This window comes from Rhinoderma darwinii, unplaced genomic scaffold (genome assembly GCF_050947455.1).
Source record: "Rhinoderma darwinii isolate aRhiDar2 unplaced genomic scaffold, aRhiDar2.hap1 Scaffold_523, whole genome shotgun sequence".
NCBI lineage: Eukaryota > Metazoa > Chordata > Amphibia > Anura > Rhinodermatidae > Rhinoderma > Rhinoderma darwinii.
The window spans coordinates 28,088-294,384 of NW_027464072.1; the positions used below are offsets into that span (position 1 = coordinate 28,088).

The 266,297-nt window shown below is 46.0% G+C and overlaps 37 non-coding genes and 33 pseudogenes across 37 annotated transcripts; all 70 read right to left on the reverse strand.

Moving 5' to 3' along the window:
* Nucleotides 1–5,052: 5,052 nt before the first annotated feature.
* LOC142721902 (U2 spliceosomal RNA) lies at nt 5,053–5,238 on the reverse strand. The gene has a single exon (XR_012874248.1). It is a non-coding gene; the product is annotated as a U2 spliceosomal RNA (small nuclear RNA).
* A 788-nt stretch (nt 5,239–6,026) lies between these two features.
* On the reverse strand, nt 6,027–6,096 carry LOC142721844 (U2 spliceosomal RNA; annotated as a pseudogene).
* Nucleotides 6,097–7,372: 1,276 nt separating this feature from the next.
* LOC142721893 (U2 spliceosomal RNA) lies at nt 7,373–7,541 on the reverse strand (annotated as a pseudogene).
* Nucleotides 7,542–14,170: 6,629 nt separating this feature from the next.
* LOC142721862 (U2 spliceosomal RNA) lies at nt 14,171–14,345 on the reverse strand (annotated as a pseudogene).
* Nucleotides 14,346–20,791: 6,446 nt separating this feature from the next.
* LOC142721843 (U2 spliceosomal RNA) lies at nt 20,792–20,861 on the reverse strand (annotated as a pseudogene).
* Nucleotides 20,862–26,657: 5,796 nt separating this feature from the next.
* Nucleotides 26,658–26,760, reverse strand: LOC142721835 (U2 spliceosomal RNA; annotated as a pseudogene).
* A 1,276-nt stretch (nt 26,761–28,036) lies between these two features.
* Nucleotides 28,037–28,223, reverse strand: LOC142721870 (U2 spliceosomal RNA). The gene has a single exon (XR_012874227.1). It is a non-coding gene; the product is annotated as a U2 spliceosomal RNA (small nuclear RNA).
* A 6,588-nt stretch (nt 28,224–34,811) lies between these two features.
* On the reverse strand, nt 34,812–35,009 carry LOC142721824 (U2 spliceosomal RNA). Its single transcript, XR_012874204.1, has one exon. It is a non-coding gene; the product is annotated as a U2 spliceosomal RNA (small nuclear RNA).
* A 6,611-nt stretch (nt 35,010–41,620) lies between these two features.
* On the reverse strand, nt 41,621–41,795 carry LOC142721864 (U2 spliceosomal RNA; annotated as a pseudogene).
* A 6,427-nt stretch (nt 41,796–48,222) lies between these two features.
* LOC142721845 (U2 spliceosomal RNA) lies at nt 48,223–48,292 on the reverse strand (annotated as a pseudogene).
* A 1,276-nt stretch (nt 48,293–49,568) lies between these two features.
* On the reverse strand, nt 49,569–49,755 carry LOC142721868 (U2 spliceosomal RNA). The gene has a single exon (XR_012874225.1). It is a non-coding gene; the product is annotated as a U2 spliceosomal RNA (small nuclear RNA).
* A 6,426-nt stretch (nt 49,756–56,181) lies between these two features.
* Nucleotides 56,182–56,251, reverse strand: LOC142721846 (U2 spliceosomal RNA; annotated as a pseudogene).
* Nucleotides 56,252–57,527: 1,276 nt separating this feature from the next.
* Nucleotides 57,528–57,747, reverse strand: LOC142721898 (U2 spliceosomal RNA; annotated as a pseudogene).
* Nucleotides 57,748–64,045: 6,298 nt separating this feature from the next.
* LOC142721879 (U2 spliceosomal RNA) lies at nt 64,046–64,238 on the reverse strand. Its single transcript, XR_012874236.1, has one exon. It is a non-coding gene; the product is annotated as a U2 spliceosomal RNA (small nuclear RNA).
* A 5,543-nt stretch (nt 64,239–69,781) lies between these two features.
* LOC142721834 (U2 spliceosomal RNA) lies at nt 69,782–69,883 on the reverse strand (annotated as a pseudogene).
* A 1,272-nt stretch (nt 69,884–71,155) lies between these two features.
* On the reverse strand, nt 71,156–71,326 carry LOC142721828 (U2 spliceosomal RNA; annotated as a pseudogene).
* Nucleotides 71,327–77,664: 6,338 nt separating this feature from the next.
* LOC142721886 (U2 spliceosomal RNA) lies at nt 77,665–77,889 on the reverse strand (annotated as a pseudogene).
* Nucleotides 77,890–84,297: 6,408 nt separating this feature from the next.
* LOC142721838 (U2 spliceosomal RNA) lies at nt 84,298–84,439 on the reverse strand (annotated as a pseudogene).
* Nucleotides 84,440–85,715: 1,276 nt separating this feature from the next.
* Nucleotides 85,716–85,905, reverse strand: LOC142721869 (U2 spliceosomal RNA). Its single transcript, XR_012874226.1, has one exon. It is a non-coding gene; the product is annotated as a U2 spliceosomal RNA (small nuclear RNA).
* Nucleotides 85,906–92,315: 6,410 nt separating this feature from the next.
* LOC142721847 (U2 spliceosomal RNA) lies at nt 92,316–92,385 on the reverse strand (annotated as a pseudogene).
* Nucleotides 92,386–93,661: 1,276 nt separating this feature from the next.
* Nucleotides 93,662–93,865, reverse strand: LOC142721888 (U2 spliceosomal RNA; annotated as a pseudogene).
* Nucleotides 93,866–100,150: 6,285 nt separating this feature from the next.
* On the reverse strand, nt 100,151–100,329 carry LOC142721883 (U2 spliceosomal RNA; annotated as a pseudogene).
* A 6,225-nt stretch (nt 100,330–106,554) lies between these two features.
* Nucleotides 106,555–106,736, reverse strand: LOC142721867 (U2 spliceosomal RNA). Its single transcript, XR_012874223.1, has one exon. It is a non-coding gene; the product is annotated as a U2 spliceosomal RNA (small nuclear RNA).
* A 6,475-nt stretch (nt 106,737–113,211) lies between these two features.
* Nucleotides 113,212–113,388, reverse strand: LOC142721865 (U2 spliceosomal RNA; annotated as a pseudogene).
* A 5,554-nt stretch (nt 113,389–118,942) lies between these two features.
* LOC142721833 (U2 spliceosomal RNA) lies at nt 118,943–119,044 on the reverse strand (annotated as a pseudogene).
* Nucleotides 119,045–120,300: 1,256 nt separating this feature from the next.
* LOC142721832 (U2 spliceosomal RNA) lies at nt 120,301–120,492 on the reverse strand. The gene has a single exon (XR_012874207.1). It is a non-coding gene; the product is annotated as a U2 spliceosomal RNA (small nuclear RNA).
* Nucleotides 120,493–132,347: 11,855 nt separating this feature from the next.
* LOC142721825 (U2 spliceosomal RNA) lies at nt 132,348–132,545 on the reverse strand. Its single transcript, XR_012874205.1, has one exon. It is a non-coding gene; the product is annotated as a U2 spliceosomal RNA (small nuclear RNA).
* A 6,595-nt stretch (nt 132,546–139,140) lies between these two features.
* On the reverse strand, nt 139,141–139,325 carry LOC142721900 (U2 spliceosomal RNA). Its single transcript, XR_012874245.1, has one exon. It is a non-coding gene; the product is annotated as a U2 spliceosomal RNA (small nuclear RNA).
* Nucleotides 139,326–142,090: 2,765 nt separating this feature from the next.
* LOC142721880 (U2 spliceosomal RNA) lies at nt 142,091–142,264 on the reverse strand (annotated as a pseudogene).
* Nucleotides 142,265–143,055: 791 nt separating this feature from the next.
* On the reverse strand, nt 143,056–143,125 carry LOC142721848 (U2 spliceosomal RNA; annotated as a pseudogene).
* A 1,276-nt stretch (nt 143,126–144,401) lies between these two features.
* Nucleotides 144,402–144,616, reverse strand: LOC142721891 (U2 spliceosomal RNA; annotated as a pseudogene).
* Nucleotides 144,617–145,966: 1,350 nt separating this feature from the next.
* Nucleotides 145,967–146,077, reverse strand: LOC142721839 (U2 spliceosomal RNA; annotated as a pseudogene).
* A 1,276-nt stretch (nt 146,078–147,353) lies between these two features.
* Nucleotides 147,354–147,545, reverse strand: LOC142721890 (U2 spliceosomal RNA). Its single transcript, XR_012874240.1, has one exon. It is a non-coding gene; the product is annotated as a U2 spliceosomal RNA (small nuclear RNA).
* Nucleotides 147,546–154,374: 6,829 nt separating this feature from the next.
* LOC142721899 (U2 spliceosomal RNA) lies at nt 154,375–154,570 on the reverse strand. The gene has a single exon (XR_012874244.1). It is a non-coding gene; the product is annotated as a U2 spliceosomal RNA (small nuclear RNA).
* Nucleotides 154,571–160,828: 6,258 nt separating this feature from the next.
* On the reverse strand, nt 160,829–160,999 carry LOC142721881 (U2 spliceosomal RNA; annotated as a pseudogene).
* Nucleotides 161,000–167,473: 6,474 nt separating this feature from the next.
* Nucleotides 167,474–167,655, reverse strand: LOC142721892 (U2 spliceosomal RNA). The gene has a single exon (XR_012874241.1). It is a non-coding gene; the product is annotated as a U2 spliceosomal RNA (small nuclear RNA).
* Nucleotides 167,656–168,443: 788 nt separating this feature from the next.
* Nucleotides 168,444–168,513, reverse strand: LOC142721849 (U2 spliceosomal RNA; annotated as a pseudogene).
* Nucleotides 168,514–169,789: 1,276 nt separating this feature from the next.
* On the reverse strand, nt 169,790–169,980 carry LOC142721823 (U2 spliceosomal RNA). The gene has a single exon (XR_012874202.1). It is a non-coding gene; the product is annotated as a U2 spliceosomal RNA (small nuclear RNA).
* A 1,276-nt stretch (nt 169,981–171,256) lies between these two features.
* On the reverse strand, nt 171,257–171,477 carry LOC142721827 (U2 spliceosomal RNA; annotated as a pseudogene).
* A 1,312-nt stretch (nt 171,478–172,789) lies between these two features.
* On the reverse strand, nt 172,790–172,931 carry LOC142721837 (U2 spliceosomal RNA; annotated as a pseudogene).
* A 1,276-nt stretch (nt 172,932–174,207) lies between these two features.
* LOC142721860 (U2 spliceosomal RNA) lies at nt 174,208–174,398 on the reverse strand. The gene has a single exon (XR_012874220.1). It is a non-coding gene; the product is annotated as a U2 spliceosomal RNA (small nuclear RNA).
* Nucleotides 174,399–175,674: 1,276 nt separating this feature from the next.
* On the reverse strand, nt 175,675–175,842 carry LOC142721831 (U2 spliceosomal RNA; annotated as a pseudogene).
* Nucleotides 175,843–182,317: 6,475 nt separating this feature from the next.
* LOC142721826 (U2 spliceosomal RNA) lies at nt 182,318–182,539 on the reverse strand (annotated as a pseudogene).
* Nucleotides 182,540–183,294: 755 nt separating this feature from the next.
* Nucleotides 183,295–183,364, reverse strand: LOC142721850 (U2 spliceosomal RNA; annotated as a pseudogene).
* Nucleotides 183,365–184,646: 1,282 nt separating this feature from the next.
* Nucleotides 184,647–184,838, reverse strand: LOC142721871 (U2 spliceosomal RNA). The gene has a single exon (XR_012874228.1). It is a non-coding gene; the product is annotated as a U2 spliceosomal RNA (small nuclear RNA).
* A 6,822-nt stretch (nt 184,839–191,660) lies between these two features.
* Nucleotides 191,661–191,851, reverse strand: LOC142721872 (U2 spliceosomal RNA). The gene has a single exon (XR_012874229.1). It is a non-coding gene; the product is annotated as a U2 spliceosomal RNA (small nuclear RNA).
* A 1,282-nt stretch (nt 191,852–193,133) lies between these two features.
* On the reverse strand, nt 193,134–193,350 carry LOC142721895 (U2 spliceosomal RNA; annotated as a pseudogene).
* A 6,279-nt stretch (nt 193,351–199,629) lies between these two features.
* LOC142721889 (U2 spliceosomal RNA) lies at nt 199,630–199,823 on the reverse strand. Its single transcript, XR_012874239.1, has one exon. It is a non-coding gene; the product is annotated as a U2 spliceosomal RNA (small nuclear RNA).
* A 1,264-nt stretch (nt 199,824–201,087) lies between these two features.
* Nucleotides 201,088–201,227, reverse strand: LOC142721836 (U2 spliceosomal RNA; annotated as a pseudogene).
* Nucleotides 201,228–202,509: 1,282 nt separating this feature from the next.
* On the reverse strand, nt 202,510–202,700 carry LOC142721884 (U2 spliceosomal RNA). The gene has a single exon (XR_012874238.1). It is a non-coding gene; the product is annotated as a U2 spliceosomal RNA (small nuclear RNA).
* Nucleotides 202,701–203,969: 1,269 nt separating this feature from the next.
* Nucleotides 203,970–204,178, reverse strand: LOC142721887 (U2 spliceosomal RNA; annotated as a pseudogene).
* A 1,351-nt stretch (nt 204,179–205,529) lies between these two features.
* LOC142721840 (U2 spliceosomal RNA) lies at nt 205,530–205,640 on the reverse strand (annotated as a pseudogene).
* Nucleotides 205,641–206,922: 1,282 nt separating this feature from the next.
* Nucleotides 206,923–207,114, reverse strand: LOC142721873 (U2 spliceosomal RNA). The gene has a single exon (XR_012874230.1). It is a non-coding gene; the product is annotated as a U2 spliceosomal RNA (small nuclear RNA).
* Nucleotides 207,115–213,936: 6,822 nt separating this feature from the next.
* Nucleotides 213,937–214,127, reverse strand: LOC142721897 (U2 spliceosomal RNA). The gene has a single exon (XR_012874243.1). It is a non-coding gene; the product is annotated as a U2 spliceosomal RNA (small nuclear RNA).
* Nucleotides 214,128–215,409: 1,282 nt separating this feature from the next.
* Nucleotides 215,410–215,600, reverse strand: LOC142721829 (U2 spliceosomal RNA). Its single transcript, XR_012874206.1, has one exon. It is a non-coding gene; the product is annotated as a U2 spliceosomal RNA (small nuclear RNA).
* Nucleotides 215,601–216,869: 1,269 nt separating this feature from the next.
* On the reverse strand, nt 216,870–217,061 carry LOC142721875 (U2 spliceosomal RNA). The gene has a single exon (XR_012874231.1). It is a non-coding gene; the product is annotated as a U2 spliceosomal RNA (small nuclear RNA).
* Nucleotides 217,062–223,896: 6,835 nt separating this feature from the next.
* LOC142721842 (U2 spliceosomal RNA) lies at nt 223,897–224,087 on the reverse strand. Its single transcript, XR_012874209.1, has one exon. It is a non-coding gene; the product is annotated as a U2 spliceosomal RNA (small nuclear RNA).
* A 1,269-nt stretch (nt 224,088–225,356) lies between these two features.
* Nucleotides 225,357–225,547, reverse strand: LOC142721851 (U2 spliceosomal RNA). The gene has a single exon (XR_012874211.1). It is a non-coding gene; the product is annotated as a U2 spliceosomal RNA (small nuclear RNA).
* Nucleotides 225,548–226,829: 1,282 nt separating this feature from the next.
* LOC142721853 (U2 spliceosomal RNA) lies at nt 226,830–227,020 on the reverse strand. Its single transcript, XR_012874212.1, has one exon. It is a non-coding gene; the product is annotated as a U2 spliceosomal RNA (small nuclear RNA).
* Nucleotides 227,021–228,289: 1,269 nt separating this feature from the next.
* LOC142721876 (U2 spliceosomal RNA) lies at nt 228,290–228,481 on the reverse strand. Its single transcript, XR_012874232.1, has one exon. It is a non-coding gene; the product is annotated as a U2 spliceosomal RNA (small nuclear RNA).
* Nucleotides 228,482–235,316: 6,835 nt separating this feature from the next.
* Nucleotides 235,317–235,507, reverse strand: LOC142721854 (U2 spliceosomal RNA). The gene has a single exon (XR_012874213.1). It is a non-coding gene; the product is annotated as a U2 spliceosomal RNA (small nuclear RNA).
* A 1,269-nt stretch (nt 235,508–236,776) lies between these two features.
* LOC142721877 (U2 spliceosomal RNA) lies at nt 236,777–236,968 on the reverse strand. Its single transcript, XR_012874233.1, has one exon. It is a non-coding gene; the product is annotated as a U2 spliceosomal RNA (small nuclear RNA).
* A 6,898-nt stretch (nt 236,969–243,866) lies between these two features.
* Nucleotides 243,867–244,058, reverse strand: LOC142721878 (U2 spliceosomal RNA). Its single transcript, XR_012874234.1, has one exon. It is a non-coding gene; the product is annotated as a U2 spliceosomal RNA (small nuclear RNA).
* Nucleotides 244,059–250,901: 6,843 nt separating this feature from the next.
* LOC142721882 (U2 spliceosomal RNA) lies at nt 250,902–251,090 on the reverse strand. Its single transcript, XR_012874237.1, has one exon. It is a non-coding gene; the product is annotated as a U2 spliceosomal RNA (small nuclear RNA).
* A 6,846-nt stretch (nt 251,091–257,936) lies between these two features.
* LOC142721855 (U2 spliceosomal RNA) lies at nt 257,937–258,127 on the reverse strand. The gene has a single exon (XR_012874214.1). It is a non-coding gene; the product is annotated as a U2 spliceosomal RNA (small nuclear RNA).
* A 1,290-nt stretch (nt 258,128–259,417) lies between these two features.
* On the reverse strand, nt 259,418–259,608 carry LOC142721856 (U2 spliceosomal RNA). The gene has a single exon (XR_012874215.1). It is a non-coding gene; the product is annotated as a U2 spliceosomal RNA (small nuclear RNA).
* Nucleotides 259,609–260,898: 1,290 nt separating this feature from the next.
* Nucleotides 260,899–261,089, reverse strand: LOC142721857 (U2 spliceosomal RNA). The gene has a single exon (XR_012874217.1). It is a non-coding gene; the product is annotated as a U2 spliceosomal RNA (small nuclear RNA).
* Nucleotides 261,090–262,379: 1,290 nt separating this feature from the next.
* LOC142721858 (U2 spliceosomal RNA) lies at nt 262,380–262,570 on the reverse strand. The gene has a single exon (XR_012874218.1). It is a non-coding gene; the product is annotated as a U2 spliceosomal RNA (small nuclear RNA).
* A 1,290-nt stretch (nt 262,571–263,860) lies between these two features.
* Nucleotides 263,861–264,051, reverse strand: LOC142721859 (U2 spliceosomal RNA). The gene has a single exon (XR_012874219.1). It is a non-coding gene; the product is annotated as a U2 spliceosomal RNA (small nuclear RNA).
* Nucleotides 264,052–265,341: 1,290 nt separating this feature from the next.
* On the reverse strand, nt 265,342–265,532 carry LOC142721861 (U2 spliceosomal RNA). Its single transcript, XR_012874221.1, has one exon. It is a non-coding gene; the product is annotated as a U2 spliceosomal RNA (small nuclear RNA).
* Nucleotides 265,533–266,297: the final 765 nt, after the last annotated feature.

Consider the following 266,297-nt stretch of genomic DNA (forward strand, 5'->3'; position numbering starts at 1 on the left):
CAAGGGACACCCCTGCTTCACCCCAGAGTTTAAAAGAACGTCCTGTGTCTTAAAACCATTTACTAAAATTTTGCTTGTGCAATCTTTATAAAAGGCTTTAATAGATAATAAAAAACCTTCAGGTATACCCATCCGCTCTAAAACCTTAAAAAGATAAAAGTGCGATACTCGGTCGAAAGCTTTTTGAAAATCTATGGATAAAATGGCTAATTTTCCGTTTCTAGATTTTGTGTCTTCAATCGCATCTTTTATTAAATTAATATTATCCCAGATGCTGCGGCCTGGCACCCCACACACCTGGTTAGAGTGTATGATGTGGGGTACTATGGCTTTTAAACGGTTTGCGCATAGTTTTGCCATTATTTTGTAGTCACTATTCAGAAGGGTTATTGGTCTCCAATTCTCTAAAACTGCGATGTCACCTTTCTTGTATAGCAAGGAGACCTCACCCTTCCGCCAGGACTTAGGCAGCATCTTGGAATGAAAGACTTCGGTAAAAAGGTTTAAGAGATCATCTTTTAAAATATCATAAAATTTGACATAAAACTCGCTGGGTATACCGTCCGGGCCAGGAACTTTACCTGCTTTAAAACTCTTCACTGTCTCTAAAATCTCCTGCTCCGACAGTTCCTGCAATAAAAAATTCTGGGAGACAGGGTCTAAAACAGTGGTAATCTCCTTCAGCGAGTCACGCATAAAATCACGATCCACAGTTTTCACATTAAAAAGGTCAGTATAAAACTCATGAACTTTACTTAAAAGACCCTGTACATCCGACACCCCATCAATATTTTTAAGAATAGCTTTTTTATTGTTCATTTTCTTAAAAAAGTACCTGGAGCAGGTCTCGTTCTCTTCCACGTGCTGTACTTTAGAACGAAATATAATTTCTTTACCTTTCTGCTCCAGGCACTGAGCTATCTCTTTTTTTAAGTTGGTGATGTCGTCTTGTACCTCTATCTCATGCTCTCTCATCTTGTACAGGGTCTGTAGGCGGGTGTTGAGAATTTTAAAAAAAGCTTGCTTCTCTCTAGCTTTCGCCACGCTTTTTTTAATAAAAAATTCTTTTATTTTCCTTTTCATTTTCTCCCACCATGCGGTGATGGGAGCCCGTGTGTCTCTCACCCGCCTACTCTCTTTGTAAAATTCAATAAAATCTGTAAAAACCTGTGGATCATCTAAAAGGGAAACATTTAACTTCCAGGACTTTTTACTAATAATGTTATTAAAATCACGCTTTACATAAAATGATAAAAGCTTGTGATCAGAAAAAACATTGGTTAAAACTTCACATTTAAAAGGCAGTAGATTCTCATTACAAAATATAAAATCTATCCTGGAGCTACAGGTGGCGTTGCTCCAGGTAACGCCGGCTTCCTCTGGACTGCTCCTGTTACACTCTTTATAAACGTCTTTTAATTTAAAATCACCCACCATATCTTTGAGCAGTCCAGAGGTCTTGTCATAGTTTCTGCTTGTAGCGCTGGTAAGCCGGCGTTCCCCCCTCAGGATACAATTAAAATCACCTGCGAGGATAAAAGGCTCAGTCGTGTTAATAAAAAGAGGTAAAATCGCTAACATTTCTGCTCTTTCATTTTTATCTGGTGAGCCGTAAAAATTTAAAAACTGCCATTTCACACCGTCAATAAAAGCCTTAACCAATAAAATACGTCCTGGAAGAATCTCTTGGATAAAATCGATTAAAACGTTTCCCTTAAAAAGAATGGCGACCCCTGCTGATCTGGACTCGTTAGATCCAGACCAGACTGATGGACCATACTTCCAATCCTCTTGGTATTTATGGTACTTCATCATATGGGGAATGCCGCACTCCTGCAGGAAAAAAACAGAGGCTGCCAGGCCAGCTAAAAAGCTGAAGAGAGCAACCCTTCTAACTTTGGACTTGGCGCCCCTCACGTTGAGGGAGATTCCCTTTACTTCTGACATTGTGGAGATTAAAATAGCGTCTTGATTTTAAAATAATAAATATTCGTGGAACTTAAAATCAGACATTTCCTCCACCAGCATTACCAGAACTCTCGTTTGCGCTCATATCCCCACCCTCGTCCGAATCGCCTGCAAAGAGGGACGAAAAGGGAGAGGAACTACCTTCACTGAGGGCCGTGCCAGCAACTCTTATCTCATACAAGGGGAGCCCAATCTCGCCTAGCGTCACCTGGGTCTCAACTGGGTGACCACGTAGGTCCATTTCGGGTGGGTCCCCCAAGGGCCCCGCCTCTCCCCCCAGGCTCTGATGACGCCGTCTTAGAGGGGGAGGTTGCGCACATGGCGGGGTGTCCGGTATCTGGGAGGGAACAGTGCCCACCCTCCTCACCAGGTCAGGCGAGGAGGTGGTCCTAGGAGGAGCCTCACTTTTTTTCACGGTTGTGTCCATCTGCTCCTCCCCTGATTCCCTCCTACCAGCACGCTCCTGTTTTCCCTTTTTTCGGGGACCCACCGCTACCCAGTTCTCCTGCTCGGAGTCAGACTCCTGAGACCCAGGTACAGGAGCAGGCCCGGCACCCACTGGACAACCAGCCCTCTGGGATGCCCCAGTATCATCGGTGGCCTGCTCCTTTTCCGCCTTCCTCTTAGATTGCCTTTTTTCTTTGGCATTGGGCTCCATCCTTTCCTCAGAGGTTGCTGGCCGCGAGGCACCCGCTTTGGCTCCATTACTTCGCACCACTGAAGCCCAGGTGCCTCGCTGCTCCTTCGCTGCCCCGGCATGCTCCTCTCCCAGGGGGTGGGACTGGTCTGCTGGTGGAGCACGTGGGGGCGCCTCGGGTTGCTCATTTTCTTCGCCTCGGTACCTATGGGGACAAGAATAGTACAGATGACCAGTTTTTTGGCAAAAATTACATTTTTTCTCTTGTGTGCACTCTCTCATATTGTGCTCTTTGCTTCCACAGTTTCTACAGGTGACATCGCAGTTAAAACTGGTATGTCCATAGGTACCGCAGGCCCTGCAGAAGTTTGGCATCCCTGAAAAATAGAGGTCGCCATTCACATTTCCAATTTTAAAACGAGCCGGTGGTAATCTCGTTTCTTGGGTGGAGGGGTCCTTTATCAATGTTACTAAGAACTTCCACTTGACGGTCCACACTCCACACTCGTTCATAACTCTCCCCAACAGTTTGACATTCTTGAAGTAGGCAGCTAAGAATGCTGCCACTTCCATATCCTTCACATATGGGGAGTACATTTTAATCACCACGAGTTTCGTAATTTCGAAGGCATGTTCTACTACCTGGACTCCCGCTACCACGAGTTCACCTTTTCTCCTCTCAGCTCGGTCCATGGCATCACGGAGGATTCCTTCTCCCATAAAGGTGACATCGAAAATTCCTCGTTTCGGGTAGTCCTGGATAGCCAGAATCTCATTCTTGTGGACCGCCAGTAGTTCTTCCAAGATCTTGTGGACCAAGAACTTTACGCCACGTGGACCGCCTCCACCCTCTGCCACGATAAATCGGGCAGAGTTCCTTAGCCGGGCATACACCGGCACCGCATCAGGCTCGCCTGCCATTTCCGTGGCCAGGCCGAACCGCACAGCAATTGCTGCGCCCTATGGGGTCCTGAGACTTACCAAAGGGCTGGGGGGGGATCGCAACTCGTTGCTCAGGACTAAGCCTCTCTCCCAAATAGCAGCACGGGGGTGAAGTCCAGGCGAACCTGGACGATCCCCCGAGGCCGAGAGAGAGGGTACCTGAGCACCTTCTGACTAAAAACCTCCTGTATAAATACACTTGGTCTTAGCCAAAAGGCCGAGAAGCGATAACCCGAGCGGCCCTTGCCTTGCCCGAGCCTGTCCCATACTGCTGTTCACCCCTTGCAGCGATTGATTCAGCCTACTCCTAGGCAATTCCATGGGGCCCTGCAGGCTCACACACATTTACAGCTACTAAGCGGGAGGGAGGTGAATAAAGGCCGGAGAGGAAGCCAGACAGGATTTGCTTCTTTTGCTTGCACCACAATGCAGTGCTGAAAGAGGAGGAATCTACATAAAAACGCCTTCCTGGCAACGCCCAAATGCCCTCCTGCCATGCAGATAAACACTGGCAGCGGCAGCAAGTGCATGCCCACAGCCACCCCTTGTTCCTTCACACCTTGTATCAGCTTTAATCCAGTCCTGTGCTGCCTGCTGAGCAGCACTGAACAACACTGCCTGGGCCCAGGCTTTTATCTCTGAGGCAGGCCCCATTATGATGTCAGAAAGCTGGCTCTGGAATCCTGAGGGCTCCACTATGACACGTGCAAAGTTCCGTCTGAACTTTATATAAGACGGTGAGGCTCAGTCAGTCACTCAGTGTTGCCTGAGAGGGCAACACTGCAACAGCCGGCCGCCAGGCTGTCTTTTTTTTGCACATTTATTTGCCTCCAGGAGGCCACAAGAGGGAGACAAGGGACTGCAAAATGGAAAATAGGCATCCACCAACTTTACAGACAACTTCTCTTTGCTCCTACAACCTCCATCCTTGCACAGTTTGTTATTCTTCCAGGTAACATAGTAACAAATCCAAATTGCTGCTCTCTTTGTAGGCAAGCAAGGGTTTGTTGCAACTGCAATTCTTACTTCTTCTTGAAATGTAGGGACGACAGTACATTCCATCACATCCATCTAGTGTACACAGGTAGGTCCATTGTGGCGGGTAGGCGGCTGGCTGCTTTAATGGCTGTTTGCTGTTCCCCTACTCCACTCCACTCCACTATTTGACTGTGGTGCTGCATCAATCAGTGGCTGGCTCAGGTGCAGCTCTTTAACTTACCTAGGAGGGAGGGCGGAGAGAAGACAAGGAAGGTGAATGAGCTGTTCCAATGTGAAATGCCGGAAACACAGAAACACAGAAGACACACACACACACAACAAGAGGTGGCAATGTATTCATTAATTGCATTTAATAAATGAGCTCATTATCACACATGACTGTACAAATGCATTGTCCAACAGGTGTTGAAATAATGGGATTAAAAGGGGAGATCCCATCAGAAAGACAAAAACAATAGCAAACACAAATAGCACTTTTGGAATCTGATTTTAGTCAACACATAAGGGAAGGGTGCACCGGTCCTGGAAATACTGCAATACCAGGTCAATGCGTGGAGTGGACAGAGCAAGCTCTATTTCCATCTCCCTGTTCTAAAAATCCATTTAATATATGGTCCCCAGATAGGGGACGTATCAGATATTAAACTGATAAGAACAGATTTTTTTTTTTTTTTTTTTATTGAAAGCCCGAGCCGTGCTTTCTATCACCCAAGTGCATAAAAAGTGCAGAGGTGCCACACAAAAAGTGCACAAGGATGCGGTCTATCGCAGCCCTTCTCTTAAAAGAGAGAGGCCCCGCATAACCATTCCCTGACCCTCCAAACCATAGGCCTAGAGGATCAAGGATCGATGGTCCCCCCTCGCCGAAGCTTAGGGAGACCCAAACACACTCCTAGGCTTCTACCTGGGCTGCCACCCCAGTGTCCACCTAGGAGCCTGCATCCTAGTTGCACCTCCCCTCCGAAGAAGGGAGGCCGGGTTGCAGGGGAAAAAGGAACCAGAAGGCCACACATTTTCCCCCTAGACCTCAGGAGGGTCCCAAAAGGGCACCGCATCCCAAAATCCTTGTGACAAACGTGACAAACACACAGTGAAAAACAAAATTAAATAAGTGGATGTGCGCTGTGATACAGCCTGGACATCCGCCAGGTATATAAAAATTCCTCATCTCCCAGCCAGAAGGCCGGGAGAATAAAGGTGTGTGCTTAAAAGTGTGAAAGAAGAGTGCGTGCAAGTGTGCCTTCACTCAGTGGGATCCCACCCCCAGTGAGTTAGGGCACCCCAGGGTCACCAGCCCTGGGGCACATAGCAACTCGGGCTTTCAAACTACCCGACCTCCTGACCTCGATCCGGCGGTCGCCTGGTCACCTACAAATGGTACCTTTAAACCAAATGCGTACACCAGAGCGATGACCGTTGTGGTTCCCTGCCCTCACCTCGGCGTTCTGTCATCCCCCTACGATGGCCCACGTACCACCGGCAGGGATGATTACTAACCTCAGCTTGAGCAGGTACTACACTTGATCTTAGCCAAAAGGCCGAGAAGCGATAACCCGAGCGGCCCTTGCCTTGCCCGAGCCTGTCCCATACTGCTGTTCACCCCTTGCAGCGATTGATTCAGCCTACTCCTAGGCAATTCCATGGGGCCCTGCAGGCTCACACACATTTACAGCTACTAAGCGGGAGGGAGGTGAATAAAGGCCGGAGAGGAAGCCAGACAGGATTTGCTTCTTTTGCTTGCACCACAATGCAGTGCTGAAAGAGGAGGAATCTACATAAAAACGCCTTCCTGGCAACGCCCAAATGCCCTCCTGCCATGCAGATAAACACTGGCAGCGGCAGCAAGTGCATGCCCACAGCCACCCCTTGTTCCTTCACACCTTGTATCAGCTTTAATCCAGTCCTGTGCTGCCTGCTGAGCAGCACTGAACAACACTGCCTGGGCCCAGGCTTTTATCTCTGAGGCAGGCCCCATTATGATGTCAGAAAGCTGGCTCTGGAATCCTGAGGGCTCCACTATGACACGTGCAAAGTTCCGTCTGAACTTTATATAAGACGGTGAGGCTCAGTCAGTCACTCAGTGTTGCCTGAGAGGGCAACACTGCAACAGCCGGCCGCCAGGCTGTCTTTTTTTTGCACATTTATTTGCCTCCAGGAGGCCACAAGAGGGAGACAAGGGACTGCAAAATGGAAAATAGGCATCCACCAACTTTACAGACAACTTCTCTTTGCTCCTACAACCTCCATCCTTGCACAGTTTGTTATTCTTCCAGGTAACATAGTAACAAATCCAAATTGCTGCTCTCTTTGTAGGCAAGCAAGGGTTTGTTGCAACTGCAATTCTTACTTCTTCTTGAAATGTAGGGACGACAGTACATTCCATCACATCCATCTAGTGTACACAGGTAGGTCCATTGTGGCGGGTAGGCGGCTGGCTGCTTTAATGGCTGTTTGCTGTTCCCCTACTCCACTCCACTCCACTATTTGACTGTGGTGCTGCATCAATCAGTGGCTGGCTCAGGTGCAGCTCTTTAACTTACCTAGGAGGGAGGGCGGAGAGAAGACAAGGAAGGTGAATGAGCTGTTCCAATGTGAAATGCCGGAAACACAGAAACACAGAAGACACACACACACACAACAAGAGGTGGCAATGTATTCATTAATTGCATTTAATAAATGAGCTCATTATCACACATGACTGTACAAATGCATTGTCCAACAGGTGTTGAAATAATGGGATTAAAAGGGGAGATCCCATCAGAAAGACAAAAACAATAGCAAACACAAATAGCACTTTTGGAATCTGATTTTAGTCAACACATAAGGGAAGGGTGCACCGGTCCTGGAAATACTGCAATACCAGGTCAATGCGTGGAGTGGACAGAGCAAGCTCTATTTCCATCTCCCTGTTCTAAAAATCCATTTAATATATGGTCCCCAGATAGGGGACGTATCAGATATTAAACTGATAAGAACAGATTTTTTTTTAAGTTGGCTACCCCTTTTCAGGGGTGTCAATGATTTATTTCATGATAAAAAATACAGTTTACAATAAAACCAACTTTTGTACAAATGAATAACAATAAAATCAATATTTCATTGCATTACATTACATAAAAGGGACATGGTGGCAAATCTTTATATGTTGGAGTTCCATTCTTTCACAAACCATTTATTAAGAAGGGTGGCATTTCTTTTTTTGTCTAATAAATAATAAATGTACATTTCGCTAAAACAAAGACCTAAAACATCATCAGTAGATAAAACATCGTGCTTAAAAATCAGGATGTTCCTGGCCTTCCATAGAGCTTCTTTGGCGCAATTCATCGTCTTCCACGCTATTATCTTTTGGCTCGCGGTTGGGCATCCAAATAGTCCATATAAAATATCTTCATAATTCAAGTCTTTCAGGTCTGCCATCTTTACCAAAAGAGGGAATATTTTTTTCCAAAATTCCTTCGCAAAATCACACGTCCAAAAAATGTGTCGAATCGTTTCCTCGGCCTGGCAGCCTTCCCTCGGGCAGACGGCAGACCTCGCGAGCCTCCTTCTGTATTGGAATGCCCGGCATGGAAGACATTGATGAATGCAGCTCCAGGCCAGGTCCATCTGTGTATTAAAAAGATAAAACACATTAATAATTTTGAAGATAAAAGCACTTCGTTCCTCATTAAAATTCTCAATCCTGCTGACCGTCTCACTTTCTCTTAGGTCTTTAATTAATTTTTTACTATTTTTCAGCTCATTTACATTTTTTCCCTTCAGGTTGAATAAGGTCACTATCTTTTCTAAAATCACATAGTTTATTGAGAGTTTAAAAGCGTAAGGTGAGGATAAAACAGTGTTGAACCACCCAAACCTTCGCATTAAAAACCCTGTATTAAAACGTAAAAAATAGGACCAATAATGTTCTTTAAAAAGGGAATTAAAACAGAAACTGAAGAACTTGATTAAAAGAAACCTGTTAAAATTCGGAAAATCTTTGCCACCCTTCGGTTTGGATTTCATCACAATCTCTCTTTTAAGTTTCTCCATTCTGGAACTCCAAAAGAAGGTAAAACATGCTTTAGTAATTTTTTGCAATAAAACCGTGGGGGGAGGGAAAACCATACTGAGATATAAAAGCAGGGGTAAAATGACCATTTTAATAATTAAAACTTTTCCCTCCATGGTAAGTTTTCTCATGTTCCACATACATATTTTTTGATTTACCTTCTGCGCCACCATGTCCCAACTGATAAAACCATTATCGCACTCACTGAAGGAGACACCTAAAATCGTAATATTATCTGACACAGGGACGGGTATGTCTCTAAAAGCCATGCTTCCTATATTTAAAATATTACTTTTGTCGAAGTTCACCTTAAAACCGGAAGCACAGCAATAAAACTCAATTTGTCTGAGGGTTCTCTGAAGCGACAGGGTGTCCCTGCAAAAAACCGCTACATCGTCCATGTACCCCACTGCTTTAGCCTCTACGCCGCCACCCCCGGGCAGGGGGACTCCACGTATTAACTTATCGCGGCGAATTGTACACAGTAGAGGCTCTAATGCGCAAATAAAAAGCAGTGGGGACAAGGGACACCCCTGCTTCACCCCTGAGTCTAAAATCACGTCCTGTGTCTTAAAACCATTCACTAAAATTTTGCTTGTGCAATCTTTATAAAAGGCTTTAAGTGATAATAAAAATCCTTCAGGTATACCCATACGCTCTAAAACCTTAAAAAGATAAAAATGAGAGACACGGTCGAACGCCTTCTCGAAGTCTATAGATAAAATGGCTAATTTACCTCTTCTAGACCTCGTGTCCTCAATCACATCTTTTACCAGGTTAAGATTATCCCAGATGCTGCGGCCTGGCACCCCACACACCTGGTTAGAGTGTACAATGTGGGGTATTATGGCTTTTAATCTATTTGCGCACACTTTTGCCATTATTTTATAGTCGCTATTCAGAAGGGTTATTGGTCTCCAGTTCTTCAAAACTGCGATGTCACCTTTCTTATGTAGCAGGGAGACCTCACCCTTCCGCCAGGACTTAGGCAGCATCTTGGAATTAAAAACTTCATAAAAAAGGCTAAAAAGATCCTCTTTTAAAATGTCATAAAATTTGACATAAAACTCACTGGGTATACCGTCCGGTCCGGGAACTTTTCCGGCTTTAAAACTCTTTACCGTTTCTAAAACCTCCTGCTCCTGTAATAAAAAATTCTGGGAGACAGGGTCTAAAACAGTAGTAATCTCCTTCAGTGAGTCACGCATAAAATTATGATCCACAGTTTTAACACTAAAAAGGTCAGCATAAAACTCATGAACTTTACTTAAAATACCCTGTACATCTGACACACCTTCAATATTTTTAATAATAGCCTTTTTATTGTTAATTTTTTTAAAAAAGTACCTGGAGCAGGTCTCATTCTCCTCCACATGCTGAATTTTGGAACGAAAAATGATTTCTTTGCCTTTCTGCTCCAGGCACTGAGCTATTTCTTTTTTTAAATTAGTGATGTCAGTTTTAACGTCAATTTCATTATCTCTCATCTTGTACAGGGTCTGCAGACGGGTGCTGAGAATTTTAAAAAAAACATGTTTTTCTCTGGCTTTCGCCACGCTCTTTTTAATAAAAAATTCCTTTATTCTTTTTTTCATTTTCTCCCACCATGCACTGATGGGAGTACGCATGTCTCTCCCCCGCCTGCATTTTTGGTAAAATTCAATAAAATCAGTAAAAACCTGTGGATCATCTAAAAGGGAAACATTTAACTTCCAGGACTTCTTACACACCGGTTTATTAAAATCACGCTTTACATAAAATGATAAAAGCTTGTGATCTGAGAAAACATTAGTTAAAACTTCACAATTAAAAGGCAGTACATTCTCATTACAAAAAATAAAATCTATCCTGGAGCTACAGGTGGCGTTGCTCCAGGTAACGCCGGCTTCCTCTGGGCTGCTCCTATTACATTCTTTGTACAAATCTGTTAATTTAAAATCATTTACAATATCTTTGAGCAGTCCAGAGGTCTTATCGTAATTCCTACTTGTAGTACTGGTAAGCCGGCGTTCCCCCCTCAGGATACAGTTAAAATCACCTGCGAGGATAAAAGGCTCAGTTGTATTAATAAAAAGAGGTAACATTTCTAGCATCTCTGCTCTCTCCTTTTTGTCAGGTGAGCCGTAAAAATTTAAAAACTGCCATTTTACGCCGTCAATAAAAGCTTTAACCAATAAAATACGTCCTGGAAGAATCTCTTGAATAAAATCAATAAAAACGTTTCCCTTAAAAAGAATGGCGACCCCTGCTGATCTGGACTCGTTAGATCCAGACCAGACTGATGGACCATACTTCCAATCCTCTTTGTATTTATGGTACTTCATTGCATGGGGAATGCCGCACTCCTGCAGGAAAAAAACAGAGGCTGCCAGGCCAGATAAAAAACTGAAGAGAGCAACCCTTCTGACTTTGGACTTGGCGCCCCTCACGTTGAGGGAGATCCCCTTTATTTCAGACATCGTGGAGTTTTAATTGTGTTAGTCTTGATTTTAAAAAATAAATAATCGTGTTACTTAAAATCAGACTTGGCCTCCACCAGCAATACCAGAAATCTCGCTTGAACTCATCTCCCCGCCCTCGTCTGACTCTAGCGAGAAAGGGGATGATTCAGGAGAGGAACTACCTTCCGTGAGCGTCGAGCCAACAGCCCTCATCTCGTATACAGGGAGTCCAGATTCACACAGCCTTACCTGGGTCTCTAACGGCTGACCATATAGGTCTGTATCGGGTGGGTCCCCCAAGGGCCCCGCCGCTCCCCCCTGAGGCCGTGCAGGCCGTGCAGGCCGTTCTAGAGGGGGAGGTTGCGCACATGGCGGGGTGTCGGTTGGCTCGGGGGGAACAGTGCCCACCCTCCTCACCAGTAACGACGAGGGGGCGGTCCTAGGAGGAGCCTCACTTTGCTTTACGGACGTATCCATTTGCTCCTCCCCTGTCACCCCCCTACCGGCACGCTCCTGTTTACCCTTTTTACGGGGACCCACTTTCAGCCAACCTTCCTCTTCAGACTCCGTATCTAGAGACCCAGGATTGGGAGCAGGCCCGGCATCCACTGAGCAACCAGCACTCTGGGATGCCTCAGTTATCTCACTGGCCTGCCCCTTCTCAGCCTTACGTTTGGCTTGGCGTTTTTCCTTCGCACTGGACTCCCTTCTCTCCTCTGAGGCTGTTGGCTGTGAGGTACCTGCTTTGGCTCCAACAGACCGTACCCTTGAAGCCCAGGTACCCCGCTGCTCCTTTGCAGCACTGGCTTGTTCCTCTCCCTGAGGGCGGGGCTGGTCCGCTGGTGGAGCACGTGGGGGCGCCCCGGGTTGCTCTTCTTCTCCGCTTCGGTACCTATGAGGACAAGAAAAATACAAGTGACCAGTTTTTTGACAAAAGTTGCATTTTTTTTCTTCTGTGCACTCCCTTATATTGTGCTCTTTGCTTCCACAGTTTCTGCAGGTGACATCGCAGTTAAAACTGGTATGTCCATAGGTACCACAAGCCCTGCAGAAGTTTGGCATCCCTGAGAAGTAGAGGTCGCCATTCACATTTCCAATTTTAAAACGAGCCGGTGGTAATCTCGTTTCTTGGGTGGAGGGGTCCTTAATCAGCGTAACTAAAAACTTCCATTTGGCGGTCCACACTCCACACTCGTTCATCACTTTCCCCAGGAGTTTGACATTTTTGAAGTAGGCAGCTAGAAATGCTGCCACTTCCATATCTCTCACATATGGGGAATACATTTTAATCACCACGAGTTTGGTTATTTCAAATTCATGCTCTACTACCTTGACTCCCGCTGCTACGAGTTCACCTTGTTTCCTCTCAGCTCGGTCCATAGCATCACGGAGTATTCCTTCTCCCATGAAGGTGACATCGTAGATTCCTCGCTTCGGGTAGTCCTGGATAGCCAAGAGCTCGTTCTTGTGGACCGCCAGCAGATCTTCCAAAATGGCGTGGACTAAAAATTTAATACCACGGGGACCGCCTCCACCCTCTGCCACGATAAATCGTGCAGAATTCTTAAGCCGGGCGTACACCGGCACCGCATCGGGTTCGCCTGCCATTAGCGTGGCCAGGTCGAACCGCACAGCTTTCGCTGCGCCCCTTGTCTTACGGAGACCAAGGGGCTGGGGGGGATCGCAACTCGTTGCTCAGGACTAAGCCTCTCTCCCAAATAGCAGCACGGGGGTGAAGTCCAGGCGAACCTGGACGATCCCCCGAGGCCGAGAGAGAGGGTACCTGAGCACCTTCTGACCAAAAACCTCCTGTATAAATACACTTGGTCTTAGCCAAAAGGCCGAGAAGCGATAACCCGAGCGGCCCTTGCCTTGCCCGAGCCTGTCCCATACTGCTGTTCACCCCTTGCAGCGATTGATTCAGCCTACTCCTAGGCAATTCCATGGGGCCCTGCAGGCTCACACACATTTACAGCTACTAAGCGGGAGGGAGGTGAATAAAGGCCGGAGAGGAAGCCAGACAGGATTTGCTTCTTTTGCTTGCACCACAATGCAGTGCTGAAAGAGGAGGAATCTACATAAAAACGCCTTCCTGGCAACGCCCAAATGCCCTCCTGCCATGCAGATAAACACTGGCAGCGGCAGCAAGTGCATGCCCACAGCCACCCCTTGTTCCTTCACACCTTGTATCAGCTTTAATCCAGTCCTGTGCTGCCTGCTGAGCAGCACTGAACAACACTGCCTGGGCCCAGGCTTTTATCTCTGAGGCAGGCCCCATTATGATGTCAGAAAGCTGGCTCTGGAATCCTGAGGGCTCCACTATGACACGTGCAAAGTTCCGTCTGAACTTTATATAAGACGGTGAGGCTCAGTCAGTCACTCAGTGTTGCCTGAGAGGGCAACACTGCAACAGCCGGCCGCCAGGCTGTCTTTTTTTTGCACATTTATTTGCCTCCAGGAGGCCACAAGAGGGAGACAAGGGACTGCAAAATGGAAAATAGGCATCCACCAACTTTACAGACAACTTCTCTTTGCTCCTACAACCTCCATCCTTGCACAGTTTGTTATTCTTCCAGGTAACATAGTAACAAATCCAAATTGCTGCTCTCTTTGTAGGCAAGCAAGGGTTTGTTGCAACTGCAATTCTTACTTCTTCTTGAAATGTAGGGACGACAGTACATTCCATCACATCCATCTAGTGTACACAGGTAGGTCCATTGTGGCGGGTAGGCGGCTGGCTGCTTTAATGGCTGTTTGCTGTTCCCCTACTCCACTCCACTCCACTATTTGACTGTGGTGCTGCATCAATCAGTGGCTGGCTCAGGTGCAGCTCTTTAACTTACCTAGGAGGGAGGGCGGAGAGAAGACAAGGAAGGTGAATGAGCTGTTCCAATGTGAAATGCCGGAAACACAGAAACACAGAAGACACACACACACACAACAAGAGGTGGCAATGTATTCATTAATTGCATTTAATAAATGAGCTCATTATCACACATGACTGTACAAATGCATTGTCCAACAGGTGTTGAAATAATGGGATTAAAAGGGGAGATCCCATCAGAAAGACAAAAACAATAGCAAACACAAATAGCACTTTTGGAATCTGATTTTAGTCAACACATAAGGGAAGGGTGCACCGGTCCTGGAAATACTGCAATACCAGGTCAATGCGTGGAGTGGACAGAGCAAGCTCTATTTCCATCTCCCTGTTCTAAAAATCCATTTAATATATGGTCCCCAGATAGGGGACGTATCAGATATTAAACTGATAAGAACAGATTTTTTGATTGAAAAATGCTTTATTGACAATCAATCGTCATCATACAAACATTACTGCGACGCAGCGCAAGCCATGAAGCAGCAAATAATAAATAATAACAGTCGTCAAACATAACATGACAGTATAATACACAGTACAGGCTAGCCTATGCTATACATTACACCACATGCTACACTAACATTCTTGCATTCACTAAAGCCAAACAACAAAGCATTACAGACAAGTGATGGGATAGGGGAGTGGGTAGGAGGGGATAGGGAAGGGGGAAATCACAGGCCCGAAGCTTTATTGAAAGACAACACACAAGAAGGGAGAGTGGGGGGAAGGGGAGTATCAGTCCTCTTCCTCATCGACGTCCGGGCTGTCCCAGGTGGAATAGTCTCTGAGCAGGCTGTGGATCAGCCTGCGGCAGTCCTGGACGGACACACTCTCTCTCCGCAAAATCAGACGGTTCCTGGCAAACCATATAGCGTCCTTAAAGCAGTTCATAAGGCGCCAGGCTTCCTGGATTGCTCCATCCGTGGTATTCCCAGGAAATAGTCCATAAAGTACCGAGCGGTACGACAGTCTGTTCCTGGGTACTGAGTCCTTGAGTTCATGTTCCAAGGCTTTCAACAGACCCTGTGCAAAGGGGCACTGCCAGAAAATGTGCAAAGATGTTTCCTCCGTGAAGGGGCACCTGGGGCAGTACCGGGTCTTGCACAGGTTGCGGGCATGCATGAATGACCTAAGAGGCAGTCCTCCCTGGATGGCCATCCATGAAATGTCCTTGTGCCCGTTGGTCAACCTGCCAGATGACACGTTAGTCCAAACAGTCTCCAACGTGTCGGCATGAAGCCCTGGAACAGACTCCAGTGAGTCCTTTGCTCTGATGTGCTTGTGGATCGTCTTAGGTTTCCACAAGTCGGGCTTAAGACCCTCCAGTTGATGCTCCCTCACGAACCGGACGACATCTCCGTAGAACCAGGGAGCGTGCCAGTTGTAAGGGAAGGAGCTGTCCCACTTGTCCCAGCCAAAACCTCGCCAGAGGGGAAGGAGGAAGTAGCGGGACATGGCCTTGCCCGCAGAGCCGTTTGCTGTCCTCAGAGTCCTACGAACACAGTCACATACAAAAGCGATCCGCAGCAGAGTGGGAATGTCGGGTATACCCTTCCCACCTTTGCGGGGCTCCTTGTACATAACAGTCCGCTTTACTCTGTCCATTTTCGAGCCCCAGATGAAGCGAAACACAGTCCTGGTAATGGCCCTCGAGACGGTGGCAAGAGGGGGCCATGCCTGTGCAGTGTATTGTAGCACAGGCAAGACTTCGTTACGCAGGACCATTGCTTTGCCCTCAATAGTGAGTTGTCTGAGGCTCCACAGTCCGATCCTTTGGTTGACTTTGGCCAAGCGTTCTTCCCACGACTTTAGGGCTGCACCTTCCTTACCGAACCAGACTCCCAGAATTTTGATGAAGTCCGGCTTGATAGTAAACGGGAAGGAGGCAGGAGAAGGCAGGTACCACTTTCCGAAGAGCATGGCTTCCGACTTCCCGCAGTTGACTTTTGCCCCTGAAGCGCGTCCGAACTCCTCACAGGTCTGGACGAGTGCAGTCACCGAACTCTGGTCAGCGCAGAAGACGGTCACGTCGTCCATGTACAGCGAGCATTTGACCTCGAAGTGTCCTGGACCTGGTGCGGTGATCCCTCTGATCTCTCCATTCTGCCGGATAGCCTCTGCGAAGAGCTCTATAACACAAACAAAAAGGAGAGGTGAAAGAGGACAGCCTTGTCTAACCCCCGACGATACAGGAAAGGGGTCAGTCTTCCAGCCGTTCACCAGCACCGAGCTGTAAATGTCGCAATACATCAGGTTAACATACAAACAGAACAACCTGCCAAGCCGCAGCCTACGCAGAGCCTTACCCATGAATTCGTGAGAGACCCGGTCAAAAGCCTTCTCCTGATCCAGACTGACCAGGGCCGCGTGTGTACGGCGGCTTTGCATGTAATGCACCGTGTCCCTCACCAGGGCAAGACTGTCGGCCACCCTACGGCCAGGAATGCCGCAGGTTTGGTCCGATCCGATGATCTGTCCGATGACAACCTTCAGTCTGTTGGCCAATACTTTGGCGAGGATCTTGTAGTCCACGTTCAGGAGAGAGATGGGACGCCAGTTTTTCAGGTCACATCTCTCCCCTTTCCGCTTATACAAGATCGTGATCATGCCTTCTCTCAAGGACGGTGGCATTCTACCCTCCACCACCATCTCCTCATAGAGCTCCAGCAGGTCCGGACTGATCAAGTCCCCCAGCGCTACATAGAGCTCTGCTGGGAGACCATCACTGCCCGGGGTCCTGCCGGGTCTGAAGGATTTAGCGGCAGAGAGCAGTTCCTCCACCGTCAGGGGTACATCCATAGCCTCCGTACCTGCAGGATCAAGATGATTAGTGATACCTGACAGGAATTTATCGGCGGCTTCGGGGTCAGTGGTTTTCCGGGAGTAGAGGCTTCGGTAGTAGTCTGTGACGACTCCCATCACCTCCTTCTTCCCAGAATGCATGTTTCCGGTCTCATCTCGAAGTTCCTTCAGGGGCGTGTGGCCGGCATGGAGTTTCCTGAAAAAGAACGAGTTACATTTCTCACCCTTCTCCAGGTTCTCCACCTTGGAACGAAAGACAATTCGCTTGGATTCCTCCTCAAAGTGCCTTTTCAGGCCCTTTTTGGCTTCCTCCAGCTCCTTCCTGACGTCCCAGCCGCATTGAAGGAGGTCTTGCAGGGATCGCAGCTGACGCTGCATCTCTCTGAAGTCTCTCTTCCTCTCACACGCCTGTTGACGACTTTTTGCCTGAAAGAAACAACGAAATTCAACTTTAACATATTCCCACCAGTCACAGGTTTTGTCAAAGAAAACTTTATCATTCCTCCAAACAATATAGGCGTCTCTAAGTTCCGCCAGTACCTCCTCTCTTTCCAGCAGGGCACAATTCAGCTTCCAGGAGCCAGGGCCGGGAGGAAAACCGTGGCCGATGGCACCCTGGAAGAGAATGGCCCTGTGGTCAGAGAAGAAGCAGGGGACCATGGAGTGCCCATGCTGCTTGACTGCCCGGGAGGTGAACACAAAGTCAATCCGAGAACGAAGTGAGCCATCGGGTCGGCTCCATGAATAGTTCACAGAGCCAATCCCCATGGAGCCCACAACGTCCTGCAAGGATGCTTCGGTTACCATCTCGATAAGCAGTTTGGAACTGACATCCAGTTTGATTGAAGTGCCGGAACTTCGTCCATCCTCTTCGATGGGGCAGTTGAAGTCCCCGGCCATCACCACTGCCCTAGTGGTGGCGAGCTGGGTCCGCAGGGTCTGGAATAGTTCCAGGCGCTCAGCCTTCATAGGGGGAGCGTACACGTTGATGAGCCTAATCGGCTCTCCTGCCCAGGAACCGTCTACGACCAACAAGCGGCCGCAGGCGAGCTCCTGGACAGAGTCAACAGTAAATACGCTTCCCCTAATCAGGATGGCAACCCCTGCAGACTTACAGTCGCCCCCACCAGACCAGTAGGACGGGCCATGGGTCCACTGCCTGGCCAGATGATGGTATGACCTGGAAGAGGGGAGAGTACATTCCTGCAGCATAAATACATCACTCGACTGCTTGGAAAGAAAAGTTAGCACCATCTGACATCTAGTCCTATCTCTAACACTCCTCACATTGAGGCTAAAGATGTTAAGTTTAGCAGCCATGGGGGAGAATAAAGAAGGTTAGTGCAAACGATACACCTTAGTTACCAGTCCGGTCGGGCGGATCCTCCTCTCCTGGCGGGTCCGAAAGATCCAGCAGGCCCTCTGACAAAAATTGTTCCAGGATTGTAGCCACCTGGATGTCTGTTGTGAAGTCGATGACCTCAGGTTCAGACACGAGTTCCTCCACCATCTGCTCCATTTCCTCCTGCTGCGCAAGGGAATCTTCGCAGATTTCCACGACTTGTCGCTTTGAGGACTCAGCAGCTGGGCTGTCCCTCACCTTTCTCTTCCTCTGGATGGCACCTGAGGAGACAAGAGGGGGAAAATCCTCCAGGGAGAGGACTCCAGCAGCTGGAGGGGAAGATGTTAGTGCTGCTGGAGCTGGGGAGAAGGGAGGCTGGGTTGGGAGAGGTGCAGGTGACAGGACCACTGAGATGGGTGGGTAGGAGAAGGTGAGAGCCTCAGTGGGGGTGACAGGGGTTGGGGACGGGGGGGTGGGGAGGGCCGGGCGAGGGAGGGTGGGAAGGGTAGGGCGAGGGAGGGCCGGGAGACGGGGGGGAGGGACTGTCGTCTTCTTACCATCCTTCTTATTCCCGGTCTTCTGCGCCGCTGGAGCTCTGGCTGGGGCGGGGTTCCCTCTGGCCGGAGCTTTCGCCGCTACAGTTGCCCAGGATCGATCCCTCTTCGGGCAGTCCTTGTAGGAGTGGGCTGCTTGTCCGCAGAGGTTGCACATTGTCCGTTTCGGGCAGTCTTTGGTCTCGTGTCCTGTTACCCGGCAGTTCTTGCAGGCGTCCTCCTTGCAGTCCTTCACCGAATGACCCTTCTTGCTGCATCTCCTGCAGATCTGCGGCATGTCCGGGTAGTAGATGAGGCCGTAGGAGTTGCCCAGCGAGAATGACTGGGGCAGGTGTTGGAGGCCGTCTTCCGCGCTGGAATCCTTGTTCAGTCGGACGATTACCGACCACTTGCCAGTCCAGAAGCCGAGTCCGTTCAGGATGTGGGTGGGTTCCCTCACCACTGTGCAGAACCGCTTCAGGAGCGTGGTGATGTCTTTGCCGGGGGTGTGTGGGTTCCGCATTGAGACCGTCACCCGCCTTTCCTCTCTTTGGACAGGGCAGTTGCCCACAAAGCGAGAGAAAGGGGATTCAGGCCTCGCCGCTTTCACCATCTCCCAGTACCTTCTGCAGATGTTGATCGAAGCGAAGGTCACGAAGAACATCCCGGTCATGAAGGCCTGGATGCTGATGGTCTCCGGCTTAGCGAAGCCCTGGTCCAGGAGCATCTTCTGGCAGAACACTTCTTCCGTCATGTCCGGCACTCTCCCGTCCACCTCCTTCAGCTTCAGGGCCACCGTCTGCTTCATCCAGGGCTCCAGGGTTGGAGCAGCCTGGTTCGGCTTCCTGGTGGCCTGTTGGCTTGAGGAGGCTTCAGGAGGAGATGTCCTGGCCTGGGCCGGCTCACCTGGTCCATCAGCCTTCTTCTTCTGGGTGGCAGGGTTGCTGGTTGAGGCCATGGCTTCTTCCAGCTGTTCCTGTCGCTTGGGGAGGATCTTCGATAGCTCTTTCCCGAAGGGGGCGGAGCTATGCAAATCTTCTCCTTGCTGGCCGAGGTTCTTCCACGAAATTTCTTCCGCAGCGGTTCCTCGTCGAGCTTCTTCTGCGGCCGAGCTTCTTCAAAGATCCCCTTCAGCAGCGGCTCTTCTCCGAAGGTCTCTGTCGCAGTTCTCCTTCTTCTTCCCGGCAGCGATCTCCCGGAGCTTCTTCCTCGATGGCGGCTTCTCCCTTCTGGATCGTCGTCTTCGCTGGTTCTTCTCCGCAGTTCGTCGCCGGCTTCGTCTGGAACGCTCTTGGATCGCTAAGCTAGTGTTTATAGCCCCCAGTGGTTCTCCGAGCTATCTATCCTTACAAGGACTGATAAGAACAGATTTTTTTTTTTTTTTTTTTTTTTATTGAAAGCCCGAATCGTGCTTTCTATCACCCAAGTGCATAAAAAGTGCAGAGGTGCCACACAAAAAGTGCACAAGGATGCGGTCTATCGCAGCCCTTCTCTTAAAAGAGAGAGGCCCCGCATAACCATTCCCTGACCCTCCAAACCATAGGCCTAGAGGATCAAGGATCGATGGTCCCCCCTCGCTGAAGCTTAGGGAGACCCAAACACACTCCTAGGCTTCTACCTGGGCTGCCACCCCAGTGTCCACCTAGGAGCCTGCATCCTAGTTGCACCTCCCCTCCGAAGAAGGGAGGCCGGGTTGCAGGGGAAAAAGGAACCAGAAGGCCACACATTTTCCCCCTAGACCTCAGGAGGGTCCCAAAAGGGCACCGCATCCCAAAATCCTTGTGACAAACGTGACAAACACACAGTGAAAAACAAAATTAAATAAGTGGATGTGCGCTGTGATACAGCCTGGACATCCGCCAGGTATAAAAATTCCTCATCTCCCAGCCAGAAGGCCGGGAGAAAAAAGGTGTGTGCTTAGAAGTGTGAAAGAAGAGTGCGTGCAAGTGTGCCTTCACTCAGTGGGATCCCACCCCCAGTGAGTTAGGGCACCCCAGGGTCACCAGCCCTGGGGCACATAGCAACTCGGGCTTTCATACTACCCGACCTCCTGACCTCGATCCGGCGGTCGCCTGGTCACCTACAAATGGTACCTTTAAACCAAATGCGTACACCAGAGCGATGACCGTTGTGGTTCCCTGCCCTCACCTCGGCGTTCTGTCATCCCCCTACGATGGCCCATCAACCACCGGCAGGGATGATTACTAACCTCAGCTTGAGCAGGTACTACACTTGATCTTAGCCAAAAGGCCGAGAAGCGATAACCCGAGCGGCCCTTGCCTTGCCCGAGCCTGTCCCATACTGCTGTTCACCCCTTGCAGCGATTGATTCAGCCTACTCCTAGGCAATTCCATGGGGCCCTGCAGGCTCACACACATTTACAGCTACTAAGCGGGAGGGAGGTGAATAAAGGCCGGAGAGGAAGCTACACAGGATTTGCTTCTTTTGCTTGCACCACAATGCAGTGCTGAAAGAGGAGGAATCTACATAAAAACAGATCTTTATTGACAATCAATCGTCATCATACAAACATTACTGCGACGCAGCGCAAGCCATGAAGCAGTAAATAATAAATAATAACAGTCGTCAAACATAACATGACAGTATAATACACAGTACAGGCTAGCCTATGCTATACATTACACCACATGCTACACTAACATTCTTGCATTCACTAACGCCAAACAACAAAGCATTACAGACAAGTGATGGGATAGGGGAGTGGGTAGGAGGGGATAGGGAAGGGGGAAATCACAGGCCCGAAGCTTTATTGAAAGACAACACACAAGAAGGGAGAGTGGGGGGAAGGGGAGTATCAGTCCTCTTCCTCATCGACGTCCGGGCTGTCCCAGGTGGAATAGTCTCTGAGCAGGCTGTGGATCAGCCTGCGGCAGTCCTGGACGGACACACTCTCTCTCCGCAAAATCAGACGGTTCCTGGCAAACCATATAGCGTCCTTAAAGCAGTTCATAAGGCGCCAGGCTTCCTGGATTGCTCCATCCGTGGTATTCCCAGGAAATAGTCCATAAAGTACCGAGCGGTACGACAGTCTGTTCCTGGGTACTGAGTCCTTGAGTTCATGTTCCAAGGCTTTCAACAGACCCTGTGCAAAGGGGCACTGCCAGAAAATGTGCAAAGATGTTTCCTCCGTGAAGGGGCACCTGGGGCAGTACCGGGTCTTGCACAGGTTGCGGGCATGCATGAATGACCTAAGAGGCAGTCCTCCCTGGATGGCCATCCATGAAATGTCCTTGTGCCCGTTGGTCAACCTGCCAGATGACACGTTAGTCCAAACAGTCTCCAACGTGTCGGCATGAAGCCCTGGAACAGACTCCAGTGGGTCCTTTGCTCTGATGTGCTTGTGGATCGTCTTAGGTTTCCACAAGTCGGGCTTAAGACCCTCCAGTTGATGCTCCCTCACAAACCGGACGACATCTCCGTAGAACCAGGGAGCGTGCCAGTTGTAAGGGAAGGAGCTGTCCCACTTGTCCCAGCCAAAACCTCGCCAGAGGGGAAGGAGGAAGTAGCGGGACATGGCCTTGCCCGCAGAGCCGTTTGCTGTCCTCAGAGTCCTACGAACACAGTCACATACAAAAGCGATCCGCAGCAGAGTGGGAATGTCGGGTATACCCTTCCCACCTTTGCGGGGCTCCTTGTACATAACAGTCCGCTTTACTCTGTCCATTTTCGAGCCCCAGATGAAGCGAAACACAGTCCTGGTAATGGCCCTCGAGACGGTGGCAAGAGGGGGCCATGCCTGTGCAGTGTATTGTAGCACAGGCAAGACTTCGTTACGCAGGACCATTGCTTTGCCCTCAATAGTGAGTTGTCTGAGGCTCCACAGTCCGATCCTTTGGTTGACTTTGGCCAAGCGTTCTTCCCACGACTTTAGGGCTGCACCTTCCTTACCGAACCAGACTCCCAGAATTTTGATGAAGTCCGGCTTGATAGTAAACGGGAAGGAGGCAGGAGAAGGCAGGTACCACTTTCCGAAGAGCATGGCTTCCGACTTCCCGCAGTTGACTTTTGCCCCTGAAGCGCGTCCGAACTCCTCGCAGGTCTGGACGAGTGCAGTCACCGAACTCTGGTCAGCGCAGAAGACGGTCACGTCGTCCATGTACAGCGAGCATTTGACCTCGAAGTGTCCTGGACCTGGTGCGGTGATCCCTCTGATCTCTCCATTCTGCCGGATAGCCTCTGCGAAGAGCTCTATAACACAAACAAAAAGGAGAGGTGAAAGAGGACAGCCTTGTCTAACCCCCGACGATACAGGAAAGGGGTCAGTCTTCCAGCCGTTCACCAGCACCGAGCTGTAAATGTCGCAATACATCAGGTTAACATACAAACAGAACAACCTGCCAAGCCGCAGCCTACGCAGAGCCTTACCCATGAATTCGTGAGAGACCCGGTCAAAAGCCTTCTCCTGATCCAGACTGACCAGGGCCGCGTGTGTACGGCGGCTTTGCATGTAATGCACCGTGTCCCTCACCAGGGCAAGACTGTCGGCCACCCTACGGCCAGGAATGCCGCAGGTTTGGTCCGATCCGATGATCTGTCCGATGACAACCTTCAGTCTGTTGGCCAATACTTTGGCGAGGATCTTGTAGTCCACGTTCAGGAGAGAGATGGGACGCCAGTTTTTCAGGTCACATCTCTCCCCCTTCCGCTTATACAAGATCGTGATCATGCCTTCTCTCAAGGACGGTGGCATTCTACCCTCCACCACCATCTCCTCATAGAGCTCCAGCAGGTCCGGACAGATCAAGTCCCCCAGCGCTACATAGAGCTCTGCTGGGAGACCATCACTGCCCGGGGTCCTGCCGGGTCTGAAGGATTTAGCGGCAGAGAGCAGTTCCTCCACCGTCAGGGGTACATCCATAGCCTCCGTACCTGCAGGATCAAGATGATTAGTGATACCTGACAGGAATTTATCGGCGGCTTCGGGGTCAGTGGTTTTCCGGGAGTAGAGGCTTCGGTAGTAGTCTGTGACGACTCCCATCACCTCCTTCTTCCCAGAATGCATGTTTCCGGTCTCATCTCGAAGTTCCTTCAGGGGCGTGTGGCCGGCATGGAGTTTCCTGAAAAAGAACGAGTTACATTTCTCACCCTTCTCCAGGTTCTCCACCTTGGAACGAAAGACAATTCGCTTGGATTCCTCCTCAAAGTGCCTTTTCAGGCCCTTTTTGGCTTCCTCCAGCTCCTTCCTGACGTCCCAGCCGCATTGAAGGAGGTCTTGCAGGGATCGCAGCTGACGCTGCATCTCTCTGAAGTCTCTCTTCCTCTCACACGCCTGTTGACGACTTTTTGCCTGAAAGAAACAACGAAATTCAACTTTAACATATTCCCACCAGTCACAGGTTTTGTCAAAGAAAACTTTATCATTCCTCCAAACAATATAGGCGTCTCTAAGTTCCGCCAGTACCTCTTCTCTTTCCAGCAGGGCACAATTCAGCTTCCAGGAGCCAGGGCCGGGAGGAAAACCGTGGCCGATGGCACCCTGGAAGAGAATGGCCCTGTGGTCAGAGAAGAAGCAGGGGACCATGGAGTGCCCATGCTGCTTGACTGCCCGGGAGGTGAACACAAAGTCAATCCGAGAACGAAGTGAGCCATCGGGTCGGCTCCATGAATAGTTCACAGAGCCGATCCCCATGGAGCCCACAACGTCCTGCAAGGATGCTTCGGTTACCATCTCGATAAGCAGTTTGGAACTGACATCCAGCTTGATTGAAGTGCCGGAACTTCGTCCATCCTCTTCGATGGGGCAGTTGAAGTCCCCGGCCATCACCACTGCCCTAGTGGTGGCGAGCTGGGTCCGCAGGGTCTGGAATAGTTCCAGGCGCTCAGCCTTCATAGGGGGAGCGTACACGTTGATGAGCCTAATCGGCTCTCCCGCCCAGGAACCGTCTACGACCAACAAGCGGCCGCAGACGAGCTCCTGGACAGAGTCAACAGTAAATACGCTTCCCCTAATCAGGATGGCAACCCCTGCAGACTTACAGTCGCCCCCACCAGACCAGTAGGACGGGCCATGGGTCCACTGCCTGGCCAGATGATGGTATGACCTGGAAGAGGGGAGAGTACATTCCTGCAGCATAAATACATCACTCGACTGCTTGGAAAGAAAAGTTAGCACCATCTGACATCTAGTCCTATCTCTAACACTCCTCACATTGAGGCTAAAGATGTTAAGTCCAGCAGCCATGGGGGAGAATAAAGAAGGTTAGTGCAAACGATACACCTTAGTTACCAGTCCGGTCGGGCGGATCCTCCTCTCTGGAGCCTGGCGGGTCCGGAAGATCCAGCAGGCCCTCTGACAAAAATTGTTCCAGGATTGTAGCCACCTGGATGTCTGTTGTGAAGTCGATGACCTCAGGTTCAGACACGAGTTCCTCCACCATCTGCTCCATTTCCTCCTGCTGCGCAAGGGAATCTTCGCAGATTTCCACGACTTGTCTCTTTGAGGACTCAGCAGCTGGGCTGTCCCTCACCTTTCTCTTCCTCTGGATGGCACCTGAGGAGACAAGAGGGGGAAAATCCTCCAGGGAGAGGACTCCAGCAGCTGGAGGGGAAGATGTTAGTGCTGCTGGAGCTGGGGAGAAGGGAGGCTGGGTTGGGAGAGGTGCAGGTGACAGGACCACTGAGATGGGTGGGTAGGAGAAGGTGAGAGCCTCAGTGGGGGTGACAGGGGTTGGGGACGGGGGGGTGGGGAGGGCCGGGCGAGGGAGGGTGGGAAGGGTAGGGCGAGGGAGGGCCGGGAGAGGGGGGGGAGGGACTGTCGTCTTCTTACCATCCTTCTTTTTCCCGGTCTTCTGTGCCGCTGGAGCTCTGGCTGGGGCGGGGTTCCCTCTGGCTGGAGCTTTCGCTGCTACAGTTGCCCAGGATCGATCCCTCTTCGGGCAGTCCTTGTAAGAGTGGGCTGCTTGTCCGCAGAGGTTGCACATTGTCCGTTTCGGGCAGTCTTTGGTCTCGTGTCCTGTTACCCGGCAGTTCTTGCAGGCGTCCTCCTTGCAGTCCTTCACCGAATGACCCTTCTTGCTGCATCTCCTGCAGATCTGCGGCATGTCCGGGTAGTAGATGAGGCCGTAGGAGTTGCCCAGCGAGAATGACTGGGGCAGGTGCTGGAGGCCGTCTTCCGCGCTCGAATCCTTGTTCAGTCGGACGATTACCGACCACTTGCCAGTCCAGAAGCCGAGTCCGTTCAGGATGTGGGTGGGTTCCCTCACCACTGTGCAGAACCGCTTCAGGAGCGTGGTGATGTCTTTGCCGGGGGTGTGTGGGTTCCGCATTGAGACCGTCACCCGCCTTTCCTCTCTTTGGACAGGGCAGTTGCCCACAAAGCGAGAGAAAGGGGATTCAGGCCTCGCCGCTTTCACCATCTCCCAGTACCTTCTGCAGATGTTGATCGAAGCGAAGGTCACGAAGAACATCCCGGTCATGAAGGCCTGGATACTGATGGTCTCCGGCTTAGCGAAGCCCTGATCCAGGAGCATCTTCTGGCAGAACACTTCTTCCGTCATGTCCGGCACTCTCCCGTCCACCTCCTTGAGCTTCAGGGCCACCGTCTGCTTCATCCAGGGCTCCAGGGTTGGAGCAGCCTGGTTCGGCTTCCTGGTGGCCTGTTGGCTTGAGGAGGCTTCAGGAGGAGATGTCCTGGCCTGGGCCGGCTCACCTGGTCCATCTGCCTTCTCCTTCTGGGTGGCAGGGTTGCTGGTTGAGGCCATGGCTTCTTCCAGCTGTTCCTGTCGCTTGGGGAGGATCTTCGATAGCTCTTTCCCGAAGGGGGCGGAGCTATGCAAATCTTCTCCTTGCTGGCCGAGGTTCTTCCACGAAATTTCTTCCGCAGCGGTTCCTCGTCGAGCTTCTTCTTCTGCGGCCGAGCTTCTTCGAAGATCCCCTTCAGCAGCGGCTCTTCTCCGAAGTTCTCCTTCTTCTTCCCGGCAGCGATCTCCCGGAGCTTCTTCCTCGATGGCGGCTTCTCCCTTCTGGATCGTCGTCTTCGCTGGTTCTTCTCCGCAGTTCGTCGCCGGCTTCGTCTGGAACGCTCTTGGATCGCTAAGCTAGTGTTTATAGCCCCCAGTGGTTCTCCGAGCTATCTATCCTTACAAGGACTGATAAGAACCAGATACTACACTTGATCTTAGCCAAAAGGCCGAGAAGCGATAACCCGAGCGGCCCTTGCCTTGCCCGAGCCTGTCCCATACTGCTGTTCACCCCTTGCAGCGATTGATTCAGCCTACTCCTAGGCAATTCCATGGGGCCCTGCAGGCTCACACACATTTACAGCTACTAAGCGGGAGGGAGGTGAATAAAGGCCGGAGAGGAAGCCAGACAGGATTTGCTTCTTTTGCTTGCACCACAATGCAGTGCTGAAAGAGGAGGAATCTACATAAAAACGCCTTCCTGGCAACGCCCAAATGCCCTCCTGCCATGCAGATAAACACTGGCAGCGGCAGCAAGTGCATGCCCACAGCCACCCCTTGTTCCTTCACACCTTGTATCAGCTTTAATCCAGTCCTGTGCTGCCTGCTGAGCAGCACTGAACAACACTGCCTGGGCCCAGGCTTTTATCTCTGAGGCAGGCCCCATTATGATGTCAGAAAGCTGGCTCTGGAATCCTGAGGGCTCCACTATGACACGTGCAAAGTTCCGTCTGAACTTTATATAAGACGGTGAGGCTCAGTCAGTCACTCAGTGTTGCCTGAGAGGGCAACACTGCAACAGCCGGCCGCCAGGCTGTCTTTTTTTTGCACATTTATTTGCCTCCAGGAGGCCACAAGAGGGAGACAAGGGACTGCAAAATGGAAAATAGGCATCCACCAACTTTACAGACAACTTCTCTTTGCTCCTACAACCTCCATCCTTGCACAGTTTGTTATTCTTCCAGGTAACATAGTAACAAATCCAAATTGCTGCTCTCTTTGTAGGCAAGCAAGGGTTTGTTGCAACTGCAATTCTTACTTCTTCTTGAAATGTAGGGACGACAGTACATTCCATCACATCCATCTAGTGTACACAGGTAGGTCCATTGTGGCGGGTAGGCGGCTGGCTGCTTTAATGGCTGTTTGCTGTTCCCCTACTCCACTCCACTCCACTATTTGACTGTGGTGCTGCATCAATCAGTGGCTGGCTCAGGTGCAGCTCTTTAACTTACCTAGGAGGGAGGGCGGAGAGAAGACAAGGAAGGTGAATGAGCTGTTCCAATGTGAAATGCCGGAAACACAGAAACACAGAAGACACACACACACACAACAAGAGGTGGCAATGTATTCATTAATTGCATTTAATAAATGAGCTCATTATCACACATGACTGTACAAATGCATTGTCCAACAGGTGTTGAAATAATGGGATTAAAAGGGGAGATCCCATCAGAAAGACAAAAACAATAGCAAACACAAATAGCACTTTTGGAATCTGATTTTAGTCAACACATAAGGGAAGGGTGCACCGGTCCTGGAAATACTGCAATACCAGGTCAATGCGTGGAGTGGACAGAGCAAGCTCTATTTCCATCTCCCTGTTCTAAAAATCCATTTAATATATGGTCCCCAGATAGGGGACGTATCAGATATTAAACTGATAAGAACAGATTTTTTAAGTTGACTACCCCAACTTTGGGGGTAACCGTTTATTTAAAATTTTTCAGGTTTTACAATAAATTAACATTTTTCAACATTTTTACAGGGATTCAAATTTTACAACAATGGTTAAAAAATAAATACAAATTGTCAGATTAAAATCATACAATTTATAAAAGGGCACTTGGTGGCATCATATTATAGAATTCCATTCGCTAAAAAACCATTTTCTACTTAAAACAGGAGAGAATTTTTTGTCTAAAAGATAATACTTGTGCATTTCATAAAAACAAATTCCTAAAATATCATTCACAGATAAAATTTCATGTTTGAATAAAAGAATATTCCTGGCCGCCCACAGAGCTGCTTTAACGCAGTTAGTAATCTTCCATGCCATAATTTTCTGAGTCCTTGTTGGGCACTCCAGACATCCGTAAAAAACGCCTTCACTTGTAATTCTCTTTATTCCGGTTATCTTCTTCATCAAGGGGAGGATTTTTGTCCATATAAGTTGTGAAAAATAACATTGCCAAAAGAGATGTAAGACTGTCTCGTCATCGCGGCATCCTCCCCTTGGACACGCAGCCGAGTTGGTCAGTCCCCTTCGATGCTGGAATGCCCGGCATGGAAGACACTCGTGGGCGCAGCTCCAGGCCAGATCCTTCTGTGAATTAAAAATGAATTTAGCATTAACCATGCTCCAGATAATTTTGCATTTGTTTTCATTAAAATTGCTAATGGGGGCTATTAAAACATTTTCTTTTATTTCCTTTAAAACATATTTACTATTTTTTACATCTTCTATTCTTTTGTCTTTTAGGTTAAAAAGGTTCACTATTTTTTCTAAAATCTTATACTGGTCTGGCAGGTTAAAAGCATATGGCGAGCTTAAAACCGTAGAGAACCATCCGTACCTCCTCATAAAATAGCCAGTGTTAAAACGGATAAAATAAGACCAGTAGTGTTCCTTAAAAACAGTATTAAGACACAGTGTAAAAAAATGGATTAAAAGAAATGCTTTTATATTTGGAAAATCTTTACCACCCATTAGCTTTGGTAACATCACTTTTTCTCTCCTGAGCTTCTCCATCCTAGAATTCCATAAAAATGTAAAACATGCCTTGGTAATCTTTTTTAATAAAATATCAGGGGGAGGGAAAACCATACTTAGATATAATAAAATTGGTAAAATCACCATTTTTGTGATTAAAATTTTTCCCTCCATTGTCAGTTTTCTAAGATTCCATAAACAAATTTTCTTATTAACTTTTTGTGCCACCAAGTCCCAACTGATAAAACCATTGTTTGACTCATTGAAGGAGACCCCTAAAATCTGTACAGACTCCGACACAGGGACTGGAATGTCCTGTAAAATCATATTGCCAATATTTAAAATATTACTTTTATTAAAATTGACTTTAAAACCGGAGGAGCAGCAAAATTGGTATATCTGTTGTAATGCTTTTTGCAGTGACGGGGCGTCCCTGCACAGGACCGCGACATCATCCATGTACCCCACTACTTTTGCCTCTAGTCCCCCCCCGCCCGGCAGGGGGACTCCACATATCTGCCTGTCATTCCTCAATCTGCAGAGTAGAGGCTCGATCGCACATATAAAAAGTAGTGGGGACAAGGGACACCCCTGCTTCACTCCGGAGTTTAAAAGGACATCCTGTGTCTTAAAACCCTTTACTAAAATCTTGCTCGTACAATTTTCATAAAAGGCCTTCAGAGACTGTAAAAAGCCTTCTGGTATACCCATCTTTTCTAAAACCTTAAAAAGATAAAAATGTGATACTCTATCAAAGGCTTTCTCGAAATCTATGGATAAAACCGCCAATCTGCCTTTTCTCTCCTTCGTATCACCAATAGCATCTTTTAAAAGGTTTAAATTGTCCCATATGCTCCTCCCAGGTATCCCACAGACTTGGTTGGAGTGGACGATTTTCTCTATAACAGCCTTTAGCCTATTCGCGCAAATCTTGGCCATTATTTTGTAGTCTGCGTTTAGTAAGGTGATAGGCCTCCAGTTTTTGATATCTGTTTTGTCCCCCTTTTTATAAAGCAGGGACACCTCACCTTTCTTCCAGGACCCCGGGAGGGCTTTTGTTCTAAAAACTTGAGTAAAAAGGGAATAGAGATCCTCTTTTAAAACTCCATAAAATGTGACATAAAACTCTATGGGTATACCATCAGGGCCAGGGACTTTACCTGTTTTAAAACTCTTGATGGTATCTAAAATCTCCTGTTCCGTAATATCCTGTAATAAAAAATCTTTGGAGACAGGATTTAAAACAGCGTCAACCTCCTTCAATGAGTCGTTCATCAAATCAACATTAACAAGCTTTATATTAAAAAGATCCGCATAAAATCTGTGTACCTTTTTTAAAATATTGTCAGTGTTTGTATCTCCATCAACATTGTCTAACAGGGTATGCTTATCGTTAATTTTCTTAAAAAAGTACCTGGAGCAGGTCTCATTTTCCTCAAGGTGTTTCATTTTTGAACGAAAGACAATTTCCTTACCTCTCTGCTCCAGGCACTGGGAGATCTCCTTCCTAATCTCCATAATCTCCTCCTCCACCTGCATACCCTGTTCTCTGAACTTGTATTGGGTCTGCAGACGGGTATTCAAATTAGCAAAAAAATCCTGTTTTTCTTTTGCTTTTCTCCTTCCGATTTTTATGAAAAAGTCTCTTATTTTTATTTTTATTTTCTCCCACCATGAGACTATGGACATATTTGGATGTCTTACCCGTCTGCAGCCCTTATAAAAGGTAATAAAATCAGATAAAATTTGCGGATCATCTAAAAGGGAAACGTTCATTTTCCAGGCTTTTTTGACAGTATTTTTCCCAATATCATTTTTAACTTTAAAATACAATAATTTATGATCAGATAAAACATTGGGATTAAGATCACATTTAAAAGGCAGTACTTGATAAGAGCAGAATATAAAATCGATCCTGGAGCTACAGTTCACATTGCTCCAGGTGACGCCGGCCTCTGCAGATAAATTGCTGTTACATTTCTTAAAAACATCAGTAAGTTTAAAATCAGTAACTATATCTTTTAATAATGAGGAGGTTTTGTCATAATTCCTGCTTACTGAGTTAGAGAACCGGCGTTCCCCCTTTAAAATACAATTAAAATCACCCGCTAAAACAAGTGGCTCTGAATCGTTTAAAAAAAGGGGTAAAATCTCTAGCATTCTAGCTCTTTCATTCTTGTCCGAGGACCCATAAAAATTTAAAAACTGCCATCTAATACCGTCTATAAAAGCTTTGACCAATAAAATTCTACCTGGTAAAATTTCAATAAAACTGTCAATTAAAACGTTCCCTTTAAATAAAATGGCGACACCTGCGGCTCTGGAATCGTTAGACCCGGACCACACTGAAGGTCCGAGTCTCCAGTCTTCCTTATATTTGTTGTAGTTCGTGCGATGTGGGATACAGCATTCCTGTAGGAAAAAAACGGTGGCGGAAAAAATAGAAAGATAGTCAAACAGGGCAGCTCTTCTCGTCTTAGAATGCACGCTCCTAACATTTAAGGAAATGCCACCTAACTCTGCCATGAGGAAAAGGGAAAAGAGACAGTCTTATGTAATCTTACCCGAGGTGGCCTCAGCAGTCCTCGGCGTTACCAGAGACCTCACTCGAACTCTCATCGCCCTCCGACTTCAAACCGACTGTATAAGTTGAGGAGATTGGAGAGGAACTCATGTCAGACAGCTGACCCCCCGCCATACCTGAGGCACTTATCGCAAATGGGTCCCAGATGGACTCCACGGGCAAGGTTTCTGGAGCATATTGTATGGCAGCCTCCTCCCCTACGATAGGGGCAGGAAACGCACTCGCGGCCGTTTCCGGGACTTCTGTCACCTCAGAGGTAGCTATGCTTGTCTCCCCCAACTGGCGAGAAGGGGGGAGACCTTCAGCTGGTGCTTCCGGGGGCGCGTCAACTGGTTTCCCTGCTTTCGCTCTAGCAGGTACTCCCATCGGCACCCCAGCTGCCACCTCTGAGTACGCCCTACGCCTTTTAGTCCTTGCTGCCGCTCCGCCCGGGTCCTCTGCCTCAGGTACAGGCTGACCCAGCACCTCCTGCGGCCCAGGCGGATCAGCTTCATCCGAACTACCCATCTCCTCCGTTTCCTGAGGGGGCTTTTTCGTCCGCTGATCACTGGCTCTTCTCTTAAACCGCCTTTGCTCCTTTGGGTCACCTGTTTGGGGGGGTCTGCTGGAGGTGTCCATGTCATCTGCCTCTTCACCTCTTGGTTCCTCTCCTTGTGCGGGGGCGATCTGGCCTGCTGGCTGCTCTGGACGCCTCGGCCGGACCTCGGGTTGTTCCGATCTGTGGGGACAAGTAGCATATAGATGACCAACTCGGCTGCAAAAACGACACCTTTTCCCCAGAGGGCAAGTTTTGGCCTCGTGCTCAGAGCTGCCACAGTTCCTACAGGTGCTTTCGCAGAACTCTTTGGTGTGACCGTACTTTTGACACTTTCTACAGAATGGAGGCATTCCTGTATAAAAAAGATCTCCTGCCATATCACCTAATTTAAAGCGTGCTGGCGGCAACATTATCCCCCCTGCTGTATTGGCATCTCTATAACAAGTTACTAAAAATCTCCACTTTGACGTCCAAACTCCAACTTCGTTCATTATTTTGCCAATACATTTTACACTTTTGAAATAGGGGGATAAAAAGGACATCACATCTTTTAAATCAGCAAACGGGCAGTACATTTTTATCACAATCATCTTAGTGATGTCCAACACATGTTCGTAAAATTCAATACCGTCCAGTCTCGGATCGTTTTTTACCATGTATGCCGCCAGCAGATCTTGGAACACTCCATTCTGTACAAAAGTTATGTCGTATGTTCTTCTCCTAGGATAGTCTTGTACCGCCAATATCTCCCGCTTCTGAATGTTGAAAATGCCAACAAGCACGGTCTCCACCAAGAACTTCAGGCCGCAGGTCGTCGCCTTCTCTTCTGATACAATTACACGGATTGTATTCTTTATCCGGGCATACGCCGGTATCTCACCAGGACTTTCGTCCATGGTGAGGGGTTTTCAAGGAAAGTTACGCCACCCGTTGGTGACGTAACGTCTACGCAGCTTTTCCCCTTTTCGGCCGAAGCCTACACGGGGGATATGTGGATCGCAACTCGTTGCTCAGGACTAAGCCTCTCTCCCAAATAGCAGCACGGGGGTGAAGTCCAGGCGAACCTGGACGATCCCCCGAGGCCGAGAGAGAGGGTACCTGAGCACCTCCCAACTAAGACCAGGCAGCACTGACTACAAGTAACCAGCACTACACTTGATCTCAGCCAGAAGGCCGAGAAGCGATAACCCGAGCGGCCCTTGCCTTGCCCGAGCCTGTCCCATACTGCTGTTCACCCCTTGCAGCGATTGATTCAGCCTACTCCTAGGCAATTCCATGGGGCCCTGCAGGCTCACACACATTTACAGCTACTAAGCGGGAGGGAGGTGAATAAAGGCCGGAGAGGAAGCCAGACAGGATTTGCTTCTTTTGCTTGCACCACAATGCAGTGCTGAAAGAGGAGGAATCTACATAAAAACGCCTTCCTGGCAACGCCCAAATGCCCTCCTGCCATGCAGATAAACACTGGCAGCGGCAGCAAGTGCATGCCCACAGCCACCCCTTGTTCCTTCACACCTTGTATCAGCTTTAATCCAGTCCTGTGCTGCCTGCTGAGCAGCACTGAACAACACTGCCTGGGCCCAGGCTTTTATCTCTGAGGCAGGCCCCATTATGATGTCAGAAAGCTGGCTCTGGAATCCTGAGGGCTCCACTATGACACGTGCAAAGTTCCGTCTGAACTTTATATAAGACGGTGAGGCTCAGTCAGTCACTCAGTGTTGCCTGAGAGGGCAACACTGCAACAGCCGGCCGCCAGGCTGTCTTTTTTTTGCACATTTATTTGCCTCCAGGAGGCCACAAGAGGGAGACAAGGGACTGCAAAATGGAAAATAGGCATCCACCAACTTTACAGACAACTTCTCTTTGCTCCTACAACCTCCATCCTTGCACAGTTTGTTATTCTTCCAGGTAACATAGTAACAAATCCAAATTGCTGCTCTCTTTGTAGGCAAGCAAGGGTTTGTTGCAACTGCAATTCTTACTTCTTCTTGAAATGTAGGGACGACAGTACATTCCATCACATCCATCTAGTGTACACAGGTAGGTCCATTGTGGCGGGTAGGCGGCTGGCTGCTTTAATGGCTGTTTGCTGTTCCCCTACTCCACTCCACTCCACTATTTGACTGTGGTGCTGCATCAATCAGTGGCTGGCTCAGGTGCAGCTCTTTAACTTACCTAGGAGGGAGGGCGGAGAGAAGACAAGGAAGGTGAATGAGCTGTTCCAATGTGAAATGCCGGAAACACAGAAACACAGAAGACACACACACACACAACAAGAGGTGGCAATGTATTCATTAATTGCATTTAATAAATGAGCTCATTATCACACATGACTGTACAAATGCATTGTCCAACAGGTGTTGAAATAATGGGATTAAAAGGGGAGATCCCATCAGAAAGACAAAAACAATAGCAAACACAAATAGCACTTTTGGAATCTGATTTTAGTCAACACATAAGGGAAGGGTGCACCGGTCCTGGAAATACTGCAATACCAGGTCAATGCGTGGAGTGGACAGAGCAAGCTCTATTTCCATCTCCCTGTTCTAAAAATCCATTTAATATATGGTCCCCAGATAGGGGACGTATCAGATATTAAACTGATAAGAACAGATTTTTTTTTCAGTTGGCTACCCCCTCGCGGGGGTGTCAATGATTTATTACTTAAAATTCAAAAACATTTACAATAAATTACAGCTTTTTTACAATGAATTACAGTAATAAAATCAATTTACATAAAAACACATAAAAGGGGACATGGTGGCAAATTCTTATATATTGGAGTTCCATTCTTTTACAAACCATTTATTTGAAAGGGTGGCATTTCTTTTTTTATCTAATAAATAATAAATGTACATCTCGCTAAAACAAAGACCTAAAACATCGTCAACAGATAAAACATCGTGCTTAAAAATCAGGATGTTCCTGGCCTTCCACAGAGCTTCTTTTACGCAGTTCATCGTCTTCCATGCAATAGTCTTTTGGTTCGCGGTTGGGCATCCAAAGAGTCCATATAAAATCATTTCGTAACTCAAGTCCTTTAGGTCTGCCATCTTCTTCATTAGAGGGAATATCTTTATCCAAATATGTTTAGTAAAATCGCAACTCCAAAAAATATGACGCACGGTCTCCTCAGCCTGGCAGCCTTCCCTCGGACAGATAGCAGACCTCGTGAATCCTCTCCTGAATTGGAATGCCCGGCATGGAAGACATTGATGAACGCAGCTCCAGGCCAGGTCCATCTGTGTATTAAAAAGATAAAACACATTAACCATTTTGAAGATAAAAGCACAGCGTTCATTATTAAAATTTTCAATATTAGTGACGACTTCATTTCCTCTTATGTCTTTTATAAGTTTCTTACTGTTTATCATGTCATTAAAATTTTTCCCTTTAAAATTAAACAAGGCCACTATTTTCTCTAAAATCACGTAATTTGCTGGTAGATTAAAAGCATAAGGTGAGGTTAAAACAATTTCAAACCACCCCATCCTTCGCATAAAAAACCCAGTATTAAAACGTAGAAAATAAGACCAATGATGTTGTTTAAAAAGAGAATTAAGACAGAAACAAAAGTACTTGATTAAAAGAAACCTATTAAAATCTGGAAAGTCTTTGCCACCCTTTGGTTTGATTTTCATTACCGTCTCACGTTTAAGTTTCTCCATTCTGGAACTCCAAAAGAAGGTAAAACAAGCTTTAGTAATTTTTCTTAATAAAACCGTGGGAGGAGGGAAAACCATGCTTAAGTATAAAAGCAAAGGTAAAATTATCATTTTAATTATTAAAATTTTTCCCTCCATGGTAAGCTTCCTCATGTTCCACATGCATATTTTTTGATTTACCTTCTGCGCCACCATGTCCCAACTGATAAAACCATTGTCGTACTCACTGAAGGAGACACCTAAAATTTTAATATTATCAGACACAGGAACCGGTATATCTCTAAGAGCCATGCTTCCTATGTTTAAAATATTACTCTTGCTGAAGTTTACCTTAAAACCGGAAGCACAGCAATAAAACTCGATTTGCCTAAGGGTTCTCTGAAGCGACAGGGCGTCCCTACATAAAACCGCCACATCATCCATGTACCCCACTGCTTTGGCCTCTACGCCGCCTCCCCCGGGCAGGGGGATTCCACGGATACACTTATCGCGGCGAATTGCGCATAACAGAGGCTCCAATGCACATATAAAAAGCAGTGGGGACAAGGGACACCCCTGCTTCACCCCAGAGTTTAAAAATATGTCCTGTGTCTTAAAACCATTCACTAAAATTTTGCTGGTGCATTCTCTGTAAAAGGCTTTAATAGATAATAAAAAACCTTCAGGTATACCCATACGTTCTAAAACCTTAAAAAGATAAAAATGAGAGACACGGTCGAACGCCTTCTCAAAGTCTATAGATAAAATGGCTAGTTTACCTTTTCTAGACCTCGTGTCCTCAATCACGTCTTTTATTAGGTTTAAATTATCCCAGATGCTGCGGCCTGGCACCCCACACACCTGGTCAGAGTGTATAATGTGGGGTATTATGGCTTTTAATCTATTTGCACATATTTTAGCCATAATTTTATAGTCGCTATTTAGAAGGGTTATTGGTCTCCAATTCTTTAAAACTGCGATGTCACCCGTCTTATACAGCAGGGAGACCTCACCCTTCCGCCAGGACTTAGGCAGCATCTTGGAATTAAAAACATCAGAAAAAAGGTTAAAAAGATCCTCTTTTAAAATGTCATAAAATTTTACATAAAACTCACTGGGTATACCGTCCGGTCCGGGAACTTTCCCTGTTTTAAAACTTTTGACAGTTTCTAAAACCTCCTGCTCCGTCAGCTCCTGTAATAAAAAATTCTGGGAGACAGGGTCTAAAACAGTAGTAATCTCCTTCAGTGAGTCACGCATAAAATTATGATCCACAGTCTTAACATTAAAAAGGTCAGTGTAAAACTCATGAACTTTACTTAAAAGACCCTGTACATCTGACACCCCTTCTATATTTTTGATAATTGCCTTTTTGTTATTTATTTTCTTAAAAAAGTACCTGGAGCAGGTCTCGTTCTCCTCCACATGTTGTATTTTTGAACGGAATATAATCTCTTTACCTTTCTGCTCCAGGCACTGGGCTATCTCCTTTTTCAAATTGGTGATGTCATCTTTAACGTCTATGTCATGATCTTGCATTTTGTACAGGGTCTGCAGACGGGTATTGAGAATTTTAAAAAAAGCGTATTTCTCTTTGGCTTTCGCCACGCTTTTCTTAATAAAAAAATCTTTAATTTTCTTTTTCATTTTCTCCCACCATGCACTGATGGGAGTACGTGTATCTCTTACCCGCCTGCTTTCTTGGTAAAATTCAATAAAATCTGCTAAAACCTGTGGATCGTCTAAAAGGGAAACATTCATCTTCCAGGACTTTTTACATACAATATTATTAAGATCATGCTTTACTTTAAAAGATAAAAGCCTGTGATCTGAAAACACATTGGTTAAAACTTCACAATTAAAAGGCAGTAAATTTTCAGAACAAAAGATAAAATCAATCCTGGAGCTACAGGTGGCGTTGCTCCAGGTAACGCCGGCTTCCTCTGGACTGCTCCTGTTACATTCTTTGTATATGTCTTTTAATTTAAAATCAGTCACGATATCCTTGAGCAGTCCAGAGGTCTTGTCATAGTTCCTACTTGTACTGTTGGTAAGCCGGCGTTCTCCTCTCAGGATACAATTAAAATCACCTGCGAGGATAAAAGGCTCAGATGTGTTGATAAAAAGCGGTAAAATCTCCAGCATCCTCGCTCTTTCGTTCTTTTCTGGTGATCCGTAAAAATTTAAAAACTGCCACTTTACACCATCAATAAAAGCTTTAACCATTAAAATACGTCCTGGTAAGATTTCTTGAATAAAATCAATTAAAACGTTTCCCTTAAAAAGAATGGCGACCCCTGCTGATCTGGACTCGTTGGATCCAGACCAGACGGATGGACCATACTTCCAATCCTTTTTGTAATTTTCATATCTCATTGTATGGGGAATGCCGCACTCCTGCAGGAAAAATACAGAGGCTGCCAGGCAAGATAAAAAATTGAAGAGAGCAACCCTTCTCACTTTTGACTTGGCGCCCCTCACGTTGAGGGAGATTCCCATGAGCTCAGACATCGTGGAGAGTAAAAGCAAAATTCTGATTTTAAAATAATAAATAATAGGCGTACTTAAAATCAGATTGCTCCTCCACCAGCAATACCCGAAACCTCACTTGAACTCATGGCCCCGCCCTCATCCGACTCAACTGAAAAGAGGGACGAGGCAGGAGAAGAACTACTGTCGCTGAGAGCTGAGCCAGCAACACTCACCTCGTACACGGGGAGCCCAGACTCGCACAGCCTCACCTGGGTCTCTCTCGGTTGACCGACTGGGTCCATGTCTGGTGGGTCCCCCAAGGGCCCCGCCTCTCCCCCCTGGGCCCGTGAAGGCCGGTCTAGAGGGGGAGGTTGTGCGCATGGCGGGGTGTCCGATAATACGGAGGGAGCAGTGCCCGTCCTCCTCACCAGTGCAGGCGAGGAGGGGGTCCCAGGAGGAGCCACATCTTTCCGCACGGACGTATCCATCTGCTCCTCCCCTGTCTCCCTCCTACTGGCACGTTCTTGCTTCCCCTTTTTACGGGGACCCACCTGTACCCAGTCTTCTCCTTCCGAGTCGGTCTCTAGAGACCCAGGATTAGGAGCAGGCCCGGCACCGCCTGAGCAACCAGCCGTCTGGGATGCCACAGGTTCATCGATGGCCTGCTCCTTTTCTGCCTTCCTCTTGGCCTGCCGTTTTTCCTTCGCGCTGGGCTCATTTTTATCCCCTGAGGTCGCTGGCTGAGAGGCACCTGTTTTGGCTTCGGCTGGCCGTACCCTTGAAGCCCAGGTACCTCTCTGCTCTTTCGCCGCAACAGCTTGCTCTCCTCCTTGAGGACGGGACTGCTCTGCTGGTGGAGCACGTGGGGGCACCTCGGGTTGCTCATCTTCTTCGCCTCGGTACCTATGTGGACAAGCATAATAAAGATGACCAGTTTTTTGACAAAAATTGCATTTTTTCTCTTCTGTACATTCCCTCATTGTGTGTTGTTTACTTCCACAGTTCCTGCAGGTGACATCGCAGTTAAAACTGGTATGTCCATAGGTACCGCAGGCCCTGCAGAAGTTTGGCATTCCTGAGAAATAGAGGTCGCCATTCACATTCCCAAGTTTAAAACGAGCAGGTGGTAGCTTCGTTTCTTGGGTGGAGGGGTCCTTTATTAGCGTAACAATAAATTTCCATTTGACGGTCCACACACCGCACTCGTTCATAACTCTCCCCAGCAGCTTAACGTTCTTAAAGTACGCAGCAAGAAACGCCGCCACTTCCTGATCTTTCACGTATGGGGAATACATTTTAATCACTACGAGTTTGGTTACTTCAAAAGCGTGTTCAATTACCTGGACTCCCAAGGCCATGAGTTCACCTTGTTGCCTCTCAGCTTTTCCCATGGCATCACGGAGGATTCCTTCTCCCATAAAGGTCACGTCGTACACTCCACGCCTTGGGTAGTCCTGGATCGCCAAAATCTCGTTCTTGTGGACCGCCAACCGCTTTTCCAAAATATCGTGGACAAGGAACTTGAGACCACGAGGACCGCCTCCACCCTCTGCCAAGATAAATCTTGCAGTATTCCTCAACCGGGCGTATACCGGCACCGCATCAGGTCCGCCTGCCATTTGCGTGGCCAGGTCGGTACCGCACAGCTTGCGCTGCGCCCTTTGGCTTTAAGGAGACACACCAAAGGGCTGGGGGGGGGGATCGCAACTCGTTGCTCAGGACTAAGCCTCTCTCCCAAATAGCAGCACGGGGGTGAAGTCCAGGCGAACCTGGACGATCCCCCGAGGCCGAGAGAGAGGGTACCTGAGCACCTTCTGACTAAAAACCTCCTGTATAAATACACTTGGTCTTAGCCAAAAGGCCGAGAAGCGATAACCCGAGCGGCCCTTGCCTTGCCCGAGCCTGTCCCATACTGCTGTTCACCCCTTGCAGCGATTGATTCAGCCTACTCCTAGGCAATTCCATGGGGCCCTGCAGGCTCACACACATTTACAGCTACTAAGCGGGAGGGAGGTGAATAAAGGCCGGAGAGGAAGCCAGACAGGATTTGCTTCTTTTGCTTGCACCACAATGCAGTGCTGAAAGAGGAGGAATCTACATAAAAACGCCTTCCTGGCAACGCCCAAATGCCCTCCTGCCATGCAGATAAACACTGGCAGCGGCAGCAAGTGCATGCCCACAGCCACCCCTTGTTCCTTCACACCTTGTATCAGCTGTAATCCAGTCCAGTCCAGTGCTGCCTGCTGAGCAGCACTGACCAACACTGCCTGGGCCCAGGCTTTTATCTCTGAGGCAGGCCCCATTATGATGTCAGAAAGCTGGCTCTGGAATCCTGAGGGCTCCACTATGACACGTGCAAAGTTCCGTCTGAACTTTATATAAGACGGTGAGGCTCAGTCAGTCACTCAGTGTTGCCTGAGAGGGCAACACTGCAACAGCCGGCCGCCAGGCTGTCTTTTTTTTGCACATTTATTTGCCTCCAGGAGGCCACAAGAGGGAGACAAGGGACTGCAAAATGGAAAATAGGCATCCACCAACTTTACAGACAACTTCTCTTTGCTCCTACAACCTCCATCCTTGCACAGTTTGTTATTCTTCCAGGTAACATAGTAACAAATCCAAATTGCTGCTCTCTTTGTAGGCAAGCAAGGGTTTGTTGCAACTGCAATTCTTACTTCTTCTTGAAATGTAGGGACGACAGTACATTCCATCACATCCATCTAGTGTACACAGGTAGGTCCATTGTGGCGGGTAGGCGGCTGGCTGCTTTAATGGCTGTTTGCTGTTCCCCTACTCCACTCCACTCCACTATTTGACTGTGGTGCTGCATCAATCAGTGGCTGGCTCAGGTGCAGCTCTTTAACTTACCTAGGAGGGAGGGCGGAGAGAAGACAAGGAAGGTGAATGAGCTGTTCCAATGTGAAATGCCGGAAACACAGAAACACAGAAGACACACACACACACAACAAGAGGTGGCAATGTATTCATTAATTGCATTTAATAAATGAGCTCATTATCACACATGACTGTACAAATGCATTGTCCAACAGGTGTTGAAATAATGGGATTAAAAGGGGAGATCCCATCAGAAAGACAAAAACAATAGCAAACACAAATAGCACTTTTGGAATCTGATTTTAGTCAACACATAAGGGAAGGGTGCACCGGTCCTGGAAATACTGCAATACCAGGTCAATGCGTGGAGTGGACAGAGCAAGCTCTATTTCCATCTCCCTGTTCTAAAAATCCATTTAATATATGGTCCCCAGATAGGGGACGTATCAGATATTAAACTGATAAGAACAGATTTTTTGATTGAAAAATGCTTTATTGACAATCAATCGTCATCATACAAACATTACTGCGACGCAGCGCAAGCCATGAAGCAGCAAATGATAAATAATAACAGTCGTCAAACATAACATGACAGTATAATACACAGTACAGGCTAGCCTATGCTATACATTACACCACATGCTACACTAACATTCTTGCATTCACTAAAGCCAAACAACAAAGCATTACAGACAAGTGATGGGATAGGGGAGTGGGTAGGAGGGGATAGGGAAGGGGGAAATCACAGGCCCGAAGCTTTATTGAAAGACAACACACAAGAAGGGAGAGTGGGGGGAAGGGGAGTATCAGTCCTCTTCCTCATCGACGTCCGGGCTGTCCCAGGTGGAATAGTCTCTGAGCAGGCTGTGGATCAGCCTGCGGCAGTCCTGGACGGACACACTCTCTCTCCGCAAAATCAGACGGTTCCTGGCAAACCATATAGCGTCCTTAAAGCAGTTCATAAGGCGCCAGGCTTCCTGGAGTGCTCCATCCGTGGTATTCCCAGGAAATAGTCCATAAAGTACCGAGCGGTACGACAGTCTGTTCCTGGGTACTGAGTCCTTGAGTTCATGTTCCAAGGCTTTCAACAGACCCTGTGCAAAGGGGCACTGCCAGAAAATGTGCAAAGATGTTTCCTCCGTGAAGGGGCACCTGGGGCAGTACCGGGTCTTGCACAGGTTGCGGGCATGCATGAATGACCTAAGAGGCAGTCCTCCCTGGATGGCCATCCATGAAATGTCCTTGTGCCCGTTGGTCAACCTGCCAGATGACACGTTAGTCCAAACAGTCTCCAACGTGTCGGCATGAAGCCCTGGAACAGACTCCAGTGAGTCCTTTGCTCTGATGTGCTTGTGGATCGTCTTAGGTTTCCACAAGTCGGGCTTAAGACCCTCCAGTTGATGCTCCCTCACGAACCGGACGACATCTCCGTAGAACCAGGGAGCGTGCCAGTTGTAAGGGAAGGAGCTGTCCCACTTGTCCCAGCCAAAACCTCGCCAGAGGGGAAGGAGGAAGTAGCGGGACATGGCCTTGCCCGCAGAGCCGTTTGCTGTCCTCAGAGTCCTACGAACACAGTCACATACAAAAGCGATCCGCAGCAGAGTGGGAATGTCGGGTATACCCTTCCCACCTTTGCGGGGCTCCTTGTACATAACAGTCCGCTTTACTCTGTCCATTTTCGAGCCCCAGATGAAGCGAAACACAGTCCTGGTAATGGCCCTCGAGACGGTGGCAAGAGGGGGCCATGCCTGTGCAGTGTATTGTAGCACAGGCAAGACTTCGTTACGCAGGACCATTGCTTTGCCCTCAATAGTGAGTTGTCTGAGGCTCCACAGTCCGATCCTTTGGTTGACTTTGGCCAAGCGTTCTTCCCACGACTTTAGGGCTGCACCTTCCTTACCGAACCAGACTCCCAGAATTTTGATGAAGTCCGGCTTGATAGTAAACGGGAAGGAGGCAGGAGAAGGCAGGTACCACTTTCCGAAGAGCATGGCTTCCGACTTCCCGCAGTTGACTTTTGCCCCTGAAGCGCGTCCGAACTCCTCACAGGTCTGGACGAGTGCAGTCACCGAACTCTGGTCAGCGCAGAAGACGGTCACGTCGTCCATGTACAGCGAGCATTTGACCTCGAAGTGTCCTGGACCTGGTGCGGTGATCCCTCTGATCTCTCCATTCTGCCGGATAGCCTCTGCGAAGAGCTCTATAACACAAACAAAAAGGAGAGGTGAAAGAGGACAGCCTTGTCTAACCCCCGACGATACAGGAAAGGGGTCAGTCTTCCAGCCGTTCACCAGCACCGAGCTGTAAATGTCGCAATACATCAGGTTAACATACAAACAGAACAACCTGCCAAGCCGCAGCCTACGCAGAGCCTTACCCATGAATTCGTGAGAGACCCGGTCAAAAGCCTTCTCCTGATCCAGACTGACCAGGGCCGCGTGTGTACGGCGGCTTTGCATGTAATGCACCGTGTCCCTCACCAGGGCAAGACTGTCGGCCACCCTACGGCCAGGAATGCCGCAGGTTTGGTCCGATCCGATGATCTGTCCGATGACAACCTTCAGTCTGTTGGCCAATACTTTGGCGAGGATCTTGTAGTCCACGTTCAGGAGAGAGATGGGACGCCAGTTTTTCAGGTCACATCTCTCCCCCTTCCGCTTATACAAGATCGTGATCATGCCTTCTCTCAAGGACGGTGGCATTCTACCCTCCACCACCATCTCCTCATAGAGCTCCAGCAGGTCCGGACTGATCAAGTCCCCCAGCGCTACATAGAGCTCTGCTGGGAGACCATCACTGCCCGGGGTCCTGCCGGGTCTGAAGGATTTAGCGGCAGAGAGCAGTTCCTCCACCGTCAGGGGTACATCCATAGCCTCCGTACCTGCAGGATCAAGATGATTAGTGATACCTGACAGGAATTTATCGGCGGCTTCGGGGTCAGTGGTTTTCCGGGAGTAGAGGCTTCGGTAGTAGTCTGTGACGACTCCCATCACCTCCTTCTTCCCAGAATGCATGTTTCCGGTCTCATCTCGAAGTTCCTTCAGGGGCGTGTGGCCGGCATGGAGTTTCCTGAAAAAGAACGAGTTACATTTCTCACCCTTCTCCAGGTTCTCCACCTTGGAACGAAAGACAATTCGCTTGGATTCCTCCTCAAAGTGCCTTTTCAGGCCCTTTTTGGCTTCCTCCAGCTCCTTCCTGACGTCCCAGCCGCATTGAAGGAGGTCTTGCAGGGATCGCAGCTGACGCTGCATCTCTCTGAAGTCTCTCTTCCTCTCACACGCCTGTTGACGACTTTTTGCCTGAAAGAAACAACGAAATTCAACTTTAACATATTCCCACCAGTCACAGGTTTTGTCAAAGAAAACTTTATCATTCCTCCAAACAATATAGGCGTCTCTAAGTTCCGCCAGTACCTCCTCTCTTTCCAGCAGGGCACAATTCAGCTTCCAGGAGCCAGGGCCGGGAGGAAAACCGTGGCCGATGGCACCCTGGAAGAGAATGGCCCTGTGGTCAGAGAAGAAGCAGGGGACCATGGAGTGCCCATGCTGCTTGACTGCCCGGGAGGTGAACACAAAGTCAATCCGAGAACGAAGTGAGCCATCGGGTCGGCTCCATGAATAGTTCACAGAGCCAATCCCCATGGAGCCCACAACGTCCTGCAAGGATGCTTCGGTTACCATCTCGATAAGCAGTTTGGAACTGACATCCAGTTTGATTGAAGTGCCGGAACTTCGTCCATCCTCTTCGATGGGGCAGTTGAAGTCCCCGGCCATCACCACTGCCCTAGTGGTGGCGAGCTGGGTCCGCAGGGTCTGGAATAGTTCCAGGCGCTCAGCCTTCATAGGGGGAGCGTACACGTTGATGAGCCTAATCGGCTCTCCTGCCCAGGAACCGTCTACGACCAACAAGCGGCCGCAGGCGAGCTCCTGGACAGAGTCAACAGTAAATACGCTTCCCCTAATCAGGATGGCAACCCCTGCAGACTTACAGTCGCCCCCACCAGACCAGTAGGACGGGCCATGGGTCCACTGCCTGGCCAGATGATGGTATGACCTGGAAGAGGGGAGAGTACATTCCTGCAGCATAAATACATCACTCGACTGCTTGGAAAGAAAAGTTAGCACCATCTGACATCTAGTCCTATCTCTAACACTCCTCACATTGAGGCTAAAGATGTTAAGTTCAGCAGCCATGGGGGAGAATAAAGAAGGTTAGTGCAAACGATACACCTTAGTTACCAGTCCGGTCGGGCGGATCCTCCTCTCCTGGCGGGTCCGAAAGATCCAGCAGGCCCTCTGACAAAAATTGTTCCAGGATTGTAGCCACCTGGATGTCTGTTGTGAAGTCGATGACCTCAGGTTCAGACACGAGTTCCTCCACCATCTGCTCCATTTCCTCCTGCTGCGCAAGGGAATCTTCGCAGATTTCCACGACTTGTCGCTTTGAGGACTCAGCAGCTGGGCTGTCCCTCACCTTTCTCTTCCTCTGGATGGCACCTGAGGAGACAAGAGGGGGAAAATCCTCCAGGGAGAGGACTCCAGCAGCTGGAGGGGAAGATGTTAGTGCTGCTGGAGCTGGGGAGAAGGGAGGCTGGGTTGGGAGAGGTGCAGGTGACAGGACCACTGAGATGGGTGGGTAGGAGAAGGTGAGAGCCTCAGTGGGGGTGACAGGGGTTGGGGACGGGGGGGTGGGGAGGGCCGGGCGAGGGAGGGTGGGAAGGGTAGGGCGAGGGAGGGCCGGGAGACGGGGGGGAGGGACTGTCGTCTTCTTACCATCCTTCTTATTCCCGGTCTTCTGCGCCGCTGGAGCTCTGGCTGGGGCGGGGTTCCCTCTGGCCGGAGCTTTCGCCGCTACAGTTGCCCAGGATCGATCCCTCTTCGGGCAGTCCTTGTAGGAGTGGGCTGCTTGTCCGCAGAGGTTGCACATTGTCCGTTTCGGGCAGTCTTTGGTCTCGTGTCCTGTTACCCGGCAGTTCTTGCAGGCGTCCTCCTTGCAGTCCTTCACCGAATGACCCTTCTTGCTGCATCTCCTGCAGATCTGCGGCATGTCCGGGTAGTAGATGAGGCCGTAGGAGTTGCCCAGCGAGAATGACTGGGGCAGGTGTTGGAGGCCGTCTTCCGCGCTGGAATCCTTGTTCAGTCGGACGATTACCGACCACTTGCCAGTCCAGAAGCCGAGTCCGTTCAGGATGTGGGTGGGTTCCCTCACCACTGTGCAGAACCGCTTCAGGAGCGTGGTGATGTCTTTGCCGGGGGTGTGTGGGTTCCGCATTGAGACCGTCACCCGCCTTTCCTCTCTTTGGACAGGGCAGTTGCCCACAAAGCGAGAGAAAGGGGATTCAGGCCTCGCCGCTTTCACCATCTCCCAGTACCTTCTGCAGATGTTGATCGAAGCGAAGGTCACGAAGAACATCCCGGTCATGAAGGCCTGGATGCTGATGGTCTCCGGCTTAGCGAAGCCCTGGTCCAGGAGCATCTTCTGGCAGAACACTTCTTCCGTCATGTCCGGCACTCTCCCGTCCACCTCCTTCAGCTTCAGGGCCACCGTCTGCTTCATCCAGGGCTCCAGGGTTGGAGCAGCCTGGTTCGGCTTCCTGGTGGCCTGTTGGCTTGAGGAGGCTTCAGGAGGAGATGTCCTGGCCTGGGCCGGCTCACCTGGTCCATCAGCCTTCTTCTTCTGGGTGGCAGGGTTGCTGGTTGAGGCCATGGCTTCTTCCAGCTGTTCCTGTCGCTTGGGGAGGATCTTCGATAGCTCTTTCCCGAAGGGGGCGGAGCTATGCAAATCTTCTCCTTGCTGGCCGAGGTTCTTCCACGAAATTTCTTCCGCAGCGGTTCCTCGTCGAGCTTCTTCTTCTGCGGCCGAGCTTCTTCGAAGATCCCCTTCAGCAGCGGCTCTTCTCCGAAGTTCTCCTTCTTCTTCCCGGCAGCGATCTCCCGGAGCTTCTTCCCCGATGGCGGCTTCTCCCTTCTGGATCTTCGTCTTCGCTGGTTCTTCTCCGCAGTTCGTCGCCGGCTTCGTCTGGAACGCTCTTGGATCGCTAAGCTAGTGTTTATAGCCCCCAGTGGTTCTCCGAGCTATCTATCCTTACAAGGACTGATAAGAACAGATTTTTTTTTTTTTTTGAAAGCCCGAGTCGTGCTTTCTATCACCCAAGTGCATAAAAAGTGCAGAGGTGCCACACAAAAAGTGCACAAGGATGCGGTCTATCGCAGCCCTTCTCTTAAAAGAGAGAGGCCCCGCATAACCATTCCCTGACCCTCCAAACCATAGGCCTAGAGGATCAAGGATCGATGGTCCCCCCTCGCCGAAGCTTAGGGAGACCTAAACACACTCCTAGGCTTCTACCTGGGCTGCCACCCCAGTGTCCACCTAGGAGCCTGCATCCTAGTTGCACCTCCCCTCCGAAGAAGGGAGGCCGGGTTGCAGGGGAAAAAGGAACCAGAAGGCCACACATTTTCCCCCTAGACCTCAGGAGGGTCCCAAAAGGGCACCGCATCCCAAAATCCTTGTGACAAACGTGACAAACACACAGTGAAAAACAAAATTAAATAAGTGGATGTGCGCTGTGATACAGCCTGGACATCCGCCAGGTATAAAAAAATTCCTCATCTCCCAGCCAGAAGGCCGGGAGAATAAAGGTGTGTGCTCATATAGCGTGAAAGAGAGTGCGTGCAAGTGTGCCTTCACTCAGTGGGATCCCACCCCCAGTGAGTTAGGGCACCCCAGGGTCACCAGCCCTGGGGCACATAGCAACTCGGGCTTCCAAACTACCCGGCCTAATGACCTCGATCCGGCGGTCGCCTGGTCACCTACAAATGGTACCTTTAAACCAAATGCGTACACCAGAGCGATGACCGTTGTGGTTCCCTGCCCTCACCTCGGCGTTCTGTCATCCCCCTACGATGGCCCACGTACCACCGGCAGGGATGATTACTAACCTCAGCTTGAGCAGGTACTACACTTGATCTTAGCCAAAAGGCCGAGAAGCGATAACCCGAGCGGCCCTTGCCTTGCCCGAGCCTGTCCCATACTGCTGTTCACCCCTTGCAGCGATTGATTCAGCCTACTCCTAGGCAATTCCATGGGGCCCTGCAGGCTCACACACATTTACAGCTACTAAGCGGGAGGGAGGTGAATAAAGGCCGGAGAGGAAGCCAGACAGGATTTGCTTCTTTTGCTTGCACCACAATGCAGTGCTGAAAGAGGAGGAATCTACATAAAAACGCCTTCCTGGCAACGCCCAAATGCCCTCCTGCCATGCAGATAAACACTGGCAGCGGCAGCAAGTGCATGCCCACAGCCACCCCTTGTTCCTTCACACCTTGTATCAGCTTTAATCCAGTCCTGTGCTGCCTGCTGAGCAGCACTGAACAACACTGCCTGGGCCCAGGCTTTTATCTCTGAGGCAGGCCCCATTATGATGTCAGAAAGCTGGCTCTGGAATCCTGAGGGCTCCACTATGACACGTGCAAAGTTCCGTCTGAACTTTATATAAGACGGTGAGGCTCAGTCAGTCACTCAGTGTTGCCTGAGAGGGCAACACTGCAACAGCCGGCCGCCAGGCTGTCTTTTTTTTGCACATTTATTTGCCTCCAGGAGGCCACAAGAGGGAGACAAGGGACTGCAAAATGGAAAATAGGCATCCACCAACTTTACAGACAACTTCTCTTTGCTCCTACAACCTCCATCCTTGCACAGTTTGTTATTCTTCCAGGTAACATAGTAACAAATCCAAATTGCTGCTCTCTTTGTAGGCAAGCAAGGGTTTGTTGCAACTGCAATTCTTACTTCTTCTTGAAATGTAGGGACGACAGTACATTCCATCACATCCATCTAGTGTACACAGGTAGGTCCATTGTGGCGGGTAGGCGGCTGGCTGCTTTAATGGCTGTTTGCTGTTCCCCTACTCCACTCCACTCCACTATTTGACTGTGGTGCTGCATCAATCAGTGGCTGGCTCAGGTGCAGCTCTTTAACTTACCTAGGAGGGAGGGCGGAGAGAAGACAAGGAAGGTGAATGAGCTGTTCCAATGTGAAATGCCGGAAACACAGAAACACAGAAGACACACACACACACAACAAGAGGTGGCAATGTATTCATTAATTGCATTTAATAAATGAGCTCATTATCACACATGACTGTACAAATGCATTGTCCAACAGGTGTTGAAATAATGGGATTAAAAGGGGAGATCCCATCAGAAAGACAAAAACAATAGCAAACACAAATAGCACTTTTGGAATCTGATTTTAGTCAACACATAAGGGAAGGGTGCACCGGTCCTGGAAATACTGCAATACCAGGTCAATGCGTGGAGTGGACAGAGCAAGCTCTATTTCCATCTCCCTGTTCTAAAAATCCATTTAATATATGGTCCCCAGATAGGGGACGTATCAGATATTAAACTGATAAGAACAGATTTTTGATTGAAAATTGCTTTATTGACAATCAATCGTCATCATACAAACATTACTGCGACGCAGCGCAAGCCATGAAGCAGTAAATAATAAATAATAACAGTCGTCAAACATAACATGACAGTATAATACACAGTACAGGCTAGCCTATGCTATACATTACACCACATGCTACACTAACATTCTTGCATTCACTAACGCCAAACAACAAAGCATTACAGACAAGTGATGGGATAGGGGAGTGGGTAGGAGGGGATAGGGAAGGGGGAAATCACAGGCCCGAAGCTTTATTGAAAGACAACACACAAGAAGGGAGAGTGGGGGGAAGGGGAGTATCAGTCCTCTTCCTCATCGACGTCCGGGCTGTCCCAGGTGGAATAGTCTCTGAGCAGGCTGTGGATCAGCCTGCGGCAGTCCTGGACGGACACACTCTCTCTCCGCAAAATCAGACGGTTCCTGGCAAACCATATAGCGTCCTTAAAGCAGTTCATAAGGCGCCAGGCTTCCTGGATTGCTCCATCCGTGGTATTCCCAGGAAATAGTCCATAAAGTACCGAGCGGTACGACAGTCTGTTCCTGGGTACTGAGTCCTTGAGTTCATGTTCCAAGGCTTTCAACAGACCCTGTGCAAAGGGGCACTGCCAGAAAATGTGCAAAGATGTTTCCTCCGTGAAGGGGCACCTGGGGCAGTACCGGGTCTTGCACAGGTTGCGGGCATGCATGAATGACCTAAGAGGCAGTCCTCCCTGGATGGCCATCCATGAAATGTCCTTGTGCCCGTTGGTCAACCTGCCAGATGACACGTTAGTCCAAACAGTCTCCAACGTGTCGGCATGAAGCCCTGGAACAGACTCCAGTGAGTCCTTTGCTCTGATGTGCTTGTGGATCGTCTTAGGTTTCCACAAGTCGGGCTTAAGACCCTCCAGTTGATGCTCCCTCACAAACCGGACGACATCTCCGTAGAACCAGGGAGCGTGCCAGTTGTAAGGGAAGGAGCTGTCCCACTTGTCCCAGCCAAAACCTCGCCAGAGGGGAAGGAGGAAGTAGCGGGACATGGCCTTGCCCGCAGAGCCGTTTGCTGTCCTCAGAGTCCTACGAACACAGTCACATACAAAAGCGATCCGCAGCAGAGTGGGAATGTCGGGTATACCCTTCCCACCTTTGCGGGGCTCCTTGTACATAACAGTCCGCTTTACTCTGTCCATTTTCGAGCCCCAGATGAAGCGAAACACAGTCCTGGTAATGGCCCTCGAGACGGTGGCAAGAGGGGGCCATGCCTGTGCAGTGTATTGTAGCACAGGCAAGACTTCGTTACGCAGGACCATTGTTTTGCCCTCAATAGTGAGTTGTCTGAGGCTCCACAGTCCGATCCTTTGGTTGACTTTGGCCAAGCGTTCTTCCCACGACTTTAGGGCTGCACCTTCCTTACCGAACCAGACTCCCAGAATTTTGATGAAGTCCGGCTTGATAGTAAACGGGAAGGAGGCAGGAGAAGGCAGGTACCACTTTCCGAAGAGCATGGCTTCCGACTTCCCGCAGTTGACTTTTGCCCCTGAAGCGCGTCCGAACTCCTCACAGGTCTGGACGAGTGCAGTCACCGAACTCTGGTCAGCGCAGAAGACGGTCACGTCGTCCATGTACAGCGAGCATTTGACCTCGAAGTGTCCTGGACCTGGTGCGGTGATCCCTCTGATCTCTCCATTCTGCCGGATAGCCTCTGCGAAGAGCTCTATAACACAAACAAAAAGGAGAGGTGAAAGAGGACAGCCTTGTCTAACCCCCGACGATACAGGAAAGGGGTCAGTCTTCCAGCCGTTCACCAGCACCGAGCTGTAAATGTCGCAATACATCAGGTTAACATACAAACAGAACAACCTGCCAAGCCGCAGCCTACGCAGAGCCTTACCCATGAATTCGTGAGAGACCCGGTCAAAAGCCTTCTCCTGATCCAGACTGACCAGGGCCGCGTGTGTACGGCGGCTTTGCATGTAATGCACCGTGTCCCTCACCAGGGCAAGACTGTCGGCCACCCTACGGCCAGGAATGCCGCAGGTTTGGTCCGATCCGATGATCTGTCCGATGACAACCTTCAGTCTGTTGGTCAATACTTTGGCGAGGATCTTGTAGTCCACGTTCAGGAGAGAGATGGGACGCCAGTTTTTCAGGTCACATCTCTCCCCCTTCCGCTTATACAAGATCGTGATCATGCCTTCTCTCAAGGACGGTGGCATTCTACCCTCCACCACCATCTCCTCATAGAGCTCCAGCAGGTCCGGACAGATCAAGTCCCCCAGCGCTACATAGAGCTCTGCTGGGAGACCATCACTGCCCGGGGTCCTGCCGGGTCTGAAGGATTTAGCGGCAGAGAGCAGTTCCTCCACCGTCAGGGGTACATCCATAGCCTCCGTACCTGCAGGATCAAGATGATTAGTGATACCTGACAGGAATTTATCGGCGGCTTCGGGGTCAGTGGTTTTCCGGGAGTAGAGGCTTCGGTAGTAGTCTGTGACGACTCCCATCACCTCCTTCTTCCCAGAATGCATGTTTCCGGTCTCATCTCGGAGTTCCTTCAGGGGCGTGTGGCCGGCATGGAGTTTCCTGAAAAAGAACGAGTTACATTTCTCACCCTTCTCCAGGTTCTCCACCTTGGAACGAAAGACAATTCGCTTGGATTCCTCCTCAAAGTGCCTTTTCAGGCCCTTTTTGGCTTCCTCCAGCTCCTTCCTGACGTCCCAGCCGCATTGAAGGAGGTCTTGCAGGGATCGCAGCTGACGCTGCATCTCTCTGAAGTCTCTCTTCCTCTCACACGCCTGTTGACGACTTTTTGCCTGAAAGAAACAACGAAATTCAACTTTAACATATTCCCACCAGTCACAGGTTTTGTCAAAGAAAACTTTATCATTCCTCCAAACAATATAGGCGTCTCTAAGTTCCGCCAGTACCTCCTCTCTTTCCAGCAGGGCACAATTCAGCTTCCAGGAGCCAGGGCCGGGAGGAAAACCGTGGCCGATGGCACCCTGGAAGAGAATGGCCCTGTGGTCAGAGAAGAAGCAGGGGACCATGGAGTGCCCATGCTGCTTGACTGCCCGGGAGGTGAACACAAAGTCAATCCGAGAACGAAGTGAGCCATCGGGTCGGCTCCATGAATAGTTCACAGAGCCGATCCCCATGGAGCCCACAACGTCCTGCAAGGATGCTTCGGTTACCATCTCGATAAGCAGTTTGGAACTGACATCCAGCTTGATTGAAGTGCCGGAACTTCGTCCATCCTCTTCGATGGGGCAGTTGAAGTCCCCGGCCATCACCACTGCCCTAGTGGTGGCGAGCTGGGTCCGCAGGGTCTGGAATAGTTCCAGGCGCTCAGCCTTCATAGGGGGAGCGTACACGTTGATGAGCCTAATCGGCTCTCCCGCCCAGGAACCGTCTACGACCAACAAGCGGCCGCAGACGAGCTCCTGGACAGAGTCAACAGTAAATACGCTTCCCCTAATCAGGATGGCAACCCCTGCAGACTTACAGTCGCCCCCACCAGACCAGTAGGACGGGCCATGGGTCCACTGCCTGGCCAGATGATGGTATGACCTGGAAGAGGGGAGAGTACATTCCTGCAGCATAAATACATCACTCGACTGCTTGGAAAGAAAAGTTAGCACCATCTGACATCTAGTCCTATCTCTAACACTCCTCACATTGAGGCTAAAGATGTTAAGTTTAGCAGCCATGGGGGAGAATAAAGAAGGTTAGTGCAAACGATACACCTTAGTTACCAGTCCGGTCGGGCGGATCCTCCTCTCTGGAGCCTGGCGGGTCCGGAAGATCCAGCAGGCCCTCTGACAAAAATTGTTCCAGGATTGTAGCCACCTGGATGTCTGTTGTGAAGTCGATGACCTCAGGTTCAGACACGAGTTCCTCCACCATCTGCTCCATTTCCTCCTGCTGCGCAAGGGAATCTTCGCAGATTTCCACGACTTGTCGCTTTGAGGACTCAGCAGCTGGGCTGTCCCTCACCTTTCTCTTCCTCTGGATGGCACCTGAGGAGACAAGAGGGGGGAAAACCTCCAGGGAGAGGACTCCAGCAGCTGGAGGGGAAGATGTTAGTGCTGCTGGAGCTGGGGAGAAGGGAGGCTGGGTTGGGAGAGGTGCAGGTGACAGGACCACTGAGATGGGTGGGTAGGAGAAGGTGAGAGCCTCAGTGGGGGTGACAGGGGTTGGGGACGGGGGGGTGGGGAGGGCCAGGCGAGGGAGGGTGGGAAGGGTAGGGCGAGGGAGGGCCGGGAGACGGGGGGGAGGGACTGTCGTCTTCTTACCATCCTTCTTATTCCCGGTCTTCTGCGCCGCTGGAGCTCTGGTTGGGGCGGGGTTCCCTCTGGCCGGAGCTTTCGCCGCTACAGTTGCCCAGGATCGATCCCTCTTCGGGCAGTCCTTGTAGGAGTGGGCTGCTTGTCCGCAGAGGTTGCACATTGTCCGTTTCGGGCAGTCTTTGGTCTCGTGTCCTGTTACCCGGCAGTTCTTGCAGGCGTCCTCCTTGCAGTCCTTCACCGAATGACCCTTCTTGCTGCATCTCCTGCAGATCTGCGGCATGTCCGGGTAGTAGATGAGGCCGTAGGAGTTGCCCAGCGAGAATGACTGGGGCAGGTGCTGGAGGCCGTCTTCCGCGCTCGAATCCTTGTTCAGTCGGACGATTACCGACCACTTGCCAGTCCAGAAGCCGAGTCCGTTCAGGATGTGGGTGGGTTCCCTCACCACTGTGCAGAACCGCTTCAGGAGCGTGGTGATGTCTTTGCCGGGGGTGTGTGGGTTCCGCATTGAGACCGTCACCCGCCTTTCCTCTCTTTGGACAGGGCAGTTGCCCACAAAGCGAGAGAAAGGGGATTCAGGCCTCGCCGCTTTCACCATCTCCCAGTACCTTCTGCAGATGTTGATCGATGCAAAGGTCACGAAGAACATCCCGGTCATGAAGGCCTGGATGCTGATGGTCTCCGGCTTAGCGAAGCCCTGGTCCAGGAGCATCTTCTGGCAGAACACTTCTTCCGTCATGTCCGGCACTCTCCCGTCCACCTCCTTCAGCTTCAGGGCCACCGTCTGCTTCATCCAGGGCTCCAGGGTTGGAGCAGCCTGGTTCGGCTTCCTGGTGGCCTGTTGGCCTGAGGAGGCTTCAGGAGGAGATGTCCTGGCCTGGGTCGGCTCACCTGGTCCATCAGCCTTCTTCTTCTGGGTGGCAGGGTTGCTGGTTGAGGCCATGGCTTCTTCCAGCTGTTCCTGTCGCTTGGGGAGGATCTTCGATAGCTCTTTCCCGAAGGGGGCGGAGCTATGCAAATCTTCTCCTTGCTGGCCGAGGTTCTTCCACGAAATTTCTTCCGCAGCGGTTCCTCGTCGAGCTTCTTCTTCTGCGGCCGAGCTTCTTCGAAGATCCCCTTCAGCAGCGGCTCTTCTCCGAAGTTCTCCTTCTTCTTCCCGGCAGCGATCTCCCGGAGCTTCTTCCCCGATGGCGGCTTCTCCCTTCTGGATCGTCGTCTTCGCTGGTTCTTCTCCGCAGTTCGTCGCCGGCTTCGTCTGGAACGCTCTTGGATCGCTAAGCTAGTGTTTATAGCCCCCAGTGGTTCTCCGAGCTATCTATCCTTACAAGGACTGATAAGAACAGATTTTTTTTTTTTTTTTTTATTGAAAGCCCGAGCCGTGCTTTCTATCACCCAAGTGCATAAAAAGTGCAGAGGTGCCACACAAAAAGTGCACAAGGATGCGGTCTATCGCAGCCCTTCTCTTAAAAGAGAGAGGCCCCGCATAACCATTCCCTGACCCTCCAAACCATAGGCCTAGAGGATCAAGGATCGATGGTCCCCCCTCGCCGAAGCTTAGGGAGACCCAAACACACTCCTAGGCTTCTACCTGGGCTGCCACCCCAGTGTCCACCTAGGAGCCTGCATCCTAGTTGCACCTCCCCTCCGAAGAAGGGAGGCCGGGTTGCAGGGGAAAAAGGAACCAGAAGGCCACACATTTTCCCCCTAGACCTCAGGAGGGTCCCAAAAGGGCACCGCATCCCAAAATCCTTGTGACAAACGTGACAAACACACAGTGAAAAACAAAATTAAATAAGTGGATGTGCGCTGTGATACAGCCTGGACATCCGCCAGGTATATAAAAATTCCTCATCTCCCAGCCAGAAGGCCGGGAGAATAAAGGTGTGTGCTTAAAAGTGTGAAAGAAGAGTGCGTGCAAGTGTGCCTTCACTCAGTGGGATCCCACCCCCAGTGAGTTAGGGCACCCCAGGGTCACCAGCCCTGGGGCACATAGCAACTCGGGCTTTCAAACTACCCGACCTCCTGACCTCGATCCGGCGGTCGCCTGGTCACCTACAAATGGTACCTTTAAACCAAATGCGTACACCAGAGCGATGACCGTTGTGGTTCCCTGCCCTCACCTCGGCGTTCTGTCATCCCCCTACGATGGCCCACGTACCACCGGCAGGGATGATTACTAACCTCAGCTTGAGCAGGTACTACACTTGATCTTAGCCAAAAGGCCGAGAAGCGATAACCCGAGCGGCCCTTGCCTTGCCCGAGCCTGTCCCATACTGCTGTTCACCCCTTGCAGCGATTGATTCAGCCTACTCCTAGGCAATTCCATGGGGCCCTGCAGGCTCACACACATTTACAGCTACTAAGCGGGAGGGAGGTGAATAAAGGCCGGAGAGGAAGCCAGACAGGATTTGCTTCTTTTGCTTGCACCACAATGCAGTGCTGAAAGAGGAGGAATCTACATAAAAACGCCTTCCTGGCAACGCCCAAATGCCCTCCTGCCATGCAGATAAACACTGGCAGCGGCAGCAAGTGCATGCCCACAGCCACCCCTTGTTCCTTCACACCTTGTATCAGCTTTAATCCAGTCCTGTGCTGCCTGCTGAGCAGCACTGAACAACACTGCCTGGGCCCAGGCTTTTATCTCTGAGGCAGGCCCCATTATGATTTCAGAAAGCTGGCTCTGGAATCCTGAGGGCTCCACTATGACACGTGCAAAGTTCCGTCTGAACTTTATATAAGACGGTGAGGCTCAGTCAGTCACTCAGTGTTGCCTGAGAGGGCAACACTGCAACAGCCGGCCGCCAGGCTGTCTTTTTTTTGCACATTTATTTGCCTCCAGGAGGCCACAAGAGGGAGACAAGGGACTGCAAAATGGAAAATAGGCATCCACCAACTTTACAGACAACTTCTCTTTGCTCCTACAACCTCCATCCTTGCACAGTTTGTTATTCTTCCAGGTAACATAGTAACAAATCCAAATTGCTGCTCTCTTTGTAGGCAAGCAAGGGTTTGTTGCAACTGCAATTCTTACTTCTTCTTGAAATGTAGGGACGACAGTACATTCCATCACATCCATCTAGTGTACACAGGTAGGTCCATTGTGGCGGGTAGGCGGCTGGCTGCTTTAATGGCTGTTTGCTGTTCCCCTACTCCACTCCACTCCACTATTTGACTGTGGTGCTGCATCAATCAGTGGCTGGCTCAGGTGCAGCTCTTTAACTTACCTAGGAGGGAGGGCGGAGAGAAGACAAGGAAGGTGAATGAGCTGTTCCAATGTGAAATGCCGGAAACACAGAAACACAGAAGACACACACACACACAACAAGAGGTGGCAATGTATTCATTAATTGCATTTAATAAATGAGCTCATTATCACACATGACTGTACAAATGCATTGTCCAACAGGTGTTGAAATAATGGGATTAAAAGGGGAGATCCCATCAGAAAGACAAAAACAATAGCAAACACAAATAGCACTTTTGGAATCTGATTTTAGTCAACACATAAGGGAAGGGTGCACCGGTCCTGGAAATACTGCAATACCAGGTCAATGCGTGGAGTGGACAGAGCAAGCTCTATTTCCATCTCCCTGTTCTAAAAATCCATTTAATATATGGTCCCCAGATAGGGGACGTATCAGATATTAAACTGATAAGAACAGATTTTTTTTTTTTTTTTTTTTTTTTTTTTTCTTTTTCTCTACTCAGATTTGAAATCTTAAAACGCAAAACATAGGTTGAAAGTCTTAGATTTCATCAAAACCATCATTGTAGTATGAATATATAATTTTCATGATCTTATCCATTTTTTAATTGTTATTATTACTTTTTTTCTCTTTTTTTAATATGTTTTGTTTTCTGTTTTTTTTAAATTATATTTTAACTTTTTTTTTTTTTTTTTTTTTACAGGTATAACAAAGAAGAAAACAATACAAGATTACACATCACAAGGTAAGTACATTCCACATTTCTGGTTTCCAAATCTCATTTGCTCTCACAGTACCTAGTAATAATTTATCTCTCCAGAAATATACATACAGATAGCTTAAACATAGTTTAAGACAGTTTTCAACAGATAGCTGATCTCTTTTAAATAATACAATATTTCTTGCTTTCCATAAAGCCATCTTAACACATGTAAATATTAACCATACGACTTTAAAATCCTCTTTACCAATGCCCAATCCATAAAAGATCATATTAAAATCAAAATGATCAATTTTGCTCAAATATTTAACTAAGATGCTAACTTTCCTCCAAATCTTTTGTGCAAATGAGCAATTCCAAAAAATATGCGTTGGCGTTTCACTTCCGCTACATCTTACTCTTGGGCATCTTTCATGTCTTACCAAACCTCTTCTATGCTGAAATTCTCTTGTAGGTAAGCAATCCTTCAACATACACCACAACAGGTCCTTATGTTCGTTAGACAAGTAAAACAGGTTAACATTGATCCAAATACCTTGTACAATTCTTACAGAGAAACCTGTTACAGAACTCATAATTTTCCTCTCATCTAAGATCTTTAACACTTTTCTATGATTAGTAATAATACTTAAGTCAGATTTTAACAACTCAAACTCCCTTAAAATTTTCTCTAAAATAATATAATGTTCTGGTGGTAAAAACTTATATGGTCTGTTTAAGTCAATTTCTAACCACTTGTATTTCCTTATATAAAACCCAAGATTATAAATAAGAAAAGTTTTTATCTTTGAACTGGGCCCCAATAAAGTGCTTGTACAATAGGCCAAATATTTAATATACAAAAAAGACCTAATATCGGGGAAGCCTTTCCCTCCTTTATTCTTAGGTTTATACAACTCCTCCCTTTTGACTCTTTCCATATTTGATTTCCATAGGAAATAAAAACAGATTTTAATAAGTTTTTTCATGATATTATTTGGGGGGATAAAAACAGCAGATATGTACAAAATCATGGGGAGTAAAACCTGTTTTATGATCAAAATTTTACCTTCAAGAGTCAAAGTTCGCAAATTCCAAAAGGAAATCTTTTTCCTTACCCTTTCCAGCAAGGATTCCCAATTTTTTATATTCCCACAAGATTCTGAAAAATAGATACCTAAAATCTTCATGTCATGCATTTTAAGCAACTTACAATCAGGTTCAAGGGTAAATTTCCCAATTGTTAAAACACCGGTTTTATCTAAATTCACTTTGAAACCTGATGCTCCACAGAACCAATCCACTGTTCTTAAAACCCTATTAAAACTTCTAAGATCACGCACCAAAACTGTCACGTCATCCATATATGCAATAACTTTAACTTGTTCATTTTTACAGCCCGGGATAAAAAAACCGTTAATTACTTTATCTTTCCTAAAGGCCTCTAAGAGGGGTTCAATTGCACATATAAATAAGATAGGTGACAGAGGGCAGCCCTGTTTCACCCCACATCGAATATGAACTTTATCAGATAAGGAACCATTAACTGAAATTTTACTAAAACCTCCATTGTATAAGATTTTAATACGATTAATAAAACCCTCTGAACATCCTAATTTGCTTAAAACTGTGAATAAGAAATCGTGTGAAACTCGATCATAAGCTTTTTCAAAATCAAAGGAGATCAAAGCTAAATCCTGATTGCGGTCCTTGCTGTCCCAAATAATATCCCGTAGCAAAACCAAAGAATCGACAATTTTTCTTTTTGGCACAGCGCATGTCTGGTCAACCCCAATTATTGATGCTATCACTTTTTTTAAACGATTCCCTAACAATTTTGCATACATTTTATAATCGGTGTTCAGTAGCGTAATTGGCCTCCAATTCTTGATTAATTTTTTATCACCTTTTTTAAAAATTAAAACAATAAGACCCTCCAACCAGGACTCCGGGATTATTAATGAAGATTCAATTTGAGAAAAAACTTTGAACACATCCTCACCTATTACATCCCAAATTTTTTTATAGAATTCTATTGGTAGACCATCCATACCAGGGGTTTTTAAATTCTGAAAACTATTAATCGTATCTAATATTTCATTTTTAGTAAATTCCTCCTCTAGAAACATCATCTCATCAGTGCTAAGCTTTTTATCTAACAACCCCATAAAATGTTCCTTTAAAGAGGCATCAAGCACCTTTTCGGAAAATAATTCCTCATAAAAATTTTTTGCTTTTAATAATTTTTCTTCACGGTTTGTTTCCCCTTCTAGACACTCAATAAAATCTTTTTTCCCGTTAATTTTTTTAAAAAAGAAATGAGAGCATTTCTCATCCTTTTCAAGGATTCTTACACGAGAGTTGAAAATAATCTCTTTCCCTTTTTCTTTTAATAAATTTTTTATCTGACTTTTTACATCCTCAATTTGATCATCCATTTCTATACCATTGTTTCTAAATAGGTAAAAACACTGGAGCCTAGAACTAAGATCAATGTATAGTTTCTTTTTTGCATAGGCTATCTTCTTCCCATATTTAACAAAGAAGGTTTTAAAACCCCTCTTCATGAAATCCCACCACTCCAATACATTATTAAACTCGCCCTCTTTTTGTTTTAGTTTATCATAAAACTTACAGAATTCTTCTTTAACCTTACTTCCTTCCAAGAGGGACACATTAAGTTTCCAGTGTGATGGCACCTTACCTTCTGAAACCTCATAATTTAGTGTACATTCAATTAACTTGTGATCTGAAAAACAACTGTCAAAGGATTTAAAAGAAGAACACATCAAATCACTAGATACAAAAATATAATCTAGTCTAGATGAGCATCCACGATTACTCCAAGTAAGCTCATACTCTTTCCTTTTTCCACCTAGTTCCCAGGTATCTTTAAGGTTACAGGCAGAAAGAATATTTTTCAAAACAGATACTGATCCTTCTTTTTTTTTACAGATTTGGCAGTTAAAATCACCACCAATGATGATGGGATCTGAACCAACAATAAACAACTGTAGTAACTCAAAAAGGTGAATTCTCAATTTTTTTTCTGTATTTGCATATATGCAAAAACACTTGATTTTTTTGCTATCTTTTAAAACCTCCACCATAAGTATGCGCCCTGGGTATATTTCTTCATGCCTAACAATTTCCCAATCTTTAGAACATAAAAAACCTATCCCGTCACTTTTGAATTCGTTTCCACCTGAAAAACAAGATTTACCTTTCCATATACCTTGTAGATACTTATAACATAATCTCTTTTCTAAATTACATTCCTGTAAGAAAACAAAGTCATAATTTTCATTATTAAAAAAATCATAAATGGCTGTACGTTTATATTGGTTATTAAACCCCTGAACATTCAGGGAGGCAGCCCTGATCATCTTTTAACCAAGATGCCAGGGCTTTCTCCCCCGCCCTCATCGATAAATGGTGGAGAAGTATCAATCTTCAGATCTTCAGCTCCAGATGAGTCAGAGGGAGAAATATCTCCAAGAAGATCATAAACCTTGCTTTTCTTCCCACTTTGGTCAGTCTCTTCATCACTCACTTTCTCTTCTTCTCTAGTATATCTTTTTAAACTTTTTGTTGCCACCTCCATCTCCTCCTGAGCACCAGACGAACCTGCTTGCCCAGGGGGTGAAAGGGGAGTCTCCAACACCACAGTTAATTCCTCTTTTTTCTTCTCCTTTTTCTCTTTTGATATTTTTTTCTCTTTTTCTACCACTGAAGCCTCCACACCTGAGGATTTTGTTTTCCCCTGGGAGCTCTTTTTATCCTTCTTTTTTTCCTCTTTTTTTTCCTTGCCCTTATTCTGTACCACAGAACCTATAGGAGCCTGCGCCTCTTCTGGAGGCACGAAGTCCTCATCTGACAAAATTTCCTCCACTCTTTTTTTAGGACAATCTGTTTCCTGATGAACGGAATCATGGCATTTCATGCAACGCTTACAGGCCATGTCAGCATGTCCATATTTGCGACATCTACGACAGTATTGGGGCATCCCCGTAAAAAAAAGATAACCCCTACTCCTGTTGATGAAAATAATAGGGGGTGGTCTCAGAACACCCCCCTCAGCAGTCGGATCTTTTTTAAAGACCACACTGTAGATCCTTTTCCCATTCCATGCACCGAAATTAGTAATCCCATGTTTCTTAAGGGTCACCTTCTCACAAAAGTTGTACAAAAAAGATGTGACTTCCATATCAGAAATAAATGGGTTGTACATTTGCACTGTCAGCAGTTTATATTGATATTGAAACAAAGGAAGGACCTTTACTCCCTCCAACATAGCATGTCCTCTATTTCGCTCATAGAGAGCATACGCTGCTTCACAAATCCCACAAGAGTTCAAAGTAACATCGTGAATTCCACGGGAGTTAAACGATTGAACACAAAAATAATCCCCATCCTTGATCTTCAGGATAGGACCAAACACATTGGAATAAAGAAACCCCAGTTCTTTTACCTGGCGGTATTGCGGCGAGATGACAAAACGAATCGTGTCCTTCAAAGGAGTATCATCCGCAAAGAAGTCCTGGAAATTATCCGATCTTCCTTCCATCGTTCCAAATGAAAAATATACTCACAGCCCAGAAATCCAAGCTCGATCGCCTCCTGATCCAAATCGATAATCCAGAATCCCACGTCCAAAGAATTTCTCCCTCCACGAAAAGAATCCGGATCCTCCTAAGGAAAAGGCACTACAGCTTTCAGCCACCCCTCAATAGCAGCAGTTCGGTCCGAAAACCGAAAAGGCCGAGCAGGTAGGTTTCCACTGTAGGAACCTTGCCTAATGGTTTCAAACCCACTACAGATCTGAGCCAAAAGGCCGAGAAGCGATAACCCGAGCGGCCCTTGCCTTGCCCGAGCCTGTCCCATACTGCTGTTCACCCCTTGCAGCGATTGATTCAGCCTACTCCTAGGCAATTCCATGGGGCCCTGCAGGCTCACACACATTTACAGCTACTAAGCGGGAGGGAGGTGAATAAAGGCCGGAGAGGAAGCCAGACAGGATTTGCTTCTTTTGCTTGCACCACAATGCAGTGCTGAAAGAGGAGGAATCTACATAAAAACGCCTTCCTGGCAACGCCCAAATGCCCTCCTGCCATGCAGATAAACACTGGCAGCGGCAGCAAGTGCATGCCCACAGCCACCCCTTGTTCCTTCACACCTTGTATCAGCTTTAATCCAGTCCTGTGCTGCCTGCTGAGCAGCACTGAACAACACTGCCTGGGCCCAGGCTTTTATCTCTGAGGCAGGCCCCATTATGATGTCAGAAAGCTGGCTCTGGAATCCTGAGGGCTCCACTATGACACGTGCAAAGTTCCGTCTGAACTTTATATAAGACGGTGAGGCTCAGTCAGTCACTCAGTGTTGCCTGAGAGGGCAACACTGCAACAGCCGGCCGCCAGGCTGTCTTTTTTTTGCACATTTATTTGCCTCCAGGAGGCCACAAGAGGGAGACAAGGGACTGCAAAATGGAAAATAGGCATCCACCAACTTTACAGACAACTTCTCTTTGCTCCTACAACCTCCATCCTTGCACAGTTTGTTATTCTTCCAGGTAACATAGTAACAAATCCAAATTGCTGCTCTCTTTGTAGGCAAGCAAGGGTTTGTTGCAACTGCAATTCTTACTTCTTCTTGAAATGTAGGGACGACAGTACATTCCATCACATCCATCTAGTGTACACAGGTAGGTCCATTGTGGCGGGTAGGCGGCTGGCTGCTTTAATGGCTGTTTGCTGTTCCCCTACTCCACTCCACTCCACTATTTGACTGTGGTGCTGCATCAATCAGTGGCTGGCTCAGGTGCAGCTCTTTAACTTACCTAGGAGGGAGGGCGGAGAGAAGACAAGGAAGGTGAATGAGCTGTTCCAATGTGAAATGCCGGAAACACAGAAACACAGAAGACACACACACACACAACAAGAGGTGGCAATGTATTCATTAATTGCATTTAATAAATGAGCTCATTATCACACATGACTGTACAAATGCATTGTCCAACAGGTGTTGAAATAATGGGATTAAAAGGGGAGATCCCATCAGAAAGACAAAAACAATAGCAAACACAAATAGCACTTTTGGAATCTGATTTTAGTCAACACATAAGGGAAGGGTGCACCGGTCCTGGAAATACTGCAATACCAGGTCAATGCGTGGAGTGGACAGAGCAAGCTCTATTTCCATCTCCCTGTTCTAAAAATCCATTTAATATATGGTCCCCAGATAGGGGACGTATCAGATATTAAACTGATAAGAACAGATTTTTTTTTTTGATTGAAAATTGCTTTATTGACAATCAATCGTCATCATACAAACATTACTGCGACGCAGCGCAAGCCATGAAGCAGCAAATAATAAATAACAGTCGTCAAACATAACATGACAGTATAATACACAGTACAGGCTAGCCTATGCTATACATTACACCATATGCTACACTAACATTCTTGCATTCACTAAAGCCAAACAACAAAGCATTACAGACAAGTGATGGGATAGGGGAGTGGGTAGGAGGGGATAGGGAAGGGGGAAATCACAGGCCCGAAGCTTTATTGAAAGACAACACACAAGAAGGGAGAGTGGGGGGAAGGGGGGTATCAGTCCTCTTCCTCATCGACGTCCGGGCTGTCCCAGGTGGAATAGTCTCTGAGCAGGCTGTGGATCAGCCTGCGGCAGTCCTGGACGGACACACTCTCTCTCCGCAAAATCAGACGGTTCCTGGCAAACCATATAGCGTCCTTAAAGCAGTTCATAAGGCGCCAGGCTTCCTGGATTGCTCCATCCGTGTTATTCCCAGGAAATAGTCCATAAAGTACCGAGCGGTACGACAGTCTGTTCCTGGGTACTGAGTCCTTGAGTTCATGTTCCAAGGCTTTCAACAGACCCTGTGCAAAGGGGCACTGCCAGAAAATGTGCAAAGATGTTTCCTCCGTGAAGGGGCACCTGGGGCAGTACCGGGTCTTGCACAGGTTGCGGGCATGCATGAATGACCTAAGAGGCAGTCCTCCCTGGATGGCCATCCATGAAATGTCCTTGTGCCCGTTGGTCAACCTGCCAGATGACACGTTAGTCCAAACAGTCTCCAACGTGTCGGCATGAAGCCCTGGAACAGACTCCAGTGAGTCCTTTGCTCTGATGTGCTTGTGGATCGTCTTAGGTTTCCACAAGTCGGGCTTAAGACCCTCCAGTTGATGCTCCCTCACGAACCGGACGACATCTCCGTAGAACCAGGGAGCGTGCCAGTTGTAAGGGAAGGAGCTGTCCCACTTGTCCCAGCCAAAACCTCGCCAGAGGGGAAGGAGGAAGTAGCGGGACATGGCCTTGCCCGCAGAGCCGTTTGCTGTCCTCAGAGTCCTACGAACACAGTCACATACAAAAGCGATCCGCAGCAGAGTGGGAATGTCGGGTATACCCTTCCCACCTTTGCGGGGCTCCTTGTACATAACAGTCCGCTTTACTCTGTCCATTTTCGAGCCCCAGATGAAGCGAAACACAGTCCTGGTAATGGCCCTCGAGACGGTGGCAAGAGGGGGCCATGCCTGTGCAGTGTATTGTAGCACAGGCAAGACTTCGTTACGCAGGACCATTGCTTTGCCCTCAATAGTGAGTTGTCTGAGGCTCCACAGTCCGATCCTTTGGTTGACTTTGGCCAAGCGTTCTTCCCACGACTTTAGGGCTGCACCTTCCTTACCGAACCAGACTCCCAGAATTTTGATGAAGTCCGGCTTGATAGTAAACGGGAAGGAGGCAGGAGAAGGCAGGTACCACTTTCCGAAGAGCATGGCTTCCGACTTCCCGCAGTTGACTTTTGCCCCTGAAGCGCGTCCGAACTCCTCACAGGTCTGGACGAGTGCAGTCACCGAACTCTGGTCAGCGCAGAAGACGGTCACGTCGTCCATGTACAGCGAGCATTTGACCTCGAAGTGTCCTGGACCTGGTGCGGTGATCCCTCTGATCTCTCCATTCTGCCGGATAGCCTCTGCGAAGAGCTCTATAACACAAACAAAAAGGAGAGGTGAAAGAGGACAGCCTTGTCTAACCCCCGACGATACAGGAAAGGGGTCAGTCTTCCAGCCGTTCACCAGCACCGAGCTGTAAATGTCGCAATACATCAGGTTAACATACAAACAGAACAACCTGCCCAGCCGTAGCCTACGCAGAGCCTTACCCATGAATTCGTGAGAGACCCGGTCAAAAGCCTTCTCCTGATCCAGACTGACCAGGGCCGCGTGTGTACGGCGGCTTTGCATGTAATGCACCGTGTCCCTCACCAGGGCAAGACTGTCGGCCACCCTACGGCCAGGAATGCCGCAGGTTTGGTCCGATCCGATGATCTGTCCGATGACAACCTTCAGTCTGTTGGCCAATACTTTGGCGAGGATCTTGTAGTCCACGTTCAGGAGAGAGATGGGACGCCAGTTTTTCAGGTCACATCTCTCCCCCTTCCGCTTATACAAGATCGTGATCATGCCTTCTCTCAAGGACGGTGGCATTCTACCCTCCACCACCATCTCCTCATAGAGCTCCAGCAGGTCCGGACTGATCAAGTCCCCCAGCGCTACATAGAGCTCTGCTGGGAGACCATCACTGCCCGGGGTCCTGCCGGGTCTGAAGGATTTAGCGGCAGAGAGCAGTTCCTCCACCGTCAGGGGTACATCCATAGCCTCCGTACCTGCAGGATCAAGATGATTAGTGATACCTGACAGGAATTTATCGGCGGCTTCGGGGTCAGTGGTTTTCCGGGAGTAGAGGCTTCGGTAGTAGTCTGTGACGACTCCCATCACCTCCTTCTTCCCAGAATGCATGTTTCCGGTCTCATCTCGAAGTTCCCTCAGGGGCGTGTGGCCGGCATGGAGTTTCCTGAAAAAGAACGAGTTACATTTCTCACCCTTCTCCAGGTTCTCCACCTTGGAACGAAAGACAATTCGCTTGGATTCCTCCTCAAAGTGCCTTTTCAGGCCCTTTTTGGCTTCCTCCAGCTCCTTCCTGACGTCCCAGCCGCATTGAAGGAGGTCTTGCAGGGATCGCAGCTGACGCTGCATCTCTCTGAAGTCTCTCTTCCTCTCACACGCCTGTTGACGACTTTTTGCCTGAAAGAAACAACGAAATTCAACTTTAACATATTCCCACCAGTCACAGGTTTTGTCAAAGAAAACTTTATCATTCCTCCAAACAATATAGGCGTCTCTAAGTTCCGCCAGTACCTCCTCTCTTTCCAGCAGGGCACAATTCAGCTTCCAGGAGCCAGGGCCGGGAGGAAAACCGTGGCCGATGGCACCCTGGAAGAGAATGGCCCTGTGGTCAGAGAAGAAGCAGGGGACCATGGAGTGCCCATGCTGCTTGACTGCCCGGGAGGTGAACACAAAGTCAATCCGAGAACGAAGTGAGCCATCGGGTCGGCTCCATGAATAGTTCACAGAGCCAATCCCCATGGAGCCCACAACGTCCTGCAAGGATGCTTCGGCTACCATCTCGATAAGCAGTTTGGAACTGACATCCAGTTTGATTGAAGTGCCGGAACTTCGTCCATCCTCTTCGATGGGGCAGTTGAAGTCCCCGGCCATCACCACTGCCCTAGTGGTGGCGAGCTGGGTCCGCAGGGTCTGGAATAGTTCCAGGCGCTCAGCCTTCATAGGGGGAGCGTACACGTTGATGAGCCTAATCGGCTCTCCTGCCCAGGAACCGTCTACGACCAACAAGCGGCCGCAGGCGAGCTCCTGGACAGAGTCAACAGTAAATACGCTTCCCCTAATCAGGATGGCAACCCCTGCAGACTTACAGTCGCCCCCACCAGACCAGTAGGACGGGCCATGGGTCCACTGCCTGGCCAGATGATGGTATGACCTGGAAGAGGGGAGAGTACATTCCTGCAGCATAAATACATCACTCGACTGCTTGGAAAGAAAAGTTAGCACCATCTGACATCTAGTCCTATCTCTAACACTCCTCACATTGAGGCTAAAGATGTTAAGTTTAGCAGCCATGGGGGAGAATAAAGAAGGTTAGTGCAAACGATACACCTTAGTTACCAGTCCGGTCGGGCGGATCCTCCTCTCCTGGCGGGTCCGAAAGATCCAGCAGGCCCTCTGACAAAAATTGTTCCAGGATTGTAGCCACCTGGATGTCTGTTGTGAAGTCGATGACCTCAGGTTCAGACACGAGTTCCTCCACCATCTGCTCCATTTCCTCCTGCTGCGCAAGGGAATCTTCGCAGATTTCCACGACTTGTCGCTTTGAGGACTCAGCAGCTGGGCTGTCCCTCACCTTTCTCTTCCTCTGGATGGCACCTGAGGAGACAAGAGGGGGAAAATCCTCCAGGGAGAGGACTCCAGCAGCTGGAGGGGAAGATGTTAGTGCTGCTGGAGCTGGGGAGAAGGGAGGCTGGGTTGGGAGAGGTGCAGGTGACAGGACCACTGAGATGGGTGGGTAGGAGAAGGTGAGAGCCTCAGTGGGGGTGACAGGGGTTGGGGACGGGGGGGTGGGGAGGGCCGGGCGAGGGAGGGTGGGAAGGGTAGGGCGAGGGAGGGCCGGGAGACGGGGGGGAGGGACTGTCGTCTTCTTACCATCCTTCTTATTCCCGGTCTTCTGCGCCGCTGGAGCTCTGGCTGGGGCGGGGTTCCCTCTGGCCGGAGCTTTCGCCGCTACAGTTGCCCAGGATCGATCCCTCTTCGGGCAGTCCTTGTAGGAGTGGGCTGCTTGTCCGCAGAGGTTGCACATTGTCCGTTTCGGGCAGTCTTTGGTCTCGTGTCCTGTTACCCGGCAGTTCTTGCAGGCGTCCTCCTTGCAGTCCTTCACCGAATGACCCTTCTTGCTGCATCTCCTGCAGATCTGCGGCATGTCCGGGTAGTAGATGAGGCCGTAGGAGTTGCCCAGCGAGAATGACTGGGGCAGGTGTTGGAGGCCGTCTTCCGCGCTGGAATCCTTGTTCAGTCGGACGATTACCGACCACTTGCCAGTCCAGAAGCCGAGTCCGTTCAGGATGTGAGTGGGTTCCCTCACCACTGTGCAGAACCGCTTCAGGAGCGTGGTGATGTCTTTGCCGGGGGTGTGTGGGTTCCGCATTGAGACCGTCACCCGCCTTTCCTCTCTTTGGACAGGGCAGTTGCCCACAAAGCGAGAGAAAGGGGATTCAGGCCTCGCCGCTTTCACCATCTCCCAGTACCTTCTGCAGATGTTGATCGAAGCGAAGGTCACGAAGAACATCCCGGTCATGAAGGCCTGGATGCTGATGGTCTCCGGCTTAGCGAAGCCCTGGTCCAGGAGCATCTTCTGGCAGAACACTTCTTCCGTCATGTCCGGCACTCTCCCGTCCACCTCCTTCAGCTTCAGGGCCACCGTCTGCTTCATCCAGGGCTCCAGGGTTGGAGCAGCCTGGTTCGGCTTCCTGGTGGCCTGTTGGCTTGAGGAGGCTTCAGGAGGAGATGTCCTGGCCTGGGCCGGCTCACCTGGTCCATCAGCCTTCTTCTTCTGGGTGGCAGGGTTGCTGGTTGAGGCCATGGCTTCTTCCAGCTGTTCCTGTCGCTTGGGGAGGATCTTCGATAGCTCTTTCCCGAAGGGGGCGGAGCTATGCAAATCTTCTCCTTGCTGGCCGAGGTTCTTCCACGAAATTTCTTCCGCAGCGGTTCCTCGTCGAGCTTCTTCTGCGGCCGAGCTTCTTCAAAGATCCCCTTCAGCAGCGGCTCTTCTCCGAAGGTCTCTGTCGCAGTTCTCCTTCTTCTTCCCGGCAGCGATCTCCCGGAGCTTCTTCCCCGATGGCGGCTTCTCCCTTCTGGATCTTCGTCTTCGGTGGTTCTTCTCCGCAGTTCGTCGCCGGCTTCGTCTGGAACGCTCTTGGATCGCTAAGCTAGTGTTTATAGCCCCCAGTGGTTCTCCGAGCTATCTATCCTTACAAGGACCGATAAGAACAGATACTACACTTGATCTTAGCCAAAAGGCCGAGAAGCGATAACCCGAGCGGCCCTTGCCTTGCCCGAGCCTGTCCCATACTGCTGTTCACCCCTTGCAGCGATTCAGCCTACTCCTAGGCAATTCCATGGGGCCCTGCAGGCTCACACACATTTACAGCTACTAAGCGGGAGGGAGGTGAATAAAGGCCGGAGAGGAAGCCAGACAGGATTTGCTTCTTTTGCTTGCACCACAATGCAGTGCTGAAAGAGGAGGAATCTACATAAAAACGCCTTCCTGGCAACGCCCAAATGCCCTCCTGCCATGCAGATAAACACTGGCAGCGGCAGCAAGTGCATGCCCACAGCCACCCCTTGTTCCTTCACACCTTGTATCAGCTTTAATCCAGTCCTGTGCTGCCTGCTGAGCAGCACTGAACAACACTGCCTGGGCCCAGGCTTTTATCTCTGAGGCAGGCCCCATTATGATGTCAGAAAGCTGGCTCTGGAATCCTGAGGGCTCCACTATGACACGTGCAAAGTTCCGTCTGAACTTTATATAAGACGGTGAGGCTCAGTCAGTCACTCAGTGTTGCCTGAGAGGGCAACACTGCAACAGCCGGCCGCCAGGCTGTCTTTTTTTTGCACATTTATTTGCCTCCAGGAGGCCACAAGAGGGAGACAAGGGACTGCAAAATGGAAAATAGGCATCCACCAACTTTACAGACAACTTCTCTTTGCTCCTACAACCTCCATCCTTGCACAGTTTGTTATTCTTCCAGGTAACATAGTAACAAATCCAAATTGCTGCTCTCTTTGTAGGCAAGCAAGGGTTTGTTGCAACTGCAATTCTTACTTCTTCTTGAAATGTAGGGACGACAGTACATTCCATCACATCCATCTAGTGTACACAGGTAGGTCCATTGTGGCGGGTAGGCGGCTGGCTGCTTTAATGGCTGTTTGCTGTTCCCCTACTCCACTCCACTCCACTATTTGACTGTGGTGCTGCATCAATCAGTGGCTGGCTCAGGTGCAGCTCTTTAACTTACCTAGGAGGGAGGGCGGAGAGAAGACAAGGAAGGTGAATGAGCTGTTCCAATGTGAAATGCCGGAAACACAGAAACACAGAAGACACACACACACACAACAAGAGGTGGCAATGTATTCATTAATTGCATTTAATAAATGAGCTCATTATCACACATGACTGTACAAATGCATTGTCCAACAGGTGTTGAAATAATGGGATTAAAAGGGGAGATCCCATCAGAAAGACAAAAACAATAGCAAACACAAATAGCACTTTTGGAATCTGATTTTAGTCAACACATAAGGGAAGGGTGCACCGGTCCTGGAAATACTGCAATACCAGGTCAATGCGTGGAGTGGACAGAGCAAGCTCTATTTCCATCTCCCTGTTCTAAAAATCCATTTAATATATGGTCCCCAGATAGGGGACGTATCAGATATTAAACTGATAAGAACAGATTTTTTTTTTTTTTTTTTTTTTTTTTTTTTCTTCTTTTTTTTTTTTTTTTTACTCAGATCACAAGTCTCAAAACTTAAAATCACCATCTTTTTCTCTTCACAGATCTCAAGACTCACATCATCATCGTAAAAGGTAAGTATATTTATACATTATTTCCCCCTAAATATCTATTCTACACTCCCATTACAGAATTCCATTTCTTTTGCTTCCATTTTTCTTCTGCTTTCTCTATTCCTAGTTCTTTCTTTTCTTTCCAAAAATAGATAAATAAATAATTTAGGCTTAGACGTATGCAATCATCAACAGTTAAAGCATCCCTTTTAAATAGTAAAATATTCCTGGACCTCCATAGCGCCATTTTAACTGATGCTAAGATCAGCCAAACTATTTGAAACTCATTTTCCCCGATTCCAATTCCATAAAATATCAAGTTAAAATTAAAATAGTTAACTTTACTCACCATGCTCACCAACTTACTTATCTTTTTCCACACTTTTTGTGCAAAATCACAATTCCAGAAAACATGCATTGTGGTTTCATCATCAATACAACCACTTCTAGGACATTGGCTATTCCGATTCAGTCGTCTTTTATATTGGAAATCCTTTGTTGGTAAACAATCCTTTATCATACACCATAATAGATCTTTGTGATCATTAGACAAACAAAGATGGTTAACACATTTCCAAATGTTTTTAACTACCTGGGGAGTAAACCGTTCAATCGGGCTGCAAATGGTTCTACCCTCTAAGACTTTTAATATTTTTTTATGATTAATAAGAACCTCTTTTCCTTCTTCTGCCAGATTGAACTCTCTTATAATTTTCTCTAAGATTAAATAGTACTCTGGAGGCAACCACCTATATGGTCTCTTTAGATCTATATTGATCCATTTATACTTCCTTATGAAAAAACCAAAATTATATATTACAAAGGCTCTCAACTTTGATTCAGGTCCACATAGGATACTAATACACTGTGATAAATACTTACAAAATAAAAACTGTCTAAGATCAGGGAAACCCTTACCACCATTTCCTTTCGATTTATATAACTCTACTCTCCTTACTCTCTCCATTTTTGAACCCCAAAAGAAATTAAAACATACCTTAATAATTCTTTTCATCATAATGTTTGAGGGCATAAAAACAGCAGATACATATAAAATCAGAGGCAATAGAACTTGTTTAATCACTAAGATTTTCCCTTCCATTGATAGGCACCTTAGTTTCCAAAAATCCACCTTCTTTTTAACCCTTTCCAAGAGAGATTCCCAATTTTTTATACTTCCACAGTTTTGTGAGAAATGAATACCTAGAATTTTCATATCTACTACACTTAATAATTTACATTCCCTTTCCAACTTAAGATTCCCTATCAATAAAACCCCTGATTTTTCCCAGTTTATTTTAAAACCAGATGCACCATTAAACCATTCAACTACTCGTAATACCCTATTAAACCCTCTCAAACTTCTAACTAAAACCGTAATGTCATCCATATATGCCACAATTTTAACTCGCTCATTTTTATTCCCTGGTATAAAAACACCATCAATAACTTTATCCCTTCTTATTGCACATAAAAGTGGTTCCACGGCACAAATAAAGAGTATTGGCGACAAAGGACACCCTTGCTTCACTCCACAATTCATTTTAACCTTTTCCGATAAAAAGCCATTCACTGAAATTTTACTGAAACAACTAGAATATAAACTCTTAATACACTTAATAAACATATCAGGACAACCAAGCTTTTTTAAAACCTGAAATAAAAACAAATGGGAAATTCTATCATATGCTTTTTCGAAATCTAATGAGATCAATGCCAAATCCTGATCACGATCTTTAAAATCCCATAATACATCTCTAATCAAGAGTAATGAATCTGTAATTTTTCTCCCTGGCACAGCACATGTCTGATCCTCCTCAATTACCGATGAAATTACTTTTTTCAAACGATTAGCAAATAATTTTGCATAAATTTTATAATCCATGTTTAGTAACGTTATAGGCCTCCAATTCTTTATCATTTCTTTATCCCCTTTCTTAAAAAGTAAAACAATTAACCCTTCAGACCATGATATTGGCATTTTAAAAGAGGATAGCACCCTAAAAATGATATCACAAAAATCCACACCCACCAACTTCCAAAAGACCCTATAGAACTCTATCGGTAAACCATCCAAACCAGGTGTTTTCCCATTTGAAAAGCTATTAACAGTATTATAAATTTCATTTTCAGTAAAATCTTCAGATAAAAGACCTATTTCTTCTTTATTAAAATTTTTATCTAGTTGATTGATAAAGTGGTCCCTTAAAGAACCATCACTCTTTTTTTCAGAAAATAAGTTATCATAAAACTCATGTGCCTTTTTCAATTTACCTTCCAAAACCACCTCTCCCTCCAACTTGTCAATATAATCTCTCTTATTGATGATTTTTTTAAAGAAGAACTTTGAGCATTTTTCATCACATTCCAAAATTTTTACTCTCGAATTAAATATGATTTCCCTTCCTTTTTCATACAAACTTCTATTAATTTGGCTTTTAATGCCTTCAATCTCATCATCCATCATTACACCACTCTTTTTCAAGACATAAAAACACTGGAGTTTCGTATTTAGAGATTCATATAATTCCACTCTCTCTCTCGCCTTTCTTTTACTAATACGAATGAAAAATGTTTTGATCTGAGATTTTGCGAACTCCCACCATTCAAAAACATCCTTAAAACTGCTTTTCCTACACTGCAACTTTTTATAGAATGAACCAAATTCCGATTTTACGTTCTCATCTTCTAATAGTTTTGTATTCAATTTCCAATGTGAAGATTTTTTGCTTTCCATTCTCTCACATTCTAACGTACATTTGATCAATCTATGATCGGAAAAACAGTTAAAATCAGTTTTAAAAGATAACCCTTTAAAATGCTCTGATACAAAAAAATAGTCTATTCTAGACCTAGAGTTTTTCCTACTCCATGTAAATTCATCTTCTTTCTTTTTGCCACATATTTCCCACATATCTTTTAAATTACTTGATGAGAGAATTCCTTTTAGGCATGATACTGAACCATCTTTCTTATTTTCCAGATGGCAGTTAAAGTCTCCTCCAATTATAATAGGGTCCGAACCTGTAAGGAACAACTGCAGAATTTCAAAGAGCTGGATTCTCTTACTCTTCTCTGTGTATCCATACACACAGAAACATTTGATTTTTTTATTAGTCTTCTTCACTTCTATCATCATTATCCTCCCCGGATAAATCTCTTGAATTTTCTCCACTTTCCACTCCTTACTACATAAAAAACCTACTCCATCGCTCTTTTGCTCATTACCTCCTGAAAAAAAGGCTTTTCCTTTCCAATATTTTTTATAGAACTCATAACACATACTTTTCTCTATATTACATTCTTGTAAAAAAATGAAATCATAAGCTTCATTATTAAAAAAGTCATATAAAGCAACTCTCTTTTTTGAATTTTTTAACCCCTGAACATTCAGGGAAGCTATACTGATCATCTTTTAATGACAATTCCAGGGCTATCTCCCCCGCCCTCATCAGTGGTAGAAGGATACTCGTTTATCCTCAAAGCCTCCGAACTAACAGAGCTTAAGGGTGACACGACTTCCAAAATTTCTATCACTCTTCTTTTTTCACCACTAATATTTCCACGTTTCGCCTCTGCTTCATCATCTAAACATCTTTTCAAATTACCTAATGTCGTTTCCATTACCTCTTCAGTAAGGCCCTCCTCTTCCACAGGACTATCTGAAGGGGTTTCCCTCACTACAGTGATACCTTCTGTTTGTCCAGATCCCCCAGCTTCAGATCCCTGGGTTACCACTACTTCAGGTATTTTTTCCACTTTTTCTTTTACTTTTTTCTTTTCCTCTTTTTCCTTCCTAATTTCTTTTTTTTCTTGCCTCTTTTCTTTTCCCTCTCGTCTCTTCTCCTTTCTCTCCTTCTCCTTCCTCTCTTTCTCCGTAGACTCTCTTTCCTCCTCCTGAACCTCCTCCTGAACCTCCTCCTGAACCTCCTCCATTACCTCTTCAACTTGCTGTGGTTCAGGTATTTCTTCCATACGTTTTGGACAATCTGCCTCTTGATGAATACTCATCGGGCAGTCCATACAGCGTTTACAGTTATCATCACTGTGGCCGTATTTCTTGCAACTTCTGCAATAGGGAGGCATCCCTGAAAAAAATAAATATCCTCTACTACGATTTATAAACACCACAGGCGGGGGCCTACAGACTCCTCCTTCTTCCTGTGGATCTTTTTTAAACGTAGCATAATATACTCGCTTTCCATTCCACACTCCGAAATCCGTCATCCCATGTTGCTTTAGGGAGAGTTTTTCACAAAAATTCCAGAGGTATGATTCCACCTCTTGGTCCGTTATAAATGGACTATACATTTGTATGGTTAACAATTTTGCCTGAAATTGAAACAATGGGGCAATTTTTATCCCCTTAAAAACATCTCGCCCCTTATTAGCTTCATAAAGGGTGTATGCCTTTTCGCATAATGCATTTGTTTCCAAAGTCACATCATAAATTCCCCTAGAGAAGAAGGTTTGTATACAAAAGAAGTTCTTCTTCTCCAATTCCATAACCGGTATTAGTATTTTGTCATAAAGGTACCTTAGATTTTTTTCTTGTCGGACTTCTGGGGACACGAAGAACCGAATAGTATCCTTTAAGCCATACTTATCATCAAAGAAGTCAGGCCGATTATCCTGAAATCCTCGCCATTCTCCTGGTGTTCTCCTTCCATAAGCCATATTCCAACGAATTTCTTCTTCCTCCACAGCACGAAAAAAAGCCCTTGAAAAGAGCTCGATCGCCTCCTGATTCCAATGGAAAACACGAAATCCACACGTCCAGCGAAAGAATCCCTCCACGAATAGGTTCCAGATCCTCCAAAGAAAAAGGCACACCAGCTTTCAGCCACCCCTCAATAGCAGCAGTTCGGTCCGAAAACCGAAAAGGCCGAGCAGGTAGGTTTCCACCAGTGCACCTTGCCCTCTGACTTCAACCCACTACAGATCGAAGCCAAAAGGCCGAGAAGCGATAACCCGAGCGGCCCTTGCCTTGCCCGAGCCTGTCCCATACTGCTGTTCACCCCTTGCAGCGATTGATTCAGCCTACTCCTAGGCAATTCCATGGGGCCCTGCAGGCTCACACACATTTACAGCTACTAAGCGGGAGGGAGGTGAATAAAGGCCGGAGAGGAAGCCAGACAGGATTTGCTTCTTTTGCTTGCACCACAATGCAGTGCTGAAAGAGGAGGAATCTACATAAAAACGCCTTCCTGGCAACGCCCAAATGCCCTCCTGCCATGCAGATAAACACTGGCAGCGGCAGCAAGTGCATGCCCACAGCCACCCCTTGTTCCTTCACACCTTGTATCAGCTTTAATCCAGTCCTGTGCTGCCTGCTGAGCAGCACTGAACAACACTGCCTGGGCCCAGGCTTTTATCTCTGAGGCAGGCCCCATTATGATGTCAGAAAGCTGGCTCTGGAATCCTGAGGGCTCCACTATGACACGTGCAAAGTTCCGTCTGAACTTTATATAAGACGGTGAGGCTCAGTCAGTCACTCAGTGTTGCCTGAGAGGGCAACACTGCAACAGCCGGCCGCCAGGCTGTCTTTTTTTTGCACATTTATTTGCCTCCAGGAGGCCACAAGAGGGAGACAAGGGACTGCAAAATGGAAAATAGGCATCCACCAACTTTACAGACAACTTCTCTTTGCTCCTACAACCTCCATCCTTGCACAGTTTGTTATTCTTCCAGGTAACATAGTAACAAATCCAAATTGCTGCTCTCTTTGTAGGCAAGCAAGGGTTTGTTGCAACTGCAATTCTTACTTCTTCTTGAAATGTAGGGACGACAGTACATTCCATCACATCCATCTAGTGTACACAGGTAGGTCCATTGTGGCGGGTAGGCGGCTGGCTGCTTTAATGGCTGTTTGCTGTTCCCCTACTCCACTCCACTCCACTATTTGACTGTGGTGCTGCATCAATCAGTGGCTGGCTCAGGTGCAGCTCTTTAACTTACCTAGGAGGGAGGGCGGAGAGAAGACAAGGAAGGTGAATGAGCTGTTCCAATGTGAAATGCCGGAAACACAGAAACACAGAAGACACACACACACACAACAAGAGGTGGCAATGTATTCATTAATTGCATTTAATAAATGAGCTCATTATCACACATGACTGTACAAATGCATTGTCCAACAGGTGTTGAAATAATGGGATTAAAAGGGGAGATCCCATCAGAAAGACAAAAACAATAGCAAACACAAATAGCACTTTTGGAATCTGATTTTAGTCAACACATAAGGGAAGGGTGCACCGGTCCTGGAAATACTGCAATACCAGGTCAATGCGTGGAGTGGACAGAGCAAGCTCTATTTCCATCTCCCTGTTCTAAAAATCCATTTAATATATGGTCCCCAGATAGGGGACGTATCAGATATTAAACTGATAAGAACAGATTTTTTTTTTTTTTTTTTTTTTTTACTCATCAGTTTATATACTATCCGCATCTTATTTCACATAAAAGCTACTTCATACTGCGGTTAGACCTTACATCATATGAGTCATATCAGAAAATTTATTTCTTTACTTGCGTTAACAATACAGGTTCCATTTTTTAACATTCCACATACCTTCAGCCTTAACCTCACCCCACCTTTTCTTGTCATAGAGGTACACAGTATGCAGCCTGGATAAAAACAGTTTAACAGCATCGTTTGGAGTTAAAACAGTCTTCCTAAAAATAATAAGATTTCTTGCATCCCAGACAGTTTCTTTAAAAATAGCAAAGACAATCCAATAAATACGTACATTTTCAAGTTTTGTAAAATCACATCCAATCAAAATATTCTCATAGCTAAAAGCATTAGATTTCAATAAGAACATTAAGAGCCGGTTTAAAAGGGATAAAACCTGCTTTGTAAAATTACAATTCCAATATACATGTTTTACATCTTCAATACCTCCACAGCCACTCCTGGGACAGACCTCTGATACTCCCACACCTCTTCTCTCGAGGAGAGACCTTGTTGGAAGACAGTTATGTAAAGTCAACCAAACCACATCATGTTGTCTATTTGATACTCCAGGTGTCTTAAAGAGCTTCCAAACTCTAGCAGATTGTGTGTTATTTAAAAAAGGAACCTCACATAAAACCTCGTTATTCCTAACTATGTCAATAATTTTCTTTTTCTCAATGTCACCTGCAGTACCCAGATTAAAACGCACATAAAAGGATTTTAAGATGACATAAAATACAGGCAGTTTCCAGGATATCGGCCGTTTTAAATCTCTTACGCACCATTTCCATTTCACCATCAACCATCCAGCCAGGTAACGTATCATATCTGCCGCTCTGTTTTCCCCTTTCACAGTTTTAAAAATCAACAATAAATAGTGCAGATTTAAAAACACAACAATGTTAGGAAAATCATACCCTCCCAAAATCGTTTTCCTCATGACCACCTCCCGTCTTAGTTTCTCCATTTTGGAGTTCCAGAAAAACACGAATAATTTTCTGGTAATTCTTCTTACCCATAACTTATTGGGAGGGAAAATTACAGCAACATACAACAGCAGAGGAAGGATTACCGACTTTATAACCAATACTTTCCCTTTCAGGGACAGGCTTCTCAGTTTCCAGAAGGCAAGCTTCTGGTCTACGTTAGCCTCTAATAGAGAGAAGCTGTGTTTACCCTTGAGATCCCTCTCAAAGGTAACTCCCAAGACTTCAATGTTATCTGTCTGTATCACTCTGTCCACCTTCACTTGTACCTGCTTGCCAAAGTTACACAACTGACATTTGTCCCAATTAACTTTCATCCCTGATATTGCACAAAAGATTCTAAGGTGTAAGTTGGCTCGATTAAGATCGGCCACCGAGGTACATACAAATACTGCGTCATCCATGTATCCTAGTGACTTGACCTGATGCCCATCGCCTCCAGGAATAAAACAACCAGATATTTTTTTATCATTTTGTAAACTAACAAACAAAGGCTCCATAACACACACAAATAAAATTGGTGAGAGCGGGCACCCTTGCCTCACACCGGATTTAACCTTTATGGAGGGACTCACGTTCCCATTAATTAATACCTGGCTCTCTACCCCATTATACAGCCCTTGGATCATCATCATTAGTTTAGCAGGTATTCCCATCCTCTTCAATACTGCGAACATAAAACGATGGGAAACTTTGTCAAAAGCCTTTTCCAGGTCAATTGACTCCAATATTAAAGATATATCCACCTCATTTGCATAAAATATCAGATCACGTAATAACAACAAATTGTCCGATATCCTACGCCCAGGGACAGCGCAAGTTTGGTGCATACCAACCATATATTTTACCACCTGACTCATCCTTCCTGCAATGATCTTTGCTAATAACTTATAGTCAGTATTCAGGAGGGTGATAGGACGCCAGTTCTTCATTTCCCTCCTATCTCCCTTCTTATGAATCAAAGTCACCACTCCCTGCCTCATTGAGGTTGAAAGCCCCCCACTATCAAATGCATATCTCAGAACTTTCACCACCTGTTCCTTAATAAAAGACCAGCATTCTTGATAAAATTCAACCGGGAGCCCATCACGCCCTGGGGTCTTATTTTTAGCCATGGCGTCCATACTTTTTTTAATTTCTGACTCACTAATATCACTAGTCATATTTTCTTTATCTTCAAGCAAGATATTATTCTCCACGTTTTTACAGTAGTCATAAATCTCTTTATCACATGCCGCCTCATCCACTCCAAACAATGATTGATAAAACCTACAAACCTCAGTAGTCATTTCCTTGCCACAAACTTCTCCTGTAGGTGTTAAAACTGAAGAAATAATCCCTTTTGCATTAAAAGTTTTTTTAAAGAAATACCTCGAACACTGTTCGTTTTCCTCCAAATGCCTGATCTTTGATTGGAACACAATCTGCCTCCCTCGATCCATCAAACCTTTCTTTATCTCATCCTTTATGATTTTTAAATCCTCCTCCACATCGCAACCTGCACTTTTAAACTTCTGGAGAGTCTCCAACTTCCTCGTCAAACGGGCTTCCTCTTCCCTCCTCTCTTTTGCCTTCCTGATACCTATTCTTTGAAGGAGGGAAACCATCTGTTCTTTTGCCCAATCCCACCAACCCAACAAATCTACATAATCAGATTGTTTCTCAACACAAAATTTGAATACCTTTTTTAATTCCTGCAATACGCCAACCTCCTGCAGCAAACTTGTATTTAGTTTCCACAACCCCCTTCCAAACCTGAGAGACTCATTAAAACAAAATTCAACAGAAACCATTTTATGGTCTGAAAAACTATTTCTCTGATGTCTGCAGTTCCTAGTTTTTATACCTTCAGAGGCAAAAATAAAATCAATTCTGGATTTGGCCCTTCCACTTTCCGCCAGGTAAGTATATTTATCCTCACCATCAATTGATACTCCAGCATCGTGATATCTCAAATCTAAAATAAGCTGATTTAAAATTTTAGAAGAAAAGTCCAATTTTACCTCCGCCACACTTTCTCTATCCCCTACTACTCTGATACAATTAAAATCCCCTGCAACAATTGTAAAAGCACGACCAGGCATATATAATTTAAGTGTCTCAAAAAAGGAAATTCTAGCCTGCTTCTCAGCAGGAGCATAAATACTAAAAACCCTAATTTTATGACCTAAAAAAACACAGTCTAAAATTATAAAACGACCTGGTACAATAATTCTAAAATCACTCACTGTAATATTATTATTCTTAAGGAGAATACCCACTCCTTCATTCCGATTCTCACCACCGACCGACCAAAAGGATTTCCCACAATTCCATTCAGCTTCAGCTGGAGCGATCTGAATAGCACACTCCTGTATGCAAATGATGTCAGCTTTAACATTTTTTAATTGGTCAAGGATTGCTGCCCTTCTAAATTCAGATCCTATACTCCTAACATTAAGGGAAGCTACTATCAATGCCATTATAAGGATAAAAGCAAGTTTTATACAATACTTAGCCATTATAATTTTAATCAAAACTACTTTTTAAACTGACTAGTCTTTTTTAACTTCTCAACCTCTTCTTTTTCCAAATATTCAATAACAGGCGAACCTGGAGATTCAAAACCCCCACCGTCCCCTGAATAGGAAGGCATTGCCTCTACAGATAAGCATGCATACCTATTGGCATGATCAAACCTTGGTTTTTTCAATACTGCCCTCACAGGCCTTTCATCCTCACCAGAGGCTCTCCTAGTACTTCTTTGTCCAGGCGTTAACAAGTCATCTGAGTCAACCTCATCCAGATCAGGGAGACTAACGGGGCTTACCACACCCAAATCACTTTCAGCTGCCACCTGAGAAAACTCATCCATCATTACCTCCAAATCACCAATTGCACATTGTGCCTCCTGCGGAAGGTCTAATGCCTGCTCCACTGTAGGAACAGTCTCCATGTGGACTAGCTCACACTCCCCACTGTCGGGAGGGAGCCCCACTCCTGCGGTATCCACAAAACCCACATTTCCGAGCGATTGGGGTTCTCCAGCCTCAGCGAAATCAGCCGATGATGCCCCAATCCCTGCATCAGTTTGCCGCAGTTTGGCACCAGACCCCTCCACATTTGGCACTCTGCGTCTTACATTTCTCCTGGCAGCTTGAGCATAAGTAAAAACCTCCCCATGCTCAGGGCATTTCCTAGCCATGTGACCAGCCAACCCACATAAATCACAAACCCTTGCACTACCACAATTAGCAGCCTTATGTGAAGAACTCCCACAAATCCTGCACACCTCCCCCTTCACACACCTATCCTTAGTATGACCATATCTACTACAATTCCTGCAAAACTCTGGCTGTCCTCTAAAGAAACAGAACCCTCTCTCCCCAGTTATAGAAAACGAAGCAGGTGGACATAAATATCCCTCCAAAGCATTCTTGTCTTTTTTAAACACCACCAAGTACCTCCTTTTACCATTAGGTATACCATATGAGTTTTTTAGTCTCTCTCCAGCAGAAATTTCCTCACAAAACCGCCACAAGTATGCTTTTAAAAGTTCCTCAGAAAATCTGGTGTTGTACATATGCACAATCAGGACCCTTCTTGCTTGCTTGAATAAAGGTTCAACATCCACTTTCTTCAAAATCTCTGCAGTACTTAGTCTGATTTTCTCCATTGCATCCATGCACATATATTCGTTGGTTAAAGTCATATCAAAAGTACCTTGATTAGAGAAATCCTGCAGGCTCTCCACATCCGATACACGAAGCTCCAAAACGCCAAAGATGATCTCCTCCACGATTTCTTTTAACGAAATTTTCCTTAGGAAAGCAGGCTTTACCTGAAAACGGATCGTGTCCTCCGCCCCTCGAACCGCCATGTCGTCGTCCTTCGCACCTCCAAGATCCCAACTCGTTTACCCGGGGCCCCCACAAGGAGGACCCCAAAAGAAGCCTTCTGACCTGATCCAATAAGGTTTTTTTTTTTTTTTTTTTTTTTTTTTTTTTTCACTCAGGTCTCAAGTCTAAAATCTTAAACCTCAAATCTTAAGACTTGGATCATCATAATGAAAAATGTATTGTTTTTTTTTTTTGCAAAATTTTTATATATTTTTTTTTTTTTTTTTTTTTTTTTTTTTTTTTTTTTTTTTTAATTTTCCTCTTTTAATATATTTATTGAACATACATATACATTACACAAATACATCCATACCTGTTGCCATTTAAATCATGGCACCAAGCCTTTTTTCATCGCAAAAATAACAAGCATTTCTAATTGTTCCTGCTTCAGGGTTTCACCATCCCATTCACTTTTAACCTCTTCCACCAACCAAGGTGGTATGCTAAATCTTTCCATAAAGCGGAAAAAATGTTTTGACAAATGCGATTCTATTCTTTCACGCAAATCCTCTATATCCGCCTTCTCCCGTAAAATCATAACCTCTCTCATTATCTTCTTTCTTTCTTCACTTTCTTCTTTAGATATATTAGCTTTCTCAATTTTTCTTTTTTCAGCCATTTTTTCTTTCCCCATATCTATATCTTTAACACTTTCTCCTCCACTATTCTCCATTTTTTCCGTTACTGAAGCAACCTCTTCAACATTCGATTTACTTTTCTCCATACTCGTTCCACTCTCTTGTTGCACTCCTCTTCTATGTCTCTTTGGACATATCCTGAAGACATGCCCAGCCTCTCCACACATGTTACAAATCTTTTCCTCTTTGCAGTCTTGGTAGCTATGGCCTTCCTGCAAACATTTCGTACAGACAGTCTTTTGACATTCTGCTGTATTGTGCCCATATTTCTTACAGTTCCTGCAAAAAATGTCCATCCCAGAAAAGAACAAATCTCCAGTCGTGTTTCCAATTTTAAAGCGAGCTGGTGGGGTTACCATTTTTCCTGAAGTTCTGTCCAGTTTCATTGAACAAAAAAATCTCCATTTCCCGGTCCAAAAGCCAAATTCATTCAGAACTTTGCCTTTCTCCACAACTTTCTCGCAATACTTTCCTAGGAATATACTAATATCCTCCTCTTCAACATATGGCGAGTACATCTTGACGGTCACAAGTCGCTGCCACACAGGAAAGTGTGGTACCATCACCACACCTCCCAACTTAGGATCTTCACGTGACTTCAACATGATTCCCAAAAACTTCAAATACGTTTCTTCATTGATGAACGTGACGTCATAAACACCTCTCCGTGGGTAGTCCATTACAGCCAGTATGTCCTCCTTGCTCAGCCGAAACAGTCCCAGCAACAAATCTTCGCTCAGAAAACGCAGGTCTTTCTTGGTCCTTTCCAGTTCCGTCACCGTAAAACGAACAGCATTCCTGGTCTTCATATATTCCGGTATGGCCTCCATTCTGATGGTTTTCAGGATAAACCTTCAACACCGAGGTGTCAGGTGGGTGATCGCTCCTCGTTGCCCTGGACTAATCCTCCTCCCCAATAGCAGCAGAGGGGTGAAGTCTCTTGTAAAAGAGACGATCCCCCCAGGCCAAGGAAAAGGGTACCAGGGCACCTCCTGACCAAGAAACAAGGCAATACCCTAAAGTACTACACTTGATCTTAGCCAAAAGGCCGAGAAGCGATAACCCGAGCGGCCCTTGCCTTGCCCGAGCCTGTCCCATACTGCTGTTCACCCCTTGCAGCGATTGATTCAGCCTACTCCTAGGCAATTCCATGGGGCCCTGCAGGCTCACACACATTTACAGCTACTAAGCGGGAGGGAGGTGAATAAAGGCCGGAGAGGAAGCCAGACAGGATTTGCTTCTTTTGCTTGCACCACAATGCAGTGCTGAAAGAGGAGGAATCTACATAAAAACGCCTTCCTGGCAACGCCCAAATGCCCTCCTGCCATGCAGATAAACACTGGCAGCGGCAGCAAGTGCATGCCCACAGCCACCCCTTGTTCCTTCACACCTTGTATCAGCTTTAATCCAGTCCTGTGCTGCCTGCTGAGCAGCACTGAACAACACTGCCTGGGCCCAGGCTTTTATCTCTGAGGCAGGCCCCATTATGATGTCAGAAAGCTGGCTCTGGAATCCTGAGGGCTCCACTATGACACGTGCAAAGTTCCGTCTGAACTTTATATAAGACGGTGAGGCTCAGTCAGTCACTCAGTGTTGCCTGAGAGGGCAACACTGCAACAGCCGGCCGCCAGGCTGTCTTTTTTTTGCACATTTATTTGCCTCCAGGAGGCCACAAGAGGGAGACAAGGGACTGCAAAATGGAAAATAGGCATCCACCAACTTTACAGACAACTTCTCTTTGCTCCTACAACCTCCATCCTTGCACAGTTTGTTATTCTTCCAGGTAACATAGTAACAAATCCAAATTGCTGCTCTCTTTGTAGGCAAGCAAGGGTTTGTTGCAACTGCAATTCTTACTTCTTCTTGAAATGTAGGGACGACAGTACATTCCATCACATCCATCTAGTGTACACAGGTAGGTCCATTGTGGCGGGTAGGCGGCTGGCTGCTTTAATGGCTGTTTGCTGTTCCCCTACTCCACTCCACTCCACTATTTGACTGTGGTGCTGCATCAATCAGTGGCTGGCTCAGGTGCAGCTCTTTAACTTACCTAGGAGGGAGGGCGGAGAGAAGACAAGGAAGGTGAATGAGCTGTTCCAATGTGAAATGCCGGAAACACAGAAACACAGAAGACACACACACACACAACAAGAGGTGGCAATGTATTCATTAATTGCATTTAATAAATGAGCTCATTATCACACATGACTGTACAAATGCATTGTCCAACAGGTGTTGAAATAATGGGATTAAAAGGGGAGATCCCATCAGAAAGACAAAAACAATAGCAAACACAAATAGCACTTTTGGAATCTGATTTTAGTCAACACATAAGGGAAGGGTGCACCGGTCCTGGAAATACTGCAATACCAGGTCAATGCGTGGAGTGGACAGAGCAAGCTCTATTTCCATCTCCCTGTTCTAAAAATCCATTTAATATATGGTCCCCAGATAGGGGACGTATCAGATATTAAACTGATAAGAACAGATTTTTTTTGATTGAAAATTGCTTTATTGACAATCAATCGTCATCATACAAACATTACTGCGACGCAGCGCAAGCCATGAAGCAGCAAATAATAAATAATAACAGTCGTCAAACATAACATGACAGTATAATACACAGTACAGGCTAGCCTATGCTATACATTACACCACATGCTACACTAACATTCTTGCATTCACTAACGCCAAACAACAAAGCATTACAGACAAGTGATGGGATAGGGGAGTGGGTAGGAGGGGATAGGGAAGGGGGAAATCACAGGCCCGAAGCTTTATTGAAAGACAACACACAAGAAGGGAGAGTGGGGGGAAGGGGAGTATCAGTCCTCTTCCTCATCGACGTCCGGGCTGTCCCAGGTGGAATAGTCTCTGAGCAGGCTGTGGATCAGCCTGCGGCAGTCCTGGACGGACACACTCTCTCTCCGCAAAATCAGACGGTTCCTGGCAAACCATATAGCGTCCTTAAAGCAGTTCATAAGGCGCCAGGCTTCCTGGATTGCTCCATCCGTGGTATTCCCAGGAAATAGTCCATAAAGTACCGAGCGGTACGACAGTCTGTTCCTGGGTACTGAGTCCTTGAGTTCGTGTTCCAAGGCTTTCAACAGACCCTGTGCAAAGGGGCACTGCCAGAAAATGTGCAAAGATGTTTCCTCCGTGAAGGGGCACCTGGGGCAGTACCGGGTCTTGCACAGGTTGCGGGCATGCATGAATGACCTAAGAGGCAGTCCTCCCTGGATGGCCATCCATGAAATGTCCTTGTGCCCGTTGGTCAACCTGCCGGATGACACGTTAGTCCAAACAGTCTCCAACGTGTCGGCATGAAGCCCTGGAACAGACTCCAGTGAGTCCTTTGCTCTGATGTGCTTGTGGATCGTCTTAGGTTTCCACAAGTCGGGCTTAAGACCCTCCAGTTGATGCTCCCTCACAAACCGGACGACATCTCCGTAGAACCAGGGAGCGTGCCAGTTGTAAGGGAAGGAGCTGTCCCACTTGTCCCAGCCAAAACCTCGCCAGAGGGGAAGGAGGAAGTAGCGGGACATGGCCTTGCCCGCAGAGCCGTTTGCTGTCCTCAGAGTCCTACGAACACAGTCACATACAAAGGCGATCCGCAGCAGAGTGGGAATGTCGGGTATACCCTTCCCACCTTTGCGGGGCTCCTTGTACATAACAGTCCGCTTTACTCTGTCCATTTTCGAGCCCCAGATGAAGCGAAACACAGTCCTGGTAATGGCCCTCGAGACGGTGGCAAGAGGGGGCCATGCCTGTGCAGTGTATTGTAGCACAGGCAAGACTTCGTTACGCAGGACCATTGCTTTGCCCTCAATAGTGAGTTGTCTGAGGCTCCACAGTCCGATCCTTTGGTTGACTTTGGCCAAGCGTTCTTCCCACGACTTTAGGGCTGCACCTTCCTTACCGAACCAGACTCCCAGAATTTTGATGAAGTCCGGCTTGATAGTAAACGGGAAGGAGGCAGGAGAAGGCAGGTACCACTTTCCGAAGAGCATGGCTTCCGACTTCCCGCAGTTGACTTTTGCCCCTGAAGCGCGTCCGAACTCCTCACAGGTCTGGACGAGTGCAGTCACCGAACTCTGGTCAGCGCAGAAGACGGTCACATCGTCCATGTACAGCGAGCATTTGACCTCGAAGTGTCCTGGACCTGGTGCGGTGATCCCTCTGATCTCTCCATTCTGCCGGATAGCCTCTGCGAAGAGCTCTATAACACAAACAAAAAGGAGAGGTGAAAGAGGACAGCCTTGTCTAACCCCCGACGATACAGGAAAGGGGTCAGTCTTCCAGCCGTTCACCAGCACCGAGCTGTAAATGTCGCAATACATCAGGTTAACATACAAACAGAACAACCTGCCAAGCCGCAGCCTACGCAGAGCCTTACCCATGAATTCGTGAGAGACCCGGTCAAAAGCCTTCTCCTGATCCAGACTGACCAGGGCCGCGTGTGTACGGCGGCTTTGCATGTAATGCACCGTGTCCCTCACCAGGGCAAGACTGTCGGCCACCCTGCGGCCAGGAATGCCGCAGGTTTGGTCCGATCCGATGATCTGTCTGATGACAACCTTCAGTCTGTTGGTCAATACTTTGGCGAGGATCTTGTAGTCCACGTTCAGGAGAGAGATGGGGCGCCAGTTTTTCAGGTCACATCTCTCCCCCTTCCGCTTATACAAGATCGTGATCATGCCTTCTCTCAAGGACGGTGGCATTCTACCCTCCACCACCATCTCCTCATAGAGCTCCAGCAGGTCCGGACAGATCAAGTCCCCCAGCGCTACATAGAGCTCTGCTGGGAGACCATCACTGCCCGGGGTCCTGCCGGGTCTGAAGGATTTAGCGGCAGAGAGCAGTTCCTCCACCGTCAGGGGTACATCCATAGCCTCCGTACCTGCAGGATCAAGATGATTAGTGATACCTGACAGGAATTTATCGGCGGCTTCGGGGTCAGTGGTTTTCCGGGAGTAGAGGTTTCGGTAGTAGTCTGTGACGACTCCCATCACCTCCTTCTTCCCAGAATGCATGTTTCCGGTCTCATCTCGGAGTTCCTTCAGGGGCGTGTGGCCGGCATGGAGTTTCCTGAAAAAGAACGAGTTACATTTCTCACCCTTCTCCAGGTTCTCCACCTTGGAACGAAAGACAATTCGCTTGGATTCCTCCTCAAAGTGCCTTTTCAGGCCCTTTTTGGCTTCCTCCAGCTCCTTCCTGACGTCCCAGCCGCATTGAAGGAGGTCTTGCAGGGATCGCAGCTGACGCTGCATCTCTCTGAAGTCTCTCTTCCTCTCACACGCCTGTTGACGACTTTTTGCCTGAAAGAAACAACGAAATTCAACTTTAACATATTCCCACCAGTCACAGGTTTTGTCAAAGAAAACTTTATCATTCCTCCAAACAATATAGGCGTCTCTAAGTTCCGCCAGTACCTCCTCTCTTTCCAGCAGGGCACAATTCAGCTTCCAGGAGCCAGGGCCGGGAGGAAAACCGTGGCCGATGGCACCCTGGAAGAGAATGGCCCTGTGGTCAGAGAAGAAGCAGGGGATCATGGAGTGCCCATGCTGCTTGACTGCCCGGGAGGTGAACACAAAGTCAATCCGAGAACGAAGTGAGCCATCGGGTCGGCTCCATGAATAGTTCACAGAGCCGATCCCCATGGAGCCCACAACGTCCTGCAAGGATGCTTCGGTTACCATCTCGATAAGCAGTTTGGAACTGACATCCAGTTTGATTGAAGTGCCGGAACTTCGTCCATCCTCTTCGATGGGGCAGTTGAAGTCCCCGGCCATCACCACTGCCCTAGTGGTGGCGAGCTGGGTCCGCAGGGTCCGGAATAGTTCCAGGCGCTCAGCCTTCATAGGGGGAGCGTATACGTTGATGAGCCTAATCGGCTCTCCTGCCCAGGAACCGTCTACGACCAACAAGCGGCCGCAGGCGAGCTCCTGGACAGAGTCAACAGTAAATACGCTTCCCCTAATCAGGATGGCAACCCCTGCAGACTTACAGTCGCCCCCACCAGACCAGTAGGACGGGCCATGGGTCCACTGCCTGGCCAGATGATGGTATGACCTGGAAGAGGGGAGAGTACATTCCTGCAGCATAAATACATCACTCGACTGCTTGGAAAGAAAAGTTAGCACCATCTGACATCTAGTCCTATCTCTAACACTCCTCACATTGAGGCTAAAGATGTTAAGTTTAGCAGCCATGGGGGAGAATAAAGAAGGTTAGTGCAAACGATACACCTTAGTTACCAGTCCGGTCGGGCGGATCCTCCTCGCCTGGCGGGTCCGAAAGATCCAGCAGGCCCTCTGACAGAAATTGTTCCAGGATTGTAGCCACCTGGATGTCTGTTGTGAAGTCGATGACCTCAGGTTCAGACACGAGTTCCTCCACCATCTGCTCCATTTCCTCCTGCTGCGCAAGGGAATCTTCGCAGATTTCCACGACTTGTCGCTTTGAGGACTCAGCAGCTGGGCTGTCCCTCACCTTTCTCTTCCTCTGGATGGCACCTGAGGAGACAAGAGGGGGAAAATCCTCCAGGGAGAGGACTCCAGCAGCTGGAGGGGAAGATGTTAGTGCTGCTGGAGCTGGGGAGAAGGGAGGCTGGGTTGGGAGAGGTGCAGGTGACAGGACCACTGAGATGGGTGGGTAGGAGAAGGTGAGAGCCTCAGTGGGGGTGACGGGGGTTGGGGACGGGGGGGTGGGGAGGGCCGGGCGAGGGAGGGTGGGAAGGGTAGGGCGAGGGAGGGCCGGGAGAGGGGGGGGGGGGACTGTCGTCTTCTTACCATCCTTCTTTTTCCCGGTCTTCTGTGCCGCTGGAGCTCTGGCTGGGGCGGGGTTCCCTCTGGCTGGAGCTTTCGCTGCTACAGTTGCCCAGGATCGATCCCTCTTCGGGCAGTCCTTGTAAGAGTGGGCTGCTTGTCCGCAGAGGTTGCACATTGTCCGTTTCGGGCAGTCTTTGGTCTCGTGTCCTGTTACCCGGCAGTTCTTGCAGGCGTCCTCCTTGCAGTCCTTCACCGAATGACCCTTCTTGCTGCATCTCCTGCAGATCTGCGGCATGTCCGGGTAATAGATGAGGCCGTAGGAGTTGCCCAGCGAGAATGACTGGGGCAGGTGCTGGAGGCCGTCTTCCGCGCTCGAATCCTTGTTCAGTCGGACGATTACCGACCACTTGCCAGTCCAGAAGCCGAGTCCGTTCAGGATGTGGGTGGGTTCCCTCACCACTGTGCAGAACCGCTTCAGGAGCGTGGTGATGTCTTTGCCGGGGGTGTGTGGGTTCCGCATTGAGACCGTCACCCGCCTTTCCTCTCTTTGGACAGGGCAGTTGCCCACAAAGCGAGAGAAAGGGGATTCAGGCCTCGCCGCTTTCACCATCTCCCAGTACCTTCTGCAGATGTTGATCGAAGCGAAGGTCACGAAGAACATCCCGGTCATGAAGGCTTGGATACTGATGGTCTCCGGCTTAGCGAAGCCCTGATCCAGGAGCATCTTCTGGCAGAACACTTCTTCCGTCATGTCCGGCACTCTCCCGTCCACCTCCTTGAGCTTCAGGGCCACCGTCTGCTTCATCCAGGGCTCCAGGGTTGGAGCAGCCTGGTTCGGCTTCCTGGTGGCCTGTTGGCTTGAGGAGGCTTCAGGAGGAGATGTCCTGGCCTGGGCCGGCTCACCTGGTCCATCAGCCTTCTCCTTCTGGGTGGCGGGGTTGCTGGTTGAGGCCATGGCTTCTTCCAGCTGTTCCTGTCGCTTGGGGAGGATCTTCGATAGCTCTTTCCCGAAGGGGGCGGAGCTATGCAAATCTTCTCCTTGCTGGCCGAGGTTCTTCCACGAAATTTCTTCCGCAGCGGTTCCTCGTCGAGCTTCTTCTTCTGCGGCCGAGCTTCTTCGAAGATCCCCTTCAGCAGCGGCTCTTCTCCGAAGTTCTCCTTCTTCTTCCCGGCAGCGATCTCCCGGAGCTTCTTCCTCGATGGCGGCTTCTCCCTTCTGGATCGTCGTCTTCGCTGGTTCTTCTCCGCAGTTCGTCGCCGGCTTCGTCTGGAACGCTCTTGGATCGCTAAGCTAGTGTTTATAGCCCCCAGTGGTTCTCCGAGCTATCTATCCTTACAAGGACTGATAAGAACAGATTTTTTTTTTTAAAAGCCCGAGTCGTGCTTTCTATCACCCAAGTGCATAAAAAGTGCAGAGGTGCCACACAAAAAGTGCACAAGGATGCGGTCTATCGCAGCCCTTCTCTTAAAAGAGAGAGGCCCCGCATAACCATTCCCTGACCCTCCAAACCATAGGCCTAGAGGATCAAGGATCGATGGTCCCCCCTCGCCGAAGCTTAGGGAGACCCAAACACACTCCTAGGCTTCTACCTGGGCTGCCACCCCAGTGTCCACCTAGGAGCCTGCATCCTAGTTGCACCTCCCCTCCGAAGAAGGGAGGCCGGGTTGCAGGGGAAAAAGGAACCAGAAGGCCACACATTTTCCCCCTAGACCTCAGGAGGGTCCCAAAAGGGCACCGCATCCCAAAATCCTTGTGACAAACGTGACAAACACACAGTGAAAAACAAAATTAAATAAGTGGATGTGCGCTGTGATACAGCCTGGACATCCGCCAGGTATAAAAAAATTCCTCATCTCCCAGCCAGAAGGCCGGGAGAATAAAGGTGTGTGCTCATATAGCGTGAAAGAGAGTGCGTGCAAGTGTGCCTTCACTCAGTGGGATCCCACCCCCAGTGAGTTAGGGCACCCCAGGGTCACCAGCCCTGGGGCACATAGCAACTCGGGCTTCCAAACTACCCGGCCTAATGACCTCGATCCGGCGGTCGCCTGGTCACCTACAAATGGTACCTTTAAACCAAATGCGTACACCAGAGCGATGACCGTTGTGGTTCCCTGCCCTCACCTCGGCGTTCTGTCATCCCCCTACGATGGCCCACGTACCACCGGCAGGGATGATTACTAACCTCAGCTTGAGCAGGTACTACACTTGATCTTAGCCAAAAGGCCGAGAAGCGATAACCCGAGCGGCCCTTGCCTTGCCCGAGCCTGTCCCATACTGCTGTTCACCCCTTGCAGCGATTGATTCAGCCTACTCCTAGGCAATTCCATGGGGCCCTGCAGGCTCACACACATTTACAGCTACTAAGCGGGAGGGAGGTGAATAAAGGCCGGAGAGGAAGCCAGACAGGATTTGCTTCTTTTGCTTGCACCACAATGCAGTGCTGAAAGAGGAGGAATCTACATAAAAACGCCTTCCTGGCAACGCCCAAATGCCCTCCTGCCATGCAGATAAACACTGGCAGCGGCAGCAAGTGCATGCCCACAGCCACCCCTTGTTCCTTCACACCTTGTATCAGCTTTAATCCAGTCCTGTGCTGCCTGCTGAGCAGCACTGAACAACACTGCCTGGGCCCAGGCTTTTATCTCTGAGGCAGGCCCCATTATGATGTCAGAAAGCTGGCTCTGGAATCCTGAGGGCTCCACTATGACACGTGCAAAGTTCCGTCTGAACTTTATATAAGACGGTGAGGCTCAGTCAGTCACTCAGTGTTGCCTGAGAGGGCAACACTGCAACAGCCGGCCGCCAGGCTGTCTTTTTTTTGCACATTTATTTGCCTCCAGGAGGCCACAAGAGGGAGACAAGGGACTGCAAAATGGAAAATAGGCATCCACCAACTTTACAGACAACTTCTCTTTGCTCCTACAACCTCCATCCTTGCACAGTTTGTTATTCTTCCAGGTAACATAGTAACAAATCCAAATTGCTGCTCTCTTTGTAGGCAAGCAAGGGTTTGTTGCAACTGCAATTCTTACTTCTTCTTGAAATGTAGGGACGACAGTACATTCCATCACATCCATCTAGTGTACACAGGTAGGTCCATTGTGGCGGGTAGGCGGCTGGCTGCTTTAATGGCTGTTTGCTGTTCCCCTACTCCACTCCACTCCACTATTTGACTGTGGTGCTGCATCAATCAGTGGCTGGCTCAGGTGCAGCTCTTTAACTTACCTAGGAGGGAGGGCGGAGAGAAGACAAGGAAGGTGAATGAGCTGTTCCAATGTGAAATGCCGGAAACACAGAAACACAGAAGACACACACACACACAACAAGAGGTGGCAATGTATTCATTAATTGCATTTAATAAATGAGCTCATTATCACACATGACTGTACAAATGCATTGTCCAACAGGTGTTGAAATAATGGGATTAAAAGGGGAGATCCCATCAGAAAGACAAAAACAATAGCAAACACAAATAGCACTTTTGGAATCTGATTTTAGTCAACACATAAGGGAAGGGTGCACCGGTCCTGGAAATACTGCAATACCAGGTCAATGCGTGGAGTGGACAGAGCAAGCTCTATTTCCATCTCCCTGTTCTAAAAATCCATTTAATATATGGTCCCCAGATAGGGGACGTATCAGATATTAAACTGATAAGAACAGATTTTTTTTTTTTTTTTATTAAACCATTCAGGTTTTTTTGAATAAAACCGAGAACTGTAGTTGTTCAAACCACCTCTCTATTTTTCAAAAAATCTCATCACTCTGGTTCATTATTTTATTTTTCCATCAAATACAAGATAAATCAAACAAAATTCCTCAAACTAAATACCTCCATTTTAACATTCGCCATATCCCTTCCGCATCCATACCTCTTTCTAGATCCCATTTATAATAAAAATACAATTTAGCCAATACCATACTAACCACATCCTCCATCTCAAATACTTCTCTTTTATACACATTCAAATTCCTCGTATTCCACAATACTTCTTTCACACAAGTCAGAAAAATCCACAACACTCTATCCTTTTCACTACCCAAACTACACAAACCAAACAAGACAATTTCATACGTCAAAACCTTCAAACCAGTCAATTCTTCACACAACCCACTCAACTTTTTCCAAACATCCTTTGCATGCTTACACGACCAAAACACATGACTCACATCCTCATCATCCCCACAACCTTCTCTCGGACACCTTTCAGACGCAACCAAACCTCTTCTTTTCTGAACACTCCTTACAGGCAACACTCCATGTACCGACATCCATAACAAATCTTTCTGCTTATTTGACACATCATACGTAACAATCTTCTTCCACACAGACTTAGACTCCATCGAATTCAAACCATTTACAGAACACATCACATTATTCATACACATACTTCTCACAACATTCTTTTCTCTCAAAAATCTCTCCATTCTTACATCCTCTAGCTGGAACTTTTTGATAAATTTTTCTACATACAAATACCACCCCGTGCACTGGAAAGCAATTGGTTTACATAAATTTCGTTTTTCCCAACTTAGACGCTGAATCACCGTTCCAGCTAGATACTTAGACATTCTGGAAGCCTTGGATTCCTTAAATAAAAGCTCTACAAAAAAACGTACACAATTGATTCCAATGAAAATCTCCAAATTTGGGAAATCAAGGCCTCCATTACGTCTGCTTTTCATTAGAATTTCTCTCCTTGCCTTCTCAATCCCGCTCCCCCATAGAAAAAGGAACAAAACTCTATTTACTTTTTTTAACATAGCAACAGCAGGAGGAAAAACCAGAGCAACATATAAAATCATAGGTAGAATAATACTTTTGACAATTAAAACCTTCCCCGAAAAAGAAAGATCCCTCATTCTCCACATTTCCAACTTTCGCACAATCCTACCACCTAACTCATCCCAACTTTCTTTCCCTTTCAGCTCATCATCAAACACAATACCCAAAATTCTCACACCATTCACCTGTTCCATATCAGAATCACACACTCGCTCATTACTGAAAAAAATTTTAAATTTGCTCTTACCCCAATTTATTTTAAAAGCAGACGCAATACAAAACATATTTACAATCAACTTCACTCTGGACATATCATACACTGAATCACACAATACACAAATATCATCCATATATCCCAAAGCTTTCACACGCTTTCCATCACACCCGGGCACCACCAAACCTTTCACAACCTTATCATTTCTAATCATTTGCAACAATGGTTCAATCGCACAAATAAAAAGGATGGGAGACAACGGACAACCCTGTCGCACACCAGACATAATACTAAATGATTCTGAAAAAAACCCATTCACCTGCACACAACTCTTTGCATTCGCGTATAATTTCTTCAACAAACTCACAAACTGAACCGGAAAACCCATTCTCTCTAACACTTTGAACAAAAACACATGCGCCACACGATCAAACGCTTTCTCAAAATCTAACGCACACACAATCACCTTCTTATTCCGACCCTTACAATCCTCAAGCATGTCCCGCACCAACGCCACGTTCTCATGCAATTTCCTTTTCGGTACCGCACATACCTGATCCTCATCAATTACACACCCAATCACATCTCTCATACGATTCGCAATCAGCTTGGCAAAAATTTTATAATCCGTATTCAGCAAAGTAATTGGTCGCCAGTTTTCTAACCGTCTCTTATCTCCTTTTTTATGCAACAGAACTACCATACCCTTCTTCATCACATCACACATATTCGTCCCAGAAAACAACACTCTCATAACATCAATAACATCCTTCCCAATTATATCCCAATATTTCCCATAGAAATCAGCTGGTATTCCATCGATCCCTGGAGACTTATTTTTGGCCATACTTCCCACCACATCCTTTACTTCACCATCCATAATCTCACCAAGCAAAAACGCACATTCACTTTCAGGAACAAAATTACACACAATATCCAAAAACTCATCATCGTCACCCATATCACACTTCTTCACATCATACAGTTGTTTATAAAAATCAGACACCACATCAATCACATCCTTACCAAACACCTCTTTATCATCCTTATCCAATAACACATTCATACCACTTTTCCCACCACACATTTTTTTAAAGAAAAATCTAGTGCACTTCTCGTGATTATCTCTAACCTCCACCTTAGACCTAAATATAATTTCTTTCCCTTTCTCTCGGAACCACTCCTTAATATCTTTTTTTGTTTTTTCCAAATCGTGTCTTACATCCATACCCAAATTTTTACATTGTTGAAGGAACGTCATCCGCATATTAAAGCGTGAATATTGCAATCTTTTCCTTCTCGCTCTTCTATACCCTATCTGTCTAAAAAACCCACCAATCTTTTTTTTCACCCATACCCACCATTCACACACATTAGAGAAAGAACTTTTCTTCCTAACCCAAAACCCATATTTTTTCCCAAACCTAGTTTTTACCCTTTCATCACTCAGAAAACTAACATTCATCTTCCATACCCCTCTACCATAAAAGAAATTATTTATAACAAAAACCCCCAACAAACACTCGTGATCTGAAAACCACACTCTCTCCTGCGCATAATCTACACATTTCATTGCTGAAGTAGAAAAAAAGAAAAAATCCAGACGAGAATCCGTTCTTCCGTCATCGGCATGGTACGTAAATGGACCTGGTTTCCTGGTGACAGCGTCCTGCAAAGCAAAGTCCTGCAAAATTTGATTCCACAAACTTCCGGTAGCGTCCACATTAGACTCTGTGGATCCAGCTCGGGCCTGCTTCTCCAGGATACAGTTAATATCACCGACAATAATAACAGGAACTTTACCATGTAGAAAAAATTTTAAACTATCAAAAAGTGCCAACCTATCAGATTTCACAGCATGGCCATAGATATTGATAAGCCTAAACTGCCATCCCTTATAGGATAGTAACACACAGACACATCTTCCTTCCTGAATGATTTGAGTCTGTTTGATGACAAACTCATTATTTTTGAAGAGAATACCAATTCCATCATTCCTATTTGTGGAAGAAAAGGACCAAATTGCTTCCCCAAACTTCCATTCTTCTTTCCTAGGCATTTTTGATAAACCACATTCTTGTACGCAAACAATGTCACTGCCCTTAGAGGCCAAAAAGTCCAGGACTGCAGCACGCTTGTGAGCAGAGGAGAACACCCGTACATTTTGTGAGACAATCTTTAATCTCAAAGACATGCGGGCATAGTATGGTTAGTGGAAAAGCAAGCCATGAAATAGCCAGAACATATCACGTCCCAGGGAAATACATTGCTCTTTCCAGATTTGCCACATTGACTTCACTGAGGAAACCTTCCCCAGGAGAGCTGGGTACTTCTGAGGCCACCTCAGATGACTTAGGGCTACAACTAGAGTCACTGTCCAGCAATGAGAAAGGATTTGCATGAGCAGAATCTTCCAACAAACCTATCTTCAGTCTCTTCACCGCCTTTCCAGATTTCCCCCTTTTTGAGACAACTTTGTGGAAAATTTCCGCACTAGTGGCACTAGGCATCCTGGCCTCCTTCTCGTCCTCCTCCGATATTGACCACTCCACTTTAGCTGAGTCTTCCGTTTTTGACTCTGGGCTAGAGAAAGACAAAATTTGCATACTTGCACCATTATCAGGGTATGCACACCCACTAGGTGGCGCTGTGTCTTCACCTTCCATAGGTATAACCACAGGTGTCTCATCAACAGTTGGCTCTGCAGGAGGGACCACACCCAACTCCATGCTGTCAGTATGTGAGGTTAGAACCTCTCCTAATCCAGCTTTCCCAGGGTCCTGAGAAGCAGCCACAGAAACACTGCCAGCAGGCTCTGAAATTACATCAGAAGAGGCAGCAAGGGAACTTGTTGTTCTCACCTGTCTGCCCCATGTCCTTCTCTCTTGCCCTAAGAAGGGAAACACCTTTGGGCATTTTCTACAGGTATGACCAGGCAAACCACAAATATCACACCTGGATGGGGAAATGCATGCACTAACCTCATGTCCTGTTTCCTTGCAATTTCTGCAAACCTTGCCTTTACATGCATCTTTAGTATGCCCGTAGGAAAAACATGATCTGCAAAATGATGGCATATCTTGGTAGTAAAGATATCCCTTGTTCCCACCAATGGAAAAATTAGCGGGAGGATTCATCACTCCTCCAATACAGCTGGAGTCAGGTTTCAGCCTGACCCAGTACTTGATATCACCATTAAAAACTCCCCATAGGTTCTTCTGCTCCACACCTCCTCTAACATGGGTACAGTAGTGAGCTAAAAAGGCCCTGACCAGCCTTCTATCCAGAAATGGGTTATACATGTGGATGGTAATACATTTCTCCACTGCTGAGAAAAGAGGTAGCACTTCAATAGATTTTAAAGCCTCATGCATATGTTTCTCCTTGAGCAACTGAAAAACATTTAGACAGTAGGCGGCCTCAAAAAAGGATACGTCATACGTAGCAATATTGCTGAAAGCTTGGATACAGAATACCTCTACCAATGTGACTCCAGCCAGGTCCAGAAGGATGTTCTCAATGATGTGCCCAGTAACCACTTCTTCTCTCCTCTGCTCATTCACCACAAAACGAATTGTATTCCGCACAGCTGCCATCTTGATGAGGAATGCCCAACGGCACGATGATCGCTCCCAAAAACGTCGGAGAGGACTCCACGAAAGACCGAACCCCCGGCCCAGACCAGGCAATAAACCTGATCTGAGCCAAAAGGCCGAGAAGCGATAACCCGAGCGGCCCTTGCCTTGCCCGAGCCTGTCCCATACTGCTGTTCACCCCTTGCAGCGATTGATTCAGCCTACTCCTAGGCAATTCCATGGGGCCCTGCAGGCTCACACACATTTACAGCTACTAAGCGGGAGGGAGGTGAATAAAGGCCGGAGAGGAAGCCAGACAGGATTTGCTTCTTTTGCTTGCACCACAATGCAGTGCTGAAAGAGGAGGAATCTACATAAAAACGCCTTCCTGGCAACGCCCAAATGCCCTCCTGCCATGCAGATAAACACTGGCAGCGGCAGCAAGTGCATGCCCACAGCCACCCCTTGTTCCTTCACACCTTGTATCAGCTTTAATCCAGTCCTGTGCTGCCTGCTGAGCAGCACTGAACAACACTGCCTGGGCCCAGGCTTTTATCTCTGAGGCAGGCCCCATTATGATGTCAGAAAGCTGGCTCTGGAATCCTGAGGGCTCCACTATGACACGTGCAAAGTTCCGTCTGAACTTTATATAAGACGGTGAGGCTCAGTCAGTCACTCAGTGTTGCCTGAGAGGGCAACACTGCAACAGCCGGCCGCCAGGCTGTCTTTTTTTTGCACATTTATTTGCCTCCAGGAGGCCACAAGAGGGAGACAAGGGACTGCAAAATGGAAAATAGGCATCCACCAACTTTACAGACAACTTCTCTTTGCTCCTACAACCTCCATCCTTGCACAGTTTGTTATTCTTCCAGGTAACATAGTAACAAATCCAAATTGCTGCTCTCTTTGTAGGCAAGCAAGGGTTTGTTGCAACTGCAATTCTTACTTCTTCTTGAAATGTAGGGACGACAGTACATTCCATCACATCCATCTAGTGTACACAGGTAGGTCCATTGTGGCGGGTAGGCGGCTGGCTGCTTTAATGGCTGTTTGCTGTTCCCCTACTCCACTCCACTCCACTATTTGACTGTGGTGCTGCATCAATCAGTGGCTGGCTCAGGTGCAGCTCTTTAACTTACCTAGGAGGGAGGGCGGAGAGAAGACAAGGAAGGTGAATGAGCTGTTCCAATGTGAAATGCCGGAAACACAGAAACACAGAAGACACACACACACACAACAAGAGGTGGCAATGTATTCATTAATTGCATTTAATAAATGAGCTCATTATCACACATGACTGTACAAATGCATTGTCCAACAGGTGTTGAAATAATGGGATTAAAAGGGGAGATCCCATCAGAAAGACAAAAACAATAGCAAACACAAATAGCACTTTTGGAATCTGATTTTAGTCAACACATAAGGGAAGGGTGCACCGGTCCTGGAAATACTGCAATACCAGGTCAATGCGTGGAGTGGACAGAGCAAGCTCTATTTCCATCTCCCTGTTCTAAAAATCCATTTAATATATGGTCCCCAGATAGGGGACGTATCAGATATTAAACTGATAAGAACAGATTTTTTTTTTTTTTCTTTAAAACCATTTCAGTTAGTTATAAGCAACTTATAATGTTTCTCAAAACTTGAAAATCAAAACCACGTTGCTTCAAACTTAGCATCATTCTGGTTTGTTCTTTATTCATAATCAATTCACATAAACAATCACAAAAAAAACAGAACAATATTACCTACATCGTATCAGGAATTTCCATTTTTTGAACTTCCATATCCCCTCTGAATCTAAGCCACCACCATGCTGTCTATCCCACAAATATATGACGTAAAGTCTAGACAAAATCATCCTAATACACTCATTTACAGGCACTAATTTCCTTTTAAACACTAACAAGTTTCTCACATCCCACAAACTTTCCATCACACATGCCATAATTAACCACATAATTCTATCTTTCATACGACTACTTGCACCCATTCCAAACATTGCTACTTTCCAATTAACGAATTTTACCCCCGCCAGTTCTTTACACAAACCACCCACCCCTTTCCATACTTCATACGAATAGTCACAATCCCACAACATATGTCTCACACTCTCACTTGCTCCACATCCATCCCTCGGGCAAACCTCAGACCTAATAAGATCCCTTCTTTTCTGCACTTGCCTAACAGGTAGGATATTATGCAGCGACATCCACACAATATCACGCTGTCTGTTTGACAGACCACTCACCTTCAATTTACTCCATACACTCTGCACTTCATTAGACCTCAAACCTGCAATTTCACATGGAATTTCATTCGCACGTATTCTCTTCATCACCGCATTCTTATTTTTAAAACCACTCATTGGCACAGCAAGCAAGTCATTTTTCCTCACAAAAACCTCAATCCTCATATACCACACTGGACACTTGAAAGCCACAGGCACACTTGCATCTCTCTTTACCCAATTCAGACCATACAACATCCAACCAGCCAAGTATCTAATCATGAAACCAGTCTTGTTATTCCTCTGCACTAACACAGACACCACTTTGATATAATGCAAACCCAAAAATAACTCAACATTTGGGAAATCTAAACCACCATTCACACACATCTTATACACATACTCTCTCTTCAATTTTTCCATTCTACTCCCCCAAAAAAAGGTAAAAATCATCTTTTCCGTCTTCTTAATTTTATGGGTAGCAAAAGGGAAAACAACTGCACAAAAAAGTAAAATTGGTAATATAACAGCTTTAACTATCAGAATTTTTCCCGTCAGTGTCAAACTTCTCAGGCTCCAAAAGTTCAGCTTTCGTTCTATTCTCATACCACATTCATCCCAACTTTCAGTCCCTCTCAGATCCTCATTAAATTGCACACCCAATATTTTAATAGCACCCATCTCACACTTAACCCCATCCATTCTCACACACCTGTCACCAAAACACTTAAAGCTACATTTACCCCAATTCACTTTAAACGCAGACGCACTACAAAACAAACTCAACAACAATCTCGCTCTATTTATCTCCGCCTCCCTTTCACTAACAATCACCACATCGTCCATATAACCCAACACTTTCACAAATTTCCCATTACTCCCAGGGATTAATAACCCCCTGATAAATTTTTCCCTTCTAACCATACACAACAATACTTCAATCACACTAATGAACAGGACAGGGGACATAGGGCAACCCTGCCTGACACCTGACCTTATCCCCACTTTTCCACTCAGAAACCCATTTACGAGAAACTCACTTGTTACGTTCCTATACAAACCTTTCACTGCATACACAAACTTTCTCGGAAAACCCATTTTACACAGCACTTTAAACATAAACTCATGCGACACCCTATCAAATGCCTTTTCAAAATCCACAGATAGGACCATACATTTCTGCTTTCTATCCATACAGTCCCCAATCATATCCCTTAGTAACAACAAATTATCAGTCATACTTCTACCAGGCACTGCACACACTTGATCTTCATTCACCACTTCACCAACAACCTCACGCATCCTATTGGCCAATACTTTACTAAAACACTTATAATCAGAAGCCAACAAAGTAATTGGCCTCCAGTTTGCCAAGTTTTTCTTCTCACCTTTTTTATATATCAGCACAACCACACCTTCTTTCATAGATTCGCTCAGCACACCATGCTTCCACATATACTGACATACCGCAAGCAAATCCCCACCCATTATATCCCACATCCTCACATATAATTCAATTGGAATCCCATCCTTCCCAGGTGTTTTATTTTTATTTGCACTCATCACCACATTTCTCACTTCATCCATGGTAATATCACCACACAGAGACTCACGATCTTCCTCTCCAAGTTTATTTTCCAACCCATTCAAAACCTCATTCATCAAATCCTTATCATACCACTTCTCTCCATACAACTGGGTATAAAAACCTTCAACTTCACTCATCACATCCTTTCCAGAAACACACTCACCCCTATCATTCAATAATTCATCCATATCATCCTTTTTACCACATATTTTTTTGAAAAAGAATCGTGTGCATTTTTCGTCTTTGTCTAAGTTTTCCACTTTTGATGTATATATAATTTTTTTCCCTTTTTCCTCTAGTAAACGGCTACTTTCACTCCTTGCGTCCCTCATCAAATCACTCACATCCACCCCTAGCTCGCTAAGTTTTCTTAACCATTCTATTCTAACATTCAACTCATTATATTGGTTTCTTAGCATAGCTGCTTTTTTATAGCCCCATTTTTTAAAAAATTTTTTACATTCATTCTTCATCCAGTCCCACCACTCCAACACATTCCCAAAAAATTCCTGCCGCAATTTCCATCCTTTATAAGCATATATAAAAGCCTTCACAATTCTTTCATCCTCTAACAAACTTACATTTAGCTTCCATACGCCTGCACCACGCACTAAACGAGCATCCCCTTCAAAGGTTGCACACATACACACATGGTCAGAAAAGGTCACATCACGCTGCTGCAAACTTATACACCCCACATTTTTTGAGAAGAGCACCCGATCTATCCTTGATGTTACCCCTCCTCTATCAGATCTATAAGTGTCGGGTGGTGGCTTTCCCAAATGAACCTCAGCAGCATCTATAAAAGAAAAATCTTTGATTATTTGGTACAACTTTTTACCAGATACATCCATTTTTTCCCCCTCCGTCACACAGTTAAAGTCCCCAACCCAAATCGTGGGAATTCTCCCTGGCAAAAAAAAAGACAATTTCTCTAGGAGCTCTAATCTTTCTTCTTTTTTTGTTGCTCCATATATATTAATTACCCTTACCCTCCATCCTCTGACATTAATCTCTGCCAAAATACACCTCCCCACTTCCACCACAGTATAGCTCTCTAACTTTAAATTCCTATTCCCTAGCAAAATTCCTACACCATCATTTTTATTCATAGAGGAACCAGACCATATACATTGGCCATGTGGCCACTCCTGCTCAGGCACAGGTTCTGCTATTCCACATTCCTGCAAAGCATAAATATCAGCTCCTATATTTTTTAAAAAATCAAGGACTGCAGCCCTCCTGGGCTTAGATTTAATTTGTCGCACATTTAAGGATACGACATTACATAGAGTTTTGGTGGCCATACTTTGATTTTAGCAACCAAATATCCACAAACTGTCCATTTATATCTCAGCCTTTGCCTTCTGGAGGCGGGCAATTTAAGGTAAAGAGATGAGTCCCTTGACCTTCTTCCAGAAAAGGCTGATCCAAAGATATCATTGATGAAGGATATTCAGCATCTCTTCCAGGGGTAACCGGAGGTGACGCAGTCAACCTGGCCCTCTTGGCTCCCATGTCCAGAATCTCATCAGCAGGTCTGGTAACTGTAGTGAAGTCCCCTTGCTCTCCAAATTCCTCTGGGAACACCTCATCCAGACACCAAGAGACATCAGGATTCACAGGCACATCATCCTCAATTTCACCCTCACCCTGCAGCCCAGTCTGGACATCAGTTGGGTGAGGGAGATCTTCCTCGACAGGGGCTGCCTCCATACCTGCCCCTTCCTCCACTTGTACTTCTGCTAAAGTTGCAACTCCAGAGGCATGATGGACAATAGTTGCCTCATTTGCATATCCCATCAGCCCCGCCATCCCAGGCATCTCAGACACTCTGATTCTGGCTGCATCTGCATATGATTTTTTCCGCAGAGGGCAGTCTTTGAAGGCGTGACCTTCCACCTCACACAGGTTACAGACAATGCGATTAACACATTCCTTTGCTGCATGCCCCTCCTGATTGCACTTGGAGCACCTGCCCGTTTTCTGACACCCTTCTTTTGTATGGCCAAAAACCTTGCAGTTTCTACAAAATGGTGGACACCTGGGAAAGAACAAATATCCCCTATCTCTTCCAATGGAGAAATTTGAAGGAGGGAAATGAAAACCTCCTGGTTCCTCAATGCTTTGGCGAAAACGGACACGAAATTTGTATTTCCCGGTCCATAGCAATTCAGAGTTCAAGATTTTGTTTTCATACTTGACATATGCACAATGCCTGGACAAAAAGGCCACAATATCCTGCAGTGGTACATGTGCATTATACAAAAAAACCACCAAGAAGACTTCTCCTTCATCATAGAGTAAAACAAAAGAGAGTCCAGCAAGCTCAGGGTTATTAATATTTTCCATCAAGTTGAAATGCAGATTATGGCAAGCAGGTAAATCCATCAAGATCAAAGTATAATGACCAACCTTGTGCTCCTGCAGACAGAGAATCTTCGTCCGTTCCACCTTCAAAATTCCAAAAACGACATTGCGTACCAAATATCGCATATCCAGGGTTTTCTCCAATCCAGCATCCACTTCAATACGAATTCCATATTTGACCCGGGTTTCCCCGGCCTTAGCATGGCGCACAATTACGCCCATTGTCGATCGCCTTCCTGCCACTGGCTGTCTCCCTATAGCAACAAGCAGCTTAAGCCCCAAAGGGCGATGCTGCAGGGCCGAGAGTTCAGCACTGGACGCCTCTGGTTAGCCACTTGAGCTTAGCCAAAAGGCCGAGAAGCGATAACCCGAGCGGCCCTTGCCTTGCCCGAGCCTGTCCCATACTGCTGTTCACCCCTTGCAGCGATTGATTCAGCCTACTCCTAGGCAATTCCATGGGGCCCTGCAGGCTCACACACATTTACAGCTACTAAGCGGGAGGGAGGTGAATAAAGGCCGGAGAGGAAGCCAGACAGGATTTGCTTCTTTTGCTTGCACCACAATGCAGTGCTGAAAGAGGAGGAATCTACATAAAAACGCCTTCCTGGCAACGCCCAAATGCCCTCCTGCCATGCAGATAAACACTGGCAGCGGCAGCAAGTGCATGCCCACAGCCACCCCTTGTTCCTTCACACCTTGTATCAGCTTTAATCCAGTCCTGTGCTGCCTGCTGAGCAGCACTGAACAACACTGCCTGGGCCCAGGCTTTTATCTCTGAGGCAGGCCCCATTATGATGTCAGAAAGCTGGCTCTGGAATCCTGAGGGCTCCACTATGACACGTGCAAAGTTCCGTCTGAACTTTATATAAGACGGTGAGGCTCAGTCAGTCACTCAGTGTTGCCTGAGAGGGCAACACTGCAACAGCCGGCCGCCAGGCTGTCTTTTTTTTGCACATTTATTTGCCTCCAGGAGGCCACAAGAGGGAGACAAGGGACTGCAAAATGGAAAATAGGCATCCACCAACTTTACAGACAACTTCTCTTTGCTCCTACAACCTCCATCCTTGCACAGTTTGTTATTCTTCCAGGTAACATAGTAACAAATCCAAATTGCTGCTCTCTTTGTAGGCAAGCAAGGGTTTGTTGCAACTGCAATTCTTACTTCTTCTTGAAATGTAGGGACGACAGTACATTCCATCACATCCATCTAGTGTACACAGGTAGGTCCATTGTGGCGGGTAGGCGGCTGGCTGCTTTAATGGCTGTTTGCTGTTCCCCTACTCCACTCCACTCCACTATTTGACTGTGGTGCTGCATCAATCAGTGGCTGGCTCAGGTGCAGCTCTTTAACTTACCTAGGAGGGAGGGCGGAGAGAAGACAAGGAAGGTGAATGAGCTGTTCCAATGTGAAATGCCGGAAACACAGAAACACAGAAGACACACACACACACAACAAGAGGTGGCAATGTATTCATTAATTGCATTTAATAAATGAGCTCATTATCACACATGACTGTACAAATGCATTGTCCAACAGGTGTTGAAATAATGGGATTAAAAGGGGAGATCCCATCAGAAAGACAAAAACAATAGCAAACACAAATAGCACTTTTGGAATCTGATTTTAGTCAACACATAAGGGAAGGGTGCACCGGTCCTGGAAATACTGCAATACCAGGTCAATGCGTGGAGTGGACAGAGCAAGCTCTATTTCCATCTCCCTGTTCTAAAAATCCATTTAATATATGGTCCCCAGATAGGGGACGTATCAGATATTAAACTGATAAGAACAGATTTTTTTGATTTGGCTGTACCACAACGATACAAAACCGTTTATTCAAATTTCAAAGATTTACATACAGGTGCAAATACATTAATTGATCAATTCCAATCATTAAAATGCCATTTTACATATGCAGAGGCGTCTTTTTGTTTATCAAGTAACAGGTATAAATACATCTCACTTAAAATCATCCCATATACATCATCCACCGACAAGATATCCTTTTTAAAAAGTAAAATGTTCCGTGCCTTCCAGAGAGCTGCCTTCACACAGTTGATGATCCTCCATGCCGTCCATCTATTTTGCGTACAATCACAATCTATCTGTCCATATAGAATTACATAATAGTTTAACGTTTTAATTGCTGTAATTGTTCTTAAAAGTGGCAAAATCTTGCTCCATATAGTCTTTGAGAAAGCGCAAGTCCATAAAAGATGAAAGACTGTTTCTTCTTGGTGGCATCCCTCTCTTGGGCATACGGCAGTGTTTGATAGTCTTCTTCTGTGCTGAAAGGAACGGCATGGCAGGCAACTGTGGACGCAGCTCCAGGCTAGATCTTTCTGGGAATTAAAAAGATAATAACAATTCATCATTCTCCATATGTTTTTACATTGTATTTCGTTAAAATTACCAATAATACATACTTCAGTGGATTTTAAAATAAACTTAGTTAACACTTTGCCATTCATTAAGACCTCTGTTTTTACCTTAGTGAGATTAAAAAGGACAACAATTTTCTCAAAAATGTCATAAATATATGGTGTGTCAAAACTATACGGATGCTTGAGGTCAGTTTTAAACCAACCGAGACGCCTCATACAATTCCCCAAATTATATTTTAAAAAGAAGGACCAGTAGTTTTCTTTAAAAAAATTCCTAAAGCATAATGAAAAAAATTTAGTATATAAGAAAACTCTGAAATCAGTAAAATCCTTTCCTCCTTTTTCTTTGGGTTTAAAAACAGTTTCTCTTTTTAATTTTTCCATTTTTGAGTTCCAAAAAAAGGTGAAGCATGCTTTTTGTAATTTACATAGAACTCGAGTGGGAGGGGGGAAGACCAAGCTCAGGTATAAAATCAAGGGCAGGATCACCATTTTAATAATAAGCACTTTGCCCTCCATAGTCAGCTCTCGTAATCTCCATATGCACAACTTCTGGTTCACTTTTTGCATAATCCCCTCCCAGTTTTCTGTTACATCATTGTATTTATTAAAATATACACCTAAAATCTTCACTTTTTCTACAGTTGGAACTTCAATGTCACTCATGTCTATTGCACCTATCTTTAAAATTTCACATTTATTAAAATTAACTTTAAAACCTGATGCACAGCAAAAATTGTTGATTAGTTTTAAAGACTTCTTTAGTGATATGTTGTCTTTACAGGTTATGGCGACATCATCCATATAACTTGCTACCTTGGCTTCTATACCTTTGCTCCCAGGGAGAGATACTCCACGAATATCATTATCTCTCCTGATCATGCATAAAAGGGGTTCAAGAGCACAGATAAAAAGTAGGGGTGATAGGGGGCAGCCTTGTTTCACACCGGACCTGAGGGGAACAGCCTGGGACTTAAAACCATTAATTAAAATTCTACTTTGACAGTTATCGTAAAATGCCTTTAAAGAATTTAAAAAATTCCCTGGTATGCCCATCTTTCCTAAAACATTAAATAAAAACTGGTGTGAGACCCTATCAAATGCTTTTTCAAAGTCTACCATTAAAATTGCCAAGTTGCTTTTCCTGCTGTTTGCGTCATCTATCAGGTCTTTTATGAGGTTTAGGTTTTCCCATATACTCCTACCTGGGATTCCACATACTTGGTTTGGATGAATAAGCGTCTCAATCACGTTTTTTAATCTGTTTGCACAGATCTTGGCCATTACCTTATAATCACAATTTAGGAGTGTAATCGGCCTCCAATTCTTGATCTCCTCCTTATTACCTTTTTTATACAATAAAGAAACGTCACCCATTTTCCAAGATTCTGGTAAAATTTTTGAGTTAAAAGCTTCTAAAAGGAGAGATAAAAGATCATCCTTTAAAACCTCATAAAACGTTCTATAAAATTCAATTGGTACCCCATCAGCTCCTGGAACTTTACCCAACTTAAAACTATTTATGGTATCCAGTATTTCTTTTTCTGTAATGGGCTGTAATAAAACAGATTGGGCATTAGAATCTAAAACACATGAAATTTCCTTTAAAACATCATCCATAACATTTTTATCCACATTTTTTTCGTTAAAAAGGTCTTTATAATAAGTATGTGTTTTTTCCAAAATATTATCAATTACTGTTTCTCCTTCCATTTTTTCTATATGAATTCTCCTCTGTACACTTTTTTTAAAAAAATATCTGGAGCACTTTTCATTTTCTTCAATGTGTTGTATTTTAGCCTTAAAGATTATTTCTTTTCCTTTATCTTCCAAAAATGTTTTTACCTCTTTTTTAACGTGTATTATTTCTTCAGTCACATCTATCCCCACAGACCTCATTTTGTAGAGTGTTTGTAATTGTGTATTATATTTTTCGTAAACCGCTCTCTTTTCTCTTGCTTTTTGAACTCCATACCTGATAAAGAATTCTTTTATATTTTTCTTCATTTTATCCCACCATATTCTCATAGATTCTGTAGGGTCCTTTTTCTGCTTGCACCTGTTGTAAAACTTAGTAAAATCTGCCATTATTTTTTCATCTTTTAAAAGCGACACGTTCATCTTCCATGAACTAGCACCTCTTCTAAAACCAGGATCAAGATTTAAGACAAATAAAAGGCCTTTATGGTCAGAGAACATGTTAGTTAAAAGTTCACAGTGGACAGGTAAGATTTGCTGAGAAGAAAAAATAAAATCAATTCTTGAGCTGCATCGTATATTACTCCATGTAGTACTTTCCAGTTCAGACATTTTTTTGTTGCAATTTTTAAAAACATCTGTAAGTTTAAAGTCAGTTACGATATTACTTAATAGACCAGAAGTTTTGTCATAGTTTCTACTGGAAGATTGTGTAGATCTTTTTTCACCTCTTAAAACACAATTAAAATCCCCGGCTAAAACTAAAGGACAGGAATTATTAATAAACAGAGGTAAAATTTCCAACATCTCTTCTCTTTCTTTTTTGTTCGGTGATCCATAAAAATTTAAAAACTGCCACATAACACCATTAAGAAAGGCCTTAACCAATAAAATCCTACCTGGTAAAATTTCTTGTTTAAAGGAAATATTAACATTACCTTTAAAAAGTATTGCCACTCCTGCAGATTTTGTTATATTGGAACCAGACCACACCGAAGTCCCATATGTCCAATCTTTTTCATACCTCTTATATTCCGCCTGATGAGGGATGCCACACTCCTGCAAGAAGAACACCGAGGCGGAAAGCAGGGATAGATAATTAAAAAGTACTGTTCTGCGTGTGCTTGACTTGATACCCCTTACATTTAGGGAGAGTCCTTTCAAAACTGCCATCAATGAAGTTAAAAGGTGGGATAAAACACAAATTTCAACCTCTTAAAGTCTTAATTTCTTCTTCCAGCCTAGCCAACCCCTGAGAACTGTCAGAGATATCCTGGTCACCCCTAGAGGTCACGCAGCGCAATAAGTCTGTTGAGCTGGAATCACTGTCTGTTGCCTCCTCCGAAAAATCCTCACAGAGAGGACTAGGGAGAGTATTTGGATCACTCGTCACTGTCTTCTTACCCCTTTCTGGCGGTTCTGACCCATAGTCCATCTCTTCCGTGCGGCTTCTTGTATGGGAAGCCCCAGGCTGTCTGACAGACGTCTGAGCCATTTCTTCCGGGGTTTCCGAGATGATGCTGGGTGTTTCAAGTTCTCCCTCAGGTTGTATTGCCGAATAACGGTTTCCCATCTTCAGTACTTCCCGATTTAGAGGATCACCTGTTTTCCTTTTTTTTGCACCCGATTCTTCTTTTAGTTGAGCCTGAGATGCAGCTTCCTCCGGGTTACTACCTTCCCTGCAAGAGGAAAGCATCCCCGTCCCCTGCTTCTCCATCCTTTTCCTCTCCTTTTGACGGTCTTTCATTTTAATCTGCGACTGGAATCCTTCACTGTCAAGAGAGACAACAGACTTACCGGTAGAAATTTCTGTAGCGTGACCTGCTTCCTGGGCTTCCATATTTGCCTCCTCTTCTGGGGCTGGCTGGTTTCCAAGCTGTCTCCCACGTTGAGGTTGGTGCATATTTTTTTGCGGTTTCTGTCTGTGGGGACAGGATGCATAGAAGTGACTGGGATCTTGACATAAACTACAATTTTTTGGTTCACTACAACTTCGAACCGTATGATTTTTACTTCCACAATTTGTACAGGTACTTTCACAATCATTTTTTGAATGCCCATATTTTTTGCAGATTCTGCAGAATTCCTCCATACCATTAAAAAAAATATCACCATTAATATTGCCCAATTTAAAACGAGCTGGGGGTACCAATTTTTCCTCAGGTGTTTTGGGATTGTCTTTTAATTCTACAAAAAATTTCCATTTTGAAGTCCACACATCAAACTCATTCATAACCTTCCCCTTAGGAATAACTAGAGTACAGTAATTTTTCAGAAAGAACACAATCTCCTCTTCAGTTATATAAGGGGAATACATTTTAATCACCATGAGTTTTCGATCTGAGGGGAAGTGCTCCACAATCTGGACCCCTTTCAGCCTGGGATCTCTGCCTACCTTTTTCAAGCGATTCACAAAATCCAAGTAAATACCGTCATATCGCAAGGTCACGTCATAGATCCCACGCCTAGGATAGTCCTGGATTGCCAAAATCTCCAAGGGTCGGATTGCGAACACTCCCAGGAGCACTTCCTCGATCAGGTGTTTCAGACCGCCGTTTGCTGGAGCCTCCTCCGTATACGTAAAACGTATAGAGTTTTTGAGCCGAGTGAAATTCGGCTCAAATGTTGGGTTGTCATTTCCTGCCATGACAAACCACCAACTTGTATGCGCACCACAGAGACACACGGGTCACTGTAACCAACTAACGCAACTCCCCTTTTCGGCCGAAACCTACACGGGGGTATATGGATCGCAACCCGTTGCTCAGGACTAAGCCTCTCTCCCAAATAGCAGCACGGGGGTGAAGTCCAGGCGAACCTGGACGATCCCCCGAGGCCGAGAGAGAGGGTACCTGAGCACCTCCCAACCAAGACCAAGGCAGAGCTGATACGAATAAACAGCACTACACTTGATCTCAGCCAGAAGGCCGAGAAGCGATAACCCGAGCGGCCCTTGCCTTGCCCGAGCCTGTCCCATACTGCTGTTCACCCCTTGCAGCGATTGATTCAGCCTACTCCTAGGCAATTCCATGGGGCCCTGCAGGCTCACACACATTTACAGCTACTAAGCGGGAGGGAGGTGAATAAAGGCCGGAGAGGAAGCCAGACAGGATTTGCTTCTTTTGCTTGCACCACAATGCAGTGCTGAAAGAGGAGGAATCTACATAAAAACGCCTTCCTGGCAACGCCCAAATGCCCTCCTGCCATGCAGATAAACACTGGCAGCGGCAGCAAGTGCATGCCCACAGCCACCCCTTGTTCCTTCACACCTTGTATCAGCTTTAATCCAGTCCTGTGCTGCCTGCTGAGCAGCACTGAACAACACTGCCTGGGCCCAGGCTTTTATCTCTGAGGCAGGCCCCATTATGATGTCAGAAAGCTGGCTCTGGAATCCTGAGGGCTCCACTATGACACGTGCAAAGTTCCGTCTGAACTTTATATAAGACGGTGAGGCTCAGTCAGTCACTCAGTGTTGCCTGAGAGGGCAACACTGCAACAGCCGGCCGCCAGGCTGTCTTTTTTTTGCACATTTATTTGCCTCCAGGAGGCCACAAGAGGGAGACAAGGGACTGCAAAATGGAAAATAGGCATCCACCAACTTTACAGACAACTTCTCTTTGCTCCTACAACCTCCATCCTTGCACAGTTTGTTATTCTTCCAGGTAACATAGTAACAAATCCAAATTGCTGCTCTCTTTGTAGGCAAGCAAGGGTTTGTTGCAACTGCAATTCTTACTTCTTCTTGAAATGTAGGGACGACAGTACATTCCATCACATCCATCTAGTGTACACAGGTAGGTCCATTGTGGCGGGTAGGCGGCTGGCTGCTTTAATGGCTGTTTGCTGTTCCCCTACTCCACTCCACTCCACTATTTGACTGTGGTGCTGCATCAATCAGTGGCTGGCTCAGGTGCAGCTCTTTAACTTACCTAGGAGGGAGGGCGGAGAGAAGACAAGGAAGGTGAATGAGCTGTTCCAATGTGAAATGCCGGAAACACAGAAACACAGAAGACACACACACACACAACAAGAGGTGGCAATGTATTCATTAATTGCATTTAATAAATGAGCTCATTATCACACATGACTGTACAAATGCATTGTCCAACAGGTGTTGAAATAATGGGATTAAAAGGGGAGATCCCATCAGAAAGACAAAAACAATAGCAAACACAAATAGCACTTTTGGAATCTGATTTTAGTCAACACATAAGGGAAGGGTGCACCGGTCCTGGAAATACTGCAATACCAGGTCAATGCGTGGAGTGGACAGAGCAAGCTCTATTTCCATCTCCCTGTTCTAAAAATCCATTTAATATATGGTCCCCAGATAGGGGACGTATCAGATATTAAACTGATAAGAACAGATTTTTTTTGATTGAAAAATGCTTTATTGACAATCAATCGTCATCATACAAACATTACTGCGACGCAGCGCGAGCCATGAAGCAGCAAATAATAAATAATAACAGTCGTCAAACATAACATGACAGTATAATACACAGTACAGGCTAGCCTATGCTATACATTACACCACATGCTACACTAACATTCTTGCATTCACTAAAGCCAAACAACAAAGCATTACAGACAAGTGATGGGATAGGGGAGTGGGTAGGAGGGGATAGGGAAGCGGGAAATCACAGGCCCGAAGCTTTATTGAAAGACAACACACAAGAAGGGAGAGTGGGGGGAAGGGGAGTATCAGTCCTCTTCCTCATCGACGTCCGGGCTGTCCCAGGTGGAATAGTCTCTGAGCAGGCTGTGGATCAGCCTGCGGCAGTCCTGGACGGACACACTCTCTCTCCGCAAAATCAGACGATTCCTGGCGAACCATATAGCGTCCTTAAAACAGTTCATAAGGCGCCAGGCTTCCTGGATTGCTCCATCCGTGGTATTCCCAGGAAATAGTCCATAAAGTACCGAGCGGTACGACAGTCTGTTCCTGGGAACTGAGTCCTTGAGTTCGTGTTCCAAGGCTTTCAACAGACCCTGTGCAAAGGGGCACTGCCAGAAAATGTGCAAAGATGTTTCCTCCGTGAAGGGGCACCTGGGGCAGTACCGGGTCTTGCACAGGTTGCGGGCATGCATGAATGACCTAAGAGGCAGTCCTCCCTGGATGGCCATCCATGAAATGTCCTTGTGCCCGTTGGTCAACCTGCCAGATGACACGTTAGTCCAAACAGTCTCCAACGTGTCGGCATGAAGCCCTGGAACAAACTCCAGTGGGTCCTTTGCTCTGATGTGCTTGTGGATCGTCTTAGGTTTCCACAAGTCGGGCTTAAGACCCTCCAGTTGATGCTCCCTCACAAACCGGACGACATCTCCGTAGAACCAGGGAGCGTGCCAGTTGTAAGGGAAGGAGCTGTCCCACTTATCCCAGCCAAAACCTCGCCAGAGGGGAAGGAGGAAGTAGCGGGACATGGCCTTGCCCGCAGAGCCGTTTGCTGTCCTCAGAGTCCTACGAACACAGTCACATACAAAAGCGATCCGCAGCAGAGTGGGAATGTCGGGTATACCCTTCCCACCTTTGCGGGGCTCCTTGTACATAACAGTCCGCTTTACTCTGTCCATTTTCGAGCCCCAGATGAAGCGAAACACAGTCCTGGTAATGGCCCTCGAGACCGTTGCAAGAGGGGGCCATGCCTGTGCAGTGTATTGTAGCACAGGCAAGACTTCGTTACGCAGGACCATTGCTTTGCCCTCAATAGTGAGTTGTCTGAGGCTCCACAGTCCGATCCTTTGGTTGACTTTGGCCAAGCGTTCTTCCCACGACTTTAGGGCTGCACCTTCCTTACCGAACCAGACTCCCAGAATTTTGATGAAGTCCGGCTTGATAGTAAACGGGAAGGAGGCAGGAGAAGGCAGGTACCACTTTCCGAAGAGCATGGCTTCCGACTTCCCGCAGTTGACTTTTGCCCCTGAAGCGCGTCCGAACTCCTCACAGGTCTGGACGAGTGCAGTCACCGAACTCTGGTCGGCGCAGAAGACGGTCACGTCGTCCATGTACAGCGAGCATTTGACCTCGAAGTGTCCTGGACCTGGTGCGGTGATCCCTCTGATCTCTCCATTCTGCCGGATAGCCTCTGCGAAGAGCTCTATAACACAAACAAAAAGGAGAGGTGAAAGAGGACAGCCTTGTCTAACCCCCGACGATACAGGAAAGGGGTCAGTCTTCCAGCCGTTCACCAGCACCGAGCTGTAAATGTCGCAATACATCAGGTTAACATACAAACAGAACAACCTGCCAAGCCGCAGCCTACGCAGAGCCTTACCCATGAATTCGTGAGAGACCCGGTCAAAAGCCTTCTCCTGATCCAGACTGACCAGGGCCGCGTGTGTACGGCGGCTTTGCATGTAATGCACCGTGTCCCTCACCAGGGCAAGACTGTCGGCCACCCTACGGCCAGGAATGCCGCAGGTTTGGTCCGATCCGATGATCTGTCCGATGACAACCTTCAGTCTGTTGGTCAATACTTTGGCGAGGATCTTGTAGTCCACGTTCAGGAGAGAGATGGGACGCCAGTTTTTCAGGTCACATCTCTCCCCCTTCCGCTTATACAAGATCGTGATCATGCCTTCTCTCAAGGACGGTGGCATTCTACCCTCCACCACCATCTCCTCATAGAGCTCCAGCAGGTCCGGACAGATCAAGTCCCCCAGCGCTACATAGAGCTCTGCTGGGAGACCATCACTGCCCGGGGTCCTGCCGGGTCTGAAGGATTTAGCGGCAGAGAGCAGTTCCTCCACCGTCAGGGGTACGTCCATAGCCTCCGTACCTGCAGGATCAAGATGATTAGTGATACCTGACAGGAATTTATCGGCGGCTTCGGGGTCAGTGGTTTTCCGGGAGTAGAGGCTTCGGTAGTAGTCTGTGACGACTCCCATCACCTCCTTCTTCCCAGAATGCATGTTTCCGGTCTCATCTCGGAGTTCCTTCAGGGGCGTGTGGCCGGCATGGAGTTTCCTGAAAAAGAACGAGTTACATTTCTCACCCTTCTCCAGGTTCTCCACCTTGGAACGAAAGACAATTCGCTTGGATTCCTCCTCAAAGTGCCTTTTCAGGCCCTTTTTGGCTTCCTCCAGCTCCTTCCTGACGTCCCAGCCGCATTGAAGGAGGTCTTGCAGGGATCGCAGCTGACGCTGCATCTCTCTGAAGTCTCTCTTCCTCTCACACGCCTGTTGACGACTTTTTGCCTGAAAGAAACAACGAAATTCAACTTTAACATATTCCCACCAGTCACAGGTTTTGTCAAAGAAAACTTTATCATTCCTCCAAACAATATAGGCGTCTCTAAGTTCCGCCAGTACCTCTTCTCTTTCCAGCAGGGCACAATTCAGCTTCCAGGAGCCAGGGCCGGGAGGAAAACCGTGGCCGATGGCACCCTGGAAGAGAATGGCCCTGTGGTCAGAGAAGAAGCAGGGGACCATGGAGTGCCCATGCTGCTTGACTGCCCGGGAGGTGAACACAAAGTCAATCCGAGAACGAAGTGAGCCATCGGGTCGGCTCCATGAATAGTTCACAGAGCCGATCCCCATGGAGCCCACAACGTCCTGCAAGGATGCTTCGGTTACCATCTCGATAAGCAGTTTGGAACTGACATCCAGCTTGATTGAAGTGCCGGAACTTCGTCCATCCTCTTCGATGGGGCAGTTGAAGTCCCCGGCCATCACCACTGCCCTAGTGGTGGCGAGCTGGGTCCGCAGGGTCTGGAATAGTTCCAGGCGCTCAGCCTTCATAGGGGGAGCGTACACGTTGATGAGCCTAATCGGCTCTCCCGCCCAGGAACCGTCTACGACCAACAAGCGGCCGCAGACGAGCTCCTGGACAGAGTCAACAGTAAATACGCTTCCCCTAATCAGGATGGCAACCCCTGCAGACTTACAGTCGCCCCCACCAGACCAGTAGGACGGGCCATGGGTCCACTGCCTGGCCAGATGATGGTATGACCTGGAAGAGGGGAGAGTACATTCCTGCAGCATAAATACATCACTCGACTGCTTGGAAAGAAAAGTTAGCACCATCTGACATCTAGTCCTATCTCTAACACTCCTCACATTGAGGCTAAAGATGTTAAGTTTAGCAGCCATGGGGGAGAATAAAGAAGGTTAGTGCAAACGATACACCTTAGTTACCAGTCCGGTCGGGCGGATCCTCCTCTCTGGAGCCTGGCGGGTCCGGAAGATCCAGCAGGCCCTCTGACAAAAATTGTTCCAGGATTGTAGCCACCTGGATGTCTGTTGTGAAGTCGATGACCTCAGGTTCAGACACGAGTTCCTCCACCATCTGCTCCATTTCCTCCTGCTGCGCAAGGGAATCTTCGCAGATTTCCACGACTTGTCTCTTTGAGGACTCAGCAGCTGGGCTGTCCCTCACCTTTCTCTTCCTCTGGATGGCACCTGAGGAGACAAGAGGGGGAAAATCCTCCAGGGAGAGGACTCCAGCAGCTGGAGGGGAAGATGTTAGTGCTGCTGGAGCTGGGGAGAAGGGAGGCTGGGTTGGGAGAGGTGCAGGTGACAGGACCACTGAGATGGGTGGGTAGGAGAAGGTGAGGGCCTCAGTGGGGGTGACAGGGGTTGGGGACGGGGGGGTGGGGAGGGCCGGGCGAGGGAGGGTGGGAAGGGTAGGGCGAGGGAGGGCCGGGAGAGGGGGGGAGGGACTGTCGTCTTCTTACCATCCTTCTTTTTCCCGGTCTTCTGTGCCGCTGGAGCTCTGGCTGGGGCGGGGTTCCCTCTGGCTGGAGCTTTCGCTGCTACAGTTGCCCAGGATCGATCCCTCTTCGGGCAGTCCTTGTAAGAGTGGGCTGCTTGTCCGCAGAGGTTGCACATTGTCCGTTTCGGGCAGTCTTTGGTCTCGTGTCCTGTTACCCGGCAGTTCTTGCAGGCGTCCTCCTTGCAGTCCTTCACCGAATGACCCTTCTTGCTGCATCTCCTGCAGATCTGCGGCATGTCCGGGTAGTAGATGAGGCCGTAGGAGTTGCCCAGCGAGAATGACTGGGGCAGGTGCTGGAGGCCGTCTTCCGCGCTCGAATCCTTGTTCAGTCGGACGATTACCGACCACTTGCCAGTCCAGAAGCCGAGTCCGTTCAGGATGTGGGTGGGTTCCCTCACCACTGTGCAGAACCGCTTCAGGAGCGTGGTGATGTCTTTGCCGGGGGTGTGTGGGTTCCGCATTGAGACCGTCACCCGCCTTTCCTCTCTTTGGACAGGGCAGTTGCCCACAAAGCGAGAGAAAGGGGATTCAGGCCTCGCCGCTTTCACCATCTCCCAGTACCTTCTGCAGATGTTGATCGAAGCGAAGGTCACGAAGAACATCCCGGTCATGAAGGCCTGGATACTGATGGTCTCCGGCTTAGCGAAGCCCTGATCCAGGAGCATCTTCTGGCAGAACACTTCTTCCGTCATGTCCGGCACTCTCCCGTCCACCTCCTTGAGCTTCAGGGCCACCGTCTGCTTCATCCAGGGCTCCAGGGTTGGAGCAGCCTGGTTCGGCTTCCTGGTGGCCTGTTCGCTTGAGGAGGCTTCAGGAGGAGATGTCCTGGCCTGGGCCGGCTCACCTGGTCCATCAGCCTTCTTCTTCTGGGTGGCAGGGTTGCTGGTTGAGGCCATGGCTTCTTCCAGCTGTTCCTGTCGCTTGGGGAGGATCTTCGATAGCTCTTTCCCGAAGGGGGCGGAGCTATGCAAATCTTCTCCTTGCTGGCCGAGGTTCTTCCACGAAATTTCTTCCGCAGCGGTTCCTCGTCGAGCTTCTTCTTCTGCGGCCGAGCTTCTTCGAAGATCCCCTTCAGCAGCGGCTCTTCTCCGAAGTTCTCCTTCTTCTTCCCGGCAGCGATCTCCCGGAGCTTCTTCCTCGATGGCGGCTTCTCCCTTCTGGATCGTCGTCTTCGCTGGTTCTTCTCCGCAGTTCGTCGCCGGCTTCGTCTGGAACGCTCTTGGATCGCTAAGCTAGTGTTTATAGCCCCCAGTGGTTCTCCGAGCTATCTATCCTTACAAGGACTGATAAGAACAGATACTACACTTGATCTTAGCCAAAAGGCCGAGAAGCGATAACCCGAGCGGCCCTTGCCTTGCCCGAGCCTGTCCCATACTGCTGTTCACCCCTTGCAGCGATTGATTCAGCCTACTCCTAGGCAATTCCATGGGGCCCTGCAGGCTCACACACATTTACAGCTACTAAGCGGGAGGGAGGTGAATAAAGGCCGGAGAGGAAGCCAGACAGGATTTGCTTCTTTTGCTTGCACCACAATGCAGTGCTGAAAGAGGAGGAATCTACATAAAAACGCCTTCCTGGCAACGCCCAAATGCCCTCCTGCCATGCAGATAAACACTGGCAGCGGCAGCAAGTGCATGCCCACAGCCACCCCTTGTTCCTTCACACCTTGTATCAGCTTTAATCCAGTCCTGTGCTGCCTGCTGAGCAGCACTGAACAACACTGCCTGGGCCCAGGCTTTTATCTCTGAGGCAGGCCCCATTATGATGTCAGAAAGCTGGCTCTGGAATCCTGAGGGCTCCACTATGACACGTGCAAAGTTCCGTCTGAACTTTATATAAGACGGTGAGGCTCAGTCAGTCACTCAGTGTTGCCTGAGAGGGCAACACTGCAACAGCCGGCCGCCAGGCTGTCTTTTTTTTGCACATTTATTTGCCTCCAGGAGGCCACAAGAGGGAGACAAGGGACTGCAAAATGGAAAATAGGCATCCACCAACTTTACAGACAACTTCTCTTTGCTCCTACAACCTCCATCCTTGCACAGTTTGTTATTCTTCCAGGTAACATAGTAACAAATCCAAATTGCTGCTCTCTTTGTAGGCAAGCAAGGGTTTGTTGCAACTGCAATTCTTACTTCTTCTTGAAATGTAGGGACGACAGTACATTCCATCACATCCATCTAGTGTACACAGGTAGGTCCATTGTGGCGGGTAGGCGGCTGGCTGCTTTAATGGCTGTTTGCTGTTCCCCTACTCCACTCCACTCCACTATTTGACTGTGGTGCTGCATCAATCAGTGGCTGGCTCAGGTGCAGCTCTTTAACTTACCTAGGAGGGAGGGCGGAGAGAAGACAAGGAAGGTGAATGAGCTGTTCCAATGTGAAATGCCGGAAACACAGAAACACAGAAGACACACACACACACAACAAGAGGTGGCAATGTATTCATTAATTGCATTTAATAAATGAGCTCATTATCACACATGACTGTACAAATGCATTGTCCAACAGGTGTTGAAATAATGGGATTAAAAGGGGAGATCCCATCAGAAAGACAAAAACAATAGCAAACACAAATAGCACTTTTGGAATCTGATTTTAGTCAACACATAAGGAAATACTGCAATACCAGGTCAATGCGTGGAGTGGACAGAGCAAGCTCTATTTCCATCTCCCTGTTCTAAAAATCCATTTAATATATGGTCCCCAGATAGGGGACGTATCAGATATTAAACTGATAAGAACAGATAAGGTTTCAACAAAGTTTTTTATTGGCAAAAATAATATATTTTACAGACTTTTTTTTAAAATTGAAACCACAAGATAAAATCAACAGCATAATACATGAATATTCATACATTTAAATGAATACAAAAGTAATAATAATAAGACCATTAATACAGATGTTATAATAAAAGTACAGAACAATAGCAGGATAAAATTTATACAGGGCATAAAAGACATAAAAGAATAAAACCATTTTTATTTACAATGTTATGGTATTCCACATTTGCAAACACCACATGGATGTTGCTTCTTTTACCCCTAGCTGCTTTTTGTCCCTAAGATAATAAATATACATTTCACTTAGGGCATATTTCACACAATTTTTAACGTCAATAAAATCATGTTTAAAAAGCAGAATGTTCCTAACCTTCCAAATGGCATTCTTAAAACAGTTTAAAATGATCCAACAGACCATTTGCTGTTTAAAACTTGGGCAGTTAAAAAGACCATAAAACACGTATTCAAATTTAAGATCTTTAAGACCGCAGGCCCATTTCAGCAATGGGCCTACCTTCCTCCAAACCTCCTGTGCATATGGGCAGTTCCAAAACAGGTGCATTATCGTCTCGTCGTCACCACACCTGTCTCTCGGGCACTTGGCTCTCGCCACCAGTCCTCGCCTATGCTGGAATTCACGAGTAGGGAGGCACTGGTGAACGATTGCCCAGGCAAGGTCCTTGTGCACATTTGCCATAAATTTCCCGAAAACGTTCCGCCACACCACCTTGGACCTTGCCTGTGAGAAATTTGAAACTGCCAGTGTATCCTCCTGCCGCCTACAGGAGAGTGACACTTTTTTCTGGTCCCCCAATATGTCAGGCTCCAATTCTTGGAGACCTAGGAGCCTGACAGTTTTTTCGAGCACCGCATATTGTTTTGGGGGACACAGAAGCACAGGAGAATTCAAAGGGACACGAAACCATCGTTTAAAAATCATGCCCGTAGCGTACTTTAAAAAGTAGCTAAAAATACCATCAGAATTATACATTTTAAAACAGAAGCAAAAGTATTTAATGTAAAAGAAGTTAAAAAGGTTAGGAACATCTCTCCCGCCATTGTCCTTACATCTGTACATAAAATCACGTTTTAGTTTTTCCATTTTGGAACCCCATAAAAACATAAAACAGATCCTGGTCACTTTTTTAATATATAAAATTGTTGGAGGGAAAACCATAGCTACATAAAGCATTATGGGTAATAAAACAGATTTAATTATTAAAACTTTTCCCTCCATGGTGAGATTTCTCAAATTCCACATTAAAACCTTTTTTTCCATTTTGGCAATTACTGAATCCCAATTGGGTCTCCCATCGTTTTCTTGATTAAAAACAATTCCTAAAATTTTTATCTGATCCTGCTGCATGTTAACTCCTGGTGTCACAGAGGAATCCCATACACCAGTATAAAAACAGTCACACTTATCAACGTTTAATTTAAAACCAGAGGCTTCACAAAAAAAGCCGGTGTTCCTCAATGCCCGTCTCATAGAAGCGGCGTCTGGGCATAGGACGGTGGCGTCATCCATATAGCCTAGGATTTTTACCTGGTTCCCCCTTCCTCCAGGTATGGGCACGCCTCTGATGACTTTATCATCTCTTATTAGGGTGAACAGAGGTTCTATGGCACAAATAAAAAGGAGCGGAGACAACGGGCACCCCTGTTTCACCCCTGATAAAAGAGGAACACCTTTAGTTAAAAATCCGTTGATAGAAATTTGGCTAAAACAGGATCGATATAAAAGCTTAATACGTGTTAAAATAATTTCAGGAACAGCCATCTTTTTAAGAACCATAAAAAGATATTCATGGGAGACCCGGTCAAAAGCCTTCTCGAAATCTAAGGATAAAATAGCAAGGCTTTGACCCCTTTCTTTAAAATACCAAATGATGTCACGTAAAATATTCAGGGACTCAGTAATTGACCTCCCAGGTACCCCACATACCTGGTTTGGATGGATTAATTTATGAATAAAAGGTTTAAAACGGATTGTTATTAGTTTAGCTAAAATTTTACAATCAACGTTTAAAAGAGTAATAGGGCGCCAGTTTTTTAACTGGTCCCTCTCACCTTTTTTAAAAATTAAGGACACAATCCCCCTCCTCCAGGAAGGGGGCAGCTCTTCAGTAATAAAAACTTCCTTATACAATAAAAACATGTCATTCTTTAAAATTTCCCAAAAAGCATGATAAAATTCGATGGGCAGACCATCTTCCCCAGGAGCTTTCCCATTAGAAAAACTTTTAAAAGCAAATAAAAGTTCCTCCAAGGTAATATTACGGGATAAAACTTCCTGGTCTAAAATATCTAGCTTGGCATCAAGGGAATTAAGAACATGTTCTAAAAAGGAAGGATCAATATTTTTCTTGTTAAAAAGAGATTGGTAGAAATTAAAAGCAGAATTTAAAATGCCGACCATAGTGGTTTCTCCTTCAAGGTTTAAAATGACATCTCGTTTATCCATTACCTTTTTGAAGAAGAACCGGGAACACTTCTCGCCATCCTCGAGGTGCTTTACATGTGAATTAAAAATTATTTGTTTCCCTTTCTCTTCTATGGCATATTTTATTTCAGCTTTAAGATTTAAGATATCATCATCAACATCCATACCAATCTCCTTCAATTTAAAAAGTACATGTAAACGTTTATTAAGAACATAAAACCATTGTTTTTTCTCTTTTGCTTTCTTCTTACCTGCTCGAATAAAAAAAGCTCTGATTTTGGGTTTAATGCCCTCCCACCAGTGTAGCATAGGCTGACTGGGCGCTCTATGGGACTGCCAACACTGGTAGGTCCGCACAAACTCCTCTTTAATGATGGGGTCCTCCAGGAGTGTGGTGTTTAGTCTCCAGGGACCCCTACAAGCTTTTTGCTCTCCCTCTAGCTCCAGGTGCACTGAAAGGAGCTTGTGATCAGATAAAATATTTGTTAAAAGCAAACATTTTTTGGGAATAAAACTATTAGAAGTGAAAATAAAATCAATTCTGGAGCTCACTCTTCCATTGGACCAGGTGGGGCCTGGGTCCGCAGGCAAGAGTTCCCTCCAGCAATCTTTGAATTTAAAATCACCAATAAAATTCTTGAGCAGGTAAGAAGTACGGTCAATTTTTCGATTAAAATCCCCACCCTGCCGGTGTTCTCCATCTCGCACACAGTTAAAATCACCACCCACCAGCAGGGGGGTAGACCCAACACAAAACAATGGTAAAATCTCTAATAGTTCTGCCCTCTCCTGTTTGGTAGGAGGGGCATAAACGTTTAAAACACGAATTAAAATTCCATTAAAAAGCAAATGTATTAAAATAGCTCTGCCGGGCATGATTTCAGTCACTGTTTGGATGGAGATAAAACGACCTCGGCAGAGCAATCCAACCCCCGCAGAGCGACAGTCATTTCCACCAGACCAGACTGAGGGGCCTAGTTTCCAGTCCATCTTTAAATCTTGATATTCCAAGTCATTAGGGATTCCACATTCTTGAAGCAGGCAAAGGTCAAAGTCCACAGTCTCTAAAAATGAAAATAAAGCAGTCCTGCGGACAGGGCTCTTTAGGGACCTCACATTTAGTGAGGCGACTTTGATAGGAACCAACATAGTCTTAGTTGAGGTCAGGGTCCGAACCAGAAGAGTCGTACTCGGAGATCAGCTGCGAGTCTGGACCCCCTTTTTGAGGGGTCAATAAATCTTGGATGTTGGTAGGGTCAGAGCCAGATACGTGGGCGGCTCCAACCCCCACACTGCTCTCATCCGAACTCCGATAGGCAGCTTTCCTCCGAACTCCGGACTCCTCTTCCTCTCGCTGTCTCTTTGCAGAATGGCTCCTATCCATCTCCTCGAAGTCGCTCTCACCCATCTCTGGCCCCTGGCTGAAGATATCGCTGATGTCCTTCCTGGGCAGCTGCACAGGGGCCTGTGAGGTCCCATCACTCTTGGCAACCTTTGCCTGCTTACGGGGAGCCTTCATCGCAAGCCCCTCCACAACCGCAGTGGAGGAACTTTGCTCCGACCCCCCCGTTGACCGGAAATGGTCAAAACGAGGCTCCAATCCAGCATATTTTAGGGTTTTCTTAATGGAGCCCTCGTCTGACACAGAGTGTCTCCGCTCCATGCCCACACTCTTGGGACAGGCGTCAGGTCCTACTGCAGAACCTACGGAGCCACGACGCCTGTCGCTAACCACTGCCTCAACAGGGTCCACTGCAGGCGGAGCAGAGGACCTGTTTGCAGAGGTGCCGGTCAACTTATGTCCAGCAGAGTCAGAATTCCTCCTGCTCTGCCTGGACCCGGTGGAATCCCTATGGCCGTCCCTCGAGGCTGACATCGGTGGGCCCCCCGATGGAGCTGTGAAGGACTTTGGCCTGGACCCCTCAGTCGTCAATGCTCGTTTTGGGGCATTACCAGCGGCGTCTGCACATGTTGCAAACTGCCGCTCTGGCCCTGGTCTGGGTGGCCCAGATTTCGCTCTGCGGGGGCAATCTTTAAAAGCATGCCCAGTCATGCCGCACAGATTGCACAACACCTCGGAACTGCATTTTGCCGCTACGTGTCCAACCTGGCCACACCTGTTACACTGCACCACATGGGGCCGGTCACAATGTTCTCTGGTGTGGCCATATCTCAAGCAGTTCCGGCAGGCTATTGGCATCTGGGGGTAAAATAGGAATCCTCGATTCTTCCCAATGGCAAAGTTCTGGGGTGGGTGATGTAAGCCTCCAATGCCATTGGGATCCTGGCGGAACTTCACCCAATATTTCCTTTTGCCATTCCAGAAGCTCTGGGTGTTCAAGATTTTATGTGAGAAGCGGACCTCCCTGCAGTAACGACTGAGGAAGGTTTCAATGTCACACTCTGAGACAAATGGACTGAACATGCACATCACGAGCGGGACTTCTTCCTCCCCGTAGAGGAATAAAAAGTTCAGTCCATTTAGCCGCTCCTCACTCTGGTCCGCATCAGACAATCTTTTGTGCATGTTGTCGCAACATGCCGCGGCCGTAAAGGATACGGTGTACCGACCGCGGCTTTCCTGGTCGTTGAGACACAGGATGTCCGCCCGCTTGAGCCCCAGGAAGTCCAGCAGAATCACCTCCACAATGAAGCGAAGGTTCTTCCGCTGGCGATGGCCTTCTTCCACCTCGATGCGGACGGACTGGCGCAACCGGGTGTCCCCGGATGCAAATCCAAATGTATATGGCATTTTCAGTGCCTGGGGGCTAAGCCTGTCCCTTATAGCAGCAAGGGCTCAGATTCCACAATTAAGTGGAACCCTCCCCCAAGGCCAAGGATTAGGGTACCCCAGACACCTACGAAGCCCGATAAACGCCCTCGGAACGCTCTTAGAAAAACGCCTCAAGGCCGGTTGACCTCTTGGGTAAGGCGCGATCGCAACTCGTTGTCCGGGGGCTAAGCCCACTCCCCAAATAGCAGCAAGGGGGTGAAGTCTCTCTGTGAAAAGAGACGATCCCCCAAGGCCAAGGAGCAGGGTACCCCGGACACCTCCCAACAAAACCAGATGCAGAAATTTTTTTTTTTTTTTTTTTTTTTTTTTTTTTATTAAACCATTCAGGTTTTTTTGAATAAAACCGAGAACTGTAGTTGTTCAAACCACCTCTCTATTTTTCAAAAAATCTCATCATTCTGGTTCATTATTTTATTTTTCCATCAAATACAAGATAAATCAAACAAAATTCCTCAAACTAAATACCTCCATTTTAACATTCGCCATATCCCTTCCGCATCCATACCTCTTTCTAGATCCCATTTATAATAAAAATACAATTTAGCCAATACCATACTAACCACATCCTCCATCTCAAATACTTCTCTTTTATACACATTCAAATTCCTCGTATTCCACAATACCTCTTTCACACAAGTCAAAAAAATCCACAACACTCTATCCTTTTCACTACCCAAACTACACAAACCAAACAAGACAATTTCATACGTCAAACTCTTCAAACCAGTCAATTCTTCGCACAACCCACTCAACTTTTTCCAAACATCCTTTGCATGCTTACACGACCAAAACACATGACTCACATCCTCATCATCCCCACAACCTTCTCTCGGACACCTTTCAGATGCAACCAAACCTCTTCTTTTCTGAACACTCCTTACAGGCAACACTCCATGTACCGACATCCATAATAAATCTTTCTGCTTATTTGACACATCATACGTAACAATCTTCTTCCACACAGACTTAGACTCCATCGAATTCAAACCATTTACAGAACACATCACATTATTCATACACATACTTCTCACAACATTCTTTTCTCTCAAAAATCTCTCCATTCTTACATCCTCTAGCTGGAACTTTTTGATAAATTTTTCTACATACAAATACCACCCCGTGCACTGGAAAGCAATTGGTTTACATAAATTTCGTTTTTCCCAACTTAGACGCTGAATCACCGTTCCAGCTAGATATTTAGACATTCTGGAAGCCTTGGATTCCTTAAATAAAAGCTCTACAAAAAAACGTACACAATTAATTCCAATGAAAATCTCCAAATTTGGGAAATCAAGGCCTCCATTACGTCTGCTTTTCATTAGAATTTCTCTCCTTGCCTTCTCAATCCCGCTCCCCCATAGAAAAAGGAACAAAACTCTATTCACTTTTTTTAACATAGCAACAGCAGGAGGAAAAACCAGAGCAACATATAAAATCATAGGTAGAATAATACTTTTGACAATTAAAACCTTCCCCGAAAAAGAAAGATCCCTCATTCTCCACATTTCCAACTTTCGCACAATCCTACCACCTAACTCATCCCAACTTTCTTTCCCTTTCAGCTCATCATCAAACACAATACCCAAAATTCTCACACCATTCACCTGTTCCATATCAGAATCACACACTCGCTCATTACTGAAAAAAATTTTAAATTTGCTCTTACCCCAATTTATTTTAAAAGCAGACGCAATACAAAACATATTTACAATCAACTTCACTCTGGACATATCATACACTGAATCACACAATACACAAATATCATCCATATATCCCAAAGCTTTCACACGCTTTCCATCACACCCGGGCACCACCAAACCTTTCACAACCTTATCATTTCTAATCATTTGCAACAATGGTTCAATCGCACAAATAAAAAGGATGGGAGACAACGGACAACCCTGTCGCACACCAGACATAATACTAAATGATTCTGAAAAAAACCCATTCACCTGCACACAACTCTTTGCATTCGCGTATAATTTCTTCAACAAACTCACAAACTGAACCGGAAAACCCATTCTCTCTAACACTTTGAACAAAAACACATGCGCCACACGATCAAACGCTTTCTCAAAATCTAACGCACACACAATCACCTTCTTATTCCGACCCTTACAATCCTCAAGCATGTCCCGCACCAACGCCACGTTCTCATGCAATTTCCTTTTCGGTACCGCACATACCTGATCCTCATCAATTACACACCCAATCACATCTCTCATACGATTCGCAATCAGCTTGGCAAAAATTTTATAATCCGTATTCAGCAAAGTAATTGGTCGCCAATTTTCTAACCGTCTCTTATCTCCTTTTTTATGCAACAGAACTACCATACCCTTCTTCATCACATCACACATATTCGTCCCAGAAAACAACACTCTCATAACATCAATAACATCCTTCCCAATTATATCCCAATATTTCCCATAGAAATCAGCTGGTATTCCATCGGTCCCTGGAGACTTATTTTTGGCCATACTTCCCACCACATCCTTTACTTCACCATCCATAATCTCACCAAGCAAAAGCTCACATTCACTTTCAGGAACAAAATTACACACAATATCCAAAAACTCATCATCGTCACCCAGATCACACTTCTTCACATCATACAGTTGTTTATAAAAATCAGACACCACATCAATCACATCCTTACCAAACACCTCTTTATCATCCTTATCCAATAACACATTCATACCACTTTTCCCACCACACATTTTTTTAAAGAAAAATCTAGTGCACTTCTCGTGATTATCTCTAACCTCCACCTTAGACCTAAATATTATTTCTTTCCCTTTCTCTCGGAACCACTCCTTAATATCTTTTTTTGTTTTTTCCAAATCGTGTCTTACATCCATACCCAAATTTTTACATTGTTGAAGGAACGTCATCCGCATATTAAAGCGTGAATATTGCAATCTTTTCCTTCTCGCTCTTCTATACCCTATCTGTCTAAAAAACCCACCAATCTTTTTTTTCACCCATACCCACCATTCACACACATTAGAGAAAGAACTTTTCTTCCTAACCCAAAACCCATATTTTTTCCCAAACCTAGTTTTTACCCTTTCATCACTCAGAAAACTAACATTCATCTTCCATACCCCTCTACCATAAAAGAAATTATTTATAACAAAAACCCCCAACAAACACTCGTGATCTGAAAACCACACTCTCTCCTGCGCATAATCTACACATTTCATTGCTGAAATAGAAAAAAAGAAAAAGTCCAGACGAGAATCCGTTCTTCCGTCATCGGCATGGTACGTAAATGGACCTGGTTTCCTGGTGACAGCGTCCTGCAAAGCAAAGTCCTGCAAAATTTTATTCCACAAACTTCCGGTAGCGTCCACATTAGACTCTGTGGATCCAGCTCGGGCCTGCTTCTCCAGGATACAGTTAATATCACCGACAATAATAACAGGAACTTTACCATGTAGAAAAAATTTTAAACTATCAAAAAGTGCCAACCTATCAGATTTCACAGCATGGCCATAGATATTGATAAGCCTAAACTGCCATCCCTTATAGGATAGTAACACACAGACACATCTTCCTTCCTGAATGATCTGAGTCTGTTTGATGACAAACTCATTATTTTTGAAGAGAATACCAATTCCATCATTCCTATTTGTGGAAGAAAAGGACCAAATTGCTTCCCCAAACTTCCATTCTTCTTTCCTAGGCATTTTTGATAAACCACACTCTTGTACGCAAACAATGTCACTGCCCTTAGAGGCCAAAAAGTCCAGGACTGCAGCACGCTTGTGAGCAGAGGAGAACACCCGTACATTTTGTGAGACAATCTTTAATCTCAAAGACATGCGGGCATAGTATGGTTAGTGGAAAAGCAAGCCATGAAATAGCCAGAACATATCACGTCCCAGGGAAATACATTGCTCTTTCCAGATTTGCCACATTGACTTCACTGAGGAAACCTTCCCCAGGAGAGCTGGGTACTTCTGAGGCCACCTCAGATGACTTAGGGCTACAACTAGAGTCACTGTCCAGCAATGAGAAAGGATTTGCATGAGCAGAATCTTCCAACAAACCAATCTTCAGTCTCTTCACCGCCTTTCCAGATTTCCCCCTTTTTGAGACAACTTTGTGGAAAATTTCCGCACTAGTGGCACTAGGCATCCTGGCCTCCTTCTCGTCCTCCTCCGATATTGACCACTCCACTTTAGCTGAGTCTTCCGTTTTTGACTCTGGGCTAGAGAAAGACAAAATTTGCATACTTGCACCATTATCAGGGTATGCACACCCACTAGGTGGCGCTGTGTCTTCACCTTCCATAGGTATAACCACAGGTGTCTCATCAACAGTTGGCTCTGCAGGAGGGACCACACCCAACTCCATGCTGTCAGTATGTGAGGTTAGAACCTCTCCTAATCCAGCTTTCCCAGGGTCCTGAGAAGCAGCCACAGAAACACTGCCAGCAGGCTCTGAAATTACATCAGAAGAGGCAGCAAGGGAACTTGTTGTTCTCACCTGTCTGCCCCATGTCCTTCTCTCTTGCCCTAAGAAGGGAAACACCTTTGGGCATTTTCTACAGGTATGACCAGGCAAACCACAAATATCACACCTGGATGGGGAAATGCATGCACTAACCTCATGTCCTGTTTCCTTGCAATTTCTGCAAACCTTGCCTTTACATGCATCTTTAGTATGCCCGTAGGAAAAACATGATCTGCAAAATGATGGCATATCTTGGTAGTAAAGATATCCCTTGTTCCCACCAATGGAAAAATTAGCAGGAGGATTCATCACTCCTCCAATACAGCTGGAGTCAGGTTTCAGCCTGACCCAGTACTTGATATCACCATTGAAAACTCCCCATAGGTTCTTCTGCTCCACACCTCCTCTAACATGGGTACAGTAGTGAGCTAAAAAGGCCCTGACCAGCCTTCTATCCAGAAATGGGTTATACATGTGGATGGTAATACATTTCTCCACTGCTGAGAAAAGAGGTAGCACTTCAATAGATTTTAAAGCCTCATGCATATGTTTCTCCTTGAGCAACTGAAAAACATTTAGACAGTAGGCGGCCTCAAAAAAGGATACGTCATACGTAGCAATATTGCTGAAAGCTTGGATACAGAATACCTCTACCAATGTGACTCCAGCCAGGTCCAGAAGGATGTTCTCAATGATGTGCCCAGTATCCACTTCTTCTCTCCTCTGCTCATTCACCACAAAACGAATTGTATTCCGCACAGCTGCCATCTTGATGAGGAATGCCCAACGGCACGATGATCGCTCCCAAAAACGTCGGAGAGGACTCCACGAAAGACCGAACCCCCGGCCCAGACCAGGCAATAAACCTGATCTGAGCCAAAAGGCCGAGAAGCGATAACCCGAATGGGCCGGGCCTTGCCCGAGCCTGTCCCATACTGCTGTTCACCCCTTGCAGCGATTCAGCCTACTTCTAGGCAATTCCATGGGGCCCTGCAGGCTCACACACATTTACAGCTACTAAGCGGGAGGTGAATAAAGGCCGGAGAGGAAGCTACACAGGATTTGCTTCTTTTGCTTGCACCACAATGCAGTGCTGAAAGAGGAGGAATCTACATAAAAACGCCTTCCTGGCAACGCCCAAATGCCCTCCTGCCATGCAGATAAACACTGGCAGCGGCAGCAAGTGCATGCCCACAGCCACCCCTTGTTCCTTCACACCTTGTATCAGCTTTAATCCAGTCCTGTGCTGCCTGCTGAGCAGCACTGAACAACACTGCCTGGGCCCAGGCTTTTATCTCTGAGGCAGGCCCCATTATGATGTCAGAAAGCTGGCTCTGGAATCCTGAGGGCTCCACTATGACACGTGCAAAGTTCCGTCTGAACTTTATATAAGACGGTGAGGCTCAGTCAGTCACTCAGTGTTGCCTGAGAGGGCAACACTGCAACAGCCGGCCGCCAGGCTGTCTTTTTTTTGCACATTTATTTGCCTCCAGGAGGCCACAAGAGGGAGACAAGGGACTGCAAAATGGAAAATAGGCATCCACCAACTTTACAGACAACTTCTCTTTGCTCCTACAACCTCCATCCTTGCACAGTTTGTTATTCTTCCAGGTAACATAGTAACAAATCCAAATTGCTGCTCTCTTTGTAGGCAAGCAAGGGTTTGTTGCAACTGCAATTCTTACTTCTTCTTGAAATGTAGGGACGACAGTACATTCCATCACATCCATCTAGTGTACACAGGTAGGTCCATTGTGGCGGGTAGGCGGCTGGCTGCTTTAATGGCTGTTTGCTGTTCCCCTACTCCACTCCACTCCACTATTTGACTGTGGTGCTGCATCAATCAGTGGCTGGCTCAGGTGCAGCTCTTTAACTTACCTAAAAGGGAGGGCGGAGAGAAGACAAGGAAGGTGAATGAGCTGTTCCAATGTGAAATGCCGGAAACACAGAAACACAGACGACACAAAACAAGAGGTGGCAATCTATTCATTAATTAATTGCAGTTAATAAATGAGCTCATTATCACACATGACTGTACAAATGCATTGTCCAACAGGTGTTGAAATAATGGGATTAAAAGGGGAGATCCCTTCAGAAAGACAGAAACAATGGCAAAGAGAAAAAACACTTTTGGAATCTGATTTTAGTCAACACATAAGGGAAGGGTGCACCGGTCCTGGAAATACTGCAATACCAGGTCAATGCGTGGAGTGGACAGAGCAAGCTCTATTTCCATCTCCCTGTTCTAAAAATCCATTTAATATATGGTCCCCAGATAGGGGACGTATCAGATATTAAACTGATAAGAACAGATTTTTTTTTCAGTTGGCTACCCCCTCGCGGGGGTGTCAATGATTTATTAATAAAAATTCAATTTTACAATAGATAACACTACAATTACATCAAACATTTTCATATTGTTACAATAGTAAAAATCAAATTACATTAATATTTATAGGGGGACATGGTGGCAAATCTTTATTTATTGGAGTTCCAGTCAGTCACAAACCATTTATTTAGAAGGGTGGCATTTGCTTTCCTGTCAATTAAATAATATAAATACATCTCACTAAAACAAAGACCTAAAACATCATCCGTTGTTAAAACGTCGTGTTTAAAAAGAAGGATGTTCCTGGCCTTCCAAAGAGCTTCTTTAGCGCAATTCATCGTCTTCCATGCTATTGTCTTCTGATTCGCGGTCGGGCATCCAAATTGTCCATATAAAATATCATCGTAACATAAGTCCTTCAGGTCTGCCATCTTTTCCATAAGAGGGAATATCTTTTTCCAAAAATGTTGTGCAAAGTAACATGTCCAAAGTAAATGACGCACTGTCTCCTCAGCCTGGCAGCCTTCCCTCGGGCAGACGGCAGACCTCGCGAATCTTCTTCTGTATTGGAATGCCCGGCATGGAAGACATTGATGAATGCAGCTCCAGGCCAGGTCCTTCTGTGTGTTAAAGAGATAAAATATGTTAGACATTTTCCAGATAAAACCACTGCGTTTTTCGTTAAAATTGTCTATTCTGCTGACCGCATCCTCTCTTTTTAGGTCGATTAAAAGCTTCTTGCTATTTTTAAGATCATTAATACTCTTCCCTTTTAATTTAAATAAAGCAACTATTTTTCCTAAAATTACGTATTGTGGGGGTAAATTAAAAGCATAAGGTGAGGTTAAAATAATCTGGAACCACCCACACCTTCGCATAAAAAACCCTGTATTATAACGTAAATAAAACGACCAATAGTGCTCTTTAAAAAGGGAATTAAAACAGAAGCTAAAAAATTTTAGTAAAAGAAACCTATTAAAATCTGGAAAGTCTTTGCCACCCTTTGGTTTGGACTTCATCACGATTCCTCTCTTTAATTTCTCCATTCTGGAACTCCAAAAGAAAGTAAAACAAGCTTTGGTTATTTTTCTCAGTAAAACCGTGGGAGGAGGGAAAACCATACTCAGATATAAAAGCAGGGGTAAAATGACCATTTTAATAATTAAAATTTTTCCCTCCATAGTAAGCTTCCTCATATTCCACATACATATCTTCTTGTTTACTTTCTGCGCCACCATGTCCCAACTGATAAAACCATTGTCGTACTCACTGAAGGAGACTCCTAAAATTTTAATATTATCCGACACAGGAACTGGTATGTCACTAAAAACCATGCTTCCTATGCTTAAAATACTACTCTTGCTAAAGTTTATCTTAAAACTGGAAGCACAGCAATAAAACTCTATCTGCTTGAGGGCTCTCTGAAGCGACCGGGTGTCCCTGCATAATACCGCTACATCATCCATGTACCCCACTGCTTTAGCCTCTATGCCGCCTCCCCCTGGCAGGGGGACTCCACGTATCAACTTGTCTCGGCGAATTGCGCATAATAGAGGCTCTAACGCACATATAAAAAGCAGTGGGGACAAGGGACACCCCTGCTTCACCCCAGAGTTTAAAAATACGTCCTGTGTCTTAAAACCATTTACTAAAATCTTACTTGTACAATTTTTATAAAAGGCTTTGATGGATAATAAAAATCCTTCAGGTATACCCATACGCTCTAAAACCTTAAACAAATAAAAGTGAGAGACACGGTCAAAAGCTTTTTCAAAGTCTATTGATAAAATTGCTAAATTATTCTTCCTAGACCTCGTGTCCTCAATCACATCTTTAATAAGGTTAAGATTGTCCCAGATGCTGCGGCCTGGCACCCCACATACTTGGTTGGAATGTATTATGTGGGGTATTATGGCTTTCATCCGGTTCGCACATAATTTAGCCATGATCTTGTAGTCGCTGTTTAGAAGGGTTATTGGTCTCCAGTTCTTTAAAACTGCGATGTCACCCGTCTTGTATAATAGGGAGACCTCACCCTTCTGCCAGGACTTAGGCAGCATCTTGGATTTAAAAACTTCTGCGTATAGTAAAAACAAATCTTCTTTTAAAAGATCATAAAATTTTACATAAAACTCACTGGGTATACCGTCCGGACCAGGAACTTTACCTGCTTTAAAACTTTTAACTGTTTCTAAAATCTCCTGCTCCGTCAGGTCCTGCAATAAAAAATTCTGGGAGGCAGGGTCTAAAACAGTGGTAATCTCCTTCAGTGAGTCACGCATAAAATCACGATCCACAGTCTTAACATTAAAAAGGTCAGTATAAAACTCATGAACTTTACTTAAAAGACCCTGTACATCCGACACACCTTCAATGTTTTTGATGACAGCCCTTTTGTTGTTGATTTTTTTAAAAAAGTACCTGGAGCAGGTCTCGTTCTCCTCTATGTTTTGAATTTTTGAACGAAAGATTATTTCTTTACCTTTCTGCTCCAGGCACTGGGCTATCTCCTTTTTGAGGTCGGTGATGTCGGCTTCCACTTCTATTTCATTGTCTCGCATTTTGTACAGGGTCTGCAGACGGGTGTTTAGTGTATTAAAAACAGCATATTTTATTTTGGCTTTTGCCACACTCTTTTTAATAAAAAAATCTTTTATTTTACTTTTCATCTTCTCCCACCATGCACTGATGGGAGCTCTGGTATCTCTCACCCGCCTGCTTTTCTTGTAAAATTCAATAAAATCGGTTAAAACCTGTGGATCATCTAAAAGGGAAACATTCATCTTCCAGGACTTCTTACAAATAAGATTATTAAGATCACGCTTCACATAAAAAGATAAAAGCCTATGATCTGAAAACACGTTGGTTAAAACTTCACATTTAAAAGGCAGTAAGTTCTCATTACAAAATATAAAATCTATCCTGGAGCTACAGGTGGCGTTGCTCCAGGTAACGCCGGCTTCCTCTGGACTGCTCCTGTTACATTCTTTGTAAACATCTTTTAAATTAAAATCGCTCACCATATTTTTGAGCAGTCCAGAGGTCTTATCGTAATTTCTGCTTGTAGCACTTGTAAGCCGGCGTTCCCCTCTCAGGATACAGTTAAAATCACCTGCGAGGATAAAAGGCTCAGTTGTGTTAATAAAAAGAGGTAAAACTTCTAGCATTTCTGCCCTCTCATTTTTATCAGGTGAGCCATAAAAATTTAAAAACTGCCATTTCACACCGTCAATAAAAGCCTTAACCAATAAAATACGTCCTGGTAAGATTTCTTGAATAAAATCAATTAAAACGTTTCCCTTAAATAGAATGGCGACCCCTGCTGATCTGGACTCGTTTGATCCAGACCAGACGGATGGACCATATTTCCAATCTTCTTTATATTTGGTGTACTTCATCGTATGGGGAATACCGCACTCCTGCAGGAAAAAAACAGAGGCTGCCAGGCAAGATAAAAAATTGAAGAGAGCAACCCTTCTTACTTTAGACTTGGCGCCCCTCACGTTGAGGGATATTCCCTTTAGTTCAGACATTGTGGAGTTTTGAATGCGTATTTGATTTTAAAATAATAAATAGTAGCGGTATTTTAAAATCACACATTTTCTCCACCAGCAATACCAAATATCTCACTTGGGCTCAGATACCCGCCCCCGTCCGAATCATTTGTCAGGAGGGAGAACGAAGGAGAGGAACTACCTTCGCTGAGGGTAACGCCAGCAACCAAACTTCTGCGTACGGGGAGCCCAAACTCATTCGGATCTCCCTGGGTCTCAAACGGTTGACCGTCTAGGTCGGGTGGGTCCCCTAGGGGGCTCGCACCTCCCCCCTGGGACCGTGCAGGCCCTTCTGGAGGGGGAGGTTGCGCACAAGGTGGGGTGTCAGTTTCCACGGGGGGAACAGTGCCCGCCCTCCTCACCAGTCGCGGCGAGGAGGGGGTTCTAGGAGGAGCCGCATCGTTTTTCACCGTTGTGTCCATCTGCTCCTCCCCTGTCTCCCCCCTACTGACTCTGGCTTGCCTCCCTTTTTTACGGGGACCCACCGGCACCTCGTCCTCTTCCTCCGACGAGGATGCCAGAGACCCAGGGCTTGGAGCAGGCCCGGCACCCCCTGAGCAACCAGCCTTCTGGGATGCCTCAGTTTTTCCGGCCTGCTCCTTTTCCGCCTTCCGCTTAGTCTGCCGCTTTTCCTTCGCACTGGGCTCCCCTTTATCCTCCAAGGTTGCTGGCTGCGAGGTACCTGTTTTGGCTCCAGTCCCTCGCACCTTTGAAGCCCAGGTACCTCTCTCCTCTTTCGTGTGGCTGGTCTGTTCCTCTCCCTGGGGACGGGTTTGGTCCGCTGGTGGAGCACGTGGGGGCGCTCCGGGTTGCTCATCTTCTTCGCCTCGGTACCTATAGGGGCAAGAAAAATACAGATGACCAGTTTTCTGACAAAAGTTACATTTTTTTTCTCCTGTGCATTCTCTAATTGTGTGCTCTTTGCTTCCGCAGTTCCTGCAGGTGACATCGCAGTTGTAACTGGTATGCCCATAGGTACCGCAGGCCCTGCAGAAGTTTGGCATCCCCGAGAAGTAGAGGTCGCCATTCACTGTTCCAATTTTAAAACGAGCCGGTGGGAGTCTCGTATTTTGGGTGGAGGGGTCCTTTATCAAAGTCACTAAGTACTTCCACTTGACGGTCCACACACCGCACTCGTTCATAACTCTCCCCATAAGCTTGATGTTCTTGAAGTAGGCAGCTAAGAATGCTGCCACTTCCTGGTCCTTCACATATGGGGAATACATCTTAATCACCACGAGTTTGGTTACCTCAAAAGCATGCTCTATTACCTGGACTCCCAAAGACGTGAGTTGAACTTTTTCCCTCTCAGCTTTGTCCATAGCATCACGGAGGATACCTTCTCCAACAAAAGTTATGTCAAAAACTCCACGCCTTGGGTAATCCTGGATCGCCAAAATTTCATGCTTGCGGACCGCCAGCAACTTCTCGAGGATTTCGTATACGAGGAACTTGACACCTCGTGGACCGCCTCCACCCTCTGCCAAGATGACTCTAGCAGAGTTTCGCAGCCGGGCGTATACCGGCACCGCATCGGGTTCGCCTGCCATTAGCGTGGCCAGGTCGAACCGCGCAGCTTTCGCTGCGCCCCTTGACGTACAGAGACCAAGGGGCTGGGGGGATCGCAACTCGTTGCTCAGGACTAAGCCTCTCTCCCAAATAGCAGCACGGGGGTGAAGTCCAGGCGAACCTGGACGATCCCCCGAGGCCGAGAGAGAGGGTACCTGAGCACCTTCTGACTAAAAACCTCCTGTATAAATACACTTGGTCTCAGCCAAAAGGCCGAGAAGCGATAACCCGAGCGGCCCTTGCCTTGCCCGAGCCTGTCCCATACTGCTGTTCACCCCTTGCAGCGATTGATTCAGCCTACTCCTAGGCAATTCCATGGGGCCCTGCAGGCTCACACACATTTACAGCTACTAAGCGGGAGGGAGGTGAATAAAGGCCGGAGAGGAAGCCAGACAGGATTTGCTTCTTTTGCTTGCACCACAATGCAGTGCTGAAAGAGGAGGAATCTACATAAAAACGCCTTCCTGGCAACGCCCAAATGCCCTCCTGCCATGCAGATAAACACTGGCAGCGGCAGCAAGTGCATGCCCACAGCCACCCCTTGTTCCTTCACACCTTGTATCAGCTTTAATCCAGTCCTGTGCTGCCTGCTGAGCAGCACTGAACAACACTGCCTGGGCCCAGGCTTTTATCTCTGAGGCAGGCCCCATTATGATGTCAGAAAGCTGGCTCTGGAATCCTGAGGGCTCCACTATGACACGTGCAAAGTTCCGTCTGAACTTTATATAAGACGGTGAGGCTCAGTCAGTCACTCAGTGTTGCCTGAGAGGGCAACACTGCAACAGCCGGCCGCCAGGCTGTCTTTTTTTTGCACATTTATTTGCCTCCAGGAGGCCACAAGAGGGAGACAAGGGACTGCAAAATGGAAAATAGGCATCCACCAACTTTACAGACAACTTCTCTTTGCTCCTACAACCTCCATCCTTGCACAGTTTGTTATTCTTCCAGGTAACATAGTAACAAATCCAAATTGCTGCTCTCTTTGTAGGCAAGCAAGGGTTTGTTGCAACTGCAATTCTTACTTCTTCTTGAAATGTAGGGACGACAGTACATTCCATCACATCCATCTAGTGTACACAGGTAGGTCCATTGTGGCGGGTAGGCGGCTGGCTGCTTTAATGGCTGTTTGCTGTTCCCCTACTCCACTCCACTCCACTATTTGACTGTGGTGCTGCATCAATCAGTGGCTGGCTCAGGTGCAGCTCTTTAACTTACCTAGGAGGGAGGGCGGAGAGAAGACAAGGAAGGTGAATGAGCTGTTCCAATGTGAAATGCCGGAAACACAGAAACACAGAAGACACACACACACACAACAAGAGGTGGCAATGTATTCATTAATTGCATTTAATAAATGAGCTCATTATCACACATGACTGTACAAATGCATTGTCCAACAGGTGTTGAAATAATGGGATTAAAAGGGGAGATCCCATCAGAAAGACAAAAACAATAGCAAACACAAATAGCACTTTTGGAATCTGATTTTAGTCAACACATAAGGGAAGGGTGCACCGGTCCTGGAAATACTGCAATACCAGGTCAATGCGTGGAGTGGACAGAGCAAGCTCTATTTCCATCTCCCTGTTCTAAAAATCCATTTAATATATGGTCCCCAGATAGGGGACGTATCAGATATTAAACTGATAAGAACAGATAAGGTTTCCACTCAGATCCGTCTCGAGTTAAATTTTAAACTTCAAATTTAAAGACTTGATCATCATTATGAAAAAACCAAATATAATTTTTATTTCTCTCTCTTTTTTTTTTTTTTTTTTAAAGTAAAATTAATAAAACAAACCGTTTCTTACAGCGATTACACCAAGCATATCCACAAGATGTTCTCGAAGATCTTGACCGTCCCATTCCAAATTTACAATACATGCCAACCAGGTTGGTACTTTATATCTCTCCAGAAAATCTGGTATATTCCCTCTTAAACAGGTTCGTACCCGCCTCCGAACCTTCTCAAAATTAATTTTATCTCTTAATCCCTCCACGTCTTTCACTAGTTTATCTCTTTCTGCTCTATCTTCATCTGAAACTACATTTTGTTCCACAATTTTCCTCCTTTTTGTTTCATCACTTTTTTTAACCTCAACACTTTTCCCCGCTCCTCCCTTTTTCTGTGGTTTATCCTCTTTTTGTGGGGTAACTTTCTCTTCCTTTCTTTTAACGGTCTTCTTACTCTCCTCCTTTGCTTCACTTTTACTTTTTTTTGGACAATTTTTAAACACATGCCCTTCTTCTCTACACATGTTACACACTTTGCCCTTCTCACAATCATTATACTTATGACCTTCCTTAAAACATTTGGTACAAATTATTTTTCCACAATTCTCCTTCTCATGCCCATACTCTTTACAATTGTGGCAAAAAATCCCCATTCCAAAAAAGTAGAGATTCCCACTTGCACTGCCAATTTTAAAGCGTGCTGGAGGAAGCAATAAGTTTCCAGCCTCTCCAACTGCCTTAAATTTACACAGGAATTTCCATTTACCTGTCCAGAATCCAAAGGGATTAAAGACCTTACCCTTCTCCACCACCTCCTCACAGAACTTAGTGAGAAAGCATATAATATCGTCTTTACACACATAGGGGGAAAACATTTTAACAATGACCAACTTTTTGCTAGGAGCAAAGTGCGGTGTTACAATCACACCAACCAGTCTTGGATCCTGCTTCTTCTTCTTTAAAGTGTCCAGAAAATCCAGATAAATGTCCTCTGTACAAAAAGTGACATCGAAACATCCTCTTCTTGGATAGTCCATTACAGACAATATCCATTGTCTCTCCAACTGGAAAAGATCAAGCAAGAGTACCTTCGTTAGGAATTCCAAGTCTCTGCTTTGTCCTCCAGATTCCTCCATCGTAAAACGAACAGCATTCCGAGTACGCATGTAGTCAGGGACTTCCTCCATCCTGCCGCAACAAAAGCCAACGATATCCAAAGAAATCCAAAGATAGTACCTTCAGCACCTAGATGCCAGGCAAGTGATCGCTCCCCGTTGCCCTGGACTAATCCTCCTCCCCAATAGCAGCAGAGGGGTGAAGTCTCTCCTAAGAGAAACGATCCCCCCAGGCCAAGGAAAAGGGTACCAGGGCACCTCCTGACCAAGAAACAAGGCAGTACCCTAGAGTACTACACTTGATCTTAGCCAAAAGGCCGAGAAGCGATAACCCGAGCGGCCCTTGCCTTGCCCGAGCCTGTCCCATACTGCTGTTCACCCCTTGCAGCGATTGATTCAGCCTACTCCTAGGCAATTCCATGGGGCCCTGCAGGCTCACACACATTTACAGCTACTAAGCGGGAGGGAGGTGAATAAAGGCCGGAGAGGAAGCCAGACAGGATTTGCTTCTTTTGCTTGCACCACAATGCAGTGCTGAAAGAGGAGGAATCTACATAAAAACGCCTTCCTGGCAACGCCCAAATGCCCTCCTGCCATGCAGATAAACACTGGCAGCGGCAGCAAGTGCATGCCCACAGCCACCCCTTGTTCCTTCACACCTTGTATCAGCTTTAATCCAGTCCTGTGCTGCCTGCTGAGCAGCACTGAACAACACTGCCTGGGCCCAGGCTTTTATCTCTGAGGCAGGCCCCATTATGATGTCAGAAAGCTGGCTCTGGAATCCTGAGGGCTCCACTATGACACGTGCAAAGTTCCGTCTGAACTTTATATAAGACGGTGAGGCTCAGTCAGTCACTCAGTGTTGCCTGAGAGGGCAACACTGCAACAGCCGGCCGCCAGGCTGTCTTTTTTTTGCACATTTATTTGCCTCCAGGAGGCCACAAGAGGGAGACAAGGGACTGCAAAATGGAAAATAGGCATCCACCAACTTTACAGACAACTTCTCTTTGCTCCTACAACCTCCATCCTTGCACAGTTTGTTATTCTTCCAGGTAACATAGTAACAAATCCAAATTGCTGCTCTCTTTGTAGGCAAGCAAGGGTTTGTTGCAACTGCAATTCTTACTTCTTCTTGAAATGTAGGGACGACAGTACATTCCATCACATCCATCTAGTGTACACAGGTAGGTCCATTGTGGCGGGTAGGCGGCTGGCTGCTTTAATGGCTGTTTGCTGTTCCCCTACTCCACTCCACTCCACTATTTGACTGTGGTGCTGCATCAATCAGTGGCTGGCTCAGGTGCAGCTCTTTAACTTACCTAGGAGGGAGGGCGGAGAGAAGACAAGGAAGGTGAATGAGCTGTTCCAATGTGAAATGCCGGAAACACAGAAACACAGAAGACACACACACACACAACAAGAGGTGGCAATGTATTCATTAATTGCATTTAATAAATGAGCTCATTATCACACATGACTGTACAAATGCATTGTCCAACAGGTGTTGAAATAATGGGATTAAAAGGGGAGATCCCATCAGAAAGACAAAAACAATAGCAAACACAAATAGCACTTTTGGAATCTGATTTTAGTCAACACATAAGGGAAGGGTGCACCGGTCCTGGAAATACTGCAATACCAGGTCAATGCGTGGAGTGGACAGAGCAAGCTCTATTTCCATCTCCCTGTTCTAAAAATCCATTTAATATATGGTCCCCAGATAGGGGACGTATCAGATATTAAACTGATAAGAACAGATTTTTTTTGATTGAAAGCCCGAGTCGTGCTTTCTATCACCCAAGTGCATAAAAAGTGCAGAGGTGCCACACAAAAAGTGCACAAGGATGCGGTCTATCGCAGCCCTTCTCTTAAAAGAGAGAGGCCCCGCATAACCATTCCCTGACCCTCCAAACCATAGGCCTAGAGGATCAAGGATCGATGGTCCCCCCTCGCCGAAGCTTAGGGAGACCCAAACACACTCCTAGGCTTCTACCTGGGCTGCCACCCCAGTGTCCACCTAGGAGCCTGCATCCTAGTTGCACCTCCCCTCCGAAGAAGGGAGGCCGGGTTGCAGGGGAAAAAGGAACCAGAAGGCCACACATTTTCCCCCTAGACCTCAGGAGGGTCCCAAAAGGGCACCGCATCCCAAAATCCTTGTGACAAACGTGACAAACACACAGTGAAAAACAAAATTAAATAAGTGGATGTGCGCTGTGATACAGCCTGGACATCCGCCAGGTATAAAAAAAATTCCTCATCTCCCAGCCAGAAGGCCGGGAGAATAAAGGTGTGTGCTCATATAGCGTGAAAGAGAGTGCGTGCAAGTGTGCCTTCACTCAGTGGGATCCCACCCCCAGTGAGTTAGGGCACCCCAGGGTCACCAGCCCTGGGGCACATAGCAACTCGGGCTTCCAAACTACCCGGCCTAATGACCTCGATCCGGCGGTCGCCTGGTCACCTACAAATGGTACCTTTAAACCAAATGCGTACACCAGAGCGATGACCGTTGTGGTTCCCTGCCCTCACCTCGGCGTTCTGTCATCCCCCTACGATGGCCCACGTACCACCGGCAGGGATGATTACTAACCTCAGCTTGAGCAGGTACTACACTTGATCTTAGCCAAAAGGCCGAGAAGCGATAACCCGAGCGGCCCTTGCCTTGCCCGAGCCTGTCCCATACTGCTGTTCACCCCTTGCAGCGATTGATTCAGCCTACTCCTAGGCAATTCCATGGGGCCCTGCAGGCTCACACACATTTACAGCTACTAAGCGGGAGGGAGGTGAATAAAGGCCGGAGAGGAAGCCAGACAGGATTTGCTTCTTTTGCTTGCACCACAATGCAGTGCTGAAAGAGGAGGAATCTACATAAAAACGCCTTCCTGGCAACGCCCAAATGCCCTCCTGCCATGCAGATAAACACTGGCAGCGGCAGCAAGTGCATGCCCACAGCCACCCCTTGTTCCTTCACACCTTGTATCAGCTTTAATCCAGTCCTGTGCTGCCTGCTGAGCAGCACTGAACAACACTGCCTGGGCCCAGGCTTTTATCTCTGAGGCAGGCCCCATTATGATGTCAGAAAGCTGGCTCTGGAATCCTGAGGGCTCCACTATGACACGTGCAAAGTTCCGTCTGAACTTTATATAAGACGGTGAGGCTCAGTCAGTCACTCAGTGTTGCCTGAGAGGGCAACACTGCAACAGCCGGCCGCCAGGCTGTCTTTTTTTTGCACATTTATTTGCCTCCAGGAGGCCACAAGAGGGAGACAAGGGACTGCAAAATGGAAAATAGGCATCCACCAACTTTACAGACAACTTCTCTTTGCTCCTACAACCTCCATCCTTGCACAGTTTGTTATTCTTCCAGGTAACATAGTAACAAATCCAAATTGCTGCTCTCTTTGTAGGCAAGCAAGGGTTTGTTGCAACTGCAATTCTTACTTCTTCTTGAAATGTAGGGACGACAGTACATTCCATCACATCCATCTAGTGTACACAGGTAGGTCCATTGTGGCGGGTAGGCGGCTGGCTGCTTTAATGGCTGTTTGCTGTTCCCCTACTCCACTCCACTCCACTATTTGACTGTGGTGCTGCATCAATCAGTGGCTGGCTCAGGTGCAGCTCTTTAACTTACCTAGGAGGGAGGGCGGAGAGAAGACAAGGAAGGTGAATGAGCTGTTCCAATGTGAAATGCCGGAAACACAGAAACACAGAAGACACACACACACACAACAAGAGGTGGCAATGTATTCATTAATTGCATTTAATAAATGAGCTCATTATCACACATGACTGTACAAATGCATTGTCCAACAGGTGTTGAAATAATGGGATTAAAAGGGGAGATCCCATCAGAAAGACAAAAACAATAGCAAACACAAATAGCACTTTTGGAATCTGATTTTAGTCAACACATAAGGGAAGGGTGCACCGGTCCTGGAAATACTGCAATACCAGGTCAATGCGTGGAGTGGACAGAGCAAGCTCTATTTCCATCTCCCTGTTCTAAAAATCCATTTAATATATGGTCCCCAGATAGGGGACGTATCAGATATTAAACTGATAAGAACAGATTTTTTTTTTTTTTTTTTTTTTTTTTTTTTTTAATTCATTCAGATCACGTCTTAAAAATCATAAAATTCAAAATAAAAAAGACTTAGATCATCACAATGAAAACTGAAAACGTACAATTAATTTTTGTTTTCCTCTTTCCTTTTTTTTCCTTAAGAAATCAAAAAAACATTCCTTTTTTAACAGCAATAGTTCCTAACATATCCACTAGATGTTCCTGCAAATCATTACCATCCCACTCACAGTTTACAATGCACGTTAACCATGTTGGCACACCATACCTTTCAAGAAACCCTGGTAAATTTTCTCTTACACAGAGCCGCACCCTCCTCCGCATTTTTTCAAAATTAATTTTACTACGTAACTGCTCTACTTCTTCCAATAACCTGTCTCTTTCTGCTCTTTCCTCTTCTGAAATGACACTTTTTTTCTTTCTCTCTGCTTTTTTCCTTTTTTTCTCATCACTTTGCCCACTTCCTTCCAATTTATGAAGCTTGCCTTCTTCCAAACTAACTTCCGCTTCCTTTCTTTTGACTATCTTCTTATTTTCCTCTTGTACCTCACGTTTGCTTTTCTTTGGGCACGATTTGAATATGTGCCCCTCCTCTCCACACATATTACATACTTTCCCTTTCTGACATTCATTATACTTATGTCCCTCTTGCAGACATTTTGTACACATTACTTTCTCACAGGCTTCTCTCTCATGACCATACTCTTTACAATTCAAACAAAACATATCCATTCCAAGAAAAAATAAATTTCCACACGCACTTCCAATCTTGAACCGCGCTGGAGGAAACAATAGGTTTCTAGATTCACCAATTCTCACAAATTTACAAAGAAATTTCCACTTCCCAGTCCAAAATCCAAAAGGGTTAAACACTTTCCCCTTTCCCACCACCTCCTCACAAAACTTATTGAGAAATAACTTAATGTCCTCTTCATCCACGTAAGGCGAAAACATTTTTACAACCACCAACTTTTTGTTTGGCACAAAATGTGGTGTTACCTTCACACCCACAAGTCTTGGGTCCCTTTTACCTTCCTTCAAGCGTTCTAAAAAGACAGCATAAATTTCTTCTGTGGCGAAGGTAACGTCAAAGCACCCTCTCCTCGGATAGTCCATCACCGCCAAAATGCATGATCTCTCCAGCTGAAAGAAATCCAACAAAAGAACCTTTGTGATGAACTCCAGATCCTTCCTTTGTCGCTCAGATTCCTCCACGAAAAACCGGACAGCATTCCTGGTACGCATATATTCGGGAATTTCCTCCATCCTGCTCCAAACGAATTCCAGCAATCTCCAAAGAATACCTTCAGTACCGAAGTACCAGGCAGGTGATCGCTCCCCGTTGCCCTGGACTAATCCTCCTCCCCAATAGCAGCAGAGGGGTGAAGTCTCTCCTAAGAGAAACGATCCCCCCAGGCCAAGGAAAAGGGTACCAGGGCACCTCCTGACCAAGAAACAAGGCAATACCCTAAAGTACTACACTTGATCTTAGCCAAAAGGCCGAGAAGCGATAACCCGAGCGGCCCTTGCCTTGCCCGAGCCTGTCCCATACTGCTGTTCACCCCTTGCAGCGATTGATTCAGCCTACTCCTAGGCAATTCCATGGGGCCCTGCAGGCTCACACACATTTACAGCTACTAAGCGGGAGGGAGGTGAATAAAGGCCGGAGAGGAAGCCAGACAGGATTTGCTTCTTTTGCTTGCACCACAATGCAGTGCTGAAAGAGGAGGAATCTACATAAAAACGCCTTCCTGGCAACGCCCAAATGCCCTCCTGCCATGCAGATAAACACTGGCAGCGGCAGCAAGTGCATGCCCACAGCCACCCCTTGTTCCTTCACACCTTGTATCAGCTTTAATCCAGTCCTGTGCTGCCTGCTGAGCAGCACTGAACAACACTGCCTGGGCCCAGGCTTTTATCTCTGAGGCAGGCCCCATTATGATGTCAGAAAGCTGGCTCTGGAATCCTGAGGGCTCCACTATGACACGTGCAAAGTTCCGTCTGAACTTTATATAAGACGGTGAGGCTCAGTCAGTCACTCAGTGTTGCCTGAGAGGGCAACACTGCAACAGCCGGCCGCCAGGCTGTCTTTTTTTTGCACATTTATTTGCCTCCAGGAGGCCACAAGAGGGAGACAAGGGACTGCAAAATGGAAAATAGGCATCCACCAACTTTACAGACAACTTCTCTTTGCTCCTACAACCTCCATCCTTGCACAGTTTGTTATTCTTCCAGGTAACATAGTAACAAATCCAAATTGCTGCTCTCTTTGTAGGCAAGCAAGGGTTTGTTGCAACTGCAATTCTTACTTCTTCTTGAAATGTAGGGACGACAGTACATTCCATCACATCCATCTAGTGTACACAGGTAGGTCCATTGTGGCGGGTAGGCGGCTGGCTGCTTTAATGGCTGTTTGCTGTTCCCCTACTCCACTCCACTCCACTATTTGACTGTGGTGCTGCATCAATCAGTGGCTGGCTCAGGTGCAGCTCTTTAACTTACCTAAAAGGGAGGGCGGAGAGAAGACAAGGAAGGTGAATGAGCTGTTCCAATGTGAAATGCCGGAAACACAGAAACACAGAAGACACACACACACACAACAAGAGGTGGCAATGTATTCATTAATTGCATTTAATAAATGAGCTCATTATCACACATGACTGTACAAATGCATTGTCCAACAGGTGTTGAAATAATGGGATTAAAAGGGGAGATCCCATCAGAAAGACAAAAACAATAGCAAACACAAATAGCACTTTTGGAATCTGATTTTAGTCAACACATAAGGGAAGGGTGCACCGGTCCTGGAAATACTGCAATACCAGGTCAATGCGTGGAGTGGACAGAACAAGCTCTATTTCCATCTCCCTGTTCTAAAAATCCATTTAATATATGGTCCCCAGATAGGGGACGTATCAGATATTAAACTGATAAGAACAGATAAGGTTTCAACAAAGTTTTTTATTGGCAAAAATAATATATTTTACAGACTTTTTTTTAAAATTGAAACCACAAGATAAAATCAACAGCATAATACATGAATATTCATACATTTAAATGAATACAAAAGTAATAATAATAAGACCATTAATACAGATGTTATAATAAAAGTACAGAACAATAGCAGGATAAAATTTATACAGGGCATAAAAGACATAAAAGAATAAAACCATTTTTATTTACAATGTTATGGTATTCCACATTTGCAAACACCACATGGATGTTGCTTCTTTTACCCCTAGCTGCTTTTTGTCCCTAAGATAATAAATATACATTTCACTTAGGGCATATTTCACACAATTTTTAACGTCAATAAAATCATGTTTAAAAAGCAGAATGTTCCTAACCTTCCAAATGGCATTCTTAAAACAGTTTAAAATGATCCAACAGACCATTTGCTGTTTAAAACTTGGGCAGTTAAAAAGACCATAAAACACGTATTCAAATTTAAGATCTTTAAGACCGCAGGCCCATTTCAGCAATGGGCCTACCTTCCTCCAAACCTCCTGTGCATATGGGCAGTTCCAAAACAGGTGCATTATCGTCTCGTCGTCACCACACCTGTCTCTCGGGCACTTGGCTCTCGCCACCAGTCCTCGCCTATGCTGGAATTCACGAGTAGGGAGGCACTGGTGAACGATTGCCCAGGCAAGGTCCTTGTGCACATTTGCCATAAATTTCCCGAAAACGTTCCGCCACACCACCTTGGACCTTGCCTGTGAGAAATTTGAAACTGCCAGTGTATCCTCCTGCCGCCTACAGGAGAGTGACACTTTTTTCTGGTCCCCCAATATGTCAGGCTCCAATTCTTGGAGACCTAGGAGCCTGACAGTTTTTTCGAGCACCGCATATTGTTTTGGGGGACACAGAAGCACAGGAGAATTCAAAGGGACACGAAACCATCGTTTAAAAATCATGCCCGTAGCGTACTTTAAAAAGTAGCTAAAAATACCATCAGAATTATACATTTTAAAACAGAAGCAAAAGTATTTAATGTAAAAGAAGTTAAAAAGGTTAGGAACATCTCTCCCGCCATTGTCCTTACATCTGTACATAAAATCACGTTTTAGTTTTTCCATTTTGGAACCCCATAAAAACATAAAACAGATCCTGGTCACTTTTTTAATATATAAAATTGTTGGAGGGAAAACCATAGCTACATAAAGCATTATGGGTAATAAAACAGATTTAATTATTAAAACTTTTCCCTCCATGGTGAGATTTCTCAAATTCCACATTAAAACCTTTTTTTCCATTTTGGCAATTACTGAATCCCAATTGGGTCTCCCATCGTTTTCTTGATTAAAAACAATTCCTAAAATTTTTATCTGATCCTGCTGCATGTTAACTCCTGGTGTCACAGAGGAATCCCATACACCAGTATAAAAACAGTCACACTTATCAACGTTTAATTTAAAACCAGAGGCTTCACAAAAAAAGCCGGTGTTCCTCAATGCCCGTCTCATAGAAGCGGCGTCTGGGCATAGGACGGTGGCGTCATCCATATAGCCTAGGATTTTTACCTGGTTCCCCCTTCCTCCAGGTATGGGCACGCCTCTGATGACTTTATCATCTCTTATTAGGGTGAACAGAGGTTCTATGGCACAAATAAAAAGGAGCGGAGACAACGGGCACCCCTGTTTCACCCCTGATAAAAGAGGAACACCTTTAGTTAAAAATCCGTTGATAGAAATTTGGCTAAAACAGGATCGATATAAAAGCTTAATACGTGTTAAAATAATTTCAGGAACAGCCATCTTTTTAAGAACCATAAAAAGATATTCATGGGAGACCCGGTCAAAAGCCTTCTCGAAATCTAAGGATAAAATAGCAAGGCTTTGACCCCTTTCTTTAAAATACCAAATGATGTCACGTAAAATATTCAGGGACTCAGTAATTGACCTCCCAGGTACCCCACATACCTGGTTTGGATGGATTAATTTATGAATAAAAGGTTTAAAACGGATTGTTATTAGTTTAGCTAAAATTTTACAATCAACGTTTAAAAGAGTAATAGGGCGCCAGTTTTTTAACTGGTCCCTCTCACCTTTTTTAAAAATTAAGGACACAATCCCCCTCCTCCAGGAAGGGGGCAGCTCTTCAGTAATAAAAACTTCCTTATACAATAAAAACATGTCATTCTTTAAAATTTCCCAAAAAGCATGATAAAATTCGATGGGCAGACCATCTTCCCCAGGAGCTTTCCCATTAGAAAAACTTTTAAAAGCAAATAAAAGTTCCTCCAAGGTAATATTACGGGATAAAACTTCCTGGTCTAAAATATCTAGCTTGGCATCAAGGGAATTAAGAACATGTTCTAAAAAGGAAGGATCAATATTTTTCTTGTTAAAAAGAGATTGGTAGAAATTAAAAGCAGAATTTAAAATGCCGACCATAGTGGTTTCTCCTTCAAGGTTTAAAATGACATCTCGTTTATCCATTACCTTTTTGAAGAAGAACCGGGAACACTTCTCGCCATCCTCGAGGTGCTTTACATGTGAATTAAAAATTATTTGTTTCCCTTTCTCTTCTATGGCATATTTTATTTCAGCTTTAAGATTTAAGATATCATCATCAACATCCATACCAATCTCCTTCAATTTAAAAAGTACATGTAAACGTTTATTAAGAACATAAAACCATTGTTTTTTCTCTTTTGCTTTCTTCTTACCTGCTCGAATAAAAAAAGCTCTGATTTTGGGTTTAATGCCCTCCCACCAGTGTAGCATAGGCTGACTGGGCGCTCTATGGGACTGCCAACACTGGTAGGTCCGCACAAACTCCTCTTTAATGATGGGGTCCTCCAGGAGTGTGGTGTTTAGTCTCCAGGGACCCCTACAAGCTTTTTGCTCTCCCTCTAGCTCCAGGTGCACTGAAAGGAGCTTGTGATCAGATAAAATATTTGTTAAAAGCAAACATTTTTTGGGAATAAAACTATTAGAAGTGAAAATAAAATCAATTCTGGAGCTCACTCTTCCATTGGACCAGGTGGGGCCTGGGTCCGCAGGCAAGAGTTCCCTCCAGCAATCTTTCAATTTAAAATCACCAATAAAATTCTTGAGCAGGTAAGAAGTACGGTCAATTTTTCGATTAAAATCCCCACCCTGGCGGTGTTCTCCATCTCGCACACAGTTAAAATCACCACCCACCAGCAGGGGGGTAGACCCAACACAAAACAATGGTAAAATCTCTAATAGTTCTGCCCTCTCCTGTTTGGTAGGAGGGGCATAAACGTTTAAAACACGAATTAAAGTTCCATTAAAAAGCAAATGTATTAAAATAGCTCTGCCGGGCATGATTTCAGTCACTGTTTGGATGGAGATAAAACGACCTCGGCAGAGCAATCCAACCCCCGCAGAGCGACAGTCATTTCCACCAGACCAGACTGAGGGGCCTAGTTTCCAGTCCATCTTTAAATCTTGATATTCCAAGTCATTAGGGATTCCACATTCTTGAAGCAGGCAAAGGTCAAAGTCCACAGTCTCTAAAAATGAAAATAAAGCAGTCCTGCGGACAGGGCTCTTTAGGGACCTCACATTTAGTGAGGCGACTTTGATAGGAACCAACATAGTCTTAGTTGAGGTCAGGGTCCGAACCAGAAGAGTCGTACTCGGAGATCAGCTGCGAGTCTGGACCCCCTTTTTGAGGGGTCAATAAATCTTGGATGTTGGTAGGGTCAGAGCCAGATACGTGGGCGGCTCCAACCCCCACACTGCTCTCATCCGAACTCCGATAGGCAGCTTTCCTCCGAACTCCGGACTCCTCTTCCTCTCGCTGTCTCTTTGCAGAATGGCTCCTATCCATCTCCTCGAAGTCGCTCTCACCCATCTCTGGCCCCTGGCTGAAGATATCGCTGATGTCCTTCCTGGGCAGCTGCACAGGGGCCTGTGAGGTCCCATCGCTCTTGGCAACCTTTGCCTGCTTACGGGGAGCCTTCATCGCAAGCCCCTCCACAACCGCAGTGGAGGAACTTTGCTCCGACCCCCCCGTTGACCGGAAATGGTCAAAACGAGGCTCCAATCCAGCATATTTTAGGGTTTTCTTAATGGAGCCCTCGTCTGACACAGAGTGTCTCCGCTCCATGCCCACACTCTTGGGACAGGCGTCAGGTCCTACTGCAGAACCTACGGAGCCACGACGCCTGTCGCTAACCACTGCCTCAACAGGGTCCACTGCAGGCGGAGCAGAGGACCTGTTTGCAGAGGTGCCGGTCAACTTATGTCCAGCAGAGTCAGAATTCCTCCTGCTCTGCCTGGACCCGGTGGAATCCCTATGGCCGTCCCTCGAGGCTGACATCGGTGGGCCCCCCGATGGAGCTGTGAAGGACTTTGGCCTGGACCCCTCAGTCGTCAATGCTCGTTTTGGGGCATTACCAGCGGCGTCTGCACATGTTGCAAACTGCCGCTCTGGCCCTGGTCTGGGTGGCCCAGATTTCGCTCTGCGGGGGCAATCTTTAAAAGCATGCCCAGTCATGCCGCACAGATTGCACAACACCTCGGAACTGCATTTTGCCGCTACGTGTCCAACCTGGCCACACCTGTTACACTGCACCACATGGGGCCGGTCACAATGTTCTCTGGTGTGGCCATATCTCAAGCAGTTCCGGCAGGCTATTGGCATCTGGGGGTAAAATAGGAATCCTCGATTCTTCCCAATGGCAAAGTTCTGGGGTGGGTGATGTAAGCCTCCAATGCCATTGGGATCCTGGCGGAACTTCACCCAATATTTTCTTTTGCCATTCCAGAAGCTCTGGGTGTTCAAGATTTTATGTGAGAAGCGGACCTCCCTGCAGTAACGACTGAGGAAGGTTTCAATGTCACACTCTGAGACAAATGGACTGAACATGCACATCACGAGCGGGACTTCTTCCTCCCCGTAGAGGAATAAAAAGTTCAGTCCATTTAGCCGCTCCTCACTCTGGTCCGCATCAGACAATCTTTTGTGCATGTTGTCGCAACATGCCGCGGCCGTAAAGGATACGGTGTACCGACCGCGGCTTTCCTGGTCGTTGAGACACAGGATGTCCGCCCGCTTGAGCCCCAGGAAGTCCAGCAGAATCACCTCCACAACGAAGCGAAGGTTCTTCCGCTGGCGATGGCCTTCTTCCACCTCGATGCGGACGGACTGGCGCAACCGGGTGTCCCCGGATGCAAATCCAAATGTATATGGCATTTTCAGTGCCTGGGGGCTAAGCCTGTCCCTTATAGCAGCAAGGGCTCAGATTCCACAATTAAGTGGAACCCTCCCCCAAGGCCAAGGATTAGGGTACCCCAGACACCTACGAAGCCCGATAAACGCCCTCGGAACGCTCTTAGAAAAACGCCTCAAGGCCGGTTGACCTCTTGGGTAAGGCGCGATCGCAACTCGTTGTCCGGGGGCTAAGCCCACTCCCCAAATAGCAGCAAGGGGGTGAAGTCTCTCTGTGAAAAGAGACGATCCCCCAAGGCCAAGGAGCAGGGTACCCCGGACACCTCCCAACAAAACCAGATGCAGAAATACTACACCTGATCTTGCCAAAAGGCCGAGAAGCGATAACCCGAGCGGCCCTTGCCTTGCCCGAGCCTGTCCCATACTGCTGTTCACCCCTTGCAGCGATTGATTCAGCCTACTCCTAGGCAATTCCATGGGGCCCTGCAGGCTCACACACATTTACAGCTACTAAGCGGGAGGGAGGTGAATAAAGGCCGGAGAGGAAGCCAGACAGGATTTGCTTCTTTTGCTTGCACCACAATGCAGTGCTGAAAGAGGAGGAATCTACATAAAAACGCCTTCCTGGCAACGCCCAAATGCCCTCCTGCCATGCAGATAAACACTGGCAGCGGCAGCAAGTGCATGCCCACAGCCACCCCTTGTTCCTTCACACCTTGTATCAGCTTTAATCCAGTCCTGTGCTGCCTGCTGAGCAGCACTGAACAACACTGCCTGGGCCCAGGCTTTTATCTCTGAGGCAGGCCCCATTATGATGTCAGAAAGCTGGCTCTGGAATCCTGAGGGCTCCACTATGACACGTGCAAAGTTCCGTCTGAACTTTATATAAGACGGTGAGGCTCAGTCAGTCACTCAGTGTTGCCTGAGAGGGCAACACTGCAACAGCCGGCCGCCAGGCTGTCTTTTTTTTGCACATTTATTTGCCTCCAGGAGGCCACAAGAGGGAGACAAGGGACTGCAAAATGGAAAATAGGCATCCACCAACTTTACAGACAACTTCTCTTTGCTCCTACAACCTCCATCCTTGCACAGTTTGTTATTCTTCCAGGTAACATAGTAACAAATCCAAATTGCTGCTCTCTTTGTAGGCAAGCAAGGGTTTGTTGCAACTGCAATTCTTACTTCTTCTTGAAATGTAGGGACGACAGTACATTCCATCACATCCATCTAGTGTACACAGGTAGGTCCATTGTGGCGGGTAGGCGGCTGGCTGCTTTAATGGCTGTTTGCTGTTCCCCTACTCCACTCCACTCCACTATTTGACTGTGGTGCTGCATCAATCAGTGGCTGGCTCAGGTGCAGCTCTTTAACTTACCTAGGAGGGAGGGCGGAGAGAAGACAAGGAAGGTGAATGAGCTGTTCCAATGTGAAATGCCGGAAACACAGAAACACAGAAGACACACACACACACAACAAGAGGTGGCAATGTATTCATTAATTGCATTTAATAAATGAGCTCATTATCACACATGACTGTACAAATGCATTGTCCAACAGGTGTTGAAATAATGGGATTAAAAGGGGAGATCCCATCAGAAAGACAAAAACAATAGCAAACACAAATAGCACTTTTGGAATCTGATTTTAGTCAACACATAAGGGAAGGGTGCACCGGTCCTGGAAATACTGCAATACCAGGTCAATGCGTGGAGTGGACAGAGCAAGCTCTATTTCCATCTCCCTGTTCTAAAAATCCATTTAATATATGGTCCCCAGATAGGGGACGTATCAGATATTAAACTGATAAGAACAGATTTTTTTTTTTTTTTTTTTTTTTTTAAACCCTCAGATAGGGTTGAGAGTACATACATCTATACTCTCTGTGATACTGGTACTCGTATACCTCATCACCCTGTCATCACCAGGCTTTATTACATATTCATTAATTACATAACATTTATAACATACATAATACAGGCATGAAAAAATCAATACAGGTCAACAACATCTAGCCATTTTTTGACCTTCCAGATTCCCTCCGCATCCATCCCACCCTTTTTTTTATCCCACAAAAAACAAACATAAAGTTTACCTAACACCATCCTAACACTGTCATTCACACTCAATTCCTTTCTCCTATACACGTAGACATTCCTCACATCCCACAAAACTTCTTTAATACACGCCAAGAACAGCCACAGTACTCTCTCCTTCACACCACCACATACACTCAACCCAAACATCAAACACTCGAATGTCATGAAATTAACCCCCGTTAGTTCTTTACATAAAGGCCCCAACCTCTTAATAACATCTCTCGCAAACTTACAGTTCCAAAACAAATGGACAATATTTTCACACCCATTACAACTCTCTCTTGGACATCTTTCTTCTCTCACAAGACCCCTATTTCTCTGAAATTCACGCACAGGCAACACGCCATGCAAACTCTGCCATACTATTTCTCTCTGTTTGTTTGACATACCATCCATTCTAATTTTCTTCCACACCCTTTGCACATCACCACCTCTCACAGTATTTATCTCGCTCACTACTTCCTTACTCTCAATCATCCTCAAAACCACCCGTTTATTTTTCAACACATTCTTTTCAACTTCTCGCAACTCAAACTTCTCCAAGAACTTCACTACCCACTCATACCACTTGGGAATTTCACCCGACACAGGTTTATTCAAACCAGGCTGATACCATTTCAGCCTAACAAAAATTCTTCCGCCCAAATATTTAGACATACAAGACACCTTCCGATCCCTATCAATTATTACCAATAAAAATACCAACATATTAACTCCAAAATATACTTCTAAATTTGGAAAACTCATCCCACCATTTTTCCAACTTTTCACCACTACCTCTCTTCTCAACCGTTCCATTTTGGAACCCCAGAAAAAAATAAATAAAACCCTATTTACTCTCCTCAAGCACATATAATCTGGTGGAAAAATCATTGCAATGTACAAAAAAATAGGCAATACCACACTTTTGATCACCACAATTTTCCCTATGAAAGAAAGGCTTCTCAACTTCCAAAAATTTAGCCTGACCTCTACTTTCTTTTTAGCATCCTCCCAACTTTCCCTCCCATCTAATTTATCATCAAATTTAACCCCCAAGATCTTAATAGGACCAGTCACTTTATTTACTCCCACATCATCTGACATCTCCCTGCTACCAAAACATTTACATTCACTCTTCAACCAATTGACCTTAAAGGCAGATGCTCCACAAAAAATAGACACTAACAACTTAACTCTCTTCACCGAACATTCAGAATCACACACCACACACACATCATCCATATAACCACTCACCTTTACTTGTCTTCCATCACTACCGGGCAAAAAAACTCCCCTTACTACTTTGTCACGCCTAATAAGACAAAGCAACGGCTCTATTGCGCAAATAAAGACAACAGGTGACAGTGGACATCCCTGTCTAACACCAGAACAAACATTCACTCTCCTTCCTAATCTTCCATTTACAAGCACACTACTATATATTCCCTGATACAAACTTCTCACTCTTCCAACAAAATCACTCGGAAACCCCATACGTAACAATACTCTGAACAAAAAATTATGTGCCAACCTATCGTACGCCTTCTCAAAATCTAGAGACAGCACAAACACGTCCTTCTTTCTACTCTTACAATCCCACAGACAATCTCTCAACAAACACAGACACTCTTGGATACGACGCCCAGGCACAGCACAGAACTGATCATCCCCCACTACACTCTCAACAACACTCTTCATCCTATTTGCAATCATTTTTGCATATATTTTATAGTCACAATTAAGTAGACTTATTGGACGCCAATTTTTCAAGTTTCTTATATCCCCTTTCTTTGGGATCAAGACCACCACACCACTCTTCATACCCTTTGCAATTTCCATATGCTCCCACATATATTCACACACTCTCACAACATCCTTCCCTATGACCTTCCACATCACACGATAAAATTCTATTGGCAAACCATCCTCTCCAGGCGTCTTATTTGCTGCCATTCTCTCCACCACTTCCCATACTTCCTCACTAGACACCTTACGCATAATCATCTCTTTCTCACTCTCCCCAAGCTTATTTTCTAACACACTCAAAACTTCACTCTCCAAATTCTCATCCCTCCATTTCACCGCATACAAATCTTCATAAAACTTTGCAATCTCCTCACTCACCTCATCACCGCACACTTCACTTCCATCTTCTTTCAAAACAACCTCAATTGCTGGTTTCTTTGAAAAAACTTTCTTAAAGAAGAAACGCGAACACTTCTCATCCTGTTCCATTTTATCCAACTTTGCTCTGAAAATAATGTTCCTCCCCTTTTCAGACAAAAATTTTTTAATTTCCCTTCTCACACCCACAATTTCATCCTCAACATCCATTCCTTCCTCTCTCAATCTATACAAAAACCTCAATCTTGAATTCAGCCTGACATAATTTCTCCTTCTAATTGTACCTGCTTTATATCCAACAGTTTTGAAAAAGGACTTTGTTTTACATTTCACCCACTCCCACCACAAAAGTATATCTCCAGATTCACTTTGTTTTTCACACCACACTGCATACAACCGTTCATACTGCTCCCTCACATCCACACTATCTAGATGACTTATGTTGAGCTTCCACAATCCTCTCCCATACGTACCACTCATCCCTACATCAACCCCACAGAACAATGCATCATGGTCCGAATACATTACAGGCTTCTGTCTATAACTTACTGACTTCACATTTTCAGACAGTAAACAATAATCTAATTTGGAGTGGATACCCCCTCTATCAGAATGATATGTTTTTAATTCTGGGTCAATTTTACACAGATTCTGAATATCCCCCAACCTAAAATCACAAATTAAATCAGACAAAATTTTCCCAGACACATCAAAAGAACGTTTAGACAGATCACAATTCATATCCCCAATAATGATAACAGGCATTCTACCCTGAACATAAAATTTCATTTTTTCAAATAATGCTGCCCTTTCATTTTTATTTGCGGACGCGTAAACATTAATTAATTTAAATTTCACATTATTATATTTTAATATTGCGGATACACACCTCCCCTCCTCTACTACAATGTAACTATCTAGAGTAATTTCTTTAGATTTTATCAAAATTCCCACCCCATCATTTTTATTACTCACACTTCCAGACCACACCGCACTCCCACACTGCCATTCGTCAGGACTTATCGCACATTCAATGCCACACTCCTGCAAACAAAAAATAGACGCATTTTCCTGCCTAAGAAAACTTAAAATTGCAGTTCTCCTAGCCTTGTTCTTAAAGACCCTCACATTCTGTGAACAAATAATAAAACCCATTGCACCAAAAAGTCAGCAGTTCCCAGTTATTGCCTTACCATACCCAGGCTCTGACATTCCTCACTTCCTGCAAGACTCTGAGGAAAAATAAACTTTACAGGCATATTAAACACCAAAACTTAAACATAACAAAAAGCTTATACAGTTGCATAACTTTTAGCCACTTTAATCAGAATCTGGGTCCTGTGCCTGTAACGCATCAAACGGGTTTTTGTCAGTTTCAGAGACCGCCTCCGAACTCGTCTCACCACCATTTTTTTTGGCGGATCTTTTTCTTCTTTTGGTCTCCACTTGTACAAACTCATCACTGTCTTCGTTCTCATTTTTTTGTTTCCCACCACCCTCCCTGTGACACAAACTAGTCTCATTGCTTGATGAGAACATCTCAATGTTCGCCGGATCCGAGGTGTGAACTGGACTCACAACTCCATCAATTACCTCCTCCAGTTGGCGGATAACGTCCTCCATTTGTGTTTCCTCCACAATATTGGGCACTACAGGTTCTACTGCTGCTGCTGCAACATCCTGGGCTGCATTTTCCTCTCTGGACACTTCCCTCTGGACTCTCTCCATTTCCCTTTCCACTTCAGCCTCACTCTGTCTGGAGGCCGCCTCCCTTCCAATTTGCATACTTCTGCTCCACGCCTCCTCCCTCCTTTGTATGACAGCTGGGCAATCTCTGTACAGGTGGGTGTCGGCTCCACACAAATCACACACTCTGCCTTGGGTGCAACTTCCAGCATGGTGTCCAACTTTCTTGCAGTTTCTGCACACCTGGCCCTTCTCACAACTATCTTTTGTGTGGCCAAACTGAAAGCAATTGCGGCAAAAGGTTGGCTGTCCAGCATAGGTGATATAGCCCCTGAACCCTGCAACAGAGAAATTTGCAGGAGGGTGCTTGAAGCCTCCCACACAGGTAGAATCCATTTTGAAGCGGACAAAATATCTGAGTTTGCAATTATAAATGCCCAACACATTGGTGAGTTTGTCCCCACCACGCACATGTTCACAATACTGCTTTAAAAAGTTCTCTATCAGGTCCACACTTGTGTAGGGGTTGTACACATGGACAACAACCATTTTCTCTTGTAGCCCAAACAACGGTGTTACTTTGATTCCTTCCAGCAGTGAGTCATTTGCATATGTTCTCATCCACTCAAAGACATGCAGACACCTTCCCCCATTCTCAAAAGTAACTTCATAGATACCTCTGCGTGGGAACTCGTTCACACTAAAGATTTCCTCCTTCTGGACTCCGATTTTCCTCATCATAATGTCCCGAACCAGGAACACAACATTATTCTTTAGCATGTCCGTGGGACTCACCTCCAAACGAATGGTATTTTTTCCAGCCATGACGCACCTGTCAGTCCTTGGACCACAGAAATAGAGATTCCTCCTGCTCCGGAAGTCGCCCAAGTACTCGCACCCTCAGCTACGTCAGGACGAACCTTGATCGTAGCCAAAAGGCCGAGAAGCGATAACCCGAGCGGCCCTTGCCTTGCCCGAGCCTGTCCCATACTGCTGTTCACCCCTTGCAGCGATTGATTCAGCCTACTCCTAGGCAATTCCATGGGGCCCTGCAGGCTCACACACATTTACAGCTACTAAGCGGGAGGGAGGTGAATAAAGGCCGGAGAGGAAGCCAGACAGGATTTGCTTCTTTTGCTTGCACCACAATGCAGTGCTGAAAGAGGAGGAATCTACATAAAAACGCCTTCCTGGCAACGCCCAAATGCCCTCCTGCCATGCAGATAAACACTGGCAGCGGCAGCAAGTGCATGCCCACAGCCACCCCTTGTTCCTTCACACCTTGTATCAGCTTTAATCCAGTCCTGTGCTGCCTGCTGAGCAGCACTGAACAACACTGCCTGGGCCCAGGCTTTTATCTCTGAGGCAGGCCCCATTATGATGTCAGAAAGCTGGCTCTGGAATCCTGAGGGCTCCACTATGACACGTGCAAAGTTCCGTCTGAACTTTATATAAGACGGTGAGGCTCAGTCAGTCACTCAGTGTTGCCTGAGAGGGCAACACTGCAACAGCCGGCCGCCAGGCTGTCTTTTTTTTGCACATTTATTTGCCTCCAGGAGGCCACAAGAGGGAGACAAGGGACTGCAAAATGGAAAATAGGCATCCACCAACTTTACAGACAACTTCTCTTTGCTCCTACAACCTCCATCCTTGCACAGTTTGTTATTCTTCCAGGTAACATAGTAACAAATCCAAATTGCTGCTCTCTTTGTAGGCAAGCAAGGGTTTGTTGCAACTGCAATTCTTACTTCTTCTTGAAATGTAGGGACGACAGTACATTCCATCACATCCATCTAGTGTACACAGGTAGGTCCATTGTGGCGGGTAGGCGGCTGGCTGCTTTAATGGCTGTTTGCTGTTCCCCTACTCCACTCCACTCCACTATTTGACTGTGGTGCTGCATCAATCAGTGGCTGGCTCAGGTGCAGCTCTTTAACTTACCTAGGAGGGAGGGCGGAGAGAAGACAAGGAAGGTGAATGAGCTGTTCCAATGTGAAATGCCGGAAACACAGAAACACAGAAGACACACACACACACAACAAGAGGTGGCAATGTATTCATTAATTGCATTTAATAAATGAGCTCATTATCACACATGACTGTACAAATGCATTGTCCAACAGGTGTTGAAATAATGGGATTAAAAGGGGAGATCCCATCAGAAAGACAAAAACAATAGCAAACACAAATAGCACTTTTGGAATCTGATTTTAGTCAACACATAAGGGAAGGGTGCACCGGTCCTGGAAATACTGCAATACCAGGTCAATGCGTGGAGTGGACAGAGCAAGCTCTATTTCCATCTCCCTGTTCTAAAAATCCATTTAATATATGGTCCCCAGATAGGGGACGTATCAGATATTAAACTGATAAGAACAGATAAGGTTTCAACAAAGATTTTATTGATTCACAAGTTCGTCATACAATAAAATACAATATGTACATTAATATAAAACTGTTTTCCATAATTGTACATTCCAAGCACTATTTGCATCTCTTGTACCATAGTTTTTCCTGTCCCTTAAAAAATATATGTACATTTCACTAAAAGCAAGTTTAATACATTCGTCCACAGAAATAAAATCACGTTTAAAAAGTAAAATATTTCTGACTTTCCAAATGGCGTTTTTAAGACAATTTATCATACTCCAACAAACCATGTACTGTTTAAAAGTTGGGCAATTAAATAGTCCGTAAATTATATATTCGTATGTTAGATCTTTTAATCCACAAGTCCATTTTAAAAGCACGCCGACTTTCCTCCAGACTTCTTGTGCGTAAGGACAGTTCCAAAATAAATGTAGCACAGATTCATCATTCGCACAAGAGTCTCTTGGGCATTTTGCCCTTGCCACCAGGCCTCTCCTGTGCTGAAAGTCTCTTGTTGGGAGGCACTGGTGGACCATCATCCAGGCAAGGTCTATATGTCCATTTGCGAGAAATTTCCCAAAGACGTTCCGCCATACTTGTCTAGACCTCGTCTGGGAATAGTTTGCCACAGGGATAACCTCCTCATTCCCCCTTAGAATTGCAGACAGTTTCCTCTGGTCCTTTAAAACGTCGCTTTCTTGGTCCTTTAAATGAAATGTTCGTATAGTCTTTTCTAAAATCACATAATGCTTTGGGGGGCATAAAAGAACAGGGGAATTCAACGGAGGCATACACCATTTTTTAAAAACCATACCGGCAGCGTACTTTAAAAAACAACTAAAAACGCCATTGGAATTAAAACATTTAAAACAGAAGCAGAAAAATTTTACATAAAAGAAAATATGCAAATTAGGGACATCTTTTCCACCATTCAACTTGCTTTTGTACATATGATCTCTTTTTAATCTTTCCATCTTTGAACCCCATAAAAACATAAATATAATTCTGGTTAGTTTTTTTATCAAAACATCCGATGGAGGGAAAACCATTCCCACATATAACATTAGCGGCAGTAAGATCATTTTTATTATTAATACCTTGCCCTCCATCGTCAATTCTCTAAGGTTCCAGAAAGAGATCTTTTTTTCCATTTTGCATAAAATCTCATCCCAATTGTCAATCCCATCATTTGTTTCTTTGAAAATGATACCAAGAATTTTTATTTTATCTTGTTTTATGCTAATTTCCGGAGTCTGGGAGGCGTCCCAAGCTCCAACGCTCAGACATTCACTTTTTGCAACGTTTAATTTAAAACCTGAAGCCTGGCTAAAAAACTCTGTGCACCTTAAGGTTCTTTTGAGCGAAGCAGGGTCTGTACATGCTACTGTCACATCATCCATATAGCACAACACTTTTACCTGGTTGCCACCTCCTCCAGGGATAGGAACCCCTCTGATGACTTTGTCCTTGCGTATCTGACACAATAGGGGCTCCATTGCACATATAAATAAAATCGGGGAGAGCGGACACCCCTGCTTCACTCCAGATTTTAAAACCACATTTTCGGTTAAAAACCCATTAATAGAAATTTGGCTAAAACAAGACTTATATAGAACCTTAATACGACTTAAAATCATCTCAGGGATTGACATTTTCTTTAAAACATTAAAAAGGTACAAATGTGAAACTCTGTCAAAAGCCTTCTCAAAATCTAGCGCTAGGAGGGCTAAACCTTGACTCCGGTCTCTTGAATACCATATGACATCACGGATTATATTTAAAGTCTCAGTAATACTTCTCCCAGGAACCCCACAAACCTGGTCCGGATGTATAATTTTGCTGATCACTATTTTTAACCGGTTTGCAATTATCTTGGCCATTACTTTGTATTCCATATTTAGGAGGGTGATAGGTCTCCAGTTCCCCAGCAGAGTCCGATCTCCTTTTTTAAAAATCAAAGACACTACCCCCCTCCTCCATGAAACCGGCAACATATTTACAGTAAAAGCATCTTTAAATAACACAAAAAGGTCGTCCTTTAAAATGTCCCAAAACGTTAGATAAAATTCGATGGGAAGTCCATCTGAACCAGGAGCTTTCCCATAAGAAAAACTTTTAAAAACAGTAAAAAGTTCTTCTAAGTTGATATCACGTGATAAAACCTCCTGGTCTAAAACATCTAACTTAAGATCAAGGACATTAAGAGCATCTGTTAAAAAGGACATATCAATACACTTTTCATTAAAAAGGAGCTGGTAAAAATCATGAGCAGACTTTAAAATACCTTCCCTAGAGGTTTGACCCTCCAAGTTTAAAATCACATCTCTTTTATCCATAACTTTTTTGAAGAAAAATCTGGAACATTTTTCTCCTTCCTCCAGATGTTGAACTCGGGATCTGAAAATAATTTGTTTACCTCTTTGCTCTAAACATTTCTTAATTTCTGCTTTCATACTTTCAATATCTTCTTTCACATCTATCCCCAGCTCCTTGAATTTAAAAAGTGTTTGCAACCTTGTGTTAAAATTATAAAACCATTGTTTCTTTTCTTTTGCTTTCCTCTTACCTGCTTTAATAAAAAATAACTTAATTTTTGTTTTTATTTCTTCCCACCAGGTCAGCATTGGTATGTCGGGGTTTTTCTGCTGCTGCCAACACTGGTAGGATTGGCCAAATTCCAGCTGAGTCAGAGGATCCTCCAGCAGGTGCGTGCTCAACCTCCAGAGGCCCTTGTTTACCTTCAGTTCACCACTAAACTCTATCTTAGCCTGCAAGAGTTTGTGGTCAGAAAATATATTAGATATTAAAACAAATTTCACTGGGTTAAAATCCTCTGATAAAAATATAAAATCGATCCTAGAAGCCACTCTCCCATTGGACCATGTGTGGCCTAGGTCTGCCGGCAAGAGCAACTTCCAGGCATCCCTCAGCTTAAAATCGCATAAAAAATTCTTAAGCAGGTAAGAGGTCTTATCTAGTTTGCGGAGAGGGTCACCCCCCTGCCGGCATTCTCCTTCACATATACAATTGAAATCTCCTCCTACTAATAAGGGGGATGACCCAACACAAAACAATGGTAAAATTTGCATTAACTCCGCCCTCTCCTGCTTATCAGGAGAGGCATATACATTTAAAATACGAAACATAAAACCATTAAAATTCAGGTGGACTACTATTGCTCTGCCAGGTAAAATCTCAGTCACAGAATGTATAATAGTAGAAAAGCCACGGCAGAGCAGTCCTACCCCAGCAGATCTATTTTCATTGGAGCCGGACCACACGGAAGGACCCAGCTTCCAATCTTTTTTAATGTCCGAATAGTCTATTGCGTGTTGAAATCCACACTCCTGTAACAAGCAGAAATCAAAGTCCTCAGTCTCTAGGAAGGAAAACAAAGCAGCCCTACGAGCGGGGCTCTTTAATAGTCTCACGTTCAGTGAGACGACATTGACGAGAGGCATTACACATATTATGGTGGCGGATCGTCCATGCTCGAGCCACAACTAAACTCCTGGATGTCTAGCCCACCAAAGATCTCCTGCTCAGGAGACCCAGGCGACTGGATGTTCTGGGGGTTGGAAGCAGACAACTGATAGGTCACCGGCCCCAACCACAAATCGTCATCGGCCAAGCAGATATCCGGGGAGTCAAGTTCCACTCCCCTCCGCCACTTCCTTACTGGTTCATTCTCCCTCTCATCGCTGTCATCTCCTCCCCGCTCACTGGAGGCTGCTCTCTTCTCACCCTCTGGAATGCTTGACTCCATCTCCTCCACGATGTTTTGGTGGTCCTCAGAGCGGTCGTCAAGGGTCTTCAACGAAGTCTCCTTCCTAGGCTGGCTCTTCTCACGTTGGGACTTTGAGGTCATTTGCATAGCTCCTCCCTCTGGTGTTGAAAGGGATTTCTGCTCGGACTTGCGGCTGGTATTTGGGGTCGTCATTGCAGGGCTCTCCACTGAAGTTATGGAGACCCTCTGCTCTGACCCACTGATGGCAACACCACGGGACTTACAAGCAGAGGCCTGACCAGGAACTGTGTCAGGCTCCTGCTCTGTCCCAACCGCACTCCTGCTACAGGAGGCGCCCTTGACCTTCATCGCCTTGTCTACTGATAGAGATTCAGCAGACATTGGCTCCGGTCTTGAAATCACAGTCTCTTGTCTGGCGCCCTGGGTCATCATCACCCGATCCTCAGCAGACGCTACTGAAGATCGCTTTGGCTCTGACCCAGGTGTGGATTTCACAAAACTCTTCACCGTGTCAGCGTAGGTACGATTCCTGGCTCTGCTGGGGCAATCCCTGAACATGTGGCCCTTGCCCCCACATAAATTGCACAGTCTCTCTTTGGGGCAACTCTTCATTTGATGTCCGTATTGGCCACAATTATTGCACCTATCCAACTTCTCATCTTTGCAGGAAACCTGGGTATGTCCAAAGCGTCCACACTGCCGGCAATATGTGGGCATACCCGGGTAAAATATATAACCTCTGCTTTTCCCAATAACTACGGTAGAGGGTGGGTGCTGCATGCCTCCGATTCCCTCTGGGTCTTTTTTTAAGCGGACCAAAAATTTTCGCTTGCCTCCCCAAAATCCAACAGCATTATTAATTTTGTTCATAAATTTTACGTCATCACAATATCTCTGAAGGTAAGTGGTTATATCATCAGTCTCTACATGGGGATTGTAGAGATAGACTACCAGAGGGATCTCATCATAGGCAAAAAGTAATACGAACTCTAGTCCATCAAACTTTTCATCATACATTAGTTCGTTTACCTTCTTTACGACGTTCTGGCAGCACCCGAGATCCTGGAAGGTGATGGTGTGGGTTCCTTTGGCTTCGTTGTCCTGGAAGCAAAAAATATCCCTGTGATGTAGACCAAGCGAACCCAAAAGCACTTCTCTGGCGATAAATTCCAAGTTCTTCTTTGGTCTGTGTCTTTCCTCCACTTCAATACGAATAGTATTCTTCATCCGGGCCTCACCCGATGCGTACGAAATCCTGGCTGGCATCTCTCCCGTCTGGCAGGAAACAGGCCGATTGCCTGGGGATCCCTTCCCGTTGCTCCCGGACTAGGCCTTTCTCCCAATAGCGACAGGGGGGTGAAGTCTGGGCTATGAACCCAGACGATCCCCCCAGGCCGAGAGAAAGGGTACCGGAAGCACCTCCTGACAAGTCTCCTGGATAAATCCAATTGATCTTAGCCAGAAGGCCGAGAAGCGATAACCCGAGCGGCCCTTGCCTTGCCCGAGCCTGTCCCATACTGCTGTTCACCCCTTGCAGCGATTGATTCAGCCTACTCCTAGGCAATTCCATGGGGCCCTGCAGGCTCACACACATTTACAGCTACTAAGCGGGAGGGAGGTGAATAAAGGCCGGAGAGGAAGCCAGACAGGATTTGCTTCTTTTGCTTGCACCACAATGCAGTGCTGAAAGAGGAGGAATCTACATAAAAACGCCTTCCTGGCAACGCCCAAATGCCCTCCTGCCATGCAGATAAACACTGGCAGCGGCAGCAAGTGCATGCCCACAGCCACCCCTTGTTCCTTCACACCTTGTATCAGCTTTAATCCAGTCCTGTGCTGCCTGCTGAGCAGCACTGAACAACACTGCCTGGGCCCAGGCTTTTATCTCTGAGGCAGGCCCCATTATGATGTCAGAAAGCTGGCTCTGGAATCCTGAGGGCTCCACTATGACACGTGCAAAGTTCCGTCTGAACTTTATATAAGACGGTGAGGCTCAGTCAGTCACTCAGTGTTGCCTGAGAGGGCAACACTGCAACAGCCGGCCGCCAGGCTGTCTTTTTTTTGCACATTTATTTGCCTCCAGGAGGCCACAAGAGGGAGACAAGGGACTGCAAAATGGAAAATAGGCATCCACCAACTTTACAGACAACTTCTCTTTGCTCCTACAACCTCCATCCTTGCACAGTTTGTTATTCTTCCAGGTAACATAGTAACAAATCCAAATTGCTGCTCTCTTTGTAGGCAAGCAAGGGTTTGTTGCAACTGCAATTCTTACTTCTTCTTGAAATGTAGGGACGACAGTACATTCCATCACATCCATCTAGTGTACACAGGTAGGTCCATTGTGGCGGGTAGGCGGCTGGCTGCTTTAATGGCTGTTTGCTGTTCCCCTACTCCACTCCACTCCACTATTTGACTGTGGTGCTGCATCAATCAGTGGCTGGCTCAGGTGCAGCTCTTTAACTTACCTAGGAGGGAGGGCGGAGAGAAGACAAGGAAGGTGAATGAGCTGTTCCAATGTGAAATGCCGGAAACACAGAAACACAGAAGACACACACACACACAACAAGAGGTGGCAATGTATTCATTAATTGCATTTAATAAATGAGCTCATTATCACACATGACTGTACAAATGCATTGTCCAACAGGTGTTGAAATAATGGGATTAAAAGGGGAGATCCCATCAGAAAGACAAAAACAATAGCAAACACAAATAGCACTTTTGGAATCTGATTTTAGTCAACACATAAGGGAAGGGTGCACCGGTCCTGGAAATACTGCAATACCAGGTCAATGCGTGGAGTGGACAGAGCAAGCTCTATTTCCATCTCCCTGTTCTAAAAATCCATTTAATATATGGTCCCCAGATAGGGGACGTATCAGATATTAAACTGATAAGAACAGATTTTTTTTTTTTTTTATTGAAAGCCCGAGCCGTGCTTTCTATCACCCAAGTGCATAAAAAGTGCAGAGGTGCCACACAAAAAGTGCACAAGGATGCGGTCTATCGCAGCCCTTCTCTTAAAAGAGAGAGGCCCCGCATAACCATTCCCTGACCCTCCAAACCATAGGCCTAGAGGATCAAGGATCGATGGTCCCCCCTCGCCGAAGCTTAGGGAGACCCAAACACACTCCTAGGCTTCTACCTGGGCTGCCACCCCAGTGTCCACCTAGGAGCCTGCATCCTAGTTGCACCTCCCCTCCGAAGAAGGGAGGCCGGGTTGCAGGGGAAAAAGGAACCAGAAGGCCACACATTTTCCCCCTAGACCTCAGGAGGGTCCCAAAAGGGCACCGCATCCCAAAATCCTTGTGACAAACGTGACAAACACACAGTGAAAAACAAAATTAAATAAGTGGATGTGCGCTGTGATACAGCCTGGACATCCGCCAGGTATATAAAAATTCCTCATCTCCCAGCCAGAAGGCCGGGAGAATAAAGGTGTGTGCTTAAAAGTGTGAAAGAAGAGTGCGTGCAAGTGTGCCTTCACTCAGTGGGATCCCACCCCCAGTGAGTTAGGGCACCCCAGGGTCACCAGCCCTGGGGCACATAGCAACTCGGGCTTTCAAACTACCCGACCTCCTGACCTCGATCCGGCGGTCGCCTGGTCACCTACAAATGGTACCTTTAAACCAAATGCGTACACCAGAGCGATGACCGTTGTGGTTCCCTGCCCTCACCTCGGCGTTCTGTCATCCCCCTACGATGGCCCACGTACCACCGGCAGGGATGATTACTAACCTCAGCTTGAGCAGGTACTACACTTGATCTTAGCCAAAAGGCCGAGAAGCGATAACCCGAGCGGCCCTTGCCTTGCCCGAGCCTGTCCCATACTGCTGTTCACCCCTTGCAGCGATTGATTCAGCCTACTCCTAGGCAATTCCATGGGGCCCTGCAGGCTCACACACATTTACAGCTACTAAGCGGGAGGGAGGTGAATAAAGGCCGGAGAGGAAGCCAGACAGGATTTGCTTCTTTTGCTTGCACCACAATGCAGTGCTGAAAGAGGAGGAATCTACATAAAAACGCCTTCCTGGCAACGCCCAAATGCCCTCCTGCCATGCAGATAAACACTGGCAGCGGCAGCAAGTGCATGCCCACAGCCACCCCTTGTTCCTTCACACCTTGTATCAGCTTTAATCCAGTCCTGTGCTGCCTGCTGAGCAGCACTGAACAACACTGCCTGGGCCCAGGCTTTTATCTCTGAGGCAGGCCCCATTATGATGTCAGAAAGCTGGCTCTGGAATCCTGAGGGCTCCACTATGACACGTGCAAAGTTCCGTCTGAACTTTATATAAGACGGTGAGGCTCAGTCAGTCACTCAGTGTTGCCTGAGAGGGCAACACTGCAACAGCCGGCCGCCAGGCTGTCTTTTTTTTGCACATTTATTTGCCTCCAGGAGGCCACAAGAGGGAGACAAGGGACTGCAAAATGGAAAATAGGCATCCACCAACTTTACAGACAACTTCTCTTTGCTCCTACAACCTCCATCCTTGCACAGTTTGTTATTCTTCCAGGTAACATAGTAACAAATCCAAATTGCTGCTCTCTTTGTAGGCAAGCAAGGGTTTGTTGCAACTGCAATTCTTACTTCTTCTTGAAATGTAGGGACGACAGTACATTCCATCACATCCATCTAGTGTACACAGGTAGGTCCATTGTGGCGGGTAGGCGGCTGGCTGCTTTAATGGCTGTTTGCTGTTCCCCTACTCCACTCCACTCCACTATTTGACTGTGGTGCTGCATCAATCAGTGGCTGGCTCAGGTGCAGCTCTTTAACTTACCTAGGAGGGAGGGCGGAGAGAAGACAAGGAAGGTGAATGAGCTGTTCCAATGTGAAATGCCGGAAACACAGAAACACAGAAGACACACACACACACAACAAGAGGTGGCAATGTATTCATTAATTGCATTTAATAAATGAGCTCATTATCACACATGACTGTACAAATGCATTGTCCAACAGGTGTTGAAATAATGGGATTAAAAGGGGAGATCCCATCAGAAAGACAAAAACAATAGCAAACACAAATAGCACTTTTGGAATCTGATTTTAGTCAACACATAAGGGAAGGGTGCACCGGTCCTGGAAATACTGCAATACCAGGTCAATGCGTGGAGTGGACAGAGCAAGCTCTATTTCCATCTCCCTGTTCTAAAAATCCATTTAATATATGGTCCCCAGATAGGGGACGTATCAGATATTAAACTGATAAGAACAGATACTACACTTGATCTTAGCCAAAAGGCCGAGAAGCGATAACCCGAGCGGCCCTTGCCTTGCCCGAGCCTGTCCCATACTGCTGTTCACCCCTTGCAGCGATTGATTCAGCCTACTCCTAGGCAATTCCATGGGGCCCTGCAGGCTCACACACATTTACAGCTACTAAGCGGGAGGGAGGTGAATAAAGGCCGGAGAGGAAGCCAGACAGGATTTGCTTCTTTTGCTTGCACCACAATGCAGTGCTGAAAGAGGAGGAATCTACATAAAAACGCCTTCCTGGCAACGCCCAAATGCCCTCCTGCCATGCAGATAAACACTGGCAGCGGCAGCAAGTGCATGCCCACAGCCACCCCTTGTTCCTTCACACCTTGTATCAGCTTTAATCCAGTCCTGTGCTGCCTGCTGAGCAGCACTGAACAACACTGCCTGGGCCCAGGCTTTTATCTCTGAGGCAGGCCCCATTATGATGTCAGAAAGCTGGCTCTGGAATCCTGAGGGCTCCACTATGACACGTGCAAAGTTCCGTCTGAACTTTATATAAGACGGTGAGGCTCAGTCAGTCACTCAGTGTTGCCTGAGAGGGCAACACTGCAACAGCCGGCCGCCAGGCTGTCTTTTTTTTGCACATTTATTTGCCTCCAGGAGGCCACAAGAGGGAGACAAGGGACTGCAAAATGGAAAATAGGCATCCACCAACTTTACAGACAACTTCTCTTTGCTCCTACAACCTCCATCCTTGCACAGTTTGTTATTCTTCCAGGTAACATAGTAACAAATCCAAATTGCTGCTCTCTTTGTAGGCAAGCAAGGGTTTGTTGCAACTGCAATTCTTACTTCTTCTTGAAATGTAGGGACGACAGTACATTCCATCACATCCATCTAGTGTACACAGGTAGGTCCATTGTGGCGGGTAGGCGGCTGGCTGCTTTAATGGCTGTTTGCTGTTCCCCTACTCCACTCCACTCCACTATTTGACTGTGGTGCTGCATCAATCAGTGGCTGGCTCAGGTGCAGCTCTTTAACTTACCTAGGAGGGAGGGCGGAGAGAAGACAAGGAAGGTGAATGAGCTGTTCCAATGTGAAATGCCGGAAACACAGAAACACAGAAGACACACACACACACAACAAGAGGTGGCAATGTATTCATTAATTGCATTTAATAAATGAGCTCATTATCACACATGACTGTACAAATGCATTGTCCAACAGGTGTTGAAATAATGGGATTAAAAGGGGAGATCCCATCAGAAAGACAAAAACAATAGCAAACACAAATAGCACTTTTGGAATCTGATTTTAGTCAACACATAAGGGAAGGGTGCACCGGTCCTGGAAATACTGCAATACCAGGTCAATGCGTGGAGTGGACAGAGCAAGCTCTATTTCCATCTCCCTGTTCTAAAAATCCATTTAATATATGGTCCCCAGATAGGGGACGTATCAGATATTAAACTGATAAGAACAGATTTTTTTTTTTTTTTTTTTTTTTTTTTTGATTTTTTACTTTTTTATTGAATTATTCAGAAAATACAATACATTATATCAGAAGAATTTTGCAAAACATGAACAACAGATAAGAACAAAAAACATCAAAGTCCTGACATCAGAAACATTTAAATCATGTCACCAAGCCTTTTCTAACCGCGCAAACAGCAAGCATCTCCAATAGTTCCTGCTTCAGGGGTTTACCATCCCATTCATTCTTGACCTCTTCCACCAACCAAGGTGGTATTTTATATGTTTCCATAAAACGGAAAAATTGTTTTGTCAAATGCGTCTCTATTATTCCACGCAAAACCTCTACATCCGCCTTCTTCCGTAAATTAATCGACTCTCTTATTATATCCTCTCTTTCTTCACTTTCTTCTTTAGATATTTTAGCTTTCCCAATTTTCCTTTTTTCAGCAATTTTACCTTTGCCCACATCAGTATCTTTAATACCTCCTCCTCCACTATTCTCCACTTTTTCCGTTACTGAAGAAACCTCTTCAATATTCGGTTTACTTTTCTCCCTGCTTGCTCCACTCTCTTGTTGCACTCCTCTTCTATGTCTCTTTGGACATATCCTGAAGACATGCCCACCCTCTCCACACATGTTACAAATCTTTTCCTCTTTGCAGTCTTGATAGTCGTGGCCTTCATGCAAACATTTTGTACACACAATCTTTTGACATTCTGCTGTATTGTGCCCATATTTCTTACAGTTCCTGCAAAAAATGTCCATTCCAGAAAAGAACAAATCTCCAGTCGTGTTTCCAATTTTAAAGCGAGCTGGTGGGGTTACCATTTTTCCTGAAGTTCTGTCCAGTTTCATTGAACAAAAAAATCTCCATTTTCCGGTCCAGAAGCCAAATTCATTCAGAACTTTGCCTTTCTCCACAACTTTCTCGCAATACTTCCCTAGGAATATACTAATATCCTCCTCTTCAACATATGGCGAGTACATCTTGACGGTCACAAGACGCTGCCACACAGAAAAGTGTGGTACCAACACCACACCTTCCAACTTTGGATCTTCACGTGACTTCAACAAGTTTACCGAAAACTTCAAATACGTTTCTTCATTGATGAACGTGACGTCATAGACACCTCTCTGTGGGTAGTCCATTACCGCCAGTATGTCCTCCTTGCTCAGCCGAAACAGTCCCAGCAACAAATCTTCGCTCAGGAAACGCAGGTCTTTCTTGGTCCTTTCCAGTTCCGTCACCGTAAAACGAACAGCATTCCTGGTCCTCATATATTCCGGTATGGCCTCCATTCTGATGGTTTTCAGGATAGACCTTCAACACCGAGGTGTCAGGTGGGTGATCGCTCCTCGTTGCCCTGGACTAATCCTCCTCCCCAATAGCAGCAGAGGGGTGAAGTCTCTTGTGAAAGAGACGATCCCCCCAGGCCAAGGAAAAGGGTACCAGGGCACCTCCTGACCAAGAAACAAGGCAATACCCTAAAGCACTACACTTGATCTTAGCCAAAAGGCCGAGAAGCGATAACCCGAGCGGCCCTTGCCTTGCCCGAGCCTGTCCCATACTGCTGTTCACCCCTTGCAGCGATTGATTCAGCCTACTCCTAGGCAATTCCATGGGGCCCTGCAGGCTCACACACATTTACAGCTACTAAGCGGGAGGGAGGTGAATAAAGGCCGGAGAGGAAGCCAGACAGGATTTGCTTCTTTTGCTTGCACCACAATGCAGTGCTGAAAGAGGAGGAATCTACATAAAAACGCCTTCCTGGCAACGCCCAAATGCCCTCCTGCCATGCAGATAAACACTGGCAGCGGCAGCAAGTGCATGCCCACAGCCACCCCTTGTTCCTTCACACCTTGTATCAGCTTTAATCCAGTCCTGTGCTGCCTGCTGAGCAGCACTGAACAACACTGCCTGGGCCCAGGCTTTTATCTCTGAGGCAGGCCCCATTATGATGTCAGAAAGCTGGCTCTGGAATCCTGAGGGCTCCACTATGACACGTGCAAAGTTCCGTCTGAACTTTATATAAGACGGTGAGGCTCAGTCAGTCACTCAGTGTTGCCTGAGAGGGCAACACTGCAACAGCCGGCCGCCAGGCTGTCTTTTTTTTGCACATTTATTTGCCTCCAGGAGGCCACAAGAGGGAGACAAGGGACTGCAAAATGGAAAATAGGCATCCACCAACTTTACAGACAACTTCTCTTTGCTCCTACAACCTCCATCCTTGCACAGTTTGTTATTCTTCCAGGTAACATAGTAACAAATCCAAATTGCTGCTCTCTTTGTAGGCAAGCAAGGGTTTGTTGCAACTGCAATTCTTACTTCTTCTTGAAATGTAGGGACGACAGTACATTCCATCACATCCATCTAGTGTACACAGGTAGGTCCATTGTGGCGGGTAGGCGGCTGGCTGCTTTAATGGCTGTTTGCTGTTCCCCTACTCCACTCCACTCCACTATTTGACTGTGGTGCTGCATCAATCAGTGGCTGGCTCAGGTGCAGCTCTTTAACTTACCTAGGAGGGAGGGCGGAGAGAAGACAAGGAAGGTGAATGAGCTGTTCCAATGTGAAATGCCGGAAACACAGAAACACAGAAGACACACACACACACAACAAGAGGTGGCAATGTATTCATTAATTGCATTTAATAAATGAGCTCATTATCACACATGACTGTACAAATGCATTGTCCAACAGGTGTTGAAATAATGGGATTAAAAGGGGAGATCCCATCAGAAAGACAAAAACAATAGCAAACACAAATAGCACTTTTGGAATCTGATTTTAGTCAACACATAAGGGAAGGGTGCACCGGTCCTGGAAATACTGCAATACCAGGTCAATGCGTGGAGTGGACAGAGCAAGCTCTATTTCCATCTCCCTGTTCTAAAAATCCATTTAATATATGGTCCCCAGATAGGGGACGTATCAGATATTAAACTGATAAGAACAGATACTACACTTGATCTTAGCCAAAAGGCCGAGAAGCGATAACCCGAGCGGCCCTTGCCTTGCCCGAGCCTGTCCCATACTGCTGTTCACCCCTTGCAGCGATTGATTCAGCCTACTCCTAGGCAATTCCATGGGGCCCTGCAGGCTCACACACATTTACAGCTACTAAGCGGGAGGGAGGTGAATAAAGGCCGGAGAGGAAGCCAGACAGGATTTGCTTCTTTTGCTTGCACCACAATGCAGTGCTGAAAGAGGAGGAATCTACATAAAAACGCCTTCCTGGCAACGCCCAAATGCCCTCCTGCCATGCAGATAAACACTGGCAGCGGCAGCAAGTGCATGCCCACAGCCACCCCTTGTTCCTTCACACCTTGTATCAGCTTTAATCCAGTCCTGTGCTGCCTGCTGAGCAGCACTGAACAACACTGCCTGGGCCCAGGCTTTTATCTCTGAGGCAGGCCCCATTATGATGTCAGAAAGCTGGCTCTGGAATCCTGAGGGCTCCACTATGACACGTGCAAAGTTCCGTCTGAACTTTATATAAGACGGTGAGGCTCAGTCAGTCACTCAGTGTTGCCTGAGAGGGCAACACTGCAACAGCCGGCCGCCAGGCTGTCTTTTTTTTGCACATTTATTTGCCTCCAGGAGGCCACAAGAGGGAGACAAGGGACTGCAAAATGGAAAATAGGCATCCACCAACTTTACAGACAACTTCTCTTTGCTCCTACAACCTCCATCCTTGCACAGTTTGTTATTCTTCCAGGTAACATAGTAACAAATCCAAATTGCTGCTCTCTTTGTAGGCAAGCAAGGGTTTGTTGCAACTGCAATTCTTACTTCTTCTTGAAATGTAGGGACGACAGTACATTCCATCACATCCATCTAGTGTACACAGGTAGGTCCATTGTGGCGGGTAGGCGGCTGGCTGCTTTAATGGCTGTTTGCTGTTCCCCTACTCCACTCCACTCCACTATTTGACTGTGGTGCTGCATCAATCAGTGGCTGGCTCAGGTGCAGCTCTTTAACTTACCTAGGAGGGAGGGCGGAGAGAAGACAAGGAAGGTGAATGAGCTGTTCCAATGTGAAATGCCGGAAACACAGAAACACAGAAGACACACACACACACAACAAGAGGTGGCAATGTATTCATTAATTGCATTTAATAAATGAGCTCATTATCACACATGACTGTACAAATGCATTGTCCAACAGGTGTTGAAATAATGGGATTAAAAGGGGAGATCCCATCAGAAAGACAAAAACAATAGCAAACACAAATAGCACTTTTGGAATCTGATTTTAGTCAACACATAAGGGAAGGGTGCACCGGTCCTGGAAATACTGCAATACCAGGTCAATGCGTGGAGTGGACAGAGCAAGCTCTATTTCCATCTCCCTGTTCTAAAAATCCATTTAATATATGGTCCCCAGATAGGGGACGTATCAGATATTAAACTAAGAACAGATAAGGTTTCAACAAAGATTTTATTGATTCACAAGTTCGTCATACAATAAAATACAATATGTACATTAATATAAAACTGTTTTCCATAATTGTACATTCCAAGCACTATTTGCATCTCTTGTACCATAGTTTTTCCTGTCCCTTAAAAAATATATGTACATTTCACTAAAAGCAAGTTTAATACATTCGTCCACAGAAATAAAATCACGTTTAAAAAGTAAAATATTTCTGACTTTCCAAATGGCGTTTTTAAGACAATTTATCATACTCCAACAAACCATGTACTGTTTAAAAGTTGGGCAATTAAATAGTCCGTAAATTATATATTCGTATGTTAGATCTTTTAATCCACAAGTCCATTTTAAAAGCACGCCGACTTTCCTCCAGACTTCTTGTGCGTAAGGACAGTTCCAAAATAAATGTAGCACAGATTCATCATTCGCACAAGAGTCTCTTGGGCATTTTGCCCTTGCCACCAGGCCTCTCCTGTGCTGAAAGTCTCTTGTTGGGAGGCACTGGTGGACCATCATCCAGGCAAGGTCTATATGTCCATTTGCGAGAAATTTCCCAAAGACGTTCCGCCATACTTGTCTAGACCTCGTCTGGGAATAGTTTGCCACAGGGATAACCTCCTCATTCCCCCTTAGAATTGCAGACAGTTTCCTCTGGTCCTTTAAAACGTCGCTTTCTTGGTCCTTTAAATGAAATGTTCGTATAGTCTTTTCTAAAATCACATAATGCTTTGGGGGGCATAAAAGAACAGGGGAATTCAACGGAGGCATACACCATTTTTTAAAAACCATACCGGCAGCGTACTTTAAAAAACAACTAAAAACGCCATTGGAATTAAAACATTTAAAACAGAAGCAGAAAAATTTTACATAAAAGAAAATATGCAAATTAGGGACATCTTTTCCACCATTCAACTTGCTTTTGTACATATGATCTCTTTTTAATCTTTCCATCTTTGAACCCCATAAAAACATAAATATAATTCTGGTTAGTTTTTTTATCAAAACATCCGATGGAGGGAAAACCATTCCCACATATAACATTAGCGGCAGTAAGATCATTTTTATTATTAATACCTTGCCCTCCATCGTCAATTCTCTAAGGTTCCAGAAAGAGATCTTTTTTTCCATTTTGCATAAAATCTCATCCCAATTGTCAATCCCATCATTTGTTTCTTTGAAAATGATACCAAGAATTTTTATTTTATCTTGTTTTATGCTAATTTCCGGAGTCTGGGAGGCGTCCCAAGCTCCAACGCTCAGACATTCACTTTTTGCAACGTTTAATTTAAAACCTGAAGCCTGGCTAAAAAACTCTGTGCACCTTAAGGTTCTTTTGAGCGAAGCAGGGTCTGTACATGCTACTGTCACATCATCCATATAGCACAACACTTTTACCTGGTTGCCACCTCCTCCAGGGATAGGAACCCCTCTGATGACTTTGTCCTTGCGTATCTGACACAATAGGGGCTCCATTGCACATATAAATAAAATCGGGGAGAGCGGACACCCCTGCTTCACTCCAGATTTTAAAACCACATTTTCGGTTAAAAACCCATTAATAGAAATTTGGCTAAAACAAGACTTATATAGAACCTTAATACGACTTAAAATCATCTCAGGGATTGACATTTTCTTTAAAACATTAAAAAGGTACAAATGTGAAACTCTGTCAAAAGCCTTCTCAAAATCTAGCGCTAGGAGGGCTAAACCTTGACTCCGGTCTCTTGAATACCATATGACATCACGGATTATATTTAAAGTCTCAGTAATACTTCTCCCAGGAACCCCACAAACCTGGTCCGGATGTATAATTTTGCTGATCACTATTTTTAACCGGTTTGCAATTATCTTGGCCATTACTTTGTATTCCATATTTAGGAGGGTGATAGGTCTCCAGTTCCCCAGCAGAGTCCGATCTCCTTTTTTAAAAATCAAAGACACTACCCCCCTCCTCCATGAAACCGGCAACATATTTACAGTAAAAGCATCTTTAAATAACACAAAAAGGTCGTCCTTTAAAATGTCCCAAAACGTTAGATAAAATTCGATGGGAAGTCCATCTGAACCAGGAGCTTTCCCATAAGAAAAACTTTTAAAAACAGTAAAAAGTTCTTCTAAGTTGATATCACGTGATAAAACCTCCTGGTCTAAAACATCTAACTTAAGATCAAGGACATTAAGAGCATCTGTTAAAAAGGACATATCAATACACTTTTCATTAAAAAGGAGCTGGTAAAAATCATGAGCAGACTTTAAAATACCTTCCCTAGAGGTTTGACCCTCCAAGTTTAAAATCACATCTCTTTTATCCATAACTTTTTTGAAGAAAAATCTGGAACATTTTTCTCCTTCCTCCAGATGTTGAACTCGGGATCTGAAAATAATTTGTTTACCTCTTTGCTCTAAACATTTCTTAATTTCTGCTTTCATACTTTCAATATCTTCTTTCACATCTATCCCCAGCTCCTTGAATTTAAAAAGTGTTTGCAACCTTGTGTTAAAATTATAAAACCATTGTTTCTTTTCTTTTGCTTTCCTCTTACCTGCTTTAATAAAAAATAACTTAATTTTTGTTTTTATTTCTTCCCACCAGGTCAGCATTGGTATGTCGGGGTTTTTCTGCTGCTGCCAACACTGGTAGGATTGGCCAAATTCCAGCTGAGTCAGAGGATCCTCCAGCAGGTGCGTGCTCAACCTCCAGAGGCCCTTGTTTACCTTCAGTTCACCACTAAACTCTATCTTAGCCTGCAAGAGTTTGTGGTCAGAAAATATATTAGATATTAAAACAAATTTCACTGGGTTAAAATCCTCTGATAAAAATATAAAATCGATCCTAGAAGCCACTCTCCCATTGGACCATGTGTGGCCTAGGTCTGCCGGCAAGAGCAACTTCCAGGCATCCCTCAGCTTAAAATCGCATAAAAAATTCTTAAGCAGGTAAGAGGTCTTATCTAGTTTGCGGAGAGGGTCACCCCCCTGCCGGCATTCTCCTTCACATATACAATTGAAATCTCCTCCTACTAATAAGGGGGATGACCCAACACAAAACAATGGTAAAATTTGCATTAACTCCGCCCTCTCCTGCTTATCAGGAGAGGCATATACATTTAAAATACGAAACATAAAACCATTAAAATTCAGGTGGACTACTATTGCTCTGCCAGGTAAAATCTCAGTCACAGAATGTATAATAGTAGAAAAGCCACGGCAGAGCAGTCCTACCCCAGCAGATCTATTTTCATTGGAGCCGGACCACACGGAAGGACCCAGCTTCCAATCTTTTTTAATGTCCGAATAGTCTATTGCGTGTTGAAATCCACACTCCTGTAACAAGCAGAAATCAAAGTCCTCAGTCTCTAGGAAGGAAAACAAAGCAGCCCTACGAGCGGGGCTCTTTAATAGTCTCACGTTCAGTGAGACGACATTGACGAGAGGCATTACACATATTATGGTGGCGGATCGTCCATGCTCGAGCCACAACTAAACTCCTGGATGTCTAGCCCACCAAAGATCTCCTGCTCAGGAGACCCAGGCGACTGGATGTTCTGGGGGTTGGAAGCAGACAACTGATAGGTCACCGGCCCCAACCACAAATCGTCATCGGCCAAGCAGATATCCGGGGAGTCAAGTTCCACTCCCCTCCGCCACTTCCTTACTGGTTCATTCTCCCTCTCATCGCTGTCATCTCCTCCCCGCTCACTGGAGGCTGCTCTCTTCTCACCCTCTGGAATGCTTGACTCCATCTCCTCCACGATGTTTTGGTGGTCCTCAGAGCGGTCGTCAAGGGTCTTCAACGAAGTCTCCTTCCTAGGCTGGCTCTTCTCACGTTGGGACTTTGAGGTCATTTGCATAGCTCCTCCCTCTGGTGTTGAAAGGGATTTCTGCTCGGACTTGCGGCTGGTATTTGGGGTCGTCATTGCAGGGCTCTCCACTGAAGTTATGGAGACCCTCTGCTCTGACCCACTGATGGCAACACCACGGGACTTACAAGCAGAGGCCTGACCAGGAACTGTGTCAGGCTCCTGCTCTGTCCCAACCGCACTCCTGCTACAGGAGGCGCCCTTGACCTTCATCGCCTTGTCTACTGATAGAGATTCAGCAGACATTGGCTCCGGTCTTGAAATCACAGTCTCTTGTCTGGCGCCCTGGGTCATCATCACCCGATCCTCAGCAGACGCTACTGAAGATCGCTTTGGCTCTGACCCAGGTGTGGATTTCACAAAACTCTTCACCGTGTCAGCGTAGGTACGATTCCTGGCTCTGCTGGGGCAATCCCTGAACATGTGGCCCTTGCCCCCACATAAATTGCACAGTCTCTCTTTGGGGCAACTCTTCATTTGATGTCCGTATTGGCCACAATTATTGCACCTATCCAACTTCTCATCTTTGCAGGAAACCTGGGTATGTCCAAAGCGTCCACACTGCCGGCAATATGTGGGCATACCCGGGTAAAATATATAACCTCTGCTTTTCCCAATAACTACGGTAGAGGGTGGGTGCTGCATGCCTCCGATTCCCTCTGGGTCTTTTTTTAAGCGGACCAAAAATTTTCGCTTGCCTCCCCAAAATCCAACAGCATTATTAATTTTGTTCATAAATTTTACGTCATCACAATATCTCTGAAGGTAAGTGGTTATATCATCAGTCTCTACATGGGGATTGTAGAGATAGACTACCAGAGGGATCTCATCATAGGCAAAAAGTAATACGAACTCTAGTCCATCAAACTTTTCATCATACATTAGTTCGTTTACCTTCTTTACGACGTTCTGGCAGCACCCGAGATCCTGGAAGGTGATGGTGTGGGTTCCTTTGGCTTCGTTGTCCTGGAAGCAAAAAATATCCCTGTGATGTAGACCAAGCGAACCCAAAAGCACTTCTCTGGCGATAAATTCCAAGTTCTTCTTTGGTCTGTGTCTTTCCTCCACTTCAATACGAATAGTATTCTTCATCCGGGCCTCACCCGATGCGTACGAAATCCTGGCTGGCATCTCTCCCGTCTGGCAGGAAACAGGCCGATTGCCTGGGGATCCCTTCCCGTTGCTCCCGGACTAGGCCTTTCTCCCAATAGCGACAGGGGGGTGAAGTCTGGGCTATGAACCCAGACGATCCCCCCAGGCCGAGAGAAAGGGTACCGGAAGCACCTCCTGACAAGTCTCCTGGATAAATCCAATTGATCTTAGCCAGAAGGCCGAGAAGCGATAACCCGAGCGGCCCTTGCCTTGCCCGAGCCTGTCCCATACTGCTGTTCACCCCTTGCAGCGATTGATTCAGCCTACTCCTAGGCAATTCCATGGGGCCCTGCAGGCTCACACACATTTACAGCTACTAAGCGGGAGGGAGGTGAATAAAGGCCGGAGAGGAAGCCAGACAGGATTTGCTTCTTTTGCTTGCACCACAATGCAGTGCTGAAAGAGGAGGAATCTACATAAAAACGCCTTCCTGGCAACGCCCAAATGCCCTCCTGCCATGCAGATAAACACTGGCAGCGGCAGCAAGTGCATGCCCACAGCCACCCCTTGTTCCTTCACACCTTGTATCAGCTTTAATCCAGTCCTGTGCTGCCTGCTGAGCAGCACTGAACAACACTGCCTGGGCCCAGGCTTTTATCTCTGAGGCAGGCCCCATTATGATGTCAGAAAGCTGGCTCTGGAATCCTGAGGGCTCCACTATGACACGTGCAAAGTTCCGTCTGAACTTTATATAAGACGGTGAGGCTCAGTCAGTCACTCAGTGTTGCCTGAGAGGGCAACACTGCAACAGCCGGCCGCCAGGCTGTCTTTTTTTTGCACATTTATTTGCCTCCAGGAGGCCACAAGAGGGAGACAAGGGACTGCAAAATGGAAAATAGGCATCCACCAACTTTACAGACAACTTGTTCTCCTTGCTCCTACAACCTCCATCCTTGCACAGTTTGTTATTCTTCTAGGTAACATAGTAACAAATCCAAATTGCTGCTCTCTTTGTAGGCAAGCAAGGCTTTGTTGCAACTGCAATTCTTACTTCTTCTTGGAAATGTAGGGACGACAGTACATTCCATCACATCCATCTAGTGTACACAGGTAGGTCCATTGTGGCGGGCGGGCTGCTTTAATGGCTGTTTGCTGTTCCCCCTACTCCACTCCACTATTTGACTGTGGTGCTGCATCAATCAATCAATCAGTGGCTGGCTCAGGTGCAGCTCTTTAACCTACCTAAAAGGGAGGGCGGAGAGAAGACAAGGAAGGTGAATGAGCTGTTCCAATGTGAAATGCCGGAAACACAGAAACACAGAAGACACACACACACACAACAAGAGGTGGCAATGTATTCTTTAATTGCATTTAATAAATGAGCTCATTATCACACATGACTGTACAAATGCATTGTCCAACAGGTGTTGAAATAATGGGATTAAAAGGGGAGATCCCATCAGAAAGACAAAAACAATAGCAAACACAAATAGCACTTTTGGAATCTGATTTTAGTCAACACATAAGGGAAGGGTGCACCGGTCCTGGAAATACTGCAATACCAGGTCAATGCGTGGAGTGGACAGAGCAAGCTCTATTTCCATCTCCCTGTTCTAAAAATCCATTTAATATATGGTCCCCAGATAGGGGACGTATCAGATATTAAACTGATAAGAACAGATTTTTTTTTTTTTTTTTTTTTTTTTTAAAGCCCGAGTCGTGCTTTCTATCACCCAAGTGCATAAAAAGTGCAGAGGTGCCACACAAAAAGTGCACAAGGATGCGGTCTATCGCAGCCCTTCTCTTAAAAGAGAGAGGCCCCGCATAACCATTCCCTGACCCTCCAAACCATAGGCCTAGAGGATCAAGGATCGATGGTCCCCCCTCGCCGAAGCTTAGGGAGACCCAAACACACTCCTAGGCTTCTACCTGGGCTGCCACCCCAGTGTCCACCTAGGAGCCTGCATCCTAGTTGCACCTCCCCTCCGAAGAAGGGAGGCCGGGTTGCAGGGGAAAAAGGAACCAGAAGGCCACACATTTTCCCCCTAGACCTCAGGAGGGTCCCAAAAGGGCACCGCATCCCAAAATCCTTGTGACAAACGTGACAAACACACAGTGAAAAACAAAATTAAATAAGTGGATGTGCGCTGTGATACAGCCTGGACATCCGCCAGGTATAAAAAAATTCCTCATCTCCCAGCCAGAAGGCCGGGAGAATAAAGGTGTGTGCTCATATAGCGTGAAAGAGAGTGCGTGCAAGTGTGCCTTCACTCAGTGGGATCCCACCCCCAGTGAGTTAGGGCACCCCAGGGTCACCAGCCCTGGGGCACATAGCAACTCGGGCTTCCAAACTACCCGGCCTAATGACCTCGATCCGGCGGTCGCCTGGTCACCTACAAATGGTACCTTTAAACCAAATGCGTACACCAGAGCGATGACCGTTGTGGTTCCCTGCCCTCACCTCGGCGTTCTGTCATCCCCCTACGATGGCCCACGTACCACCGGCAGGGATGATTACTAACCTCAGCTTGAGCAGGTACTACACTTGATCTTAGCCAAAAGGCCGAGAAGCGATAACCCGAGCGGCCCTTGCCTTGCCCGAGCCTGTCCCATACTGCTGTTCACCCCTTGCAGCGATTCAGCCTACTCCTAGGCAATTCCATGGGGCCCTGCAGGCTCACACACATTTACAGCTACTAAGCGGGAGGTGAATAAAGGCCGGAGAGGAAGCCAGACAGGATTTGCTTCTTTTGCTTGCACCACAATGCAGTGCTGAAAGAGGAGGAATCTACATAAAAACGCCTTCCTGGCAACGCCCAAATGCCCTCCTGCCATGCAGATAAACACTGGCAGCGGCAGCAAGTGCATGCCCACAGCCACCCCTTGTTCCTTCACACCTTGTATCAGCTTTAATCCAGTCCTGTGCTGCCTGCTGAGCAGCACTGAACAACACTGCCTGGGCCCAGGCTTTTATCTCTGAGGCAGGCCCCATTATGATGTCAGAAAGCTGGCTCTGGAATCCTGAGGGCTCCACTATGACACGTGCAAAGTTCCGTCTGAACTTTATATAAGACTGTGAGGCTCAGTCAGTCACTCAGTGTTGCCTGAGAGGGCAACACTGCAACAGCCGGCCGCCAGGCTGTCTTTTTTTTGCACATTTATTTGCCTCCAGGAGGCCACAAGAGGGAGACAAGGGACTGCAAAATGGAAAATAGGCATCCACCAACTTTACAGACAACTTCTCTTTGCTCCTACAACCTCCATCCTTGCACAGTTTGTTATTCTTCCAGGTAACATAGTAACAAATCCAAATTGCTGCTCTCTTTGTAGGCAAGCAAGGGTTTGTTGCAACTGCAATTCTTACTTCTTCTTGAAATGTAGGGACGACAGTACATTCCATCACATCCACCTAGTGTACACAGGTAGGTCCATTGTGGCGGGTAGGCGGCTGGCTGCTTTAATGGCTGTTTGCTGTTCCCCTACTCCACTCCACTCCACTATTTGACTGTGGTGCTGCATCAATCAGTGGCTGGCTCAGGTGCAGCTCTTTAACTTACCTAGGAGGGAGGGAGGGAGGGCGGAGAGAAGACAAGGAAGGTGAATGAGCTGTTCCAATGTGAAATGCCGGAAACACAGAAACACAGAAGACACACACACACACACACACAACAAGAGGTGGCAATGTATTCATTAATTGCATTTAATAAATGAGCTCATTATCACACATGACTGTACAAATGCATTGTCCAACAGGTGTTGAAATAATGGGATTAAAAGGGGAGATCCCTTCAGAAAGACAGAAACAATGGCAAAGAGAAAAAACACTTTTGGAATCTGATTTTAGTCAACACATAAGGGAAGGGTGCACCGGTCCTGGAAATACTGCAATACCAGGTCAATGCGTGGAGTGGACAGAGCAAGCTCTATTTCCATCTCCCTGTTCTAAAAATCCATTTAATATATGGTCCCCAGATAGGGGACGTATCAGATATTAAACTGATAAGAACAGATAAGGTTTCAACAAAGTTTTTTATTGGCAAAAATAATATATTTTACAGACTTTTTTTTAAAATTGAAACCACAAGATAAAATCAACAGCATAATACATGAATATTCATACATTTAAATGAATACAAAAGTAATAATAATAAGACCATTAATACAGATGTTATAATAAAAGTACAGAACAATAGCAGGATAAAATTTATACAGGGCATAAAAGACATAAAAGAATAAAACCATTTTTATTTACAATGTTATGGTATTCCACATTTGCAAACACCACATGGATGTTGCTTCTTTTACCCCTAGCTGCTTTTTGTCCCTAAGATAATAAATATACATTTCACTTAGGGCATATTTCACACAATTTTTAACGTCAATAAAATCATGTTTAAAAAGCAGAATGTTCCTAACCTTCCAAATGGCATTCTTAAAACAGTTTAAAATGATCCAACAGACCATTTGCTGTTTAAAACTTGGGCAGTTAAAAAGACCATAAAACACGTATTCAAATTTAAGATCTTTAAGACCGCAGGCCCATTTCAGCAATGGGCCTACCTTCCTCCAAACCTCCTGTGCATATGGGCAGTTCCAAAACAGGTGCATTATCGTCTCGTCGTCACCACACCTGTCTCTCGGGCACTTGGCTCTCGCCACCAGTCCTCGCCTATGCTGGAATTCACGAGTAGGGAGGCACTGGTGAACGATTGCCCAGGCAAGGTCCTTGTGCACATTTGCCATAAATTTCCCGAAAACGTTCCGCCACACCACCTTGGACCTTGCCTGTGAGAAATTTGAAACTGCCAGTGTATCCTCCTGCCGCCTACAGGAGAGTGACACTTTTTTCTGGTCCCCCAATATGTCAGGCTCCAATTCTTGGAGACCTAGGAGCCTGACAGTTTTTTCGAGCACCGCATATTGTTTTGGGGGACACAGAAGCACAGGAGAATTCAAAGGGACACGAAACCATCGTTTAAAAATCATGCCCGTAGCGTACTTTAAAAAGTAGCTAAAAATACCATCAGAATTATACATTTTAAAACAGAAGCAAAAGTATTTAATGTAAAAGAAGTTAAAAAGGTTAGGAACATCTCTCCCGCCATTGTCCTTACATCTGTACATAAAATCACGTTTTAGTTTTTCCATTTTGGAACCCCATAAAAACATAAAACAGATCCTGGTCACTTTTTTAATATATAAAATTGTTGGAGGGAAAACCATAGCTACATAAAGCATTATGGGTAATAAAACAGATTTAATTATTAAAACTTTTCCCTCCATGGTGAGATTTCTCAAATTCCACATTAAAACCTTTTTTTCCATTTTGGCAATTACTGAATCCCAATTGGGTCTCCCATCGTTTTCTTGATTAAAAACAATTCCTAAAATTTTTATCTGATCCTGCTGCATGTTAACTCCTGGTGTCACAGAGGAATCCCATACACCAGTATAAAAACAGTCACACTTATCAACGTTTAATTTAAAACCAGAGGCTTCACAAAAAAAGCCGGTGTTCCTCAATGCCCGTCTCATAGAAGCGGCGTCTGGGCATAGGACGGTGGCGTCATCCATATAGCCTAGGATTTTTACCTGGTTCCCCCTTCCTCCAGGTATGGGCACGCCTCTGATGACTTTATCATCTCTTATTAGGGTGAACAGAGGTTCTATGGCACAAATAAAAAGGAGCGGAGACAACGGGCACCCCTGTTTCACCCCTGATAAAAGAGGAACACCTTTAGTTAAAAATCCGTTGATAGAAATTTGGCTAAAACAGGATCGATATAAAAGCTTAATACGTGTTAAAATAATTTCAGGAACAGCCATCTTTTTAAGAACCATAAAAAGATATTCATGGGAGACCCGGTCAAAAGCCTTCTCGAAATCTAAGGATAAAATAGCAAGGCTTTGACCCCTTTCTTTAAAATACCAAATGATGTCACGTAAAATATTCAGGGACTCAGTAATTGACCTCCCAGGTACCCCACATACCTGGTTTGGATGGATTAATTTATGAATAAAAGGTTTAAAACGGATTGTTATTAGTTTAGCTAAAATTTTACAATCAACGTTTAAAAGAGTAATAGGGCGCCAGTTTTTTAACTGGTCCCTCTCACCTTTTTTAAAAATTAAGGACACAATCCCCCTCCTCCAGGAAGGGGGCAGCTCTTCAGTAATAAAAACTTCCTTATACAATAAAAACATGTCATTCTTTAAAATTTCCCAAAAAGCATGATAAAATTCGATGGGCAGACCATCTTCCCCAGGAGCTTTCCCATTAGAAAAACTTTTAAAAGCAAATAAAAGTTCCTCCAAGGTAATATTACGGGATAAAACTTCCTGGTCTAAAATATCTAGCTTGGCATCAAGGGAATTAAGAACATGTTCTAAAAAGGAAGGATCAATATTTTTCTTGTTAAAAAGAGATTGGTAGAAATTAAAAGCAGAATTTAAAATGCCGACCATAGTGGTTTCTCCTTCAAGGTTTAAAATGACATCTCGTTTATCCATTACCTTTTTGAAGAAGAACCGGGAACACTTCTCGCCATCCTCGAGGTGCTTTACATGTGAATTAAAAATTATTTGTTTCCCTTTCTCTTCTATGGCATATTTTATTTCAGCTTTAAGATTTAAGATATCATCATCAACATCCATACCAATCTCCTTCAATTTAAAAAGTACATGTAAACGTTTATTAAGAACATAAAACCATTGTTTTTTCTCTTTTGCTTTCTTCTTACCTGCTCGAATAAAAAAAGCTCTGATTTTGGGTTTAATGCCCTCCCACCAGTGTAGCATAGGCTGACTGGGCGCTCTATGGGACTGCCAACACTGGTAGGTCCGCACAAACTCCTCTTTAATGATGGGGTCCTCCAGGAGTGTGGTGTTTAGTCTCCAGGGACCCCTACAAGCTTTTTGCTCTCCCTCTAGCTCCAGGTGCACTGAAAGGAGCTTGTGATCAGATAAAATATTTGTTAAAAGCAAACATTTTTTGGGAATAAAACTATTAGAAGTGAAAATAAAATCAATTCTGGAGCTCACTCTTCCATTGGACCAGGTGGGGCCTGGGTCCGCAGGCAAGAGTTCCCTCCAGCAATCTTTCAATTTAAAATCACCAATAAAATTCTTGAGCAGGTAAGAAGTACGGTCAATTTTTCGATTAAAATCCCCACCCTGGCGGTGTTCTCCATCTCGCACACAGTTAAAATCACCACCCACCAGCAGGGGGGTAGACCCAACACAAAACAATGGTAAAATCTCTAATAGTTCTGCCCTCTCCTGTTTGGTAGGAGGGGCATAAACGTTTAAAACACGAATTAAAGTTCCATTAAAAAGCAAATGTATTAAAATAGCTCTGCCGGGCATGATTTCAGTCACTGTTTGGATGGAGATAAAACGACCTCGGCAGAGCAATCCAACCCCCGCAGAGCGACAGTCATTTCCACCAGACCAGACTGAGGGGCCTAGTTTCCAGTCCATCTTTAAATCTTGATATTCCAAGTCATTAGGGATTCCACATTCTTGAAGCAGGCAAAGGTCAAAGTCCACAGTCTCTAAAAATGAAAATAAAGCAGTCCTGCGGACAGGGCTCTTTAGGGACCTCACATTTAGTGAGGCGACTTTGATAGGAACCAACATAGTCTTAGTTGAGGTCAGGGTCCGAACCAGAAGAGTCGTACTCGGAGATCAGCTGCGAGTCTGGACCCCCTTTTTGAGGGGTCAATAAATCTTGGATGTTGGTAGGGTCAGAGCCAGATACGTGGGCGGCTCCAACCCCCACACTGCTCTCATCCGAACTCCGATAGGCAGCTTTCCTCCGAACTCCGGACTCCTCTTCCTCTCGCTGTCTCTTTGCAGAATGGCTCCTATCCATCTCCTCGAAGTCGCTCTCACCCATCTCTGGCCCCTGGCTGAAGATATCGCTGATGTCCTTCCTGGGCAGCTGCACAGGGGCCTGTGAGGTCCCATCGCTCTTGGCAACCTTTGCCTGCTTACGGGGAGCCTTCATCGCAAGCCCCTCCACAACCGCAGTGGAGGAACTTTGCTCCGACCCCCCCGTTGACCGGAAATGGTCAAAACGAGGCTCCAATCCAGCATATTTTAGGGTTTTCTTAATGGAGCCCTCGTCTGACACAGAGTGTCTCCGCTCCATGCCCACACTCTTGGGACAGGCGTCAGGTCCTACTGCAGAACCTACGGAGCCACGACGCCTGTCGCTAACCACTGCCTCAACAGGGTCCACTGCAGGCGGAGCAGAGGACCTGTTTGCAGAGGTGCCGGTCAACTTATGTCCAGCAGAGTCAGAATTCCTCCTGCTCTGCCTGGACCCGGTGGAATCCCTATGGCCGTCCCTCGAGGCTGACATCGGTGGGCCCCCCGATGGAGCTGTGAAGGACTTTGGCCTGGACCCCTCAGTCGTCAATGCTCGTTTTGGGGCATTACCAGCGGCGTCTGCACATGTTGCAAACTGCCGCTCTGGCCCTGGTCTGGGTGGCCCAGATTTCGCTCTGCGGGGGCAATCTTTAAAAGCATGCCCAGTCATGCCGCACAGATTGCACAACACCTCGGAACTGCATTTTGCCGCTACGTGTCCAACCTGGCCACACCTGTTACACTGCACCACATGGGGCCGGTCACAATGTTCTCTGGTGTGGCCATATCTCAAGCAGTTCCGGCAGGCTATTGGCATCTGGGGGTAAAATAGGAATCCTCGATTCTTCCCAATGGCAAAGTTCTGGGGTGGGTGATGTAAGCCTCCAATGCCATTGGGATCCTGGCGGAACTTCACCCAATATTTTCTTTTGCCATTCCAGAAGCTCTGGGTGTTCAAGATTTTATGTGAGAAGCGGACCTCCCTGCAGTAACGACTGAGGAAGGTTTCAATGTCACACTCTGAGACAAATGGACTGAACATGCACATCACGAGCGGGACTTCTTCCTCCCCGTAGAGGAATAAAAAGTTCAGTCCATTTAGCCGCTCCTCACTCTGGTCCGCATCAGACAATCTTTTGTGCATGTTGTCGCAACATGCCGCGGCCGTAAAGGATACGGTGTACCGACCGCGGCTTTCCTGGTCGTTGAGACACAGGATGTCCGCCCGCTTGAGCCCCAGGAAGTCCAGCAGAATCACCTCCACAATGAAGCGAAGGTTCTTCCGCTGGCGATGGCCTTCTTCCACCTCGATGCGGACGGACTGGCGCAACCGGGTGTCCCCGGATGCAAATCCAAATGTATATGGCATTTTCAGTGCCTGGGGGCTAAGCCTGTCCCTTATAGCAGCAAGGGCTCAGATTCCACAATTAAGTGGAACCCTCCCCCAAGGCCAAGGATTAGGGTACCCCAGACACCTACGAAGCCCGATAAACGCCCTCGGAACGCTCTTAGAAAAACGCCTCAAGGCCGGTTGACCTCTTGGGTAAGGCGCGATCGCAACTCGTTGTCCGGGGGCTAAGCCCACTCCCCAAATAGCAGCAAGGGGGTGAAGTCTCTCTGTGAAAAGAGACGATCCCCCAAGGCCAAGGAGCAGGGTACCCCGGACACCTCCCAACAAAACCAGATGCAGAAATACTACACCTGATCTTGCCAAAAGGCCGAGAAGCGATAACCCGAGCGGCCCTTGCCTTGCCCGAGCCTGTCCCATACTGCTGTTCACCCCTTGCAGCGATTCAGCCTACTCCTAGGCAATTCCATGGGGCCCTGCAGGCTCACACACATTTACAGCTACTAAGCGGGAGGTGAATAAAGGCCGGAGAGGAAGCCAGACAGGATTTGCTTCTTTTGCTTGCACCACAATGCAGTGCTGAAAGAGGAGGAATCTACATAAAAACGCCTTCCTGGCAACGCCCAAATGCCCTCCTGCCATGCAGATAAACACTGGCAGCGGCAGCAAGTGCATGCCCACAGCCACCCCTTGTTCCTTCACACCTTGTATCAGCTTTAATCCAGTCCTGTGCTGCCTGCTGAGCAGCACTGAACAACACTGCCTGGGCCCAGGCTTTTATCTCTGAGGCAGGCCCCATTATGATGTCAGAAAGCTGGCTCTGGAATCCTGAGGGCTCCACTATGACACGTGCAAAGTTCCGTCTGAACTTTATATAAGACGGTGAGGCTCAGTCAGTCACTCAGTGTTGCCTGAGAGGGCAACACTGCAACAGCCGGCCGCCAGGCTGTCTTTTTTTTGCACATTTATTTGCCTCCAGGAGGCCACAAGAGGGAGACAAGGGACTGCAAAATGGAAAATAGGCATCCACCAACTTTACAGACAACTTGTTCTCCTTGCTCCTACAACCTCCATCCTTGCACAGTTTGTTATTCTTCTAGGTAACATAGTAACAAATCCAAATTGCTGCTCTCTTTGTAGGCAAGCAAGGCTTTGTTGCAACTGCAATTCTTACTTCTTCTTGGAAATGTAGGGACGACAGTACATTCCATCACATCCATCTAGTGTACACAGGTAGGTCCATTGTGGCGGGCGGGCTGCTTTAATGGCTGTTTGCTGTTCCCCCTACTCCACTCCACTATTTGACTGTGGTGCTGCATCAATCAATCAATCAGTGGCTGGCTCAGGTGCAGCTCTTTAACCTACCTAAAAGGGAGGGCGGAGAGAAGACAAGGAAGGTGAATGAGCTGTTCCAATGTGAAATGCCGGAAACACAGAAACACAGAAGACACACACACACACAACAAGAGGTGGCAATGTATTCTTTAATTGCATTTAATAAATGAGCTCATTATCACACATGACTGTACAAATGCATTGTCCAACAGGTGTTGAAATAATGGGATTAAAAGGGGAGATCCCATCAGAAAGACAAAAACAATAGCAAACACAAATAGCACTTTTGGAATCTGATTTTAGTCAACACATAAGGGAAGGGTGCACCGGTCCTGGAAATACTGCAATACCAGGTCAATGCGTGGAGTGGACAGAGCAAGCTCTATTTCCATCTCCCTGTTCTAAAAATCCATTTAATATATGGTCCCCAGATAGGGGACGTATCAGATATTAAACTGATAAGAACAGATACTACACTTGATCTTAGCCAAAAGGCCGAGAAGCGATAACCCGAGCGGCCCTTGCCTTGCCCGAGCCTGTCCCATACTGCTGTTCACCCCTTGCAGCGATTCAGCCTACTCCTAGGCAATTCCATGGGGCCCTGCAGGCTCACACACATTTACAGCTACTAAGCGGGAGGTGAATAAAGGCCGGAGAGGAAGCCAGACAGGATTTGCTTCTTTTGCTTGCACCACAATGCAGTGCTGAAAGAGGAGGAATCTACATAAAAACGCCTTCCTGGCAACGCCCAAATGCCCTCCTGCCATGCAGATAAACACTGGCAGCGGCAGCAAGTGCATGCCCACAGCCACCCCTTGTTCCTTCACACCTTGTATCAGCTTTAATCCAGTCCTGTGCTGCCTGCTGAGCAGCACTGAACAACACTGCCTGGGCCCAGGCTTTTATCTCTGAGGCAGGCCCCATTATGATGTCAGAAAGCTGGCTCTGGAATCCTGAGGGCTCCACTATGACACGTGCAAAGTTCCGTCTGAACTTTATATAAGACTGTGAGGCTCAGTCAGTCACTCAGTGTTGCCTGAGAGGGCAACACTGCAACAGCCGGCCGCCAGGCTGTCTTTTTTTTGCACATTTATTTGCCTCCAGGAGGCCACAAGAGGGAGACAAGGGACTGCAAAATGGAAAATAGGCATCCACCAACTTTACAGACAACTTCTCTTTGCTCCTACAACCTCCATCCTTGCACAGTTTGTTATTCTTCCAGGTAACATAGTAACAAATCCAAATTGCTGCTCTCTTTGTAGGCAAGCAAGGGTTTGTTGCAACTGCAATTCTTACTTCTTCTTGAAATGTAGGGACGACAGTACATTCCATCACATCCACCTAGTGTACACAGGTAGGTCCATTGTGGCGGGTAGGCGGCTGGCTGCTTTAATGGCTGTTTGCTGTTCCCCTACTCCACTCCACTCCACTATTTGACTGTGGTGCTGCATCAATCAGTGGCTGGCTCAGGTGCAGCTCTTTAACTTACCTAGGAGGGAGGGAGGGAGGGCGGAGAGAAGACAAGGAAGGTGAATGAGCTGTTCCAATGTGAAATGCCGGAAACACAGAAACACAGAAGACACACACACACACACACACAACAAGAGGTGGCAATGTATTCATTAATTGCATTTAATAAATGAGCTCATTATCACACATGACTGTACAAATGCATTGTCCAACAGGTGTTGAAATAATGGGATTAAAAGGGGAGATCCCTTCAGAAAGACAGAAACAATGGCAAAGAGAAAAAACACTTTTGGAATCTGATTTTAGTCAACACATAAGGGAAGGGTGCACCGGTCCTGGAAATACTGCAATACCAGGTCAATGCGTGGAGTGGACAGAGCAAGCTCTATTTCCATCTCCCTGTTCTAAAAATCCATTTAATATATGGTCCCCAGATAGGGGACGTATCAGATATTAAACTGATAAGAACAGATTTTTTTTTTTTTTTTTTTTTTTTTTTTTATTAAACCATTCAGGTTTTTTTGAATAAAACCGAGAACTGTAGTTGTTCAAACCACCTCTCTATTTTTCAAAAAATCTCATCACTCTGGTTCATTATTTTATTTTTCCATCAAATACAAGATAAATCAAACAAAATTCCTCAAACTAAATACCTCCATTTTAACATTCGCCATATCCCTTCCGCATCCATACCTCTTTCTAGATCCCATTTATAATAAAAATACAATTTAGCCAATACCATACTAACCACATCCTCCATCTCAAATACTTCTCTTTTATACACATTCAAATTCCTCGTATTCCACAATACCTCTTTCACACAAGTCAAAAAAATCCACAACACTCTATCCTTTTTACTACCCAAACTACACAAACCAAACAAGACAATTTCATACGTCAAACTCTTCAAACCAGTCAATTCTTCGCACAACCCACTCAACTTTTTCCAAACATCCTTTGCATGCTTACACGACCAAAACACATGACTCACATCCTCATCATCCCCACAACCTTCTCTCGGACACCTTTCAGATGCAACCAAACCTCTTCTTTTCTGAACACTCCTTACAGGCAACACTCCATGTACCGACATCCATAATAAATCTTTCTGCTTATTTGACACATCATACGTAACAATCTTCTTCCACACAGACTTAGACTCCATCGAATTCAAACCATTTACAGAACACATCACATTATTCATACACATACTTCTCACAACATTCTTTTCTCTCAAAAATCTCTCCATTCTTACATCCTCTAGCTGGAACTTTTTGATAAATTTTTCTACATACAAATACCACCCCGTGCACTGGAAAGCAATTGGTTTACATAAATTTCGTTTTTCCCAACTTAGACGCTGAATCACCGTTCCAGCTAGATATTTAGACATTCTGGAAGCCTTGGATTCCTTAAATAAAAGCTCTACAAAAAAACGTACACAATTAATTCCAATGAAAATCTCCAAATTTGGGAAATCAAGGCCTCCATTACGTCTGCTTTTCATTAGAATTTCTCTCCTTGCCTTCTCAATCCCGCTCCCCCATAGAAAAAGGAACAAAACTCTATTCACTTTTTTTAACATAGCAACAGCAGGAGGAAAAACCAGAGCAACATATAAAATCATAGGTAGAATAATACTTTTGACAATTAAAACCTTCCCCGAAAAAGAAAGATCCCTCATTCTCCACATTTCCAACTTTCGCACAATCCTACCACCTAACTCATCCCAACTTTCTTTCCCTTTCAGCTCATCATCAAACACAATACCCAAAATTTTCAACACCATTCACCTGTTCCATATCAGAATCACACACTCGCTCATTACTGAAAAAAAATTTAAATTTGCTCTTACCCCAATTTATTTTAAAAGCAGACGCAATACAAAATATATTTACAATCAACTTCACTCTGGACATATCATACACTGAATCACACAATACACAAATATCATCCATATATCCCAAAGCTTTCACACGCTTTCCATCACACCCGGGCACCACCAAACCTTTCACAACCTTATCATTTCTAATCATTTGCAACAATGGTTCAATCGCACAAATAAATAGGATGGGAGACAACGGACAACCCTGTCGCACACCAGACATAATACTAAATGATTCTGAAAAAAACCCATTCACCTGCACACAACTCTTTGCATTCGCGTATAATTTCTTCAACAAACTCACAAACTGAACCGGAAAACCCATTCTCTCTAACACTTTGAACAAAAACACATGCGCCACACGATCAAACGCTTTCTCAAAATCTAACGCACACACAATCACCTTCTTATTCCGACCCTTACAATCCTCAAGCATGTCCCGCACCAACGCCACGTTCTCATGCAATTTCCTTTTCGGTACCGCACATACCTGATCCTCATCAATTACACACCCAATCACATCTCTCATACGATTCGCAATCAGCTTGGCAAAAATTTTATAATCCGTATTCAGCAAAGTGATTGGTCGCCAATTTTCTAACCGTCTCTTATCTCCTTTTTTATGCAACAGAACTACCATACCCTTCTTCATCACATCACACATATTCGTCCCAGAAAACAACACTCTCATAACATCAATAACATCCTTCCCAATTATATCCCAATATTTCCCATAGAAATCAGCTGGTATTCCATCGATCCCTGGAGACTTATTTTTGGCCATACTTCCCACCACATCCTTTACTTCACCATCCATAATCTCACCAAGCAAAAGCTCACATTCACTTTCAGGAACAAAATTACACACAATATCCAAAAACTCCTCATCGTCACCCAGATCACACTTCTTCACATCATACAGTTGTTTATAAAAATCAGACACCACATCAATCACATCCTTACCAAACACCTCTTTATCATCCTTATCCAATAACACATTCATACCACTTTTCCCACCACACATTTTTTTAAAGAAAAATCTAGTGCACTTCTCGTGATTATCTCTAACCTCCACCTTAGACCTAAATATTATTTCTTTCCCTTTCTCTCGGAACCACTCCTTAATATCTTTTTTTGTTTTTTCCAAATCGTGTCTTACATCCATACCCAAATTTTTACATTGTTGAAGGAACGTCATCCGCATATTAAAGCGTGAATATTGCAATCTTTTCCTTCTCGCTCTTCTATACCCTATCTGTCTAAAAAACCCACCAATCTTTTTTTTCACCCATACCCACCATTCACACACATTAGAGAAAGAACTTTTCTTCCTAACCCAAAACCCATATTTTTTCCCAAACCTAGTTTTTACCCTTTCATCACTCAGAAAACTAACATTCATCTTCCATACCCCTCTACCATAAAAGAAATTATTTATAACAAAAACCCCCAACAAACACTCGTGATCTGAAAACCACACTCTCTCCTGCGCATAATCTACACATTTCATTGCTGAAATAGAAAAAAAGAAAAAGTCCAGACGAGAATCCGTTCTTCCGTCATCGGCATGGTACGTAAATGGACCTGGTTTCCTGGTGACAGCGTCCTGCAAAGCAAAGTCCTGCAAAATTTGATTCCACAAACTTCCGGTAGCGTCCACATTAGACTCTGTGGATCCAGCTCGGGCCTGCTTCTCCAGGATACAGTTAATATCACCGACAATAATAACAGGAACTTTACCATGTAGAAAAAATTTTAAACTATCAAAAAGTGCCAACCTATCAGATTTCACAGCATGGCCATAGATATTGATAAGCCTAAACTGCCATCCCTTATAGGATAGTAACACACAGACACATCTTCCTTCCTGAATGATCTGAGTCTGTTTGATGACAAACTCATTATTTTTGAAGAGAATACCAATTCCATCATTCCTATTTGTGGAAGAAAAGGACCAAATTGCTTCCCCAAACTTCCATTCTTCTTTCCTAGGCATTTTTGATAAACCACATTCTTGTACGCAAACAATGTCACTGCCCTTAGAGGCCAAAAAGTCCAGGACTGCAGCACGCTTGTGAGCAGAGGAGAACACCCGTACATTTTGTGAGACAATCTTTAATCTCAAAGACATGCGGGAATAGTATGGTTAGTGGAAAAGCAAGCCATGAAATAGCCAGAACATATCACGTCCCAGGGAAATACATTGCTCTTTCCAGATTTGCCACATTGACTTCACTGAGGAAACCTTCCCCAGGAGAGCTGGGTACTTCTGAGGCCACCTCAGATGACTTAGGGCTACAACTAGAGTCACTGTCCAGCAATGAGAAAGGATTTGCATGAGCAGAATCTTCCAACAAACCTATCTTCAGTCTCTTCACCGCCTTTCCAGATTTCCCCCTTTTTGAGACAACTTTGTGGAAAATTTCCGCACTAGTGGCACTAGGCATCCTGGCCTCCTTCTCGTCCTCCTCCGATATTGACCACTCCACTTTAGCTGAGTCTTCCGTTTTTGACTCTGGGCTAGAGAAAGACAAAATTTGCATACTTGCACCATTATCAGGGTATGCACACCCACTAGGTGGCGCTGTGTCTTCACCTTCCATAGGTATAACCACAGGTGTCTCATCAACAGTTGGCTCTGCAGGAGGGACCACACCCAACTCCATGCTGTCAGTATGTGAGGTTAGAACCTCTCCTAATCCAGCTTTCCCAGGGTCCTGAGAAGCAGCCACAGAAACACTGCCAGCAGGCTCTGAAATTACATCAGAAGAGGCAGCAAGGGAACTTGTTGTTCTCACCTGTCTGCCCCATGTCCTTCTCTCTTGCCCTAAGAAGGGAAACACCTTTGGGCATTTCCTGCAGGTATGACCAGGCAAACCACAAATATCACACCTGGATGGGGAAATGCATGCACTAACCTCATGTCCTGTTTCCTTGCAATTTCTGCAAACCTTGCCTTTACATGCATCTTTAGTATGCCCGTAGGAAAAACATGATCTGCAAAATGATGGCATATCTTGGTAGTAAAGATATCCCTTGTTCCCACCAATGGAAAAATTAGCGGGAGGATTCATCACTCCTCCAATACAGCTGGAGTCAGGTTTCAGCCTGACCCAGTACTTGATATCGCCATTGAAAACTCCCCATAGGTTCTTCTGCTCCACACCTCCTCTAACATGGGTACAGTAGTGAGCTAAAAAGGCCCTGACCAGCCTTCTATCCAGAAATGGGTTATACATGTGGATGGTAATACATTTCTCCACTGCTGAGAAAAGAGGTAGCACTTCAATAGATTTTAAAGCCTCATGCATATGTTTCTCCTTGAGCAACTGAAAAACATTTAGACAGTAGGCGGCCTCAAAAAAGGATACGTCATACGTAGCAATATTGCTGAAAGCTTGGATACAGAATACCTCTACCAATGTGACTCCAGCCAGGTCCAGAAGGATGTTCTCAATGATGTGCCCAGTATCCACTTCTTCTCTCCTCTGCTCATTCACCACAAAACGAATTGTATTCCGCACAGCTGCCATCTTGATGAGGAATGCCCAACGGCACGATGATCGCTCCCAAAAACGTCGGAGAGGACTCCACGAAAGACCGAACCCCCGGCCCAGACCAGGCAATAAACCTGATCTGAGCCAAAAGGCCGAGAAGCGATAACCCGAGCGGCCCTTGCCTTGCCCGAGCCTGTCCCATACTGCTGTTCACCCCTTGCAGCGATTCAGCCTACTCCTAGGCAATTCCATGGGGCCCTGCAGGCTCACACACATTTACAGCTACTAAGCGGGAGGTGAATAAAGGCCGGAGAGGAAGCCAGACAGGATTTGCTTCTTTTGCTTGCACCACAATGCAGTGCTGAAAGAGGAGGAATCTACATAAAAACGCCTTCCTGGCAACGCCCAAATGCCCTCCTGCCATGCAGATAAACACTGGCAGCGGCAGCAAGTGCATGCCCACAGCCACCCCTTGTTCCTTCACACCTTGTATCAGCTTTAATCCAGTCCTGTGCTGCCTGCTGAGCAGCACTGAACAACACTGCCTGGGCCCAGGCTTTTATCTCTGAGGCAGGCCCCATTATGATGTCAGAAAGCTGGCTCTGGAATCCTGAGGGCTCCACTATGACACGTGCAAAGTTCCGTCTGAACTTTATATAAGACGGTGAGGCTCAGTCAGTCACTCAGTGTTGCCTGAGAGGGCAACACTGCAACAGCCGGCCGCCAGGCTGTCTTTTTTTTGCACATTTATTTGCCTCCAGGAGGCCACAAGAGGGAGACAAGGGACTGCAAAATGGAAAATAGGCATCCACCAACTTTACAGACAACTTGTTCTCCTTGCTCCTACAACCTCCATCCTTGCACAGTTTGTTATTCTTCTAGGTAACATAGTAACAAATCCAAATTGCTGCTCTCTTTGTAGGCAAGCAAGGCTTTGTTGCAACTGCAATTCTTACTTCTTCTTGGAAATGTAGGGACGACAGTACATTCCATCACATCCATCTAGTGTACACAGGTAGGTCCATTGTGGCGGGCGGGCTGCTTTAATGGCTGTTTGCTGTTCCCCCTACTCCACTCCACTATTTGACTGTGGTGCTGCATCAATCAATCAATCAGTGGCTGGCTCAGGTGCAGCTCTTTAACCTACCTAAAAGGGAGGGCGGAGAGAAGACAAGGAAGGTGAATGAGCTGTTCCAATGTGAAATGCCGGAAACACAGAAACACAGAAGACACACACACACACAACAAGAGGTGGCAATGTATTCTTTAATTGCATTTAATAAATGAGCTCATTATCACACATGACTGTACAAATGCATTGTCCAACAGGTGTTGAAATAATGGGATTAAAAGGGGAGATCCCATCAGAAAGACAAAAACAATAGCAAACACAAATAGCACTTTTGGAATCTGATTTTAGTCAACACATAAGGGAAGGGTGCACCGGTCCTGGAAATACTGCAATACCAGGTCAATGCGTGGAGTGGACAGAGCAAGCTCTATTTCCATCTCCCTGTTCTAAAAATCCATTTAATATATGGTCCCCAGATAGGGGACGTATCAGATATTAAACTGATAAGAACAGATTTTTTTTTTTTTTTTTTTTTTTTTTTTTAAAACAAACCATTTCTTACAGCGATTACACCTACCATATCCACAAGATGTTCTCGAAGATCTTGACCATCCCACTCCAAATTTACAATACACGCCAACCAGGTTGGCACTTTATATCTTTCAAGAAAATCGGATATATCTCCTCTTAGACAAGTTCGTACCCGCCTCCGAACCTTCTCAAAATTAATTTTCTCTCTTAATTCCTCTATGTCTTTTACTAATTTATCTCTTTCTGCTCTATTTTCATCTGAAACAACATTTTTTTCCACAATTTTTCTCCTTTTTGTTTCATCACTCCTTTTAACCTCAACGCTTTTCCATCCTCCTCCCACTTCCTGTGGCTTATCCTCTTTTCCTGAGGTAACTTTCTCTTCCTTTCTTTTAACTATCTGTTCCTTTCTTTTAACGGTCTTCTTACTCTCCTCCTTTACTTCACTTTTGCTTTTCTTTAAACAATTTTTAAACACATGCCCTTCTTCTCTACACATGTTACACACTTTACCCTTCTCACAATCATTGTACATATGACCTTCTTGGAAACATTTTGTACAGAATATTTTCCCACAATTTTCCTTCACATGTCCATACTCTTTGCAATTATGGCAAAAAATCCCCATTCCAAAAAAATAGAGATTCCCACTTGCACTGCCAATTTTAAAGCGTGCTGGAGGAAGCAATAAGTTTCCAGCCTCTCCAACTGCCTTAATTTTACACAGGAATTTCCATTTGCCTGTCCAAAATCCAAAGGGATTAAAGACCTTACCCTTCTCCACCACCTCCTCACAGAACTTAGTGAGAAAACATATAATATCGTCTTTACACACATAGGGGGAAAACATTTTAACAATCACCAACTTTTTGCTAGGAGCAAAGTGTGGTGTTACAATCACACCAACCAGTCTTGGATCCTGCTTCTTCTCCTTCAAAGTGTCCAGAAAGTCCAGATAAATTTCCTCCGTACAAAAGGTGACATCGAAGCATCCTCTTCTTGGATAGTCCATTACAGACAATATCCATTGTCTCTCCAACTGGAAAAGACCAAGCAAGAGTACCTTTGTTAGGAATTCCAAGTCCCTGCTTTGTCCTCCAGATTCCTCCATCGTAAAACGAACAGCATTCCGAGTCCGCATGTAGTCAGGGATTTCCTCCATCCTGCCGCAAAAAAGCCAACGATATCCAACGAAATCCAACGAACTCCAACGATAATACCTTCAGCACCTAAATGCCAGGCAAGTGATCGCTCCCCGTTGCCCTGGACTAATCCTCTCCCCCAATAGCAGCAGAGGGGTTAAGTCTCTTGTAAAAGAGACGATCCCCCCAGGCCAAGGAAAAGGGTACCAGGGCACCTCCTGACCAAGAAACAAGGCAATACCCTAAAGTACTACACTTGATCTTAGCCAAAAGGCCGAGAAGCGATAACCCGAGCGGCCCTTGCCTTGCCCGAGCCTGTCCCATACTGCTGTTCACCCCTTGCAGCGATTCAGCCTACTCCTAGGCAATTCCATGGGGCCCTGCAGGCTCACACACATTTACAGCTACTAAGCGGGAGGTGAATAAAGGCCGGAGAGGAAGCCAGACAGGATTTGCTTCTTTTGCTTGCACCACAATGCAGTGCTGAAAGAGGAGGAATCTACATAAAAACGCCTTCCTGGCAACGCCCAAATGCCCTCCTGCCATGCAGATAAACACTGGCAGCGGCAGCAAGTGCATGCCCACAGCCACCCCTTGTTCCTTCACACCTTGTATCAGCTTTAATCCAGTCCTGTGCTGCCTGCTGAGCAGCACTGAACAACACTGCCTGGGCCCAGGCTTTTATCTCTGAGGCAGGCCCCATTATGATGTCAGAAAGCTGGCTCTGGAATCCTGAGGGCTCCACTATGACACGTGCAAAGTTCCGTCTGAACTTTATATAAGACTGTGAGGCTCAGTCAGTCACTCAGTGTTGCCTGAGAGGGCAACACTGCAACAGCCGGCCGCCAGGCTGTCTTTTTTTTGCACATTTATTTGCCTCCAGGAGGCCACAAGAGGGAGACAAGGGACTGCAAAATGGAAAATAGGCATCCACCAACTTTACAGACAACTTCTCTTTGCTCCTACAACCTCCATCCTTGCACAGTTTGTTATTCTTCCAGGTAACATAGTAACAAATCCAAATTGCTGCTCTCTTTGTAGGCAAGCAAGGGTTTGTTGCAACTGCAATTCTTACTTCTTCTTGAAATGTAGGGACGACAGTACATTCCATCACATCCACCTAGTGTACACAGGTAGGTCCATTGTGGCGGGTAGGCGGCTGGCTGCTTTAATGGCTGTTTGCTGTTCCCCTACTCCACTCCACTCCACTATTTGACTGTGGTGCTGCATCAATCAGTGGCTGGCTCAGGTGCAGCTCTTTAACTTACCTAGGAGGGAGGGAGGGAGGGCGGAGAGAAGACAAGGAAGGTGAATGAGCTGTTCCAATGTGAAATGCCGGAAACACAGAAACACAGAAGACACACACACACACACACACAACAAGAGGTGGCAATGTATTCATTAATTGCATTTAATAAATGAGCTCATTATCACACATGACTGTACAAATGCATTGTCCAACAGGTGTTGAAATAATGGGATTAAAAGGGGAGATCCCTTCAGAAAGACAGAAACAATGGCAAAGAGAAAAAACACTTTTGGAATCTGATTTTAGTCAACACATAAGGGAAGGGTGCACCGGTCCTGGAAATACTGCAATACCAGGTCAATGCGTGGAGTGGACAGAGCAAGCTCTATTTCCATCTCCCTGTTCTAAAAATCCATTTAATATATGGTCCCCAGATAGGGGACGTATCAGATATTAAACTGATAAGAACAGATACTACACTTGATCTTAGCCAAAAGGCCGAGAAGCGATAACCCGAGCGGCCCTTGCCTTGCCCGAGCCTGTCCCATACTGCTGTTCACCCCTTGCAGCGATTCAGCCTACTCCTAGGCAATTCCATGGGGCCCTGCAGGCTCACACACATTTACAGCTACTAAGCGGGAGGTGAATAAAGGCCGGAGAGGAAGCCAGACAGGATTTGCTTCTTTTGCTTGCACCACAATGCAGTGCTGAAAGAGGAGGAATCTACATAAAAACGCCTTCCTGGCAACGCCCAAATGCCCTCCTGCCATGCAGATAAACACTGGCAGCGGCAGCAAGTGCATGCCCACAGCCACCCCTTGTTCCTTCACACCTTGTATCAGCTTTAATCCAGTCCTGTGCTGCCTGCTGAGCAGCACTGAACAACACTGCCTGGGCCCAGGCTTTTATCTCTGAGGCAGGCCCCATTATGATGTCAGAAAGCTGGCTCTGGAATCCTGAGGGCTCCACTATGACACGTGCAAAGTTCCGTCTGAACTTTATATAAGACGGTGAGGCTCAGTCAGTCACTCAGTGTTGCCTGAGAGGGCAACACTGCAACAGCCGGCCGCCAGGCTGTCTTTTTTTTGCACATTTATTTGCCTCCAGGAGGCCACAAGAGGGAGACAAGGGACTGCAAAATGGAAAATAGGCATCCACCAACTTTACAGACAACTTGTTCTCCTTGCTCCTACAACCTCCATCCTTGCACAGTTTGTTATTCTTCTAGGTAACATAGTAACAAATCCAAATTGCTGCTCTCTTTGTAGGCAAGCAAGGCTTTGTTGCAACTGCAATTCTTACTTCTTCTTGGAAATGTAGGGACGACAGTACATTCCATCACATCCATCTAGTGTACACAGGTAGGTCCATTGTGGCGGGCGGGCTGCTTTAATGGCTGTTTGCTGTTCCCCCTACTCCACTCCACTATTTGACTGTGGTGCTGCATCAATCAATCAATCAGTGGCTGGCTCAGGTGCAGCTCTTTAACCTACCTAAAAGGGAGGGCGGAGAGAAGACAAGGAAGGTGAATGAGCTGTTCCAATGTGAAATGCCGGAAACACAGAAACACAGAAGACACACACACACACAACAAGAGGTGGCAATGTATTCTTTAATTGCATTTAATAAATGAGCTCATTATCACACATGACTGTACAAATGCATTGTCCAACAGGTGTTGAAATAATGGGATTAAAAGGGGAGATCCCATCAGAAAGACAAAAACAATAGCAAACACAAATAGCACTTTTGGAATCTGATTTTAGTCAACACATAAGGGAAGGGTGCACCGGTCCTGGAAATACTGCAATACCAGGTCAATGCGTGGAGTGGACAGAGCAAGCTCTATTTCCATCTCCCTGTTCTAAAAATCCATTTAATATATGGTCCCCAGATAGGGGACGTATCAGATATTAAACTGATAAGAACAGATTTTTTTTTTTTTTTTTTTTTTTTTTTAATCATTCAGATCACGTCTTAAAAATCATAAAATTCAAAATAAAAAAGACTTAGATCATCACAATGAAAACTGAAAACGTATAATTAACTTTTGTTTTCCTCTTTCCTTTTTTCCTTTTAAGAAATCAAAAAAACATTCCTTTTTTAACAGCAATAGTTCCTAACATATCCACTAAATGTTCCTGCAAATCATTACCATCCCATTCACAGTTTACAATGCACGCTAACCACGTTGGCACACCATACCGTTCAAGAAACCCTGGTAAATTTTCTCTTACACAGAGCCGCACCCTTCTCCGCATTTTTTCAAAATTAATTTTACTACGTAACTGCTCTACTTCTTCCAGTAACCTGTCTCTTTCTGCTCTTTCCTCTTCTGAAATGACACTTTTTTTCTTTCTCTCTGCTTTTTTCCTTTTTTTCTCATCACTTTGCCCACTTCCTTCCAATTTCTGAAGCTTTCCTTCTTCCAAACTAACTTCCGCTTCCTTTCTTTTGACTATCTTCTTATTTTCGTCTTGTACCTCACGTTTGCTTTTCTTTGGGCATGATTTGAATATGTGCCCCTCCTCTCCACACATATTACATACTTTCCCTTTCTGACATTCATTATACTTATGTCCCTCTTGCAGACATTTTGTACACATTACTTTCTCACACGTTTCTCTCTCATGACCATAATCTTTACAATTCAAACAAAACATATCCATTCCCAAAAAAAATAAATTTCCACATGCACTTCCAATCTTAAACCGCGCTGGAGGAAACAATAGGTTTCCAGATTCACCAATTCTTGCAAATTTACAAAGAAATTTCCATTTCCCAGTCCAAAATCCAAAGGGGTTAAACACTTTCCCCTTTCCCACCACCTCCTCACAAAACTTAGTGAGAAATGACTTAATGTCCTCTTCTTCCACGTAAGGCGAAAACATCTTTACGACCACCAACTTCTTGTTTGGCACAAAATGTGGTGTTACCTTCACACCCACAAGTCTTGGGTCCCTTTTACCTTCCTTCAAGCGTTCCAAAAAATCAGAATAAATTTCTTCTGTAGCGAAGGTAACGTCAAAGCACCCTCTCCTCGGATAGTCCATCACCGCCAAAATGCACGATCTCTCCAGCTGAAAGAAATCCAACAAAAGGACCTTCGTGATGAACTCCAAATCCTTCCTTTGCCTCTCAGATTCCTCCACGAAAAACCGGACCGCATTCCTGGTTCGCATATGTTCGGGAATTTCCTCCATCCTGCTCCAAAAGAATTCCAGCAATCTCCAAAGAAATACCTTCAGTACCGGAGTACCAGGCAGGTGATCGCTCCCCGTTGCCCTGGACTAATCCTCCTCCCCAATAGCAGCAGAGGGGTGAAGTCTCTCCTAAGAGAAACGATCCCCCCAGGCCAAGGAAAAGGGTACCAGGGCACCTCCTGACCAAGAAACAAGGCAATACCCTAAAGTACTACACTTGATCTTAGCCAAAAGGCCGAGAAGCGATAACCCGAGCGGCCCTTGCCTTGCCCGAGCCTGTCCCATACTGCTGTTCACCCCTTGCAGCGATTCAGCCTACTCCTAGGCAATTCCATGGGGCCCTGCAGGCTCACACACATTTACAGCTACTAAGCGGGAGGTGAATAAAGGCCGGAGAGGAAGCCAGACAGGATTTGCTTCTTTTGCTTGCACCACAATGCAGTGCTGAAAGAGGAGGAATCTACATAAAAACGCCTTCCTGGCAACGCCCAAATGCCCTCCTGCCATGCAGATAAACACTGGCAGCGGCAGCAAGTGCATGCCCACAGCCACCCCTTGTTCCTTCACACCTTGTATCAGCTTTAATCCAGTCCTGTGCTGCCTGCTGAGCAGCACTGAACAACACTGCCTGGGCCCAGGCTTTTATCTCTGAGGCAGGCCCCATTATGATGTCAGAAAGCTGGCTCTGGAATCCTGAGGGCTCCACTATGACACGTGCAAAGTTCCGTCTGAACTTTATATAAGACTGTGAGGCTCAGTCAGTCACTCAGTGTTGCCTGAGAGGGCAACACTGCAACAGCCGGCCGCCAGGCTGTCTTTTTTTTGCACATTTATTTGCCTCCAGGAGGCCACAAGAGGGAGACAAGGGACTGCAAAATGGAAAATAGGCATCCACCAACTTTACAGACAACTTCTCTTTGCTCCTACAACCTCCATCCTTGCACAGTTTGTTATTCTTCCAGGTAACATAGTAACAAATCCAAATTGCTGCTCTCTTTGTAGGCAAGCAAGGGTTTGTTGCAACTGCAATTCTTACTTCTTCTTGAAATGTAGGGACGACAGTACATTCCATCACATCCACCTAGTGTACACAGGTAGGTCCATTGTGGCGGGTAGGCGGCTGGCTGCTTTAATGGCTGTTTGCTGTTCCCCTACTCCACTCCACTCCACTATTTGACTGTGGTGCTGCATCAATCAGTGGCTGGCTCAGGTGCAGCTCTTTAACTTACCTAGGAGGGAGGGAGGGAGGGCGGAGAGAAGACAAGGAAGGTGAATGAGCTGTTCCAATGTGAAATGCCGGAAACACAGAAACACAGAAGACACACACACACACACACACAACAAGAGGTGGCAATGTATTCATTAATTGCATTTAATAAATGAGCTCATTATCACACATGACTGTACAAATGCATTGTCCAACAGGTGTTGAAATAATGGGATTAAAAGGGGAGATCCCTTCAGAAAGACAGAAACAATGGCAAAGAGAAAAAACACTTTTGGAATCTGATTTTAGTCAACACATAAGGGAAGGGTGCACCGGTCCTGGAAATACTGCAATACCAGGTCAATGCGTGGAGTGGACAGAGCAAGCTCTATTTCCATCTCCCTGTTCTAAAAATCCATTTAATATATGGTCCCCAGATAGGGGACGTATCAGATATTAAACTGATAAGAACAGATAAGGTTTCAACAAAGTTTTTTATTGGCAAAAATAATATATTTTACAGACTTTTTTTTAAAATTGAAACCACAAGATAAAATCAACAGCATAATACATGAATATTCATACATTTAAATGAATACAAAAGTAATAATAATAAGACCATTAATACAGATGTTATAATAAAAGTACAGAACAATAGCAGGATAAAATTTATACAGGGCATAAAAGACATAAAAGAATAAAACCATTTTTATTTACAATGTTATGGTATTCCACATTTGCAAACACCACATGGATGTTGCTTCTTTTACCCCTAGCTGCTTTTTGTCCCTAAGATAATAAATATACATTTCACTTAGGGCATATTTCACACAATTTTTAACGTCAATAAAATCATGTTTAAAAAGCAGAATGTTCCTAACCTTCCAGATGGCATTCTTAAAACAGTTTAAAATGATCCAACAGACCATTTGCTGTTTAAAACTTGGGCAGTTAAAAAGACCATAAAACACGTATTCAAATTTAAGATCTTTAAGACCGCAGGCCCATTTCAGCAATGGGCCTACCTTCCTCCAAACCTCCTGTGCATATGGGCAGTTCCAAAACAGGTGCATTACCGTCTCGTCGTCACCACACCTGTCTCTCGGGCACTTGGCTCTCGCCACCAGTCCTCGCCTATGCTGGAATTCACGAGTAGGGAGGCACTGGTGAACGATTGCCCAGGCAAGGTCCTTGTGCACATTTGCCATAAATTTCCCGAAAACGTTCCGCCACACCACCTTGGACCTTGCCTGTGAGAAATTTGAAACTGCCAGAGTATCCTCCTGCCGCCTACAGGAGAGTGACACTTTTTTCTGGTCCCCCAATATGTCAGGCTCCAATTCTTGGAGACCTAGGAGCCTGACAGTTTTTTCGAGCACCGCATATTGTTTTGGGGGACACAGAAGCACAGGAGAATTCAAAGGGACACGAAACCATCGTTTAAAAATCATGCCCGTAGCGTACTTTAAAAAGTAGCTAAAAATACCATCAGAATTATACATTTTAAAACAGAAGCAAAAGTATTTAATGTAAAAGAAGTTAAAAAGGTTAGGAACATCTCTCCCGCCATTGTCCTTACATCTGTACATAAAATCACGTTTTAGTTTTTCCATTTTGGAACCCCATAAAAACATAAAACAGATCCTGGTCACTTTTTTAATATATAAAATTGTTGGAGGGAAAACCATAGCTACATAAAGCATTATGGGTAATAAAACAGATTTAATTATTAAAACTTTTCCCTCCATGGTGAGATTTCTCAAATTCCACATTAAAACCTTTTTTTCCATTTTGGCAATTACTGAATCCCAATTGGGTCTCCCATCGTTTTCTTGATTAAAAACAATTCCTAAAATTTTTATCTGATCCTGCTGCATGTTAACTCCTGGTGTCACAGAGGAATCCCATACACCAGTATAAAAACAGTCACACTTATCAACGTTTAATTTAAAACCAGAGGCTTCACAAAAAAAGCCGGTGTTCCTCAATGCCCGTCTCATAGAAGCGGCGTCTGGGCATAGGACGGTGGCGTCATCCATATAGCCTAGGATTTTTACCTGGTTCCCCCTTCCTCCAGGTATGGGCACGCCTCTGATGACTTTATCATCTCTTATTAGGGTGAACAGAGGTTCTATGGCACAAATAAAAAGGAGCGGAGACAACGGGCACCCCTGTTTCACCCCTGATAAAAGAGGAACACCTTTAGTTAAAAATCCGTTGATAGAAATTTGGCTAAAACAGGATCGATATAAAAGCTTAATACGTGTTAAAATAATTTCAGGAACAGCCATCTTTTTAAGAACCATAAAAAGATATTCATGGGAGACCCGGTCAAAAGCCTTCTCGAAATCTAAGGATAAAATAGCAAGGCTTTGACCCCTTTCTTTAAAATACCAAATGATGTCACGTAAAATATTCAGGGACTCAGTAATTGACCTCCCAGGTACCCCACATACCTGGTTTGGATGGATTAATTTCTGAATAAAAGGTTTAAAACGGATTGTTATTAGTTTAGCTAAAATTTTACAATCAACGTTTAAAAGAGTAATAGGGCGCCAGTTTTTTAACTGGTCCCTCTCACCTTTTTTAAAAATTAAGGACACAATCCCCCTCCTCCAGGAAGGGGGCAGCTCTTCAGTAATAAAAACTTCCTTATACAATAAAAACATGTCATTCTTTAAAATTTCCCAAAAAGCATGATAAAATTCGATGGGCAGACCATCTTCCCCAGGAGCTTTCCCATTAGAAAAACTTTTAAAAGCAAATAAAAGTTCCTCCAAGGTAATATTACGGGATAAAACTTCCTGGTCTAAAATATCTAGCTTGGCATCAAGGGAATTAAGAACATGTTCTAAAAAGGAAGGATCAATATTTTTCTTGTTAAAAAGAGATTGGTAGAAATTAAAAGCAGAATTTAAAATGCCGACCATAGTGGTTTCTCCTTCAAGGTTTAAAATGACATCTCGTTTATCCATTACCTTTTTGAAGAAGAACCGGGAACACTTCTCGCCATCCTCGAGGTGCTTTACATGTGAATTAAAAATTATTTGTTTCCCTTTCTCTTCTATGGCATGTTTTATTTCAGCTTTAAGATTTAAGATATCATCATCAACATCCATACCAATCTCCTTCAATTTAAAAAGTACATGTAAACGTTTATTAAGAACATAAAACCATTGTTTTCTCTCTTTTGCTTTCTTCTTACCTGCTCGAATAAAAAAAGCTCTGATTTTGGGTTTAATGCCCTCCCACCAGTGTAGCATAGGCTGACTGGGCGCTCTATGGGACTGCCAACACTGGTAGGTCCGCACAAACTCCTCTTTAATGATGGGGTCCTCCAGGAGTGTGGTGTTTAGTCTCCAGGGACCCCTACAAGCTTTTTGCTCTCCCTCTAGCTCCAGGTGCACTGAAAGGAGCTTGTGATCAGATAAAATATTTGTTAAAAGCAAACATTTTTTGGGAATAAAACTATTAGAAGTGAAAATAAAATCAATTCTGGAGCTCACTCTTCCATTGGACCAGGTGGGGCCTGGGTCCGCAGGCAAGAGTTCCCTCCAGCAGTCTTTCAATTTAAAATCACCAATAAAATTCTTGAGCAGGTAAGAAGTACGGTCAATTTTTCGATTAAAATCCCCACCCTGCCGGTGTTCTCCATCTCGCACACAGTTAAAATCACCACCCACCAGCAGGGGGGTAGACCCAACACAAAACAATGGTAAAATCTCTAATAGTTCTGCCCTCTCCTGTTTGGTAGGAGGGGCATAAACGTTTAAAACACGAATTAAAATTCCATTAAAAAGCAAATGTATTAAAATAGCTCTGCCGGGCATGATTTCAGTCACTGTTTGGATGGAGATAAAACGACCTCGGCAGAGCAATCCAACCCCCGCAGAGCGACAGTCATTTCCACCAGACCAGACTGAGGGGCCTAGTTTCCAGTCCATCTTTAAATCTTGATATTCCAAGTCATTAGGGATTCCACATTCTTGAAGCAGGCAAAGGTCAAAGTCCACAGTCTCTAAAAATGAAAATAAAGCAGTCCTGCGGACAGGGCTCTTTAGGGACCTCACATTTAGTGAGGCGACTTTGATAGGAACCAACATAGTCTTAGTTGAGGTCAGGGTCCGAACCAGAAGAGTCGTATTCGGAGATCAGCTGCGAGTCTGGACCCCCTTTTTGAGGGGTCAATAAATCTTGGATGTTGGTAGGGTCAGAGCCAGATACGTGGGCGGCTCCAACCCCCACACTGCTCTCATCCGAACTCCGATAGGCAGCTTTCCTCCGAACTCCGGACTCCTCTTCCTCTCGCTGTCTCTTTGCAGAATGGCTCCTATCCATCTCCTCGAAGTCGCTCTCACCCATCTCTGGCCCCTGGCTGAAGATATCGCTGATGTCCTTCCTGGGCAGCTGCACAGGGGCCTGTGAGGTCCCATCACTCTTGGCAACCTTTGCCTGCTTACGGGGAGCCTTCATCGCAAGCCCCTCCACAACCGCAGTGGAGGAACTTTGCTCTGACCCCCCCGTTGACCGGAAATGGTCAAAACGAGGCTCCAATCCAGCATATTTTAGGGTTTTCTTAATGGAGCCCTCGTCTGACACAGAGTGTCTCCGCTCCATGCCCACACTCTTGGGACAGGCGTCAGGTCCTACTGCAGAACCTACGGAGCCACGACGCCTGTCGCTAACCACTGCCTCAACAGGGTCCACTGCAGGCGGAGCAGAGGACCTGTTTGCAGAGGTGCCGGTCAACTTATGTCCAGCAGAGTCAGAATTCCTCCTGCTCTGCCTGGACCCGGTGGAATCCCTATGGCCGTCCCTCGAGGCTGACATCGGTGGGCCCCCCGATGGAGCTGTGAAGGACTTTGGCCTGGACCCCTCAGTCGTCAATGCTCGTTTTGGGGCATTACCAGCGGCGTCTGCACATGTTGCAAACTGCCGCTCTGGCCCTGGTCTGGGTAGCCCAGATTTCGCTCTGCGGGGGCAATCTTTAAAAGCATGCCCAGTCATGCCGCACAGATTGCACAACACCTCGGAACTGCATTTTGCCGCTACGTGTCCAACCTGGCCACACCTGTTACACTGCACCACATGGGGCCGGTCACAATGTTCTCTGGTGTGGCCATATCTCAAGCAGTTCCGGCAGGCTATTGGCATCTGGGGGTAAAATAGGAATCCTCGATTCTTCCCAATGGCAAAGTTCTGGGGTGGGTGATGTAAGCCTCCAATGCCATTGGGATCCTGGCGGAACTTCACCCAATATTTCCTTTTGCCATTCCAGAAGCTCTGGGTGTTCAAGATTTTATGTGAGAAGCGGACCTCCCTGCAGTAACGACTGAGGAAGGTTTCAATGTCACACTCTGAGACAAATGGACTGAACATGCACATCACGAGCGGGACTTCTTCCTCCCCGTAGAGGAATAAAAAGTTCAGTCCATTTAGCCGCTCCTCACTCTGGTCCGCATCAGACAATCTTTTGTGCATGTTGTCGCAACATGCCGCGGCCGTAAAGGATACGGTGTACCGACCGCGGCTTTCCTGGTCGTTGAGACACAGGATGTCCGCCCGCTTGAGCCCCAGGAAGTCCAGCAGAATCACCTCCACAATGAAGCGAAGGTTCTTCCGCTGGCGATGGCCTTCTTCCACCTCGATGCGGACGGACTGGCGCAACCGGGTGTCCCCGGATGCAAATCCAAATGTATATGGCATTTTCAGTGCCTGGGGGCTAAGCCTGTCCCTTATAGCAGCAAGGGCTCAGATTCCACAATTAAGTGGAACCCTCCCCCAAGGCCAAGGATTAGGGTACCCCAGACACCTACGAAGCCCGATAAACGCCCTCGGAACGCTCTTAGAAAAACGCCTCAAGGCCGGTTGACCTCTTGGGTAAGGCGCGATCGCAACTCGTTGTCCGGGGGCTAAGCCCACTCCCCAAATAGCAGCAAGGGGGTGAAGTCTCTCTGTGAAAAGAGACGATCCCCCAAGGCCAAGGAGCAGGGTACCCCGGACACCTCCCAACAAAACCAGATACAGAAATACTACACCTGATCTTGCCAAAAGGCCGAGAAGCGATAACCCGAGCGGCCCTTGCCTTGCCCGAGCCTGTCCCATACTGCTGTTCACCCCTTGCAGCGATTCAGCCTACTCCTAGGCAATTCCATGGGGCCCTGCAGGCTCACACACATTTACAGCTACTAAGCGGGAGGTGAATAAAGGCCGGAGAGGAAGCCAGACAGGATTTGCTTCTTTTGCTTGCACCACAATGCAGTGCTGAAAGAGGAGGAATCTACATAAAAACGCCTTCCTGGCAACGCCCAAATGCCCTCCTGCCATGCAGATAAACACTGGCAGCGGCAGCAAGTGCATGCCCACAGCCACCCCTTGTTCCTTCACACCTTGTATCAGCTTTAATCCAGTCCTGTGCTGCCTGCTGAGCAGCACTGAACAACACTGCCTGGGCCCAGGCTTTTATCTCTGAGGCAGGCCCCATTATGATGTCAGAAAGCTGGCTCTGGAATCCTGAGGGCTCCACTATGACACGTGCAAAGTTCCGTCTGAACTTTATATAAGACGGTGAGGCTCAGTCAGTCACTCAGTGTTGCCTGAGAGGGCAACACTGCAACAGCCGGCCGCCAGGCTGTCTTTTTTTTGCACATTTATTTGCCTCCAGGAGGCCACAAGAGGGAGACAAGGGACTGCAAAATGGAAAATAGGCATCCACCAACTTTACAGACAACTTGTTCTCCTTGCTCCTACAACCTCCATCCTTGCACAGTTTGTTATTCTTCTAGGTAACATAGTAACAAATCCAAATTGCTGCTCTCTTTGTAGGCAAGCAAGGCTTTGTTGCAACTGCAATTCTTACTTCTTCTTGGAAATGTAGGGACGACAGTACATTCCATCACATCCATCTAGTGTACACAGGTAGGTCCATTGTGGCGGGCGGGCTGCTTTAATGGCTGTTTGCTGTTCCCCCTACTCCACTCCACTATTTGACTGTGGTGCTGCATCAATCAATCAATCAGTGGCTGGCTCAGGTGCAGCTCTTTAACCTACCTAAAAGGGAGGGCGGAGAGAAGACAAGGAAGGTGAATGAGCTGTTCCAATGTGAAATGCCGGAAACACAGAAACACAGAAGACACACACACACACAACAAGAGGTGGCAATGTATTCTTTAATTGCATTTAATAAATGAGCTCATTATCACACATGACTGTACAAATGCATTGTCCAACAGGTGTTGAAATAATGGGATTAAAAGGGGAGATCCCATCAGAAAGACAAAAACAATAGCAAACACAAATAGCACTTTTGGAATCTGATTTTAGTCAACACATAAGGGAAGGGTGCACCGGTCCTGGAAATACTGCAATACCAGGTCAATGCGTGGAGTGGACAGAGCAAGCTCTATTTCCATCTCCCTGTTCTAAAAATCCATTTAATATATGGTCCCCAGATAGGGGACGTATCAGATATTAAACTGATAAGAACAGATACTACACTTGATCTTAGCCAAAAGGCCGAGAAGCGATAACCCGAGCGGCCCTTGCCTTGCCCGAGCCTGTCCCATACTGCTGTTCACCCCTTGCAGCGATTCAGCCTACTCCTAGGCAATTCCATGGGGCCCTGCAGGCTCACACACATTTACAGCTACTAAGCGGGAGGTGAATAAAGGCCGGAGAGGAAGCCAGACAGGATTTGCTTCTTTTGCTTGCACCACAATGCAGTGCTGAAAGAGGAGGAATCTACATAAAAACGCCTTCCTGGCAACGCCCAAATGCCCTCCTGCCATGCAGATAAACACTGGCAGCGGCAGCAAGTGCATGCCCACAGCCACCCCTTGTTCCTTCACACCTTGTATCAGCTTTAATCCAGTCCTGTGCTGCCTGCTGAGCAGCACTGAACAACACTGCCTGGGCCCAGGCTTTTATCTCTGAGGCAGGCCCCATTATGATGTCAGAAAGCTGGCTCTGGAATCCTGAGGGCTCCACTATGACACGTGCAAAGTTCCGTCTGAACTTTATATAAGACTGTGAGGCTCAGTCAGTCACTCAGTGTTGCCTGAGAGGGCAACACTGCAACAGCCGGCCGCCAGGCTGTCTTTTTTTTGCACATTTATTTGCCTCCAGGAGGCCACAAGAGGGAGACAAGGGACTGCAAAATGGAAAATAGGCATCCACCAACTTTACAGACAACTTCTCTTTGCTCCTACAACCTCCATCCTTGCACAGTTTGTTATTCTTCCAGGTAACATAGTAACAAATCCAAATTGCTGCTCTCTTTGTAGGCAAGCAAGGGTTTGTTGCAACTGCAATTCTTACTTCTTCTTGAAATGTAGGGACGACAGTACATTCCATCACATCCACCTAGTGTACACAGGTAGGTCCATTGTGGCGGGTAGGCGGCTGGCTGCTTTAATGGCTGTTTGCTGTTCCCCTACTCCACTCCACTCCACTATTTGACTGTGGTGCTGCATCAATCAGTGGCTGGCTCAGGTGCAGCTCTTTAACTTACCTAGGAGGGAGGGAGGGAGGGCGGAGAGAAGACAAGGAAGGTGAATGAGCTGTTCCAATGTGAAATGCCGGAAACACAGAAACACAGAAGACACACACACACACACACACAACAAGAGGTGGCAATGTATTCATTAATTGCATTTAATAAATGAGCTCATTATCACACATGACTGTACAAATGCATTGTCCAACAGGTGTTGAAATAATGGGATTAAAAGGGGAGATCCCTTCAGAAAGACAGAAACAATGGCAAAGAGAAAAAACACTTTTGGAATCTGATTTTAGTCAACACATAAGGGAAGGGTGCACCGGTCCTGGAAATACTGCAATACCAGGTCAATGCGTGGAGTGGACAGAGCAAGCTCTATTTCCATCTCCCTGTTCTAAAAATCCATTTAATATATGGTCCCCAGATAGGGGACGTATCAGATATTAAACTGATAAGAACAGATACTACACTTGATCTTAGCCAAAAGGCCGAGAAGCGATAACCCGAGCGGCCCTTGCCTTGCCCGAGCCTGTCCCATACTGCTGTTCACCCCTTGCAGCGATTCAGCCTACTCCTAGGCAATTCCATGGGGCCCTGCAGGCTCACACACATTTACAGCTACTAAGCGGGAGGTGAATAAAGGCCGGAGAGGAAGCCAGACAGGATTTGCTTCTTTTGCTTGCACCACAATGCAGTGCTGAAAGAGGAGGAATCTACATAAAAACGCCTTCCTGGCAACGCCCAAATGCCCTCCTGCCATGCAGATAAACACTGGCAGCGGCAGCAAGTGCATGCCCACAGCCACCCCTTGTTCCTTCACACCTTGTATCAGCTTTAATCCAGTCCTGTGCTGCCTGCTGAGCAGCACTGAACAACACTGCCTGGGCCCAGGCTTTTATCTCTGAGGCAGGCCCCATTATGATGTCAGAAAGCTGGCTCTGGAATCCTGAGGGCTCCACTATGACACGTGCAAAGTTCCGTCTGAACTTTATATAAGACGGTGAGGCTCAGTCAGTCACTCAGTGTTGCCTGAGAGGGCAACACTGCAACAGCCGGCCGCCAGGCTGTCTTTTTTTTGCACATTTATTTGCCTCCAGGAGGCCACAAGAGGGAGACAAGGGACTGCAAAATGGAAAATAGGCATCCACCAACTTTACAGACAACTTGTTCTCCTTGCTCCTACAACCTCCATCCTTGCACAGTTTGTTATTCTTCTAGGTAACATAGTAACAAATCCAAATTGCTGCTCTCTTTGTAGGCAAGCAAGGCTTTGTTGCAACTGCAATTCTTACTTCTTCTTGGAAATGTAGGGACGACAGTACATTCCATCACATCCATCTAGTGTACACAGGTAGGTCCATTGTGGCGGGCGGGCTGCTTTAATGGCTGTTTGCTGTTCCCCCTACTCCACTCCACTATTTGACTGTGGTGCTGCATCAATCAATCAATCAGTGGCTGGCTCAGGTGCAGCTCTTTAACCTACCTAAAAGGGAGGGCGGAGAGAAGACAAGGAAGGTGAATGAGCTGTTCCAATGTGAAATGCCGGAAACACAGAAACACAGAAGACACACACACACACAACAAGAGGTGGCAATGTATTCTTTAATTGCATTTAATAAATGAGCTCATTATCACACATGACTGTACAAATGCATTGTCCAACAGGTGTTGAAATAATGGGATTAAAAGGGGAGATCCCATCAGAAAGACAAAAACAATAGCAAACACAAATAGCACTTTTGGAATCTGATTTTAGTCAACACATAAGGGAAGGGTGCACCGGTCCTGGAAATACTGCAATACCAGGTCAATGCGTGGAGTGGACAGAGCAAGCTCTATTTCCATCTCCCTGTTCTAAAAATCCATTTAATATATGGTCCCCAGATAGGGGACGTATCAGATATTAAACTGATAAGAACAGATAAGGTTTCAACAAAGTTTTTTATTGGCAAAAATAATATATTTTACAGACTTTTTTTTAAAATTGAAACCACAAGATAAAATCAACAGCATAATACATGAATATTCATACATTTAAATGAATACAAAAGTAATAATAATAAGACCATTAATACAGATGTTATAATAAAAGTACAGAACAATAGCAGGATAAAATTTATACAGGGCATAAAAGACATAAAAGAATAAAACCATTTTTATTTACAATGTTATGGTATTCCACATTTGCAAACACCACATGGATGTTGCTTCTTTTACCCCTAGCTGCTTTTTGTCCCTAAGATAATAAATATACATTTCACTTAGGGCATATTTCACACAATTTTTAACGTCAATAAAATCATGTTTAAAAAGCAGAATGTTCCTAACCTTCCAAATGGCATTCTTAAAACAGTTTAAAATGATCCAACAGACCATTTGCTGTTTAAAACTTGGGCAGTTAAAAAGACCATAAAACACGTATTCAAATTTAAGATCTTTAAGACCGCAGGCCCATTTCAGCAATGGGCCTACCTTCCTCCAAACCTCCTGTGCATATGGGCAGTTCCAAAACAGGTGCATTATCGTCTCGTCGTCACCACACCTGTCTCTCGGGCACTTGGCTCTCGCCACCAGTCCTCGCCTATGCTGGAATTCACGAGTAGGGAGGCACTGGTGAACGATTGCCCAGGCAAGGTCCTTGTGCACATTTGCCATAAATTTCCCGAAAACGTTCCGCCACACCACCTTGGACCTTGCCTGTGAGAAATTTGAAACTGCCAGTGTATCCTCCTGCCGCCTACAGGAGAGTAACACTTTTTTCTGGTCCCCCAATATGTCAGGCTCCAATTCTTGGAGACCTAGGAGCCTGACAGTTTTTTCGAGCACCGCATATTGTTTTGGGGGACACAGAAGCACAGGAGAATTCAAAGGGACACGAAACCATCGTTTAAAAATCATGCCCGTAGCGTACTTTAAAAAGTAGCTAAAAATACCATCAGAATTATACATTTTAAAACAGAAGCAAAAGTATTTAATGTAAAAGAAGTTAAAAAGGTTAGGAACATCTCTCCCGCCATTGTCCTTACATCTGTACATAAAATCACGTTTTAGTTTTTCCATTTTGGAACCCCATAAAAACATAAAACAGATCCTGGTCACTTTTTTAATATATAAAATTGTTGGAGGGAAAACCATAGCTACATAAAGCATTATGGGTAATAAAACAGATTTAATTATTAAAACTTTTCCCTCCATGGTGAGATTTCTCAAATTCCACATTAAAACCTTTTTTTCCATTTTGGCAATTACTGAATCCCAATTGGGTCTCCCATCGTTTTCTTGATTAAAAACAATTCCTAAAATTTTTATCTGATCCTGCTGCATGTTAACTCCTGGTGTCACAGAGGAATCCCATACACCAGTATAAAAACAGTCACACTTATCAACGTTTAATTTAAAACCAGAGGCTTCACAAAAAAAGCCGGTGTTCCTCAATGCCCGTCTCATAGAAGCGGCGTCTGGGCATAGGACGGTGGCGTCATCCATATAGCCTAGGATTTTTACCTGGTTCCCCCTTCCTCCAGGTATGGGCACGCCTCTGATGACTTTATCATCTCTTATTAGGGTGAACAGAGGTTCTATGGCACAAATAAAAAGGAGCGGAGACAACGGGCACCCCTGTTTCACCCCTGATAAAAGAGGAACACCTTTAGTTAAAAATCCGTTGATAGAAATTTGGCTAAAACAGGATCGATATAAAAGCTTAATACGTGTTAAAATAATTTCAGGAACAGCCATCTTTTTAAGAACCATAAAAAGATATTCATGGGAGACCCGGTCAAAAGCCTTCTCGAAATCTAAGGATAAAATAGCAAGGCTTTGACCCCTTTCTTTAAAATACCAAATGATGTCACGTAAAATATTCAGGGACTCAGTAATTGACCTCCCAGGTACCCCACATACCTGGTTTGGATGGATTAATTTATGAATAAAAGGTTTAAAACGGATTGTTATTAGTTTAGCTAAAATTTTACAATCAACGTTTAAAAGAGTAATAGGGCGCCAGTTTTTTAACTGGTCCCTCTCACCTTTTTTAAAAATTAAGGACACAATCCCCCTCCTCCAGGAAGGGGGCAGCTCTTCAGTAATAAAAACTTCCTTATACAATAAAAACATGTCATTCTTTAAAATTTCCCAAAAAGCATGATAAAATTCGATGGGCAGACCATCTTCCCCAGGAGCTTTCCCATTAGAAAAACTTTTAAAAGCAAATAAAAGTTCCTCCAAGGTAATATTACGGGATAAAACTTCCTGGTCTAAAATATCTAGCTTGGCATCAAGGGAATTAAGAACATGTTCTAAAAAGGAAGGATCAATATTTTTCTTGTTAAAAAGAGATTGGTAGAAATTAAAAGCAGAATTTAAAATGCCGACCATAGTGGTTTCTCCTTCAAGGTTTAAAATGACATCTCGTTTATCCATTACCTTTTTGAAGAAGAACCGGGAACACTTCTCGCCATCCTCGAGGTGCTTTACATGTGAATTAAAAATTATTTGTTTCCCTTTCTCTTCTATGGCATATTTTATTTCAGCTTTAAGATTTAAGATATCATCATCAACATCCATACCAATCTCCTTCAATTTAAAAAGTACATGTAAACGTTTATTAAGAACATAAAACCATTGTTTTTTCTCTTTTGCTTTCTTCTTACCTGCTCGAATAAAAAAAGCTCTGATTTTGGGTTTAATGCCCTCCCACCAGTGTAGCATAGGCTGACTGGGCGCTCTATGGGACTGCCAACACTGGTAGGTCCGCACAAACTCCTCTTTAATGATGGGGTCCTCCAGGAGTGTGGTGTTTAGTCTCCAGGGACCCCTACAAGCTTTTTGCTCTCCCTCTAGCTCCAGGTGCACTGAAAGGAGCTTGTGATCAGATAAAATATTTGTTAAAAGCAAACATTTTTTGGGAATAAAACTATTAGAAGTGAAAATAAAATCAATTCTGGAGCTCACTCTTCCATTGGACCAGGTGGGGCCTGGGTCCGCAGGCAAGAGTTCCCTCCAGCAATCTTTCAATTTAAAATCACCAATAAAATTCTTGAGCAGGTAAGAAGTACGGTCAATTTTTCGATTAAAATCCCCACCCTGGCGGTGTTCTCCATCTCGCACACAGTTAAAATCACCACCCACCAGCAGGGGGGTAGACCCAACACAAAACAATGGTAAAATCTCTAATAGTTCTGCCCTCTCCTGTTTGGTAGGAGGGGCATAAACGTTTAAAACACGAATTAAAGTTCCATTAAAAAGCAAATGTATTAAAATAGCTCTGCCGGGCATGATTTCAGTCACTGTTTGGATGGAGATAAAACGACCTCGGCAGAGCAATCCAACCCCCGCAGAGCGACAGTCATTTCCACCAGACCAGACTGAGGGGCCTAGTTTCCAGTCCATCTTTAAATCTTGATATTCCAAGTCATTAGGGATTCCACATTCTTGAAGCAGGCAAAGGTCAAAGTCCACAGTCTCTAAAAATGAAAATAAAGCAGTCCTGCGGACAGGGCTCTTTAGGGACCTCACATTTAGTGAGGCGACTTTGATAGGAACCAACATAGTCTTAGTTGAGGTCAGGGTCCGAACCAGAAGAGTCGTACTCGGAGATCAGCTGCGAGTCTGGACCCCCTTTTTGAGGGGTCAATAAATCTTGGATGTTGGTAGGGTCAGAGCCAGATACGTGGGCGGCTCCAACCCCCACACTGCTCTCATCCGAACTCCGATAGGCAGCTTTCCTCCGAACTCCGGACTCCTCTTCCTCTCGCTGTCTCTTTGCAGAATGGCTCCTATCCATCTCCTCGAAGTCGCTCTCACCCATCTCTGGCCCCTGGCTGAAGATATCGCTGATGTCCTTCCTGGGCAGCTGCACAGGGGCCTGTGAGGTCCCATCGCTCTTGGCAACCTTTGCCTGCTTACGGGGAGCCTTCATCGCAAGCCCCTCCACAACCGCAGTGGAGGAACTTTGCTCCGACCCCCCCGTTGACCGGAAATGGTCAAAACGAGGCTCCAATCCAGCATATTTTAGGGTTTTCTTAATGGAGCCCTCGTCTGACACAGAGTGTCTCCGCTCCATGCCCACACTCTTGGGACAGGCGTCAGGTCCTACTGCAGAACCTACGGAGCCACGACGCCTGTCGCTAACCACTGCCTCAACAGGGTCCACTGCAGGCGGAGCAGAGGACCTGTTTGCAGAGGTGCCGGTCAACTTATGTCCAGCAGAGTCAGAATTCCTCCTGCTCTGCCTGGACCCGGTGGAATCCCTATGGCCGTCCCTCGAGGCTGACATCGGTGGGCCCCCCGATGGAGCTGTGAAGGACTTTGGCCTGGACCCCTCAGTCGTCAATGCTCGTTTTGGGGCATTACCAGCGGCGTCTGCACATGTTGCAAACTGCCGCTCTGGCCCTGGTCTGGGTGGCCCAGATTTCGCTCTGCGGGGGCAATCTTTAAAAGCATGCCCAGTCATGCCGCACAGATTGCACAACACCTCGGAACTGCATTTTGCCGCTACGTGTCCAACCTGGCCACACCTGTTACACTGCACCACATGGGGCCGGTCACAATGTTCTCTGGTGTGGCCATATCTCAAGCAGTTCCGGCAGGCTATTGGCATCTGGGGGTAAAATAGGAATCCTCGATTCTTCCCAATGGCAAAGTTCTGGGGTGGGTGATGTAAGCCTCCAATGCCATTGGGATCCTGGCGGAACTTCACCCAATATTTTCTTTTGCCATTCCAGAAGCTCTGGGTGTTCAAGATTTTATGTGAGAAGCGGACCTCCCTGCAGTAACGACTGAGGAAGGTTTCAATGTCACACTCTGAGACAAATGGACTGAACATGCACATCACGAGCGGGACTTCTTCCTCCCCGTAGAGGAATAAAAAGTTCAGTCCATTTAGCCGCTCCTCACTCTGGTCCGCATCAGACAATCTTTTGTGCATGTTGTCGCAACATGCCGCGGCCGTAAAGGATACGGTGTACCGACCGCGGCTTTCCTGGTCGTTGAGACACAGGATGTCCGCCCGCTTGAGCCCCAGGAAGTCCAGCAGAATCACCTCCACAATGAAGCGAAGGTTCTTCCGCTGGCGATGGCCTTCTTCCACCTCGATGCGGACGGACTGGCGCAACCGGGTGTCCCCGGATGCAAATCCAAATGTATATGGCATTTTCAGTGCCTGGGGGCTAAGCCTGTCCCTTATAGCAGCAAGGGCTCAGATTCCACAATTAAGTGGAACCCTCCCCCAAGGCCAAGGATTAGGGTACCCCAGACACCTACGAAGCCCGATAAACGCCCTCGGAACGCTCTTAGAAAAACGCCTCAAGGCCGGTTGACCTCTTGGGTAAGGCGCGATCGCAACTCGTTGTCCGGGGGCTAAGCCCACTCCCCAAATAGCAGCAAGGGGGTGAAGTCTCTCTGTGAAAAGAGACGATCCCCCAAGGCCAAGGAGCAGGGTACCCCGGACACCTCCCAACAAAACCAGATGCAGAAATACTACACCTGATCTTGCCAAAAGGCCGAGAAGCGATAACCCGAGCGGCCCTTGCCTTGCCCGAGCCTGTCCCATACTGCTGTTCACCCCTTGCAGCGATTCAGCCTACTCCTAGGCAATTCCATGGGGCCCTGCAGGCTCACACACATTTACAGCTACTAAGCGGGAGGTGAATAAAGGCCGGAGAGGAAGCCAGACAGGATTTGCTTCTTTTGCTTGCACCACAATGCAGTGCTGAAAGAGGAGGAATCTACATAAAAACGCCTTCCTGGCAACGCCCAAATGCCCTCCTGCCATGCAGATAAACACTGGCAGCGGCAGCAAGTGCATGCCCACAGCCACCCCTTGTTCCTTCACACCTTGTATCAGCTTTAATCCAGTCCTGTGCTGCCTGCTGAGCAGCACTGAACAACACTGCCTGGGCCCAGGCTTTTATCTCTGAGGCAGGCCCCATTATGATGTCAGAAAGCTGGCTCTGGAATCCTGAGGGCTCCACTATGACACGTGCAAAGTTCCGTCTGAACTTTATATAAGACTGTGAGGCTCAGTCAGTCACTCAGTGTTGCCTGAGAGGGCAACACTGCAACAGCCGGCCGCCAGGCTGTCTTTTTTTTGCACATTTATTTGCCTCCAGGAGGCCACAAGAGGGAGACAAGGGACTGCAAAATGGAAAATAGGCATCCACCAACTTTACAGACAACTTCTCTTTGCTCCTACAACCTCCATCCTTGCACAGTTTGTTATTCTTCCAGGTAACATAGTAACAAATCCAAATTGCTGCTCTCTTTGTAGGCAAGCAAGGGTTTGTTGCAACTGCAATTCTTACTTCTTCTTGAAATGTAGGGACGACAGTACATTCCATCACATCCACCTAGTGTACACAGGTAGGTCCATTGTGGCGGGTAGGCGGCTGGCTGCTTTAATGGCTGTTTGCTGTTCCCCTACTCCACTCCACTCCACTATTTGACTGTGGTGCTGCATCAATCAGTGGCTGGCTCAGGTGCAGCTCTTTAACTTACCTAGGAGGGAGGGAGGGAGGGCGGAGAGAAGACAAGGAAGGTGAATGAGCTGTTCCAATGTGAAATGCCGGAAACACAGAAACACAGAAGACACACACACACACACACACAACAAGAGGTGGCAATGTATTCATTAATTGCATTTAATAAATGAGCTCATTATCACACATGACTGTACAAATGCATTGTCCAACAGGTGTTGAAATAATGGGATTAAAAGGGGAGATCCCTTCAGAAAGACAGAAACAATGGCAAAGAGAAAAAACACTTTTGGAATCTGATTTTAGTCAACACATAAGGGAAGGGTGCACCGGTCCTGGAAATACTGCAATACCAGGTCAATGCGTGGAGTGGACAGAGCAAGCTCTATTTCCATCTCCCTGTTCTAAAAATCCATTTAATATATGGTCCCCAGATAGGGGACGTATCAGATATTAAACTGATAAGAACAGATACTACACTTGATCTTAGCCAAAAGGCCGAGAAGCGATAACCCGAGCGGCCCTTGCCTTGCCCGAGCCTGTCCCATACTGCTGTTCACCCCTTGCAGCGATTCAGCCTACTCCTAGGCAATTCCATGGGGCCCTGCAGGCTCACACACATTTACAGCTACTAAGCGGGAGGTGAATAAAGGCCGGAGAGGAAGCCAGACAGGATTTGCTTCTTTTGCTTGCACCACAATGCAGTGCTGAAAGAGGAGGAATCTACATAAAAACGCCTTCCTGGCAACGCCCAAATGCCCTCCTGCCATGCAGATAAACACTGGCAGCGGCAGCAAGTGCATGCCCACAGCCACCCCTTGTTCCTTCACACCTTGTATCAGCTTTAATCCAGTCCTGTGCTGCCTGCTGAGCAGCACTGAACAACACTGCCTGGGCCCAGGCTTTTATCTCTGAGGCAGGCCCCATTATGATGTCAGAAAGCTGGCTCTGGAATCCTGAGGGCTCCACTATGACACGTGCAAAGTTCCGTCTGAACTTTATATAAGACGGTGAGGCTCAGTCAGTCACTCAGTGTTGCCTGAGAGGGCAACACTGCAACAGCCGGCCGCCAGGCTGTCTTTTTTTTGCACATTTATTTGCCTCCAGGAGGCCACAAGAGGGAGACAAGGGACTGCAAAATGGAAAATAGGCATCCACCAACTTTACAGACAACTTGTTCTCCTTGCTCCTACAACCTCCATCCTTGCACAGTTTGTTATTCTTCTAGGTAACATAGTAACAAATCCAAATTGCTGCTCTCTTTGTAGGCAAGCAAGGCTTTGTTGCAACTGCAATTCTTACTTCTTCTTGGAAATGTAGGGACGACAGTACATTCCATCACATCCATCTAGTGTACACAGGTAGGTCCATTGTGGCGGGCGGGCTGCTTTAATGGCTGTTTGCTGTTCCCCCTACTCCACTCCACTATTTGACTGTGGTGCTGCATCAATCAATCAATCAGTGGCTGGCTCAGGTGCAGCTCTTTAACCTACCTAAAAGGGAGGGCGGAGAGAAGACAAGGAAGGTGAATGAGCTGTTCCAATGTGAAATGCCGGAAACACAGAAACACAGAAGACACACACACACACAACAAGAGGTGGCAATGTATTCTTTAATTGCATTTAATAAATGAGCTCATTATCACACATGACTGTACAAATGCATTGTCCAACAGGTGTTGAAATAATGGGATTAAAAGGGGAGATCCCATCAGAAAGACAAAAACAATAGCAAACACAAATAGCACTTTTGGAATCTGATTTTAGTCAACACATAAGGGAAGGGTGCACCGGTCCTGGAAATACTGCAATACCAGGTCAATGCGTGGAGTGGACAGAGCAAGCTCTATTTCCATCTCCCTGTTCTAAAAATCCATTTAATATATGGTCCCCAGATAGGGGACGTATCAGATATTAAACTGATAAGAACAGATACTACACTTGATCTTAGCCAAAAGGCCGAGAAGCGATAACCCGAGCGGCCCTTGCCTTGCCCGAGCCTGTCCCATACTGCTGTTCACCCCTTGCAGCGATTCAGCCTACTCCTAGGCAATTCCATGGGGCCCTGCAGGCTCACACACATTTACAGCTACTAAGCGGGAGGTGAATAAAGGCCGGAGAGGAAGCCAGACAGGATTTGCTTCTTTTGCTTGCACCACAATGCAGTGCTGAAAGAGGAGGAATCTACATAAAAACGCCTTCCTGGCAACGCCCAAATGCCCTCCTGCCATGCAGATAAACACTGGCAGCGGCAGCAAGTGCATGCCCACAGCCACCCCTTGTTCCTTCACACCTTGTATCAGCTTTAATCCAGTCCTGTGCTGCCTGCTGAGCAGCACTGAACAACACTGCCTGGGCCCAGGCTTTTATCTCTGAGGCAGGCCCCATTATGATGTCAGAAAGCTGGCTCTGGAATCCTGAGGGCTCCACTATGACACGTGCAAAGTTCCGTCTGAACTTTATATAAGACTGTGAGGCTCAGTCAGTCACTCAGTGTTGCCTGAGAGGGCAACACTGCAACAGCCGGCCGCCAGGCTGTCTTTTTTTTGCACATTTATTTGCCTCCAGGAGGCCACAAGAGGGAGACAAGGGACTGCAAAATGGAAAATAGGCATCCACCAACTTTACAGACAACTTCTCTTTGCTCCTACAACCTCCATCCTTGCACAGTTTGTTATTCTTCCAGGTAACATAGTAACAAATCCAAATTGCTGCTCTCTTTGTAGGCAAGCAAGGGTTTGTTGCAACTGCAATTCTTACTTCTTCTTGAAATGTAGGGACGACAGTACATTCCATCACATCCACCTAGTGTACACAGGTAGGTCCATTGTGGCGGGTAGGCGGCTGGCTGCTTTAATGGCTGTTTGCTGTTCCCCTACTCCACTCCACTCCACTATTTGACTGTGGTGCTGCATCAATCAGTGGCTGGCTCAGGTGCAGCTCTTTAACTTACCTAGGAGGGAGGGAGGGAGGGCGGAGAGAAGACAAGGAAGGTGAATGAGCTGTTCCAATGTGAAATGCCGGAAACACAGAAACACAGAAGACACACACACACACACACACAACAAGAGGTGGCAATGTATTCATTAATTGCATTTAATAAATGAGCTCATTATCACACATGACTGTACAAATGCATTGTCCAACAGGTGTTGAAATAATGGGATTAAAAGGGGAGATCCCTTCAGAAAGACAGAAACAATGGCAAAGAGAAAAAACACTTTTGGAATCTGATTTTAGTCAACACATAAGGGAAGGGTGCACCGGTCCTGGAAATACTGCAATACCAGGTCAATGCGTGGAGTGGACAGAGCAAGCTCTATTTCCATCTCCCTGTTCTAAAAATCCATTTAATATATGGTCCCCAGATAGGGGACGTATCAGATATTAAACTGATAAGAACAGATACTACACTTGATCTTAGCCAAAAGGCCGAGAAGCGATAACCCGAGCGGCCCTTGCCTTGCCCGAGCCTGTCCCATACTGCTGTTCACCCCTTGCAGCGATTCAGCCTACTCCTAGGCAATTCCATGGGGCCCTGCAGGCTCACACACATTTACAGCTACTAAGCGGGAGGTGAATAAAGGCCGGAGAGGAAGCCAGACAGGATTTGCTTCTTTTGCTTGCACCACAATGCAGTGCTGAAAGAGGAGGAATCTACATAAAAACGCCTTCCTGGCAACGCCCAAATGCCCTCCTGCCATGCAGATAAACACTGGCAGCGGCAGCAAGTGCATGCCCACAGCCACCCCTTGTTCCTTCACACCTTGTATCAGCTTTAATCCAGTCCTGTGCTGCCTGCTGAGCAGCACTGAACAACACTGCCTGGGCCCAGGCTTTTATCTCTGAGGCAGGCCCCATTATGATGTCAGAAAGCTGGCTCTGGAATCCTGAGGGCTCCACTATGACACGTGCAAAGTTCCGTCTGAACTTTATATAAGACGGTGAGGCTCAGTCAGTCACTCAGTGTTGCCTGAGAGGGCAACACTGCAACAGCCGGCCGCCAGGCTGTCTTTTTTTTGCACATTTATTTGCCTCCAGGAGGCCACAAGAGGGAGACAAGGGACTGCAAAATGGAAAATAGGCATCCACCAACTTTACAGACAACTTGTTCTCCTTGCTCCTACAACCTCCATCCTTGCACAGTTTGTTATTCTTCTAGGTAACATAGTAACAAATCCAAATTGCTGCTCTCTTTGTAGGCAAGCAAGGCTTTGTTGCAACTGCAATTCTTACTTCTTCTTGGAAATGTAGGGACGACAGTACATTCCATCACATCCATCTAGTGTACACAGGTAGGTCCATTGTGGCGGGCGGGCTGCTTTAATGGCTGTTTGCTGTTCCCCCTACTCCACTCCACTATTTGACTGTGGTGCTGCATCAATCAATCAATCAGTGGCTGGCTCAGGTGCAGCTCTTTAACCTACCTAAAAGGGAGGGCGGAGAGAAGACAAGGAAGGTGAATGAGCTGTTCCAATGTGAAATGCCGGAAACACAGAAACACAGAAGACACACACACACACAACAAGAGGTGGCAATGTATTCTTTAATTGCATTTAATAAATGAGCTCATTATCACACATGACTGTACAAATGCATTGTCCAACAGGTGTTGAAATAATGGGATTAAAAGGGGAGATCCCATCAGAAAGACAAAAACAATAGCAAACACAAATAGCACTTTTGGAATCTGATTTTAGTCAACACATAAGGGAAGGGTGCACCGGTCCTGGAAATACTGCAATACCAGGTCAATGCGTGGAGTGGACAGAGCAAGCTCTATTTCCATCTCCCTGTTCTAAAAATCCATTTAATATATGGTCCCCAGATAGGGGACGTATCAGATATTAAACTGATAAGAACAGATAAGGTTTCAACAAAGTTTTTTATTGGCAAAAATAATATATTTTACAGACTTTTTTTTAAAATTGAAACCACAAGATAAAATCAACAGCATAATACATGAATATTCATACATTTAAATGAATACAAAAGTAATAATAATAAGACCATTAATACAGATGTTATAATAAAAGTACAGAACAATAGCAGGATAAAATTTATACAGGGCATAAAAGACATAAGAGAATAAAACCATTTTTATTTACAATGTTATGGTATTCCACATTTGCAAACACCACATGGATGTTGCTTCTTTTACCCCTAGCTGCTTTTTGTCCCTAAGATAATAAATATACATTTCACTTAGGGCATATTTCACACAATTTTTAACGTCAATAAAATCATGTTTAAAAAGCAGAATGTTCCTAACCTTCCAAATGGCATTCTTAAAACAGTTTAAAATGATCCAACAGACCATTTGCTGTTTAAAACTTGGGCAGTTAAAAAGACCATAAAACACGTATTCAAATTTAAGATCTTTAAGACCGCAGGCCCATTTCAGCAATGGGCCTACCTTCCTCCAAACCTCCTGTGCATATGGGCAGTTCCAAAACAGGTGCATTATCGTCTCGTCGTCACCACACCTGTCTCTCGGGCACTTGGCTCTCGCCACCAGTCCTCGCCTATGCTGGAATTCACGAGTAGGGAGGCACTGGTGAACGATTGCCCAGGCAAGGTCCTTGTGCACATTTGCCATAAATTTCCCGAAAACGTTCCGCCACACCACCTTGGACCTTGCCTGTGAGAAATTTGAAACTGCCAGTGTATCCTCCTGCCGCCTACAGGAGAGTGACACTTTTTTCTGGTCCCCCAATATGTCAGGCTCCAATTCTTGGAGACCTAGGAGCCTGACAGTTTTTTCGAGCACCGCATATTGTTTTGGGGGACACAGAAGCACAGGAGAATTCAAAGGGACACGAAACCATCGTTTAAAAATCATGCCCGTAGCGTACTTTAAAAAGTAGCTAAAAATACCATCAGAATTATACATTTTAAAACAGAAGCAAAAGTATTTAATGTAAAAGAAGTTAAAAAGGTTAGGAACATCTCTCCCGCCATTGTCCTTACATCTGTACATAAAATCACGTTTTAGTTTTTCCATTTTGGAACCCCATAAAAACATAAAACAGATCCTGGTCACTTTTTTAATATATAAAATTGTTGGAGGGAAAACCATAGCTACATAAAGCATTATGGGTAATAAAACAGATTTAATTATTAAAACTTTTCCCTCCATGGTGAGATTTCTCAAATTCCACATTAAAACCTTTTTTTCCATTTTGGCAATTACTGAATCCCAATTGGGTCTCCCATCGTTTTCTTGATTAAAAACAATTCCTAAAATTTTTATCTGATCCTGCTGCATGTTAACTCCTGGTGTCACAGAGGAATCCCATACACCAGTATAAAAACAGTCACACTTATCAACGTTTAATTTAAAACCAGAGGCTTCACAAAAAAAGCCGGTGTTCCTCAATGCCCGTCTCATAGAAGCGGCGTCTGGGCATAGGACGGTGGCGTCATCCATATAGCCTAGGATTTTTACCTGGTTCCCCCTTCCTCCAGGTATGGGCACACCTCTGATGACTTTATCATCTCTTATTAGGGTGAACAGAGGTTCTATGGCACAAATAAAAAGGAGCGGAGACAACGGGCACCCCTGTTTCACCCCTGATAAAAGAGGAACACCTTTAGTTAAAAATCCGTTGATAGAAATTTGGCTAAAACAGGATCGATATAAAAGCTTAATACGTGTTAAAATAATTTCAGGAACAGCCATCTTTTTAAGAACCATAAAAAGATATTCATGGGAGACCCGGTCAAAAGCCTTCTCGAAATCTAAGGATAAAATAGCAAGGCTTTGACCCCTTTCTTTAAAATACCAAATGATGTCACGTAAAATATTCAGGGACTCAGTAATTGACCTCCCAGGTACCCCACATACCTGGTTTGGATGGATTAATTTATGAATAAAAGGTTTAAAACGGATTGTTATTAGTTTAGCTAAAATTTTACAATCAACGTTTAAAAGAGTAATAGGGCGCCAGTTTTTTAACTGGTCCCTCTCACCTTTTTTAAAAATTAAGGACACAATCCCCCTCCTCCAGGAAGGGGGCAGCTCTTCAGTAATAAAAACTTCCTTATACAATAAAAACATGTCATTCTTTAAAATTTCCCAAAAAGCATGATAAAATTCGATGGGCAGACCATCTTCCCCAGGAGCTTTCCCATTAGAAAAACTTTTAAAAGCAAATAAAAGTTCCTCCAAGGTAATATTACGGGATAAAACTTCCTGGTCTAAAATATCTAGCTTGGCATCAAGGGAATTAAGAACATGTTCTAAAAAGGAAGGATCAATATTTTTCTTGTTAAAAAGAGATTGGTAGAAATTAAAAGCAGAATTTAAAATGCCGACCATAGTGGTTTCTCCTTCAAGGTTTAAAATGACATCTCGTTTATCCATTACCTTTTTGAAGAAGAACCGGGAACACTTCTCGCCATCCTCGAGGTGCTTTACATGTGAATTAAAAATTATTTGTTTCCCTTTCTCTTCTATGGCATATTTTATTTCAGCTTTAAGATTTAAGATATCATCATCAACATCCATACCAATCTCCTTCAATTTAAAAAGTACATGTAAACGTTTATTAAGAACATAAAACCATTGTTTTTTCTCTTTTGCTTTCTTCTTACCTGCTCGAATAAAAAAAGCTCTGATTTTGGGTTTAATGCCCTCCCACCAGTGTAGCATAGGCTGACTGGGCGCTCTATGGGACTGCCAACACTGGTAGGTCCGCACAAACTCCTCTTTAATGATGGGGTCCTCCAGGAGTGTGGTGTTTAGTCTCCAGGGACCCCTACAAGCTTTTTGCTCTCCCTCTAGCTCCAGGTGCACTGAAAGGAGCTTGTGATCAGATAAAATATTTGTTAAAAGCAAACATTTTTTGGGAATAAAACTATTAGAAGTGAAAATAAAATCAATTCTGGAGCTCACTCTTCCATTGGACCAGGTGGGGCCTGGGTCCGCAGGCAAGAGTTCCCTCCAGCAATCTTTCAATTTAAAATCACCAATAAAATTCTTGAGCAGGTAAGAAGTACGGTCAATTTTTCGATTAAAATCCCCACCCTGCCGGTGTTCTCCATCTCGCACACAGTTAAAATCACCACCCACCAGCAGGGGGGTAGACCCAACACAAAACAATGGTAAAATCTCTAATAGTTCTGCCCTCTCCTGTTTGGTAGGAGGGGCATAAACGTTTAAAACACGAATTAAAATTCCATTAAAAAGCAAATGTATTAAAATAGCTCTGCCGGGCATGATTTCAGTCACTGTTTGGATGGAGATAAAACGACCTCGGCAGAGCAATCCAACCCCCGCAGAGCGACAGTCATTTCCACCAGACCAGACTGAGGGGCCTAGTTTCCAGTCCATCTTTAAATCTTGATATTCCAAGTCATTAGGGATTCCACATTCTTGAAGCAGGCAAAGGTCAAAGTCCACAGTCTCTAAAAATGAAAATAAAGCAGTCCTGCGGACAGGGCTCTTTAGGGACCTCACATTTAGTGAGGCGACTTTGATAGGAACCAACATAGTCTTAGTTGAGGTCAGGGTCCGAACCAGAAGAGTCGTACTCGGAGATCAGCTGCGAGTCTGGACCCCCTTTTTGAGGGGTCAATAAATCTTGGATGTTGGTAGGGTCAGAGCCAGATACGTGGGCGGCTCCAACCCCCACACTGCTCTCATCCGAACTCCGATAGGCAGCTTTCCTCCGAACTCCGGACTCCTCTTCCTCTCGCTGTCTCTTTGCAGAATGGCTCCTATCCATCTCCTCGAAGTCGCTCTCACCCATCTCTGGCCCCTGGCTGAAGATATCGCTGATGTCCTTCCTGGGCAGCTGCACAGGGGCCTGTGAGGTCCCATCACTCTTGGCAACCTTTGCCTGCTTACGGGGAGCCTTCATCGCAAGCCCCTCCACAACCGCAGTGGAGGAACTTTGCTCCGACCCCCCCGTTGACCGGAAATGGTCAAAACGAGGCTCCAATCCAGCATATTTTAGGGTTTTCTTAATGGAGCCCTCGTCTGACACAGAGTGTCTCCGCTCCATGCCCACACTCTTGGGACAGGCGTCAGGTCCTACTGCAGAACCTACGGAGCCACGACGCCTGTCGCTAACCACTGCCTCAACAGGGTCCACTGCAGGCGGAGCAGAGGACCTGTTTGCAGAGGTGCCGGTCAACTTATGTCCAGCAGAGTCAGAATTCCTCCTGCTCTGCCTGGACCCGGTGGAATCCCTATGGCCGTCCCTCGAGGCTGACATCGGTGGGCCCCCCGATGGAGCTGTGAAGGACTTTGGCCTGGACCCCTCAGTCGTCAATGCTCGTTTTGGGGCATTACCAGCGGCGTCTGCACATGTTGCAAACTGCCGCTCTGGCCCTGGTCTGGGTGGCCCAGATTTCGCTCTGCGGGGGCAATCTTTAAAAGCATGCCCAGTCATGCCGCACAGATTGCACAACACCTCGGAACTGCATTTTGCCGCTACGTGTCCAACCTGGCCACACCTGTTACACTGCACCACATGGGGCCGGTCACAATGTTCTCTGGTGTGGCCATATCTCAAGCAGTTCCGGCAGGCTATTGGCATCTGGGGGTAAAATAGGAATCCTCGATTCTTCCCAATGGCAAAGTTCTGGGGTGGGTGATGTAAGCCTCCAATGCCATTGGGATCCTGGCGGAACTTCACCCAATATTTTCTTTTGCCATTCCAGAAGCTCTGGGTGTTCAAGATTTTATGTGAGAAGCGGACCTCCCTGCAGTAACGACTGAGGAAGGTTTCAATGTCACACTCTGAGACAAATGGACTGAACATGCACATCACGAGCGGGACTTCTTCCTCCCCGTAGAGGAATAAAAAGTTCAGTCCATTTAGCCGCTCCTCACTCTGGTCCGCATCAGACAATCTTTTGTGCATGTTGTCGCAACATGCCGCGGCCGTAAAGGATACGGTGTACCGACCGCGGCTTTCCTGGTCGTTGAGACACAGGATGTCCGCCCGCTTGAGCCCCAGGAAGTCCAGCAGAATCACCTCCACAATGAAGCGAAGGTTCTTCCGCTGGCGATGGCCTTCTTCCACCTCGATGCGGACGGACTGGCGCAACCGGGTGTCCCCGGATGCAAATCCAAATGTATATGGCATTTTCAGTGCCTGGGGGCTAAGCCTGTCCCTTATAGCAGCAAGGGCTCAGATTCCACAATTAAGTGGAACCCTCCCCCAAGGCCAAGGATTAGGGTACCCCAGACACCTACGAAGCCCGATAAACGCCCTCGGAACGCTCTTAGAAAAACGCCTCAAGGCCGGTTGACCTCTTGGGTAAGGCGCGATCGCAACTCGTTGTCCGGGGGCTAAGCCCACTCCCCAAATAGCAGCAAGGGGGTGAAGTCTCTCTGTGAAAAGAGACGATCCCCCAAGGCCAAGGAGCAGGGTACCCCGGACACCTCCCAACAAAACCAGATGCAGAAATACTACACCTGATCTTGCCAAAAGGCCGAGAAGCGATAACCCGAGCGGCCCTTGCCTTGCCCGAGCCTGTCCCATACTGCTGTTCACCCCTTGCAGCGATTCAGCCTACTCCTAGGCAATTCCATGGGGCCCTGCAGGCTCACACACATTTACAGCTACTAAGCGGGAGGTGAATAAAGGCCGGAGAGGAAGCCAGACAGGATTTGCTTCTTTTGCTTGCACCACAATGCAGTGCTGAAAGAGGAGGAATCTACATAAAAACGCCTTCCTGGCAACGCCCAAATGCCCTCCTGCCATGCAGATAAACACTGGCAGCGGCAGCAAGTGCATGCCCACAGCCACCCCTTGTTCCTTCACACCTTGTATCAGCTTTAATCCAGTCCTGTGCTGCCTGCTGAGCAGCACTGAACAACACTGCCTGGGCCCAGGCTTTTATCTCTGAGGCAGGCCCCATTATGATGTCAGAAAGCTGGCTCTGGAATCCTGAGGGCTCCACTATGACACGTGCAAAGTTCCGTCTGAACTTTATATAAGACTGTGAGGCTCAGTCAGTCACTCAGTGTTGCCTGAGAGGGCAACACTGCAACAGCCGGCCGCCAGGCTGTCTTTTTTTTGCACATTTATTTGCCTCCAGGAGGCCACAAGAGGGAGACAAGGGACTGCAAAATGGAAAATAGGCATCCACCAACTTTACAGACAACTTCTCTTTGCTCCTACAACCTCCATCCTTGCACAGTTTGTTATTCTTCCAGGTAACATAGTAACAAATCCAAATTGCTGCTCTCTTTGTAGGCAAGCAAGGGTTTGTTGCAACTGCAATTCTTACTTCTTCTTGAAATGTAGGGACGACAGTACATTCCATCACATCCACCTAGTGTACACAGGTAGGTCCATTGTGGCGGGTAGGCGGCTGGCTGCTTTAATGGCTGTTTGCTGTTCCCCTACTCCACTCCACTCCACTATTTGACTGTGGTGCTGCATCAATCAGTGGCTGGCTCAGGTGCAGCTCTTTAACTTACCTAGGAGGGAGGGAGGGAGGGCGGAGAGAAGACAAGGAAGGTGAATGAGCTGTTCCAATGTGAAATGCCGGAAACACAGAAACACAGAAGACACACACACACACACACACAACAAGAGGTGGCAATGTATTCATTAATTGCATTTAATAAATGAGCTCATTATCACACATGACTGTACAAATGCATTGTCCAACAGGTGTTGAAATAATGGGATTAAAAGGGGAGATCCCTTCAGAAAGACAGAAACAATGGCAAAGAGAAAAAACACTTTTGGAATCTGATTTTAGTCAACACATAAGGGAAGGGTGCACCGGTCCTGGAAATACTGCAATACCAGGTCAATGCGTGGAGTGGACAGAGCAAGCTCTATTTCCATCTCCCTGTTCTAAAAATCCATTTAATATATGGTCCCCAGATAGGGGACGTATCAGATATTAAACTGATAAGAACAGATACTACACTTGATCTTAGCCAAAAGGCCGAGAAGCGATAACCCGAGCGGCCCTTGCCTTGCCCGAGCCTGTCCCATACTGCTGTTCACCCCTTGCAGCGATTCAGCCTACTCCTAGGCAATTCCATGGGGCCCTGCAGGCTCACACACATTTACAGCTACTAAGCGGGAGGTGAATAAAGGCCGGAGAGGAAGCCAGACAGGATTTGCTTCTTTTGCTTGCACCACAATGCAGTGCTGAAAGAGGAGGAATCTACATAAAAACGCCTTCCTGGCAACGCCCAAATGCCCTCCTGCCATGCAGATAAACACTGGCAGCGGCAGCAAGTGCATGCCCACAGCCACCCCTTGTTCCTTCACACCTTGTATCAGCTTTAATCCAGTCCTGTGCTGCCTGCTGAGCAGCACTGAACAACACTGCCTGGGCCCAGGCTTTTATCTCTGAGGCAGGCCCCATTATGATGTCAGAAAGCTGGCTCTGGAATCCTGAGGGCTCCACTATGACACGTGCAAAGTTCCGTCTGAACTTTATATAAGACGGTGAGGCTCAGTCAGTCACTCAGTGTTGCCTGAGAGGGCAACACTGCAACAGCCGGCCGCCAGGCTGTCTTTTTTTTGCACATTTATTTGCCTCCAGGAGGCCACAAGAGGGAGACAAGGGACTGCAAAATGGAAAATAGGCATCCACCAACTTTACAGACAACTTGTTCTCCTTGCTCCTACAACCTCCATCCTTGCACAGTTTGTTATTCTTCTAGGTAACATAGTAACAAATCCAAATTGCTGCTCTCTTTGTAGGCAAGCAAGGCTTTGTTGCAACTGCAATTCTTACTTCTTCTTGGAAATGTAGGGACGACAGTACATTCCATCACATCCATCTAGTGTACACAGGTAGGTCCATTGTGGCGGGCGGGCTGCTTTAATGGCTGTTTGCTGTTCCCCCTACTCCACTCCACTATTTGACTGTGGTGCTGCATCAATCAATCAATCAGTGGCTGGCTCAGGTGCAGCTCTTTAACCTACCTAAAAGGGAGGGCGGAGAGAAGACAAGGAAGGTGAATGAGCTGTTCCAATGTGAAATGCCGGAAACACAGAAACACAGAAGACACACACACACACAACAAGAGGTGGCAATGTATTCTTTAATTGCATTTAATAAATGAGCTCATTATCACACATGACTGTACAAATGCATTGTCCAACAGGTGTTGAAATAATGGGATTAAAAGGGGAGATCCCATCAGAAAGACAAAAACAATAGCAAACACAAATAGCACTTTTGGAATCTGATTTTAGTCAACACATAAGGGAAGGGTGCACCGGTCCTGGAAATACTGCAATACCAGGTCAATGCGTGGAGTGGACAGAGCAAGCTCTATTTCCATCTCCCTGTTCTAAAAATCCATTTAATATATGGTCCCCAGATAGGGGACGTATCAGATATTAAACTGATAAGAACAGATAAGGTTTCAACAAAGTTTTTTATTGGCAAAAATAATATATTTTACAGACTTTTTTTTAAAATTGAAACCACAAGATAAAATCAACAGCATAATACATGAATATTCATACATTTAAATGAATACAAAAGTAATAATAATAAGACCATTAATACAGATGTTATAATAAAAGTACAGAACAATAGCAGGATAAAATTTATACAGGGCATAAAAGACATAAGAGAATAAAACCATTTTTATTTACAATGTTATGGTATTCCACATTTGCAAACACCACATGGATGTTGCTTCTTTTACCCCTAGCTGCTTTTTGTCCCTAAGATAATAAATATACATTTCACTTAGGGCATATTTCACACAATTTTTAACGTCAATAAAATCATGTTTAAAAAGCAGAATGTTCCTAACCTTCCAAATGGCATTCTTAAAACAGTTTAAAATGATCCAACAGACCATTTGCTGTTTAAAACTTGGGCAGTTAAAAAGACCATAAAACACGTATTCAAATTTAAGATCTTTAAGACCGCAGGCCCATTTCAGCAATGGGCCTACCTTCCTCCAAACCTCCTGTGCATATGGGCAGTTCCAAAACAGGTGCATTATCGTCTCGTCGTCACCACACCTGTCTCTCGGGCACTTGGCTCTCGCCACCAGTCCTCGCCTATGCTGGAATTCACGAGTAGGGAGGCACTGGTGAACGATTGCCCAGGCAAGGTCCTTGTGCACATTTGCCATAAATTTCCCGAAAACGTTCCGCCACACCACCTTGGACCTTGCCTGTGAGAAATTTGAAACTGCCAGTGTATCCTCCTGCCGCCTACAGGAGAGTGACACTTTTTTCTGGTCCCCCAATATGTCAGGCTCCAATTCTTGGAGACCTAGGAGCCTGACAGTTTTTTCGAGCACCGCATATTGTTTTGGGGGACACAGAAGCACAGGAGAATTCAAAGGGACACGAAACCATCGTTTAAAAATCATGCCCGTAGCGTACTTTAAAAAGTAGCTAAAAATACCATCAGAATTATACATTTTAAAACAGAAGCAAAAGTATTTAATGTAAAAGAAGTTAAAAAGGTTAGGAACATCTCTCCCGCCATTGTCCTTACATCTGTACATAAAATCACGTTTTAGTTTTTCCATTTTGGAACCCCATAAAAACATAAAACAGATCCTGGTCACTTTTTTAATATATAAAATTGTTGGAGGGAAAACCATAGCTACATAAAGCATTATGGGTAATAAAACAGATTTAATTATTAAAACTTTTCCCTCCATGGTGAGATTTCTCAAATTCCACATTAAAACCTTTTTTTCCATTTTGGCAATTACTGAATCCCAATTGGGTCTCCCATCGTTTTCTTGATTAAAAACAATTCCTAAAATTTTTATCTGATCCTGCTGCATGTTAACTCCTGGTGTCACAGAGGAATCCCATACACCAGTATAAAAACAGTCACACTTATCAACGTTTAATTTAAAACCAGAGGCTTCACAAAAAAAGCCGGTGTTCCTCAATGCCCGTCTCATAGAAGCGGCGTCTGGGCATAGGACGGTGGCGTCATCCATATAGCCTAGGATTTTTACCTGGTTCCCCCTTCCTCCAGGTATGGGCACACCTCTGATGACTTTATCATCTCTTATTAGGGTGAACAGAGGTTCTATGGCACAAATAAAAAGGAGCGGAGACAACGGGCACCCCTGTTTCACCCCTGATAAAAGAGGAACACCTTTAGTTAAAAATCCGTTGATAGAAATTTGGCTAAAACAGGATCGATATAAAAGCTTAATACGTGTTAAAATAATTTCAGGAACAGCCATCTTTTTAAGAACCATAAAAAGATATTCATGGGAGACCCGGTCAAAAGCCTTCTCGAAATCTAAGGATAAAATAGCAAGGCTTTGACCCCTTTCTTTAAAATACCAAATGATGTCACGTAAAATATTCAGGGACTCAGTAATTGACCTCCCAGGTACCCCACATACCTGGTTTGGATGGATTAATTTATGAATAAAAGGTTTAAAACGGATTGTTATTAGTTTAGCTAAAATTTTACAATCAACGTTTAAAAGAGTAATAGGGCGCCAGTTTTTTAACTGGTCCCTCTCACCTTTTTTAAAAATTAAGGACACAATCCCCCTCCTCCAGGAAGGGGGCAGCTCTTCAGTAATAAAAACTTCCTTATACAATAAAAACATGTCATTCTTTAAAATTTCCCAAAAAGCATGATAAAATTCGATGGGCAGACCATCTTCCCCAGGAGCTTTCCCATTAGAAAAACTTTTAAAAGCAAATAAAAGTTCCTCCAAGGTAATATTACGGGATAAAACTTCCTGGTCTAAAATATCTAGCTTGGCATCAAGGGAATTAAGAACATGTTCTAAAAAGGAAGGATCAATATTTTTCTTGTTAAAAAGAGATTGGTAGAAATTAAAAGCAGAATTTAAAATGCCGACCATAGTGGTTTCTCCTTCAAGGTTTAAAATGACATCTCGTTTATCCATTACCTTTTTGAAGAAGAACCGGGAACACTTCTCGCCATCCTCGAGGTGCTTTACATGTGAATTAAAAATTATTTGTTTCCCTTTCTCTTCTATGGCATATTTTATTTCAGCTTTAAGATTTAAGATATCATCATCAACATCCATACCAATCTCCTTCAATTTAAAAAGTACATGTAAACGTTTATTAAGAACATAAAACCATTGTTTTTTCTCTTTTGCTTTCTTCTTACCTGCTCGAATAAAAAAAGCTCTGATTTTGGGTTTAATGCCCTCCCACCAGTGTAGCATAGGCTGACTGGGCGCTCTATGGGACTGCCAACACTGGTAGGTCCGCACAAACTCCTCTTTAATGATGGGGTCCTCCAGGAGTGTGGTGTTTAGTCTCCAGGGACCCCTACAAGCTTTTTGCTCTCCCTCTAGCTCCAGGTGCACTGAAAGGAGCTTGTGATCAGATAAAATATTTGTTAAAAGCAAACATTTTTTGGGAATAAAACTATTAGAAGTGAAAATAAAATCAATTCTGGAGCTCACTCTTCCATTGGACCAGGTGGGGCCTGGGTCCGCAGGCAAGAGTTCCCTCCAGCAATCTTTCAATTTAAAATCACCAATAAAATTCTTGAGCAGGTAAGAAGTACGGTCAATTTTTCGATTAAAATCCCCACCCTGCCGGTGTTCTCCATCTCGCACACAGTTAAAATCACCACCCACCAGCAGGGGGGTAGACCCAACACAAAACAATGGTAAAATCTCTAATAGTTCTGCCCTCTCCTGTTTGGTAGGAGGGGCATAAACGTTTAAAACACGAATTAAAATTCCATTAAAAAGCAAATGTATTAAAATAGCTCTGCCGGGCATGATTTCAGTCACTGTTTGGATGGAGATAAAACGACCTCGGCAGAGCAATCCAACCCCCGCAGAGCGACAGTCATTTCCACCAGACCAGACTGAGGGGCCTAGTTTCCAGTCCATCTTTAAATCTTGATATTCCAAGTCATTAGGGATTCCACATTCTTGAAGCAGGCAAAGGTCAAAGTCCACAGTCTCTAAAAATGAAAATAAAGCAGTCCTGCGGACAGGGCTCTTTAGGGACCTCACATTTAGTGAGGCGACTTTGATAGGAACCAACATAGTCTTAGTTGAGGTCAGGGTCCGAACCAGAAGAGTCGTACTCGGAGATCAGCTGCGAGTCTGGACCCCCTTTTTGAGGGGTCAATAAATCTTGGATGTTGGTAGGGTCAGAGCCAGATACGTGGGCGGCTCCAACCCCCACACTGCTCTCATCCGAACTCCGATAGGCAGCTTTCCTCCGAACTCCGGACTCCTCTTCCTCTCGCTGTCTCTTTGCAGAATGGCTCCTATCCATCTCCTCGAAGTCGCTCTCACCCATCTCTGGCCCCTGGCTGAAGATATCGCTGATGTCCTTCCTGGGCAGCTGCACAGGGGCCTGTGAGGTCCCATCACTCTTGGCAACCTTTGCCTGCTTACGGGGAGCCTTCATCGCAAGCCCCTCCACAACCGCAGTGGAGGAACTTTGCTCCGACCCCCCCGTTGACCGGAAATGGTCAAAACGAGGCTCCAATCCAGCATATTTTAGGGTTTTCTTAATGGAGCCCTCGTCTGACACAGAGTGTCTCCGCTCCATGCCCACACTCTTGGGACAGGCGTCAGGTCCTACTGCAGAACCTACGGAGCCACGACGCCTGTCGCTAACCACTGCCTCAACAGGGTCCACTGCAGGCGGAGCAGAGGACCTGTTTGCAGAGGTGCCGGTCAACTTATGTCCAGCAGAGTCAGAATTCCTCCTGCTCTGCCTGGACCCGGTGGAATCCCTATGGCCGTCCCTCGAGGCTGACATCGGTGGGCCCCCCGATGGAGCTGTGAAGGACTTTGGCCTGGACCCCTCAGTCGTCAATGCTCGTTTTGGGGCATTACCAGCGGCGTCTGCACATGTTGCAAACTGCCGCTCTGGCCCTGGTCTGGGTGGCCCAGATTTCGCTCTGCGGGGGCAATCTTTAAAAGCATGCCCAGTCATGCCGCACAGATTGCACAACACCTCGGAACTGCATTTTGCCGCTACGTGTCCAACCTGGCCACACCTGTTACACTGCACCACATGGGGCCGGTCACAATGTTCTCTGGTGTGGCCATATCTCAAGCAGTTCCGGCAGGCTATTGGCATCTGGGGGTAAAATAGGAATCCTCGATTCTTCCCAATGGCAAAGTTCTGGGGTGGGTGATGTAAGCCTCCAATGCCATTGGGATCCTGGCGGAACTTCACCCAATATTTTCTTTTGCCATTCCAGAAGCTCTGGGTGTTCAAGATTTTATGTGAGAAGCGGACCTCCCTGCAGTAACGACTGAGGAAGGTTTCAATGTCACACTCTGAGACAAATGGACTGAACATGCACATCACGAGCGGGACTTCTTCCTCCCCGTAGAGGAATAAAAAGTTCAGTCCATTTAGCCGCTCCTCACTCTGGTCCGCATCAGACAATCTTTTGTGCATGTTGTCGCAACATGCCGCGGCCGTAAAGGATACGGTGTACCGACCGCGGCTTTCCTGGTCGTTGAGACACAGGATGTCCGCCCGCTTGAGCCCCAGGAAGTCCAGCAGAATCACCTCCACAATGAAGCGAAGGTTCTTCCGCTGGCGATGGCCTTCTTCCACCTCGATGCGGACGGACTGGCGCAACCGGGTGTCCCCGGATGCAAATCCAAATGTATATGGCATTTTCAGTGCCTGGGGGCTAAGCCTGTCCCTTATAGCAGCAAGGGCTCAGATTCCACAATTAAGTGGAACCCTCCCCCAAGGCCAAGGATTAGGGTACCCCAGACACCTACGAAGCCCGATAAACGCCCTCGGAACGCTCTTAGAAAAACGCCTCAAGGCCGGTTGACCTCTTGGGTAAGGCGCGATCGCAACTCGTTGTCCGGGGGCTAAGCCCACTCCCCAAATAGCAGCAAGGGGGTGAAGTCTCTCTGTGAAAAGAGACGATCCCCCAAGGCCAAGGAGCAGGGTACCCCGGACACCTCCCAACAAAACCAGATGCAGAAATACTACACCTGATCTTGCCAAAAGGCCGAGAAGCGATAACCCGAGCGGCCCTTGCCTTGCCCGAGCCTGTCCCATACTGCTGTTCACCCCTTGCAGCGATTGATTCAGCCTACTCCTAGGCAATTCCATGGGGCCCTGCAGGCTCACACACATTTACAGCTACTAAGCGGGAGGGAGGTGAATAAAGGCCGGAGAGGAAGCTACACAGGATTTGCTTCTTTTGCTTGCACCACAATGCAGTGCTGAAAGAGGAGGAATCTACATAAAAAACGCCTTCCTGGCAACGCCCAAATGCCCTCCTGCCATGCAGATAAACACTGGCAGCGGCAGCAAGTGCATGCCCACAGCCACCCCTTGTTCCTTCACACCTTGTATCAGCTGTAATCCAGTCCAGTCCAGTCCAGTGCTGCCTGCTGAGCAGCACTGACCAACACTGCCTGGGCCCAGGCTTTTATCTATCTCTGAGGCAGGCCCCATTATGATGTCAGAAAGCTGGCTCTGGAATCCTGAGGGCTCCACTATGACACGTGCAAAGTTCCGTCTGAACTTTATATAAGACGGTGCGGCTCAGTCAGTCACTCAGTGTTGCCTGAGAGGGCAACACTGCAACAGCCGGCCGCCAGGCTGTCTTTTTTTTGCACATTTATTTGCCTCCAGGAGGCCACAAGAGGGAGACAAGGGACTGCAAAATGGAAAATAGGCATCCACCAACTTTACAGACAACTTCTCTTTGCTCCTACAACCTCCATCCTTGCACAGTTTGTTATTCTTCCAGGTAACATAGTAACAAATCCAAATTGCTGCTCTCTTTGTAGGCAAGCAAGGGTTTGTTGCAACTGCAATTCTTACTTCTTCTTGGAAATGTAGGGACGACAGTACATTCCATCACATCCATCTAGTGTACACAGGTAGGTCCATTGTGGCGGGCGGGCTGCTTTAATGGCTGTTTGCTGTTCCCCCTACTCCACTCCACTATTTGACTGTGGTGCTGCATCAATCAATCAGTGGCTGGCTCAGGTGCAGCTCTTTAACCTACCTAAAAGGGAGGGCGGAGAGAAGACAAGGAAGGTGAATGAGCTGTTCCAATGTGAAATGCCGGAAACACAGAAACACAGAAGACACACACACACACACACACACACACACACACACACACACACACACACACACACACACACACACACACACACACAACAAGAGGTGGCAATGTATTAATTAATTGCATTTAATAAATGAGCTCATTATCACACATGACTGTACAAATGCATTGTCCAACAGGTGTTGAAATAATGGGATTAAAAGGGGAGATCCCATCAGAAAGACAAAAACAATAGCAAACACAAATAGCACTTTTGGAATCTGATTTTAGTCAACACATAAGGGAAGGGTGCACCGGTCCTGGAAATACTGCAATACCAGGTCAATGCGTGGAGTGGACAGAGCAAGCTCTATTTCCATCTCCCTGTTCTAAAAATCCATTTAATATATGGTCCCCAGATAGGGGACGTATCAGATATTAAACTGATAAGAACAGATAAGGTTTCAACAAAGTTTTTTATTGGCAAAAATAATATATTTTACAGACTTTTTTTTAAAATTGAAACCACAAGATAAAATCAACAGCATAATACATGAATATTCATACATTTAAATGAATACAAAAGTAATAATAATAAGACCATTAATACAGATGTTATAATAAAAGTACAGAACAATAGCAGGATAAAATTTATACAGGGCATAAAAGACATAAAAGAATAAAACCATTTTTATTTACAATGTTATGGTATTCCACATTTGCAAACACCACATGGATGTTGCTTCTTTTACCCCTAGCTGCTTTTTGTCCCTAAGATAATAAATATACATTTCACTTAGGGCATATTTCACACAATTTTTAACGTCAATAAAATCATGTTTAAAAAGCAGAATGTTCCTAACCTTCCAAATGGCATTCTTAAAACAGTTTAAAATGATCCAACAGACCATTTGCTGTTTAAAACTTGGGCAGTTAAAAAGACCATAAAACACGTATTCAAATTTAAGATCTTTAAGACCGCAGGCCCATTTCAGCAATGGGCCTACCTTCCTCCAAACCTCCTGTGCATATGGGCAGTTCCAAAACAGGTGCATTATCGTCTCGTCGTCACCACACCTGTCTCTCGGGCACTTGGCTCTCGCCACCAGTCCTCGCCTATGCTGGAATTCACGAGTAGGGAGGCACTGGTGAACGATTGCCCAGGCAAGGTCCTTGTGCACATTTGCCATAAATTTCCCGAAAACGTTCCGCCACACCACCTTGGACCTTGCCTGTGAGAAATTTGAAACTGCCAGTGTATCCTCCTGCCGCCTACAGGAGAGTGACACTTTTTTCTGGTCCCCCAATATGTCAGGCTCCAATTCTTGGAGACCTAGGAGCCTGACAGTTTTTTCGAGCACCGCATATTGTTTTGGGGGACACAGAAGCACAGGAGAATTCAAAGGGACACGAAACCATCGTTTAAAAATCATGCCCGTAGCGTACTTTAAAAAGTAGCTAAAAATACCATCAGAATTATATATTTTAAAACAGAAGCAAAAGTATTTAATGTAAAAGAAGTTAAAAAGGTTAGGAACATCTCTCCCGCCATTGTCCTTACATCTGTACATAAAATCACGTTTTAGTTTTTCCATTTTGGAACCCCATAAAAACATAAAACAGATCCTGGTCACTTTTTTAATATATAAAATTGTTGGAGGGAAAACCATAGCTACATAAAGCATTATGGGTAATAAAACAGATTTAATTATTAAAACTTTTCCCTCCATGGTGAGATTTCTCAAATTCCACATTAAAACCTTTTTTTCCATTTTGGCAATTACTGAATCCCAATTGGGTCTCCCATCGTTTTCTTGATTAAAAACAATTCCTAAAATTTTTATCTGATCCTGCTGCATGTTAACTCCTGGTGTCACAGAGGAATCCCATACACCAGTATAAAAACAGTCACACTTATCAACGTTTAATTTAAAACCAGAGGCTTCACAAAAAAAGCCGGTGTTCCTCAATGCCCGTCTCATAGAAGCGGCGTCTGGGCATAGGACGGTGGCGTCATCCATATAGCCTAGGATTTTTACCTGGTTCCCCCTTCCTCCAGGTATGGGCACGCCTCTGATGACTTTATCATCTCTTATTAGGGTGAACAGAGGTTCTATGGCACAAATAAAAAGGAGCGGAGACAACGGGCACCCCTGTTTCACCCCTGATAAAAGAGGAACACCTTTAGTTAAAAATCCGTTGATAGAAATTTGGCTAAAACAGGATCGATATAAAAGCTTAATACGTGTTAAAATAATTTCAGGAACAGCCATCTTTTTAAGAACCATAAAAAGATATTCATGGGAGACCCGGTCAAAAGCCTTCTCGAAATCTAAGGATAAAATAGCAAGGCTTTGACCCCTTTCTTTAAAATACCAAATGATGTCACGTAAAATATTCAGGGACTCAGTAATTGACCTCCCAGGTACCCCACATACCTGGTTTGGATGGATTAATTTATGAATAAAAGGTTTAAAACGGATTGTTATTAGTTTAGCTAAAATTTTACAATCAACGTTTAAAAGAGTAATAGGGCGCCAGTTTTTTAACTGGTCCCTCTCACCTTTTTTAAAAATTAAGGACACAATCCCCCTCCTCCAGGAAGGGGGCAGCTCTTCAGTAATAAAAACTTCCTTATACAATAAAAACATGTCATTCTTTAAAATTTCCCAAAAAGCATGATAAAATTCGATGGGCAGACCATCTTCCCCAGGAGCTTTCCCATTAGAAAAACTTTTAAAAGCAAATAAAAGTTCCTCCAAGGTAATATTACGGGATAAAACTTCCTGGTCTAAAATATCTAGCTTGGCATCAAGGGAATTAAGAACATGTTCTAAAAAGGAAGGATCAATATTTTTCTTGTTAAAAAGAGATTGGTAGAAATTAAAAGCAGAATTTAAAATGCCGACCATAGTGGTTTCTCCTTCAAGGTTTAAAATGACATCTCGTTTATCCATTACCTTTTTGAAGAAGAACCGGGAACACTTCTCGCCATCCTCGAGGTGCTTTACATGTGAATTAAAAATTATTTGTTTCCCTTTCTCTTCTATGGCATATTTTATTTCAGCTTTAAGATTTAAGATATCATCATCAACATCCATACCAATCTCCTTCAATTTAAAAAGTACATGTAAACGTTTATTAAGAACATAAAACCATTGTTTTTTCTCTTTTGCTTTCTTCTTACCTGCTCGAATAAAAAAAGCTCTGATTTTGGGTTTAATGCCCTCCCACCAGTGTAGCATAGGCTGACTGGGCGCTCTATGGGACTGCCAACACTGGTAGGTCCGCACAAACTCCTCTTTAATGATGGGGTCCTCCAGGAGTGTGGTGTTTAGTCTCCAGGGACCCCTACAAGCTTTTTGCTCTCCCTCTAGCTCCAGGTGCACTGAAAGGAGCTTGTGATCAGATAAAATATTTGTTAAAAGCAAACATTTTTTGGGAATAAAACTATTAGAAGTGAAAATAAAATCAATTCTGGAGCTCACTCTTCCATTGGACCAGGTGGGGCCTGGGTCCGCAGGCAAGAGTTCCCTCCAGCAATCTTTCAATTTAAAATCACCAATAAAATTCTTGAGCAGGTAAGAAGTACGGTCAATTTTTCGATTAAAATCCCCACCCTGCCGGTGTTCTCCATCTCGCACACAGTTAAAATCACCACCCACCAGCAGGGGGGTAGACCCAACACAAAACAATGGTAAAATCTCTAATAGTTCTGCCCTCTCCTGTTTGGTAGGAGGGGCATAAACGTTTAAAACACGAATTAAAATTCCATTAAAAAGCAAATGTATTAAAATAGCTCTGCCGGGCATGATTTCAGTCACTGTTTGGATGGAGATAAAACGACCTCGGCAGAGCAATCCAACCCCCGCAGAGCGACAGTCATTTCCACCAGACCAGACTGAGGGGCCTAGTTTCCAGTCCATCTTTAAATCTTGATATTCCAAGTCATTAGGGATTCCACATTCTTGAAGCAGGCAAAGGTCAAAGTCCACAGTCTCTAAAAATGAAAATAAAGCAGTCCTGCGGACAGGGCTCTTTAGGGACCTCACATTTAGTGAGGCGACTTTGATAGGAACCAACATAGTCTTAGTTGAGGTCAGGGTCCGAACCAGAAGAGTCGTACTCGGAGATCAGCTGCGAGTCTGGACCCCCTTTTTGAGGGGTCAATAAATCTTGGATGTTGGTAGGGTCAGAGCCAGATACGTGGGCGGCTCCAACCCCCACACTGCTCTCATCCGAACTCCGATAGGCAGCTTTCCTCCGAACTCCGGACTCCTCTTCCTCTCGCTGTCTCTTTGCAGAATGGCTCCTATCCATCTCCTCGAAGTCGCTCTCACCCATCTCTGGCCCCTGGCTGAAGATATCGCTGATGTCCTTCCTGGGCAGCTGCACAGGGGCCTGTGAGGTCCCATCACTCTTGGCAACCTTTGCCTGCTTACGGGGAGCCTTCATCGCAAGCCCCTCCACAACCGCAGTGGAGGAACTTTGCTCCGACCCCCCCGTTGACCGGAAATGGTCAAAACGAGGCTCCAATCCAGCATATTTTAGGGTTTTCTTAATGGAGCCCTCGTCTGACACAGAGTGTCTCCGCTCCATGCCCACACTCTTGGGACAGGCGTCAGGTCCTACTGCAGAACCTACGGAGCCACGACGCCTGTCGCTAACCACTGCCTCAACAGGGTCCACTGCAGGCGGAGCAGAGGACCTGTTTGCAGAGGTGCCGGTCAACTTATGTCCAGCAGAGTCAGAATTCCTCCTGCTCTGCCTGGACCCGGTGGAATCCCTATGGCCGTCCCTCGAGGCTGACATCGGTGGGCCCCCCGATGGAGCTGTGAAGGACTTTGGCCTGGACCCCTCAGTCGTCAATGCTCGTTTTGGGGCATTACCAGCGGCGTCTGCACATGTTGCAAACTGCCGCTCTGGCCCTGGTCTGGGTGGCCCAGATTTCGCTCTGCGGGGGCAATCTTTAAAAGCATGCCCAGTCATGCCGCACAGATTGCACAACACCTCGGAACTGCATTTTGCCGCTACGTGTCCAACCTGGCCACACCTGTTACACTGCACCACATGGGGCCGGTCACAATGTTCTCTGGTGTGGCCATATCTCAAGCAGTTCCGGCAGGCTATTGGCATCTGGGGGTAAAATAGGAATCCTCGATTCTTCCCAATGGCAAAGTTCTGGGGTGGGTGATGTAAGCCTCCAATGCCATTGGGATCCTGGCGGAACTTCACCCAATATTTTCTTTTGCCATTCCAGAAGCTCTGGGTGTTCAAGATTTTATGTGAGAAGCGGACCTCCCTGCAGTAACGACTGAGGAAGGTTTCAATGTCACACTCTGAGACAAATGGACTGAACATGCACATCACGAGCGGGACTTCTTCCTCCCCGTAGAGGAATAAAAAGTTCAGTCCATTTAGCCGCTCCTCACTCTGGTCCGCATCAGACAATCTTTTGTGCATGTTGTCGCAACATGCCGCGGCCGTAAAGGATACGGTGTACCGACCGCGGCTTTCCTGGTCGTTGAGACACAGGATGTCCGCCCGCTTGAGCCCCAGGAAGTCCAGCAGAATCACCTCCACAATGAAGCGAAGGTTCTTCCGCTGGCGATGGCCTTCTTCCACCTCGATGCGGACGGACTGGCGCAACCGGGTGTCCCCGGATGCAAATCCAAATGTATATGGCATTTTCAGTGCCTGGGGGCTAAGCCTGTCCCTTATAGCAGCAAGGGCTCAGATTCCACAATTAAGTGGAACCCTCCCCCAAGGCCAAGGATTAGGGTACCCCAGACACCTACGAAGCCCGATAAACGCCCTCGGAACGCTCTTAGAAAAACGCCTCAAGGCCGGTTGACCTCTTGGGTAAGGCGCGATCGCAACTCGTTGTCCGGGGGCTAAGCCCACTCCCCAAATAGCAGCAAGGGGGTGAAGTCTCTCTGTGAAAAGAGACGATCCCCCAAGGCCAAGGAGCAGGGTACCCCGGACACCTCCCAACAAAACCAGATGCAGAAATACTACACCTGATCTTGCCAAAAGGCCGAGAAGCGATAACCCGAGCGGCCCTTGCCTTGCCCGAGCCTGTCCCATACTGCTGTTCACCCCTTGCAGCGATTCAGCCTACTCCTAGGCAATTCCATGGGGCCCTGCAGGCTCACACACATTTACAGCTACTAAGCGGGAGGTGAATAAAGGCCGGAGAGGAAGCCAGACAGGATTTGCTTCTTTTGCTTGCACCACAATGCAGTGCTGAAAGAGGAGGAATCTACATAAAAACGCCTTCCTGGCAACGCCCAAATGCCCTCCTGCCATGCAGATAAACACTGGCAGCGGCAGCAAGTGCATGCCCACAGCCACCCCTTGTTCCTTCACACCTTGTATCAGCTTTAATCCAGTCCTGTGCTGCCTGCTGAGCAGCACTGAACAACACTGCCTGGGCCCAGGCTTTTATCTCTGAGGCAGGCCCCATTATGATGTCAGAAAGCTGGCTCTGGAATCCTGAGGGCTCCACTATGACACGTGCAAAGTTCCGTCTGAACTTTATATAAGACTGTGAGGCTCAGTCAGTCACTCAGTGTTGCCTGAGAGGGCAACACTGCAACAGCCGGCCGCCAGGCTGTCTTTTTTTTGCACATTTATTTGCCTCCAGGAGGCCACAAGAGGGAGACAAGGGACTGCAAAATGGAAAATAGGCATCCACCAACTTTACAGACAACTTCTCTTTGCTCCTACAACCTCCATCCTTGCACAGTTTGTTATTCTTCCAGGTAACATAGTAACAAATCCAAATTGCTGCTCTCTTTGTAGGCAAGCAAGGGTTTGTTGCAACTGCAATTCTTACTTCTTCTTGAAATGTAGGGACGACAGTACATTCCATCACATCCACCTAGTGTACACAGGTAGGTCCATTGTGGCGGGTAGGCGGCTGGCTGCTTTAATGGCTGTTTGCTGTTCCCCTACTCCACTCCACTCCACTATTTGACTGTGGTGCTGCATCAATCAGTGGCTGGCTCAGGTGCAGCTCTTTAACTTACCTAGGAGGGAGGGAGGGAGGGCGGAGAGAAGACAAGGAAGGTGAATGAGCTGTTCCAATGTGAAATGCCGGAAACACAGAAACACAGAAGACACACACACACACACACACACACACACAACAAGAGGTGGCAATGTATTCATTAATTGCATTTAATAAATGAGCTCATTATCACACATGACTGTACAAATGCATTGTCCAACAGGTGTTGAAATAATGGGATTAAAAGGGGAGATCCCTTCAGAAAGACAGAAACAATGGCAAAGAGAAAAAACACTTTTGGAATCTGATTTTAGTCAACACATAAGGGAAGGGTGCACCGGTCCTGGAAATACTGCAATACCAGGTCAATGCGTGGAGTGGACAGAGCAAGCTCTATTTCCATCTCCCTGTTCTAAAAATCCATTTAATATATGGTCCCCAGATAGGGGACGTATCAGATATTAAACTGATAAGAACAGATAAGGTTCCAACAAAGTTTTTTATTGGCAAAAATATTATATTTTACAGACTTTTTTTTAAAATTGAAACCACAAGATAAAATCAATGGCATAATACATAAATATTCATACATTTAAATGAATACAAAAGTAATAATAATAAGACCAGTAATACAGATGTTATAATAAAAGTACAGAACAATAGCAGGATAAAATTTATACAGGGCATAAAAGACATAAAAGAATAAAACCATTTTTATTTACAATGTTATGGTATTCCACATTTGCAAACACCACATGGATGTTGCTTCTTTTACCCCTAGCTGCTTTTTGTCCCTAAGATAATAAATGTACATTTCACTTAGGGCATATTTGACACAATTTTTAACATCAATAAAATCATGTTTAAAAAGCAGAATGTTCCTAACCTTCCAGATGGCATTCTTAAAACAGTTTAAAATGATCCAACAGACCATTTGCTGTTTAAAACTTGGGCAGTTAAAAAGACCATAAAACACGTATTCAAATTTAAGATCTTTAAGACCGCAGGCCCATTTCAACAATGGGCCTACCTTCCTCCAAACCTCCTGTGCATATGGGCAGTTCCAAAACAGGTGCATTACCGTCTCGTCGTCACCACACCTGTCTCTCGGGCACTTGGCTCTCGCCACCAGTCCTCGCCTATGCTGGAATTCACGGGTAGGGAGGCACTGGTGAACGATTGCCCAGGCAAGGTCCTTGTGCACATTTGCCATAAATTTCCCGAAAACGTTCCGCCACACCACCTTGGACCTTGCCTGTGAGAAATTTGAAACTGCCAGTGTATCCTCCTGCCGCCTACAGGAGAGTGACACTTTTTTCTGGTCCCCCAATATGTCAGGCTCCAATTCTTGGAGACCTAGGAGCCTGACAGTTTTTTCGAGCACCGCATATTGTTTTGGGGGACACAGAAGCACAGGAGAATTCAAAGGGACACGAAACCATCGTTTAAAAATCATGCCCGTAGCGTACTTTAAAAAGTAGCTAAAAATACCATCAGAATTATACATTTTAAAACAGAAGCAAAAGTATTTAATGTAAAAGAAGTTAAAAAGGTTAGGAACATCTCTCCCGCCATTGTCCTTACATCTGTACATAAAATCACGTTTTAGTTTTTCCATTTTGGAACCCCATAAAAACATAAAACAGATCCTGGTCACTTTTTTAATATATAAAATTGTTGGAGGGAAAACCATAGCTACATAAAGCATTATGGGTAATAAAACAGATTTAATTATTAAAACTTTTCCCTCCATGGTGAGATTTCTCAAATTCCACATTAAAACCTTTTTTTCCATTTTGGCAATTACTGAATCCCAATTGGGTCTCCCATCGTTTTCTTGATTAAAAACAATTCCTAAAATTTTTATCTGATCCTGCTGCATGTTAACTCCTGGTGTCACAGAGGAATCCCATACACCAGTATAAAAACAGTCACATTTATCAACGTTTAATTTAAAACCAGAGGCTTCACAAAAAAAGCCGGTGTTCCTCAATGCCCTTCTCATAGAAGCGGCGTCTGGGCATAGGATGGTGGCGTCATCCATATAGCCTAGGATTTTTACCTGGTTCCCCCTTCCTCCAGGTATGGGCACGCCTCTGATGACTTTATCATCTCTTATTAGGGTGAACAGAGGTTCAATGGCACAAATAAAAAGGAGCGGAGACAACGGGCACCCCTGTTTCACCCCTGATAAAAGAGGAACACCTTTAGTTAAAAATCCGTTGATAGAAATTTGGCTAAAACAGGATCGATATAAAAGCTTAATACGTGTTAAAATAATTTCAGGAACAGCCATCTTTTTAAGAACCATAAAAAGATATTCATGGGAGACCCGGTCAAAAGCCTTCTCGAAATCTAAGGATAAAATAGCAAGGCTTTGACCCCTTTCTTTAAAATACCAAATGATGTCACGTAAAATATTCAGGGACTCAGTAATTGACCTCCCAGGTACCCCACATACCTGGTTTGGATGGATTAATTTATGAATAAAAGGTTTAAAACGGATTGTTATTAGTTTAGCTAAAATTTTACAATCAACGTTTAAAAGAGTAATAGGGCGCCAGTTTTTTAACTGGTCCTTCTCACCTTTTTTAAAAATTAAGGACACAATCCCCCTCCTCCAGGAAGGGGGCAGCTCTTCAGTAATAAAAACTTCCTTATACAATAAAAACATGTCATTCTTTAAAATTTCCCAAAAAGCATGATAAAATTCGATGGGCAGACCATCTTCCCCAGGAGCTTTCCCATTAGAAAAACTTTTAAAAGCAAATAAAAGTTCCTCCAAGGTAATATTACGGGATAAAACTTCCTGGTCTAAAATATCTAGCTTGGCATCAAGGGAATTAAGAACATGTTCTAAAAAGGAAGGATCAATATTTTTCTTGTTAAAAAGAGATTGGTAGAAATTAAAAGCAGAATTTAAAATGCCGACCATAGTGGTTTCTCCTTCAAGGTTTAAAATGACATCTCGTTTATCCATTACCTTTTTGAAGAAGAACCGGGAACACTTCTCGCCATCCTCGAGGTACTTTACATGTGAATTAAAAATTATTTGTTTCCCTTTCTCTTCTATGGCATGTTTTATTTCAGCTTTAAGATTTAAAATATCATCATCAACATCCATACCAATCTCCTTCAATTTAAAAAGTACATGTAAACGTTTATTAAGAACATAAAACCATTGTTTTTTCTCTTTTGCTTTCTTCTTACCTGCTCGAATAAAAAAAGCTCTGATTTTGGGTTTAATGCCCTCCCACCAGTGTAGCATAGGCTGACTGGGCGCTCTATGGGACTGCCAACACTGGTAGGTCCGCACAAACTCCTCTTTAATGATGGGGTCCTCCAGGAGTGTGGTGTTTAGTCTCCAGGGACCCCTACAAGCTTTTTGCTCTCCCTCTAGCTCCAGGTGCACCGAAAGGAGCTTGTGATCAGATAAAATATTTGTTAAAAGCAAACATTTTTTGGGAATAAAACTATTAGAAGTGAAAATAAAATCAATTCTGGAGCTCACTCTTCCATTGGACCAGGTGGGGCCTGGGTCCGCAGGCAAGAGTTCCCTCCAGCAATCTTTCAATTTAAAATCACCAATAAAATTCTTGAGCAGGTAAGAAGTACGGTCAATTTTTCGATTAAAATCCCCACCCTGCCGGTGTTCTCCATCACGTACACAGTTAAAATCACCACCCACCAGCAGGGGGGTAGACCCAACACAAAACAATGGTAAAATCTCTAATAGTTCTGCCCTCTCCTGTTTGGTAGGAGGGGCATAAACGTTTAAAACACGAATTAAAATTCCATTAAAAAGCAAATGTATTAAAATAGCTCTGCCGGGCATGATTTCAGTCACTGTTTGGATGGAGATAAAACGACCTCGGCAGAGCAATCCAACCCCCGCAGAGCGACAGTCATTTCCACCAGACCAGACTGAGGGGCCTAGTTTCCAGTCCATCTTTAAATCTTGATATTCCAAGTCATTAGGGATTCCACATTCTTGAAGCAGGCAAAGGTCAAAGTCCACAGTCTCTAAAAATGAAAATAAAGCAGTCCTGCGGACAGGGCTCTTTAGGGACCTCACATTTAGTGAGGCGACTTTGATAGGAACCAACATAGTCTTAGTTGAGGTCAGAGTCCGAACCAGAAGAGTCGTACTCGGAGATCAGCTGCGAGTCTGGACCCCCTTTTTGAGGGGTCAATAAATCTTGGATGTTGGTAGGGTCAGAGCCAGATACGTGGGCGGCTCCAACCCCCACACTGCTCTCATCCGAACTCCGATAGGCAGCTTTCCTCCGAACTCCGGACTCCTCTTCCTCTCGCTGTCTCTTTGCAGAATGGCTCCTATCCATCTCCTCGAAGTCGCTCTCACCCATCTCTGGCCCCTGGCTGAAGATATCGCTGATGTCCTTACTGGGCAGCTGCACAGGGGCCTGTGAGGTCCCATCACTCTTGGCAACCTTTGCCTGCTTACGGGGAGCCTTCATCGCAAGCCCCTCCACAACCGCAGTGGAGGAACTTTGCTCCGACCCCCCCGTTGACCGGTAATGGTCAAAACGAGGCTCCAATCCAGCATATTTTAGGGTTTTCTTAATGGAGCCCTCGTCTGACACAGAGTGTCTCCGCTCCATGCCCACACTCTTGGGACAGGCGTCAGGTCCTACTGCAGAACCTACGGAGCCACGACGCCTGTCGCTAACCACTGCCTCAACAGGGTCCACTGCAGGCGGAGCAGAGGACCTGTTTGCAGAGGTGCCGGTCAACTTATGTCCAGCAGAGTCAGAATTCCTCCTGCTCTGCCTGGACCCGGTGGAATCCCTATGGCCGTCCCTCGAGGCTGACATCGGTGGGCCCCCCGATGGAGCTGTGAAGGACTTTGGCCTGGACCCCTCAGTCGTCAATGCTCGTTTTGGGGCATTACCAGCGGCGTCTGCACATGTTGCAAACTGCCGCTCTGGCCCTGGTCTGGGTGGCCCAGATTTCGCTCTGCGGGGGCAATCTTTAAAAGCATGCCCAGTCATGCCGCACAGATTGCACAACACCTCGGAACTGCATTTTGCCGCCACGTGTCCAACCTGGCCACACCTGTTACACTGCACCACATGGGGCCGGTCACAATGTTCTCTGGTGTGGCCATATCTCAAGCAGTTCCGGCAGGCTATTGGCATCTGGGGGTAAAATAAGAATCCTCGATTCTTCCCAATGGCAAAGTTCTGGGGTGGGTGATGTAAGCCTCCAATGCCATTGGGATCCTGGCGGAACTTCACCCAATATTTCCTTTTGCCGTTCCAGAAGCTCTGGGTGTTCAAGATTTTGTGTGAGAAGCGGACCTCCCTGCAGTAACGACTGAGGAAGGTTTCAATGTCACACTCTGAGACAAATGGACTGAACATGCACATCACGAGCGGGACTTCTTCCTCCCCGTAGAGGAATAAAAAGTTCAGTCCATTTAGCCGCTCCTCACTCTGGTCCGCATCAGACAATCTTTTGTGCATGTTGTCGCAACATGCCGCGGCCGTAAAGGATATGGTGTACCGACCGCGGCTTTCCTGGTCATTGAGACACAGGATGTCCGCCCGCTTGAGCCCCAGGAAGTCCAGCAGAATCACCTCCACAATGAAGCGAAGGTTCTTCCGCTGGCGATGGCCTTCTTCCACCTCGATGCGGACGGACTGGCGCAACCGGGTGTCCCCGGATGCAAATCCAAATGTAAATGGCATTTTCAGTGCCTGGGGGCTAAGCCTGTCCCTTATAGCAGCAAGGGCTCAGATTCCACAATTAAGTGGAACCCTCCCCCAAGGCCAAGGATTAGGGTACCCCAGACACCTACGAAGCCCGATAAACGCCCTCGGAACGCTCTTAGAAAAACGCCTCAAGGCCGGTTGACCTCTTGGGTAAGGCGCGATCGCAACTCGTTGTCCGGGGGCTAAGCCCACTCCCCAAATAGCAGCAAGGGGGTGAAGTCTCTCTGTGAAAAGAGACGATCCCCCAAGGCCAAGGAGCAGGGTACCCCGGACACCTCCCAACAAAACCAGATGCAGAAATACTACACCTGATCTTGTCAAAAGGCCGAGAAGCGATAACCCGAGCGGCCCTTGCCTTGCCCGAGCCTGTCCCATACTGCTGTTCACCCCTTGCAGCGATTCAGCCTACTCCTAGGCAATTCCATGGGGCCCTGCAGGCTCACACACATTTACAGCTACTAAGCGGGAGGTGAATAAAGGCCGGAGAGGAAGCCAGACAGGATTTGCTTCTTTTGCTTGCACCACAATGCAGTGCTGAAAGAGGAGGAATCTACATAAAAACGCCTTCCTGGCAACGCCCAAATGCCCTCCTGCCATGCAGATAAACACTGGCAGCGGCAGCAAGTGCATGCCCACAGCCACCCCTTGTTCCTTCACACCTTGTATCAGCTTTAATCCAGTCCTGTGCTGCCTGCTGAGCAGCACTGAACAACACTGCCTGGGCCCAGGCTTTTATCTCTGAGGCAGGCCCCATTATGATGTCAGAAAGCTGGCTCTGGAATCCTGAGGGCTCCACTATGACACGTGCAAAGTTCCGTCTGAACTTTATATAAGACTGTGAGGCTCAGTCAGTCACTCAGTGTTGCCTGAGAGGGCAACACTGCAACAGCCGGCCGCCAGGCTGTCTTTTTTTTGCACATTTATTTGCCTCCAGGAGGCCACAAGAGGGAGACAAGGGACTGCAAAATGGAAAATAGGCATCCACCAACTTTACAGACAACTTCTCTTTGCTCCTACAACCTCCATCCTTGCACAGTTTGTTATTCTTCCAGGTAACATAGTAACAAATCCAAATTGCTGCTCTCTTTGTAGGCAAGCAAGGGTTTGTTGCAACTGCAATTCTTACTTCTTCTTGAAATGTAGGGACGACAGTACATTCCATCACATCCACCTAGTGTACACAGGTAGGTCCATTGTGGCGGGTAGGCGGCTGGCTGCTTTAATGGCTGTTTGCTGTTCCCCTACTCCACTCCACTCCACTATTTGACTGTGGTGCTGCATCAATCAGTGGCTGGCTCAGGTGCAGCTCTTTAACTTACCTAGGAGGGAGGGAGGGAGGGCGGAGAGAAGACAAGGAAGGTGAATGAGCTGTTCCAATGTGAAATGCCGGAAACACAGAAACACAGAAGACACACACACACACACACACACACACACAACAAGAGGTGGCAATGTATTCATTAATTGCATTTAATAAATGAGCTCATTATCACACATGACTGTACAAATGCATTGTCCAACAGGTGTTGAAATAATGGGATTAAAAGGGGAGATCCCTTCAGAAAGACAGAAACAATGGCAAAGAGAAAAAACACTTTTGGAATCTGATTTTAGTCAACACATAAGGGAAGGGTGCACCGGTCCTGGAAATACTGCAATACCAGGTCAATGCGTGGAGTGGACAGAGCAAGCTCTATTTCCATCTCCCTGTTCTAAAAATCCATTTAATATATGGTCCCCAGATAGGGGACGTATCAGATATTAAACTGATAAGAACAGATACTACACTTGATCTTAGCCAAAAGGCCGAGAAGCGATAACCCGAGCGGCCCTTGCCTTGCCCGAGCCTGTCCCATACTGCTGTTCACCCCTTGCAGCGATTCAGCCTACTCCTAGGCAATTCCATGGGGCCCTGCAGGCTCACACACATTTACAGCTACTAAGCGGGAGGTGAATAAAGGCCGGAGAGGAAGCCAGACAGGATTTGCTTCTTTTGCTTGCACCACAATGCAGTGCTGAAAGAGGAGGAATCTACATAAAAACGCCTTCCTGGCAACGCCCAAATGCCCTCCTGCCATGCAGATAAACACTGGCAGCGGCAGCAAGTGCATGCCCACAGCCACCCCTTGTTCCTTCACACCTTGTATCAGCTTTAATCCAGTCCTGTGCTGCCTGCTGAGCAGCACTGAACAACACTGCCTGGGCCCAGGCTTTTATCTCTGAGGCAGGCCCCATTATGATGTCAGAAAGCTGGCTCTGGAATCCTGAGGGCTCCACTATGACACGTGCAAAGTTCCGTCTGAACTTTATATAAGACTGTGAGGCTCAGTCAGTCACTCAGTGTTGCCTGAGAGGGCAACACTGCAACAGCCGGCCGCCAGGCTGTCTTTTTTTTGCACATTTATTTGCCTCCAGGAGGCCACAAGAGGGAGACAAGGGACTGCAAAATGGAAAATAGGCATCCACCAACTTTACAGACAACTTCTCTTTGCTCCTACAACCTCCATCCTTGCACAGTTTGTTATTCTTCCAGGTAACATAGTAACAAATCCAAATTGCTGCTCTCTTTGTAGGCAAGCAAGGGTTTGTTGCAACTGCAATTCTTACTTCTTCTTGAAATGTAGGGACGACAGTACATTCCATCACATCCACCTAGTGTACACAGGTAGGTCCATTGTGGCGGGTAGGCGGCTGGCTGCTTTAATGGCTGTTTGCTGTTCCCCTACTCCACTCCACTCCACTATTTGACTGTGGTGCTGCATCAATCAGTGGCTGGCTCAGGTGCAGCTCTTTAACTTACCTAGGAGGGAGGGAGGGAGGGCGGAGAGAAGACAAGGAAGGTGAATGAGCTGTTCCAATGTGAAATGCCGGAAACACAGAAACACAGAAGACACACACACACACACACACACACACACAACAAGAGGTGGCAATGTATTCATTAATTGCATTTAATAAATGAGCTCATTATCACACATGACTGTACAAATGCATTGTCCAACAGGTGTTGAAATAATGGGATTAAAAGGGGAGATCCCTTCAGAAAGACAGAAACAATGGCAAAGAGAAAAAACACTTTTGGAATCTGATTTTAGTCAACACATAAGGGAAGGGTGCACCGGTCCTGGAAATACTGCAATACCAGGTCAATGCGTGGAGTGGACAGAGCAAGCTCTATTTCCATCTCCCTGTTCTAAAAATCCATTTAATATATGGTCCCCAGATAGGGGACGTATCAGATATTAAACTGATAAGAACAGATACTACACTTGATCTTAGCCAAAAGGCCGAGAAGCGATAACCCGAGCGGCCCTTGCCTTGCCCGAGCCTGTCCCATACTGCTGTTCACCCCTTGCAGCGATTCAGCCTACTCCTAGGCAATTCCATGGGGCCCTGCAGGCTCACACACATTTACAGCTACTAAGCGGGAGGTGAATAAAGGCCGGAGAGGAAGCCAGACAGGATTTGCTTCTTTTGCTTGCACCACAATGCAGTGCTGAAAGAGGAGGAATCTACATAAAAACGCCTTCCTGGCAACGCCCAAATGCCCTCCTGCCATGCAGATAAACACTGGCAGCGGCAGCAAGTGCATGCCCACAGCCACCCCTTGTTCCTTCACACCTTGTATCAGCTTTAATCCAGTCCTGTGCTGCCTGCTGAGCAGCACTGAACAACACTGCCTGGGCCCAGGCTTTTATCTCTGAGGCAGGCCCCATTATGATGTCAGAAAGCTGGCTCTGGAATCCTGAGGGCTCCACTATGACACGTGCAAAGTTCCGTCTGAACTTTATATAAGACTGTGAGGCTCAGTCAGTCACTCAGTGTTGCCTGAGAGGGCAACACTGCAACAGCCGGCCGCCAGGCTGTCTTTTTTTTGCACATTTATTTGCCTCCAGGAGGCCACAAGAGGGAGACAAGGGACTGCAAAATGGAAAATAGGCATCCACCAACTTTACAGACAACTTCTCTTTGCTCCTACAACCTCCATCCTTGCACAGTTTGTTATTCTTCCAGGTAACATAGTAACAAATCCAAATTGCTGCTCTCTTTGTAGGCAAGCAAGGGTTTGTTGCAACTGCAATTCTTACTTCTTCTTGAAATGTAGGGACGACAGTACATTCCATCACATCCACCTAGTGTACACAGGTAGGTCCATTGTGGCGGGTAGGCGGCTGGCTGCTTTAATGGCTGTTTGCTGTTCCCCTACTCCACTCCACTCCACTATTTGACTGTGGTGCTGCATCAATCAGTGGCTGGCTCAGGTGCAGCTCTTTAACTTACCTAGGAGGGAGGGAGGGAGGGCGGAGAGAAGACAAGGAAGGTGAATGAGCTGTTCCAATGTGAAATGCCGGAAACACAGAAACACAGAAGACACACACACACACACACACACACACACAACAAGAGGTGGCAATGTATTCATTAATTGCATTTAATAAATGAGCTCATTATCACACATGACTGTACAAATGCATTGTCCAACAGGTGTTGAAATAATGGGATTAAAAGGGGAGATCCCTTCAGAAAGACAGAAACAATGGCAAAGAGAAAAAACACTTTTGGAATCTGATTTTAGTCAACACATAAGGGAAGGGTGCACCGGTCCTGGAAATACTGCAATACCAGGTCAATGCGTGGAGTGGACAGAGCAAGCTCTATTTCCATCTCCCTGTTCTAAAAATCCATTTAATATATGGTCCCCAGATAGGGGACGTATCAGATATTAAACTGATAAGAACAGATACTACACTTGATCTTAGCCAAAAGGCCGAGAAGCGATAACCCGAGCGGCCCTTGCCTTGCCCGAGCCTGTCCCATACTGCTGTTCACCCCTTGCAGCGATTCAGCCTACTCCTAGGCAATTCCATGGGGCCCTGCAGGCTCACACACATTTACAGCTACTAAGCGGGAGGTGAATAAAGGCCGGAGAGGAAGCCAGACAGGATTTGCTTCTTTTGCTTGCACCACAATGCAGTGCTGAAAGAGGAGGAATCTACATAAAAACGCCTTCCTGGCAACGCCCAAATGCCCTCCTGCCATGCAGATAAACACTGGCAGCGGCAGCAAGTGCATGCCCACAGCCACCCCTTGTTCCTTCACACCTTGTATCAGCTTTAATCCAGTCCTGTGCTGCCTGCTGAGCAGCACTGAACAACACTGCCTGGGCCCAGGCTTTTATCTCTGAGGCAGGCCCCATTATGATGTCAGAAAGCTGGCTCTGGAATCCTGAGGGCTCCACTATGACACGTGCAAAGTTCCGTCTGAACTTTATATAAGACTGTGAGGCTCAGTCAGTCACTCAGTGTTGCCTGAGAGGGCAACACTGCAACAGCCGGCCGCCAGGCTGTCTTTTTTTTGCACATTTATTTGCCTCCAGGAGGCCACAAGAGGGAGACAAGGGACTGCAAAATGGAAAATAGGCATCCACCAACTTTACAGACAACTTCTCTTTGCTCCTACAACCTCCATCCTTGCACAGTTTGTTATTCTTCCAGGTAACATAGTAACAAATCCAAATTGCTGCTCTCTTTGTAGGCAAGCAAGGGTTTGTTGCAACTGCAATTCTTACTTCTTCTTGAAATGTAGGGACGACAGTACATTCCATCACATCCACCTAGTGTACACAGGTAGGTCCATTGTGGCGGGTAGGCGGCTGGCTGCTTTAATGGCTGTTTGCTGTTCCCCTACTCCACTCCACTCCACTATTTGACTGTGGTGCTGCATCAATCAGTGGCTGGCTCAGGTGCAGCTCTTTAACTTACCTAGGAGGGAGGGAGGGAGGGCGGAGAGAAGACAAGGAAGGTGAATGAGCTGTTCCAATGTGAAATGCCGGAAACACAGAAACACAGAAGACACACACACACACACACACACACACACAACAAGAGGTGGCAATGTATTCATTAATTGCATTTAATAAATGAGCTCATTATCACACATGACTGTACAAATGCATTGTCCAACAGGTGTTGAAATAATGGGATTAAAAGGGGAGATCCCTTCAGAAAGACAGAAACAATGGCAAAGAGAAAAAACACTTTTGGAATCTGATTTTAGTCAACACATAAGGGAAGGGTGCACCGGTCCTGGAAATACTGCAATACCAGGTCAATGCGTGGAGTGGACAGAGCAAGCTCTATTTCCATCTCCCTGTTCTAAAAATCCATTTAATATATGGTCCCCAGATAGGGGACGTATCAGATATTAAACTGATAAGAACAGATACTACACTTGATCTTAGCCAAAAGGCCGAGAAGCGATAACCCGAGCGGCCCTTGCCTTGCCCGAGCCTGTCCCATACTGCTGTTCACCCCTTGCAGCGATTCAGCCTACTCCTAGGCAATTCCATGGGGCCCTGCAGGCTCACACACATTTACAGCTACTAAGCGGGAGGTGAATAAAGGCCGGAGAGGAAGCCAGACAGGATTTGCTTCTTTTGCTTGCACCACAATGCAGTGCTGAAAGAGGAGGAATCTACATAAAAACGCCTTCCTGGCAACGCCCAAATGCCCTCCTGCCATGCAGATAAACACTGGCAGCGGCAGCAAGTGCATGCCCACAGCCACCCCTTGTTCCTTCACACCTTGTATCAGCTTTAATCCAGTCCTGTGCTGCCTGCTGAGCAGCACTGAACAACACTGCCTGGGCCCAGGCTTTTATCTCTGAGGCAGGCCCCATTATGATGTCAGAAAGCTGGCTCTGGAATCCTGAGGGCTCCACTATGACACGTGCAAAGTTCCGTCTGAACTTTATATAAGACTGTGAGGCTCAGTCAGTCACTCAGTGTTGCCTGAGAGGGCAACACTGCAACAGCCGGCCGCCAGGCTGTCTTTTTTTTGCACATTTATTTGCCTCCAGGAGGCCACAAGAGGGAGACAAGGGACTGCAAAATGGAAAATAGGCATCCACCAACTTTACAGACAACTTCTCTTTGCTCCTACAACCTCCATCCTTGCACAGTTTGTTATTCTTCCAGGTAACATAGTAACAAATCCAAATTGCTGCTCTCTTTGTAGGCAAGCAAGGGTTTGTTGCAACTGCAATTCTTACTTCTTCTTGAAATGTAGGGACGACAGTACATTCCATCACATCCACCTAGTGTACACAGGTAGGTCCATTGTGGCGGGTAGGCGGCTGGCTGCTTTAATGGCTGTTTGCTGTTCCCCTACTCCACTCCACTCCACTATTTGACTGTGGTGCTGCATCAATCAGTGGCTGGCTCAGGTGCAGCTCTTTAACTTACCTAGGAGGGAGGGAGGGAGGGCGGAGAGAAGACAAGGAAGGTGAATGAGCTGTTCCAATGTGAAATGCCGGAAACACAGAAACACAGAAGACACACACACACACACACACACACACACAACAAGAGGTGGCAATGTATTCATTAATTGCATTTAATAAATGAGCTCATTATCACACATGACTGTACAAATGCATTGTCCAACAGGTGTTGAAATAATGGGATTAAAAGGGGAGATCCCTTCAGAAAGACAGAAACAATGGCAAAGAGAAAAAACACTTTTGGAATCTGATTTTAGTCAACACATAAGGGAAGGGTGCACCGGTCCTGGAAATACTGCAATACCAGGTCAATGCGTGGAGTGGACAGAGCAAGCTCTATTTCCATCTCCCTGTTCTAAAAATCCATTTAATATATGGTCCCCAGATAGGGGACGTATCAGATATTAAACTGATAAGAACAGATACTACACTTGATCTTAGCCAAAAGGCCGAGAAGCGATAACCCGAGCGGCCCTTGCCTTGCCCGAGCCTGTCCCATACTGCTGTTCACCCCTTGCAGCGATTCAGCCTACTCCTAGGCAATTCCATGGGGCCCTGCAGGCTCACACACATTTACAGCTACTAAGCGGGAGGTGAATAAAGGCCGGAGAGGAAGCCAGACAGGATTTGCTTCTTTTGCTTGCACCACAATGCAGTGCTGAAAGAGGAGGAATCTACATAAAAACGCCTTCCTGGCAACGCCCAAATGCCCTCCTGCCATGCAGATAAACACTGGCAGCGGCAGCAAGTGCATGCCCACAGCCACCCCTTGTTCCTTCACACCTTGTATCAGCTTTAATCCAGTCCTGTGCTGCCTGCTGAGCAGCACTGAACAACACTGCCTGGGCCCAGGCTTTTATCTCTGAGGCAGGCCCCATTATGATGTCAGAAAGCTGGCTCTGGAATCCTGAGGGCTCCACTATGACACGTGCAAAGTTCCGTCTGAACTTTATATAAGACTGTGAGGCTCAGTCAGTCACTCAGTGTTGCCTGAGAGGGCAACACTGCAACAGCCGGCCGCCAGGCTGTCTTTTTTTTGCACATTTATTTGCCTCCAGGAGGCCACAAGAGGGAGACAAGGGACTGCAAAATGGAAAATAGGCATCCACCAACTTTACAGACAACTTCTCTTTGCTCCTACAACCTCCATCCTTGCACAGTTTGTTATTCTTCCAGGTAACATAGTAACAAATCCAAATTGCTGCTCTCTTTGTAGGCAAGCAAGGGTTTGTTGCAACTGCAATTCTTACTTCTTCTTGAAATGTAGGGACGACAGTACATTCCATCACATCCACCTAGTGTACACAGGTAGGTCCATTGTGGCGGGTAGGCGGCTGGCTGCTTTAATGGCTGTTTGCTGTTCCCCTACTCCACTCCACTCCACTATTTGACTGTGGTGCTGCATCAATCAGTGGCTGGCTCAGGTGCAGCTCTTTAACTTACCTAGGAGGGAGGGAGGGAGGGCGGAGAGAAGACAAGGAAGGTGAATGAGCTGTTCCAATGTGAAATGCCGGAAACACAGAAACACAGAAGACACACACACACACACACACACACACACAACAAGAGGTGGCAATGTATTCATTAATTGCATTTAATAAATGAGCTCATTATCACACATGACTGTACAAATGCATTGTCCAACAGGTGTTGAAATAATGGGATTAAAAGGGGAGATCCCTTCAGAAAGACAGAAACAATGGCAAAGAGAAAAAACACTTTTGGAATCTGATTTTAGTCAACACATAAGGGAAGGGTGCACCGGTCCTGGAAATACTGCAATACCAGGTCAATGCGTGGAGTGGACAGAGCAAGCTCTATTTCCATCTCCCTGTTCTAAAAATCCATTTAATATATGGTCCCCAGATAGGGGACGTATCAGATATTAAACTGATAAGAACAGATACTACACTTGATCTTAGCCAAAAGGCCGAGAAGCGATAACCCGAGCGGCCCTTGCCTTGCCCGAGCCTGTCCCATACTGCTGTTCACCCCTTGCAGCGATTCAGCCTACTCCTAGGCAATTCCATGGGGCCCTGCAGGCTCACACACATTTACAGCTACTAAGCGGGAGGTGAATAAAGGCCGGAGAGGAAGCCAGACAGGATTTGCTTCTTTTGCTTGCACCACAATGCAGTGCTGAAAGAGGAGGAATCTACATAAAAACGCCTTCCTGGCAACGCCCAAATGCCCTCCTGCCATGCAGATAAACACTGGCAGCGGCAGCAAGTGCATGCCCACAGCCACCCCTTGTTCCTTCACACCTTGTATCAGCTTTAATCCAGTCCTGTGCTGCCTGCTGAGCAGCACTGAACAACACTGCCTGGGCCCAGGCTTTTATCTCTGAGGCAGGCCCCATTATGATGTCAGAAAGCTGGCTCTGGAATCCTGAGGGCTCCACTATGACACGTGCAAAGTTCCGTCTGAACTTTATATAAGACTGTGAGGCTCAGTCAGTCACTCAGTGTTGCCTGAGAGGGCAACACTGCAACAGCCGGCCGCCAGGCTGTCTTTTTTTTGCACATTTATTTGCCTCCAGGAGGCCACAAGAGGGAGACAAGGGACTGCAAAATGGAAAATAGGCATCCACCAACTTTACAGACAACTTCTCTTTGCTCCTACAACCTCCATCCTTGCACAGTTTGTTATTCTTCCAGGTAACATAGTAACAAATCCAAATTGCTGCTCTCTTTGTAGGCAAGCAAGG